The 278888-nt window shown below is 57.6% G+C and overlaps 5 protein-coding genes and 3 long non-coding RNA genes across 22 annotated transcripts in view; 4 read left to right on the top strand and 4 right to left on the bottom strand.

Moving 5' to 3' along the window:
* Window positions 1-37504: 37504 nt before the first annotated feature.
* DENND3 (DENN domain containing 3) lies at window positions 37505-93572 on the top strand. Of its 4 annotated transcripts, none has more exons than XM_069600873.1 (24): window positions 37505-37756; window positions 44630-44909; window positions 45414-45529; window positions 47403-47545; window positions 47747-47858; window positions 53420-53539; window positions 53781-53999; window positions 56843-56958; window positions 59829-59984; window positions 62057-62153; window positions 62976-63079; window positions 63595-63794; window positions 65502-66023; window positions 67643-67902; window positions 68020-68190; window positions 72827-72956; window positions 75711-75818; window positions 77579-77718; window positions 81704-81864; window positions 83077-83210; window positions 87779-87897; window positions 87982-88116; window positions 88217-88408; window positions 93430-93572. In XM_069600873.1, the coding sequence occupies exons 1-24, from the start codon at window positions 37655-37657 to the stop codon at window positions 93481-93483; spliced, it is 3891 nt and encodes a 1296-aa protein (XP_069456974.1). In that variant the 5' UTR covers window positions 37505-37654; the 3' UTR covers window positions 93484-93572. The 4 variants fall into 4 exon arrangements, 3 of the variants coding, with proteins under 3 accessions (XP_069456974.1, XP_069456973.1, XP_069456975.1); XM_069600872.1 differs by having other exon boundaries at window positions 87979-88116; XM_069600874.1 differs by lacking the exon at window positions 93430-93572 and having other exon boundaries at window positions 88217-89806.
* Window positions 84918-88187, bottom strand: LOC138446140 (uncharacterized). The gene is made up of 2 exons (XR_011259144.1): window positions 85332-88187; window positions 84918-85170 (listed from the first exon to the last, which is right to left on the bottom strand). It is a non-coding gene; the product is annotated as an uncharacterized lncRNA (long non-coding RNA).
* A 1784-nt stretch (window positions 93573-95356) lies between the features above and the next one.
* On the bottom strand, window positions 95357-163941 carry SLC45A4 (solute carrier family 45 member 4). Of its 4 annotated transcripts, none has more exons than XM_069600867.1 (9): window positions 163703-163941; window positions 127676-128315; window positions 107309-107497; window positions 104268-104447; window positions 102724-103757; window positions 101969-102068; window positions 100733-100944; window positions 99501-99857; window positions 95357-99027 (listed from the first exon to the last, which is right to left on the bottom strand). In XM_069600867.1, exons 2-9 carry the CDS (start codon window positions 127917-127919, stop codon window positions 98899-98901), a joined length of 2445 nt encoding a protein of 814 aa, XP_069456968.1. In that variant the 5' UTR covers window positions 127920-128315; window positions 163703-163941; the 3' UTR covers window positions 95357-98898. The 4 variants fall into 4 exon arrangements, with proteins under 4 accessions (XP_069456968.1, XP_069456970.1, XP_069456971.1 ...); XM_069600869.1 differs by having other exon boundaries at window positions 99726-99857; XM_069600870.1 differs by having other exon boundaries at window positions 99789-99857.
* On the top strand, window positions 107094-112241 carry LOC138446137 (uncharacterized). Its single transcript, XR_011259141.1, has 2 exons — window positions 107094-107469; window positions 112019-112241. It is a non-coding gene; the product is annotated as an uncharacterized lncRNA (long non-coding RNA).
* On the top strand, window positions 142299-147947 carry LOC138446138 (uncharacterized). The gene is made up of 3 exons (XR_011259142.1): window positions 142299-142599; window positions 145475-145660; window positions 145974-147947. It is a non-coding gene; the product is annotated as an uncharacterized lncRNA (long non-coding RNA).
* A 32546-nt stretch (window positions 163942-196487) lies between the features above and the next one.
* On the bottom strand, window positions 196488-209072 carry GPR20 (G protein-coupled receptor 20). Its single transcript, XM_069600866.1, has 2 exons — window positions 208988-209072; window positions 196488-200552 (listed from the first exon to the last, which is right to left on the bottom strand). The coding sequence occupies exon 2, from the start codon at window positions 200526-200528 to the stop codon at window positions 199443-199445; it is 1086 nt and encodes a 361-aa protein (XP_069456967.1). The 5' UTR covers window positions 200529-200552; window positions 208988-209072; the 3' UTR covers window positions 196488-199442.
* A 19922-nt stretch (window positions 209073-228994) lies between these two features.
* Window positions 228995-261019, top strand: PTP4A3 (protein tyrosine phosphatase 4A3). 9 transcript variants are annotated; one of them, XM_069600860.1, is made up of 7 exons: window positions 244814-245108; window positions 245758-245859; window positions 253530-254463; window positions 256681-256773; window positions 257934-258064; window positions 258600-258674; window positions 260375-261019. In XM_069600860.1, exons 3-7 carry the CDS (start codon window positions 254359-254361, stop codon window positions 260490-260492), a joined length of 522 nt encoding a protein of 173 aa, XP_069456961.1. In that variant the 5' UTR covers window positions 244814-245108; window positions 245758-245859; window positions 253530-254358; the 3' UTR covers window positions 260493-261019. The 9 variants fall into 9 exon arrangements, with proteins under 9 accessions (XP_069456960.1, XP_069456966.1, XP_069456961.1 ...); XM_069600859.1 differs by lacking the exons at window positions 244814-245108; window positions 245758-245859 and adding an exon at window positions 228995-229115; XM_069600858.1 differs by lacking the exon at window positions 245758-245859 and having other exon boundaries at window positions 244865-245108.
* Window positions 261020-262238: 1219 nt separating this feature from the next.
* LOC138446133 (maestro heat-like repeat family member 5) overlaps window positions 262239-278888 on the bottom strand; it is a 64554-nt gene continuing 47904 nt past the window's right edge. The window contains 12 exon segments of the mRNA XM_069600855.1: window positions 262239-263524; window positions 263757-263831; window positions 264145-264247; window positions 264335-264457; window positions 264997-265152; window positions 266879-267055; window positions 268001-268144; window positions 268835-268949; window positions 269411-269551; window positions 274843-274845; window positions 275368-275549; window positions 276756-276912. Of these exon segments, the coding sequence (XP_069456956.1) occupies window positions 263427-263524; window positions 263757-263831; window positions 264145-264247; window positions 264335-264457; window positions 264997-265152; window positions 266879-267055; window positions 268001-268144; window positions 268835-268949; window positions 269411-269551; window positions 274843-274845; window positions 275368-275549; window positions 276756-276912 (1474 nt within the window). The 3' untranslated portion in view covers window positions 262239-263426.

Genomic DNA, 278888 nt, shown 5'->3' with positions numbered 1-278888 from the left:
ACTCTGGGGGCTGGGCATGCCGCTCTCCCTGTCTGAGCCTCAGTTTTGGGGTCTGTAATATGGGGGTAACAATGCAATATCCAGCCCAGGTCCTCTGGGAAGCAGACATCCCAGCAGGGTTAATCAGAAGAGCACCCTGAGTGGCCCTCCCCTTCCCTGAATCTCAATGTTCAGGGCGGGGGGGGGGGGCGGGCATCGTCATCGGGGAGACCTTGAGCCACGTGGCCACGCAGAGGTCTCCACACCCCTTGGGCTCATCTCTGAGGCCCAGGAGCCCAGGGGAGACAGGGTGTGGCTTGAATGGAGCGCTGGGGTTCAGAGAGGGCAGGCGGGTCCCTCTAGGCCCACAGTTGGAGGTCTGAGTGGGGGTCTCCTGGGCGCCCCACTGCCCAGATCTGTCCCCCTGGCCAGAGTACTGGAGCTGAGGAGATGGGATAGGGGTGAGCCCTGTGTCTGTCCCGGGGCTGCTGAACGAATGCCCGAGACTGACTTAAAAAGCCAGAAATTCATCCTTTGGAGGTTGGAATCTGAAATCAAGGTGCCAGCAGGACCCAGTTCTCTCCGGAAGCTTCCAGGGCACGGTCCTTCCTGCCCCTCCCTGCTCTGGTGGCTCCCCATGTCGCATGGCTGAGGCCACCTCACTTGAGTCTCTGCCTCTGTCCTCACGTGGCCTCCTCCCGGGTCTCTGTCCCTCCTCTTCTTACAAGGACGCTGGTCCCTGGATCCAGCTCCCACCCCACCCGCTCTGACCTCACCTTAACCACTGACATCTGCCAAGGCTATTTCCAAATACAGTCACATGCTGCGGTTCTGGGTGATCATGAATTGTGGGGGCACACTCTTCAACCTACTACAAGCCTCATTTGGGCAGCATGGGTGGGAGCCCCAGGCCAGTGTGAAGCCAGGGTCCTGGGGAGGGGCCCTTGGGGTAATGATCAGGGGTCCCAGAAGGTGCGCTGGAGCCTGTTTCTTGAGGTGGGAGTGGGTCAGTGTGTGTCTGCGTGGAAAGAACTGGCAGACAGAAGGTGGGACTGAGCCAGGAGGGTCCCTGTCCCCACCTCCCCACCCTGCCACACACACTCATACACAACCACACACACATGTATACACACACACAACCACACATGCACACACACGTACACATGTACACACGTGCGCGCACACGAACACACACCCACACATGTACACACATACATGCTCACACATATGTACATGTACACACACCCATGTGCACATCTACACACATGTATACACATGCACATGTGCACACGCACACACACACACACAGAGGCACACAGGGCAGTGTCATTTCCCATTTTGCCTGCAATGGCCAGGACCTCCCTCCTGCTGTTCCTGGAGGCTCCTCCCAGGCCCCAGCGAGTGACCCTGAGGCCCAGCATGACCCTGGGCCCCAGAAATGTGGGTGCTTCCCCTGGACAGGGGGTGGGTGAGAAGGGGTGTGGCCCCCCCAGGCTACCCTCCTGGAGCCGCAGTTGCCTCCTCAGTGAGAAAGGGTAACACTGTGAGGGGTTGGAGGCTCCGCAGGGTGACTGGGGGTGACTCCAGTCCAGAAGCAGCCCTGCTCCAGGAGGGATGAGGGCCCTGTGAAGAAGCTGGGGACCCCCAATGCAGGAGCTGAGCCCCGGGTGCAGCCCCTCGCCCTGGGGAAGGCCGGAGCCCCTCTGTGAGCCTGGCTCACGGGAATCTGGCCTCCTGGTCCCACCAGCTCTGCACACACACTCACTCACACACTCACTTGCACATGTAGATGCCCTGTTACACTTATTTTCACATGGAAGGCTTACACACGCAACCACACACACTCACACTGACCACTCCCTGGGACCATTCAGCCAGACCTCCAGGCATCAAGTACAGAAACTTCTCAGAGGCCCAGCCTCCCCTCCCCTCCCCCTCTCCCAGCCCCTCCAATGCTCCTCCCCCTTCCCGTCTCCCTTTCCCTCCCCAGTCCCTCCACTGCCCCCCTTCCCCTCCCCAGCCCTTCCTCCAGCCCCTCCCCAGTCCCTCCCCCAGCCCCTCCCCCTGCTCTCCACCCAACCCCTCCCCAGCCCCTCCCCATCTCCTCCCCAGTCCTTCCCCAGCCCCTCCCCCTCCCCAGGCCCTCCCCCAGTCCCTCCCCCAGTCCCTCCTCATCTCCTCCCCAGCCCCTCCCCCTGCTCTCCTCCCCAGCCCCTCCAGCTCTCCCCTTTTTCTTTGGGGCCTCTCCGGCCCTCCCGCCCTCCTCCTGCCCCAGTTTCCGGTCTTCCCAGTGGAACTCAGAACAGGCAGCTCCCGGCCCACCCCACTGCCTCCCTTCTTCCTCCCTTTCCAGGAAGGTCTGGGAACCAGGCGGAATGAGTCAGGTGGAGCCCCTGTGAAGCTGGGCAGACGTGGACTGCACACAGTAGGGTCACAGGAGTCCAGCTCCCTGCTGCCAGGCCCCTCCCAGGCCAAGTTCATTTGGGGAGGCCCGGGGCACCCCAGGTTCTCACCTGGCCTCCCACAGCCTCCCTACACCCAGCGCCCCCTGCACAGCCGCCCTCCCCTGGCCCCGGGCCCCCCTCCCCGTCAGCGCTAACAATGACAGCAGCCCCCACCAGGGCCCACCGCTCAGCCCCAGGCGCACTGTCTGGGTCCTGAGACGCTCTCCTTGGTTCCTGTGCTGGAAGGCAGTGGCCAGGGCTGGCGGCCTGTGAAATCCAGACCAGGGTCCCGCTCCCCACCCACCTGGAGCTGCACTCTCCTAGCAAACAGATACTCCGCCTCCTGACTGCCGAGTGGGGACCTGTGTGCAGGCCTAACCAATGACAGTTTGGAGATATTGGGGTGCTGGGTCAGAGCAGGCCTCGGCTTGGCCCAGCAAAGGGAGCCCCTCCCTCACCCTGGCACCTAGGAGTCTGCCCTCTGTCCCGCCCTGTCCCGGCAGCTGGTGCCCTTGGCAGGGCCACGCCCTGGTGAGTTGGAGGCCTCGCGTGGAGACTGCCTCCCTTTCCTCTCCATCTGTGGCTCAGATGACGAAGGACCATTATTTATTCTTTGGCTTCCGCTTGCCTGCTGCTCTGGCAGATTTTTTTTTTTTTTTACCTTGAAAAGAAGATCGATTCTGGATCCTGCACAAACCACCCAGCTGATTTCCTGCACTAACTGAGGAGAGATGGTGCCTGGTGGAGCTGACAGCCTGCTCCCTGGAGGAGCCACAGCTCCCGCAGGGGAGGAGAGGGCGGGATCCGCAGCCGAGAGGGTCCCCACGCGTTCTGAGCCCCGATCTCGTTCCCAGGGCCGGCTGCCTGCTGCCCCTGGAGGACCCCTGCGGCCTCTTACTAAGTTGCCCTTGGCCGACCTCTCTGTTGCTGGTCACCAAGAGAGGCCTGACCAAGGAGCCTGCCGATGGCCGCTGGAGGGTCCAGAGGCTTCTCTGTCCCCTACCTGGACTGCACTGGCCTTTTCACTGGTCCTTCTGTCTCCCCTCTGGCCCCCTCCAGTCCCTCTCCAGCCCGAGGCCACAGGGAAGGTTCCAAGCCCAGCCCTGGCCTCTACACCCCGCTGTGTTCAGCCCGCCAGCGGTTCTCCATGACTAGCAGCCTCTGCATGCCCCCTCTGGAGCCTCCCCCTGGGGCAGCAATTCTGAACGCCCTGCGCCTCTGCCCACCCTTTCATGCCTCTGGGCCTCCGTTCATGCGGTTCCTTCTGACGGAACACCTTTCCTGTCCTCCTCACCTCCTTGCCCATCATCAGCACCTGTCCTCGCAGCCGGGGCCGCTCCTACAGGGCGTAAGGCAGGATGGTGAGTGTGACACCACCTGTGTGCTCACCCCAGCTCTGCCCCTGTACTGTGCGATCTCAGGCAAGCTCCCATACCTCTCTGTGTCTCGGTTCCTCATGGGTACACGTGAGGAGGACTGCCCCCACCGGCTGCCAGGCGGCTGCGGTGAGTTAGGCGTGTGTTTGCACGTGGGCAGCTCTGCAGAGCACCAGGTGTTGTTACCATCAGAGCCTGCAGCCTGTGGCCCTGGGAGATGATGGCTCCGACGGGATGCCCCTGGAGGCAGACCCTGGCTTCCCCCAGCACTATGCCCAGGGCCTGGTCCTGAGGCCAGCGGCACCCCAGAGCTCAACTGGGACCTGTCCACACATGGCAAGGGGGACAGGCCTAGGGCAGCGCAGTGACCGCCTGACTCCAAACCAGTTTTCAGCCTCCCATCCCCTCCCCACCTGCCAACCGTAACTGTTGCAGTTTCCACCCCCACAGCCCACCCATCTCCAGTCTCTCCTGATGCAGCAGGGAGCGGCGTCCCCTGGTGGCTGGTGCTCCTTACTGCAGAAGGTTTTCACCAATGAATGAGGACCTTGGCCAGATATCCTCATTCCATAGGTAAGAACCAGGCCTTAGAGCCGCCAGCTCACACTCAGTTGGAAAGTGGCAGAGCCTGGGTTTGGAATCAGGACTGATGCCCCAGCTGATACGAGGGTTCCTGTTGTTGCTTCCCCAGGAGGCTCTGAGTCCCTCTGCCCTCCCTGTGTGCTAAGTCTTTTCAGTCAGACCCTGGGACTGTAGCCCACCAGGCTCCTCTGTCCAAGAATACTGCAGTGGGTTGCCATGCCCTTCTCCAGGGATCTTCCTGACCCAGCGGTTGAACCCACCCACGTATGTTACATCTCCTGCATTGGCAGGCGGATTCTTTACCACTAGTGCCACCTGGGAAGCCATCTGCCCTCCCTTCCTCTTGCCAAAGGTGCCCATCCCCGAGCACCCCCTTGAGTTGCATGCCTGGGCTGGGCATGAACTCAGGCCGACCCAGGGCTGCTAGGAGCTCCTGGAGAGTGGGGGTCAGTGCGGCCAGAGATAGATGAGGTGCTGTCCTGCTTCTGGGGCCACACTCTGGTGAACAAGTCAGCGCAGAAGCCACTCAGTATGCTGGCTGGATGGCTACATGGCTAAGTAAGTGTACTCAGCGACTGGCACCCAGCTGTCACTTCTCCAACTACTAAACTCTTACTCATCCGTCAAATCCCTGTTCAGGGTCACCTCTTCCAGAAAGGAAGCCTCTTCTGAAACCCTTCAAATAGGTCTCCGAGCACATTTCACTCTAGGGGAAGACACTGCAAACAAAGTGCTGTGGGGGGCAGTCACTTGCAGAAACAGCAACGGAGGAGGCGTGAAGTTGCTCAGGGGAGGCTTCTTGGAGGAAGAGGTGGGTTTTGGAACTATCCTTGAAGGGGGACATATGGGCGGGTGGTGATGCTGTGGAGGGGACTGGGTAAGGGAGCTGCTCACCTCGGGTTGCCCACAAAATACCACAAACCAGGTGGCTTAGGGCAACAGAGACTGACTGTGTGAAATCAAGTGTTGACTGTGTTCTCTCTGAAGGCTCTGGGAGATGATCCTTCCTTGCCTTCTCCCAGCTCCTGCCCGCTGCCAGCGGCCTTTGGTGTTCCTGCCTTGGAGCCGTTACTCCACCTTCTCTCTCCTCCGTGTGTGCCTGTGTGCAAATCCCCCTTATAAGGACAAATCCACCTTGTAGGGTCCACCCTATTCCATCTGTGCATGTGCACGCTCAATGGTTCCATCATGTCAGACTCTCTCTGGCCCCATGGACTGTAACCCATCATCTGCAAAGACCCTACTTCCCAATAAGGTCACGTTCAAGGTACCAGGGCGTACCTTTAGCGGAGAGGAGACACAATCGGACCCGTTACAGTAAGTGAAGTTAGTTCACATGTGAGAAGAGTGGGGGTCAAATTGGGGAGAGCCAAAGGAGGCAGAGTAGGTGAGTGAAGATGCTGGAGATGTTCGGGGGTCATCACAGAGGGCCTGATGCCCTGGGGCTGAGGCACTGGGGGGAATGGGGTCAGCTAGGAGCCTGGAGAGGCCAGACAGGGTCATACCAGCCCCAGGGCTTAAGCCCTGACACAAAGGTGGGCTTCAAGCTCATTGGTCACTTGGGTCTCCTCATTTAACCTTCATGACGGCCCCTTGCTGCTGCTGCTGCTGCTGCTGCTGCTGCTGCTGCTAAGTCGCTTCAGTCGTGTCCAACTCTGTGCGACCCCATAGACGGCAGCCCACCAGGCTCCGCAGTCCCCAGGATTCTCCAGGCAAGAACACTGGAGTGGGTTGCGGTTTCCTTCTCCAATGCATGAAAGTGAAAAGTGAAAGTGAAGTCGCTCAGTTGTATCCGACTCTTCACAACACCATGGACTGCAGCCCACCAGGCTCCTCCGTCCATGAGGTTTTCCAGGTGAGAGTACTGGAGTGGGGTGCCATTGCCTTCTCCGATGATGGCCCCTTAGGTGGCTGCTACTAGGCCCCAGTTTACAGAGAGTGGGGCTTCTCCAGTGACTCAGTGGTAAAGAATCCACCTGCAACGCAGGAAGCATGGGAGACCTGGGTTTGATCTCTGGGTTGGGAAGATCGCCTGAAGAAGAAAATGGCAACCAATGCCAGTCTTCTTGTCTGGGAAATCCCATGGACAGAGGAGCCTAGAAGGCTACATACAGTCCGTAGGGCTGCAAAAAATCGGACATGATTGAAGTGACTTGGCATGCACGCACGTACAGAGGAGGAGAAAAGCTCGAGGGCCCACACCTAGAGGTGCTAAACTAGGTTTGAATGCGCTGAAACTCCAGGCTAGTGTGCTGTGTCGTACAGCTGACCGGAAGAGGCTAGGATTTCATGTTTGACTTGAGGACCTGTATGCTCCCACAGCCTTTGCTTCTCCTTGGTTCACAGACCTGGAGATGTTGCCGGAGACGGTGGCCTCATATCCCATGACTTGGTTTATACGCCCTCAGAGGTGTCCCATGTGGTTGGTTTATTTTTAACCTGCTTTGTGGGCATTGGTTTTGTTTGGCTGGCTGAATTTTGAAGGAGATTCAACAAAATCAGCAACAGCTCTGGTCCTCGGCAGTGAGGGAGCCGACTGGGCCCTTGCACACACCAGCTCGCTTAAATTTCCCAGAGCTGTGCGAGGTCAGAGAACCAGCTCCACGGAGCTCCTGGTTCCAAGTGGCAGAGCTGTGCATCAGGATCTGTGTGATGCCAAGTCCATGCTCATGGTCCTCATCCCTGCAGATGACCTCTGACCAGCTTAGCCCGGCTGCAGGGGACAGTCCCCCTCCCCTCCTGCGAGGATCCAGGAGAGCTGCTCTGTCTGTGAAGCCCTCCATATCCCTTGGCTTCACTGTGGAAAACAGTATGGGAATTCTTCAAAAAATTAAATGTGAATCTACAGACCCCCCTTCTGAGTATACACCCAAAATCATTAAAAGCGGGGACTCAATCAAATGTCTGTGCACCTGTTCACAGCGTTGTTAGTCACAATGGCCCAAAGGCGGAGACAACCTATTTACCCACAGGCCAATGAATGGATAAGCAAAGGGGGTCCACACACAGACCAATGAGTGGATGAGCAACAGGGAGCCACACACACTAGAAGATATTATTACTATTCAATCTTTAAAAAAGAAGTTCTGGCAGATGCTACAGCCTGGATGAGCCTTGACGGCAGTATGCTCAGTGGGATAAGCCGGTCACCAAAGGCCAAATGCTGTAGGATCCCACTTACACAAGGGACCCAATGTAGTCTTGTTCACGGAGACAGAAAGCAGGATGGCGGGGGCCAGGGACAGGACAAGGTGGGGCTGGGGAGTTAGTGCTTCATGGGGACAGAGTTTCAGTTTAGGAAGATGGAAAGTTTCTGGAGGATGATATGATGAGGACTGAACAGCAATGTGGATATCTTTTTAAAGTAACAATGTGAATACACTTAATACCATTGAGATGGATACTTAGACATGGTTAAAATAGTACAGTTTGTGTTATGTGGCTTCCCTTGTGGCTCAGCTGGTAAAGAATCCACCTGCAATGCGGGAGACCTGGGCTCGATCCCTGGGTTGGGAAGATACCCCGGAGAAGGGAGTGGCTACCCACTCCAGTATTCTGGCCTAGAGAATTGCGTGGGCTGTATAATCCATGGGGTCGCAAAGAGTTGGACACGACTGAGCGACTCTCACTTTTTTGTGTTATGTATATTTTGCTGCAATAATAATGGAAACAAGATCCATGGGTTTCAAAAGCCCATCTTAGGCTGACTTTTCCTGAGACTGGCAACGGTGAACCAAGCCTCTCACCAGCAGAGTGGGAGGGTCCCCAGGGCTGCCCTGGGCCGTTACTTGGAGACCTGACCTTGGGGCAAAGACGGAGAGGTAAGGGAGATCAAAGCCCTCCTCCCACGCCTTGTTGGGGGTGTGGGGGTGGATGTAACTCATCCCCAGGGTTATGAGCATCACTCACTCTCAGGAGTCCCCTCCTGGGACCTCCCCTGAGAGCCCTCCACCTGGCATCTCCCCCCCACTTCCCACCCCCGCGGCCCCAGGAATCGTCATCGAGGGGGCACTGCTGGGGACAGGAGCCAAGACCCCAGCGCAGCTGCATGGCATGGCGTTATTTCCATTGTGCTGACCTGACTCTGCTTATTCATTCAATGATGATCGTGTACGCATGTCGTCTCCGTCATGCGGCCCGTGTGCCTGTGGCATGCTTTCCTAGAAGCGGGGTGGCAGGGTCAGAGGGGACTGACAGCTGGGCTGTGGGGCTCGGAGCTGAACGACCCAGATTCAGGCAGCCTGGCTCTTCTCCCCAGCCCCACCAGGGGGCGCAGCCTCCCACCGTAGAAAGGGCAGGCGGGGGCGAGAGGGCGGGGCCGGGCTTCTCAGAGCTGAGGCAGCGCTTGGTCTCGGGACAAGATGCGAGTCCAAGAGCTGGCCCTCCTCAAGCCCTTCCGACTGGACCTGCTCTCCTGGGCAAGATGGGGGCCGAGTCCTCCCGCGCCCCGGAGGGCCAAACCCAGGGTCCCGGCCTTCTGAGGGCCTCCTCCCATCCCTTTTATTCCTCCTGACTTGTCGGGGTGTTTTTAATTCGCTATTTAGTGCCGTTCTAAGTAAGGAAAAGTTAAAACTTACATCCTTGGCATTTTGAATAAATACCAATAAAATTAATAATGCCAGTAAAACAAAGTTTCGAATTTTTTGCTGTTGGTCTGCGTTGCGCTATGCACTCTGCAGTGTTCAGCTTGTACGTGGGCTCATCAAAATTACACCGTTTGTGTTTGCTTGTGTGTGCAGATGTATTTCGTTTTCACCAGAAGAGCAGTACACAACACTCACTCCAGCGCTTCTGTTGGCAGGCACATGTTCTGCTCACAGGTGGGCGGATGGAAGGTGGTCAGGTGGGTGCATGGATGGACGGATGCTGGAGACGAGCGGGTGGATGGGCAGAGGGTGCGTCCAGAGCTCTGTGCTCAGACGCCACGTGCACGAAGGGCACCAGAAATAAGTGTCCTGCCTGGGCTTTCCCTGCTCCTGGGCCCCTTCCATCATCCCGTCAGACTCCACTCATGAAACATGAGCTTAAAGGAAAAGTTATCGATGATTTCATGGTGCTGACAGCAGACGAGCTGTGGGGTGTGGGGCCAGTGCGACTGGGCACGTTGCACGTCCGTGGAACTGGTCCATCCGGGAGGAGAAACTAAACATATCCTTATACAGAGGGTGCTGGGACTCAGTGAAGAGATAAACATGTGCTAGTTGCTGATGTAGATTCGATGACAGACTCCAGAGGAGTAGGAAGGGTCTGCACTTGAAGTCAGACCCTTGCCAGCTCTGCCACTGACAAGCTCGTAGAGGCAACTCTCAGCCGTCCACTCATCTACCCCTCCATCCACCAAGTCACCCATCCCTACCCATCCGTCTACCGACTCATCCATCACCCACCCATCCACCTTTTCTCCGCCCACCTGTTCACCCACCCGTCCACCCATCTACCCACTTACCTATCCGCCCATCCATTCATCACCCACCCATCCACCTGACTACCCACTCATCCATCCCCCTACCTATTCACCACCCATCTAGCCACTCATCCCCCCACCTTTCATCCACTCATCTATCCATCCATCCACATGTCTGTCCGTCCATCATCCATCAGTCATCCATCTACCAATTCCACAGATGTTTTTCAAAGTCTGTTAGGAGCCAGTCACTCTGCTGACTGTGTGATAAACCTGGTCTCTTCTGTAAGGTGAGATGACTTACCTACAGTGATATCACAGCTGCTGCTGCTAAGTCGCTTCAGTCGTGTCCAACTCTGTGCGACCCCATAGACGGCAGCCCACCAGGCTCCCCCGTCCCTGGGATTCTCCAGGCAAGAACACTGGAGTGGGTTGCCATTTCCTTCTCCAGTGCATGAAAGTGAAAAGTGAAAGTGAAGTCGCTCAGTCGTATCCAACTCTTAGTGACCCCATGGACTGCAGCCTACCGGGCTCCTCCGTCCATAGGATTTTCCAGGCAAGGGTACTGGAGTGGGGTGCCATTGCCTTCTCCAGATATCACAGCAGGGTCATGCTATAGGATATCTGGCACAGAAAAGGCTCAGAGCGGGAGTTTAACATGGAGATGGGCCCTGACTCTCCAAGGTACTGCCTCACAGTTATTCTTTTCTCCTAAATCACTAAGCAGTAACACAGATGCTTCCATGATTCAAGCCTTTGATTTCAGCTTTGAGAGAAGAGCACAGCCCCAGCTTCGCTCCGGGCCAGCTCAGGGCCTTCTGGAAAGGGGTGGAGGACAGGTGGGCAGGGCTGCAGAGGCAGAGGCTGGAGGCAGAGCTGTTGGCTCTGCATAGGAGGGAAGGACTGGGGACAGAGGGTCCTCTAGGCACGGCCACGTGTTGGAAGAGTGAGCCCTGTCAAAAGCACTGGGAGGCGGGCCCTGCTGTGCCCACTTTCAGAGGGTGCACTGCCCATGGCTAAGTGACAGAGCTGAGACTCGGCCCCAGGCTGAGGGATGAGCCCCGTTCCTGGCCGAGGACCCTCGCTCCTTGGGACGCTCCTCTCCTCTGCTCATAGGGCCAGCTTCAGCAACAGCCTATTTCAGGCGCCAGCTGCTAGAGGGTTTGATCTTGCAGCTGGCAAACAAGCACCAGCAAAGTCTTGCTTAACCCTGTGAGCAGCGGGGCAGGAAAAAGGGAAGGAAACGGGGCCGCTCTGAGGACACGGTGAGTACTAAGCCCAGGAGGGAAGCCAGCACTCCTCATAAAAGCCAGAGGTCCGTGCCTTCACCCCATTCTACAGGTGGGAAAACTGAGAAGGTTCCTGGAGGTAAAATGAGCTGCCTGGACCCCTGCATCTCTCATACCCCGTAGCCCAACACCGCTGTGACCAGCTGCACCACTGTCCTGCTTTCCTTCCTGAGTTGAACTGATTGCCCAGCGATGTGATAATCAGAGAGGAAATGAGAGAGAGAGACGAGAGAGGAGAAGCCCCACCCAAGCTCCCCACTGCTTGGTTCATCCTGGGCTCTGTCCACATCCAAGCCACGTGTGGAGGTCACATTAGTCATTGTGACCCTAGGTTGCAGGACTGCTTTCAGCCAAAAGCCCCTTCATTCCCCTGTGGCCACACCAGCTGCACAGGTTTTGCAATAACTACATTTTTTCTTACATTAGAAATTCTATATAATTTTTGCAAAGAAATACTTTAAAGTAAAAAAAAAAAAATCACTTATAACCCCACTGCCACCCAGTGGTAAAAATCCTTTGTTCATTTATTTATCCATTCAGAGTTTATCCACATTTATTGAGGTCCTACTATGTGCTGGGCATTGTCAAAACTGGAGGGGATGGCAACAGAAAAAACAAGCATTCATTTACAGAGAGGGGCTCTGGTATGACATCACCTCATCCGACAATATGTCATGGCGCGCTGCCTGTGCGTGCATAGTCAGATACAACCGTCGCTTGGTTGTGTCTGACTCTTTGTGACCCCACAGACTACGGCCCACCAGGCTCCTCTGTCCGTGGGATTTCCCAGGCAAGAATTCTGGAGTGGGTTGCCATTTCCTCCTCCAGGGGATCTTCTTGACCCAGGGATCGAACCCGCGTCTCCTGCTTCTCCTGCATTGGTACGTGGATTCTTTACTGTTAGGCCACCTAGAGGCCTGTGGCTGCCTCACCTGGGGTATCTCAAGGCAGAAGGCCCCCAGGCACCTCCCAGGTGGGTGTCGTTTACACAGGGGTCAGGAGGGGCTACCACACGGCAGATTTCCCGGCCCAGTGCACCGAGGCGCAGTCCCATCTGCCCCGGAGCGAAGCCCAGCTGTTAGGGTGAGTCTGGGTGTGTGGGTGACATACTGCCCTCCTCTGGGCTCTGGTTCCCCATTCTGAGACCCTCCCGACTTTGCCCATCCGAGGGCACCTGCTTCTGCGGTCGGGCACCTCCTCTTCAGAGGCGGTGGGCTGCCAGCCCCCTGCCCAGGCCTGTAGGGTGGGTGAGGGGTGGCCCAAGGCTCCCCTGCAGACCCAGGACAGGAGGGAGGGGTCAAGGCCTTCGCCCAGGCCTTGAAAGGGCCAGGTGGGGGCTGTGTGGTTATGATCCTACCAGGGGAAGAGGAGGATCCGGTGCAGCCCCAGCCCCAGGGCAGCTTTCCCAGGGGGCGTTCTGGGCCCCCAGTCACAGATGCAGAAGCCTGCCTGGGGTCCGACTGAGTCCCGGCGGCACTGTCTGCCCCCTCTGGGCTCAGGGTGCGCCCCTCGGGAGAATGAAGGAGTGAATGAATGAAGGAGTGGGCCGCCTGCGGGCCTGGCTCTTGTGCCACAGCAGGAAGGTGGCGGGCTGCCAGGTCCACGTGCCCAGGTCTGGGAGGGGTGGCTGCTGAGCGGAAGCCTGCTGTCTGCAACCTCGGTCACGTTACCCCACTTCCCCATCTGGCAGGCCGCCGGGTGAGGTTCCTCGGGTTCTCAGGGTGATTGAATGAGACGCCCCCAAGGGCCCTAGCACAATGCCCCCGAGCGGCAGGTGCCCTACGGATGCTCGTCTGCACCGGTCCCCGCTGTCAGGGGCCGTCCACACACCCCCTCCAGCACGAGGCTGATGGAGAGCTTGTGAGATGCCCTTGCCAGGCATATGAGAGCCCAGAAGTGAATAAGGTGCAGAGCCTGCCCCCAGGGCCTGGGAGAGACCCCAGGCATGAGCAGGGGCACGAGGGAGCGTCCCCGGAGGGCTAGTGCCAGCCCCGAGATCAAGTTCCTGAATCCCTCAACCAAGCTTGCCAACACGTCTGTGAACACGCATGCACACACACACACATGTGCACACAGGCAGCCACATATGTATACACATACACAAGACATAAATGCACACACATAGACACACATGCACACACTGCCAGACACACAGATGTACATGCGGGCACATACACAGGCAGACACATACGTATATACACACGCGCATACAAGCAGGCGTGTGTGAACACAGAGACACATACATATACACACAGATACAAATGTGTACATGCTTACATGTGCACATACAGATAGATTCCTCCCTCCTGCTTTACTTTTTGGCTCTGCACGTGTCACCATCTAACACACTGTTATTTGACATATTTTTCACAAACTCTGGTTCACACCTCCCAGGTCCATAGGCTGGCTCGGACACTGCTGCTGTAACAGAATGCCACAGACTTGGGGGCTTAAGCAACAATGTTTATTTTGCCCCGTCCTGGGTACAAGCAGCCCACAGTCAGGCTCCCCTCATGGCCGGGTTTGGTGAGCCCCTTCAGGCTAGCTCCTCCTCCTCTTTGGTGGAGGCCCCGCCTTCCTGACCTATGACCGCTCCAAAGTCCCGTGTCCTCATACCATTCCATGGGGGTTAGGGTTTTGGCACAGAACTTAGGGGACACACAACTTTTGGCACAGACTTTAGGGGCTTCCCAGGTAACTCAGCTGGTAAAGAATCCGCCTGCAATGAGGGAGACCTGGGTTCTATCCCTGGGTTGGGAAGATCCCCTGGAGAAGGGAATGGCTACCCACTCCAGTATTCTGGAAAATTCCATGGACTGTATAGCCCATGGGGTCATGAAGAGTCAGACCTGCCTGAATGGCGTTCACTTTAGGGGACACAGCAGGCAGGCCCTAAGAGCCGTGTAGCAGCTGTACTGGCGCCATGTGAACCGGGAACTCCCACACTCTGGGGCCTCATCTCCCAGCTGCTGAGTGGGGATAGGAATGCACCGCTTACTATGCTGTGACAGTCACAAGACTTAGTATAAGCATCCTCCCAACTGTGAGCGTCAATGCCAAGTCTCTGGTCCTCGTCTCCCCTACCAGGGCGGGATCCTCCTCAGCCTGCTCTCCGCCGCCCCCTCACCCTGGGAAGGCCCCCTCACAGCTGATGCACACGCAGAATTTGCGGAATGAATGGGCCACCACTGGCAGCCCCTTGGGCTTGAATTTAGAGTGTGAGGGGCCCAGGTAGCCCTAGGGCCCCTCTTGTACAGTAGGAAGTAAAACCAGGCTCAGCCTGGCTCACGTTGGGAGTTCCAACAACTGGGTCAGGCCAGATCCTGGGGAACTGGTTTGAGAGGCTCTTTCTGTTCCAGTTTTTGGGAGGGTCTCTCCCCAAAACTCTGGAAGCTGAGCCCTGCAACCCGCAACCTCAGTAACACCTTGCTCCCTTCCCAAGCGGCATCAGGCACCTTGTTCTGACCCCAGCACCCCTGTGGCCTGCCCAGACCATGAGGCCACATCTGGAACAGCCAGGAGGCAGGCTGGGCTGCGGGGCGGCGCTCAGTGGACACGTGGGGGAAGCTGGGCTCCTGAATCAGAGAGAGAATCCCCAGGTCAGACCCCAGCGCCCCCACTTTCTTGCTGGGTGATCCGGGCAAGTTGCCAGGCTCCCCGATCTGTCAGACAGAGGCAGCCCATCCTCCGTGGCTGTTAGTGGGGTTTCCAGTTCTGCAGACATTTTTTGGGCAAGCTCTGGGGCTGGACACCACGTGGGTGGTTCCTGACTTTGGCGCTTGTCTCAGTCCCTCTGGGGCCACTGCTGTGTCCTAGACTCTGCCCCAGGGGCAGGCCATGGGGTCTGCCCAGATGTCTCACCTGTCTGGGTCTCACCTGTCCTGGCTGACAAATGTGGAGATGGCCCTGTTCTGATCAGCCCTGGGCACAGGTGCACACCTCTGGCCATGCACTCCGGGTTGGACATCGAAGCCCCTGTGGGGTTGCCCCTGCCGTGCCACTGCTGGGGCTCTGGGGCCCTGTGCTCTGTCCTGGTGGTGTTGTTTAGTCACTCGCTTGTGCCTGACTCTGTGCGACCCCATGGACTGTAGCCCACCAGGCTCCTCCGACCATGGGATTCTCCAGGCAAGAGCACTGGCGTGGGTCGCCATCTCCTCCTCCAGGGGATCTTCCTGACCCAGGGATGGAACCTGGGTCTCCTGCATTGGCAGGTGGATTCTTTACCACCTGAGCTGCCCGGGAAGCCCCCAGATACAGATGTGACTCAGGCCTGGAGTGAAGGCCCAGCTTCCCATCTGCCCTTAGTCTCCTGCAGATGTTCTGCGGCGCTGTTGCAGGGACTCGGCTGGGGGCGGGGCAGGGCTAGGCTGGCCCTGCCTCTGCGGGTGCATCCCGGGGTGGTGGGTGTGGAGCCTGGGGCACACACGCCTCATCTATGGGGCCCTGCTGAGCCTGGAGGTGAGAAGCGGCCCTGATTCAGCTCTTCCTCTCCCTGTGAGTGGCTCTGTCATCCCTTCCCCAGGCCGGGAACCTTGAACACTCACCCCAGCTGTAGCAGATCCGGGAAGGCTCATGGGTGCAGGAAGTCTGGGGAAACCCGTGGTGGTTAATATCTCAAGAACATCAGCCCATTTATAGCACTGACTCAGATGTGGCCAGAGAGACCAGGGTGACAAGGGACAGCCCAGGCACTGCTCCGAGGGGCCCGATCCCCCTACTGAGGGGCCGATCCCGTTCTCATTGGGGGTGGGAAGCCTGCAAGGATATTGAATGGGGGCGGGGTGTTCTGATGGTCCAGGGACAGAGGGTGCAGAGCCTAAACTGGGCAGTGGCTGGCGGGTGAGGGGTCTGAGTGCCGATTCAGTGGGGAGGGGCAGTACAGTCTGAGTTACTGGGAGAATCAGGTGCCTCCCCCGCCTCCATCCTGGCCCAGTGCCAGGCGCACAGTAGGAGCTCAGTAAGTGAGGGGCACCTGCTGGCTCACTCAGTGTCAGGCGTGGTGCAGGCGCTTTCACAGCCCACGATGTCATCTCTGGAGGCAGAGTCCTCCTGGCCTCACGCCAGTTGAGGGTCCTTGACAAGTTGCTCCACTCTCTGAGCCTGGCACCTGGTTGATCATCCCTGCAGGGCGATAAGGGGGAATAAATGGCAGAGGCATCTGAACTAGACAAATAATTAGCTAGCAAAACCCAAAAAAGAATAGTGTTTACAAACAGACTTGGCCAAAGACTTCCTCGTGAGCCCCAGATTACAAGTAGGTGGGAATAATTACAGGGTTTTCAGGTTCTACCAGGAAAGGGGGCTCTGGTCCCTCTGATCTCAGTTTACCTAAATCTATCTGCAGTTTCACCACCCACCCCAGCCTGGGGCAGCCTGGGAGGTGAGTTGACCAGGTTTTTCCAAAGGAAACCATATCTGCATGTCAGGTCTCTACATCCAAGTGGGAGGAAGGAGGACATGAGTGGGCAGCTGACGGGCCTGAGAGCAGGTGAGCCCCAAATGACCCCCTGCATTGCGTGTGGTCGCCTGCAGCATACGGAGCCATCTGAGGACAGTCGCTCGAACCACAAGAGGCCTCAGCCATCTGAAGGCAGGTGGAAGGGACTGCAGGGAGGTATGAGGGCTGGGCCCCCTTGAACCCTCAGAACTGCCGGGCGCCCTCCAGGTCGGGGTCCACACTGACAAGAAGCTGCTGAAAAGAGTCAGATTGAGCAGGACGGGGACCAGAGACAAGAAGAAGGAACAAGTAAAGGAGAGGGAGGGGAGCAAAGCTCAGCAATCTCAGAGAGTGTGGGGCCGCGTTTCCAGATGCCACGTGACATGTCTTGAAGACTCCAGGCTGGAGAGGGAGCTGTCCTGGGCCACAAAGCTTAAAAGCCTAACAAACAACTAAGATCACACAAGTATAAGCAAGACGAAAGCACTGAGATAAATCCCATACGGGGTTTAACACTTTTTAAAAATTATTATTATTTTTTGGCCTCGAGGTGGGATCTTAGTTTCCCATCCAGGGATCAAACCTGCACTTCCAGGAAGTCTCTAGAGTTATTTTTTAAAAAGATGATTAAGGACAGAATAATATCCCTAGTAAATAATGATAGAATTCCAGGAAGACACAATAGATGAAAACTGTACTAGGTGTGCAGAATCTGAAAATACTCTATGTAACATGAGGAAAGCAAAAAAGTAGCCATTTATCCAAAATGAGCTAAAAGACGTTAAGGAAATAATAAAAGGCAGGAAAGAACAATGTAAATCAGAAAAGGGAAAAATCGACACAAAGAGAATTCAGGGAAGGAAGACTTAAAAAAAAAGGAAAAAGGAATTTCAGAAATAAAGACAATGCTAGAAAGAACACAGTAGATAAAGCCTTAAGAGAAATTTAAAAAGTGAATGGGAGGAACATTTTTTAAATGAGAGACTCAAAGACACAGACGAGAAGTGTTCGAGAGAAAGCTAACCCCTTGCCTATTGAAGTTTGGCAAAGAAGATCAAACACTTGAATATTAGAAGTCCCCAGGGAAGACAGTCGTGGAGAGAGACAGACAGACACTCACCACTGTAATTCCAGAAAACCTTACTGAACTAGGAAGGTTTGGAACTACGTGTTTAAAGAGCTCACCACATATTTGAGAATCTCCAGCCAGAATAACCAACACCAAGCTATGCTCTAGTAAAATTGCCAAGCTTTAAGGAGAAGGAAATGGCAACCCACTCCAGTGTTCTTGCCTAGAGAATCCCAGGGACGGAGGAGCCTGACGGGCTGCCGTCTCTGGGGTCGCACAGAGTCGGACACGACTGAGGTGACTTAGCAGCAGCAGCAGCAGCAGCAAAGAAAAAGAATCCTTCTGGAATCTAGGTAAAGAGAGCAAGGAACTTATGAAAAAATGAAAATTCAATTGTCCTTAGACTTTGCCATAGCAGTGCTTTCTGCCAGAAAATGTAGAGAAACACATTGAACATTCAAGAGGGAACACGTGAGCTGAGTACTGTATAGCCGGCAAAACAGACTTTCAAGCGTAAGAATCACAGGCAACGGGCAGCCTTGAAGAAATCAGGAAATATTATTGTAGGGTAAGGGAGCTAGAGAAGGCGAGGTTCGGAAAGAGAACCAGACCAGCACTTTACAGGAACAGTTCACCTTTCATGAGGCGAGAAGGGGCAGCAGTCAGATTAGGGAGCTGCTGCACTAACCCAAGAAAAGAGTAAGTATTTATTTATAGGCTTGTATGCGGAAATCTACTGTCTTAAGTGGGCCTGTTCTTCTCTAAGGTTGTTCGGAGTAAGTTATCTCTTAAACGGCTGGGGCAAGGAATTCTGGAGATCGGCAGAGGCTGGGACCAACTGGGAGCTGGGTGTCATCAACCTTAATGTCCATTTTTTTCTTTGGGTGAGAGAGTTCTTTGTTTTGCATAGAATGGTGGGGAGGACCTGGAGGGGAGTTTTAACTACAGGCTATTTTGAGCCGTGTAACTTTCCTTCAGTTAGAACCACAGTCCCAGGGTCCTGAGGATTCTATCAGAGGCTGAGTTTCGGGCAGGGGATGTAGACCGAGGCTGGGTGAACAGAGAGCAGCACCTGATGACTCAGGAGAGACGTGAGGCACGGAGGGAGGGAGCAGAGAAGGGAGAACACGCCAGAAATGCCATTGTTTCAGCAACCGTATTTGTGCTGCTGATATTAGTATTATCATCCAAGACTGTTGAGCGTGTGGGTGTGGGATAGAACAGATGAATAACTGTGAGATAGCGTATATTTGTATATTTGATTTTATATTTGTATTTACACCTGACCTGCCTCTTGAGAAACCTATATGCAGGTCAGGAAGCAACAGTTAGAACTGGACATGGAACAACAGACTGGTTCCAAATAGGAAATGGAGTACATCAAGGCTGCATATTGTCACTCTGCTTATTTAACTTATATGCAGAGTACATCACCAGAGACGCTGGGCTGGAAGAAGCACAAGCTGGAATCAGGATTGCTGGGAGAGATATCAATAACCTCAGATATGCAGATGACACCACCTTTATGGCAGAAAGTGAAGAGGAACTAAAAAGCCTCTTGATGAAAGTGAAAGAGGAGAGTGAAAAAGTTGGCTTAAAGCTCAACATTCAGAAAACGAAGATCATGGCATCTGGTCCCATCACTTCATGGGAATTAGATGGGGAAACAGCGGAAAGAGCGTCAGATTTTATTTTTTTAGGCTCCAAAATCAGTGCAGATGCCCAGCCATGAAATTAAAAGACGCTTACTCCTTGGAAGAAAAGTTATGACCAACCTCGATAGCATATTAAAAAGCAGAGACATTACTTTGCCGACTAAGGTCCGTCTCGTCAAGGCTATGGTTTTTCCTGTGGTCATGTATGGATGTGAGAGTTGGACTGTGAAGAAGGCTGAGCGCTGAAGAATTGATGCTTTTGAACTGTGGTGTTGGAGAAGACTCTTGAGAGTCCCTTGGACTGCAAGGAGATCCCACTCGTCCATTCTAAAGGAGATCAGTCCTAGGTGTTCTTTGGAAGGACTGATGCTAAAGCTGAAACTCCAATACTTTGGCCACCTGATGCGAAGAGTTGACTCATTGGAAAAGACTCTGATGCTGGGAGGGATTGGGGGCAGGAAGAGAAGGGGACAACAGAGGATGAGATGGCCAGATGGCATCACCGACTCGATGCTCATGAGTTTGGGTGAATGCTGGGAGTTGGTGTTGGACAGGGAGGCCTGGCGTGCTGCATTTCATGGGGTCACAAAGAGTCGGACACAACTGAGTGACTGAACTGAACTGAACTAAAAGCCAGAATTCTAAATGTAGACGATAAATGATAAGGGGTATAATGTAAATGACTTTAAGTCAAAATGCTGTAGTCCTCAGTTTTTCACTGGAAGTATCAGTTTGTCCCCTGCATGCAAGGCAGATTTTTAACCACTGGACCACCAGGGAAGTCTGGCATTTTGTATTTAGAAGAAATATTGGTATGTTTCCTAATTCTGTCTATGAAAAAAAAAACATAAAATAAAAAAACAAAACTAACCCATGAGAAATTAGAATCCCAGGAATCCACAGTGTGGTCTTGAAATGCAATTTCCTACAAAAACAAAACAAAACAAAACAAAACAGGGTTTCTTGGAGAAATGATTGGTTCCAGGGCTAGGGTAGGAAATATACAAGATGAGCCTGGACCATCTTGACACACCAGAGAGAGAAAAAACTGCCAAAGACTAGGGTCCCGTAGAAAGGATTCAACCTGCTGGGCTGTCTACTGGCCAAAGATGGGTCAGGGTGAGCCTGGAAAAGGGCAGTAATTGCAGTCGATTAAAACTTTCAAATGTGTGTAAATCCATGTGTTCATAGTGATAGTAAACAAAAACCCTGATTGGTAAGCTGCGGAAGATGAAAGGGAGAGAATTAACTCTCCTAAAAACCAGTCAATAAAAGGAAAGACAAGCATTTCAAAAAGTTAAGGATTAAAATATATTGTCTAGAGATGGATATGGGTGATGAGAGGGTAAAACAAGATCCATAGTGAAGCTATTTCTGTAAAAGGCAGGACAGTGGTGACTTAAGGGCAGGTGGAGCTATCGTTATGAGGCCTATAGGGCAGCTCTGGGGGGGACAAAGGTCTTTTTGTGGACAGGATTTGGTTGAGACCACTGGGTTTGGACTTCTTAACCTTGATGCTACTGAAATTTGGAGCTGGAGAATTCTTTGTTGTGGAGAGCTGCCATGTCCATTGTAGGATATCCAGCATCACCCCTGGCCTCTGCTGGACACCAGAAGCACCCCTACTTCCCAGATGTGACATCAAAAGCATTTCCAGAAATTACCAAACATCCCCTGGGGACAAAATTTCCCCAGTTGAGAACTGCTGGTTTAGAGAATCATAAGCAGATGGGCCATGACTTAGAGACCAGGAACTTCTGGGAGGGTCTCTGCTTATAGGAGCTTCTCGCCTTTCTTTAGATTTCGGGCCTGTGAGAGGCCAGAATGGCTGCTGGCCCAGGCCTCACAGGAGGCCGTTTCCTGCTCGACCTTGGGCCTTCCTGCAGGCGTTTCTGGAGTCCGGACCAGGGCCTCATCCCCCCGAGAGGCCCGTGACCTTGGCTGTGGCCAGAGTCAGGATGAAGTCTGGTCACCGACACACTCCAGTGTCAGAGCACATGACCCCCCTCCCCAGACCAAGGAGGAAGCTGGGCTGGGCAGGGAAGGGCCCTGCCCGCATCACCCACAGGTCAGTGGAACCAGCACCCCTGGCCGCGGCCACCAGCTTCAGGATCAGCAAGCCCCTACGTGACGGCAGGCGCTGCGGTGTCATTCTCTGCGGGGAGACTGAGACCTGCGGGCACCTGCAGGCACAGCCCGGCCGGAACCTGGGTGTCCTGATTCCCAAGGAACATGTGACTTCCGAATCTTCATCATGCACCTGGGCTTCCCTGGGGGCTCAGTGATTAAGAATCTGCCTGCCAGTGCAGGAGACTGAGGTCCGATCCCTGGGTTGGGAAGATCCCCTGGAGGAGGAAATGGCAACCCACTCCAGTATTCTTGCCTGGAGAATTCCATGGGCAGAGGAGCCTGGTGGGCTACAGTCCTTGGGGTCACAAAAGAGTTGTTCAACATAACTGAGTAACTGAGCACACATCAAGCACCTACTGTGTCCTGAGAACTTTCTTTTGTTTGGTCCCATTGAGTCCCTTCTGCGTGCTTAGGCCTAGACTCAACCCACCCTCTATACCACTTCCCTGAATTCTAGAAAACCCCATGAGTGGGTTCCTTGTGGGCAAATAACCAGAGAAGTAGGTGGCTGGGCCAGCCTGTGTCCTGGGACACCTGGGACAGTCGCAAACAGAGGCTGGGCAGGAAATAGTAGTGACAGACGAGACAGCTGCCACTATCATGATGACGCTGGCTGTGTCATCGGCTATTTCAGGACAGACACGAGCAGTCCCAGGGGCCCAGACCAGGGAGACCTGTGTGCTTGGGGCCCCCCAGTACCCCTGCTGTCCCAGGGGCTGTGAAGCAAGATAGGATAAGGGAAGGTTGCTTTGGCCTCCCCCCACCTGAGCTCCACTGGGCTTTTTTTCCTGGAGCTTTCATTTGAAACAAAGAATTGTACTGTTTAAAAACAAGTTATCAAACCACAAATCTAGATCATTTCTGATTAAGCCAAAATGAGTATTAAAGGCAGCTCCTGTGGGTGCTCACAGGAAGACAGAGTGGGCCGGGGAGGCCTGGAGATGAGGGGGTGAGGGGTAGCTGATGCAACATGGCTGTGTGTGCAGAAAGCCACGCCAACCCCCCGCCACGCTCTGGTCCTCTTGGAGCCTAGAGGTTGAGACTTTGGACAGAGCTCAGGGGGACGGCTTGTCTCTGCTCCATGAGGCCCAGGGCCTCAGCTGGGGCCTCGGCTGGGATGACGCCAGTGACCGGGGGTGACCTAGGCGGCTGCAGGCTGGTCCGTGCCCGCTCAGGTGACCCAGAGACCGGACTCAGCTGGGTCTGTCCTCTCTTGTGGCTCCCCTTGGAGCTTGGGCTTCCTCCCAGCATGGCGGCTTGGTTCCAAGGGGGAGCGCCCTGAGGGGAAGTGGGTGATGGGCTCCGGTACTCAGGAATCGGACAGAAGCCGTGGGGCCCCTCGTGACCCGGCCGCAGGGGTCATACACTGTGACCTCTGCTGCATCGGTCAGAGTACTTGCCAAACAGATTCAAGAGGGGGTGCAGACCCCTCAATGGGAGGATTCTCAAAGGTTTTTCAGTCATTTAAATAAACAGCCACGCTGACACTTATCGAGCCCTTATTCTGTGGGAGGCCTTGTGTACACGCATGAGCTTACACAGCTGTCCACACGTTCCTCCCAGGAACTACCGCTAAAGGCTTGTGAAGCAGTGATGAGGCTCAGTCTCCTCTTACAAAAGAGGAAACGGAGATGCAGAGAGGTTAAGGAGAGCCCAGCCCAGGACCAGTAGCTGGAAGAGGCCGTGACCAGACCCATGTTGCTCTGCTGGCTGAAAACCACCCATTTTTTCGACTGCACTCAGATTAAACATAGCCTCCCACCCTGCCTGGAAAGGCCTTGCATCAGCTGGTCCCATTGTCCAGGCTCACTGCCCTGGTCAGCCATGCAGGAGCCAGCAACCCTCACCCCACCCCCCCAGCCCCATCAGTATCTTTGCCCAGCAGTTTCCTCCTCCAATAGCCCCCTTCTTAGGTCTTCTCCTGGCTGCCCCCTTCTCATCATCTGTATTTCAGCTCAAGGGTCCCCTGCTCAGGGGTCCCCTCCCACTTTCCACTGCATCCCAGCCCTTGATACAAACTGAGACTATTTCATTGCTGTATTTGTATTATTGTTGGCCTCCAGCCGCTAGGAAAAAAGATCCGTAGGAGAGGCAACTGTGTCCTTCTCATTTGTTGCCATTCTCTCCAGCGACTAGGCAGGCCTGGCACACAGTACACGCCTGGCACGGAGTGGGCACCCAGTAGGTAGAGATGAGTGAGCGTCTGACTCAGCGCCCAGCCTCGCATCCACCATGGAATTCTGCATTTGCCCGCCTGCCTCCATTCACTACGTGTCCACGTGTCTCTGCAGACTACTGATTTTGATCTATTTTAGATACTATTTTAGATAGAGCATGTACACTTTTAGAGCTTCAAGTTCATTGTGTCCAGTTTTCACCATGACCCAAGCTGCTCCAACCTGCTCATTAGACAGATGGAGAAACTGAGGCTGTGACTTGCCTGAGGCTATGTGGCTGGCCATCAGTGGCCCAAAGACCATCACTGGAGCCCCCTGGGGGTCCTCAGGTCCACCCACTTCACCACTTTCTCCTGTTTCCACATCCTGGTGGGAAATGCAGTTCCAAGAAGCCAGTGACCTGAGTGGGGTCCCTTGGGTTGTAACGGCAAAGCTGGGGCCAGGACCTGTCCCTTCTGTGTTCCCCCAAGGCCTCCCAGACCCTTCCCTCCAGACTCGCTCCCCCTGACTGCACTATGAGCCGGCCTGCGAGAGGCCCAGTTAACCCGGGCTTGAACTCCAGGAATTGTCCCTAAAAGCCGCCAGAACTGCTTTAAAGAGAAAAGACCTCCACGAGAGGACCTCCAGCTCCACACTAGCATTTCCTGTTTCTGGAGCACAGGCCAGCGCCCTACGTGAGCCCTTTTGGAGCAGCAGCTGAGTGAGGTGCTCCCAGGGGATGGGCGGGTCTGTGGCCTGCAGGTTCTGCAACAAAGCAAGGAAGCGTGATGTCACCAGAGGGAGGTAAACAGACGGGCACTTCCTCTTTCGCTTCCACGGGCTCCTGTCTGACCCAGAAGGTTCTCAAACTACAGAAAAATTTTCCTCCCCATCTGGACAGGGTGTCAGTTAGCATTTCTGGAGTTGTCCCTTTGTGGAAAGGGGAGGGTTCAAACCAAACCAAACCAGCGGGAAGTCCCAGAATGGGTTGTGCTGGAATCCCAGAGGTGGAAGCCAGGAGGGGGTCTGACACCGGCCTCACCCCTCAGCCCCACTTTACAGGTGGAGAAGCTGAGTGCCAAAGGGTTCAAGTGAATCCAGAAAGAGGATTCATGACCGCGGTGAACAGACAAGCCCTCAACACTGTGGCTTTGCAGGAGAGGGGTCAGAAAACTAGTCATCCCAAGTGGGATCTGGGCCGGAGCAGGAAGGGACCTGGGCTGGAGAGTTCCGCTCTGCCCCGCTCTCTGCTGCCGGTCCTTTTCCTTCCCTGAGCGCAGTCTCTGTGCCCCTCCCCTGGGGTAGTGGCACCTGCCTCGTAGAATGGCTGTGAGCACGAATGAGACAATAGATGTCACGATCCCAGCTACCTACTCCAGTGCTCTTGCCTGAAGAATTCCACGGGCAAACCTGACAGGCTGTAGTCTATGGGGTCGCCAAGAGCTGGACACGGCTAAGTGACGAGCACTTCAGTTTTTCACACACATCCCAGCTTGGAGACTGGCCCATAGTAGGTCCTCAGCACTGTTTTCTATAAAATAAAGGTAAGAGTGATAGCTTCCATAGCCGCCAGGAATAGATTAGGCAACACATGTCAGAAAATCTCAAATAACAACGGTTTAAGCAAGATAAAAGCTCTCTCATGTCAGAAAAATCTGAAACTACACAGCCCAGGGTTGGTGTAGAAGGCCACAGTTATCAGATACCCAGGTGCCTTCTAGCTTTCTGCTCTGCCATTTTATCACCTGTGATGCAAAGTGTCTGCTAGAGATCCAGCCAACATGTCCCAGCTCTAGGGGAACAGAAAGAAACAGGGTAGTGCATAAGAACCTTCCTGGAAGCTGTACCCAATGGCTCCTCACTCACTCTTTTCAAAGAAGGCTGGGAAGTTTCCTTTTTCTAGCTGGGCACTTTGCCATCCCCAGTAATTGTGACTCACTATAATGTACACTTGTAAAGGTTCTGTTAGTAAGGAAGAAGGGAAAAGGAATATTAGAGCGATCAACTGTGTCTTATGCATCCTCCTTACTGAGTGGTTTTATAAAATAGACATCATTGTCAAAATGGCTCTTTATTACCTGTAATCATGAGTCAAATATAAGGAACAGGTATCTGAATATCAGGAAAAAATTAAAATAGGTTTTTAAAATGACCCCTTTCTCATGAAGATGGCTCTGAAAGCGAAGAAGGAAGTGCCTCACTGCCCCAAAACCACAGCAAGGGCTTGGAAGGCCCAAGGCACAGACCAGCAGGGCTGCTCGGCCACCAAGAGAAGAAAGGTCTGGAGGACACCTGCCTTTGCAGCCCAAACCTCTCCGCAGAAGTGCCCCCAGGAGCCGCACCTCTGAGCCCTGGGTGGCGGAGGAGGGAGGGAACGATGGCTTAGAAGGACCTGGAGAGTTTGCTGCTGCTGAAGTGCTACTGAAGCCAGTCTAGTTCAGTGGGAGGTGGGGGTGGGCAGGAGCTGAGACTGAACAAGCCAGCCTGCGGGGGCTGGAGCGCCATGCTAAGGGGGCTGCAGCAGCAAATCCCCCTGAGCAGGGAGGTGAATGATGACCCTGTCACGTGCTGCCCTGGGGAGAGCAACCTAGGGGCCGGGGCAGAGGAGGGGCCCAGACAGACCAAGGGGCTGGAGTGCTACACCCACCCCCCACCCCCCACCCCCCGCCTCCTGCTCTGCCGGGTTGGCCCTGAGGACTCTTCCCACAGGAGGTGGTGGGGCTGGTGCGTCTGCCAGTGCATGCCTATGTGTGGGGAAACAGCCACAAGGGGCCCGCCCGGCTCCCTGGGGCTACAGTGTCGGCTCAGGACGGCAGATGTGGTCAGGCCAAGGCCCCCAAGCTGGGTCCTGTCCTCAGGGGGCTCCACCTGGCCAGGCTGAGCAAGGAGGGCAGCCTGGGGGTGGTCACCAGAAACCATGGCGGGGGGGCAGGTGGGGCCCCTCCCCAAAGGCCAGGTAAACACAGATGCTCTGAGCTGAAGTGATGGCGGGCGGGAGACACCAGGCTTTGGCAGCAGCAGTCAGCTCTTCATTCTGCTGCACTGGAGGGCTCCCTGGGCCTCTGGTGGACTCCCAACTCCGCTGCCGTGGGTCTCCTCTCTGCCTGAGTTTTATCAAGTAGGCCTGGTGAAGATCTTGGCCCAGAGCACCGAGTGGGTTCTACAGGAGGAGGTGAACTAAGAACCCACATGCCACGGGGCATGGCCAAAAAAAAAAAAACCCCAACAACAAAAGGGACATTCATTCTTATCTGGCGGAGTGTGGTGTGGATTCAGCGATAAAGGACGTAGATAATTCTAAAATGACAAGGGGTACGGTTATCGATCGGCAGATATCACTTCAGTGTTTAAAAAGGAGCTCTGTGAGCAGCTTGTGGTTGCCAAGTGGGAGGGAGGGAGATGGGTAGACTCAGAGCCTGGGGTTAGCAGATGCAGACCATCACACAGAGAATGGATGGGCAACAAGGTCCTACTGCACAGGGCGGGGAGCTATGTTCAACAGACTGATAAGCCGTAGTGGAAAAGAATATGAAAAAGAATGTATATATACATAACTCAGTCACTTATCAACTTTAAGTTAAAATTAAAATTTTGTTCAGTTCATTAAAATTTTGTTTTACTTCAATTAAAATAAACAAAAATAGGAGCTCTGCTGTTTTGCAAGTTGTGATACCTTGTATATCGCATATATATGATAAATATATGGCTTACGTGTATATCTATTAATAAATGCAGCCTCAGTCGCTCAGCCATGTCTGTCCAACTCTTTGCGACCCTATGAACTGTAGCCCACCAGGCGCCTCTCTGTCCATGGGATTCCCCAGGCGAGAATACTAGAGTGGGTTGCCATTTCCTCCTCCAGGGGATCTTCCCCACCCAGGGATCAAACCCACGTCTCTTGAATCTGGTAGATTCTTTACCACTGAGCCACCTGGGAAGCCTATGTATATATCATTTATATGTTTCTCTCTAATTTTTCCCAATTAGAGTACAGTTGAGCATCCGTCAGGTCTGAACGAGCCAGGAAGTGTAACCAGGGCATGGATGCTCTGCTTTCATGATCAGTCAGTCAGTCAGCCAGTTCAGTCGCTCAGTCGCTTCCGACTCTTTCAGTTCAGTTCAGTTCAGTTCATTTCAGTCACTCAGTCGTGTCCGACTCTTTGCGACCCCATGAATCGCAGCACGCCAGGCCTCCCTGTCCATCACCAACTCCCGGAGTTCACTCAGAGTCGCGTCCATCGAGTCAGTGATGCCATCAAGCCATCTCATCCTCGGTTGTCCCCTTCTCCTCCTGCCCCCAATCCCTCCCAGCATCAGTCTTCTCCAATGAGTAAACTCTTCTCATGAGGTGGCCAAAGTACGGGAGCTTCAGTGTTAGCATCATTCCTTCCAAAGAAATCCCAGAGTTGATCTCCTTCAGAATGGACTGGTTGGATCTCCTTGCAGTCCAAGGGACTCTCAAGAGTCTTCTCCAACACCACAGTTCAAAAGCATCAATTCTTCGGCGCTCAGCCTTCTTCACAGTCCAACTCTCACATCCATACATGACCGCAGGAAAAACCATAGCCTTGACTAGACGGACCTTAGTCGGCCAAGTAATGCTTCTGCTTTTGAATATGCTATCTAGTTTGGTCATAACTTTTCTTCCAAGGAGTAAGCGTCTTTTAATTTCATGGCTGTAGTCACCATCTGCAGCGATTTTGGAGACCCCCCAAAATAAAGTCTGATACTGTTTCCACTGTTTCCCCATCTATTTCCCATGAAGTGATGGGACCGGATGCCATGATCTTCGTTTTCTGAATGTTGAGCTTTAAGCCAACTTTTTCACTCTCCTCTTTCACTTTCATCAAGAGGCTTTTTAGCTCCTCTTCACTTTCTGCCATAAGGGTGGTGTCATCTGCATATCTGAGGTTATTGGTAAGGTGGCAAAAATCAGAGTGGAACTGAGACGCTTTCCTTTCCGAAAAACCATCCCCCAGGACTCGGGATCTCTTGCCAAAGGCAGCCAGCATGGTGACGCGACAAGATGCCCTTTCTGACTGGCTTGGGGATTAAACAGACTTGGGGAGACATCACGGCATGAGAGGAACTTGGTTTATTCAAGAAGAGCTTGTTTTTCATAAACGAATTTTAGTCTAAATAAAGATTTCACCTTAAGGGAAAGAGCAGAATTGCATGTTGACTCGGCACCTTCATTTACATGTCTTTATAAAGCGCTCAATAAAAATAGGTTCGAAATGATTGTAAGAAATCCGCCACAGTGCACACTAAACTATAGGCACCATCTTTAGAATCCCTCCTCCCGCTTTTATGTTTGGTGGGATGAGGTTCCAGTCCATGGCCCAAGATGCTGCTAGGGGCTGGCCCTGGGAACGTACATCACCTACCCCAGCTCAGAGTCCCTGTCAGCCGCTGAGATGACCACCCTGTTGGACTTAAAGAGAAACACAGAGGCACAAGACAGCCACTCAGGAAGGGAGAGGCATAGAGGGAACTTGCCCCGTGCTGGCCCGTCTCCAAGAAGGAAAAGCAGACACCCACACTGAGCAAGACTTCAGGGCGCTTGGGGGCAAGCGTGTGGAGCAGCCCCCGAGATGTGAGTCTGAGTCCTGGGCCCCCACTGCCTTGGAGCGTCGCCTCGGTTAGGTACCTGGCCCTCTAGGGAGGTTCTGGAGGGTAGGAACCCAGCTGGCTGTGTCTGCGTTCCTGACACGCAGTAGATGTCAATTAGCATCAATGTTATGTGCACGGATGAATTCGTCTTCCAAACTTCGTTTTCAAGGATCATTACAGATTAGGGCTGTGCAAGAGAAAAAGAAGGCCAGCCACAGACATAATCCTACAGCCGCGTTAACCACAGTGAAAAGACACAGATGACATTCATTTTAATAGTTCGTTTATTTAACTCAACTCATCTAAGGTATTACCATTTCAGCTGGGATCAATGTACAGATTAGTAAGGAGGTGCTTGATATTCTTCTCCCGTGCTGACTTTGAACTTGGGAGGAACGCCCTTCACCCCTGCCCAAGGCAGTGCTGGCCCATGTGTGGCTGGTGTCCTTTAAGCTGGGCAGTGCAGAACTAGAAAAACCCAGTGCCAAGTACCAGCGAGCGTGGGCGGAGGGACAAGGGCAGGGCCGTGTGTGGGCACCGCATCAGAACGGAGCAGCAGGAGGCAGACCTGCCGGGGGGGGCCTCTCCTGACCCCCCGGAGCTCCACGCCCTGGCTTGGAGGCCTCTGCTCCTCTCTGGGGGCCTGGCCTGGGGTGGGCAGCAGCTGCGGAGGAATTTTTGCAGCAAGAACAGCAAGACCCGCTTGAGGGACCCCCTGGGGCCAGAGGCGGGTGAGCACTGCAGTCGCGCCTCCCTCCCTCTCCAGGGCTTGGCATGGGAAGGAGCTCCTCAAACGGAACCTGCCGTGGAGCAAGGGCCGCGTCTCAGGCAGTGACATTTTAAATGAACCCACCCTCTCTCCCCAGGCCTTCATCTGAGGCTGATGTCACACCCGGCCCCCCCCAACTCTCCAGTGCGGGCACTCCTAGACGTGGGAGCGGCTCCTTCCTTCCGTGAAGACCTGTGTGTGGTTCCTGGAAGGACTCCAGGTGCTTGGAAAGGATGCCTCAGCGGGCCACCCTGGTGGGCGGGGGCCGGGGCCAGGGAGACTCAGGTCCAGGGTCCTCCCTCGCCCTGGCCACCCTCCACCAGGGTGGCTGTCAACACCCCCAAGCTCACACACACACACACACAGACACACATGCACACGTGCACACCAGGAAATGGGTGCTGGTGGCTCTGTGGGTGGCCAGCTGAGACGGAGGGGACAGGGCAGCAGCTGGGCCTCAGGCCACTGCCCCTCCAGCCAGGGGGCTCAGCCTGGCTTGGGGTTTGGAGGTGAAGTGGGACGGAGCTCGGAGCTAACCCGAGCTTCCCTGGGGAGAGGGAGGCTTCTGTAATGAGGTTGGAACTGCCCCATGAGGCTGGGCAAGCCGGGCACCCTTGGAGAAGGCGTCCTTCCCTCTAGTGGGCGCAGGATCACCTCCGGGCCAGTGGGAGACCACGTCCCTGCGTAGGACTGGCCTCCACAGACTCCTTAAGAGCCTCCATGGACTAACTCCTCTCTCGGGAATCTGTCCTTGTGACAGGAAGTGGGTGCTTCCAGGTTTGAACTCTCACTGCCCTGGGAAGTAAGAGTTGAGTGGGTTTGGCCAAATGGTCTGAAAACCTTGTCTAATGACAACGCTCCAGCGTGTGAGGCCCTAATAACTTCCAAGTAAGCACCACTCGCAGAGGGGCCTGTGTAGGGCAGGTCGGCCCCTGGCGGGGGCCTGGGCTCTCACAGGTGACCCACTCAGGGACATCTGCCTCCCCACGAGGACTGCTGTGTGCTCGGGGGTAAGGGGCTTACCTTGCTGGGCCCTGGGTCCTGTCTGCCAAATGAAGTGACACCTGGTCATGGGCGGTAGGGGTGATGGATAAGAAAACACGCCTGTGCACATAAAGCACCAATTAGGTGTGTAATCGGCGGCCATTGGCACACCATTGCTGTGGGTGGTCTCTCGCCTCCCTCTAACCCGGCCAGGCTCTGCAGCGTGCTGGGGGTCCCAAGGAGGGGAGAATCTGGGGCAGAGTGGAGCGGGGCATCAGCATTTCCCAAGGGTCCCCTTTGCCTTCACCCCAGCCTCTTGGGTTGGCATGGCCATCACCCTCGAAGGATGGAAGCTGAGGCTGGTCATGGGTCTTTCTGCATCCAGTGCAGGTACCCTGTCAATCTGATGGGTGCTGGGCAGGACCCTGTCTCAGGAGAAGTTCCCTCGTGATGAGGGGCTGACCTGAGGCTCTGGAGCCAGAATCAACCAAGAGTTCAGGCTGGTTCCAAGATTGGAGCCCTAGGGCAGGCACAGGGCATATGAGCCTCATGGTCAGAGGGACCCGATGAGATTTCAAGAGAAGCAACGAGGTGGGGAGGGCCATCGCCCCAGCCTGGGTGCAGAAAGCAGGGAGGGGGGGCTTCCTGGAAGAGGAGGTATCTGAGCCAATGAAAGGTAAGTCAGAGCTATCTTGGAGAAAGGAGGGGGGCATGCATTCCAGGGCACTGGGAACAGCAGGTGCAGTGGGAGACAACCTTGAGTGACCTTGGGCTTCCCTCTGGGGCCCCCGAGTGGGCTGGTACCTGACTTCTCTTTTCCCACCCGTTTACTGTCAGCTATCTATTTTTATTTGTCTTGATTCCTAGTCCGGATGAGTTGACAGCTCTCACATCTGTCACCTTCCTCTTGCCCAAGCACACAGAGGCAGCCGGACCGCAGCTTCCTGTCTGCCTTCGCACAGAGGAGGAGGAGTGCCATTACCCAGCTGTGCACGCCCCGAGCCCGCGCCTCCCGGGCAGCTCTGACTCTGCAGCGGCAGGCGTCTATGCAGGCTCCTGGCACCGGGGCCACCGGTTTCCGGGTCTTCCTTCTATCATCCTTTCCTGCCTAGAGTTTTCTTTAAGGGAGACCCTTCTTGGGGGGCGGTCTAGTTTCAGAGTGGACATCACCTTGGCCGCCAGCCCGCTGGGGCCCTGAGACAGCCCCGGAGGCAGCGGACTGTCTTCCCTGTTTCTTTTAGAGGTCACTCGTTTCATCTTGCATCTGTCCTATCTCAGCCTTTCCCTAGCTCCAGGCCACCTCCTCAGGGACCAGGGGGCTGGGGTAGTTTCTTGGTGATTGAATTTAGGGAAGTATCTTTACTGTAATTGTATTATGTTAAACACAATAGAGTTCCAGAAATAGATGAAACCATCCACTTTTTTTTTTCCTGATAAGGTGTTTACAAAGGACACGTCCATCCATCTTCATATAGATACCCCCAGCTGCACTCACTAAAGGAGCACAGACCCAGCCTGTCCCTGCGCTGAGGTTGCTGTCCCCACACTCGGCTCTCCAGGGCTTCCTTATATGTGTGTGTGTTTTGTCCACGCTTATTAAATGACATCATAGTGTATATTTTCCTGTGACTGTTCTTTTTACTCACTATCGGGTCAGTGAATCACTGCTAAACGTCACCCCACTGTACAGGTGGACCCTGATCAATGGTCAGCGGAAACTTATGCTTTTATTTATCAGCTACTCCTTGTGCACCTAGTACTTTGTGCCAGACACAGAGCTGGGCACTGGGAACCGAGATGACAGGGTGAGAACAGCGTGCCCGGGGTCATCCGGCCATGAGCACCAGGCGGGATCCGTGTCAGGGCAGATTCCAATTCAGCACTTGATTGTCGTTCAGTCCCTAAGTCGTGTTCGACTCTGTGTGACCCCATGAACTGCAGCATGCCAGGCTCCTCTGTCCTCCATTATCTCCCAGAGTTTGCTCAGATTCATATCCTTTGAGTCGGTGATGCCATCCAACCATCTCGTTCTTTGTTGCCCCCTTTTCCTCCGACCCTCAATCCTTCCCAGCATCAGAGTCTTTTAATGAGTCAGCTCTTTGCATCAGATGGCCAAAGAATTGGAGCTTCAGCATCAGTCCTTCCAATGAATATTCAGGGTTGATTTCCTTTAAGACTGACTGGTTTGATCTCCTTGCAGTCCAAGGGACTCTTCAGCTCTGCTACTAGCCAAAGTTGTTACGCATGACCGTGATCAGCATATGGTTGGCATAAATGTTTGTTGAGCAGAGCTAAAGGTTTTTATTTGTAGGAGGGAAGTCTATTATTTCCATTTTGCAACTGACAAAATGTAGCATCAGCTCAGTGATTTTGAAGCCTGGCTTAGGTCGCTCAGGGTGCCTATAGGACCACAGCTGCCTGGGTTCGGCCAATGCCCGGTCTTCCACAGCTCAGGGAAGGGCCTGGCAGAAGTGTTTGTTGAAACGTTCCACAGACTCCTTGCCTGCAGCCAACATGAAGAGACTGTGTGCACTCTGCAAAATTCCGCGAGATGCTGAGGGCAGACTGGGCAGTCTCCATGTGGGCCCCGGCGGTTTGCATTCCCAACACACGGCTTCCTCTTATTCATTAGTGTTTTAAAGAGGAAGCAAAGTTTAATGAGGGGGTATGGCTGGTTGGGGCAGGAGTGCGCTGCTTGGGCAGGGCAGGGTCACTGGGCGAGGGGGCCCTTCCTGCACTGTGGTTACCCTGACGACCAGCAGCACCTGCCCTGTCTGCTGTGACCCCATCACCTCGCATCTCTCCATGATGTGGGCATCACCTGACACCCTCTGCCCAGAGCCTACATGCCATCTATCGTAACTGCCCTCTCTGGCTGTCTTACATTCTCCCACCCTTTCTGCCACAGGAGAGGGAAGAAAGGGCCCAGACCCCCCCACCACAGACACACACAAGCAGCCTGCAGGGTGTCCCATCCGATGTCCACAGGCCTGTCAAAGTCTTCTGTCCTGGAGGCTCCTCTGCCCGCCGCCTGCCTGTTCCTCGTGCGGTCTTCCTGCACGAGTGGGAGGAGGTGGGGTAGGGCAGGGGCAGGGCAGGTAGCCTGCAGGGAAGCCTGAAAGTACCACGCATCTGGGGGAATGCGGGCGAATCTGGGGAGCATGGGAGGGGCACAGGCAGTGGCGGGGTGGAGCGGGCCCCCAGGGCGGACGTTTAATCCAGGGGTGAGTGATGGCTGGCCTGCCCAAACAGTTACAGTGCCCACGTGCTGTCATGCGGACAAGACCCCTCCTACTATCACTGATCACCTACTTTCTCCCTTCTTCAAGGGACAGAGGGATGTTGCTTTGAGAATGTCTACGAGAGTTTGCCAGACCAGACTTGTTTGTCCCCTATGTCTGTGGTTGTTACGGCAAGGTTTTTTCATTGGAGACCATTTCACTTTCATATCAACCACCAAGTCCTCGATAAACTGGTTGCGTTTGCATATTTATATCTATATATGAAGATATTACATCCTATCACATATAGCTCTGAAGCAGCAAAGGAAACAGGAGAGAAAGCTGTGCATCTCGGCACTAAACCAGCTGGGGAGACGTGTGAAATAGAGTGAGGTCACAGCTTTTTCATTGAAAGTAAAAGAATATCTGTTTATCCATCCATCCACTGATGGATGTCTGGGTTATTACCTTCTGGCTATTCTAAAAATGCTGTTAAAAACATGGGAGCACAAATACTTGAGTCCCTGCTTTCAGTTATTTTGCACAGCTATCCAGGAGTTGAACTGCTGGATCAAATGGCAATTCTATGTTTAATTTTTTGAGAAACAGCCATACCATTTTCTGCAGTGACTGCACTATTTTACATTCCTACCAACAACGTACAAGGGTTCCAGTTTATCCACACTGTGGCAAACAGTAGTCCTCTTTTATTTTTTAATAGTAGTTATCCTAGTGTGTGTGAGGTGGGGTGGGGTTTGATTTGCATTTCTCTGGTGCTTAGTGAACACATATTTCTGTACTTTTTGTATATCTTCTTTGGTGAAACATCTATTAATCCTTTCTACATTTTTAAAAATTGGGTTGTTTTTGCTGTTGAGCTATGGACTATTAATCCCTTATCAGACATATGATTTGCAAACATTTTCTCTTATTCTGTGGAATGCCTTTCTGCTTTTTCCACATTGCCCTCTGTTGCACCAAAACTGTCTAGTTTTGATGAAATCATCTACTTTCCTTTCATTGCCTGTGTTTTTGATGTCAGATGCAAATCACTGCTAAATCCAATGCTATGAAGCTCCCCCATCATTCCCTATATTTTTTCAAAAGACTTGTAGTTAACACCTAATCCTTGCTAAAATGCCCAAAGAAGTGTTGATAGACTGCACTCCTTATAAATACTATTAAAAAAATGACTTACGGAAGCCAAATTCCATTCCAGAAAATCAATCATTTCAAGGTAAACAATCTAGTGTCATTTAATAAATTCACAATGGTGTGCGTGCCCCCTATTTCTGCATCAGTACTTTATGGTTCAGAAACATTTTCGCACCTATTTTCCCACTTGATCTGCACAGTAATCCTGAGAGTCGGACCGAACAGTAAACAAATTACACAGGCTGGGGGGGAGGGAGGGGAAACTATTTGTGAAAGACTGTTGCCAGGCAGGTACTGTGCCAGCAAGTTCTTTAACTCATCAGGTTAAAGAACTCAAGTTCTCACCTTGACTCTGACGATACCCACCCCAGCCGTGGGCTTGTCAGCTAGGCTCAGTGGTTCCCTTCCTCCCTCATCTGCATTTCAGCTAGAGGCACTGGCGATTTTGATTGCTGGCTACGTCCACTTCTATCTCCAGTCCATCAGCACTCTCAAGAATGGGGCAAATCTTACTGCAGGCACTAGGAAGTCCCTAAGGAATGAGCAACAGGGGCTCATCAAAAAGCAAGAGTGAGGTGCCAGGAGCCCCTTCAAGGTCACCTGGTCCCTTCTCCAATGCTAAGGATGAGGAAAGGAAGGCCCTAGAAAAGGTGGAATTGTATAGCCCCGTCCACAGCCCGGCGGGACTTAAGCTCCCCTCCTTAAACCCTTCCACCTGCAGGAGGAAAAGGGACACCTGTGCCTGTGTGAGCCTCGCCAGGTCCCCACTGAGATCGCTGCCTTGTGTTTATCTCCTGAGTCCTGGCCACACTGGGCAGCGTGTGAATAGACAGGAAGCCAAGGCTGGGGCGGCGAGGAAAGCGACTGTCACGCAGCTCACTTGGGGCAGACGCCAGCCCAGGTCCCTGCAAGCCCACGACTCTGCTGTGCACACCTCCAGCGGCGTCTGTGAGCCTCCTGAGGACTGCAAGTTCTCAGGTGACAGACTCCACTTTGCCCTCCACTGAGACCGCCAACAACCCCAACACAGTGGAGAGAGCCAGACCAGTGTGAGCAAAATCTGTCTTTCTTTTAAAGTCAGTGGCTGCCACTACCGGTCAGGGCTTACCAATGAAGGCCAGGGATGTCGGGCAGCCGCCAGATTTGACTCATGATCTTTGATGACTTAACAGTGAAACACAAATCCCGCGTGAGTCAGGCTGCAGCTGGTGGGGCCTCACCAGGCTGGAAACGTTGAAGGAATCCTTTGGCCTCCGGATCCACCCCACCCCAACCCTGTTTTGATTTTGACCTTGTTTTGTCGTTACTGTTTGACATTATTATTAAGCATTTCAGGTTTTTTTTTTTTAAAGACTCATAGATAATTAGAACTAGAAGAGTTCCTTTGCCATCATTTCCCACCCGGTTTTACAGACCTTGCTGTCCAAGGTCTGCTGGGAGGCAAAAATAGGACTGGGGCCTGTGTCCAATTCTGTGTCAGTGGCCAGGCACCGAAACCAGCCTCTTGGCCTCAGCCTGTGGCTGGGGAGGCTCACGGTCCACTCGGAACAAGCCAGGCCTGCTTGTAGGGGAAGAGCTCTGTCCATCCCCCGACCCTCCTCAGTCCCGCGCTCCCCGCGCTCCCCGGGTTCTATTCTAGCACCGCCCACCCCGCCCCCTTTCCTGCTGAATTTTACTCAATCTCATAGCGGATTTGGGCAGTCTTAGGTTAAGCAGGCAGGCAAAGTTATTAACCGGGCGCCCTTGGCTCGCCGGCCTTTCCTGCCATCCAACGCCCGGCCAGGCCAACTCCACGGCCCTGCTTGCAGGAGGGCTTCCTGGAGTCGGCGGCGGCACGAGGTGGCCTTGGCCTTTTACTCCTTCCAGGGTTGGGCTCAGGGACTTGCAGGAGACTCCCGCACCCACGGCGCTCGTGAGCTGGTCCGAGCCCACCTGGCGACCGTGCCCACCTCTTCCGGGTTTCCCGGGAGCGGAGGCGGCCGCTGGGAGAGAGGATAGGCTAACGGACTGGAGCGCTGGGCTCGCAGACGCCGCGCACGCGCCGGAGCCCGCGGAGCCCTTTAGGAAACGAAGAGCTCGCGCGCCAGGCCCTGGGCCGGCCCCTCAGGCCCCGCCCCTCTCCGACAGGCCCCGCCTCCTCGCTTCGCCTCTCCAGGCCCCGCCCCTCTCGGATGGGCCCCGACCTCCCCGCCCCGCCTCCCAAGGCCCCGCCCCACACCTGGCCCCGCCCCGAGCCCCGCCCAGCGGGCAGCGCTGTCGGAGGACCAGCCGGCTGCCGCTCGCGCGGGTGCTGGCCAAAGCGGCGGGCGGGGTTGCGGCCCGAAGTCCGGGCCGGGTGGCCCGAGGCGCCCGAGCCCGGTGTGCCCAGTCGGCCGCGGCCGCGGGGCAGCCATGGCGGAGGCCGCGCCGCATCACCCGGCGCTGCCCTCGGGGCTGCTGGAGCTGTGCGCGCTGCTGGGGGCCCCCCGGGACAGCCTTCGCGGCCCGGAGCAGGTGAGGGCGCGGCGCGGTCACGGCGCGGGCGGGGCGGGGCAGCGGCGACAGGCCTGTGCGCACGGAGCCCCAGGCGTCCGCGGGGCTGGGGCGCTGCGTCCAGGTCCGGCGCGGCGACCGCCTCCAGCCGCGGGTGTGGGAGCAGCTGCCGGCCGGCCCCCCAGCCGCGGTGGAGTCGCGAGCGGCTGCGGGCTAGGGGCTCCCGCCCGCTCCCCTCTTTCCGGAAGACCGCTCTGGCGGGACCCGGTGCAGGCACACCGCGGAGAGCGGGCTGGAGACCGCGCGCGTCCGTCGGCCTGCTTCTTAAGCGCTTCGGCCGCTCGGCTTCTCCGTCTCAGGACGCCCATCTGGGCCAGGTGGAGACGCGGCCGGGCCGCCCGCACTTCCGAGCCCTCCAGGACCAAATCTTTGTCCTCTGTTGAGTGATTTCAGTCATTCCACAGATTCTGTGTCTCCTAGGTGCCAGGGCTGTTCTAGGCAGGTCGTAAGGATGTTTTTGGTAGATTTAAGGACCGCCTTAATGTATTTTGCATTTAGATGGTAAGCGATGAAAGGAGCTGTTTTTCGCTGTAAAACACTTTACAATCCGCCTCTCCCTGTTCTCCGCTCTGCACCCTGGTAGCCAAAGTGGCAAGCTCCTGTCCCTTTCTCTGGGACGGCAGCTTGAGACGTTCTCCTTGTTTCTTCCCTGTGCTCTCACTTTGTCTTAGTTCCGGAGCCCTGGCTCTCTCTGGAGTGGGTCTGCGACCCTCCCCCTTGCCCCAGATGCCTGTGACGCTGTCATTTCTCTCTTGTTAGTGGCGATGCCTGGTGTGTTCAGAGTCCCTGACCCTGCTGCCCTTACCCTGGCAGGTCCTTTCCTCTGGTTCCAGATGGCATTAAGGAAAGGCAGAGAGAGGCATTTGAGTATTTAAGGCTGCCGGGTTGAATGGACATTACCCAGAGGCGCTAAAAGTTGTGAAATGATCCTGATGCATGTCTGGTAATGGCATAGTGGTCTCCACTCCTTGGCTTTAGTATAATGCCAATTTCCACGATTTCTGCATGTCCCTCCTCTCTCAGTCACTCCTCTGAGTCTGGGTCCCTCTTTGGTCTCTCGTGTCCTCTGACCCTTGTGGACTGAGTCGAGCCATCTCCCTGCCTCTCAGTGCCAAGTGGCGTTCCCCCCTTTTTCTTCTGACGGGAAATGACCTGGTTTCGGTTGTGATCTTCTCTGCAGTTAGGCTGTCTTGTGTCTCTAGCGATTACAACACTGTCTCTTAGCTGCTGTGATGTGAAGGGATGAATCAACTGGAATATTTGCAGTGGTACTTTCCTGAGCTAAACAGACTACAGCATTTCCCAAGGCAAGTGGGCAGTCGGCCATTCTGCATTTGAGTCTTCACCCTCTTTTCTATACTTTGCTTCTGTTAGGGCTTCAGAGGATGGAAGGAACAGTGGTTGAAGGAGCAGGAGAAAAAGCAGTGTTGTGGGGTGGAGTAACATCCTCCTTCTAAGACCAACATTAATGTTACAGGTAACCAAACATAGCATATCATTCATTCAGTTCTATTTTCAGCTGTTATATTATTTTGAATGTCCAAGTCTTTTCAGTTCAGTTCAGTTGCTCAGTCGTGTCTGACTCTTTGCAACCCCATGGACTGCAGCACGCCAGGCCTCCCTGTTCATCAGCAACTCCCAGAGCGTACTCCAACCTATGTCCGCTGAGTTGGTGATTCCATCCAACCATCTCATCCTCTGTCGTCCCCTTCTCCTCCTGCCCTCAGTCTGTCCCAGGATCAGGGTCTTTTCAAATGAGTCAGCTCTTCACATCAGGTGGCCAGAGTATTGGAGTTTCAGCTTCAACATCAGTCCTTCCAATGAATATTCAGGACTGATTTCCTTTAGGATGGACTGGTTGGATCTCCTTGCAGTCCAAGGGACTCTCAAGAGTCTTCTCCAAAACCACAGTTCAAAAGCATCAATTCTTCAGCACTCAGCTTACTTATGGTTGAACTCTCACATCCATACATGGCTACTGGAAAAACCACAGCTTTGACTAGATGGACCTTTGTTGGGAAAGTAATGTCTCTGCTTTTTAATATGCCATCTAGGTTGGTCATAACTTTCCTTCCAAGGAGTAAGCGTCTTTTAATATCATGGCTGCAGTCATCATCTGCAGTGATTTTGGAGCCCCCCAAATATAAAGTCTGCCACTGTTTCCACTGTTTTCCAAGTCTTTTAAATGAGGTTCAGGTTTTACTTCTTAAAAATCATCATTTGTCTCTGATTCAGTCATTCCTATTTGGTGACACATGAAAACAGACGCCCAGAGATATGAGACATAACCAGCTTGATGTTAGGATAGTGTAGTGTCCTAACTTTTGGTTTTATTTATTCCTTAGATGGGGTGGTGTTTGTTTTATTGAGGTTAGTGACAAAGAATGCAAGCATACAGTTCAATCCCTAGTGAGTTACTGTGGTCAGTTACATTTCCCTCCACTCCTTGGTTGCTATGGAGACTAGACACAGAGATGCGAAGGCATCCATCATAAATCCGTCACAGGATGATGGAAAAGTACTCAGAGCCCCTTTCATAGTGTAGGTTGCTGGCATAAATCTTGTGTATGGAAGCACATTTTTATGTTTTTTTTTTTTTTTTTTTTTTTTAGCGGAAGGCCTCTGGCTTTCAATTTCTAGAGCAGCACCATCCAACAGAACTTTCCAGATGATGGCAACCAGTGTTGGTCACCTTCGCCACACAGTGTGGTGGCAGCTGGCCGCAGAAGGCTACTGGCTACTTAAAGTGTGGCTAGTGCCACTGAGGAACTAAATTTATATTTCATTTAATTTTAATTAATTTAAGTAGTCCGATGTGGCTACTGGTGACTGTGTTGGACTTTCCTAGAGTATTTAAAAAAAAAATCTATTTCTGTTTTATTTCACAAATGACAGCCAGCCCCATAGTGAAAATCAATGCCGTTATATCATCTAACGAATTTAGAGTGTTGTGGTTTTTACTTTTTAGTAAGTTCTTGTCTGGGAGACCAGAGCAGGAAACTACCCTGGGTGGAGTTTGTGAAAAAGGACCTCAGTCTTCCTCCCGGGGGTGGGGCGGGTGAGGGGCAGTTGCAATATGTATCAGAGAGTAATATGAACCCTTTGGGGTCAAGGGTTGCACTTTCAGGAGTTTAGTCTAATTATAGAGTCAGAGATGCCCAAGCACGTACAGGTAACTGCCCGTTGTTTAGCGTGATGAAGACTAGAGAACAACCCAGCTGTCTGTCAGAAGGGGATTGGGCAAAAGTAGTGCTAAACTGTCCACAGTGGGACACCCTAAAATGTCCACATGAGCTTCCCTGGTGGCGCTAGTGATAAAGAGCCTCCCTGCCAGTGCAGGAGACGTAACAGGGGTGGGTTTGATCCCTGGGTCAAGCAGATTCCCTGGAGGAGGGCATGGCAACCCGCTCCAGTGTTCTCGCCTGGAGACGCGCATGGACAGAGGAGCTTGGTAGGCTACAGGCCATGGGGTCACAAAGAGTCAGACAGGACTGGAGAGACTTAGCGCAAAGTGTCAACAGGGGAGTCAGCACACTGTATGGTTACATGGGGAAAGGCTAATGAAATCATTTAAGTATGATGATTGCGTTTATGAAAAAATCATTTATACATTTAGGAAATGATCAGCCTGTGTCCCATGCGATGTAGAGCATTGCTTTACAGTCATGGGATTATGGGGGAGGTATTCCCTTCCTATTATTATTTCTATATTATTGTTATTATTTTGTAAAAATGAGACTGTATTGCTTATCTAATCAGAGGAGACAATAGGGATTTCCATTTTGGGGAAAACACAGACAGATGTGTGATGAACTGCTAAGTACCAGGTTGGCTGCACTGTGGCCACATCACTTTCAGTAACTGAAGGTAAGTAGTGGGAGTTATAGAGTTCATGGGCTTTAGCATAATTTTCCGCGCAGACTGAACACACCTCCAGAGATCACGAGTGCCAGGGAGGGCCTGGATGAGCAGCACCCCCACAGGGCCATCCTGTGTGCTGACCGTGGGCCCAGAAAGAGGAGGGCAGCGCATCCCTGCCCCACCCTTCCGAGGGTGACACAGGGCCACTGTGTCAGCGGCGACGCTCTGGCGGTGCTGTGAGAGGAGAGTTGGACTCTGAATGGTGACGTTCCAGTAGGTGATGAGCCAGGTGTGAGGCTGCAGGGGGCGTGTGGCCCTGGCTGCATGGTGAGGAGAGGCCCCCTCCAGTGAGTGTGAGAGAGGAGCGGTTGCTGGTGAGGAGGGGGCTGAGGCACGAGCTGGGCACTGTCCCGCAGAGCAAAGAGCAGGAAGAAGCACAGCATTGTGACAGGCGCGTGTACAGAGGCGACCGAGGACTTCGGGCACCAGCAGCTTGGGCTCCCTGGCTTTGGAAGCGGGCCGGCTGCTGCCTGGGTGCACAAGCAGTGCAGGGGCCTGTCTGACCCGGGACGCGCTGTGGGATCCCTGCGTGGAGTACTTGGTGAGGGTGGTAATGAGTAGAAACAAAGACCTTTTTTTAGGTCTGGCTTCCCGGGTGGTGCTAGCGGTAAAGTGAGCTTGTGCATCGCCAGCTTGCCAATGCACAAGACGTAAGGATGCAGGTTCAGTCCCTGGGTCGGGATGATGCCCTGGAGAGGGGCATGGCAACCCACTCCCATATTCTGGCCTGGAAAATTCCATGGACTGTATAGTCCCTGAGGTTGCGAGTCAGACACGACTGAGCGACTTTCACTTTCACTTTTCTAGCAACGACAACAACAAAAGCTGTCTCATGCCGTGTGGAGAGGGCTTGTCTGTTCTCTGGCTGTGGACTGTGATCTGCTCTAGGAGCTGTTGCACCTTGAGGGGAGGCACTGCCCAGTCTCTGTGGATGCAACATCTCACACGAGGAGGACGTAGACCAGCACGTGTTCATAGTGGATTGGTCCAAACTGCTGGAGTTTGATAGGAAGGTTTTAGGGAGGGTTTTAAACGTGTGAAGACAAGGTTTCCTTCCATACATGAAGATTTTAAATTATACAATAAGGATTTCCCATGTTTGATCTTGGTTCCTACTGACCAAGGACCTGCTGGTCCTTGGCAGTAACTTTTCCCCCTAAGAATAAACAAACTATTACCTGAATTCAGATTACATCTCATGAAAATGAGCGTGTTGAGCTTAGAGTGTATTTAGTGACTGAAAATGCTGTCATTATAGAAGTCCTTTGAAGTCTAGGAGTCCCCTGTTATACCTCTGATTCTTATTGAAATGTTGTTGCTGGCTGTTCCTTCTTTGCCAGTCAAGGTCACATTTTCCTGGTGACAGTGGTGTTCTTCCTCACGTCATGTCTAGGGTTCCTCAAAGGCCTTAGGATACCCACTCCCCACCGTGCCCCAGGCCACCTCTTTCCTTCCCTACCTTTTTTACCCAGAGAGTCCTGTTTTAAACTTGTCTATCTTTAGCTGGCTTGGCACCCCTCCTTCTCACTCACAGACTGAGGTTCATATACCTTCCTCGGAAAATCTGACATCAGCCTGGCGCCTATGTTTGTTTAGTCATAACTCCCCAGGAAGAACTCCATTAGGTATTTAGTTTGATAGGAAGGTGTTAGAAGATGCCTTATGTTATTTGGGGGAAGAGCGAAAAGATAAAACTTAAAAAACTCTTGGACCAAGTTAGAGCTGAAAAGAATTGAGGCTAAGAGAGCCCCTTTTGTGGATGCTGGTGCGGCCGTGCGGACGGGGGGAGGAGGCAGCTCCTCTCTGTGTCCAGCAGGGCCTCCCTCACTCCCCTTTGTGTCCCTCTACGTCAGAGGTGACACAAGCAACGTGCGTGGTGGCCCGGCTGGCATGGCAGTCTTGTTCAGTTGCCAAGTCGTGTCTGACTCTTTGTGAGCCCATGCACTGCAGCACGCCAGGCTACCCTGTCCTTCACTATCTCCTGGAGTTTGCTCAAACTCATGACCATCCAGCCATCTCATCCTCTGTCGACCCCTCTTCCTGCCCTCAATCTTTCCCAGCATCAGGGTCTTTTCTAATGAGTCAGTTCTTCGCATCAGGTGGCCAAAGTATTAGAGCTTCAGCTTCAGCATCAATGAACATTCAGGGTTTATTTCCTTTAGGATTGACTGGTTTGATCTCCTTGCTGTCCAAGGGATTCTCAAGAGTCTTCTCCAGCACCACAGTTTGAAAGCATCAATTCTTTGGCACTCAGCCTTCTTTATAAGTCTAACTCCCACATCCATACCTGGATACTACTGGAAAAAGCATAGCTTTGACTGTATGGACCTTTGTCAGCAAAGTGATATTATCTGCTTTTAATATGCTGTCTATGTCATAGCTTTTCTTCCAAGGAGCAGGCATTAGGCACGTGTCAGCAAATGTGTCTGTGTGGATCTGATAAGATGCAGAGCCCTTCTCGGGGCTCACCCTCTGCACCAGTCTCTGAGGGGGCTCAGGAGACTTGAACTGGGTCCCTTCTCTTAGTCCCTGAACTCACCTCTTGAAAGGGAAACTCAGAGGGGCCAAGTTATCTGCTGTGGTTCTCGTGGCGCTGGGATCTGAACTCTGGTCTCTTATCGCGGTGCTGGAGCCTTGGAGCCGGAGCCTTGGAGCCGAGGGGCCAGTTTGGTGTCTGTGTCAGCGGCTGAACAACCAGGCCCTGAGAGGGTCTGTCGCTCGCGGAGAGAGGGCCTGAGAGTCCCTAAAAGCAGGTCTTATCATCTCGAGCTGCTGGTGGAACAAGCCAGGCACACGCTGCTGAACTCGCCTGGGGTTTGGGGGCTGGAGAGGCCAGAAGACAGGCCGTGGATGCTCCCTGAGGGCTGGACAGCACAGGGCCTCGGTGCTGACTCTCATTTCCGCCTGCCCCAGGTTGCCCAGAGGAAGGGAGTCAAGGACCTGTCTTCTCTAGATCCGGAGGTGCTGTCAGTCTTCGTGCCTCCTTTTGTCATGAAGGAGGACAGTCAGCCCGCCGCCGTGAACTGCATGACGCTGGCTAAGAACAGGAAGCGCTCCTTCCGGAAGAAGAGAGAGAGGCCCAGAGTGGAGCTGGGGAAGGGCGTCCCCGGCGGCCCTAGGGGCCCGGACCCCGAGGACGTGAACATCCCCAACGGCGTGGACCTGCTCGCTCTGCCGCAGCTCTGCTTCCCAGGTATGCATGGGCTGGCCTTTTCCTCCACGAGTCAGTGCCTGCTGATGAGCGGGCTTCTGTTCTGGCTTCACTTTCTCCCTGGTTGTAGAGAACTTGGGTCAGAGGACTTGACAGAAGGGCCTGTCTGGAGACTCCGCCAAGAAATTGATGGGGTTTCCTGGTCTTCGGGATTAAAACCTGCAGAGGCAGGGACACCCCTTCCCCGCTGGGCTTGGGACCTAGTCTCTGCTCCAGGTGTAGCCTGAAGGTTCTGCCTGGGGGCCTGTCCCCCGACCCTTCATGAAGGCTTCAGAGCACAGAGCACCCACAGAGACACTGCTGCTGGTGGGGGGTCACCGAGGAAGGCGCTGCATGGCCGGAGGAGTTGGCATGACTGGCCGTCAAAGAGCCACATGTGACCATGGGCTGAGGGGGACGTGTCCTGTCGCTTATGGTTAGCCCAGGCCTCAGGGCAGACCCCACATGGCTGGACTGAAGCTCCTTCTTTCTTTTCTCTGCCTACAGGGGGCTTGTGTGTGGCCTCTGAGCCCAGAGAGGACTGTGTCCACTTTCTGGTGCTGACCGACGTCTGCGGCAACAGAACCTACGGCGTGGTGGCGCAGTACTACCGACCCCTGCACGTACGTGGTTTGCACAGCTTCCTTCTGAAACTGTGTCTAGGTTGTGGGGTTATTTTGCAGTGAAATACACACTACGTGGCCATCACTATTTTAACTGTTAAAAAATGTGTAGTTCAATGGCGTTAAGTACGTTCGTGGTGCTGAGCCACCATCCCCGCCGTCTAGTTCCAGGACGTGTTTATCACCCCAGAAGGCGGTGGGGTCTCGTTAGCAGCACTCCCCAGGCCCCACTGCCCCCAGCCCTGGGCCACTGCTCGTCTGCTCTCTGCCTCTGTGGCTGTGCCTGTTTTGGACATTTCGTGTCGGTGGAATCATACGACACGTGTCCTTCTGTATCTGGCTTTTTCCCACTTGGTGTGATGTCTTCAGAGCTCACCCATGTTGGAGCAGGTGCCAGGGCTTCCCTCCTTTTCACGGCTGCTGTGATATTCCATGGTGCATGTAAACCACATCCTGCTTCTCTGTTCCTCAGCTGAGGGAACTGGGGCTGTTTTCCTGTGTGTCAGGTGCCTGGGCTTAGGTTTTGAGAAGATGACTCAGTCATCAAGCATTTGGGGAGTGCTTTCTGGGCAGGGCAGGTGTGTGTAACCCAGCTGGCCTCGGGGAGTTTGTAGGGACCGTGATGGACCCTAAAGTACAGGGCAATCAGCTGCCTACTTCCAGCCCTGAAGAAGACTCCCCTAGGGCCCAGATGAGGGGTCCCTGATATTTTTTGCATAGTTAAAAAAAATTTTTTTTATTGAAATATAGTTGATTTACAATATTGTATTAGTTTCAGTGTGTGGCAAAGTGATTCAGTTATACATACATACATATATATATATATATATATATATATATACACACACATACACTTTTTCAGATCTTTTCCTTTACAGGTTATTATAAGATATGGAATATAGTTCCCTGTGCTATACAGTAGGTCCTTGCTGTTTATTTTATATGTAGAAGTATACACATTTTAATCCCCAAATCCCAATTTATCCCTCCCCCTTTACCCTTTTGGTCATCATAAATTTGTTTTCTGTGAATTTATTTCTGTTTTGTAAATGAGTTCACTGTCGCATCGTTTTAGATTCTGCATATAAGCAGTGTCGTTTGATATTTGTCTTCCTCTGGCTTGCTTCGCTTAGTGCGATAATGTCTAGGTCCATCCACGTTACTGCGAATGCCATTATTCCATTCTTTCTTATGGCTGAGTGGTATTCCACCGTGTGCGCTCACCGCCTCTTCTTTGTCCTTTCATCTGTGGAGGGACACAGCTTGTTTCCGTGTCTTGGCTACTGGAAGCAGTGCTGCTGTGGACCTTGCAGGGCGTGGATCCTTTGGAATGATGTCTTCTGCACACACGCGGTGGGCCCTCCAATATTGTGCCCTTTGTGAGCTGTGCAGAGAGCTATGCCTTTAGGAATCCCTCTGCTGCGTTCTTTTCTGGTGGCTATCCTCCCATCATGGGCCGAGGCCTCTCCTGCCCCCTCCTCAGTCCACGATGCCCACTTGGCCCCCAGCCCTCTTGAATATGGCCTTTTGCCTAAGTGGGGGCCCCCTTCTTGTGTCTCACTGTATTCTGACTGTGCACCCCTTTCACTGAAGGCAGTGAGCTTCTCCCGGGCAGGGGCCAGTCTTACCGTCTCTGTAGCCCCAGCGCCTCACTCAGAGCGAGCTCCCCACAGGCTCCGTCAGTGTTGGTGGAAAGGTTGGTGCTCTCTCTTGTGAGGCGATGACGCAGGCGGGACTGGCCAGATGTGTGCAAGACGGCTGTCCAGCCCCCGTCCAGGCTCCTCTCCGTCTGGAGATACCAGCACCATTGAAACTGGAGACCGGGCCTTGCCAGGATTTGACGGGAAGTGACGGTGCCGTTGCTTTTCTCCAGGATGAGTACTGCTTCTACAACGGCAAGACGCACTGGGAGGCGCTGGGGCCAGGCGGGGGCGCGGCCGGCTGCTTCATGCCCTTCGCGGTGTGCGTGGTCTCCAGGTTCCCCTATTACAACGCCCTCAAGGACTGTCTCTCCTGGTGAGTCTGCACCCGCCCCCCAGAAAGCCTGCCTGCACCCTGGGCAGCCGGACTTCTGGGCTCCCACACCCAGAGTACTCCCCTGGCGGTGAGAAGTCCTGGAACTCCTGGAGCAGAGATTTCAGCTCTGATTAGCAGTTCAGAAGACGATGATTGGATGCTCATATTTATTTTGTGATGTGATTTTTCTTTCAATTTCAGTTTATTGACTCATCTGAAGTTCTGTAAAGATTTCGAAGTTGACAACCACATAAAAGACTTTGCTGCAAAACTATCTTTAATACCCAGCCCGCCCCCTGGACCACTCCATTTGGTAATGAAATCCGAATTATCTTGGTTTTTTTTTTTTTCTTTGCAAATAGTAAAGGTAATATGATGAAGATGGTTTATTTATTTTTAATTGACATGTAGTTTACTTACAACGTGTTAATTTCTGCTGTATAGCAAAGTGACTCCGTTTGACATATACGTATTCATTCTGTATATTCTTTTCCGTTCTGATTCATCGTAGGATGTTGAATATAGTTCTCTGTGCTGTACTGTTGGATGCTGCTTATCCGTTCTGTGTGTGATAGTTAGCACCTGATAGTCCCAAACTCCGCCCCCAGCCCTCCCCAGTCACTCCCCTCTCGCATCCACCAGTCTGTTCTTGCATCCGTGAGTCTGTGTCTGTCACGGACAGCTTCGTGAGTGTCATATTTTAGGTCTCACGGGTAACTGGTGCCGTGTGGTGCTCGTCCCTCTGTCTCCGGCTGGCTCTGATGGTCTCCAGTTGCATTCATGTCGCTGCAGAACATGTTATTTCCTTCTTTCGTGTGGCTGAGTAGCAGTCCATCGTATATAGGTCCCGCGTCAGTGGAGATGGCTTAACTCTTTTAAATGATTTCCAGTTCTAGCTTTGTTTAAATTTTGCTTCTCAAGTTCCTTTCAGAAGCATTTTATGCCTTGTGTCCAAAGGTTAGGAAACTAGAGGTAAATTAGAACATTTGTGTTCTAAAACCTTAAAAATAAAATTTTGGTCTAAAGTCAAATATTTAGGCCTGAGTTTTGCTGAGTGGCTCATGATTAACAGATATGGAGCTAGTAATAGGCCCCTTTGGTGGTTAACATGTTAATTCATTACTGGCTATTCAGAAAACACATCAAATTTACTTATATTACAAATCCGCCCCCCCCCCTTTTTTTTGGTCTTAAATATGAGGTTTATATTTAACTTATTGATGTTTTTTCTTGTCCAGTGTAGTTAGTAAAAAGCAAGTGGTTTGGTTTTTTGTTATTCATAGTGCCCTTGTGTTATTTAATTGATAGACAAGGGTTCCCAAACCGGGTTCTGTGAAGCACTGGTTGACATGTTATTGGCTCTCTTGAGGTGGGAGGTTTCCAGGTTAAGGAAAGCTGAAGAAAGACAGACTTATTCCCCTTTTGCTGGGTAGCATGCCAGACTGCTAAGTTGTGTGATGAAACCTGTTTGAGTCAATGATTTCCAAACTAATTTAACTGCGGGATGCTTCCTTTGTTTTGAAAACAAACGTGTTAAATAAATGTCTTGAAGTACATAGTAAATGTTAATTTCACTCTGGTAGTTCCTTCTGGAAGATTTTACCTATACATCCTGTTTTTTCTATGTTTTGATTATTATGGACAGTTGAGAAATTATTAGGATATTTGTGATTATTATTAATTATTAAAGTATGTACATTTTTGTATTACCCTAAACCCAGCAGTCTGCTTGGGAGGGACATCCCACCAAGTACATTCCTGGCTCAAGGCAGGGCACGATGTCTGTCTGGGTTCCAGTCTCAGAACGCTTTGTGGGGAATGTTTGTTGGATTTCTGTTTCAGGCAGTCATCTTTGCTATGTGGATAACTGGTACTTTCTTGCAGTGAAATCATCATAGTTTATGTTCTTATTCTAGAAACTCAACCCCTGCTCACTGAGGCCCTGCTACAGCAGTGAACCAAACTCCCTGAGTTCAGAACAGTGTTAGGGTTGCCTGTAATTTGTAGTAGTCTGCCTCTGAGCATAGGTCATGTGTAAATAGTACTTAAAACCAGTTTTCTGTATCTTAGACTCTTGGAGTAACTAATACTTTGTTCCTACATTTCTACCACTTGGAGTGGGGAAGCTTACTGGGGAAATTGTTTTGGGGCAGGTTCACAGGCATCTTCTGGATGCCTCTTTGCCCCACATCCACCCTCTCAGTCACACCTGGGTCCACCTCCAGCAGCTCTTTCCAGTTCCCCTGCTTCCACTGCCCCCGCGGTTCTGGGCCACCAGCTTCTCCCACCTGCATGACTTAGGGAACCACTGGGCTGTCCACTTCCATTCGTTTTTTAAAGTTTTTATTCATGTACGTGTCTGTCTTTGGTTGTGCTGGGTCTCCGTTGCTGCAAGCGGGCTTTAGTTGTGGTCAGCAGAGTTGCAGCGCACGGCCTTCTCTTGTTGTGGAGCGTGGGCTCACGGCGCTCAGGCTCGGTACTTGTGGCTCCTGGGCTCCAGAGCACAGGCTTGGTAGTTGTGATGCATGGGTTTTAGTTGCCCCGTGGCATATGGAATCTTCCCAGACCAGGGACTGAACCCATGTCCCATTGATGGTGGATTCTTAACCACTGAACCACCGGCAAAGCCCTCCACTTCCAGTCTTGACCTTGCATTCAGTCTATCCTTTGCACAGTGGATAAAGAGATCCTTAAACTCTATTCTTTCCTTTTGGACTTAAGACCCCCCACTGGTTTCTCCCTGACCCCTCCACCCAGACCTGCCTGCCCGTGTTACCATCCGGCTCTGTCTGCACCAGGCAGTCCTGGCTCACTGTCGTTTGGCCGCGCTGGGCCCCTGTCGTCCCTTGCACAGGACCTTTGCACGTGCTGGTGCCCCTCCAGCTCCTGCCACTCTCTCAGGCCTGGCTCAGGTGCCAGGTCTCAGAGCAGCCCCTCTCACACTGTCCAGCACGGCCTCTCGCTCTCCTGCAGAGCTCAGCACAGCGGCAGTGTGGGCTTGAGTGTGCCTATTTTCTGTTTAACGTCCAGTTCCTCCATTGGATGCTGGGCCACAGGAGCTCAGAGGCTGTGCTCAGAGCTGTATTTCCAGCACTTGGCCTCTGCCCCGCAGAGCACTGTTCGGTGAGTGAACGAAAGGATGTTCCAGCATCACCAGCAGCGCTGAGTCAGGGCCTGCGTGCTGGGGCTTGTGGTTTGTCGTGGGCTACGTTTGGATTAGACGTCCCTAGGCTCCTCCACTGACAAATCTAATTAGCTGTGGGGTCCCAGTTGGTATGGTGGCCTTCGTCTGTTGTAATACGTGTTGTAGAACTGTGGCTGATGACTGTTGTGAAGAAACCTAAGAGGTCAGTTTCATCTGATGTGGGAGCTGATTAAGCAGTGTTTTCCAGAACCCGCTGCAAACCAGTGTCAGACACCCCATCTGCCTGTATGAGAGCCCTTGCTGAGTGCTCCTGTGTGCCTGAGGCCAGGGCAGGCTTAACCGTGCTGTTCCCAGCTCTCCACCTCTTCAGAGGGACCCTGTCTTCCTCCTTCACATCTGCCTTCTGCTTCAACCTTTAACACATAATAAGCATCTTGTGAATGTGGGATTTGAATTTGAAGCGTCATTTTAAAATAATATCATTTAGAAAGATAAAATGTCCTTAAAATTGTTTTGAATTCCGTGTCTTTAAGGAGCTCTGGGGCGTCCCCGGTGGCTCAGGGGTAAAGAACTCGCCTGCGGTGCAGGAGCCACAGGAGACTCAGGTTGAATCCCTGGGTTGGAAAGACTCCCTGGAGGAGAGCTTGGCAACCCACTCCAGTATTCTTACCTGGGAAATCCCATGAACAGAGGAGCCTCGTCGGCTATAGTCCATGGGGTCGCAAAGAGTCGGACATGACTGAAGCGACTTAGCACGCTCTCAAGGAACTTTGTTAAATTGAAACTATAAGCAAATCCATAATAAGTAGTAACCACAAATAATGTATACTGGTTAAGATTGATGTATACTGGTTATGCTTGATCAAGAATTTGTGCTAATCAAACTGGATATTTGGGAGGCAGTTTATCTTTGTTTTGTCAGTGAACAATTTGCTGTTTAATTAAAGAATTTAAGGGAGTCTGGGTGAAAAAAGACATTCAGTTCAGTTCAGTCGCTCAGTCGTGTCTAACTCTTTGGACCCCATGGACTGCAGCCAGACCTCCCTGTCCATCACCAACTCCAGAGCTTCCTCAAACTCATGTCCATTGAGTTGGTGATGCCATCCAACCATCTCATCCTCTGTCATCCCCTTCGCCTCCCGCCTTCAATCTTTCCCAGCAACAGGGTCTTTTCAAATGAGTCAGTTCTTCACATCAGGTGGCCAAAGTGTTGGAGTTTCAGCTTTGGCATCAGTCCTTCCAGTGAATATTCAAGACTGATTTCCTTTAGGATGGACTGGTTGGATCTGCCTGTAGTCCAAGGGACTCTCAAGAGTCTTCTTCAACACCACAGTTCAAAAGCATCAATTCTTCTGCGCTCAGCTTTCTTTATAGTCCAACTTTCACACCCATACATGACTATTGGAAAAACCACAGCTTTGACTAGATGGACCTTTGTTGGCAAAGTAATGTCTCTGCTTTGTTATATGCTGTCTAGGTTGGTCATAGATTTTCTTCCAAGGAGCAAATGTCTCTCAATTTCATGGCTGCAGTCACCATCTGCAATGAATTTGGAGCCCCCCAAAAATATAGTTTGTCACTGTTTCCTCTGTTTCCCCATCCATTTGCCATGAAGTGATGGGACCAGATGCCATGATCTTAGTTTTCTGAATGTTGAGTTTTAAGTCAACTTTTTCACTCTCCTCTTCCACTTTCATCAAGAGGCTATTTAGTGTAGGGAATATGCTATGCATAGGCCTGTACTGTAATAAACAGAGCTTCTTTGAAGAATAAGAACTACTTCCTTATAGCCCCCAGGCAGAGGGCTGGGAGCAATAAAAAGTACATCGTAGAAAAACGTCTTGAAAACAAGATGTTGAATTACTGATGTGACTGATGGAAAACCATCAGTGACTCTTCTCCTGACCAGAGCCTTGAGGGAGTTGCTGAGAAAGGTTGTCACTAGCTGAGGGGCTAAACAGAGTCGTGAAAGGCCTGGAGGTTTGATATTGAGGACTGTGCATTGCATACATTTATCCCCCATCTGAGATTTTAAAAAACAGAAATCTCTAGAGCACCTACGAGGAAGTAGATGTTAGCAATAAAAAGCATGCAAGTATTAGGATCTGGGCTTTTGCCTGCGAGTGGCATCAGCCCCCTGATCCCCACCTTATTTCTGAGTCTTATTTTTCCTTATTCTTCTGCGGTACCGCTCCCTGAGGTCGGTTCGTTGTTGGGCTGGTCCCAACACTTTAGTTCTTCACTTTCTGTCAAAAGGGTGGTATCATCTGCATATCTGAGGTTATTGATATTTCTCCCGGACATCTTGACTCCAGCTTGTGTTTCATCCGGTCCAGCATTTCTCAAGATGTACTCTGCATATAAGTTAAATAAGCAGGGTGACAGTATGCAGCCTTGACGTACTCTTTTTTTCTATTTGGAAGCAGTCTGTTGTTCCATGTCCAGTTCTAACTGTTGCTTCTTGACCTGCATACAGATTTCTCAGGAGGCAGGTCAGGTGGTCTGGTATTCCCAAAAGACATTAGGTCCTCAGTTTGTCATGAAATATTCCTGGGAGTTCTGTTTATCTCTAGACGGTTTTATTTCTGTGACATTGGAGGTGACAGCATGAGTCTTCGAAAGTGTCTTCTAACTCAGATGCTTTCTGAGCCCAAATGGTGAATTTCAGTGCGTTTCAGCCTCTGCTGGAAGCAGCTCCCTGAGCCAATGATGGAAACTGGTTGTTGCAGATATTTAACATGAAACCACTACAGATCGTGTTTCCCTCGAGAGCGGACCCCGAAAGCCCCCTCATCGACTTGGACCTTCACCTGCCCTTGCTGTGCTTCAGACCTGAGAAGGTGCTACAGGTATGCATCCCTCCACACCTGTGAGCACCTCATGCTAACTGACTTAACAGGACATCAAAGAGAGGTTCTTCCTTTTTCGCTTAAAACCAACCTTCACTGCAGAGCACACTGTTGGGGTCAGGGTGGTCTGGGTTCTGGCAAACGGATTGGGGGAGCCGGGAGGGAGCTGCCCCGTGTCCGGCCTCCCGGGCGGCACCCTCACGATGCTTCAGGCTTGTGCTGTCCCCCACCTGCCCCGCAGATCCTCACCTGCCTCCTGACGGAGCAGCGCATCGTCTTCTTCTCGTCCAGCTGGGCTCTGCTGACGCTCGTGGCCGAGTGCTTCATGGCCTACCTGCACCCCCTGCAGTGGCAGCACACCTTCGTGCCCATCCTGTCCGGGCAGATGCTGGACTTCCTCATGGCACCAACCTCCTTCCTCATGGGCTGCCACCTCGACCACTTTGAGGAGGTCAGCAAGGTGAGCACTCACTGCCGGATTCAGGGCGCTGAGTCACGCGACTTTGGGAGGATGCATGGGGAGCTGCTGGGCAGCGAGGGGGGCGCAGAGGACTGGGGTGGCTCCAACACAGGGCACCGGCGCGCCCTCCTTGCCCTCGGGGTGTGCTCAGGGCCCGCGCTCCGAGCATCACACCTGACACCACTTCTCAGGTTTTCAGGGAGGTGAGGGCAGGCGTCGGAGTTGAGGGAACTGATTTCGAGTGTCACCTCTGCTGCGTACTAGTTTTGCGACCCTGAATGACTTATTGGCCCTTGCTAAGCCTCAGTCTCCTCATCTGTGAAGTGGGCATGGCTGCGGCCTCCTGGCAGGGTTCTGGCTCAGGAATGTCCCCCCTCCATCCTGGCCAGGGTTCTGGCTCAGGAATGTCCCCCATTCCTCCTGGCAGGGTTCTGGCTCAGGAATGTCCCCTGTCCCTCCTGGCAGGGTACTGGCCTTGGTGGATGGGAGCCACCATGATCCTGTCCGTATTTTCCACTTTCACTGTTATTGATTAAGCCTCTGCTGTTCATTAGTACTGTGAACCTACTTCCAAGATGAATGCAGGTGCGTGCTTGGTGTCCAAGGGGTCTGTGGGCCTTGCTGAATCCAGTGGCGTTTACTCGCTCGGGGGCAGACCTGGGTCCTAACGGGAAGCTGCTGGCTGCAGCATTAGGCAGCGTTGGAGCAAACAGTGGGTGCTTCATAAGGGCAGCTGTTTTTGCTGCTGTGCCGACGGGGTGCATTTCAAAGGGGGAGCTCAGGCCGTAGACATCGCCAGCAATAAGAGCAGATTGGGTTTTCTTAAAATGGCTTTTTTTTCAGATACTATTTACATACCACAGAGTTTCCTGGACTAAAATGTACAACTCAGTGGCTTTTAGTAACTTGGTGGAGCTGTGGTGACTAATTTTAGGCTTTTTGGGCAGCCCACAGAGAAACCCTGCCTGTGTTAGCAGTCACCCCACCATGCCCCCCCAGACCCTGGCCACCGCTGCCTGCTCTGTGGACCTGCCTGTTCTGTATACGTGAATTTTACATAGGTGGAATCGTTCAGTGCGTGGTCTTTTATAACTGGCTTTCACTTAGTGGTGTGTTTTTGAGGTTCATCCATGCAGCAGCCCTTTATTTGTGTTGCCCAGTAGGGTTGCCCTGAATGAAGAGACCACAGCTGTTCATCCATTCATGGGCTGAGGACATTTGCGGTTGTTTCTATGTTTTGACTGTAGTGAACGGTGAGGCTGTGAACACTCACGTACAGGTCTTTGTGTGGACATGCGTTCATTTATTTACCTCGGTACACGCCTTGGAACACACCTGGGGGAGAAATTGCTGGGGCCAGTGCTAGTACTGTGGTTAACCTGGAGAGATGTCCAGGCTGCAGCTACCTGGCTCACCGTCCCTCCAGCACGGGGAGGGCTCCGGCTTCCTGCCTCCCCTCAGTGCGTGTCACCGGTCTTTCTGTTTTCAGCCTCTTGCTGGCCGGTTTGGATGACTGGCATCGTGGAGGTCTTTTTCTGGTGCTTATTGGTAGTTGGTCCAAGGTGGGTTCTCATGTAACTTTTTCATTTTAATTTTGATTAACATGTAGTTGATTTACAGTGTTGTGTTTGCTATTTCAAAAATGTCTCCGTGTGCACAGAACCCGAGAGGAGTGGGTTGCTGCGCGGCCCGCTCTGTCCTCGGAGGTCGTCCGGGTTTTTCCTGGTGTTTGCAGCACAGCACGGCTGAGCCCGGTGCCCCTCCTGGGGGCGGAGCCGGCATGTCTGTGTTCTTGGCAGACTCGGTGACTCACTCACCGGGGACAAACACGCTTTGGGAAAAGGCCATTCAGACCTCCTGGAAGGAACGGAAAAACGTCACTCTTGGAAATGAGGCAAAAATAGCCATGCTCTGGAGTTAAAACTGGGTTTCTTTTTTCAGTCGTCAGGGGAAAAACCGCCTTCATTTGGCCCATCAGGAGGCACAGGGACTTGACTCCACTCTGCAGAGGAAGTCTGTGAAGGAAGTCCTCCTAGCCTTCTGCTCCGGGAGGCATCAGGGCAAGGCAGCATGTCTTGACTGAACGCGTTTGGGGTTTGGATGTTTCCTTGATGGTGCTGGGCATGTGGACGGGGTCCTTGTAAAAGCTGGGCGTTCACGCGCCGAGGATGCCTGTCCCCTCCAGTGCAGTCCTCTGCTTTGGGGCACGTGTTTGCATACTCCACGTGAGCACGCATACTCCATACTGCAGTGCGGAACACGCACTGAGAGGCCGGCCCGGCAGGAAAGCCAGGGAGAGTTTGGCGTCGTGTTCCCGGGACAGTTGGAGTGCAGAACTTAGGGGTGTGACTCAGTATTTGTGTGTTCCATCACAGATAAGACTTCACAAGTAAGCCACACACACGTCTCAAGAACGCTTGAGTATGTGGGCTCCCTGAGCCCAGGGCCCACCTGGGCTCTGGTCCTTGGGGGTGGGGAGCTAGCCGTGCAGCCCAGCAGGCACCCTGAGTGTTGAATGTTGGGGTGCTCTGGCTGGAGCTCTGGAATGTCCTCTCCAGGCTCCCTGAAGTGGTCCACGGAGTGTTTGTACCAGGGAAGGGGGAGGCCTGACCTCCTGTGTCGGAATGTTGACTCAAGGCATGTTTAATCACCTTAGCTTATTAACCTGACTCGTGGTATGCATTGCATTTTGGAGCAGACAATATAAGGCTTTGTGTGCATATTAAATATATAATAATTTAATTAATGACTTGATCTTAGTGAATGCAAAATGTAGCTTTGTGTTTTCAAAGATGTATACAAATTCAGATTCCTACTTTGATCTTTACACACTTGTTTTATAGGAAGCCGATGGTTTAATTCTGATAAACATCGACAATGGGAACATCACCTACTCTAACGATGAGGAGGTTGATGTTCCCGACATCCCTCTCCTGGCCGCACAGACGTTTATTCAGAGGTAAGGGGAGAGATTGTGTATGTTTGGGAAAGTCTTGCTCAGGTTTGTACTTGCCACATCTGAGTATCTTTTCCATTCTTATATTAACAGATGGTTTATGTATTTAATGGGGTTTCCCTGGTGTCTCAGACAGTAAAGAATCTGCCTGCAGAAAAAAAAAAAAAAGAATCTGCCTGCAATGCTGGGTTCCATCCCTGGGTCGGAAAGATCCCCTGGAGAAGGGAATGACTTCCTACTCCAGTATTCTTGCCTGGAGAATTCCATGGACAGAGGAACCTGGCGGGCTACCGTCCAAGGTGTTGCAAAGAGTCGGACACGACTGAGCGACTAACACTTTTACTTTAAAAAAAAGATGTATTTAATAGTTTGGAAATTACTTGTGAATGCTTCAATATAAAAGTTGGTTGTCTTTATTCTGATCCTGTCTAAATACTAAGTGGCCCCTGAACCAGAGGAGTCACCCCCCGGGGCACCTCCCAGCCCCCTTCTGGACTCATGATCTCTGAAGTCCCTTCTTCATTCATTCCTTCACCTATGCACTCACCAGATATGTGTCCAGTGCAGCGGGCAGAATATTGTATAATGAGCAAGCCGACGTGGCCCCCGCCTCGTGGCACTGTCAGCTGGGGGACCCTGACGGCCGTGCCCCCTGCCCTTCCCTGCACGGGCAGCTGTCTTCCCCTTTTGCCCCCGCCCCTCCCCGCACACAGAGCTCTCTCTCAGTGCTGCTATTTTTCCGTGACTGTGTCGTGGCCGTCTCTATGACTACACTTTACTGGCCGAGCTCAGGCCTGACGCACTTTTCCCAAAGAGGGCAGGTGATAACTGGTAAGGCTCCGCGGGTCCCACGGCTTCTGTCGCGGTGGGAGAGGCGTGGCAGTGAGGGGCCGCCCCACGAGTGTCTTCGGGGGCGAGTGAGGGGAGGTGTGGTCACTACTTATGCCAGGATGAAGGTGGATCCAGGGTGGGTGAGGACAGAGCTGGGCCCCCTCAGGGGGTCCTGCAGAGGGACGTTCCCCTCTTTGGAACCTAATAAGGTGGTAGTGGGAGAGATCCTGCTTTTAGTATTCCAGCCCTAGTGTGGACCGCAGGCAGGCCGGGTGTGGAACTCGTGGGCAGACCCTTGCAGGGCGAGGGGCGGGGGTGAGCGTAGCAGCTGCTACTGGCCGTCTCCCATCTGTGGTCACTGTCCCCCTTTATCTTGTCTGCTGTTAGGAGGTCAGACACAGGCTGAGCCGAGGCCTGAGAGCAGGGGAGGGAGCGGGTGGTCCTCCTCTGGCTCCGTAACTTGGCTATTCTCATCTGTGCCTCTTATTGTGTATCAGTCAGCGGGGGCTGCTGTAACAAACACCTCCTAAGTGACAGACATCTACTGCCTCCCAGTCCTGGAGGCTGGAAGTTCAAGGTCAAGGTGCCAGTAGGGCTGGTTCCTCCCTGTGTCCTCACGTGGTCGTGCCCCTGGGGGTGTCGTGTTTTAATCTCCTCTTATAAGAACACCCATCATATTGGAGTAGGTCCAGCCTCATGACCTCATTTTAACTTAATTGCCTCTTTGAAGGCCCCAACTCTAAACATAGACGCTGTGAGGTACTGGGGGTCAGGGCTCCGACGTGGGGATTTGGGGAACAGACAGTTCAGCCTGTCACATCTTGGCATTGATTACTCCCTCTCCCTGGATGGTTTCTACAGTCAGTGGGAGCGCCATCAGTGGTCCTCCCATCGTAAACAGTCTTACAGCACCCAGAGCCTGGGCTGCGGGTGTGGAGGCCCGCGTGGCTGGTGGGTCGTGCTCACGGGGCCCGGCCAGGTGGCCTGGTGGAGTGTCTCCCTGTGTGAACTCAGAAGGCGAAACCCACATTCCTCACCGTCTGGGTTTCTGATAAGCAAAGTCCGCATTCCCTGATTTTTGAGGACTGATCTTGGCCAGCGTCTGACGAAGCTTCTCAAGTGTTTGCTTGGGTGGAGCACAGCCAATGAGATGAGATCTCGCCTCTGCCCACGTGTTACTGTGAGAATTCTAGAACCTTCCCAGGGTTCTCGCTTGGTCAGACCCAAGGTGGTGGCGTCTCAGGCTCACCACGAGGGGCTGTTTATAAACGTGAACTAACCTGTGCGTGGTTGGTGGCGTGTCTGTGAAGGGCCCTGGGACCGTCATCCAAGCCATGGCCGTGGGCCTCCTCTTGGGGACCAGGTGCCTGAGCACCCACCCAGCGTCTTTGGTGGGAAGATGCCCCTGCGCCTGGGCACCCTGTGCCGTGCTGTCTTCCTCGCCTTGAGCGGAGCGTGTGTTTGCTGTGTCCCCCTGCCCCGCCGGATCTCTAGACACGTGTCATGTGGGTTTATTTGCATATTTAAAGCCTCCGACTCTCTCCTTGGTGTCCAAAGTCACATCTAAAGGTGCAGCCATGGCTGGTGCTGGGGAGGCGGGGGTCCTGTGTGATGAAGACCCCTGGGAGCCCCTGTCCCCGAGAACCGCCCCCGAACGGGTGGCCACGCCTCGAGCACCGGCACCTGCCGGGGCAGGGCCTTTGTGCCCAGGCCCTCTGGGAACCCTTTGGCCGTTGTGGAAGAGGGAGTGTTGAAAAGAGGGACGGGATGACTCAGCTTGGACAAAAACACCTGTGGTCCAAAGACAAGGCCTTTGTGGGTTCCTCACTAGTGAGCTGTTTGTGTTGGGACTTGAATAGACTCCCAGCCGGAATGTGTTTTTAACGACATCCTCTCTCCAACCCCCACCCCGGTATTGATAGGTGTTCTGAGCATCCTAAGAAGGTCAGTTTAGCTCTCCCTGGAGGATTCTCTCCTGCCCGTGAGCAGTGGTCACGTGCTGTGGGCTGAGCTGTGGTCACTATCCCTCTGTTCCTTTCCAGGGTCCAGAGCCTTCAGCTGCACCACGAGCTGGAGCTGGCTCACCTCTGCACCAGCACAGACGTGAACGAGGGCCGGGCCTCCAGGCGGGCCTGGCAGCAGCGGCTCAACTGCCAGATCCAGCAGATGACCCTGCAGCTGCTCGTCAGCATCTTCAGGTATTTAAAGCCCCTCCAGGGTTGTCACCTGGTCCCCAGCCCGCTCCCAGTTCCACGCCGGCCGTGGCCCCAGAGCTCAGGGACTGAAATCCAGGACTGACGTGGCAGAGGCCCCTGCACCCAGGAGGATCCCTGGGAGTGTGTCAGCCCTGCCCAGGGCCTTCCCACCCCCTCCTCTCTCCTGCAAAGGACCACTGTGGGCGGTCAGCCCCGGGTCGAGGGACAAATGGACTGTTTGGGGCTTGCAGCCCACCTGAAGGAGAGCCCAGGCTGGTTAGCACCCAGGACTGGCCCCCATTAGAAGCTTTTCTTCTTTCTCCCCATTGCCGTCACCTTCAGCATTGGAGTCTGTCGTGTGTTGTTGGGAGCCAGCTCTTGAGCCCAGTCGGTCGAGTGGACAGCGCAGTGTGTTTGCTGTACCGAGATGTAGTGTAGGGTCCAGTGGTTGTTCTGGCCTAAATGTGCAGTCCTGTAAGGAATGTCCGATAGACCTATGCCGACATTCATGTTAACTTTGTGGTGAAGCTATTGGTAGGAAAGCCTTTTTTCCCTTCCGGTTCTCTTTTCTCTGCTTTGTCTTGCAGCCTCTCTCTCCCCTGCCTCACCCCTCTGCTCCTTCTCCCACCCTCGGGTCGTGCGTGGCAGGGAAAGTGGCAACTCCAAGTCCTCTTCTGATCTGGACGGACCCAGCCTGGGAATGGTTTAGACCAGAGCTGGCCCACTTGACAACACTGTGTGATTCAACATTTTAATGGTTGTGTTTTTTAGCCGTCTTTCCTTACATAAAGCAAATAATCTATTAGAAGAAAAATGGGATGTTACATTATAGGTGGGTTGCGTTAGCTCTCTGCTTAAGGCACTATAATTTGTGTGGTCATAGAAACGTTGTTTTCCTTTTGTTCTTTTATTTTATTTATTTTTTTTTCAAATTTTGATGCTTTTATTTCAAGATTTTATTTTTCTGTGCATGCTCATTCACACTCAAGCTTTTATTTTTTAAAAAACATAGAAATATAACAAAATGGTAAGGCCATGACATACTCAAGCTTTTATTTTTTAAAGACAAAGATTGAAATATAACAAAATGGTAAAGCCATGATGTATTATAGACACCTAAATATATGGACTAATATGATCTATATTATTTTTTGTATAAGCTATAGAGCATTGCATTGGTAGAAAATCATAAGTTGTGTATATCAAATGTTCTACTCCTTTTGTTCTTTTAATATGGAATCTTTTATGAATGATTTCCCAGGTAGTGCTAGTGGTAAAGAACCTGCTTGCCAATGCAGGAGACATAAGAGACACACAAGGGTTCGATCCCTGGGTCGGGAAGCTCCCCTGGAGTAGGAAACGGCAACCCACTCCAATGTTCTTGCTTGGAGAATCCCCGTGGACAGAGGAGCCTGGTGGGCTACAGTTCATGGGGTCACAAAGAGTTGGACACGACTGAGCATGAACATGCAAGCTTGATGAGTTTAGGTCATTAAAAAGCAGACAGTATGATTCTAAAAGCTGGCTTCCCCTAGATGAAGTCACGTCTCTCCTCACAGGAGAGGGAAAACATTGAACATCCACGTCCTGAATATGCTCTGTACGGTTATTGATTCTGTTGGTAGCTATCTCATGAGATCTGGGGCGTCGTGTGGCCAAGTCCCCGTGGAATGCAGATTTGGAAGTGGCCAATAGGAGTCCAGCTGGCAGCCAAGCTGGGCTAATACCCAGGATCTGTCTGCCCTTCCTGTGTCACCACCCTGAACTCAGTCTTATTAGCATGAACAATTACGGCCGATCACGTCTTCTTTATCTGAATAAGGAGCTAAGGGGCTCAAGACAGACCCACGTCCCCCTGCCAGCCCCCCAGAGCTTCATTCCAGCTGGAGGAAAGCTATATTGAAGTGACAGGCCAGCCTGACCACGGGTTACACTCAAACCCTCGGAGCTCAATAATCCTTGTGCAGACAGGGCTTTTCAAACTGTGTGTTTCTTGCCGTCATTTTTCTGCTAACACGATATGCTTTTCATGTGTTTGAAAACATTTCAACACTTAGACTGTCTTTCTTCATCAGGGAAGTGAAGAATCACTTGAATTATGAACATAGAGTGTTCAATAGTGAAGAGTTTCTCAAAACAAGAGCTCTAGGGGACCAGCAGTTTTATAAACAGGTGAGAGGCGTATGGGGTTTGTGTGCGTGTCTATATTCCATCCTTCGCACTTTTCTGTGCTTAAAATACTTTTCACATCCAGGGTTTCCAGCATCTGTTAATACTTTATTCTGTGTTTTAGCTTTTCTAGAAGTTTGTTTGAGTGTGGGTCCTGCTGATCCTTTGCCCAGCTCTTATTTTCTTAATTGGCTTTTTAGAGTGATATACATGTAACTCAGTGCACCTGTTTTAAGTGTGGAGTGCTGAGTTGTTGTGGCCAAGGCCCATGCCTGGTAGCCCCTTCCTCAGCCTGGATCTGGGTGCATCCTACCAGCCCTCAGCCTGGATCTGGGCGCATCCAATCAGCCCGCACAATTCCATGCCCTTCCCATCACCGCCTCCTCGCCTGGGCTGGGCCATGTCCACTCTCCCTGAGAGCTGCCTGGGAGGTTGTTCTGCGTGAGTCTGTGGATGGGTGGGCTGGCTGTGAGGTGGGCATGTGGGGGAGGCCACCATCCCCAGGAGATCCCAGAATTAAAGACTCAGCTGCTATTGTCCTAGGGGGCAGAGTGGTTTGGGCTTTCGAATTTTTTGGTTTTTTTTTTTTCAAACGTAAAGAGTGTCTTATTCTTTGAGGTTGGCTGGTGAGGGATTGAGGAGGATCTTAGTTTAGATTCTGATGAACTAAGAAAGCTGCCTGTGTTGGGAACTTGGGTCTAGAGGTGCTGGCCAGAGGCCTCGGTGGGTCGGGGAAGGGCCACTCGTGCAGCGGCTGCAGGGCCCCTGGTGGCTCAGAAGGGCAGTGGGGCAGGCGCAGTGACCGCCCCTCTGCGTCTCTTCCAGGTCCTGGATACATACATGTTTCACGCCTTCCTCAAGGCCCGGCTCAGCAGAAGGATGGACGCCTTTGCCCAGATGGACCTCCACACGCAGTCTGAGGAGGACAGGTATGCACGTTAGGTTCTGAAGGATGCGCCGCTCTCTGGGGGTCGGGACGCTCAAGCAGCAGCTGTCTCTGGACGGATGAACGATAAATCGGAGGAGTCTGACATTTCGATGTGTGGGAGCTGGCTGGCGGGCCTGGCTCCTCCCGGCGGCTCTGTCTCCTGTGGGGGGGACACTGACATGCCCCCAGAGCAGCTCCAGCTCTGCATTCGGGCCGTTCTCTCCCCGTCTTCCTTCTCACGCTCTCCCGACATCTTCGCCATTTCCTGCCTCCTCTGTGTTGCTTTTCCTGAACTCCTGAAACAAGCGTCACCGTCAGCAGCGCCCTCGTTTATCCTGTGTGAGACCTCTCCTGGGGGGCGTGGCCTGCACTCAGCCTTCCCTACACGTGGGAGAGCCAGGCCAGCTCCCGCCATTTCTCCCTCGGCACGGGGATACTGGACACTTGGAAAATGCCCAGTTGAGCCCGTTCTTTGATCATTATTGTACATGTAAGATGTTGGGACTTTCCACCCAGGATAAACGGGATGCTCCTGAGTCCGAGGAGACCCACGATCGAGAAGATGGCCAGCCGGAAGTCCTCAACCCCACACGCGGCCCACCGGCGCATGGTGGTCAGCATGCCCAACCTGCAGGACATCGCAGTGCCGGAGCTGCCGCCCCGGAACGCGTCGCTTCGGAAGATACAGACCACGGAGTGTGGGAGCAGCGGCGCAGGTGGGCCAGCCACACCCCTTCTCTGACCTTTCCCAGTCACGTGATTCTAACCCTGCCAGTTGCTGAAAGAAGTCAGAGCTCATTCCAGGAGAAGGGAATGGGCCTTTTTTTGGGGGGGTGGTGTGGGGGGGGCGGGTTCTAATAGTTTGATTATTTGAAATATTCTTAGAATATTTTTTCGCAAACTATGTTCATTATAGAAAATGATTTCTTGTCTGTATTTTCCATCAATCACCTGGTTCCCAACTGCTGAAGACCGCAGCTATTCACGGTTTTCATGTCTGTCATACATGTGTGGGTATATGTGTGTATATGCATATTTACCGAGGAGACACCTGTTTACATGTATCACTGTCTACTGAGGTGCAGCGACTATTAAGCCTCCAGTGATTGCCAGGCCAGTGCCCTGCCCCCATGGATGGGGAGGAAGGCAGATGATAGAAATGCATAACACTGGTGGGGGGTGAGTTGAGGTCTTCAGTATCGTGACACGGTCAGGGTGGTGACGGGCAGGGCCGTGCCGTGGGGGTGGGGGGCTGTGCTGTGGTCTCAGAAGGTGGACGCCAGGGGAGGGGCGTGCCGTGGGAGGCAGCGGCTGCATCTCCACCCACATGCAGAGCATCTGCTTCGGGTCCCCTTGCTGATGAGTTGCTGTAAAACCCATTTGGACCTGTGTGAGCCCTTGTGTCCTTCTGACGTGAGCCGCAGTGAAGCCGGTCACGTGTGATGCCACTTGTGGGTGCTTGGGGCTTCTCCTCGAAGCCCCAGGGAGGGGTCTCCACCCATCCTCAGTGGACGGAGAAGTAGGGGGGAGATGGTGCTGTGGGTGGAGGCACCGGGTACCAGCCGGTGTCTCCTGTGCATTGGCCTGAGAGCCAGAGGCTGAGGGAGGAGCATGTCCTCGCTGCTGGGAGGGGCTGTGTGTCCAAATGAGCAACCTTCTGGAGGCCCCTGGTGGGTCTGAGTCCCCTGCGCAGCTGCCTGCCAGCTCTGTGACCCTGGGCAGGCCGCTCTGCCTCTCTGGGCCTGCACGTCCTCTCTTGTAGAGCATCGTGGGGCTCTGTGCTCTGCACTGGGCCCGTTCGCTGTAGGACTATGTTCCACTCCCTCTGCCCTCTGCCCCTCCCCCGGGCTCCTCCGCCATCCTCCAGGCTTTGTTACTGAGACCCCACCTCCTTGGGGTGAGCTGCTTCCTGCGGCCTGGCCTCGCCCACTGGTGCTGCCCAGGAGCCATGGGGGTGAGGCTGTGGAAGGCACTGGCGTGACACACGGCTGGTTAGGTGTGACATGCAGCAGCTGTGTGCTGGGGGCCAGTGAAGACCTCCACCCCACACCTGTGAGATGAGTGTGGCAACAGTACCCATGCACAGAGCTGCTGCTAAGGTAAAAGAAACGGCTGTTTAACAGGACTTGCTTGCCTGGCAGGTACCTCTAGGTTATTAGCTTAATCCTCCAGCAAAGACTCAGCATCACGTTTCAATTTAGCCATCAGCAGTTTTAGCAAATAAAATAATGCCATACTCTCAGGGTGCCACAGGAGGCCGCTGGGGGCCCCCTTCAGCGTGGGGTTCGTGGAACTTCCTGGAAGATGTACCTGGTTCCTGCTCCATGCTGTACCCAGGGCCCAGAAACAACAGAATGCTGGGGTGGGAATGCACGTCTGCCTCTAAGGTCTGCGCTTACCGCTCACTTCCCCTTCACCCCCAGTTCTGGACATGCCCCCCAAGTCGACACACACCTTCAAGATCCCGGAAATCCACTTCCCGCTGGTGGCCCAGTGCGTGCAGGCGTTCTACGCGGACTGTGTGGCCCAGCTGAGCAAGGCCATAGGCTCACTGACCCCCGAGAACTCGGTGCTGCTGGCCAGGTACTTCTACCTGCGGGGGCTGGTGCGGCTGATGCAGGGCCAGCTGCTGGGTGCTCTGCTGGACTTCCAGAGCCTGTATAAGACCGACGTGTGCGTCTTCCCCGCCGACCTCGTCCAGATGACTGTGGAGTCCCTGTCGGCACCCGAGCGCACGCAGGCCGAGCGCACGCCCGAGCTGCTCCGGCTCATCAGCGAGGTCATGGACAGGCCCGCGGACGCCCCCAAGGCCGACGACCGCGTCAAGAACTTCGAGCTGCCCAAGAAGCACATGCAGCTGGACGACTTCGTGAAGAGGGTGCAGGAGTCGGGCATCGTGAAGGACACCAGTGTCATACACCGGCTGTTCGAGGCGCTGACTGTAGGTAGGAAGACGCCTGCGGCCGGAGCCTCCCTGGACGGCAGGTTGGCCTAGCCAGGGAGAGCCCCGTGTGTGTGTGGGTCACTCAGTTGTGGAGCCTACCAGGCTCCTCTGTCTATGGGATTCTGCAGGCCAGAATGCTGGAGTGGGTTGCCATGCCCTCCTCCAGGGGATCTTCCTGACCCAGAGATCAAAGCTGGGTCTCCTACACTACAGGTGGATTCTTTACTGTCTGAGCCACTTTTGCCTTCCAGAAAGCCGCATGGGTGGGGGCTTTACCTGCTGACGGACCCAGCAGCTGGTCGAGAGAGGCGGAGGGTCTGGGGAAGTTTGGCGATATTGGTCCTGGGGGACCTGCTCACAGTGTGATGATCCCTCCCTCTGACATGGGGGCCCACGGCTGGGATGGGAAGGTTCCTGCATTTGGAGCAGGAGCCCAGCGGATCATACAGACCCAGGAACACACAGAGCAGCACAGCATTGGTGGGGCCGTCTGCCTGGCACCTGCCCACCAGCCACTGTCCAGGCCTCAGTCTCCCTGTGACAGAGTGCCACGGTGGTTGGGCCTGTGTGGAGGGTGGAGCACAGGAAGTGTTATTAGATGCCATGAGGAAAGAGCATGCCAGCTCAGGGGGTGTCCAGCCAGGATGACTACCTTGTCCAGGAAGGCTGCCCATGGACTCTCTATCTAGGTTTTGAAGGATGGGTAGGAGTTTTCTGGTCTGGGCACTGCAGACCAGTGTGTACAGAGGCATGTTACCACACGTTGTCACTGTGCTGGGAGGCTAGAGCGTGACCGGAGGAGGGGCCTGACCTTGGAGGAGTCGGCCTCATGAACAAGGGGAGCCTCAGCCTGGGCGTGAGGTGAAACAGGCCTGCTGGGGTACACTCCCTGTGCAGGGTGTGAGGGGCCCGCTGAGGATGGAGGGCAGATGGATCCACGACGTGGAATGGAGCCACAGGAGCCAGACACGGGGAAGCGTCAGGGTTAAGACGAGCCACTTCTCGCAGCAGCTAAGTGGGAGCTGGGGGTGGTCCCAGCTCCGTGTTACAGATAGGGAGCCAGGTTCGCTCCATGTCTTGCCTGTGATCACACGGCTGAGCAGCAGTGACGCTGGATTTCGGACTTGGGTCTTTCTCCAGCTCTAGAGCCCCTGAATATTGGACATTTGGGAAGGTTACTGAATCAGTTAAGATCATCTTGCTTACAAATAATGATGCATTTGTTCAGGTAACCAGAGTACGGAGATAAAGATCAAGCCGTCAGGCCAGGCTTGATCCAGCACTGAGGGAGTGTCTGAGGATCTCTTAGTGCTAGCTACACCCTCGGACTGGCCCCAGGATGGCTGCCCACCAGTTCCTCTATCCTTGTCCCAGGGTCCCCAGCTGGCGCCCTGGGAGGCACTGAGACTGCCTGCCTAGGTAGGGGCTAGAGAGGACAGAGGGACTCGGCCCAGACCGAGCGCCCGCCTGCGGAAACTGGGTGAGAAGGGGCCTCTTTCCTCCGTGCTTTCTGTCCAGGTAGACTTAGGTGCTGGCGCCACCTGCTGCCTCCTGTGGGGAATGCGCAGCGTCCAGGTGTCCGTGGCTTTAAGAACCTCTTTTTATCTTTATAAAACTAAGGACACCAGAAACAGATTGACCCAGAAACGTTCAAAGATTTCTACAACTGCTGGAAGGAGGCAGAAGCAGAGGCGCAGGAGGTCAGCCTGCCTTTGTCGGTGATGGAGCAGCTGGACAAAAGCGAGTGTGTGTACAAGCTGTCGCGCTCCGTCAAGACGAACCGCGGGGTGGGCAAGATCGCCATGACCCAGAAGCGCCTGTTCCTCCTCACGGAGGGGCGGCCGGGCTACGCGGAGATCTCCACCTTCAGGAACATAGAGGTGAGGCCAGGCCTGGGGCCGCCCGCCGTGGGCCCGCCCCTACTCGCAGCTGCTGTTCACCCCGGGCCCCCGCCCAGGCCGACATTCACTCTCCCGCCTCTCTCGCTGCCTCTGCAGGACGTCAGAAGCACCATGGCCACTTTTCTGCTCCTGAGAATTCCCACGTTAAAAATCAAAACGGCGTCCAAGAAGGAAGTCTTTGAAGCTAACCTGAAGACGGAATGTGACCTCTGGCACCTGATGGTGAAGGAGATGTGGGCCGGCAGGAAGCTGGCCGACGACCACAAGGTCTGTCCCCACCCGTGGCTCCGGTCTCTCCGCGATGCTTAGCATAGCTCCCGGGCGCAGCATCTCATCAGAGGCACTGAGGAGGCTGTGCTCCACGTGACTCGGTGCGAGGCCCTGGGGTGCTGGGGGAGGCCTTGGGGGCAAACACGGAGGCCAGCCCACAGGGCGGTATGCGCGGACCTGGGCTTGGCCTCTGCATTCCGCCTCCTCGGCTCCAGGTGACGCCCGGGGAGGGCAGCGTCGGGGCTGGACTCTGGCAGATGTGAGCTCAGCTCTCAACTCTTTCCCTTCACGGGATTAGGGTTCTGGGCAGGGGTGTGTTAGGTTCCTTCCACAGGGCTACGGTCAAAATCCTAGGGAATTTTGTAGCCTCACTTACTTTGGGCCAGATTGATGGCTTTGATTACAGCAAGTTAAGACTTCCTAGTCGTGGAGGGTACTCTGGATGGAGGTAAGACACGAGGGGCGATGTTTGCCTTGTCTGAATGGCAAGATGAGACAGGAAACCCACAACAGAGTGAGCAAAGGGTCCAAATTGGGCACTCATACAGGGAGCGGTTTCTAAGGTTCTCGAGACCTGCAGTTCACTGGTCACCGGGGAGACGCAGGTGGGGGCGGCAGCCACCCAGTGGCAAACTTTAGGAGAAACGGACGTCCAGGGGTGGAAGAGCTGCCCTCTGTGATGGACGTTCTGTCCCTGGAGGAGCCTGAGGTCAAGGAAATGGAAGGAGGCTTCTGTTTAAAATAAGAAAGGGAGGACTAGGTCCTAAGATTCCAATGTTCTGTGACTTTTGGACTCTCTGATTTTACGTCCACTTGGTTATTTAGCACAACCCAGGTGGCTCCCTGGTAAAAACTGCCTGCCAGCGTAGGAGATGTGGGTTCGATCCCTGGGCCGGGAAGATCCCTTGGAGAAGCGAATGGTAACCCACTTCAGTATTCTTGCCTGGAAAATTCCATGGACAGAGGAGCCTGGTGGGCTGCAGCCCCATGGGGTTGAGAAGAGTCAGACACGACTGAGCGACTGAACAACAACAATAAAGCGCATCACAGCTGGTGGCCGGCAGGCACCCGGGACAGCCGCACAGGCTCGCACCCTGCCCACCCGCACAGGGGCTGCAGCACACCAGGCCTCCCTGTCCATCACCAGCTCTTGGAGTTCACTCAAACTCATGTCCGTTGAGTCAGTGATACCATCCAGCCATCTCATCCTCTGTCGTCCCCTTCTCCTCCTGCCTTCAGTCTTTCCCAGCACCAGGGTCTTTCCCAACAAGTCAGTTCTTCGCATCAGGTGGCCAAAGTATTGGAGCTTCAGCTTCAGCATCAGTCCTTGAAATGAATATTCAGGACTGATTTCCTTTAGGATGGACTGGTGGATCTCCTTGTTGTCCAAGGGACTCTCAAGAGTCTTCTCCAACACCACACTTCAAAAGCATCAATTGTTTCAGTTCAGTTCAGTCGCTCAGTCCGACTCTTTGCGACCCCATGAATTGCAGCACACCAGGCCTCCCTGTCCATCACCAACTCCCGGAGTTCACTCAGACTCACGTCCATCGAGTCAGTGATCCCATCCAGCCATCTCATCCTCTGTCGTCCCCTTCTCCTGCCCCCAATCCCTCCCAGCATCAGAGTCTTTTCCAATGAGTCAAGTCTTCGCGTGAGGTGGCCAAAGTACTGGAGCTTCAGCTTTAGCATCATTCCTTCCAAAGAACACCCAGGACTGATCTCCTTCAGAATGGACTAGTTGGATCTCCTTGCACTCCAATGGACTCTCAAGAGTCTTCTCCAACACCACAGTTCAAAAGCATCAATTCTTTGGTGCTCAACTTTCTTCACAGTCCAACTCTCACATCCATACATGACCACAGGAAAAACCATAGCCTTGACTAGACGGACCTTTGTTGGCAAAGTAATGTCTCTGCTTTTCAACATGCCATCTAGGTTGGTCATAACTTTTCTTCCAAGGAGTAAGCGTCTTTTAATTTCATGGCTGCAGTCACCATCTGCAGTGATTTTGGAGCACCAAAAAATAAAGTCTGGCACTGTTTCCACTGTTTCCCCATCTATTTCCCATGAAGTGATGGGACCAGATGTCATGATCTTCGTTTTCTGAATGTTGAGCTTTAAGCCAACTTTTTCACTCTCCTCTTTCACTTTCATCAAGAGGCTTTTTAGTTCCTCTTCACTTTTTGCCATAAGGGTGGTGTCATTTGCATATATGAGGTTATTGATATTTCTCCCAGCTTGATTCCAGCTTGTGCTTCTTCCAGCCCAGCATTTTTCATGATGCACTCTGCATATAAGTTAAATAACCAGGGTGACAGTATACAACCTTGATGTACTCCTGTCCCGATTTGGAACCAGTCTATTGTTCCATGTCCAGTTCTAACTGTTGCTTCCTGACCTGCATATAGGTTTCTCAAGAGGCAGGTCAGGTGGTTTGCTATTCCCATCTCTTTCAGAATTTTCCACAGTTTGTTGTGATCCACACAGTCAAAGGCTTTGGCATAGTCAATAAAGCAGAAATAGATGTTTTTCTGGAACTCTTTTGCTTTTTCCATGATCCAGCGGATGTTGGCAACTTGATCTCTGGTTCCTCTGCCTTTTCTAAATCCAGCTTGAACATTTGGAAGTTCATGGTTCACGTACTGCTAAAGCCTGGCTTGGAGAATTTTGAGCATTACTTTACTAGCGTGTGACATGAGTGAAATTGTGTGATAGTTTGAGCATTCTTTGGCATTGCCTTTCTTTGGGATTGGAATGAAAACTGACCTTTTCCAGTCCTGTGGCCACTGCTGAGTTTTCCAAATGTGCTGGCATATTGAGTGCAACACTTTCACAGCATCATCTTTCAGGATTTGAAAGAGCTCAACTGGAATTCCATCACCTCCACTAGCTTTGTTCATAGTGATGCTTTCTGTCAATTGTTTGGTGCTCAGCCTTCTTTATGGTCCAACTCTCACATCCATATATGACCCCTGGAAAAACCATAGCCTTAACTAGATGGACCTTTGTTGGCAAAGTAATGTCTCTGCTTTTTAATATGCTGTCTAGGTGGGTCATAACTTTTCTACCAAGGAGCAACCATCTCTCAATTTCATGGCTGCACTCACCATCTACAGTGATTTTGGAGCCCCCCAAAATAAAAGTCTGTCACTATCTATTTGCTATGAAGTGATGGGACCAGATGCCATGATCTTAGTTTTCTGAATGTTGAGTTTTAAGCCAACTTTTTCACTCTCCTCTTTCACTTTCATCAAGAGGCTTTTTAATTCTTTGCTTTCTGCCATAAGGATGGTGTCATCTGCATATCTGAGGTTATTGATATTTCTACTGGCATTCTTGATTCCAGCTTGTACTTCATCCAGCCCAGCATTTCTCATGATGTACTCTGCATATAAGTTAAATAAGCAGGGTGACAGTATACAACCTTGATGTGCTCCTTTCCCGATTTGGAACCAGTCTGTTGTTCCATGTCCAGTTCTAACTGTTGCTTCCTGACCTGCATACACATTTCTCAAGATGGTATTCCCATCTCTTTAAGAATTTTCCAGTTTGTTGTGATCCACACAGTCAAAGGCTTTGGCATAGTCAATAAAGCAGAAATAGATGTTTTTCTGGAACTCTCTTGCTTTTTCCATGATCCAGCGGATGTTGGCAATTTGATCTTTGGTTCCTTTGGCTTTTCTAAATCCAGCTTAAACATCTGGAAGTTCACGGTTCACGTACTGTTGAAGCCTGGCTTGGAGAATTTTGAGCATTACTTTGCTAGCATGTGAAATGAGTGCAATTTTGCGATAGTTTGAGCATTCTTTGGCATTGCTTTTCTTTGGGATTAGAATGAAAACTGACCTTTTCCAGTCCTGTGGCCATTGCTGAGTTTTCCATATCTGCTGGCATATTGAGTGCAGCACTTTCACAGCATCATCTTTCAGGATTTGAAAGAGCTCAACTGGAATTCCATCACCTCCACTAGCTTTGTTGGTAGTGAGTTGCTGTTGTTGTTCAGTTGCTAAGTTGTGTCTGACTCTTTGCAGCCCCATGGACTGCAGCAAGCCAGGCTTCCCTGTCCATCACTGTCTCCTGGAGTTTGCTCAAACTCATGTGCATTGTCGAATGATGCCATCCAATCACCTCATCCTCTGTTACCCTCTTCTCCCGCCTTCAACCTTTCCCAACATCAGGGTCTTTTCCAGTGAGCTGGCTCTTCACATCAGGTGACCAAAGTATTGGCACTTTAGCTTCAGCATCAGTCCTTCCAATGAATATTCAGGATTGATTTCTTTGAGGATTGACTGGTTTGATCTCCTTGCGGTCCAAGGGACTCTCAAGAGTCTTCTCCAGCACCACAGTTCAAGAGCATCGGTTCTTCGGTTGTTAGCTTTTATTGGCTGGGTAATTTTATAGGCTAGTGAGTGGGAGGATTATTCCAACTATTTTGGGGAAGGGGTGGAGACAACCAGTATTTGTCTCAACTAAGAGAACATAAGTACATGACATGAAATCCAGACTTAAACTCTGCAGGTGGCTTTGAAAACAACACGTTTTTTAAAGTATTGCTGTGTGTAATGGGACAGAGTCTTAGCGGGACGTGATTTCAGAGACACTGTGCTGGAGATGACTGTGCCTCCCACAGGACCCCCAGTACGTACAGCAGGCGCTGACCCACATTCTCTTGATGGACGCGGTCGTCGGCACGCTGCAGTCGCCGGGAGCCATCTATGCGGCCTCCAAGTTGTCCTACTTTGATAGGATGAAGAATGAAAGTAAGGTTTTTATCTGGTTGCCTTTTGTCTTGTCAGCTGGAACCAACCCAAATGTCTCGAACTTCTTTCTTCTGCACTTTTCCCTTTTGAACACCACATCTCCCTCTGTGTCTTTCCTTTTCTCACTTAGCAATCCCCTGGAGCTCTGTGCTCCTCAAGACACACACGAGGCACCTCACCATTTCCTTGTCTGAGTAACAGCCCACTTTACCCTGTATGGTGTTGGTCCTGAATCTGAATTACCAGTGACCCGACAACAGGGTTTCTGTTGAGTGGCTCACAGAATCGCCATTGCAGTCTCTTGGAGCTCTGTGGTCAGACACACGCCCGCTGCAGAGCGGTAGGGACCCCTGTGCGTTGGCTGTCCTTGACTGCTGGACTGCACTGCTCGGGCATGGGGAGACCCCCGACGACCGTCTCACTTTTCCCCTTGATTCAGTCAGTTCCCCGCCCCTAGGAGTTCTCTGGTCTCTTGCCTGCAGGTTCAGATCTGGCTCTCACATTCTGGAAGCCATACTGGTCAGTGGTTAGCTCAGTTTTTTATTTTTAGAAGATTTTTCAAGTCCAGGAAGTAGAAGATAAGAATAGATGTAGGCAAGATTTTTAGCTACTTCTGTTTTGTGTCCACTTTTAAATGATCTCCTAAAACCAGCTGTCCTACGCTTTGCATAAAGAAGCGGAGACTATAGAGGACCGCTAACTCTATCAGCCTTGCTGTGTGCTGGAAGTCACATGTGCTCGATTAAACCCACCACGTGAAGCGAATTCATGAAACACAGATGAGCACGTTGTAGGGATTTTTAAAAAACTATTTTGGCCGTGCTGGGTCTTTGTTGCGGTGCGGGCTTTCTCTAGCTGTGGCGAGCAGGGACGACTCTCTGCTGCGCTGTGCGGGCCGCTCATAGTGGTGGCGTCTCTGGTTGTGGAGCGCAGGCCCTGGGGCGTGCGGGCTTCCGTAGCCGCAGTCCGCAGCCTCAGCAGTTGTGGCTCCCAGGCTTAGGTGCTCTGGGACACGTGCGATAGTCCTGACCAGGGATTGAACCCGTGACCCCTGCATTCCTATCCTCTGTACCACCAGGGAAGTCCTGTAGGGATGTTTTTCAGATGACAACTAGTTTTGCTTGTATGCACTTTAAAAAACATAGCAGTCTTATTGAGAAATAATTCACACACCATTCTCTTTCACACACCTTACTGGTTCGAGTGTATTCAGAGCTCTACAGCCGTGAGCACAGTGGGGTTCAAACATTTTCCTCACCCTAGTAAGAAGCCCCATACGTTTTGCAGCCGCCCCTCAGCTGCTGAGCAACCCCTAACCTACTTTCTGTCGTTGGGGAAATGCCCCGTTTTTGCCCAGTGTGAGCACTTCCTACACGTGAACTCACAGCAGAGGTGTCCTGTGTGTCCGGTGTCCTTCACGCGGTGACGCGCTCCAGGGTGCATCTGTGTGGCAGGGGCCACTCCCGCAGCGCTTTTGTGTCTGAATGTACTGCGCTGGGTGGATACAGTGGAGTTTATCCCTCCCTCCGCCGACCGTTTGAGGTTTCCACCTCCTGTCTGTTGCACACAGTGTGTCTATGAATAGCTCCCATACGAGTTGTTGTTGGGACATGTTTTTATTCCTCTTGAGTCAATAGCCAGGAAGAGTCTGTTTAAAATGTCATCACAGAATAAGGGGAAACAAACCTGGTTTTGTGTTCATTCCCCTCGGGGCGATTTGCTCTTTGCCGTGTCTGTCACTAACTGTGACATCACTAGTGCTTCCTGGTGCCAGGAGCCCCTCTCCTGTATCCCCGGACACCCCCCCCCCCGCACTGCCCCCACATCCCAGGACCCCACTCTCGGGGAGCAGCCAGGATGCTCCAGTTGCTGGAGGGACTTGGAAGGGCTCTTGTCAACAGTCCTGGAGCCAGATGTTGATGGCAGGGTCTTTTCTCCCCCTTAATTAGGAACCAAATCAAATACACCCTACACTTGAGCTGTGGAGACCACTCCATGCTCAAGCCTGATCTTTGTCAAGAGTTTGCAGAAAAGCCTTCTCACTCTGGACACCGCGTCCGCAGTCTCCACGGAGGGACCCAGCACATGACACTCTTGACCCCATACTGCAGGGGCGGTCCCCCAAGCTCAGTGTCCCGGATCCTTCATTCCCAATCAAGGACTGTTTGCTCTGCGTGAAGCGTAATGAGGCAGTGATACGTGACCCTGGGCTTCAGTGATAGCTTGTGGTCCATTCGTGATGGAAGGTCTGAAAATGAAACTTTCTGAAGTTTGCACCCCGTCCCTGGAGGGAGGCGCTTGGCAAGCACTGGAGATATCTGTTGTGTGTGTGTCGGGGAGTAGGGGATGGGCGTTGTTACTGGCCCTGACCAGGTGAGGCCAGGAATGCTGCTAAAGCTTTTGCAGTACACAGGACTCCCCCCACAGCAGCCACGCCATGGGGCGGGGTGAGAAGCTGCTCGTGGCTTAGACTGATAGAGAAGTATTCAAAGTCTTCTCTCTGCTGGAGCGTCCCTAACAGTTGAGCATTAGGTCATTTAGCTTGACAGCTGTGTTTAGATGACAAGCAGTGTGAGACCTTGGCACACACTCACCCTCTGGCTGGAAATGCTTGGCTTTACTTATGTCCAGTTTAAAGAGAGCTTCATCTTCGCAAATCCCGGCTTTACCCCAGGACTAATATCCTAAGGGAAGCAGAGTGTGCGAGTTTGTCCCGGAGTCTGGGGACCTGACCCCTACATGTCTGCGTTTCAGTGCCCATGGCGGTTCCGAAGACAACCTCGGAAACCCTGAAACACAAGATCAACCCCTCGGCGGGGGAGACCGCCCCACGAGCCATCGACGTGCTGCTCTACACCCCAGGTGAGGCCCGACCCTGGCTGCGTCGCTGCTGGGTTTCATAGCTTTATTGACGTCTGCGTCATTTACAGCGTTGTGTTCGTTTTTGCTGTGCGGCAAGGCGATCCCCTTAATGCACGAGTACCCATTCTTCCTCATATTCTCTTCCCCTGTGGTTTATCACAGGACATTGATTACGGATCCCTGCACTGTCCAGTAGGGCCATGTTGTCTGTGTCGCTGCTGTTCTTTTCAACAATCTGGGAGCTGAGACTTGTGTTCAAGGCCAGCACTGAAGTGGAAGGGCAGTGGCAGGATGAGGGTGGACAGGGCCCAGGTGGTTTTCTGCCGTTGGAGGCAGAACTCTGGGTGACCAGGTGCAGCTGCTCTGTGGACTCGGAGGCCACAAGGGGCTGTGCGCAGCTGAGTCCCCATCCAGCCTTGCCATTCTCACGTCCAACAGATAAAGCCCCTGCACGCACATCTTTGGTCGGGGCGAGCCTGGTGTCACTGGGATGGGATGACGGCCCGCCCTGGGCTGATGCGCATGTCTGATGACACGGCTGGCCATTCCCCCCGGTCAGGGACCAGGGGCACACCAGTCAACACCTCTGAGAATGCTGGGAGCCAGGGAGCCAGGCCCCGGGCACTGAGCCTGGCTTCGGAGCATCTCAGGCTCTGGGGGACTGCAGGCTGCGTCTCAGTGGGCAGATCACTCCAATGGGGCCAGGAGACCAAGGCATGAACACCGCAGAAAGACTGGCAGATTCACACTTCCTAGACTAGGACTGAGGTTGGTGCTACAGAGCAGGGGTCGGGGAAAGAGTGTCTCCATTGTAGGAGGCCCTGGGACGCTGTGGGTCCACGTGGAGAAGATGGAGCTCAAGCACAGCTCAGACCACACACGGCCATCGGCTCCAGGGATGGAGATCTGAACATGAAAGGCAAAAGCAATCATAAGCAAGTGAAGCTTGGGGATGATAATACAGACGATAATCATGACCTCAAGATAAGGAAACAAGTTGCAAAGCACGTAAAAACTACGGGCCATAAAGGAACAGGTTGGTGAATTTGACCATATAAAGGATTTTTAAAAGAAACTTTCAAGTGAGTGAAAGTGATGGTCGCAGACTTGGAAAGGATGTTCGTAAGAGGATGGACTCGACACGGGGTGTTCGAAGTCGGTGGTGTTTAAAGAGCGGCTACAAGTCAAGGAGAGTGAGAGCCCAATTCAGAAGCGGGCAGGAGGCCTAAACACTTCCCCATGGAGGAGATCCAGACACCCAACTAAAGCCATCAGCCTCATGAGGGCCCAGGAAATGCAAACCAACCACAAGTGAAAAATCAAAATCTTCACGGTGCCAGAGCGGCCGCGGTGGGAAAGACCGATGGTGCCCAGTGTGGGTGGCCACGTGGGCACAGCAGGAGCCCGGCCGCGCTTGTTGCAGCGGCAGGGGTGGGGAGTGGGGGTGCAGCGGCTGCAGACCCGCCCTCTGTCCCTGAGCCCCCTTCCCGCTGCCTGAAGCGCTGCCCCAGAGAATGCTCAGGCCTCCTGCCATCCTGCCTGGGGGCGGGCTCTGTCTGTGCTTCTCTGGCTGAACCAGCCGGTCCACGACTCTGAGCTCCAAGGGGCTTGGTGGTCCAGGCTGTGCTCGCCTTTGGAGCCTGGGCGCCCAGGGTGGCACCTGGCACTGAGCAGGACCTGCGTCTTGGCACAAATCACAAATCCCATGCCGACGCGGCAGGGGGTTTTCTTTCAACATGTTGGGTTGCTTTCCTCTCCAGGGCATCTTGACCCGGCGGAAAAAGTGGAGGACGCTCACCCCAAATTATGGTGCGCGCTGAACGAGGGCAAGGTGATCGTATTCGACGCTTCCTCCTGGACGATTCACCAGCACTGCTTTAGAGTGGGCGCTTCTAAGCTGGTGAGTAAACAGTGTGCTGTCAGTGTGGACGGTTTTCATCCGCTTCTGGGTTAAATTGCGGTTTCAGAAAGCGAACATGCCCACCTGCAGAGGCGGCGGATACTTGAAGCCCACAGCATCACCGAGTCCTATTGAGTTGGGGTTAGGGCTTTCCTTTTTTAAAGCTTTATGTTTCCGTTTCTCTGCTTTGGGCTGTGCTGGGTCTTTGTCTCTGTGCGGCTTTCCTGTAGCTGTGGTGAGCAGGGGCCACTCTAGCCGCAGTGCTTCTCATTGCAGCAGCTTCTCTTGTTGCGGAGCACGGGTTCCTGAACATTGAGGCTTCGGTAGCTGTGATTCCTGGGCACCAGTGCACGGGCTCAGCAGTTGTGGCACACGGCCCTAGCCGCTCCACAGCACGTGGGATCTTCTGGATCAGGGATCGAACCCGTGTCTCCAGGCAGAGTCTTTATCACTGAGCCACCAAGGAAGCCTGAGGGGTTTTCATTTTTATCTTGAGCTTTTAAATTGAATGTGAACCTGCTCTTTCATTCAATTATTCTTGTTTAAGTGAGCAGATAATGGCTTTAACCCCACCCCACCCCCTCCCCGCCACCCTGCACTCTGAAAACTATTATAAAACTGGATTTCAGTCCTGTGAAGGGCAGGGCTGTCTTCTCACATTTACATTTTCAGTCACCAAAAACAGACACTGGAATTATTTTAACATATTTGGGGTCAAGACTGAGAACCACTTAAATAAAATTGGCATGATATTACAGTTATCGCGTGGTTGAGAAACCTCAGTTGTTTGAGCTTTTACACTGATAACTTAGTCAACTTTACTTTATTAAAAGAAAGTTCAGTTCAGTCACTCAGTCGAGTCCGATTCTTTGTGACCCCATGGACTGCAGCATGCCAGGCTTCCCTGTCCATCGCCAACTCCCGGAGTTTACTTAAACTCATGTCCATTGAGTCGGTGATGCCATCCAACCATCTCATCCTCTGTCGTCCCTTTCTCCTCCTGCCTTCAATCTTTCCCAGCATCATGGTCTTTTCAGATGAGTCAGTTCTTAGCATGAGGTGGCCAAAGTATTGGAGCTTCAGCATCAGTCCTTCCAATGAATATTTAAGACTGATTTCCTTTAGGATGGACTGGTTGGATCTCCTTGCAGTCCAAGGGACTCTCACGAATCTTCTCCAACACCACAGTTCAAAAGCATCTTCAGCGCTCAGTTTTCTTTATAATCCAACTCTCACATCCATACATGACTACTGGAAAAACCATAGCTTTGACTAGACAGACCTTTGTTGGCAAAGTAATATCTCTGCTTTTTAATACGCTGTCTAGGTTGGTCATAGCTTTTCCTCCAAGGAGCAAGCGTCTTTTAATTTTGTGCAAAAACCACCTCACCGGACCCCCTAGAAACCTAGGGTCAAGTGTTAGGTCTTTAGCCATTAGTGCTACCAGGATCAGCCCACTGGTTTTTGGAGGTTTCTCAAGGCCCCTCACGGCTCTTTGAAAATCATTTGTTTCTGTGTGATGTCACCCAGATGCCCCAGGGCCTAACACAACCACACCTGGAATGGGCCTTGTGAATTCTGGTATTTCCAGGAGAGGGGTGATTGGTGCTCTTTCTGGTGGGGTTCGAGCGTCTTTGGCAACACTACCCTGCTGTTCAAAATGCTGTCACACCTACTCTCTGGAGGGCTTCATCCTGTCAAGACCCTCAGTTCAGTTCAGTCCAGTTCAGTCACTCAGTCGTGTTCGACTCTTTGTGACCACATGAATCGCAGCACTCCAGGCCTCCCTGTTCATCACCATCTCCCGGAGTTCAGTCAGACTCACATCCATCGAGTCTGTGATGCCATCCAGCCATCTCATCCTCGGTCATCCCCTTCTCCTCCTGCCCTCAATTCCTCCTAGCATCAGAGTCTTTTCCAATAAGTCAACTCTTCCCATAAGGTGGCCAAAGTACTGGAGTTTCAGCTTTAGCATCATTCCTTCCAAAGAAATCCCAGGGCTGATCTCCTTTAGAATGGAGTGGTTGGATCTCCTTGCAGTCCAAGGGACTCTCAAGAGTCTTCTCCAGCACCACAGTTCAAAAGCATCAATTCTTCGGCGCTCAGCCTTCTTCACAGTCCAACTCTCACATCCATACAGGACCCTCAGAGGGTACAAAAGAAGCCACTGTCCCAAGGGGTCTTGCTAGGAAAATTTTCATGCCAACTCCTTTAACATGAAACAACTTTCTTTTTTTTTTTATGTGAAAAGCAAGGTGAAGCGAAGTTTGCATACCTAAGTGTTCAGCTTATATCCACTCTGATGGTCACGTTCCATCATCTAAAAACAAGGGGACAATCTATGGCACGGTCTATGCCTCCAGAACTGGGCTGAGATAGACACACTGTGATTCAAGTCCATGTTGCCAAAGGATGGGGATCATTCTTAAAGCTGCTCAACACCATCCCCCTCCACACTCAAATACCGAGCTTCGGATGAGAAAGGAACGGGATCCAAGGCACACTAGAGCAGAATACTTATAGAAGCCTAATAATGCTTTAGATCAAACAAAAAACAAGAAGGAACAATTAAGGACATCATTCTTACTCTAAAATTTGATCTTTTCCTGTTGCTTCTTAGTTGCAAGCATTTCAAAGACTGTTTAATAATAGAATAACTTTAAAATCCTCCTGAAAATGAAATCGAATGGCTGCATTTTGTATCAATGTCTATTGATCGCCAATTAGGCCAGGCAACATTTAATTAAAGCAGAAAGTTAACAAATTATGTGAAAATATCTTCCCACTAGTTTCACATGGACATTTTGTATCATTTGACAAGGCAGAAACTTGGGCAATTATCTCTAGAAAATGCTGCCTCCTCTGAAATTTGAAGTTCAGAGTGGTTTATCTGAGATATCCTTGGGCCACTAAAGAAAGACATTTTACTAAAATTATAATAATTCTCTGGTAGATGCCACAAAAGAAAGGGCTTTTTAAAATAATTAATTCTGAAATTAGCAAAGTAGCTTCTTTCGAGAATACATATTGGTAAAATTATCAGTTTTTATAAGCTCTTTCATGTGGCAACCATAAGTAAAAGTAACCACCAGATAAAGTAACAGTAGCCACCACTGATAGTGATTTACTGTGTTAGATCTAGCCTCAGCCCCTCCAACACGATGTAACTGTTATTCTTGTCTTTGAAAACCTGAGACATCTGTTCAGTTTCAGTAAAAAGTTGCTAGTGTCGTGGATGAAGTCCGACAACAGCTCGGGACATTTTTAGGAATGCAGTTGGGTTGGTTGAGATGTACCAGCAGACACACTTACGGTTCACACGTTTACGTGGCTCTTATGACTCTTCAGTGTTTTAGCCCTTAATTTCTAATTTCGGAAACTCTACAGATAGTTGCTGTTGTCATTTTTGCCACGCCGGAATCCCTGAGGGCTGCCTCCAGCTGCGGGAGCGCTGGTGGTTTTGTTTCTTGCTAGTGTGCAGTCAGTCATCATGGTCTGCAGATTCGCCTCATCGCTCACTGATTTGTGGCCCCAAAACAACGCTAATGGAGCTTTCGTGGTTGTCCAGGGCCCGGGAGCTGAGTGCACGTTTTATCTGAGGTCGGGTGAGGCGACTCTGCCTCTGGGGTCAGCTCAAACTGTGCACAGGTGGCCTTTTCACGGCCTATTTAGCGCCACGTCTTTCACATTTTTGTGCTCTGTGTGTGTGTGTGTGTGTGTGTGTGTGATTTTGCTGTTTAAAACGGTGCCCTAGTGTAGAGCTGAAGAGCCTCATGGAGAAGGTGTGGACGCAGTTCGGACCTGCGTTGTTCAAGGATCAAAGGTGTCCTTAAACAGAAGCGCACGTCAGTGATGCCGTGTGGATCGCGTGACAGTGGTGTGACCTGAGGCCAGCAGGAACCTGAGCCTGGGGGTCCCCAGGAGCGGCGGCTTGGCGCGGGACACACGAGCCGCTGACCGCGCTGCTGTCTCCTTGGGCCGACAGAACTGCATGGTGATGGCGGAGCAGAGCCAGGTGTGGGTCGGCTCGGAGGACTCCGTCATCTATATCATCAACGTCCACAGCATGTCCTGCAACAAGCAGCTCACCGACCACCGCGCCAGCGTCACGGGCCTGGCCGTGCAGGACGGGCTGCAGGCACCCAGGTGCGGCGGGCTGTACTGGGTGGGGCGCTGCCTGGCTCGTGGGGGGTCGGGGTCCCAGAGGGCAGGATCTCGGTGGCCGTGTGTGATGGCTGGCAGGGCCCGGGCCGGGCAGGGGGAGCAAAGTGGGTCTATGCGAGCCAGGGGACATCCCTGTGTGGCTCTGGTTGTGGGTACAGAGAAGTGGTCTGAAGACATGGTCAGAGACCCCCTCCGGGTGAGCATGGTGGGCACGCAGTGGGCCCCTCGCCTCCCCGCCCGTTCCCTGGCTCTGGGGTTGGCCTGCTGTCCTTGGCCTGTGGACGCATCACTGGAGTCCTCCATCTTCGCATGGGACCCCTGTGTGCCTGTCCAGCTGTACCCTTCTTATCAGGATGCTGGTCAGTAGCTGGATGAGGGTCCACCCTGTTAGCGTCATTTAACTACTTCTGTGAAGAAGTAGTGAACTGAGGTGGCATTTGAAGTGCCGGAGGGTAAGGGCATCAACATATCTCTCTTCGGGACCGCAGTTCAGCCCGCCAGCTGCTGAACCTCACCTCATTCCTCACTGCCCTTACTTCATTGAGATTGGCAGGCCCCGAGGGCAGCCCCTGTCTGTCCTCTCGCTGTGGCCTGGACCTGGATCAGGGCCTGGCACGCAGCAGGTGAGGGGTGGGGGGCACTGAGCACCAGGCGGAGCCCGCTTCCCGCTGCGGCCTGGGAGCAAGTGGGCACAAGAGACCATGGCATGGCTCCTTTTGGGGCTCTCTTGGAGCCACCCCCACCCTCCTGTCCCCCGAGTTTCAGGGGTGCCGTGTGTCTCCAGTCGAAGGTGACACGCCATCAGAAGGTGAAGGGCACCCACAGCACTAGCTGAACCCGCCCCCTACAGCTGCCAGTGCCTGAGCCCTGCTGACCCTTGACCTCGCCTGTGCAGGGGTGCAGGGAGCACTGGGTTTCTGGCCCCTTGTTGGGGGAGGTAGATTTTAGTGAGGTTCTGCTCACAGTCCCTGATGGAGGGACAGCGAACCGTGGTGGGAGGTGCTGGGGGCAGGCGTGGGCGCTGAGCTTACCCCCACCACCCTGGCGTCCCCACGGGCGGGGCCGTACGTGCTGTGCCTGGTGGCAGCTAGTTCTTTCTGGATGGAAGGGCCATCTTCCCATCATCAGCGTCATCGTCACCACCGTGTGGTCTTCTCGGGGCCAAAGTTAAGTGTGCGTGTGTTCACCCCCCAGCACCGTGTACTCGTGCAGCGCGGATGGAACGGTCCTGGCGTGGAACGCAAGCTCCCTGCAGGTGACCGGCAGATTCGAGGTGCGCGGTGGAGGGCTCTCGGCTATCAGACTGCACGGCGGCCGCCTCTGGTGCTGTAAGTGCCCCGGCCCCGGCCCCTGCCCCGCCAGGCCAAGAAGAGGTCACGCCTTTTCTTCCCCTTCGAATGGGGCTTCAGAATGCAGGTTCCTTCTTTGCGCCCCTGCTCCCCACATCCCTTCGGAGTGTGCGGCTGCCCGCTGCCCCACCCCTTCCCGTGCCCCCTTCCAGTTCCTCCTTCCCCTCCCAGTGCCCCTCCCTCTCTCGCTGCCCCTCCCCTCCCTGTGCCCCTCCCCCGTGCTCCTCCCCCTCTCATTGCCCCTCCCCCTCCGAGTGCCCCTCCCCCTCTCACTGCCCCTCCCCCCCACTGCCCCTCCCCTCCTGCACTCGCTGCGCCCCTGGAGCTGTGGCTGCTCCCCCGCAGCCCTCCTGGCCCCATCCTCTGTGTGCTGATGTGTGTGGTCCTAAGCAGGCACTTCGCCGAGGGGGCCAGGTGGTGATGGGGAGGTGCAGACGCCTGAGGCGTGGCTTCTGTATTTATGAACACCACACCACAAAGGTGGCCTGCGCTTTGAAGGCTTCGCTAGCGTGTGCCAGATCCCACGCATGATGGTCATGGATACCTTTTTAAATCGAAGGTTGTTTTACCTGTGATGAGACGCACAATGTGCGTGTAGTTTGCTGTGTGTTGAAAGTGCACACCACATAACAGCTGCCGCGGGAGGCACAGAACGTTTCCATCCGGGCCGCTGGTCCGGCCGTGCCCCTCTCCAGGGAAACGCCTGTTCTGAGTTCTCTCTGGGTTTGTTTTCCTGGTTCCCGAACTTGCTGTAGATGGGCTCTACAGCGTGCACTCTTTTGATCCGGCTCAGGACAGGCAACATGTTACTGGTTTCCCTGGGGTGGACCTGGGCTAGCAATGTTTCACCATCTGAGAGACTGTCATCTTTTCTGAAGCTGCCGTATCGTTTTATACCCCCACCAGTGGTATATGAGGCTTCCAATCCCTCCCCGTGCTAACCCAGCCTGTCATCTATTTTTATTATAACGTCCCGGTGGGCGTGAAGTGGTATCTCACTGCGACTTTGGTTGCATTTCCCCTGATGACTCATGGACTGTTTGCCATGTCTGTGTTTTCTTCAGAGACATGGTTATTCAGATCCTGTGGTCATAGGCCTTCTCGCTTTCAAGGCGATTAATGACATGCTGCTGCTGCTGCTAAGTCGCTTCAGTCGTGTCTGACTCTGTGCGACCCCATAGACGGCAGCCCACCAGGCTCCCCCGTCCCTGGGATTCTCCAGGCAAGAACGCTGGAGTGGGTTGCCATTTCCTTCTCCAGTGCATGAAAGTGAAAAGTGAAAGTGAAGTCGCTCAGTCATGTCATGGCTGGGTGTAAACTTTTTTTTTTCCTCCGTTTTCCCATCTGTACTTCTTTTGTTACTTCTTTCCGGCCTCCGTTTGGGCTTTTTTGAAATTTTATTTTAAATATTCAATTTAATCTTCTTTGTTGTCTCTTTAGTTCTTTGGGCTTTGTTCTGCTTTTTAGCAACAGCTCTAAGGATTTCAATATGCAGCCTTTACTTCTCACTACATACCCTCAGTGACTGTTACACCACTTCATGTATAATGGACACAGGGCACAGCAGTAGAATCAATCCCACTTACCTTTCTTTCCCCTTCCCATTGTTGTTAAATGCCGTATTTTATCGCTATGATTGTGATACACTTCATATTTTAGAAAATTTTGCCCAAGTACTCAATGGTCTTGCAAAGAAATTAAGAAAAAACTTTATTTTGTTCCATATATTTATCATTTCTGGTACGCTTCATCCCTTCTGAAAATTCAGGTTTCTGCCTTGGATCACGCTGCCTCTTAGCCTTAGGATTTCCAGTGACCTGTGTCTGCTGTAAACGGAGTCCAGGCTGACAGGTGTAGTTTCCCTGCACTAGAAAAGCCGTTCCATCGTCTCGCAGCTCTTCTTGTTCCTGATGAGCAGTTGGCCGTCATTCCCACTGTTCTGCTGAACAGAAAGCGTCTGGGGTCAGTGGCTGCTTTTAAGGTCCTGCCTCTGGTTTGCAGGAGCTGGAATAGTGTGCTTGGGTGTGAAGGGCTTTGTGTTGATCTTGCTTGTGGTTTACTTTCTTGAATTGAGGGGAACCCGGGAACTGTGCCGCTCACCGAGTTTTGTGCTTCCCAAGACTATATCCTTCAGCTTTGTTTGGTCTCCGGTGACTGTCAGATGTGTGCGTGTCCATTCACGGATGCATTTGGGACTAAAAGGTCCCTGTTAAATACGGGGAGGGATACAACAGATTAGAATAAGGGTAGATAACCTCATTTTCAGGGTGGAATTCCTCATAGTTTTCAAGTTAATGAGTACAGTGGGTAGTTTTCCTATTTAACAATGAGAAAAGCACAAGGGGAAGGCAGGATTTCTTTGGGTAAAGAACAGCATTTCCTGTGAAGTGCTGTTCCAAGTCTATAAGCAAGGATAACAAGCTAAAACCTCGGCCACTCAGCTGATGAGGTCTGCGGGCGCCAAGGTACAGCCTGAAAGGGTGTGAGTGTGGAGGGCCGGGTGACGCCTCTGACTCCTGCCTTCCCTCTCCAGTCTGGCCAGTGTCCCGGACCCTCTGTGCCCTCTCCTCAGTCTGCGTCTGCTGCAGCACCACCCCGCCCCCCAGGCCTGAGCACCCCTCACAGGACGCGGCTCCGGTCACTGGGAGGGAGCGACCCGGTCCTGCTCCCTGTGGTCGGAGGTGGGCACCAGGAGGTGCAGGTGTGGTCCAGGCTGCAGCCTCTGTGTGCGTTCAGTGTCAGATCTGGGGTCATCACAGACGACTGGTCACTTTGGGCTGGTCCCTGGCACCTCAGTCTCTCTGCTCCCCTCGAAAGTGAGGTGGAAATGCCATCATCTTTCCCCCGGAGAGCAGGCTGGCGGCTGGGAGATGCTAGAGGCAGAACGTGGGCCTCGGAGTGGCCGTGACTGTGAAGGTCACTGACAGTTGCGCCAGGAGGCGGCCCTGGTGGGCTGGGCACCTCGAGGCCAGTGATCAGTTCACCCATACCTGTGGCCCCACCCCCTGCTCCATGTGCAGCAGGCCCCTGTGCGCTCACACAGGCTGGGTGGCTGTGAAGTCTGCCTGCCGCCCTCTGCAGTGTTGGTGGGCAGTGAGCCTGCTGGTCGGCACTAAAGAGGGGGGTCTCTGGGGGCATTAGCGCCTCTTGGCAGGACGTCCTGCTGCCCCGGTATTCCTAACAAGTAGAAGCATCTGAAAGGACCTTCGTAACTAGGCCAAGCGGATGATGGCATCTCGGGATGAAAGCCTTCCTGGAGGGATGCTGGGGTTCCTATTAGGCCTCGGGCAGGAAGGAGAGGCTCTCGCCTCCTGTGACTGAGAGCCCAGCTGAGCTCCTGAGGCCTGAGCTCTGCCAAGGGTCACTTCTCAGTGGGCTTGGAGTCCACCCACTGTGACAGGAAGCTGGAGCCCTTATGGGGGCTTGCACCTCCTCCCTCTGCAGTCAGACGGTGCTGCCCGTGGGGCGGGGCTGCGTCCTCCTGTCCCCGTGGCTTCATGAAGGGTGGGAGGCAGAGGGAGCAGGCAATAAAAACCCCGAGAGGACAGCCCTGCAGCTGCTCAGCTTATCTTGAACCTGACTCCATCTCCCCTGGAGTCTTGATCTGATGACCTCGCTGCTGGATAATTTTGATGACCTGTAGCTCTCATGATGTGGAGACTTGGTTTGCTTGAGTGATTAACAGAAGCAGAGAGGAGCTTCAATAGAGAGATGTGTCCCACAAGGCTGGGAACCATCACCTAGAGCTCTGATCTTTACCCACGGGGGTAGCACATGGCGTGGCTGCAAATAACCATGGCAGGAAGAATTCCACTCGCTTCCTCGTCGGTAAAGATAGTGCTAACCGCCCAAAGGTCTCTGAGGGAAGAGTGAAGGACCACGTGGAGGTTCAGTTCAGTCACTCAGTCATGTCCAACTCTTTGCAACCCCATGGACTGCAGCCCACCAGGCCTCCCTGTCCATCACCAACTCCTGGAGTTTACTCAAAGTCATGTCCATTGAGTCAGTGATGCCATCTAACCATCTCATCCTCTGCTGTCCCCTTCTCCTCCCACCTTCGATCTTTCCCAGCATCAGGGTCTTTTCCAATGAGTCAGTTCTTCTCATCAGGTGCCCGAAGTATTGGAGTTTCAGCTTCAGCATCAGTCCTTCCAATGAATATTCAGGACTGATTTCCTTTAGGATGGACTGGTTGGCTCTCCTTGCAGTCCAAGGGACTTTCAAGAGTCTTCTCCAACACCAGAGTTCAAAAGCATCAATTTTTCTGCACTCAGCTTTCTTTATAGTCCAACTCTCACATCCATACATGACTACTGGAAAAACCATAGCTTTGACTAGATGGACCTTTGTCAGCAAAGTAATGTCTCTGCTTTCTAATATGCTGTCTAGGCCTGTTACACGGAGGCTACAGTTAGAGTGTCTCATGCCGCACTCAGATGTGGGGAAGGGGCTGTGGCCTGCCGGCCACCCCAAGCCCTCATGGCCCTTTCGTCCCTGCGCTTCATGTTCACTGTGCCCGCCCCTCATCCTGCTCTTCGGTCCTGCAGGCACTGGAGACAGCATCCTGGTGGTGAACATGAATGGATATCCTTGTCAAGAGCTGAAGATCAACGGGAGATTTAAAGAGACAGGCACCTCCTTCCGGGGATTCCAGCTCATGCCTGAGGTACCCTGGCACGTTGGGCTGGGCTGGTGCCCCCGAGCCGCGGGACTGCCGCTGTACTCGCCCTGACCCGTTTCACTTTAGCAGGAGCAGCTCTGGGCGGCCTGTGCTGGGTACCCCGACGTCTACGTCTGGAGCCTGCAGGACCTAGCCCAGCCCCCACAGAGGATCCACCTCGAGGACTGCTCTGAGATCAACTGCATGATCAAGGTGAAGAAGCAGGTGAGAGGATGTGGGCCCGGGGGTACCCCTTGCTGCCTGCCCAGCGGCCCCACGCGCCTCCCAGCTGGGCTACACATGTGATGCCCGCTTCTCCTGGCAGATCTGGGTAGGTGCCACGGGGCTGTCGCAGGGGCAACTGAAGGGGAAGATCTACGTGATGGATGCGGAGAGGAGGACGGTGGAGAAGGAGCTGTTGGCCCACGCGGACACGGTGAAGACGCTGTGCTCCGCGGAGGACAGATACGTGCTGAGTGGCGCCGGCCGTGAGGAGGGGAAGATCGCCATCTGGAAGGTCGAGTGACTGGGGGGGTGCCCTGTGAGCCAGGGACGTGCCTGCAGCCAGCTGCTGGTGCTTCCCCAAGGAAGGCAGTCCGAGCCGGCTGGGGCCGTCCGCCCGGCGTTGGGGGGTGCCCACTGCAGGGCCTGCTGGGCTCTCTGACCGCTCTTGGCACACTTCCCCTCCTGGATGCTGGCTGATGAAACTGGACCGTTTTGGCTAGGGGTGAAGTTTCTCAGGCAGCCTCTGCCGAGAAGCCCTCCTGTGATGTCCGGATGGTTCCAGAATCTACGCCCTGGGCCAGCGCCAGGCCAGCAGGGAGCCATTGGGCCAAAGCACCTGTGAGCTGTAGACCGCTGGTCTCTGGCCATGCCTTCCCGCCCGCTTCCCGCACTCACTTACCAGACACCAGGTGCCAGGCTTACAGGAGCCCGGCGGCTGCACGCTGACCTCCTGTTTCCAGCAAAGCTCACGAGTAGGGCTGCTTTTAAATGACCGCACTGTGGTTGAGTAGGTTTGCACCTGCCCTTGCTGTTGCCCGTCAGAGCAGGTGGCAGAGCCTGCCCAGGGAGGGACAGCACTGGGGTGAGGCTGTCTGCATGGGGCTGAGACAGGCACTGTGTTTTTTCTTTTTAACAAATGCAGTGTTTTTATAATGAAAAGAGACCCTTTTTATACCAAAGATCAGCATTCTATCTAAAACAGTGCAAACAGACCCTTACCAGACACACGTGTCCATTTCTGCTGCATCCGGATCCTGGGCTCACAGCGTGTAATGTATGTGTAGACAGTGCCTTATTATTTAACTGAAGATAATCATACTAGCAAAAGACGTTTTGTACAATTTTACTGTAACATTGAGCTTTCGTCCCTATTTCGGCTTGGCTGCTGGGCACGGAGGGAGCGCTGCGTCCGGGCCCCAGGCTGTCCCCCATGGACCCACGGTGCGCTCCGCCACAGGAGGCTGGCTGCCACACCCTCTGCCCTGGGTTTGGGGAACCTGGTTAGACATCCTGCCAGACCTTGTGAGCGAGGTCTCTGTCAGGCCCCCAGGACACAGCCAGGCTTCCGAGGCATCTGCAGTGACTGCTGGTTGAGAGCTGTGGCCCAGCCTCTGGCTGGGTCTATAGAACCCAAACATTCTGGAAGGTCTGCTCATGTTCTGAGACTGTGGTGCAGAGAAGAGCCAGGCGGCTGAATCCTCCCACTCCGTCCTTCTGGGGAAGGTGTGTTCCCCTGACTTCTAGAGGGAAGACGAGACCAGCAGCAGAGGGCAGAAGGTGGAATTCTGGCTTTGTACACACATGAAAAGCTAGGGTAAAAGCCCGTCAGAAATCCACATAAATTACTGAGTTCCCATCCACGTGCACCCAGGCATTTTCACCTCTTCAGGAATAAATTCTCACGTACTAACACTGCTTCCAGTTTCTGTACTTTAGCCAACGTTAACTTGTGGGGGGCTTCTTTAAAATAGTACAGGACTGCTCGACATCACTAATTATCAGAGAAATTCAAATCAGAGTGACAATGAGGTAGCACCTTACAGCAGTCAGGATGGACATCATGCAAAAGTCTACAAATAACAAATGCTGGAGAGGGTGCGGAGGAAGGGGAGCCCTCCCACACTGTTGGTGGGTGGATAAGTTGGTGTTGCCACTACAGAAAACAGCATGAAGGTTCCTTAAAGAGCTAAACATAGAATCGCCATATGATCCAGCCATCCCTCTCCTGGGCATATGTCCAGAGAAAACTATAATTCAGAAAGATACATGCAGGACTTCCCTGGTGGTCTGCTGGTTAAGAATCCACTTTGCAATGCAGGGGATATGGGTTTGATTCCCTGGTCGGGGAACTAAGATCCCACATGCCACAGCTGAGACCCGACACAGCCAAATACTAAAAAAAAAAAAAAAAAAGATACATGCACCCCTGTTCACAGTGGCACTAGATACAACAGCCGAGCACGGAGGCAACCTGGATGTCCATCAACAGAGCGGATGAGGATGGGGCAGGTACGCACGGTGGAATGCTACCCCGCCATAAAGAGAGCGCGATGACGCCGGTTACAGCAACATGGGCGCCGCCACACAGGATCGTACTGAGCGAAGTCAGTCAGAAAGAGAAAGAACACCATGTGCTAAGCCGTGCCTGTGGACTCTAAAATATGGCGAATGAACCTGTCCATGGGACAGACACACTCAAGGACACAGAGGACAGACTGGTGGTAGGTAAGGGGGTTGGGGAGGAATGGGGTAGGAGGCTGGCTGGGTGTAAGCTTTCATGGGCAGAATGGACATACAAGGTCCTGCTGTATAGCACAGAGAACTATAGTCCATATCCTATGATAAACCATAATAGAAAATATTTTAAAAAAAGTATATTTGTGTGTAACTCAATCACCTTGCTGTACAGCAGGAATTAACACATTATAAACCAACTGTACTTCAATTTTAAAAAATATTAAAATATCTGCAACCTTGGTATAGACAAAGATTATTTTTTTAGAAACAATACAAAAAGTGCTAAATACGAAAGAAGAAATTAATGTATTAGACTTCATCAAAATATGCCATTAAATGAAAAGAGAAACCACAGATGAGGTGAAAATATTGACAGTACTATGTCTGACAAAGACTTGCATCCAAAATATATAAAGTCCTCCTACAGATCAATAAAAAAGAAAATTTTTTAAATGGGCAAAAGATTCTTCACTAAAGAAGGTATATCAATGGCCAGTTTGAAAAGAGGCTTAAAATCATGAGTCATCAGCAGTGTCAAACCACAGTGAAATAACACTTGTATACTTGAAAATGGCTAATGTTAAAGATTCACAACAACAAATAAGAGGATGTGGAGCAGATGGAGTGTCCATAACTGGATAAAAACAGCAGAACCACTGGGCAAGCTGTCAGGTTCTTTTAGACACATACCCACCCTACAACTCTGCAATGCCACACTTAGCTTTTTACCCAAGATAAAGCAAAACATATGTCTACGCAGAGACTCATGAGAATCTCCGTAGCATCTTTATCTGTAATAGCCCTGTGCTGGAAACACCCATCAGCTGGAGAATGGATAGAATATAGCTGCAGAATGGAATTCTATACAGCAGTTAAAAAAAAAAAAAAAAAGGAACAGCAACGTGTTTGATTCTCCAAAACATGCTGGGCAAAGTTGACACAAAGGCTGCTGTTTTCGTTTATATGAAGTTCAAACCAGGCAAAAACAATCATGATACCTGAATTCATATCAGTGGGGATCAGGGGTAAGCTGGAAGGCATCGAGAGAATTATCTGAAGAAACCATTTCATGCAGATTGAGTATTAGGAGTAGGCGTATATCAGAACGTTCATAGAACATTGGACCTGTTCGTGTCACTGTGTAAATTCACCCACTTTAGAAAAACAAGAAAGTCACTATGGATTCTACAGATGTTAGAGAATTAGGGAATATTTTGAATTTGATGCCAGTAAATTTGGCATCAAACTTAGATGGAATGGAAAATTAATGTAAGAGATATAAACAACCATGACTAAGAAGAGATAGATACCTGAATAGACTTATTTATAATAAAGAAATTTAATCCATAATTTTAAAAAATGACAAAGGAATAAATAATGCAAATTTGCTCATTCTTTTCATGAAAATAGAAGAGGTGAATGCTTCCTATCACATTAATAAGACTAATATTAAAAAAAAAAGACTAATATTACCTGGCTACAAAATAACAGATATTACAAAGAAAAAAAATACCAATTTCCCTCATAAACATTAAAATCTTTTTTAAAAGTTTAGAAAGTCAAATCTAGCGGTACATAAAGAGGACATTACCTTATGGTCAAGGAAATTCAGCACAGGAATGCAAAGTTGGCTTAGTATTCAAGACCAGTTGATGTGATTCGCCATCTTAGCAAATGCAAAAAGAGAAAACACAAGTTCATCTCAGTAGATTCAGAAACAGTATCTGACATAATTCAATATCCATTCACGTTAAGAGCGCGCAGCAAACTAGGAATAGAAGGAAACTTCTTCAGCTGGATAAAGAGCAGCTAAAGCCCACAGACATGGTACTTAATGGTGAAGACAGTGTTTTTCACTCTGAAATCAGAAATAAGGCAGATGTCTTTCTCTTACAGATTGGGAGAAGATCTTTACAAATGATATGTCAGATAAAGGGATTCTATCCTGAGAAGTCAAAAGTAACATGGAAAACAACCAAAAAATAGGACAAAAAACTAGGTTAGAGATTTCACCAAAGAAGATATATCAATTGCAAACACAGGAAAAGATGCTTAGCATCTAAGGAAACCCAGATGAAAACCACAGAGACGCCACTGCATACCCTTCCAGGCTCCCTCGTAGTTTATGGACCTCTGGAAGAGTCCTGCCTTGTCCTTGAGTGTATCTGTGTGTGTGTCTATCATTTCTGAGCACCTGGGAAAGACACTATGTGTCCACCTTCTAGTATCTCAGAGCTCAGTTTCTTGACCTAAAAATTATTATACAGGGACTTCCTTGGCAATCCAGTGATTACGACTCTGTGCTTCTACCGCTGGGGGCACAGGTTTAATCCCTGGTGGGGGAATTAAGATCTCACATGCTGTGCTGTGCAGCCAAATATATATAATTGTCATATAATTATATAATGTATATAATTGTTATATAACTATATAATATACATAATTGTTATATAACTATATAATGTTATATAACTATATAATATATAATTGTTATATAACTATATAATATATATAATTGTTATATAATTATATAACATATAATTGTTATATAATTATATAACATATAATTGTTATATAATTATATAATATATATAATTATACAATCTCTCAATTTTGTTGGCAGAACCAAGCATGATGTGAACAGAATGATGCAAAAAGAACTGTGCAAATGGGAAGCAGATAAAAAGTCTGGAATTAATGCCAGTGTGTTCTCTGTAGAGTTTGAAGCCAAATGTGAGATTTCCCACTAAGAATTCAACTCTTTTCACTAATAATTTTTTCTTCCCCCACTTCCAGGAAAATCCTAAGGCACACCTACCAGAAACACAAATCAGTGAATTTTCACAGTGACAGATGAGTTACAGACAGGTGATAATAGACAAGATGGACAAAATATAAATACAGTTTTCTCTGATTTTCCAATAAAAATTAAAACAACATCCCACACAAAAACTTCTGTTCATATTGTTAAACGAATGTAGTAGACCAATCCGTGCTAGTAAGAAAGATGAACAAGTATTTTGGTAAACAAAAAATGTAGATTGCAAACTCTACGTGAAAGTGAAGTCGCTCAGTTGTGTCCGACTCTTTGTGACCCCGTTCACTGTAGCCCACCAGGCTCCTCTGTCCATGGCAAGAATACTGGAGTGGGTTGCCATTTCCTTCTCCAGGGGATCTTCCTGATCGAACCCAGGTCTCCCGCATTGCGGGCAGATGCTTTAACCGCTGAGCCACCAGGAAAGCACAAAATGTGGGGTGGTTCAGTTGTAAAACCCAAACAAAACATTGATTCTGCACTAACAGCGGTGGGACAGATGTGGAGGCTTGCGGGTTGAGACGGGGTCCGAGGCGCTCGTTTGCGACGACATACCCCTCGAGCCTGCGCACCCTCCTGCCGGCTCCTGGTGCGGCCCCCGGGGCGGGAGGCCGGGTGAGGATGTGCGGCGCCGCCCCCGGCCCGCCCCCGTCTCGCGGGTTCTGCGCACCCCGTGCGGACGCCAGAGGGCGCTGCCAACGCGCTCGGCCGCGAAGGGGACGAGGGCCGTGCCCGGACTCCAAGCTCCGCCCCGCAGGGAGGGCCCGCCTCTCGCGGCCGGCGCAGCCGCAGGAGGCGCGATGCATGGTCCCCTATAGTCCCCAGGAGCCCCTTGGTCCCTCCGACCGGGAGGTGTGCTCGGGTTCCGCCCGCGGGGCGCTCATGGCACAGCGCAGGACTAGGCCCCGGGGCCTCCCAGCCTCCATCCCTTTGATGACCAGGATGGATCGCCCTGATAGGCCCCTCGGTGACCGCACCCCCTCTCCCTTCTCCCATCCCCCATCCCCCATCCTGGGGCCGGCTTCTGCTGACCCCAATTAAGGGCCACCCTGCTCCCCACTGGGCTTCCCATGTGAGGCTAGCGGTAAAGAACCCGCCTGCCAGTGCAGGAGAAATGAGAGATGCAGGTTTGATCCCTAGGGTGGGAAGATCTCCCTGGAGAAGGGAATGGCAATCCACTCCAGCCTTCTTAGCCTGGAGAATCCCATGGACAGAGGAGCCTGGTGAGTTGCACCGGTCCAGAGGGTTGCAGAGTCAGACACGACTTAACACGCATGCACGCTCTCCTCCAGTGCAGGTCAAGCAGACCCTTTTGATCAAATCAGCCCCTCCAGCATCACATCTCACCACCTGTGTGACCTTGGGCAAGCCCCTCCCCTTCCACTACCCCCACTGCCAAGTCAGGGTGGCGGTGACTGGCAGCTGCCTGCGGCCCCACCCAGGCCCTGTGGCACCCATCTCCTGCCTGATGGCAGCCTGGCCCCTCTGGCTGGCAAGTGGTAACCAGGGTGGCTCCCGAGCTCCCCTCTTTCCTGGAAGGCTCGCTTACCAGTAGTCAGGACCCTACCACCCACCCACCAGGACAGGCCTTGGGAAGGAAGGTCTGCCAGACGTTTGCCCAGCCCGGGGTCTGGCCTGAAAGGGCTGTGCCAGGTCACCAGATGCCAGGTGGGCCTCATCCCCTGCTGGCTCAGCCTGAGCCCACACCTGAGCCAGGTGAGGCAGGGGCCCCGAGGGTGTTGGGGGCTCAGACATGGGGCCCAGGTTGGGAGCTGGGAGGGCCTCTGAGCACCACCCCAGGAGCCCACACCCACTGGCAGGCCCTCCCCGCACTGGGCCCTCAGGCTCCAGGGAGGCAGGGGCGAAGGAAGGCGCTCTGGGGACACAGCAGAGACACCCACACTGGCATCTGGCAGGGAAAGGTTTATTAAGCTTCAACCACAGAGTAACAGAGCGAAACAGACGTAGGGGGAGCCCGGTCTACACCGGGAGGTGAGCACGTTACAGATAGGACCTTGTGCATGTCGGGGGGCAGGGGGGGCAGACAGTGCCATCAGCCACAGCCCCCGGGAGCAGCCGCGAGACCGGGGGCTCGGCGCTGAGACACACAAACACCAGGCTGCTTGTGCCCACCTGACACAAAATTCAGTGACGTGCGATAGTACTCTTTATAATCCCTTTTCCTCATAAAATGTTATGTGTTTAACACACACTTATATCACTGCTAAAATCAGCAAGAGCTATTATAGTGCTCCAACTTAATAAGTTGATAAAAAAATGTTGTCCTGTGGCCAGTTCACAATGGAACCAATTAAGTCCTGTTCCGAGACGCCTGGGGAGTTCCTCTGGTAACGAGGCATTTCCAATCATCAGGTCATTCTGCCACCGAGACACAGTCCTGGTCCACAGCACACAGAGCCGTGCCCCTGGTCGCCTGGGGGAGGGCCCAGCAGAGGCGGCCACGCCCAGGGACAGGCTGGGCGAGGGGCCAGGATGGCAGGGGCCGGCTCCCCACCAGGAGGTAGTGACGGAGGCCCCGACGTGCTGCGTGCTTGAGGGCCGCACTGAGCGGACACCACTCCCTGGGCAGCCGCGCTCAGGAAGTGGGCCCCCAGCAGCCCCGTCAGGCCAGCCTGAGCCCCCAGGCCGGGGAGCAGGCAGAAGACCGATGGGGAGTCTGAGAAGCAGCCGCTTGCAGGATGGAGCGTGAACACTCGCGCGTCTGTCACTGGTAGCAACATTCCTGGAGGGTCCTCGCCTGTGCTCGGGGCGGGGGTGGCCAAACGGAGACGGAGACTCAGGTGTGAGCCAACAGCTCAAGGTGCTGTGTGTCCAATGAATGTGGTGTTTGACAGACTCGCTCTGAGTAGCTGTCTCTGGCGCTAGCAGCCCACACCCTTGGCCACAGGAGGGAACGGCTGGGACCTTCTAGAGTGTTCTTCAGACACACCACACAGGCAGCCCCTTCAGAGGATCGACTCTAGGGTTCTGGGGGGGCAGAGAGCTACCTCCCCACACGCTCATGCCTTTAATAAACACACCTGAGGACTACTTGGAGCCAATGACCTTCTTAGGGCCCAGCCATTGCCTGCCCCCCACAAGGGACAGTGGGGAGCAGCAGGGACACCCCACTGCCAGCCCTCCACCCACCCAGAAACATCGCCAACGCTGACTGCTGGCAAAAGGGGGACAGGGTGCTGCCTGTCTTCACCAAGCTGACTTTTTATGGAACCAAAGACGCCAAATCCATGCCACCCTATCTGGGTAGTCCATCGATATGACCTGGCAACCAGCCAAATCCCTACCAAGCTCTCTGTTCACAGAACCCAGCCCTGACTGGTGCCCATGACCCCCAGGGCCCACGAGGCCAACTCCAGGCTCGACTCCAGCATCGGCTACCTGGCCAGCCCACCTGTGGGTGGCACCACCCACTGGTCACCTTGGCCAGAGACCGGACAGAGGACCTTTCAATGAGGGGCCAAAGCCACACTTCCCGGAGCAGCCTGCCGGCGGCCCCCACAACTATCTGAGGCACAGCGTTAGGAACCAACCACAGCCCCCAGCCACGGCCGGCCACTACCGCGTGGACAGCCTGCTCCGCTTAAGACACCAGGTGACGCCAGAGCCTCAGATCAGTGCAACCTGGAAATAACCTCGCTGCAGGGATGGGGCTGAGGCAAAAGCACTCACTCCACAACACCCTCCCACAGAGCTCATCGCCAGTCGAGAGGTGGAGGCTGGCTCCACAACTGCTGTCTCCTGACCCGGGCCGCGAGGCACCCGCCCTCCCAGATCTACACGGTAAGACACACTCCAGTCACACACAGGCAGAAGGCTTGGCGGCCTGCAGGACTCGAGACGGCCACACACGCACTCACTTCTCTGCATCAGCCGCTGACAGACGCCCCTCCCCAGCGGGCCTCTGCCCCGAGCGAGCGCGTTCCAGGGTTGTTCTCGTCCTTCCGTGTCTTCGCTGTTTCAGACCAGGTTTAAGGCTGGCACCCCCGGGGCCCCGCTTGCTCCTACACAGCAAGCCCCGGCCGGGCTGTGGACAGGGTGGGCCCAGGATGTGCGGCCCTTCCGGCCGGTTCATCGCAGAGCTTGACTCGGGCTCTCCCCCACACCCCTACATTTTCAGCTCACTGCCCTCCCCCGTTTTCTGTCAGGAGACCCCCTCGAGCAGCAGAGCAGCTAAACAGAGGCTGCGATCTAGAATCACAGAAGGAGGACTTTCCATCCTAAAGCCACGAAGGCTGTCGAACGGCATCAAAGTGACCTGCTGGGTACCCGCCGGGGGGGCGAGGGGACGAACACAGACCGAATGTGGGGCTCAGGAGTGTGAAGGACTTGCCCGTCTGGGCACAGGATCCCCAAGGCCCTTCTCCAGCTGTGATGCACGTCAAAAACACTCCCATTTCCCAGTCGGTTCTCCGTGACCCTGGGCTTCCAGGGGAGGACACGTGGCTTGCGGCTGCATCCAAAACGGACAGGGACTGCTGCTCCTCAGGGACAAATTGCAACCTGCAAAGTGCCGCCAGTGACGGAGAGACAGGATGGGACCAGAGGCCGGTCAAGTACACGAAGCACGGCTGTTCCTCTCAACACACAGGAAATTCAAGTAGTTTATTTAAAAACTGCGTAGTTTCATCTTAAAATATATATCTATGTATATATATTTGCTTTAGAATGATCATATTGCAGCATGACTCTCATGCGTTTTAAAGTACTTTATTTAAAAACATATTGACTTGAGGCAGCGAAGAGTTAGAGTCCTCTCACTTTATCCGGGTGATGTGTGGGAGAGCTCCCTCTTTCTCCTGAGATCAGCGGACTTAGACTGACCGTCCCAAAGAAGAGAAGCAGAAACTGCTTACTTAGAAAGAGATTGTGGTTTGAAAAGCATTTCCAAACAGCTGCAGCATGTGACGACCGTGCTTCCCCGGGGTGCAAGTTTGGTTCTGCGCTGAAACCAGAAATGCCGTGCTGAGCTGACCTGTGGGGCGGACCGTCCCCCTGTCCAAGACTCGCTTTCTTCACGGCGGGGCGGTCCTGACTCCAGTGGCCGGCGGGGGTGAGCAGGCGCAGAGGTCAGACGGGCGTGGAGTGTCTGGTGTGTGGGCCTGGCGGCGGGCACGGGTGGCATGCCACGCCAGGAGCTCTGCCCCCAGGGTCCCCCCACAGATGGTTCAAAAACAAAGTGCAATGAAAGAGTCACAGCGTCGCCCGGAGCTCCGGACCAGACGACAGGCAGGGTGTGGGCACAGATGCGGGCGGTGCAGGGACGGCTCCGCCAGCTCCAGGGCTGCCCCTGGGGGGTGGTCTGGCCCAGCCCGGTGGGCCTCCCCACCAGTGTCCCGGGGGCCCAGCCTCCTCCCAGCTTTGGTGTCACAGCTACTGCGGCCCGCCGCCCGGGTACAACGTGTCAAACAGGAAAGCAGGAGGTGTGTTCTTCAAGAAAACCACAGTTTTGGAAAATAAAGACAAAAATTTTTTTTTCTAAAATAATCATAGAGAAAAATACTCTCCAATAGCTGCAGCACCAACAAAATGTGACGAGATCTGACAGAACGTCCAAATACCTGTAGGCATCCACAGGGAAAAAATGTGATAAAAAGTGTTTTAGTCACTGACTACACAACCGTTATCTGAAGAATTCAGATAAGATATAGCAAAATACATCAGATACTTTTTTGCTTTCAATTATAACTTTAGAAATGGAAAAATCTTATTTTTTTCTAAATTGCTTCTCTATATGGTAAATCTGGTTTATAATTTTAAAACGTGCAGAATAATATACCTGCAGAACAAAAGAGACAGCTGAAATTAAAAGATCGTTTTTCGATTAAAAAAATGATTCATTTTAATTATGGAAAAAGTAATTAATGAGGTGTTTTCACCTACTGGCGCAAACCTACCCTACAGCTACTAAGCCTCCACCAGGGTCGGTGAAGGGCTCTGGTGCGCGCGGCCGCCAAGGCCTCGGCAGCCGGCCTGCCGGGTGCCACCCCCACCTCCCTGCCGCCCTGGAATGTGTGCGCGGCGCGGCTCAGACCATCGACTCGGTCTCGATGAGCCCCTGCGGGCCCTCCTTCCGGGACAGCTTCAGCACGGTGGGCTTCTCGGCGCTGCCGCTCGCGCCTTCGCCCAGCGGCTGGGAAGACAGGCCCTTCTGCTCTTCCTTGGCCTCTTCGGACACCTCTGGGTAGATGACCAGGAAGGCGGCCGTCAGGAAGCCCAGGAAAGAGCCCACGGAGGCGACCATGGGGATGACACGCACGGTCCCCACCGCGTCGACCACGCTGCCCAGGGCGGAGGCCACCAGGATCTGGGAGATGTAGACCTGGCAGGAGAGGATGGCGCAGTCGATGCCGAAGCCACGCCTGGAGGTCCCGGGGCTGTGATGCACATACTGCAAGAGAGGCGGGCAGGGCATGAGGGCAGGGCCCAGGGCAAGCCACGCACGGCATCCCCAGGGTCTGGGGCAGAGCGGCCTCCTCCCAGCGGCTACACTCTCGCTTGCCTGGCTCTCTGTCCCCCCGACTTACACTGAACACAGTACTGGGGGTTCCAGCCACTGCAGGAAGGCAAGGAAAATAAATAAAGCCCTTAAGAATTAGAAAGGAAGAAATGAAACTCATTACCCATGGAGGATGTGACTGTGTGTGCAGAAAGCCTGGGAGAAGCTATAAATACGCTACGACAGTTAATACAATATGCCATATTTAGGGAATATTATACAGGCTCAATACTACAAAGTTCTAACTCTCTCCAAATTGATCCATATAATCAATGTGTTTCCAATTAAAAGAAAGTCCAGAAGCTGATCCTAACATTTAAATGAAAAGGAAATGGTCGAGGTAACCAACTAACAATGTTGAAAAACCAAGCTGGAGAACTTAACACCGCCAGGCTCCATTCAGCTCTTCCTGTGCAACTACCTAAGGCGGTGCAGCCACTGTGAGCGGGCAGAGCGAGCCATGGACGGGAACACAGACACCCCCAGCCAGACCCCCACCCACGTCCATGCTCGGCAGCGTGGGGGGAGGGGGACAGGACACTGGTCACGTGACCATCCTTACTTGGGGGAGCGTAAAGCTCCGATCGACCTTAGACCACACACACACGCACTCTCTCTGTCCCAGGCAGACCACAGGCGAGGGCGTGAGTGCAAGGGAAGACGTGGGCAAGAATGCTCCACGCAGAAAGCGCCGGTGAGAGCCGCAGAGCCGCCCACAGCCGGCGGCCTCGTGGCCTGGGCCTGCCCTCCGGCGCCCGCCCGCCCACCTCTCTGATGTCGTGGTACTGCCCGAGCAGGGCGTAGGGGCAGTAGGAGATGCTCATGGAGACGACGCCCATGGTGCTGATCATGATCATGGCCACGTAGACGTTGGCGAACATGGCCATCACGGCCGTGCCGACGGAGAAGCCCAGCGTGCCCAGCACGTAGATGACCCTGACGCTCAGGTCGTAGTTGTCCAGGTACTTCTGTAGCAGGGCTGCAGAGAGGGGCCGCCTGGTGACCGGGAGGCACACGGCCTGCTCGCTCCCCTGCCTCCACTGCACTCAGCCTGGCTCGGGAACCGGGGTGAGACGCCCCTCGTCTCTCACTCCCCAGCCACCACGCACAGCCCCTGGGTGGGCCCCCAGCTCACCGTGCCCCAACCCACCACCAGGGGCTCCACACCTCAAAAGGAGGCCGACCCGTGTGGTTCCAGACCTATAACCTGGTTCCATCCTGCAGCCCCGTGGGGACTCCCCACCTTGGAGAGCCAGGCCTTCCGACCCTTCCGCCAGTCTAGGCCCACCCGGTGCCCTCTCTGGCCGTGGGCCCTGCCCCGCCTCGGGGACTGAGTTGTGGCTGGTTTTCCTCGCGAGTCCCGACCCCTCTGGGTCAGGCTTTCTGACCCAGCCCTCCTGAGAGGTCCTGTAGTAAAGCAGATAGCACTGTGACCGTCAGGCTGGCTGTCCGTGGCCACTGGCTGTTATCCCATCATCCTCAGGTAGAGACTGAGCAGGGTCCAGGGCAGGATCAGCCAGAGGCCCGTAACCGCGGCTCTGCCCCGTTCCCAGAAGGCGTGCCTGCGCCCCGCTCCTGAGCCTGAAGCCTGTCACTGCCACCCTCTGTTCTCCAGGGCACAGTGGACCCCAGGGAAGGCCGCTTGTCTCTTCCAGCCACCCCGACCTCCAGCAGACCCCAGACACACTGCGTGTGCTCAGCCAGAACCTGGGACGCCTGCCCTTCAGGCTCAGAGCACAGCTCCTGCAGCGTGCCATCGCCCTGAGCCCTGGCAGGCCCTCCCTAGGAGCTGGCAGGCGGCCGCGTGGAGGACAGCTGAGGGCTCGCAGCAGCGGCGCGAGCAGCTCCGCCTCCAGGCAACAATCAACGGTGACGCTGCTGCTGTCCCTGAGGGCCAGCCCCGTCAAGGCAGGGCCTGCGGCCCATGGAGCAGGACGCCTGTCGGTCTTTCGGGTCACAGAGCGAGTCCAGGTGCTCAGCTCACCTGGCTGGGGGCCGCTTACCTGAGCAGGTGGCACCAGTGGCTGCGTAGATGACTAGGCCCCAGCAGCCCATCTTCACACCCGCGCTGTAGGCCTGCCACGCCGTTGAGTTGGATGGAGCCTGTTCCAGACACAAGATGAGGGTTCGGGGGGTGGGGCCGGCGTGCTGCGCCTCCAGGGGAGGGGTCGTTTACCCCGAAATCACTACTGCATCTCAACCGCGGCAGCAAAGGGAGCAGCAGTCACGGCCCAGGCCGCTGCCCGTGGTGGACCCTCTGCACCCTCCCCCAGCCCTACTCTGCTATCTGGGCCCAGGATGCCTGCTGCTCCCGCCTCTGGCCTCCCTGAGCCCAGGGGCTGCATGGAGCAGCCTCGGCCTGGTGGGCCGCGTGGGGCAGGGAGGCCTGAGCCGTGACCACCTTGGACCTCCTGGTGCCACTCTGGGCCAGGAGCACAGGTGTGAACCCGTGGACGCCCTGGGGCCTAGAAGCCACGCCCACGTGGCCTGGACACAAGCAACAACAGAAAGCTGCTTCAGCCTGCAGGTTCTGCGGCCACCTGTGCAATGAGAGAGCTGGCCCGCCTGCCTCCAGCTCCCGGTGTTCCCGCACTTCCAAAGCCGGGGGCGAGGTGGGGTGTGCTCACCACAGACCCAGGCCCGGATGTCCTCTCGCGTTCATACACGAGGACCCCTGACCACGTTCCCAACAGGGGCGCATCCGGGCTGGCTGTCACCCAGGCTCCCTCCCACAGGGCAGGGGGGCCCGGGCGCTCACCTTGGGGTCCCCCTCGAAGATGACCTGGCCCATGAAGTCGGTGTAGAACACGGCCTCGGCGATGACGGAGAACCAGGTGAGCAGGTGGCAGAGGCAGAGGCGCACCAGCTCGGGGGGCATCTTCAGCATGGACAGCCAGAGCAGCCGCACGGTGGTCTCGCCCTCGCCCTCCTCGCTCTCCGAGTCCCCGCTGGACGTGGTGGCCCCGCTCTGGTGGCGGCGGCGGTGCTGCCGCGGCCGCGCCTGCAGGTCGTAGAGGTCACTCATGCTGCGCGAGGGCTTGATGAGCACCACGGCGTTGGCGCGCCGGTGGCGGTAGTGGTGGGAGCCGATCTTGCCGTAGTAGGAGAAGGTGCTGGAGGCTTGCCGGCGGAACACGTGCCGGCGCCGGCGGGCGGGGCCTGCTGTGGTGGGGGCCTTCAGGGCGGCCCGGCTGTAGATGCAGGTGCCCGGGCCGTCCTGTAGCCCCGCGCTGTCCCCGTTCGGGAGCCTGGTTGTGCTCAGGGGCTCCTCCAGCAGGGTCTCATCCTCGCTGGTGGGTGCGCGGAGTGGCAGGGGCCGGCGGGGTGGCCGGGTGGGGGCGTGCTCCTGGCCGGTGCTGCGGGGGGTGCCAGGGCAGGAGACGTCGTGGAAGATGGAGGGCTCGACGTCCTGCAGGAAGAGCTCGGGCTCCAGGCCCAGTGCAGCCTCAGGCACGTGCAACACCGAATCGCTCTTGCTCCGCACCAGGCCCTCGTCCAGGAAGTCCAGGGCCAGCTCATGCTCTGACTGCACCTCGTCCGGGAACAGGGCACCGCCGTCCAGCATGCAGGTGCGGGGGCCGGGGGCTGGTGTGCCAGCCGGGTCCCCGCCACGCTCCTGCTGGGGGCTGTACTGCTCCTCCTCAATGCTGGACAGGTGCAGGGCCACAGACACCGTGAAGATGATGGCCGCGAAGAAGAACAGCACCTGGTTCTGTGTCCGGAACCAGGAGCCCAGGAAGGTCTGGGTCCAGTCCAGCCCACCCAGCACGTAGCCGATGGCCCCGCCGAGGCCTGGGGACGGGAGGGGATGGCGCAGATGTGAGCAGAGCAGGGGCATGGGTCACGGGGCGGAGAGCTCAGACAGGTGTTCACAACTCCCCCCACCAAGGGGGGTTCCCGGGTCACTCAGAGAGAGAACGGGAAGAGCAGGGATAAAGCACGACAGCTGAGCCCAGGTTTGGGATCCCGACCTGACAGCTTCCTGCTTCCTGAATTAGGAGGGAAACTGGTCCCGCCCGGGATTCTCTCCCCACTGAGCACCATCCCCGAAGCTCAGGAGCCCACGTTCCCATCGGATGGGAAAGCTGCCCAAATGGAGGGGGCAGCCAGCACAGGGCCCTGGCCTCGGGCCAGCAACCTCGCACGCCCCACACCTCAGACCAGTCACTCGGCCCTGCCGAGTCCCTGCTTGCTACCTCACCCATCGGGGTCTACATGAAGCTGCTCGGAGGCCATGAAGCAGCCTCCCCTGGACCCAACGATCCAGGAGTGAGGCTCAGAGCCGGGGCAGGGCCTGCTCACCAGCAGAGAAGGCGTGGATGTTGAGGGCCATGTCCTGCTCCTCGCTGTCCACCACGTCCAGCAGGTACGCACGGATGGGCCCCTCTGTGGCATCAGCGCTGAAATCCAGGACCACCACCCCCAGCACAGTGAGGACGATGCCGATGGGCTGCCGGGAGGGGACATCGCCAAGGGCCAGGCCTGCCAGGGGACAGAGGAGCAGCGGCTCAGGCCCCCCATGGCCGCCTTGGGGGGCTCTGCGCTCCTGGGTGCAGCCTTGCCACTCGGGAGGCAGGCTTCGTCTCTCCCGCTGCTTTGAAGCGGGTTATGAGCCGTAATCTCACACCTGCCTCAGGTGAGTCTGCCCCTGAACCCGGAGACCAGCCTGCTCCCTGAAGGCTGAGTGCTGGGGGCCAGCGTGAGGAACTCTGCCCATGGCAAAGGTCATGAGGAAGGAGGCTTGGCATACGCAAAGGCGTGATCAAGCCTCAGGAAACCCCCTGTTCCCGAGCATCTACCCCCAAAACCAGAGTCTGTTTTATGCTCTCACCTACACCTCTGACTTTACGGGGGGCTCTCCCCCATCACCATTTCTCTCGGAGAAGGAGTTAATGTGCAGCTCCAAGCCAATAAAAATTCCTGGGCATGACAAGACTGTTTTAGCTTACAGACTCCTCTGAAGGTTATCTAGCCCGCCTGTATAGGTTCATCTGGCCACATGTGATTGTTTACAGCCTCCCAACCTGAGAGGCATGAGATGTTTTAGACTTACTAAAGGCAAATTCTTTTGGGAAATTGTCAGTATAGTGGGTTGGTTAGGAATTATATTGGTGAAGGGTTTTTCATTTGTTGTGTCAATAATTACTGCTAATTCTCTGCCCTGGGTGTGACAAGGGTGTCTCAGGTCAAACCTCTCTGCTGACAGACTAGCTTGTGTGACAGGATTATCCATACTCCTGCCATACTCCTGAACATGATTGTTTACTACCTCTCAACCATAAACAGCACAGAGTTTTGGAGTATTTTGACAGTCTTAATTAGCATAGGGCTTTTCTCATTGTTGAGTCGATAGGCACCTGGGAATATATTAATCAATGTATTTGGAATATAGAAAAGGAAATATAGTAGTTTTTAAGATTAGCAATACTAGACTTTTTGAGTTAATGAATTTTCTCTTTTGTAATAGATCACTGTACTTTGTTATAAATCACTGTGCCCTTGCTATGTAAAAATGTAACTTTATCACTATCTTAAGACTAAATAGATCTTAAGGCGAACATTGGGGAAAGGATTTTCATTTGTTGGGCTGATGTTTGCTGCTAAATCTCCATATTCCCTGCCCTTATAATGAATATAACTAACATATAGGAGAAATAAGTATTAACCTTTAAGCATATAGGAAAAATAAGTATTAACCTTTAAGATTAATCATGTTAACCTTGGGTTAAATAAATTCCTTTCTTGATTGTAACTCACTATACCCTCACCCTACAGGAATGCAATGTTATTTGGAGGGTGGTGCCTGGCTTAAGAAAAAACACACTTGGAAAAAATAAGTTTTTTGGTTATCAGAAAGAAAGGGTCGTAAAATGTCAGCAGGTCTCATGGCCAGAAGATGATGTAAAACCCCTAAGACCTTTTTTTTTATACATTTATGTGAAGCACCTGATTTTGATAAAGGTCAGGACTGTTGACCCCCACGTGACTCTGTATTCATCCCTATGTGCAACAAAAGGTATATAAGCAAACCCAAAAATAAAGAAATCGGATCAGTTTCCGGAAAGACTGATTCCCCCATGTCGCTTCTTTCTTGCTCCCCGTTTCTCTGGCTGAATTCCCATCTGGAGCATGGATGCTATTCCATATAAACCAAGTTATTCAGCCTCTTTTCTCCACTAATTTTCCTACTACACTATCCATTTCTAATCTCTCTATATATCTGTAATTAAATATGTATTTTTCCAAGGACACTGACTCCGTCCCCACCTTCGAATCACCCAGGGCTGGACCCCAGCAGCTGAGCTGCTGCTGGTTGTACTGGATGAGCAGCACTCTTGGCACAGAGGTGCTGTGGGGCCTGGGACCCCCCCAACTCTGCAAGTGGGGGTTCCCAGACAGCCCTGCCCCACATGAGGGCCGGGAAAGGGGCTTCTGACCAGGAGAGACGCAGGTACAGTGACAGGCATGGCACCCGGGTGTGGGGCAGGAGCTCCAACTTCTGTGTGTGGGCCACAGTCGGCTGGGGCCACCCCCACAGACAGGTCCCTGCGAAGACCAGTGTTCCTTCTGAACCGAGCCTGCAGGTGCCTGGAGGGTAGCAGCCTGTGGACTCCTGACCCAGGGACAGCCAGCTTGGGGCGGGGCATGGTGCACAGCTCAGGGAGGCCCCTCTTGCACCCCCTCCAAGCCTGGGACTGCGCCCACCCTGCCAGCATGCTCGGGCCCTGGAGGAGCTGAGCGAGGCTCTGTTGCACACGGACCTCTTCGGCTACCTCCCTTCCTGAGCCTCCCAGCATCTGTGATTGCCCGAGGACCGATGTGGACGCGGGCAAGTTCACCTGTGTCAGGACACAGGTTAAGCTTCTGCCTTAGCTGTCACCAGAAAACAAGACTTTTGCTTTTTCACATTCCTGATCGGTTCTCTCAAGGCAAAAGTATTTTCCCACAAATAGCTGCTTTAACTGAAAACAAACAACAGAAAGAAACAAAACAAACCCTGAGTACATGAACCAAAAAAACAAGTAGCAAACTAGGTCTGGACATTTTCAATACCAAGTCTGAGAAAAGGAGGAAAAAAAAAAAGAAAAGATAATTTCTGAAATAATGCTGGAAACAGGACGTGGTGTCAGATACGCATTAAAAACAAACGGGTCACAACAGGAAGCGCTGCCTGAGAACAGGTTCCCATGGCACTCCCACGCGGGGCCCGCAGCCTGGCCACCGCCCAGGGCCAAGGACGCCCGCCAGCGGCCCCGGCCAGGATCGGCGGTCTGGGCTCCTCATACCTGCTCGCCTGGTGAAGCCCGGCTCCATGCCCCCAGACCCCGGGGCAGGACACTCACCGATGGCAGAGCCGTTGAGGAACAGCGCCACTCCAAAGAGCACGCCCACGCAGAGCGCCAGGATGAAAGGCCGCCGGCGGCCCCAGCTCAGGGTGCAGCGGTCACTCGCGGAGCCAATGAGAGGCGTGAAGATGAGGCCGAGGATGGGGCTCAGGAACCAGGTGAGGCTGTAGTACTGCTCCGGGAGGCCTGCAACACACACGGCCATCACCCTCGGGCAGGTGGGTGGCTGGCAGCACGCGCCCTGCGCACACACCCGCCAGCTGGAGACCCCTCGGGCACGCGTCCCCCACGAGGCCCAGTGTCTGAAACCAACCAAAGCCCACCTGGGAAGCATCCAGTGGCCCAAGGCCAGACCCGGGCTGTGGAGCCGGGCCTGGGGGTGCACAGAGCCTTCAGAGCAGCACCCAGACCCAGCGGGCCCAGGCCGCCTTGCACGCGTGGAGAACATGGTGTCAGCCCCACGGCAGCCAGCCCCAGGGGTGCACAGAGCCTTCAGAGCAGCACCCAGACCCAGCGGGCCCGGGCTGCCGTGCACGCGTGGAGAACATGGTGTCAGCCCCATGTAGCCGGCCCCGGGGGTGCACAGAGCCTTCAGAGCAGCACCCAGACCCAGTGGGCCCGGGCTGCCGTGCACATGTGGAGAATGCAGTGTCAGGACCTGCAGCTGGCACCCATGGGGGTGATGGCATGAGGGTGAGGCCCTCTCACTCCACTGGCGCTGATCGGGGCCTGGGGTTTCAGGGGCACTGCTCAATTCCACCCTCAGGGACTGGGCCCATATCAGCCCAGAACACGGCATACGGCAGGGGGCTACAGCTTCAGAGAGTAGAGGACCTGTGATCCTGGGACCCTGGGCCTCACTGACCAAAATCTATCACCAGGGCCCTACAGAGGGACCCTGCGCCACTGATGCGCTAAACGGCCCCAGCAGTGGGCTTCCAAGTGGCTACTGAGAGCGATGAGAGGGGACACCTCCATGCATGTCCAGCTGGAGCCAGGGGGCCGGGTCTGGTACCTAATCCCACCCACCCAGAGGCAGAGATGACCATGCCCGTTTCACCGACGGGCAAACTGAAGCTCAGAGAGGTCAGGTGATCTGCCCTGCGTTGACAGGGCACGAAAGCAGGAGCCCCAGCATTTAAACCCAGGGCTGCCTGGTTGTCTACGTATAAGCACGGACCCTCCCCAGCCCCACCCTCCACGCTGTCACCCGCTGACACAACCCCGAGGCCCGCCATCTTTGGGACAGAGATGGGTCTGGCCCACTTACGCCCAGGATGCACCTCGGCCGCATCCTGCACACTCTGTGGGTTCCATTCATGCCACAGACACAGCGGGGAAGCAGCCTCCGCTGGCGGGGCCGGGGGGGTGGTAGCCCTTTGTCGGGGGGGGGACAGACGGGGGCTTCAGGCTGGTGTGTTCTGACCTTGACGGGGGTCCCTGGGGACAGCTCACCTGGCTGGAGAATGCGGGTCACGCACCTCTGTTTGTCAACTTCAGTGAAGAGCTGACTTAAAAAAAAATACAAGGTGCTCTGGCCCGCCAGCAACTGGGTCAGTGAATGTTTTACACCTCCGAGGGCACTGAGGAACGGAATATCGTGCTGACTACCAAGGAAAATAAACTGTGTAGGAGGAGGAAATCATTTTCAGAAGAGGAGGGAAGCACCTTTCAGAACTGTTGCAGGCGTGCCCATTAAAATATTGACGCGTTCAGCCTAGAATTTGAGGTGTTGGCCTTGACCTTTCCAGAACCTTAGGAAGCGTGAACTGTGCTCCTGTTTCTAAGTCAGCAGGATGAGCTGCTGGTTCAGGAAATGGGGAGTTTGCTGAGCGTGCTCCACTGACGTGCCGGGGTCTATGTGGCGGGCCTGGGTCCTTGACGCTCACTATCAGGGTCCGGCACAGGGGAGGGCAGGGCTGGGCCGACACTGCCCACCCTCAAGCGGGCGGCGTGGAGAGCAGGCTTCTCAGGAATGACTCCCTCCCCGCACCACTCCTGGGAGCCCATGGTCACCTTCAGAGACAAGAGGAGAGCATCCTTTCCCTGGGGGACACAGTCTCTCTTGCTGGGCTTTTTCAAATGTCACAACTTTACTACTGAACACTGACTAGCCTAGTGACGGGGCTGCGTGCAGAGCTGCAGCATGCACACACACTCACAGACAGTCACGCACACTCACACGGGCACGTGTGCACATGCCCGCCGTCTCCCCAGGGGGCCCGGCCTTCCTGCTTCAGGCACCAGGAGACGCTCCAGACTCCACATCTGCAGACTCTTGCCTCTGTGCCTGGCTCCTGGCAGAACCCTGAGGGGAACACGCCCCGCAGCCCCGACAGGAACCGCCTGCCCACCCCTGCTCTGGACGCAGCACGATCGTGGTGTCTGGAGTCTGCCTTCCGGGTCTGTGTCAGCGCAGGAAGAGGGTGTCTCACGGCTCTGACCCCGGGACACGGGCGGCTCACTCTGGAGCCGCCCCTCCCAGCCTGAGAGGTTCTCTGCCCCTCGGGCAAAGCTCCGTCCACCTGAAGTCCCTTTTATCTGGGTCGGCACTGCCCCAGCCGACTCAGGCTTCCTGTCCCTGCCTTTTCAGCCTCCATCCCTCTGCATCACAGTATTTCTGGAGCCGGTGGGTGGGCCCCGTCTCCTGCGTCTCCTCCCAGGGTGTGCTCAGCCCCTCCTGCTGCTAGCAGCTGTCGTGGGGGGATTGGGCCCGCCGCTCCACCGCCTGCTTCCTCTGCCCTTCCGGCCGGCTCTGCCCCTCTTGCTCCTGCCTTCTCTTGGTGACTCAAGTCCTCCTTCACATTCCATGGTGATCCGCACACTAGCGTTTCAGCATTATTTGGCAGTGGCTGCTCTAGAGACTCAGAGAAGGCGATGGCACCCTACTCCAGTACTCTTGCCTGGAAAATCCCATGGACAGCGGAGGCTGGTGGGCTGCAGTCCATGGGGTCGCTGAGGGTTGGACACCACTGACTTCACTTTCACTTTTCACTTTCATGCAATGGGTTAGGAAATGGCAACCCACTCCAGTGTTCTTGCCTGGAGAATCCCAGGGACAGGTGAGCCTGGTGGGCTGCCATCCATGGGGTCGCACAGAGTCGGACACGATTGAAGGGACTTAGCAGCAGCAGCAGCTTTAGAGACTACTGTATTCACCTTCAGCCCGAGTGGAGACTGCGCCCCTCTGGTGAGACCCTGGCACCTGTCTGTGCCCATCCACCCCAGGTCCGTCTCTGCTAAAGCGGCACATACGTTACGTCTGCAGACTCGATAAACCCTGGTGTGCAGGGAGCTCTGAACAATCGCTCATTCTAAAGGAACCAAGACGAACGTGTCTTTCTTCTTACCTGCCCGTCTTACCATCCCCTTTCTTCCTTCCTCCTCGGGATCCCAGGGTCATGGGGTATCACTTCCCTTTGGCTTGAAGAACCGCCTTCAGCTTCTTCAGCATTCCCTAGAGGTCTGCTGATGACAGCTGACCACAGTTCTCCTCCTTTTGTCCCTCACGGGTATTTCTGCCGCGTGCACAACTCTGGGTCAACGCCTCTGTGGCAAGCTGTGCTCAGCGTGAAGTCCGCGCAAGGCAGTCTTTGGGAGCAGGGCTCTCGGGGCCCCGTGTTCTCCATGTGGGCGCGTCCGTCCCCTCAGATGCGGGGCTGTGGGACAGCATGGGGCTGTGGGGCTTCAGAGACAAGACCTGGGGAGTTCTGTCAACCCTTTCTGAAAGGGGTCATGCAACTGAAAGCGAATCTAGGGAAGCTTGTCAAGCTGGGTGCTGCTCAGCAATTCACCCCAAACCCGCGTCCTGCTCGCCCAGGGAAACCGCCGCCACGCGGCATCGGCTGCCCGGAGCCCGGGCCCCGCAGGAGTGGCCGTGGGTGCGCACGGCCCGGCTGGTCGGCGGGTTCCTGGGGCCTGAGCAGGGCCTGCCGGCCCACGACCCGAGGGGCCGGGGGAGACCACCCCGGAGTCGTGGCTCCGCCCCCGCCAGCACCACCTTGCGGCCCTCCTGCGGCTGCCATGGCAGCCTGCCTGCATCCCCTCTGGCGAGGCTGTCACTGTCAGCCTCCTCCCCGCCGTCCCCCTCCACCCATGGCAGCCTGGATCCCCCTTTTGGCTCCCCCAAACCCCCCTCGCAGGTCACCAGGCCGCCTGCCTGCCAGCCCAGCCGGCCAGCATTCAGCAGGCTTGGCCAAAGCCCCACGAGGGCAGAGCGTGTTGGCACACGTGCCGGCTGCCCTGGCTCAACGCTGAGCACCAGGACCCTTTCCCCAAACACCCGCAGGCCAACCCCAGGGAGGCCTCTGTGCAGAGGTGGCTGGGCCAGGAGCTGGTCAGGCTGCAGAGCCCAGGGGGCCACCTGGACCGTCTGTGCGTTCCGTCTCCCGGCTTTGTCGCCGATTCTCCTGAAAGTCTCAGAGGGGGTACGAGTCCCCAGCAGCTGAGTCAGGGGTTGGGGAGGGCAGGGTGCCCCCAGCGCTGACCACAGCAGGGACATGTCTTCGTTTAAACGCGGGGGCAACAAAGATGAACGCGTCCCATCACGTCCCTGAGGCAGCGACGAGCCTGAGAACACAGCCCTGGGCCAGCCCCCATCTGTCCCCGGCCCGGCTGCCGCTGGGACAGCCGGACGTGGCATTTCCCAGCAAGGCTCTAAACACACACAGCACCGGTGCGCAGTAAATAATTTTTGTTTTCTTCCAGGCAAAAGCGAACAACAATGGTGGGACCAGGAAGACTGCCGGTTCACAGGAAACGCCGGGGGCGTCGTGGCTCGCCGAGGGCTGAGTGAGGTCACGGGCGACTGCGGCCACGCTCAGTCACGCGCGGCCTCCCATTCAACACAACCGCTTTTTTGATAAACTGGTCCTTCTTGGGGGAGGGGGCCAGGGTACCGGGAAAGTGGCCTATAAATTGTTTAACAAAAGATCTGAAATGGGAATAGGAACTTCATTCTTTCTCTCAATAGACAAAGCCTTCCTCATCAAGATACGCTTGTATTGTCAGACAAAAACTTCATGATAACACCAAAGCCATGAGAACCAGCTCTCCGTGGGAACTGCTCAGCAGCCTGGGGTGACCTTGGAAGGATCTGCCCGCCCCGTGGGGGGCCGTCACCACGTGGGCCCGGGGAGGGGCACAGGTGTGAAAGAGCAACACACGCGAGACCCCGGGCATGGACTGGAGGCCGGGTCCGGGGGAAAGGGCCCCCTGCCGGGACCCCCAAGCCGGGAGGGTCTGCCCCGGGCAGCAGGCAACACCTCCTCCAGCTGGAGGCAGGACCACAGAGCTGCAAGGAAGCTTCTAGAGCCCCAGGGAGGCAGGGAGAAAGAGGGCAACGAAGGAGGAAGACTAGCTCCGGAGCCTCTTCGGGGGCCTCCCCCTTGGGACAGCAAGCCCTGGTGTCTCCAGGTGCGACGGGCTGGTTCCTGGGAGCCCAGAACTGAATGAGACGTCCCTCATCAGAGTAGAAGCGCTGGGACAGGCACCTGAAGGTGCAAGGCGCAGGGCCGAGAGCCCAGGCCACGCAGGGCCAGTCCCATCAGTGCCAGGGGAGAGCCGTGTAGCGTGGCCACTTCTGTCCAGTTTGGGTGTACGTGCTCCATACAGGGGGACGTGCTCCCTGCGGGGGGGACCGTGGTTAAAGAAGGAGCTGTTCCGGAGGGAGGTGACTGCTCGGAAACGGCACGATTCAAACTTACTGAAGGCACCATTACTTAAGTAACAGAACGTTCTGAACGGTCAAAATTAACCCTTCTGGTAAAAATAAACTTCCTCCAGCCCCTCGTGTCGGCCCTGAGGCCGGGCCTGGTTCTCCAGCAATGGACTGGCAGCCCCACACGGGGGTTTCCCAATACTCCACAGGGGCACTGGTCCTCTGGTGGACCAGGAGAGGCCTCCACAGCCCAGCAGGGTGCTCCTGGCCGGACAAGACTGGACACTGGCCTCTGGGAAGCCAGTGGGCACCCCTCTAGGGTCCTCGGGGCCCGGCTGCAGGGGCCTCTCCTCCGGGCAGCTCTCAGGAGTGTGGCTCCCCGCAGACAGGCGCACTGGCCGCTCTCCACGGCCCACGCATCCCAGCTCTGACACAGATGCTGCACCAGGCCGCGGTGCCCAGGTCATGGTGCGGGCATTAAGTTTGCCCCGAGCCTCGTGGTGGCCACTCAGGCCCGACTCAGGCTGGTGCCTATACGAGGCCTGGACGTGCTGGCAGCCAAGGTCTCTCCCAGCCCCGAGAGTCCATGATCTGAACTGGGGAGGGACCCCAGGCACCACCCTATTTGCTGCGATTCACAGTGCTTTGGTTTTAACAAGTGGGGCTTTCAGGGGCATGGGGACTCCTGGGGGCGCCAGCGGACTTCCACTGCCTCGGCCAACGTCACAACACCTACATGATGTCAATGAACCAGGAACTCAGACACAAGGCGCCGGGATCGCCCAAGGGCCGAGGACAGTGAAGTGCAGACGAGCAGGCAGGAAGGCACGCGTGTGTGCTACCTTCCTGTCAACACAATTTGACTGCAAGCGTGTAATTAACTTTTAAATAGTGGATGTTCTCAGCCAAGGGCCCTGGGGAGTCATGGACGTTTGGGAGCCAGCTCAGGCACGCCCCGGGCTGCAGCCAGCAGGGCCTTTGCAGTCTGCCTCCTGAAAACACGACAACAGGGAAACCAGTAGGCCGTCCGGGAACTTTAAAAGTGGAATTCATACGAAAGGTCGCACCACCTTAACCGAGAGAGATCTTGAGCACGTTTGGAACCCGCTGACCAGGGTTCCCTTTCTCACAGCTGCAGCCAGCACAGCTGGCGGGGCCACCAGGGGCTGCCTCCCCTGCAAGAATCTGCACGGTAACGCCATCTCCAGGCTGGTGGGAGGATCAGGTCGCTGGACCAGCTGCTGCTGGCATGGTTACCACAGGGTCCGCACATCTCGTTTCTAAGAGCAGGGAAGACCTAGCTCTCTCCTAGTTCACGGCAGCCTCCGGTCTGGCCCAGCCAGAAGAAAAGGAGAGGCTCAAACCCTGATTCTATGCTTTCTGGCCATGGAGCCCTGGGCAGGTCACCTCCCTCTCTGAGCCCCAACTCCCATAGTGCAGAGCAGACCTGTCCAGGGCTGAGAGGAGACGGCCAGGCGCCTGGGGCAGCCCAGGAGCCTCGCTCACGGCCTGTTTGACACCGAGCTTTTGTGCCCAGCCTCACCTCCCTCCATGCTGCCTGCCTTGGTGGTCAGGCAGCGTGCCGCTCTGTCTGACCCTGGTCCTAGACTGCTTGCCTTCGGCACGGTCTCCCCCACAGGCCACAGCCATGGTCTCACCACACTCTGCCTGCAGCATGGCGGGCCCCAGAGCCGCAACGGGGGAAGGCGGCAGCCTGGCCTGGCCCCCACGCCAGGCTCCGCAGTGAGCCTTCCTCCCAGCAGCCGGCTCTCGGGGCTTCCAAGCCCACGTGCAGGGGCCGCCCTGCATGCTGACCTTGGAGCTTGGGGTTAAGGGAGTGTGCTCTGCTTGTGCTGGCCGGCTCTCCCTGAGGACGGGGCTGCAGGGCCCCCGCAAGGGGTGGGGGCCCACCTCCCGCGATGCCAGTGGCCTGCGCCCCTGCGCTCTGCTCACCAGGCCCAAGGCGAGGCTGCGCCTGACACTCGGGGGCCACACCGCTGGCCACCACCCCACACGGGGAAATCCACAGCATGAGACGTCTGCCCTGGCTCTTCGTTTCAGTGAAACGATTAAAATGCATGAGCTGCGCGTGAGGCCCCGTGTATCTGCCATGAGTGTCCGATTACAGGGGCGGGCGCCTGGGGAAGCGCTCCCCAGGCAGCGGCTCTGTCTACACGGGCTGCGTTTCCTGTCTGGCTCTGGTTAACTCCCGCTTTTCGGTCACACTCTAGCACGACAAAGGTGAAGGAAAGGAGTTTCACAGTCTGAGAGACTGCAGGGAGGACATGGGGACCCAGGGCTCCAGCCGGGCCTGCAGTGGAGAGCTCTGGGCAGCAGAGCCCCAGGGGCGGAGGGAAGGGAGGTGCTCAGGGTCGGGGTCTCGGCCGAGGCAGAGCTTGGGGGCCACACGGAGATGCCCCGGCATCGATCAGACCAGGCAGAGATGCCCGCTGACCATGCCGGTAATAAACAACAGTGAAAGGGACACGCGTGAACATCCAGAGGGAATTTGAGGACACGTAACTTGGTTGAAACTGATAAAGCCTGACACTCACTAGAATCGGTGTCACCTCCCCACCCCCCCCAACCCTGAGCCGAGCCTGTGCCAGCTACCTCCATCTCTCCTGCCCAGGGCAGGGCTCTTCCAGCTGTGGTCAACAGCCCAGCAGGCAGGCGTCCAGCCTCATAGCCTCGGAGCGAGACTCAGGCTTTCAGTTTCTCCCTAGTTTTGCAGTGTGAGCTTCATCTCTCGGGTGGGAACCGCTTTCCCAGGTTTGCAGATAAAGTACTAACACAGCCATTCCCAAGTCCTCACGAGGGCTGGCAGTTCCTTCCTGTTTCTTTCTGTGATGCTTCCCTGAAGCTTACAAGCTAGCTATAAGGCACACGCACGCGGTCTCTCCAGTTCAACGGGGAAAACTACTTAGGCTGCACCCGAAGACAAACCCTATCCACATACCACTTCCATCATTTATACATGTATGCATTTTGCATGGGATTCAGATAGTTGGCTTTTTAATGACAAAATTACTACCATCAGGGACATGTCTTGCTGGTGAACACACTCTACACTGACTGCTTTTAACAGCAAAGAGAGTCTTTGTTCCAAAATTTACCATTAAAAAAATTCATCTCTGTGATTATAATCTTGTTGCAAGCTTAAGAGAAAAATTTAACATTTAGAGTGATTCCCTGGAGAGTTCTGCTTTCACAAGCAGCAGGAGGCCCGTGGGCTGGGCTCCCCTGAGAAGGGACCCATGGAAGACAGATCACCCTGAACCCCAGCTCTGTGTTACCCGGTTCCTTATCATTCCGACACATACTTGTAATGCTCTGCTAAAGTTTATTTGACTTCTTTCTGGCTTTCATTACAAAGTGACATGATCACTTTCTGCGGGAATAACTGACAGCATTTTCTGTCCTTTCACCCAAGTGTACACTCACCCCTCAGTGTCCACAGAAGGCTGGCCCCAGAACCCTCCCTGAGCTTTTTCACAGGTGCTCAAGTCCCTGATACAGACAGTAGGTTTCTGCACGTAACCTACGTAACCTACGCACATCCTCCCATATATTTTAAATTGTCTCTAAGATTACTTACCTAATGCAACATAATTGCTCCATTCTTGCTTTAACTAAGGTTCAAGTGTGCAATATTGGCAAAGGACGGAATCACTCAGATTTCTCTGGAAATCACCTCCGAGGAGTGGGTTCTAAGGCCTCCTATGATCTGGCCCACCAGGAACCAGAGCTTCCCAAACAGGACTTGGCACCAAGCCTGTGCCATTCAGACTTAGTCACGGCTCCCCCAGCAGGCCACACTTCCCTCTGCCCCTCCCTGCCACGCCGCAGGCTGGAATGTGGCAATGACTCGCCTTCACTCCTGGCCTCTGTGCATTCGGCAACCAGGAGGCCAGGCCACCTCCCCCACGAACCTCCCCACCCCCTCCTCTCTGGGCCCGGCTGTCGCCTCCTGTCCCATTTCTGCCATCCCCACGCTCATCCTCAACGGAGAGGGCAGTGGCCTGTATTCCGACTGCCCTTCCTTCTCCAAACCATAAGCCACAGCCTTGAGCCCAGGCTCCGCGAGCTCAGAGCTGGTGTGCGGGACTGGGGACCCCCTCCAGGCCTCCCTGGACCTGGGACCCTTCGGTCCCTGGAGCGCAGGTGCCCGTCACCCCACAGAGACCCCCACATGCTCAGTCCCTGCATGTGCATGGCCCCATCGAAGCAGAAGCCTTGGCTGCTCACCCCGCCCGGGGACCTGGCACAACGCCCGGCACCTGGCGGGTAGGTGCTCAATAAGCGTTTGATGAAAGAGAAACAGGCATGGAATTCCTTGGGAAAAGTGACCGCGGCTGACATTGCATTGTCTCTAAAATACAATGATCTGAAACACGAGGAAATCCAGACTTCCCAACCCAAACAAAACAGCCCTGCACAACAGTTCTTCAATTAATTCATCAAACTCCAGGAGATTCTGACGGACTCCTGCCTGTCCTTCCAGCGTGCTGCTTGGGCTCTGAGGGGACAGCAAGGGTCCCCTGGCCCGGGTGGGTGTCACGTCAGGGCCCCCAGGCAGGGACACGTGCCTGTCTGGACCCCCCTCCGTGGGCGCGTGTGGGCCCTCCACCACCTCCCAGCTCGGGCCACGTGTCGCCCTTCAGGCTTCCTCAGTCTCTCGTCGGCAGGAAATCCAGTTTTCAGCCAGATAGAGCGGCCCGTCCAGTTTTTTTCCACATTTAAAAAGTGGGGGTAAGATATCCATCGTGTGAAAGCTGCCTCTCTGACCGCTTTGAGGAGTTTGGTTCAGTGACTTCAGGTACAAGTCCCCTGCTGTCCCCACAGGACCTTCACCTGTGAAGCGGAAACTCCGTCCCCCTTAAAGCCCGCCCGGGCCCCTCCCTCAGCCCCGACACCCCCCTCCTGGGTCCCGAGCAGAGGTGCGATCACAGCGCTTGTCCTTCTGTGTCTGGACTGTTTCACTCGTACAGACGCCTGTGAAGGCCCATCTCATCCACTTACCATCCTCCTCTGCGCCTAAGCCCTGCGGGCACGCCCGCCCCTCCCCCGACGGCGCTCTGGGATGGGGGTGGATGAGGGCCTGGAGCCCAGTGCTCTCTTCCTGGGTCCGCGTCCCAACCCGGGGGAGCCTGGGAACCCCTCCCCCAACACCGGGGGACCCTGGCCTCCGGGCCTGCAGACCAAGCATAAGCCCAGACAGGGCGGACAGGTCCCGGGGAAACCCATCTTGAGAGCGGCTCTGATAAAATTCTCCATGTCTGCACAGCATCAGCTTTCACAGATACGAAAACAACTGTCAGATCAGAAGCAACACAAAGACCGCTCTACCACCCGGAGGAGGATGGCCAAGCCTGGTGGGGTTTTCGCTGCAGAAGAACGACCGAAGCACCAAGGCAGAATTTAAGCTCACATGCTCTGGGCTAACCTCAGCCCAGGACCGAAGCCCCACACAGGGAGAGACCCCCACGCGCTGAAGAGCAGCGGGCCACCAGCCTGAAAGCCCCCCGCCCAGGGGCTGGAGGGCCTGTGGGCGTCGTCTCGGCAGCCAGCGCAGTGACACAGGCTGGGCGGGGTGTCCTCCCCGCATGGGTCCCCAGAACCACCACTCCAGCCTCCACCACTTGCCCCTCTTCCCAGCCTCCTTCAGCTGTCCCTCTTTCGGTGACGCAGCTTTGTGTCAACAGTGCCGGGTGACCCGCAAGAACCAGACAGGGGCACCTTAGGAACTGGGTGGCACAAAGGAGACAGGGCAGCGAGCTGGCAGCTCTTTGACAAAACAGGAAAACCAACCAGGAGCGCCCCCTGCAGAAGGCCCGGGGGTCACTATACACAAAGGGAATTTCTAGGAAGCGCATCTGAGCTGGGGAAGCACGAGGTGTGAAAAGCAGCTGCTGGGAGGGCCACATTGGAGGCCTGACGCTAAAGGTAACTCAGGACCGGCCACCTGCGGGCAACATCCACACTCGCTCGAGAAGGGTGCAGGGCACGCTTGCGTGCTCCAAGGCACGACCGCTCTCAAGTCCATCCAGCACGCAGGCACTCAGCACGGCGCGCTCCTCACCTTGGATACAGCATGAGCCCACAGCACTCAATTCTCACCAAAGGCGTGTGTGCTCCCGGGCGCTGCCCGATGGATGTCAAGTGCTGGCCTGAGTCAGTGGCACCAGAAGGCACACGGTTTAGAGACAGGCACTGAGTCCTGGGGGCGGGCAGGGGGCTGGATTACAGGGGGTGCAGCTGGGGGCCACCGGGTCACGGCCCCACTCTGCTCCGCAGGTGCCAGCCTCACTGTCCGCTTCTCTCCACGATCCAGGGAGTGGAGGACAGTGACTGGCACTTACGGTACCTCGAGCTTCCGTGTTTTCTTTAAGGCCAGCTGCTAAAGGGCAGGTTTTTCCCACAGAAAGAAAAGGTGAGGCTCCAGTTCTGACACATCACATCCTCGGAATTCTGATTCACATTGTTAGGACTGAAAGTGGGAAGAGTGCTTTTAAAAAAGAAAAAAGACAGACAGACACAAAATGAACACAGTTTCACTCCTCCTGAATGAGACAGACAAGATTAAACCTAAGCTTCCCCATACATAAATGTACAAAGCACTTGGTCACTCTGGGACAGCACAGCCCTGCTCCCCCCAACTTCCATCAGGAGAGAAACTGGCATCTGTCAGCGGAGAGGCCACAGGACACCTTTCTAGGACTTTCCTTTTCCTTCAAGGGTGTTTCGAGAACGAAGAAGGAACCAGTGGGGGGCGGGGGGGAGATGCCCCTTCCCAAGGGGGAAGCTCTGTGGGGCCAGACTGTGTCCGTCCAGGAGGGCTCCGGAGCTTCGCGGGGGGCTGCTCTGGCTCTGGGCAGGCACCTCCCAGACTCTCCTCTGACAGGGACCCCTCATTCCCACTTGATCCTGACTCTGAGGCCAGGCTCGTCGGGTACACCTGAGTGTACACACAGCACGTGCACACATCACACACGTGTGCACACATATACATGCACGCGCGCGCACACACACACACACGGCGTGCAAACCGCGGGCACCTACCTGCAGTGCCAGGCTTGCACCAGGAGCTGGTCTGCAGAAGTTCCTGGGCAGCCTCTCCTCAGCCCCCAGACCACCGGCCCTGCAGGAGGCAGGCACGGATGCTGCCACGCCTAGCGGGGCCCGTAGGCCCCTTGCCCCGACACGTCACATTCTCACCCTCTGTTTGGCTGCAAGCTTGTGGGTCTTACTTGTCAGAACCCCACTTGGCACTAACAGAGCAACAATTTTTAGCTGCTACTCTTCCCTCCTTGGCTTCCCAGGTGGCTCAGACGGTAAAGCGTGTGCTTACAATGTGGGAGGACCCAGGTTCGATCCCTGGTGGGAAAGATCCCCTGGAGAAGGAAATGGCAACCCACTCCAGTACTCTTGCCTGGAAAATTCCATGGACGGAGGAGCCTGGTAGGCTACAGTCCATGGGTTAGCAGAGTCAGACGCAACTGAGCGATTTCACTTTGAGCCTGAAGCCTAAAAAGGTACGTGTGTTTAAAGGGCCCCTCCAGAAGCTGAGACGCTTGACTAACGGTGTGGGGATCTAGGAGATGGAGCCTCTTAGACGGGGGGGGGGGTGATGGTGAGGCTGAAGGCACCTGGGCCAGCCCCAAGGTCGGCACCAAGGTGGGCGGGCTCACCAGGAGGACGCAGCAAGAGCCTGGATAAACCAACGGGCTTTCTGCCCTGACCTGGACCTGGGTTCTCGTCTGTCTATGACGCTCTCTGCTGCTAGTAGGGACAGCGTGTCTCACATGTCACACGTGTGGGAGACATCCAGAAGGAGGCTCATGAAACCTGCTCCTCCAGGGACAGAACCAGGTGCTGAGGACAGGAGACGGACGGAAGTCTCACTTCCCTGACCTCTGAATCCTGAACCTGAAAGTGAAAAGTGCTTTGGGTCCAAGAAAGCAGAGGCCCAGTTTTTAAAGGCCCTTCTCCTGCAAAGGAGAGCGGAGAACCAGTGGCTGCCCCAGCTCTGCACCATGCTCTTCCTGAGCTCGCGGAGCCACAGTCTCAGGACTGCTGCCCCGCATCTTTTCGAAGGGGTGGGTGCCACCCGCCCGCACCGCCCTTCTGCCCCCTCTGCGGCCCAGCCAGGGGGACCAGGAGGGGCGGCTGTCCCGGCAACACCTGCCTGCCCCCTGCCTCTGTCCCCAAGGCCTGCTGGCTCAGTGTTGCCCTTCCAGCGCCGAGGGATGGCTCTGCTGCTGGTCTAGAGGCGCCAGCACAAAGATGTGCTCACGTGGAGTCAGGAGCTCTCACTGCAGGTACCGGTCTGGCCAGGCAAGGCCTTCCTGCGGCGGACCCCCGTGGACGAGCACTTGCAGTGTCCTTGATGGCGGGGGCACCTGGGCCAGCAAACACACACAGATGGCTCACAGAGGTGCGATTTAAACTGCACTTTCCAAAATTATTCACCTCTGTACAAAAACAGCGTGGCGATTTGACTTCCTATTACACCCCCCACAGGGCAGGTGGCCAAGCAGCCACCAGGGCCAGCGGGTCCAGGATCAGAGAGAGGAGGGAGGACAGGGTGGGCAGAGACCCTGTCCTCTAACCCCCTTCATGAAAAGACATGAAAACAGAACGGCTCCATCACCCCAGAGCTGGAATCAGACAAGCCCTGCCAAGGCTATCTGTCAACACACGTGCCACCAGCTGAGGATCACAGGAGACAACGTGTAACCAAACACCAAAGCCCCAAGACTCATGTGAAAGAAACACAAGAACGCACAGCTGAGAGTGACAGCTAGGACGACTATCAACAAGCCAGCTCACGCGACAAGCCGGATTTGAGAGACAGACCACAGCAAGTGCTGGAATTATAGTTCAGTCCCCCAGACCCAGGAATGCAACAGGCCAGGCCTAGCTGCCTTCCAGACCACAGCAGGAGTGGTAACCTTCCCACCGAGAAGCTGAGCCCTTCCTCGGGGAGGTGGACGGGAGTGAACAAGGCACCACGGGGTCTGAGTTCTGACCACCAAGACCCTAACAGCTTGGGTGCGGGGCCCCCTCAGAGCGGGGCCAGAGCTCACCTCCCCTGCCAGCAGGCTCCCTCCACCTGCTTCTGGGCACGTCCCCCACGCCCTCACTGCACGGTACTCCCCAGTGGCGGGCGTCCCAACCCGCGGCCGCCCATCGAGGACTGACATGGTAATTTTGCGGCATGCCAAAGGGCAGTGGCTTTTGTAGAATCTGTATTTTCTATTTGGCTGGAATAACTCTCCTCATAATTGCAGGTGTCTCTGGAATTAGCTCCTCCCGCAGGCCGGCGGCCATGCCAGGCAGGTGTGGAGCTTGAGGAACACATGCCCGGCTTAGAAACCACCACCTCTTCCCAGGTTCCCGCGGCCTGGGCAGCCCTCAGCCTGGGACCCAGGCGGCCCTCAGCCCGCACCCACCCTCGGGGCAGTGGGGTGACAAGGTACTTTGAGGACTGATGGCTGGGATCAGTATTTAGGTTAGAGTCAACTTCCTGGGCCCATGTGTAAGCTCAGGCCGTGGCCGTGGTGGGGAGGGCACTCCGCCTTCCAGCCATTGTTCCCCAGGTCCTCAACGCAGCAGACACGCGATGTCAGGTGAGGGGCCAGGCAGAGGGCTGGGGATCTGAGCGGAACACAGCCCCCCGCAGACATAGCAACGAGCTCTGTTCATGGATGGCCATCGGACCAAACCAGAAAGGCTGGGATGCTGAAGCTGAAACTCAGGCCAGACGCTTCAAGGTTTAAACACAGCCCACGTGCCCCTGGGGGGCTCCCCCAAGACAGGCGAGCCAGCCCTCCCAGCCTCTGCTTCCTCACGCTGCCACCAGAAAAAAGCCTGCTGGTGGGAGGGTGACCAGCGCTGGGTCCACAGCATTTACCTGTGCCCTCATCTCCACTGGAGACAGGCCCGGTCATTCTCAGAGCAAACACGTGTGACTTGAATGAGAGGCAACGCACGTGGTTCCGCTGGGGTGGGCGCTGACTGGCTCCCTGGGGAATCCCATGGGCCTTCTGTGTTGTGTGCATCAATGAGTCCAGAGGCCCCAAGAGCCCGGGTGGGGGCCAGCTGTCGGGGACAGACTCTGGAAGGCAGGAAACCAGGAGGTGGGCTTTGAAGAAGGTACACGGACACATCGGGCGTCTATCTGCGTCACCCATTCTTTCCTCCCACGAATGCTCACTGAGCATCCCCTGGGCCTGGAGCACTGGTGAGCGTCTGAAACTGCTCTGGGCCCGGGGGGTAGGGGTGGGGGATGGGGGAGACTGCGCAGAATGGTGACGGGAAGACGGCACTTCGGGCGGCTCCTTGGAGTCTCCCGGGTGGGAAGCACACGAACAGGCTGGCCGTGAGAGCCCGGCCCTGTGATGGGCTCACGACACAAGTGATGAGCAAGTCCATCAGCCCAGGACAGAACTGGATGCCCCCGGGCAGACGCATCTGATAAAGGACTTCTTAATAAAGAACCCTCACCACTCATTAATGAGACAAACCACCTGACTGAAATATCGGCAAAAAAATCTGAGCACGCACTCCACCTAAGATACACGAAGGCCCAACAGGCACAGGAACAGATGGTTAACATCGCTGTTTGAAGAGGAATGCAAGTGTTCTCAAGGACGTGGGGAATGGTCGGAATGGGCTCTGCCTGTAAAGCGAACCTGCGCTTACGTGGGACCAGCCGCCCCACTCCTAGGTCTCCACTCGTGGGAAACGAAGCACAAGTCCACACAGACTCAGAGCAGCTCTATTTAAAACAGCCCCCATAAGCAAAAAAATAAAATAAAATAAAACAGCCCCCAGATGGAAACGACGCAGATGCTCTGAGCTGGTGAACGAGCAGGGGAAAGGGGGTGTGTCCATTGAGTGGACCACTTAGTGCAGCAGGATGGACGAACCAACCGCCGAAGCACGGCAGAAACCGGACCACCTACTGCGTGATTCTGCTCGTGCAAACTTCAGACAGGGCAGGACCACGACAGAGGCGACCCCCGTCATGGAGGAGCACTGATGCGACGGGCCACCAGGGAGCCTCCTGGGACGACGGGGGCACTGTGGTGGTGCTTACACCTGCAGGCATCTATCAGGTGGATCCAAGTGTCCTCAGTGAGACAACAGCTTCAGCCACACACACACACACACACACACACACGTACATATACAACACACACATATACACACATGTACATATACAACACACACATATACACATACAACACACACATACTATACACATATGTACATATACAACACATACACACACATACACACACATATACACATACGTACATATACAACACGCACACACTATACACACATGTACATATACAACACACATATACACACATATACACATACCACCCCCACTCCAGTACTCTTGCCTGGAAAATCCCAGGGGTGGAGGAGCCCGGTAGGCTGCAGTCCATGGGGTCGCTAAGAGTCAGACACAACTGAGCGGCTTCGCTTTCACTTTCCACTTTCCTGCATTGGAGAAGGCAATGGCAACCCAGTCCAGTGTTCTTGCCTGGAGAATCCCAGGGACGGGGGAGTCTGGTGGGCTGCCGTCTATGGGGTCGCACAGAGTCGGACACGACTGAAGCGACTTAGCAGCAGCAGCAATGCATATACCACACATGTACATATACACATCTACACACGCATACACACATGTACGTATACAGCACATGCACACATAACACACATGTACACATTCACACACATGTACACATACAACACACACCCGCACAATGTACATGTACAACACACATATTTACATGTGCAACACACATGTACACACACACACACGTATGGATGTATTTGGCTGCGCTGGGTCTTAGTTGCAGCATGCAGGATCTTCAGTTTTCATTGTGCCATGCCAGATCCTTAGTTGCAGCATTTAAACTCCTAGTTGAGGGATGTGAGATCTAGTTCCCTGACCAGGGATCGAACCCTAGCCCCTGCATTGGGAGCTTGGAGTCTTAGCCATTGCATCACCAGGGAAATTCCTGTTTCAGCTTTAATAATTATTAATATACAAAATCCAATAATAAACATTGTACTTCTGGGTGTGACAGACCACTCTGACCACTACATTGCCCCTAGGTCCGTCTATGGTTTTTCCAGTAGTCATGTATGGATGTGAGAGTTGGACTATGAGAAAGCTGAGCACTGAAGAATTGATGCTTTTAACTGTAGTGTTGGAGAAGACTCTTGAGAGTCCCTTGGACAACAAGGAGATCCAACCAGTCCATCCTAAAGGAAACCAGTTCTGAATGTTCATTGGAAGGACTGATGCTAAAGCTGAAACTCCAATACTTTGGCCACTTTATGCAAAGAACTGACTCATTTGAAAAGACCTTGATGCTGGGAAAGACTGAAGGCGGGAGAAGAAGGGGACGACAGAGGATGAGATGGTTGGATGGTTTGAGCAAGCTCCAGGAGTTGGTGATGGACAGGGAAGCCTTGCATGCTGCAGTCAAAGGGGTCACAAAGAGTCGGACATGACTGAGTGACTGAACTGAACATTGCCCCAAGAGTGAAATTCAAGTACAACCTTGAGAAAAGGATCAGGCCTTACTGTCTGGCTCCTATCTAAGCCCATCTCAGGACAACTCTCGTTAAGCTCTGCTCCTTCAGCCCATGGAAACAGCTTCTGCCAGAGTCCTGCTCTCCTATGCAGTGTCCAGGGTCAGTGACAAGGGTCACCTCCATCCCCTTTGGGCTGTTCTGTCACAGTTTAACTATGATGACAACTGTCCTGCTTCTCATTATCACTGGTGTATGGTCACATGGAACAGACACACTTGCAACTTTTAAAAGCTACAGTTAATGCATAGCCTAGGCATTATATAGAAAACTTAGAATATACATTATCCGGGATTATCTGAAATGGTTGCAAGTCTTGTGTGATACGTATACACTCAGAACCACACAGTGAAATGTAAGCTGTGTGGAAACTGAGACACAGAACCTGCACAGTGTGAAAGTGCCAAGGGGCTGTGTGAGCAGCAGGGTGCTGGGCCACCACACACGTGACCCGTCACCACGGAAATGCTCCCAAACCTGCACTCCTGCTACCAACCTGCTCCTCAAATATCAGAGCCAGAACCATGAGAGACCATAGAAGGTAAACATGGGACCTGCCTCTGACCCCCCGAGTCTGGCCACACTGCTTTCGTGATGACCTCAACTGTGAACCCACACCCCGGCACGCCTGAGGTGCGAAATACGCACCTGGTAAGTTTCCATGCCGCCGCACACGGCCCGCCCGGGGTCTGGCCACAAAGGTGGGCTCCAAGACTTGCCCCGCACTCCCACCCTCTCCCCCCGAGAGGTCTTCCCAGGTCCTCCAGGGGCCGGCATCTCAGCCCAGCTCTCCTCCCAGCAAGGCGGCTCTTGCTGGGCTGGTCACTCGCTGGCTCCCAGCACCAGAACGAGGCCACGTGGGACTGCCAGACATGGTGTTCCATCTGCCCCCAGCGGCCTGGCACCTGGGGGCCCCGAGGAAGCAGAGCGGGGTGAGTGCAGGGATGGCCAACAGGCAGATGGAGGACACAGCACGGCCCACGGGGTTCACACCCCACGGTCCCCAGCTCCCCAGGAGAGGGTCTCGACTTGTCCAGGTGTGAGCCGTCCCTCCAGCCTCATGAAAGGTGAGACAGACAGACACCCGGGGTGTCACAGGGAAAGCACGCGGGAGCACAGGGATGCAAACGCAGAGAGTGACCAGCCTGCCCCTTTGGTCACGTGCCTGATGACACGGTGCAGGCAGGCGCGGCACCTGCTGAGCTGGGACCCGCACCAGCCCCTGCCCACCGCCCTGCAGGGGCAGGCGCCCGGCACGCCTGAGCATGTACTCTCTGAACAAGAATCACGCCATCAAGTTCAGAGAGAGACACATTCCAGGGATAGCCAAAATAAATCAGAGTTTCAAAATATTTAAAATATTTTACAGTGCACACGTGGACTTCTAAAATGAAGCACGCTTCTCACCCGGATCTCTTACAAAGTTGGGAGCTTAGAGATTTTAAGACTTTCTTAGACAATGAGGAAAATTAAACATTCTGACCATGCTCTTTCAGGGCCTGAGACTTTTCTCGCAGTAATGTGGAAGGGATGGCAGAGTGTCTCTCTGAGAATCTCAATATTTCTGGAAATACCCATCATTCAGGCTCCTAACTTCCACAATAAACTTCTATTTAAGTCAATAACAAGATGAAAATAAAGGAAACAGAATTCTTCAGTGTCTTCTACAGCGAGGCCTTGTTCTGAGCAGGTGCCTGGCCCCCGACCTGGCCTGCGATTTACCTCACTCCACGGAAAAGCAGTGGGGTGGGGGCTCACGGGCTTGGCCAGATGACACGATTGGAGGCTGCACTGGGGGGTGGGGGGGCCCGGGGCTCGGCAAGTGGCACCTCATGGGAGGCGAGGGTGTGCCAGGTCAGAGCTTCAGAAGGCCACACGCACCCGGACACCCAGTACCACCTGGCCGGGGCCTCTGACCCCACGTGCACGCCTGGAGGATCGCCCCCGCCCACCCTGCCCCCACCGACACAGGAGGAAAGCCCATCAGAGGAGGCTGCCATGAGGGGAGACCGGGGGCATGGTCAGCCCATGTGCCCACCCGCACCTGCGTTCACTTCTCAGCCCGGGACGCGGGTGGCACTCACCGATCTGTAACAGGACTGGCGTGACCAGCGCCGTCTCCATGGCGTAACAGAACTCCCTGCCGAACATCACGGCCCCGTGCATCACCCACAGGCGCACGGGGATGCGGTCGATGGAGCCCTCACTGACGGTCTCGTCCCGCGTCTCCGCCTCCGCCCTCCCCGGCTTCTGTAGGTCTGGCAGGGGCACCGGGAGCTCCTGAACTTGCATAGATTCTGCGTCGGCATTCTGCGGAGCCATTTTCATCACCACCAAAAAAAAATATATATCTCTTTACTCTACCTAAATAAATAATTCTATCATATATCTTTAAGGATAAATTAAGACGTCTTCGCTTTCTGCTTCAGCTGTGCTCCTCCGGCAAGTAACACTTATATTCCTCTTTGTACAAACAGGGATCTTGAAACTTCTCACAGTCGGATGAGACACGCAGCAAAACAGAATGATTTTTGGTTGGATTGAACATATGGCTTTCTGGCTTACTGTGAATTAGAGTTAAAAATCCATAAATGCCATTCAGTTAATACCAGTTTCATCATCATTACTGAAGAGGTGCTGAAGCTCCGTTCCTTGCTGCTGAGAGGCGGGCAGGTGACACACGGAGGTAGGCCGCCGGCGTGCCCCATCGAGCGACTGGGCGATCTGCAAGGGAGCGAGAGCCGGTCACACGGGCCGGGGCCGCCCGCCCTCACCCGCCATCCGGGCCCACCCGGGGCCCTTGGTTCTCTGAGCAGGGAGGGGACAGAGTCACCTGCGGTGAAAACAAATCCAGTCCCCGGAGAAACAATGTTTTCCAGTATGGAATCGGTCCTGGGGGAGGATATAGCCGGGACAACAACGGGAGACGGGACGAGAGAAAAGGGCACTTTTGGAAAGAGCTCCCGTTTCTGCTCCTCGGCCACGCCAGGGACCGACCACGGGCACTGGGCCCCAAAGGGCCAGACGCTGACCACCATGTTGAGGCGCACTCCAGAGGGTGCTGAAACCCGGGCCCTGGTCCTGCTTTTCCACCTTCCTGGTACTGGTGACCAGTCTCCACCTAGACGCACACGCCAGGAGCAGGTGCCGACTGCTGAGAACCTGCCTAGAATCGTCCCCCTTGCTGCACCCCCGTGAAAGGCCAGACAAGGATGCACTTACATGCCTGCTCTCTGGACGAGGGCCTCCATTCAAGCTGAAGGGACCTGACATCACACAACAAGTGACTTCATGTTAAGGTGGGTCGGTGGGTGGATATCTTACCAAAAAATTTCAATTGTTTTAAATAAAAATATTTCTGCTTAATATTCACTTAATCCAAGACATCTAGCTCCTACTTTTCACCCCAGAAAGGACCAGAAGTTGAGCGGTAGTCTTCACTAAGCTTCCTTCTGAGGGAGCCTTGGAGGTGATAGGGGGTCCTTGGCCCAGCGGCTGGCAAAGCTGAGCTGCTGACCCTGGGGGTTCAGAGACCCCGCCTCACTCTTCCACCAAACTGAGGCTTTCTCATGCTCTCCTTCCTGCCACCAAAACTTCTCGGGCAATCACTGACTGGTCCAAGGGGTCCGACCCATGTATCTGCTCCTTACGCCTCCCACTTCGCTGCAAGTCCACAGCTGCACCCTTCACCTGCGGCTGCCATCAAACTCACAAATGTCCTCCGGCCTCATCTCCATCAAGGCCAGTGTTTCCAAACTGGCCCCTTCCTACACTCTTCTCTAAAACACACGGTATCGTGACCTGTTCTCATGTGCGCAATGTAAGCAGGACAGTGTTAAAGCACCCAGCGTGAACCCTTGGCAGCGCTCTCTCATGCCATCCCTGGTCGGCTGAACTCTTGGCAAGAGGGACAGTAACCCATTTTCTCTGAGACCCTAAGGACTTAATTATCATCTTCAAACCCATCAGTTCTGTCCCCTCGCCCCTGGTCCCACTGTGTGTCTATCCTGAAAGTCAAGCTGAAATAAAGGAAACTCTGCGAGTTGGAAGTGGAAGTCATTCAGTTGTGTCCAACTCTGTGTGACTCCATGGACTACGGCCTACCAGGCTCCTCTGTCCGTGGAATTCTCCAGGCAAGAATACTGGAGTGGGCAGCCATTCCCTTCTCCAGGGGATCTTCCCAACCCAGGGATCTAACCCAGGTCTCCTACCATGGCAGGTAGATTCTTTACTGTCTGAGCCACCAATATGAGAAATGCTGGGCTGGTTGAAGCACAAACTGGAATTCAGATTGCCAGGGGAAATATCAACAGCCTCAGATATGCTACTACTCTAATGGGATGATACTACTCTAATGGGAAAAAGCGAAAAGGAACTAAAGAGCCTGCTGATAAGAGTGAAAGACAAGAGTGAAAAAGCTGGCTTAAAACTCAACATTCAAAAAATGGAAATCATGGCATCTGGACTCATCACTTCACGACAAATAAATGGGGAAAAAGTGGAAACAGTGGAAGACTTTATCTTCTTGGGCTCCAAAATCACTGTGGACTGTGCTGCAGCCATAAAATTAAAAGGCACTTGCACCTTGGAAATAACGCTATGACAATCCTACACAGTGCGTTAAAAAGCAGAGACATCACTTTGCCGACAAAGGTCCATCTAGTCAGCTATGGTTTTCCCAGTAGTCACGTACGGATGTTAAAAGTTGGACCATAAAGAAGGCTGCTACTGCTAAGTCACTTCAGTCGTGTCTGACTCTGTGAGACCCCATAGACGGCAGCCCACCAGGCTCCCCCGTCCCTGGGATTCTCCAGGCAAGAACACTGGAGTGGGTTGCCATTTCCTTCTCCAATAAAGAAGCCTGAGCACTGAAGAATTGATGCTTTTCGAACTGTGGTGCTGGAGAAGACTCTTGAGAGTCAATCCTTACCCGTCAATCCTAAAGGAAACCAACCCTGACTATTCACTGGAAGGAATGATCCTGACCCTCCAACACTGTGGCCACCTGATGCGAAGAATCAACTCACTGGAACAGATTCTGATCCTGAGGGCAGGAGAAGGAGATGACAGAGGATGACATGGTTAGATGGCCATCACTGACTCAATGGGCACGAATCTGAGCAAGCTCTGGCAGACAGTGACGGACAGGGAGGCCTGGCGTGCTGCAGTCTATGGGGTCACTAAGAGCTGGACATGACTTAGCAACTCAACAACAACTGCGTGTCGGAGAGTGAAGAGTCATTTCAGCAACAGCTAACACTGAGGCAATAAGGCTCTGCAGTAAGTGCATTAGGATTATTTTAAGGCTGTGAGTCTCAGCCCCAGGGGCACTGGGCGATGCCTGGAGATGTTTCTGGGTCTCACGACTGGAGGCAGGGGTTGGTATCGTGCTTCGGGGGAGAGTCCAGCGATGGGCTTAGCATCCTGCAGCCCCAGGGTGCCCCACAGCAGAGAACGACTGTTTCCTAGGGTTATTATTAAACAAGAGGAAAAGTGCTCTTTAAAATGCTGAAACCCTTATCACACTGTGAATCAGTCAACCAGCCCAGAACTTACAAACTCCACTGCACTTCCTTCCCCTTTGTTTTCTTACGCAGCCTCTGCCCAAAGCAGAAGAGGAAACACAGGGAGCTCAGGACACTGGTTCCCCGAGGAGGGGTCTAGGGTCGGGCGTTTAAGTGGGAAGGGGTGTGAGCAGTCCCCTCCCAGTCAGTCACCCCGGCCACAGGAGGTGGCATTACTGGGCACTTATTTTCCAAGAGAAGGTAAGAGCCGCCAAGGGGCAGTGAAGGAAGCCCAGCCGGCCGCCTGGCCTCGGTCACGTTCAGGCTGTGGGATCCAACCCCAGGCCCAGGGCTGCACCTGCCCAAGGGCCTGCGGAATCAGCTAGAGATGGCCAGGAAGCCCAGGAGGCAGAGGTTGCGCGTGGGGGAGCGAAGGGCCCGGCGCCCTTAGGAAAGCCGCCCGCCGTCAGACCACCAGGCCAGTGCGAGCACGCTCCCTCTGCGGTGCAGAGCGAGTCTCCACACCAGAGACCCTCCTCACATCTGGGGTCCTCACCAAACATCTAAGAATGGCCCAGCCATGGTCTCTGGAAAGAAAGTTCGGAGGGAGCCCCTAGTGGTGGTGGTGGCGGCCGCCTGCACCCCCAGGACTCTTCCAGGCAGAGGGTCCAGCCACCTGCCATCTCCCTCATGGTCAGGGGCGGGCACAGCCACCTAACTGGTCAGCAGAGCCTGCCTCACACGGGGCGTCCTGCTGGCCAACCAGGCAGCCCAGGAAATGTGCACTTCCAGACCTCAACCACGGCAGTGTGCGCAGTCTTCTCAAAAGGGGGGGCCTACCGGGGTTGGGATGGCGCTGTGGCCTGTCAGGGGGTTCACCCACCCTCTAGATCTGGCCCTGATGCCCCTTTGCGGGGGCAGCAGGAAGGACCCAGGCTTCAGGGCGGAAGGCCTGCCCCCCGCTTCCCACCACATCCCACCTTCCCAGCAGCCGTCTGGTCGCTGCTGCATGACTTCTATGCGAGCCCACCCCAGCACTCGGAGCCCACCCCAGCACTCGGAGACTTCGCCTCCCTCTCCCCACACGGACCCTGTCCAGCGAGCCCAGCAGAGGCCACCAACAGGTCCTGAGCTGGGAACACATCTTCCCTCTCGCGGCTTCTCCCAGAATCTCGTTTCACTCCGGCATGTTTATTTGCAAGAACTCTATGAGCAAATGACCTTTAAGAGTCTGACTAGCTCTGGAGGGAAATGTCAGTATTTTTACTGAGATTTCACTGATTTTATAAATAAGCTGAAGGAGAGCCACCACCCTTAGGGCTGTCTCCGTATATCCGAGTCCAAACCCAGTGCCTTTCGGGAGAATTTCAACACGTTCCTCCTACAGTTCTGCACATTTCTTGTGAAGTTTCTTCCTAGTGATTTCATCTTCTCTGTGGCCACTGCGGATGCGATTTTCCCTTGCCTTATACCTTCCAAGTGGTTGGCTGTGCTCGTGAAGGGTACCAGGGCTTGCTCACTTTCTTAGGTACTCACATACAGCGAAAAGGTACCACTCAATCAGTTTTGACTAATCTATGCCAACAGGGAGGACGTTTCCAACACCCTGGCAAGCCCACGGGGGTCCTTTCCCATCCAGTGAAGGCTCATGGATTTGTATTTTAAGTTGATAACATGGTTCTCTAATTGTCTGAGTGAGAATGGGTGGGGGGAGGAGGCTATACCCAGACTGACAGCAAGTCTAAGCAGCACCAAGATGCATCCAGTCCCCAGCTCGATGGAGGCTTGGACTTGGGGTCCCCTCAGTCTGAATTATGCACGGCGCCTGCAGGACACGGCGTAGGGACCCAGGTGGCATGAGCTGGCCCCTTCCTGGGCTCTGACATGCATCCCCTCCCCCACCAACTCTCCTGCGAGGGCCCCTTCTCCTTGGGGCTCTGCTCTACAAGACGGAAGGAGAGCAGCTTTGAGGAGAAAAGGAAGGTGTGAGTGGGGAGGGTGTCTCTCCATTTAGGGGGACAATCGGACACCGCCAAGCCAGGTTCACTTTGTAACGCAGTGCTGTGAAGTACACGTACAGCGAGCAAAGGGGCTTGCTTTAAGGAAGAAAGAAAGAAAGAAAGGAAGGAAGGGGCTTTCTTTAAGGAAGCTATCATCTAGAAAGGCCAGAGCTGTTAATTACAACATCTAAAACCACGAAAATGCTCTCCTCTGAAACACCTGATGTAAGAGGCCCGAGCTAAAGTGTGACAACACACTGAAGCAATCTGAGGATGACTAGGCTGCTGCCTCCCGAAAGCCTCCTCCTGACTTGCTCGAAGGAGCGGCGAGGCTTCCGCTGTGACCTGTTCCACTAGGCTCTGCAGAGCCTGGAGGGACTCTGAAGTCAGGCCTCCCTCCGGAGCCTGCCTGACGACGATACTGTTGTGATTCGCAGATGCACCGAGACAAGCGGAACTACAGTTGTTCCAATCAACAACTTCCTCTATTGTCCTGCTTCTAATTTCAGGGGGACTGATGCCAAGACACGTGACTTCCTACAATGTGCTGTGTGGAAAAGCTGGCTGTAAACTTCACGCCACCAAAACCTTAACTGAAGCATAATTTTTTGACAGGCAGTAAAGAGTCTATGCAAGTCACAGTATCCGATGGGAACACGATCTTGAAGGTCAGGGACCCACACGCGCCGGAGGACGGCTGGACGGGGGCTCAGGCGCCTTGGCTCCTGTCTCGGCCCCATGCACACGCGCATGCACACAGCGTTACAGGCAGGGGACGAGCAGCCCGTGCTTTGCGGTGTCTGGTTTTGTGGCAAGGGCTGTTTGATTTGTACACTCACCATCTAAGACAGGCATCTCTACCCTGGAAAAACTCATCAGAACTGCTAACATTTTCGTAAGACGTCGTCAACTATCAGCCTCAAATAACCCACCAAACCAAAGCATAGGCCCCCCACTACCATCAGCCTGCTGTGCCCCCCCACCCAGACATGCATGGCAAAGGCGACTGCCTGAGGGCAACAGTGAAGCCGGCGGCACAGGGCAGACGGCTGTGCGCCAGAGAGGACCAGCTGCTGCACCAGGGGAGAAGGCCTAAGACGGAGCCAAGCAAAGCCAGAGGCCCTAATACAAAAGCGGACAACATTCTGGTAAAAATCTGCTTATAAAGTTACGTCCTTCAAAGCATTTCAGAAATGCCATTGATTTCCAACATAAAATCAATGCTGTATCAACAGAATGAGAAGACAGGCCCCAGACTGGGAGAAAATACTTGTAAAAGACACAGTGATAAAGGATGCTATCCAAAACAAACCCGACGGTGAGGAAATGAACAACTCAGTTATAAAGGTGGGCCAAAGACCCGAACAGACAGCTCACCGGAGAAGACAGAGGTGGCAGATGAGCACAGCAAAGACGCTCCACATCCAGTGCCTGTCATCAGGGAAACGCAAATTCCAACAGCAGCGAGACAGCCCTCCACACCTGTTACAACAGTCCAGGCCCAGAGTGCCACCAGCACCAACGCAGGCGGGAACGAGCGGCAGGAACCGCACTCACTGCGTGGGGACAGACTGGTGCAGCCACTTTGGAGGACAGTTTGGTAGCTTTTTACCAAACTAAACATACTCTTAGCCTGCGATCCAGCAATCGTGTTCCCTGGTATTTTCCCAAAGGAGTGGCAAACTTATCCATAAACACCTGCACGTGGATGCTGTACAGCAGCTTTATCCACGATGACCGAGACTTGGAAACAACCAGGACGCCCTTCAGTAGGTGAATCGCCGATCTGCGGCACATCAATGAGACAGTGACCAGCACTAAAAAGAAATGAGCCATCACACCGTGAAAGCCGTGAGAAACATCAAATGCACGTTAGTTCAATGAGAGATGCCAATCTGAGACGGCTACGTATTCCCAGACTCCAGCGACAGGACATTCTGAAGAGGCACAGCTATGGACACAGTACCAGGACCAGTGGTTTCTGCCCGCCTAAGGCAGAAAAGCAGCGAGTCTTGGACCTCCCCACGTGGCGTCCTGTTATGGGAGCCGAATGGACCGACACGCTGAATCCGTGTGAACCAGGAAGGCCGAGGCAGCATGTTTAAAAACGCAGACTCCAGGGCTCCTGTGTGCCACTGAACCACGGCTCTGGAGAAGGGCGCGAGGGTCTGCAGGCCTGCTCGCCCCAGGTGGGAGCCGCTGGCCACAGGCACCTGGCCAACAGCCCACTGCCCCTCTAGGTAGGAATGACTGGTCTGTGACTTCGTAACCTCGCCTGTGTGTGTTCTGTGCCACGAGACCTGGCCGAGGGCACTTCAGACACTGAACACCACGTCGGATGTGCCTTCTGATTGGCTTGCTGGGAACTTGGTGCAGGCAGAGGGGGCGGGGGAGTAAGGAGGCACGTGACTGCGCGTGTCAAATACTCGGAGTATGCAGAGACTGAATCAAAGGAAATCTGGAAAGGGGCCCCAGGGAGCGAGGGGATGAAAATATTGCTACACTGTAACAAGCCAGTCTAATTAAAGTGTTTCTCAATGGATTAGTATCCCAGCAACGTGCAGGAGCCACCGGCCCAGGCAATCCAGCGAGCTTCTCCTGGACGGCTTTTCTGTGACTCCCGGGCCCGGCCCAGCCCCCTGGTCCCTCCCCAGACAGTGCTTGAGACCTCCCCGTCAAGGGCACCCAACCTGGGCCAGGCTGCCCACTCCCCTGGGAGGCCAGGTCACAGTCCCCACGGCAGGGACGCGGGGATGTGGCCCCTCTCGTGCGTCCTCAGGACAGGAGGAAGCACACCCTCCTAGAGATGGTTTTTTAAATGCCTGTAAACTGGCATACTGCACCTTAATCTCAAAATACGCTCTGTTTAAGAACTACTTTCTAAAAGTTGTCTCTTAGGAAGGCATCGTACAGCAGGACCAGGGGGAGCATGGAAGGCTCGGCTCCCCTCCACCTGACCACCTTGGGGCGGGGGGGCTGGTCTGCTCTGATGCGGGTGTGCAGGAGCCTGCGAGCCCTGCAGAGGACGCACGCCACCGTACGGGACTCCATGCTGCCCCTGCCCTCACGCCCTGCGGAAGCAGTCGCTCTGAACCACCTAAAAGCATGGCATCAGGTCAAACAAGCAGAAGGGCACGTGGAAGCAAAGCTGGCAAACACCAGTGACAGCAAAAATGTTCAACAGTGGATCAGTCAGAGCACATCCCATCTGGACTTGCCTGGTGGCACAGTGGGTGAGGATCCATCTGCCAATGCAGGGGGCATGGCTTCGATCCCTGGTCTGGGAAGATTTCACATGCCACGGGGCAAGGGAGCCTGAGAGCATGACCTGCTGAACCCATGCGATGCGACTACCAAAGGCCGGTGCCTAGAGCCTGTGCTCTGCCCCAAGAGAACCTCGCGCACCACAGCGAGGAGTGGCCCCTGCTCGCCACAACTGGAGCACGCCCAGCACAGCAGCGGAGACCCAGTGCGCCCCCTCCCCCCAGCTTCCAGGGCGTTAGCGTGGACACGGAGCACGTTCTCAAGCAGCAGCTGTCTTCACTCTCTGCTAAAGGAAACTGCTACCCACACTCGATGGAAAACTCAGAACGCTCGTGTCAGAGGAAATGACCCTGAAACAAGGACAAACTGCCCTGTCCCCAGAGAAAACATTCTCCGCGACTTTCACCTTCTGCTAAAAACAAAGACCTGCTCACCTGACTTCTCACCTCTGACCTTTACACGGGTAGCCTCTGACCTTTATATGGGTCGGGTCTCCTTCATTTGCACGTCAGGTGAGTAGGAGGTTTTTTTGTTTTCTAATTAAAAATCTCTGAGAGGTTTTTTGCCTTTCTCTTCTCGTAAATGTTTCTAGCATCAATTTGCCACTTTAGCCACTGGGGTCAGGATGAAGCTTTGGCTGCTATGGAAACAGCAACAAGCTTTTAAACCACACTGCTCCTGCCTAACTAGGCAAGGAAAACGGAGCTTCAGGATCAACCTAAAGGCCGAGTGGGCAGCCACTGCCCACAGTTCCAGAGGAGACTAGCATTTCCCCAAAACTCACTACCTCATCTAAGGTACAGGACCAGGTACCCACAAACGTCATCTACAGTGTGTTAGAGACAGGCAAGCAGCTGAAGGGGATGCGTTAACAACCAAACATTATTTAAGAACATGAAAACAAAAGATTGCTCACTTTACACACATACAACCAAGAACAAGGAATTCCCTGGTGGTCCACTGGTTAGAACTCCGCACTTTCCCTGCTGTGAGGCTGGGTTCAGTCCCTGGTGGGGGAACTAAGATCCCATAAACCTCAAGGAACAGCCAAGAAAAGAAAAAAATACAGAAACAGACCTCAAGGACAAGGGTATAATTAAGGGCTACCGCTAAAGACTGCAGAGCTGTAATGAAACGTTCTGATGGTACTTGTATCAAATCAAAGCAGCGTCCAGAGTCCCCTCTCAGGCAGAGGACAGCGCCCCACGAGGAAGTGCTAGGAACCACCGAACTGCCGAACAACACGGGATGATTTGAATTACAGTCCATGTGTCAAGTAAACACAAAATGGCCAAATGTTTTCAAAGTGAAGAAGTATGAAATATATTTGAGGAATGTTCAAATCAAAACTAGTTCTCTTAGAAGGTAAACATTTTGGTGAATGAAGGGAACACACACAGCTTTAGCTGGTGTTACAGTCATTCTTACTAAGACCATAAAGACAACCAGCAAGAACATTCTGCAGCATTCTGCAGTCACCGCCCCCCCCACCCCCAACACACACACACACCTGAAGTCAGCTGAAGGTCAGCGTGCCACACAGGGGATGAGTCATCGCTGCACCATTTACAGGACTGCCAGGCGCTGCTGAGCGACAAGACCGTGGTCTAAACGCACACTGCAGGCCTTGTGAAGTCTTTCCACCCTTCCTAGGCCTTCTCACTGTCTCAGTCACCTCTGGTCCGTTTTACCAGGAGGAGGGTGTGGTCCTAGGGCGCTGGGGAGCCCCACTGCAGGCAGGCACAGGGGAGGGCCCACTCCCCTTTGAGCTCAGGCTGAGCCCACGGGACGCCACCCTAGGCGGAGGGGGTGGGATCCTCCCAGAGGGCATCAATCAGACTGTCAGCTCAGGAATCTGTCCTCCGTCTTGAGCAACTCCTTAACCTGAGGGCCCCTGAGGGTCTGTGATGAAAAAGCCCACTTTGGTAACTGAATCCTCCCCGCTGTCTGGAGAAGTCTGCAACTCAGGGCCAGCGCCTTCCTGGGGTCACCGGGGCTGACGCGCTCACAGCAAGTGGCACGATCACCTGTGGGATTTATTAATCCCGGCTATCCCGACTCCGTCAGAAACGATTTCTCACAACTGCAGTCCTCTAGGTAGATAGGGAAAGCCTCAGAATGTAAATGTAAATACCCTTTGATCCTGCAATTCTGCTCTTTGGAGAGCAAAGCCTGTACAGTCTGCGGACCAACACCACTGAGAAACCTGCTCACATAAAGGAAGATGGATTCTGACACAAACTCCACGTTGTGGGATTACCTGTTGACATGGAAATGTGCCTAATAACAGGCACAAAAGGCACATTATAAATCAACGACACTTACCGGTCCCATAAAGTTTTTTTTTAAGGTATGGATGCAGAGAGGAGCTTTCTGGTGGCTCCGCCATAAAGAACTTGCCTGCCAATGCATGAGTTCAGTTCAGTCGCGTCTGACTCTGCGACCCCATGGACTGCAGCACGCCAGGCTTCCCTGTCCATCACCAACTCCCGGAGCTTGCTCAAACTCATGCCCATCGAGTTGGTGATGCCATCCAACCATCCCATCCTCTGTCATCCCCTCTGTCGACCCCTTCATGCAGGAGACGCGGGTTCAATCCTGGGTTAGAAAAATCCCCTGGAGGAGGAAACGGCAACCCACTCCAGTATTCTTGCTTGGGAAATCTCATGGACAGAAGAGTCTGGTGGGCTACAGTCCATGAGGTCGCAAGAGAGTCGGACACGACTGAGCAACTAAACACCACCACTGAATGCAGAGAAAGAGGTATTCTGAGCGATTCACCATTATATATATATTGCTGTTGCTTCTATATGACCCAAAGTTATTTCCTAATTTAGTTTCCCTATCCAAACTTCACAGAAGAGCTTGATATGTGGAATGACATTCAGGACTCTTCTACAATGAAGCTGAATCTCAGATGGTTCAGAGAGTGCTGACAGAGGCTTGCAAGGCCAGGCGCCCGGAGAGAGTTGGATGGGGTTGAAGGGTGGGGGAGCCAGGTCTGCAAAGCCAGCTGTGGACTCAGCTCCTGGCGGGTCCACTAAAAGACTCGGAGCTGATCACCAAGGACCAGCTCAGAAGCTCTTCCCAATCTGTCATCAGCAATAAAGTAACTACAGACCGTTCAAGTCACCCACCAGGAACACAGCAGGTCCCTCCCCAACAGTCCAGTACATGGGCGCTACCTCTCTGTCCTGTGTTGCTGGGAGGCCCTTCCTCGGTGGCTACTCCGGTTTCCAAGCACAATTACAGGGCTGTTCGCCAACAGCACCTGTCGCTCCTCCTGGAGCCCAGATTTCGCTCTGCTTCTTTCTTTATTTAGCCTTCTCTCCGCTGGACTGACGTCAGGCACCCATCCCAAGCTGCAGCACCACCTGCTTCGTCCATCACGGATTCTCCCACAATGCACTGCACTCAGGGGTACACATGGCCAGCCTCCACTCCCAGGTATGATGCCCATCAAGCAGTCAGGGATCAACCCTCTTCTCTCCAGGCCATGAGCAACAAGACAGAAAAGTCCTGCAAGGTCTGAAACAGATTCACCTGGGGTTGAGCAGCTCTCATGCTTGTCTAGCACTTTGCCCCTCCTGAGGTCCAGATGGCACCAGACGCCCCAGGCCAAAGCCCGAGTTCAAGTTTCTCAGCTGCAAACACTGACAAGCGCCTTTCTCTCCCACTAGTTAACCCATGGGTGCTGACATCACCCAGGACTAAGTGCTGGCCCCCCCCACCTCCCGAACAACCCAGGACTGGATTACAGCAGACACACAGACACACAGACACACACACAGACACACAGACACACACACACACACGGGCTGGGTGGCTCCAAAGCGTGAATTTATGAACATACAGCACTGACCACAGAAACCTGCCAGTGATGAAGGGTTTCCAGATGCACTAAAGATAAAGGTAAGGGGACTTCCCTGGGGGTCCAGCGGTTAAGAAAAGTGTTCAAAGTGTCAGCTGCTCAGTCATGTCCGACTCCCTTGCGACCTCACAGCCTGTAGCCCCCTCCAGGCTCCTCTGTCCATGGGAACTTCCCAGGCAAGAATACTGGAGGGGGTTGCCATTCCCTTCTCCAGGGGACCTTCCTGACCCAGGGATCAAACCCGAGTCTCCTCCATCGCAGGCAGATTCTTTACCGTCTAAGCCACCTGGGAAGCCCACCTGTCAACGTAGGGGACGCAGGTTCGATCCCTGGGCCGGGAAGATCCCACAAGAAAAGCCGCCGCGATGAGAAGCCTGGGCAACCAGAGGGGGCCTCGCACAGCAGCGAAGTCCCGGCGCAGCCAGAGATGTGTGATTTTTTTAAGTAACAAAAAAAATGTGTTCCCTCACTGTAAATAAGCTTGTCTTCCTATCCAAATTTCTGTGTACATGTGTTCTACCAGTTAACTACTTCTGCAGTTCTATTTCTTCTTCTTGGTTTTGTATAAAAGGACAAAAATGAAAAAGTTGGAATTCCTCTGAAAAAAATAAGTAAATGTAAGGGGTACAGAGTTTCTGTTGGGGGAGAAGAAAAAGTTCTGGAGATGACAGCGGTGGGAGGCACACCTAGAAAATGACCTGGAGAGTCACGATGGCCAGAAATGGAATTTTTTTCCCCCTGCAGAAACTCAGTGCGTCCCGCAAACAATTCAGCCAGCACCCAGAGGGACACTGGGGCGTGGACAACGTGTGTGTCTGTGGCTGCAGCGAAGACAGCAGGAAGATGGGCTCTCGGCCCCACTCAGGCCACAGGCAGCTCCGTGCACAGCGCAGGCGTGAGCCAGAAAGGAGGGACAGAGAGGGAAGCGCTGAGGCCGCGAGGAACAGCGAGTCAGCGGCTGCAGGGAGTCAGCTGACCCAGGAGGAAGTGCCTGGTGTGACTGAGGTCTCTCCAGGGCAGAGGCACCGCCCCCCGGGCGCCAGCCCTCAGGCCCCTCCAAGGAGCACCAGTGCGGCGCAAGTCCCCACATCCCGGCCTCCAGCCCCAGAACAGCCCGCCTAAGGCCCCTCTGCCCCCACCGGCCTGGGCCCCCAGCCCCTGGTCACTGAGGCTTAACTCGCCTCTGGACCTGCCTCTCATCAGAGCCACACGAGAGTCCCCACGTCTGTCCCTGTACAGAAGCCGCAGCACTCACCTCTACCCCAGACCCCTGGGCAGGAGGCAGGGGCACAAACTCGAGGGTGCCTGGTGCTAAGGCCCTGGACATCCTTCCACCCCCAGAGGACTTCCTCACCTCCTACCCGGACACTCAAGAGTCGAGAGGGGCTGCCGTGTAGGGAAGCGGGCTCCAGAGAAGACCCAGGAAGCTACTTCTTCCACTGAAAAAATAATGGCCTCAGGAAAGTTCTTAGTTCCTCGTCAGTGTTTTCCTTTAGACCTGAAACCTCCTGACCACACATAAATAACACCACCTTCTGCACATTCTTGTTACACCTATCATTTTTTATTTCCTGCACACTGCTGAGTCTTTGAAGACTGCATGGTGAGGCAGCTCTCCCTCTGAAAGGCAGCACCTCCACTTTTAAAGGGACGATTCATAAAAACCAAGAGCTCCATGTACAAAGTCCGCGTTCCTGAAAAGCCTGCCAATCATAAAACGAGTAACACCTGAACGTATTACAAAACCAGCTCTGGGCGCCAGGTCTCCCCTCTCCCAGTGCATGCCAGTGACAGACAAAAAACACAAGGATAAAGCCCTCTTTACCAGAACAGCCAACACGATTCCATCTGTTAACAAAAACTAACTGTTGCATTAAAGGTTGCAAGTTCAAACACAATCTGGCTATTGTAAGCAGTGCCTCAGTTTATCAATGTAACAATGACTCTCTTTCACAGACTGATAAAGCTCTCTGCAAATAACTTGCCCTCCAGCATTTCTGAGATACTTCACAGGATAAATATTAGCTTGGGACTTGCCTACAGGAGAAGTGAAAGCTGCCAAAGAAGCAGTTTTACAAAGGAAAAAAAGAAGGAACAGCAGCAGCTGGAGAGAAGCAGGTCGCCTTGCCCTGGGTCCCCAGGCCCCAGGCCCCCTGCCCACCCACTCTGGGCCGCCGGGCACAGGAGGGCAGGACCGTGGCTCCTGATCAGGGGTGCAGTGCCAGGCGCTCAAGCAAACAACCCAGCAGGCAGAAAGAACTGGGAAACAGAGTTAATTAAAAGGAGATTTTAAGACAATGGTTGGGATGAAAGCGAGCAAGGAGCGTTCTTGCTCAAATCGGATTTAAACTTGACTTCTTGACAGACAGGTGAGTCTCCTGGTGACCAGACGCAGGCAGCAGGGGGATGGTGGGCCCAGAGGGTGACACCCCGCCGGCCAGGCCCATGACCGGCTCTAGACTGCCCCTCTCCTTGACTTCATCTGGGTAGCTTTACGTCTACTGTGTCAGCGTCCCACTCAGTGGGGATGGGATGCCAAGTCACAACAGCAGTTGCTGCCGAGGGGAGCCTGCAAGGGGAGACGAGAGCCTTGCCGGCAAGCGGGCGGCTCGAGGAGAAGGGCTCCCCAAACCCGGTGGGGACGAAGACTCAGCCAGGGTCCCCCAGACCTGGACCCCGACATCCTGGCTCCTGGGACGCCACGCTTCCGAGATACAGCAGGGCAGGCTCTGCATAGATAGAGGGGGTCAGCATCCCGTGAGTCCCAGCACCCTGGAAGCAGCCGAGCTTCTGACCTCGAGGTGGGAAACGGAGTGGAGATGTGGGTGCCAGGCCTGAGACACCTCCATCCACAGCCCCCACCTGCAGAGGGGGTTACACTGCAGCAACGCAGGCCTCCGGGCCGTGAGGACAGTTCTGGAAACCCCCCACGTGTGTGGCAGGGGATGCGCTGGGCAGGTACTCAGTCCTAAGGACCCCAACCACCCAACAACGGGAACCAGCTCCCTGAGAATCTGAGCTACTGGACAGGCTCTACTCTGGGCGTGAATGGCCCAGAAGAACAAGAGGGAGCTCTAACAATGACGACACCATTAGCTTTATGAGGATTTTGACCCGGGGTTGTCACTGAGAGTGATAAAGTTATTATAGAAGCATAAATTTAGGTTAAGGATTCTACTTGGTTATCAGAACCAAGTGCAGCCTCTCTCTGTAAAGGCAGGCACGGAGCAGCTGACCACACCTCCCCTGCCGGCCACTAGGGCGACCCTGGGATGACCCTTGAGGAGGGGCGGGCTCAGAAAACAGGAGAGCAGGGCAGGCAGCTCGCCAGCCGGCCGAGGGGCTCCCTCTGACCCTCCCACCCCTGATTTCAGGTGCCTGGAGGGGAGGGGCCTGGCCGAGACCAGGAGGGAGCCTGTGTCCATGCTGCCCGCCTGCCAGGAGCCGTGGGCGACGGGGCTGGAGGTCTTAGCCGTGGCTGCCACAGGGCAGGGGCTCCCCGCCTCCACCATCCTGTCCCTTCTCCTGGCCCCTCACAGGGACACCCACGTGTGCACTGGCCCGCAGGAGGGCTCTGCGCCTGACCCGCGTGCTAGCCTGTCTTTGCCAGGACAGATCCACGGCGCGGCGCACTGTGCAGCCTGGGACCTGTGGCTGGAGCCCGGACACACGGCCACAGCTCTGGGGCCAGCGCTAGTCTCCGCACCTCCTCAGGCCCCAGGGCTCCCCGCGAGTGGCACAAGCTGGGTGAGGCGGGGATGAGCGGCCTCCACCCAAGTCCAGATGGCCACGCCCAGCCCAGCAGGGCTGCCCCGGCAGTGCAAGCTGGCTCCGCATGGGCCCAGCACCAGGCGGCCGGTACCGGGCACCATCAATAAGCCACCCAAGCTCTGTTATTTTACAGTTTGCTACATCCAAACCCCAAAACCTCACCACTAAATGACCCTCCAATGTCCTGAGCTGTATGCAGAGCCTTGCGGGTGTGGGGAGCCAAGCCCAGGACCCCCAAGGACACCATGAGTCTCTGTGCAGAGAAGAGCTGGGGGCACTGAGTGCTTATCCCCTTGAGAAGCGAGCAGCAGCCCTCTCCAAGCAGGATGAGGTCTGAGTCACCTCATCCCCCGCCAGCCCCAGGTTCTGGGCCCCCTCGGGCTTCTCGTGCAGCGTCCTAGGACCAGTGCCCCGGGGCACACAGGAGAGGCAGGCAGCAGGGGAGACAGACGAGGACACCGAGAAGGTCTCAGGTTCCCCAGAACTGCCAGGTCGACACCAGCTCCAAGTCTGCCTAGGCATTTAGGGCAATCCCGCAGCCCCGGCCAAAGGGGGCTTCGTCCCCTCGGTGCTCGGCCACAGGGGTCCTCCTGGGCGACCCCTCCATAGCTTAAAGGCGCAGGGGGAGGCGGCAGTGCAGACAGGGACTCACACTCAGGTACAGCCCCGGCGGCGGCACGAGGTCAAGGTAGCCATGAGGAAAGGCCACGGCGCTTGGCGGTCGGCATCCAGCCCTTGCCCGGCACATGTGTGTCCACGCAAGGCAGCACCTCCAATGCACGGTCACGCACGCGCTGCCTGCGCCTGAGCCAGGTACCCAGGCCGGGGAAGGCGGTGGTGGGGCGTCTCCGGCGGCCCCGACGAGGGCTGACGTCACACCACCACCCCCGGCTCTGACTACGGCCACGAGTGCCCTGGGACTCGGTGACCACAGTGACTTTCTGCAGGGCAGCATCGAAAACGCTGAGGTTCATGATCTATGAAGATCCCAGGAGAGCCGGGCGGCCCAGCATGGGGCCCTGATGTGGCCGGCGGGCCGCAGGGACGTGGGCAGGTGCCGGCCTCCCAGGCGCCGGCCGGCTCACGACACACCCCGGCACGCCGGGACGGAAAGTTGGCCAGGGCTGGCGAGGACGTGTGGTGTCTATAAAAATGTTCCTCCCGGGGGAGCCTCTGGAAACAGAGACTCCGAGATACTTTCATTCTTTTCCTTATTTGCCACTCTGAAAAATAAGCTGTGCTTCCTATTCTGAAATGGAATACGGTCAAAACCTTCTCCAGTGATTAGGGACCCAAAGAAAAAGGTCACCAGATCCAAAATATGTCTCGTTTGGCCAGGGGCCCAAAGTAACTCTATTCTGTTTATTTGGTTTCTCTCCTGGGGGATAAAAGCGTAATCCAACGCCAAGTTGGCCTGTGCTTGTCCAAGTCTTGTGAAGCCCCAAGACTCAGGAAGCTTCTTGCTCCCTCCAGCAGGTCCTCCTGGGCGCAGCCCCTGCCCAGGCCCAGGGGCTCGTCTTTGTCCCCAGGGGCCTCACAGGGGAGAGAGTCAGCACCCTTTCAGCTGCAGCCATCCGAGGTGTCCACCCTGCGCACTGACCCCTTGCCAGGATGACTGCAGAGAACAGGTGACTGGAGAGGCAGAACCAGAAACGGGCGGTAAGTAGGACTCAGCGTCAGCCTGGCTCCACAGCGGGTATCCCCCACCCCAGGAGGCTCCCTCCAAGCGCGAGCTCACCATCCTTGGGGGTCCAGCGAGGGAGAAGGGACCATGGGTCCCCGCCTCCCCCACCCACGGGACCTTGGCCAATGGCTTCCGCAACAGCAGCCGCTGGGACCACACCCAACACCCCAACATCTCAACAGGCCTTCCCGGGTCAGGGACCCATCTATCACTGCGAGCTCAGAGCCAAGCCTCACGGACAGGGCTGCTGCACAGGCAGTTCCCATGTCTGTCAACCCTTCACTCTAGGGTCACCAACTGCCCCATCCAGGGCGACAGGCCCGCTGCACGGCCCAGACCTGCATCCCGGTGCTGTGCACAAGGACCCACTTCAGAAAGCTTGCCCCCAGGGCGTGAAGCCCACGAAGCCGCTGGCCTCCCACTCCATCCTGCCAGCCTGCGTCCCCTCGGCGCCCTCTGTGCCCACGCTCACTGACAATGCTCCCCAGGATGGGCACACAGGGGAAGTCCGGGACAGAGGCTGGCACTGACCGCTGCAGAGGCTGAGGAACAGCACTGAGCACACGGGCTGGCGCACACTCCCTGAGGCCCACCCAGCGGAGCCCAGGACACACGCAGTTGTGAGATTTCGGTCTTCCCCAAACGGTCTCTGAAGACGCTCGATCTTGAGTTTGAGCAACGCTTCTAGAACCAGTGAGGGGGCTTTTCAGCCCCTGACATCAGTCCACAAGCTGGGTGTCCACAGTGTCCCAGGACACACCTGAGGCCGCCTGAAGGGGTGGGGGTTGTCACGTGGGGGAAGGTGGGTGGGGAGACCCAGGGGGCCCTCCCTCTGGGTTTCTCCTGAATGAACGCTGCCTCAAAGGCACAAGGGAGCCCAGCTTGGCTCCGGCCCTCTGGGAGCCCCTGGGCTGTGCCCCCTCCCAGGCCAGGGAGGCAGGAGTCTGAGCTCATGGTCCCTCTGGCTTTCAACTCTGGGCCAGAAAGACGGGGCTTGGGCACAGGCAAGGAGGACCTGCAGAGGCTAGCGGCAAAGGCCCCTCTGCACTCCCGGGGAGCTCCTAGGCTGGGGTAGGGGGCAGCCTCCATGTGCACTCACTGGAAATAGACCACAGCAGGACACATAAGCATGCAAGCTGCAAACGTACCTTATTGCACCTTTACAGACTCCTAAACTTGGAGGACACGGCAACCCACTCCAGTACTCTTGCCTGGAGAATCCCGTGGACAGAGAAGCCTGGTGGGCTGCTGTCCATGGGGTCACAAAGAGTAGGACACGACTGAAGCGACCTAGCATGCATGCATGCAAGCCAGCTTAAAGCCTTTCCAGAATAAGGTAAACATAAACAGAATAAGTCACCGTTCGTGAGCGAGCGTTTCCTGATTGGGTGCAATGCAGTGACTGCATGAATCTGCAGTGGACCTGGTTCCTGCCCACTGTCCCGGCAAAAGCAGGCCCAGGAGACCCCGCTGTCCCCTTAGCAGCAGCCCTGCCTCGACACTGCTGTCTTCTCCATGCACACACCTGCCCCCAGCAAACAGAAGCAACTGCCATTCACAGAACGCTCATAGCTGGGTGCGGCTGGCCCTGTGAAGGTATCTCCTGGCCAGCCGCCGGGGCTGGGGTGCCCCTCGTGAGGTCAGCATCCGTCCCTGGACACTGAGAACAGCAGAGAGTTACAGGGCAGACGGGAACCCAGGGCCGCTGCCCGACCTGAGCTGGCCGCTGCCGCTCCAGGCTGCGGGCACTGTCCCTCCTCCCCCATGGCCACCAGCTCTGATCCCGTTCAGAACCGCACACCGAGGGCACCGCCATCGAAGGACAAAGGCCTGCAGGGCCTGCGGGAAGCCTGTAAATGATGAGCGAGAAACTCAGCACACCACCTTACTCTCTCCTCAAGACTAATTTTAAAAGGGAGAAGACATAACCGCAGCTACAAACCTGCCCTGGCGGATATTTATGGCGTCATGACTCAGCTGCCCTGACGGCTGACAGGTGAGGTCACCTGGAGGCACCACAGTGTTTGCACAAGGGAGCCAGCAGCCAGCAGGGCCAGGAGAGCCGGCTGCGCACTGCCCCCAGGACCACCCTCCCTCCTCCAAGGCCCGCTGAGCCCCCAGGGCTGGCCCCCTGGAGAACCCTTCATGGTGCGCCTGCGCTACCCAGTGTCTCCCAGGGAGCACGGAGCATCCTTGGGAATGGAAGGATAGCCAGGCTGGCACAACAGCCAATTAAAGGCAGTTAGCTACAAACAGGAGAATTATGTATTTGGTTACAGAAGCTATTCTTTGGGGCATCTGGTTAAGTCTGTCAAGAAAACACTTTGGGGAACTTGCCCAGTGCTTCCACTGCGGGGGGCGTGGGTTCAATGCCTGGTCAGAGAACCCACATGCTGGGCACTTGTGGCCACCCCCCAAAAAGAAGGAAAAGAAGGAGAGAAGGAAGTTCAGACCATAAAAGGCTCACTGTGCGACTCACCACACCACCCTCCCCGAGGACTGCAGCGGGCTCACGCTGGGCCAGGGAGTCAGGCTGGCAGCAGCCTGGGCGCCTCTGGGCACCAGCTGGCCGCTGCCCGCAGGGTCCCGGGCAGGGTGAGCCCCTCGGTCCGCACGCTGTGCCACCCCCTCCCGCGCTCACAGACCCGACCCCACGCTTGTGGCCCAGCTCGGGGGACACAGCAGACAGCGGCACGTCCACCTGCGCGCGCTTCTGTTCACACGCTGCCCGACTCCATGGCCCCGGCCAGGACGCGCGGCCAAATGCGCCGGGCCAGCCCAGCTGCCGGCCCCTGCCAGCCTCCTGCCCAGTCACATGGCCCCACGCTCGGCGGTGCTGGCTCTGCCCTGCACGACGGCACACGCTCCCGCCCCAACCCGGGCGTGCACGGGCCCGGGAGGTCCCATCTCTCACTGGAGCGCATCCCTCCCTCCCGGGAGCCACCAAGCCTCTCCCTGGCACTGCATCCTCAGGCTTCGTGTGGGCGCATCACGGCAGCTGAAACTCTGAGCGACCTCCTAGGTGCCAACTACTGTTCATGGTGCTTTGTGTGTGCGAGCTCGCTCTGTCCTTGCAACAGTCCAATGCGGTGAACACCGTTCTTAGCCCCAGTTTGCAGATGGGAAAACTGAGGCACTAGGTCGCTTGCCCAGAAGCTGCAGGATGGTGACTGCTGGGCCCTCAGGGGGACAAACAGCAGCCCAGATGGCGATACTACGTGCCAGCGCTGTTGTGAGTCTGTCAACAGTGTCGCTGCTGGGCTGCAGAAACGAACGGGAACTGGCGGGGAGAGGCCAGAGCCCCATTCTGGTCTTGCTTTTTCGTGGGAACCCCCCCCGAAAAGCAGGGGTCAGGTGGTCGCGGAGACCGGCAGCTCACAGGGTGGGCCGGGTGGGAGGCGAGGGCCAGGCGGGCTGGTTCCTTTCCAGGCGGAAATTCAAACCTGGCCCGATCAAAAGTCTTTAGTTCCAAGCAACCCCACGCAGGAGGTTGTCCTTCGCCTTTCACACAGGACAGACAACCATTAGAGTGGAGCGTAAAGTCGCAGAGGCGTGCTATGCCTCGCGGCTTCCCATGAGGACGGGCCTCTACTCTTCAGGGCCGCGGACGGGGTAGCAGATTGCTGAGAATGATCAGGGACGGCTGTGCGCTCTGCATCTGAAGAGCATGAAGAGGCGGTGCTGTAAGCGGGGGGATGCCGGGTTTGCCCAGCTGAAAGGAGCTGGGCTGGAAAGGATCACATGGCCTGCCTCGAGAGGAGCTAAGTGGCCGTGTGCCAGAGACCAGAGGGGTCCCTCTGCAGAGGGGGCCTGGAGGAGGCCCACGGGGAAGGCTGCAGGAAGGCCCTCCTGTTCTGTCAGGGAAACAGACTCAGAGTGGAGGAGGCCGCTCCCCATTCCTCTGAATCGGGAGCCCGCCAAGCAGGCCCAGTGGACGCCTGGCACTGTACCTTCAGACCCTCCATCACGGCCCTAAGAAACACCCTGTCCCTCATGTCATCAATGAAAAGGAGCTGGTGGGGCAACTAGAACCCTACACATCCCCCTAAGGAACTTGAAATAAAATATACATTACAATAGTAGATTGTCATACACATTACACACGTGTAATTATGTGTGCTGTAGTATGTCACAGTATGCAGTTAGATAAACAATGCTATATACATTGTTTAACACACACACGCGCAAGACAGAGCGTACTGTTCTACCCAGGACTCCCCACAGGTCCTCGAGTCCCCTACACTGTGAGACTGCACGATGCAGCCGCCCTGGAGATCCACGCACGGGGAACCTGCAGGTGCAGGGGCCCGCTCCCCAAGCCATGACACACATCTGGCTCTAGGGTAACCACATCAGGGGCAGCACAGCCAGAGATCTAACCCCGGGCCCCTCTGGAGACCCTCTCGGTGCTGACGCCCTGAGGGCCCCTGCAAGCTGCAGCTGCAGGCCTGACCCTTCCACTGCGGCTTGGCTGGGAATTCCACCCGCCACCCTGAGCCTGATCTCAATGTGACATTGCTCAACGCTCTTGGACAACCTTGACTCTCGGAGGCTCTTGCTGCTAATTTTAACTACCCTACATTCCCCACAAAGTGAACTGGAGCATCCTAACGTCACAGGCATGACAGCATCCCCGGCAGGCGCTCTGCCCACAGCTTCCAGGCTCTCCAGGGCCCGGGATGGATGCCTGAGCCGGACGGGCAGTCGCTGCTCATCCCCGTCACGGCAGCTGGGAAATACCGCCAGCCATCACCTGGGGGCTGATCTCCAGCCCAAGGCCAGAGCTAGCCACTCCCGGAGACGAAGCAGGCAGCCCACCTGGCGGGGCCCTTGACCTGGCTCCAGAGAGGGCCTTTTGGCCCACATCCTAGGGTGCCAGGAGAGCCGTGAGTACCCGCTAATGCACAGCTAAGATGGTGCTTTCACATTTTTGTGAGAAGGAGGTCCACAGCGTTCGGCAGTCTCAGAGGATCCATGACCCAGCCGGGTAGAGAACCACCCTGGCTGGGGAACGGGGCGCAGGGCATCCATGCGGCTTCTCATCCAGTCAGGGGCACTGCTGCTGCGGTCTGGCTGCCACACCATCTTCTCAGCTTTTCAAGGTCAGTCCTTCCTTCTGTGATTTCCTTTAGAATGTAGTTGAGCAATTTAGGCTCAAACAGACAAAAGGCAGATGAAACCGAAACCAACAAGGGCCAGCCCTGACTGCTGCGGAGCTGGGCACTCTATGAGACACACAGACATGGTGATAGCAGAAAGGAAAGCTCGAACCACCACTTCCAGAGCTGGTCCTAAAGGAGCCGACAAAAGTACAAACCACTGCCAGTACAGCAACTACCATTCTGTCAGACGGAATAAAGTCAGCCCAGCAAGCCTTGGCGTCTGCAGAGGAGTCCTGAGTAAATGTTATGTAGTTGGCTTGCCAGGGTGATAATGAGCTTGTTTTGAACCTCCTGTATGTTGTATTAGCTCATTCATTTGGAAAAGTAACCCAGGACAGAGCTGGGGAGGGATGAGTGAGGAAAAAAACAGGTCAGCAAAACGTGGGTCTCACGTTTCATAACCAAACACAAGCCGTACTCCAGATAACACTCTAATCTAATCTGTACGCCGACTTCAAACGAGGAGTCTGGGCATCACCGTCTCCCTCAGACACGGTCTGGCTCCTCCTTCCGTGCCCGGCTCCAGGCCGTCTGCCAAGCACTGCACCCCCAGTTCAGAGCTGACCCAGGCCAGGCTTTCTTCCCTCATCCAGCCTCTCACCGTGCCGCCGGCGCACACGCATCAGCCCCGAGCACACACATCAGCCCCGGCGCACACGCATCAAGGGCTCAAGCTGCCCTCAAGGTGTTCCAAGGCTGCCTTGCAGATGAGGGGCGGAGCCCGCCTGTAGCCCTGGGGAAGGAGGACGTGGCCTGTGCACAAGGGGCCTGAAGGCCCAAACCCACTGGACCTGGACTTCTCAGGACGCCGCCCAGAACCCGAGCCACTGTAAGCCCACAGCTGTCAGCTCCCACTCGGACAGCAGGCGGCAGGAAGCTGGTCCCGCAGGCAGGTGCCTGCGCTGACCTGTCACTGCAGCTTGACCAGGCCCCTCTGTGGAAGACTCTTCCCCTTGTGTGGCCTGCTCGCTGCTCCAGCCGGCGCCCCGGGCCCATGAGTGGAAGGCTCCCAGTGGCGGCCAGGCCCAGGGTGGGATGTCACCCCCACTGCTGTGTCCCTGAGCCCCACCTGCCCCCCCATATGGACCTAACTCCCCTGTCTCTGCCTGTGGATGCCACCTGCTCCCCACCACCAGCAGGATGAGACAGATGCAGCCAGACCACCCACCTGCCATCACCCCAGGGCATCGGAGCTGGCAATCCCTGCGACCTCCACATAAGTACGAAGCAGGGACTCTGAAATGCTTGGTCAATTGATCATCAGTTCAGTTCAGTTCAGTCGCTCAGTTGTGTCCGACTCTCTGCGACCCCATGAATCACAGCACGCCAGGCCTCCCTGTCCATCACCAACTCCCGGAGTTCACTCAGACTCACGTCCATCAAGTCTGTGATGCCATCCAGCCATCTCATCCTCTGTCGTCCCCTTCTCCTCCTGCCCTCAATCCCTCCCAGCATCAGAGTCTTTTCCAATGAGTCAAGTCTTTGCATGAAGTGGCCAAAGTACTGGAGTTTCAGCTTCAGCATCTTTCCTTCCAAAGAAACCCCAGGGCTGATCTCCTTCAGAATGGACTAGTTGGATCTCCTTGCAGTCCAAGGGACTCTCAAGAGTCTTCTCCAACACCACAGTTCAAAAGCATCAATTCTTCGGCACTCAGCCTTCTGCACAGTCCAACTCTCACATCCACACATGACCACAGGAAAAACCATAGCCTTAACTAGACGGACCTTAGTCGGCAAAGTAATGTCTCTGCTTTTAAATATGCCATCTAGGTCGGTCATAACTTTTCTTCCAAGGAGTAAGCGTCTTTTAATTTCATGGCTGGCAGTCACCATCTGCAGTGATTTTGGAGCCCCCCAAAATAAAGTCTGACACTGTTTCCACTGTTTCCCCATCTATTTCCCATGAAGTGATGGGACCAGATGCCATGATCTTAGTTTTCTGAATGTTGAGCTTTAAGCCAACTTTTTCACTATCCTCTTTCACTTTCAAGAGGCTTTTTAGTTCCTCTTCACTTTCTGCCATAAGGGTGGTGTCATCTGCATATCTGAGGTGGTTGATATTTCTCCAGGCAATCTTGATTCCAGCTTGTGTTTCTTCCAGCCCAGCATTTCTCACGATGTACTCTGCATAGAAGTTAAATAAGCAGGGTGACAATATACAGCCTTGACATACCCCTTTTCCTATTTGGAACCAGTCTGTTGTTCCATGTCCAGTTCTAACTGTTGCTTCCTGACCTGCATATAGGTTTCTCCAGAGGCAGGTCAGATGGTCTGGTATTCCCATCTTTCAGAATTTTCCACAGTTTATTGTGATCCACACAGTCAAAGGCTTTGGCATAGTCAATAAAGCAGAAATAGATGTTTTTCTGGAGCTCTCTTGCTTTTTCCATGATCCATCGGACGTTGGCAATTTGATTTCTGGTTTCTCTGCCTTTTCTAATACCAGCTAAAACGCTTTAGCCTTGAAACTGACCCTCGGAAGCAAGACAGGCAAATCCGGGCTGTCTGGGTGCCCTCAGGACCTGGAGTCCATCCGAGACACCAGAACCCGGCACTGGGCTCTGGTCAGCGTGAGGAAAACGGAGCCGAACGGCAGCTCCACGGAAACCGAACACGCAGGCCCTGCTGAACGTACAAGAGCCGCTTGCCTACTAGTGTCGCATCCACAACACGGAAGAAGCACACGGCACCTGCCCTACAGAGCACGAGATGCAGCACAAGGGTGCCGCGGCGGCGGGCCTCGTGGGATCCCTTGGGGCTGAACTTCCAGGGGTGTCAGGGGAGCGCAGTTATGCTGGGAAAGGCACAGCACGCATAAAAGTCTTGCAATTTAAAAAAAAGTGTGAATCCAGACAAGATCTTCCTGGGGGGGGGGGGGGAAGTGTGAAAAAAAAAAAATGGTTTGAAAAAAAGTTGAAAAATCCTGGTTTGGGGCTTAAGACTAGATTGTGGTAAAAATAAGACTCAGCCAGGCCAAACTCTAACCAGGAGGACCCTGGGCCCATGGGCCAGCACCTTTGGGTCCCCCTTGCACCCTGCCGTGGCGAGGCATTCCACCAGGCCAAGAGGCGCAGGCCTGCCTCCGCCCTTGAAAACACGGGTGAGCAGTCAGGTCGGGGGTCACTGGACACAGGTCCCAAATGCCCATTACAAAGCTGCCACTACCTGCCTGCCTTTGCCCACTGCCACAGCCTTTGTCGGCCTGTGCCCAGCATGAGGGCAGCTCCCTTGGGAGCCAGTCGTGAAGGACCTGTCTCCAGGGGCAGCAGGGGATAGGGGGCAGGCTTGGCCTGCCAGGCGGGCAGGACACAGGGCCCCTGCCGGTCTCGGTCAGGACCCTTAGAGCCCCAGGGGAGCTTCTCCAGCAAGGGCACGCATCAGCGCCAGTGCTCCCAGTGACCAGCCGCAACTCCAGAACACCCGTCGTGGGGACAGCCGTATGTGCGGTGACGACCCAGCAGACTCAGGGGTCCTCCCAGACGCCACCACCCCCCACAGCCTCTGCTCCAACCCCTCTCTGAAGGGTCCGGGGAACAGTATCTGATTATACCTCCTAAGTAGTTGAGCTGTTCTCAGATGTGAACCCCCGCCAAACGGAAGACGTTAACTCCCTAAGCCCGTGAGCACACAGCCCCAGCCCCCAGCCCTCCCAAGCCTCAGCATGATAAGGGTAACCTGGGACGCCACCCTGCTCCCTCACGTCAGCCAGTCCGGGAACGAGCTGCTCACTCCCGTGACCGTCCCCCACCAGGCTCTCAGAAGGGCTGTGCTAAACTGGGAGTGTGGAGTTCTCAGTTAGGGGAGCCATGGCCAGTCCCTAAATAGACGGACTTCTCATGTGAAAAATGAGGCTAGCCACTGAAAGGCTGTTTTAACTTGAAATGTTATCAGGAGCTGTATTAGCGGCCCTGAGCCAGGGCTGGGCCTGATGGAGCCCCTCCAGTCCCCGACCTGTGCCCGAGAGACAGGATCCAGGGCAGAGAGACAGAATGCCACCTTCCCCTGGGGACGCAGGGGACAGTACGGGACTCACCGAGCAGCCTCAACTTGAACCCGTTTCCTGAGCTGCCTGGGGGTCGGGGGAGGCCCACCACAGTGCGAGCATGCAGGGACGCTGAGGAGGGCAGCCGGGAAACCAGGCCAGGAGAGTGGCTGGGTGGGCGGGACGGGGCGCACTGACCAGGGCAGGGGGCTCGGGTGGTCCATGCCCAGTCCACGCGCCTTGCTGTACACATGCTGAAGGCAGCTCCTTTCCACGGGCCACGCTGCGGTGGGCACGGCACAGAGCGTCTGTCCTTGGCTAAGAGGACCGGAGAAGTCCAAGGACGCCACGCTGGCCAGCAGCATGCCATGCCCCATGCCCTGGCCCCTCCCGGCCATGCCATGAAGGCTTGGCGGGGCCTCCTCCCCCGGCACATCTCTGTGGCAACCCGGGCGGGTCGTCACTAAAGTGGACTCAGCTGGAGGCCCACCCCACCTCCACCATGCAAAGCCACAGCGGCACCCTCATGCCCGGACAGTCGGGCTCTTTTTCTTCCGGAGCCAGCAGTAAGAGCAGCCACTTCTGAGAAGTCCTCCCTGAACAGACTCAGGTGAAGATGGTAGTAACTATCTGGAGCGTTCGGCCAGCACTGTGTCTCATCTGTGTACTCTTCTTCAGCTCTCACCTCTCTACTTAGATGAGAACTGCTTTTGCATTTCCCACTGTCCCTAGTACTCTTTCCAGCAGAGGCACTCAGAAGAGAGAACTCCACACGGACTCCTTAAGCTCTCTGGGCCTGTTTCCTCATCCATAAAGTGGGGACAGCACCCTCCCGTGCAGAGTGCTCGGCAAATTCGGAAGTTATCTCCGAATCTAGGTGGCACCTTGCACAGAACCTGCCCATGGTCCCCACACACAGGTGCCTGATAAAGATGCCCGGGGCCCTTCTAAGGGGCTATGAGCACCCACAAATACTCAGAGAGGATGGGCAATGCCTGGGGACATTGCTGCCACCCGGTGACCCCCGTTCATCAGGACTACTAAGGACAGCCCCCCAGGCTCAGTGCACAGGACGGCCTCGCTGAGGCTCCGGGTTCCTCCCCAGACAATCCACGTGGTAGCCTTACAGTTGCCCCTGCCCAGGTCATTTAAGTCAAGAACACAGAGGACTCCCGCCAAAAGCCAACAGGGTTGGCAGAGCGGCAGGAGCGGTCCTCCAGCCCTCTCTCACGGAGCCGGCCTGCCACAGGGCAGGCCTGAGATCCCAGGCCACACATGCTACAGGGTTCCAAGCCCAGGCTGAGCTGGGTGGACAGTAATGACCCCAGATGGACAGGTTCTAAGGGGCCATGAGGAAATCCACGTTAAAACTGGTAAACTTTCCCCAAATGTTGTGGAAACCAGCCAGTGCTCCGGGCTCCAGATGCTCCCTGCCACTCAAGGCGGAACCAAAGGCCTATCTGACCTTCACAACCACAAACCGCCGCTGTTCATGGGCTCTTATCCGCGCACAGCCTCTCCGCACAGGCGGCTCCTACGGCTGGGACTACGAGGACTGAGAGCCAGCCCTCCCGCCCCCACGCTGCTCCTGCCTCCTCTCCATTCACAGCATCGGTGTCAGCACCGCTGTTCACCCGCTGGGAAAACGGTCCCCACTCTCACCTGCATTTGGTGAGCGACAAGCGTTTCGCCCTGTGAAAATGTACTGATGTTTTCCATGCGCTGTCACAGCACGAGAGCGAAAGTCACGTTCCCCAGACTTCCAGAAACACATATATTAATATGGGTGGAGGCGCCCTGCACCCCCACGGCTCACGGTGCCACGCGGGAGACCCAAGACCTTGGGCCCAGCACCCTCATCGGTGAGGCCCAAGGTGAGCTTGTGGGCTTGGCCACTTACCATGTGGCTCGGGGTAAACTGCTTGACCTCTCTGTGTGTGCCCCCTTCTCCTCTCTGTTACACAGGCACAGCCCTGGCCGCATGGTTAGAGGAGGAGCCGAGTGCTCCGCCCAGGAGGACCCAGCCCTCAGGGCCTGCTAAGTGCCAGGAACAAACCCGCATTATGCTCCCCAGGCCCTAACACAGGGGCTGGAGCTCCGAGTGGTGGGCGGCTGCTGGGTCAAGGTCACCCGGCCGGGGCTGGCACCAGCACCAGGCGCTAGCGTGTCTCTGCTGCAGACGGCGGCACAGGGCCCCTCCCGATTCTTTTAAGAATTAAGAACACTTTCAACGTCTGAATAATTCGAGGATGAGCCAGCTCGACGTGTTTTAAACAGCGCTGAGTCCTCTCTCAGCTGCCCTGTCCCACGAAGCTTGCTGAGCCCCATGCCGGCAAATCCAAGAACATGCTGGCCTCAACCCCACAACCCCACCCCCACCCCTCACACCGAGTCACAGCTGCCTGCAATGGGCGCTCGGAGGCGGGGGGCAGCCCCAGACACCCTAGAAGGCCCGGCTCCCTCCGGCAGAGGGTGGTGGTGTGCAGGGTGTGAAGGCGAGGCTTCCAGCTGCCGGCTTTTACTGTAAGTGATGCGAGGAAGCCCGACGGTGATGCCAGCACCCCTGCTCTCCGAGCAGGACAGGCATGCCGAACCCCTCGGTGTGGGGTCACCTGGACACCCTGGTTTCCTGTGAGCAGCCCAGGCCTCTAAGGCCCTGTGGCAAAGGCCCTAATCCTTTAGTACCGAGACCCAAGCAGCCAAGAAGATGTGAACGTGCATCTGGGCACAGGGGTCTCCACAGGGCGGGGGAGGCGGCACGGCCTGGCCCACCGCCTCACTCCCGGGATGCACCCCAGGACCCCCGGGTGGGGCCATGCCTCGCTCCTACCTTCTCTTATCTCTACAAATCAAGGCTCGGCCTCACGGTCTGAGGACACGTGTTGCCCACGTTTAAGGCGAAGCATTAGTAAGCGGATTGCTAACGGCGGGGCCTGAGGACGCGAGACGGGGGGACGGCAGGCTGGCCCACATGAGCAGGGTCCGCAGAGCTGGGAGAGCAGCCAGCCTCCTGCCCAGCACGAGCACCAGCAGCAGCACACCCTGGTCACCTGGAACCTCCCCTATGTCACAGACTGCCCCGCAACGCAACGTTCTACAGCCTCCAGCCAAAGCCTGTTGAGTCAGGGCAGGAAGGCAGAGCAATCTGCTGAATTACTAAATTTGCTGTCATATCTAACATCAACTGGCTTTTAGGCTAAACACAGTACATGTTCACGTTTCGAGGGCTTCTCTGGCTCACCTAGGAGAAGGCCAGCCTGGACTTCAAGCGGCTCTGAGGAAGGTCTGACTGACACTAGCGCCACCCGTTTCTTAGGGTGAGGCCCTGCTTCCCAAACCCCGACCTGCCAGGCTCCTCTGCACCCCCAGCCCAGGGGCCCTCACCCTGGAGACCAGCAGCGGGCACACTCTCCTCCCTGCTGACACTCTCCCTGGGCCCGAGAAGGGAGCCAGGCAGAGTAGGCTGATGGACTCCCGCAGGGGGAACAAAAACCTCTTTAACTCACAGCACTAGTCCACAGGCTTGCATTTTAACCCAACCAAATAAAAATGCACTGTCGCTAACCAAAACACACTCGTGTATGAGCTGCACCGTCTTGTGCCCTTTAACGTAGTCCAGCTAGGAAACACCCAGTCAAACATCCCGGCACACGCAGAGGAGCACGAAGCCACCGTCTAACAGCAGCCTGCGCTCCACCCACCAAGCCGGCCGGGTGACAGGGCAGCACTCTGCAGCCCGTGTGCAAACGCCAAGCGCCCTCAGGGTTCTCGGGTGCGGGAAGCTCACAGATCCTCTGCGTTATCCTGTCTGTGACATGGCTGGTGGTCAAGTCGAACGGCCCCCGGTTCCCCCCCCCCCACCGCCACCAAGGTCACCTTCACACTCTTCCTTCCTCAGTCCTGGGTACTGGCATCAAGGACAGGGGGATAATTCCTTTAATGGAGGCGCTTTAAAGGGACCCAGCCAGCTCTTTAAGACACATTCTGCCTATGTGTAGTTATCAAGTAATTATCAAGACCAGCAATACATTTCTGCTCCTGTGATCAATCATGTACTGATATTCACAGTGACGAAAATCTCTCCTGGGGCACCTGCCTGGTGGTTGGGAATCCGCCTCCTGGTGTGCGGGGCGTGAGTTTGATCCCTAGTCAGGGAACTAAGATCCCATGTGCCGCGAGGCGACCGGGCCCATGTGCCGCAACTACTGGGCATGTTAACCACACCGTAAAGAAACAGCACAGACCTGTGTACAGATGCAGTCGTAAGTAAATAAATACTTAAAAAAAATTTCCTCTGGATTAACACAGCTTCATGATCACAGAAATGTTTTAAACTGCAGTTTAGGTATACTCTGGTGACAGACAAGTGTGAAGAGTGATCAATAAAAGGCTTTCAAGTATAAAAGTGCATGACATTAAAATTCCACAAGGAAAAATGAGGCAAACACACAAGATGAGGAAGAAAAGAAGACACATGTGTTAAAACTGTTAAAAACAGTATGTAGGCTCCTTTTTTCAAAGGGTGAGGGTGGGCTATCAGATCATTAGAGTGTTTAGTTATTTTAAATGAAAAAGTCTAGATGGCAACTTGAAAATGTGCTCATAGTTTTTGTTATTTCATAGAACAGGGGCAAGAAAGTCTGAAGATCTCTGCTTTAAGGGAATGTCACTCTGAAGCACTCCTAACAGGTGATTGCAATGATGAGAGGGCTGCCTCTCAGCTGGTGCCCCCCCCCCCACCGTCCACATCCCAAGTTCATCCCCAAACCCCTCCCCTCAAAATAACTGATGGAAAAACACTCCTCTTTCCAAACCAAAAATCATCTCCTCTTTCGGATAAATGAATTTCCCTAAAATGGTGATTGAAATGTTGCTTGTCTAAAACTGCGCAGGAAGATCTGTATGTAAAATCTCATCAGCCACGACATCCGGACCAGAATCCACTCTCTTCCAATCCCTCTTCATCTAAGGGTCTGCTATGGATTTTGCGCTCAAGACCTTCCTTTCTTTCCAATGGGAAGAATTTGGTCACCAACCAGTTCAACGAGCTCCAGGATTCAAGGGTGAAGCCCCAGGAGAGACCCTCCAGCAAACTCCAAAAACTGCAAACCAGCTGACACAGAATCCCAGGCTGGAAGGTACTTCTTGAAGGCAGCACAATAAAGAGCCTCTCGGGCACTGGTTCAGGAATGCGGCTTCCCTCACTGCCAGCGAAATCCTGCAACAGGTTTGGGAGGAGGCAAACAACATCGGCCCAGGTGGAACAAAGCCTCCCTCCCCTGGGCACAGGGCCAGCAGAGTGGGGGAGTGAGGCCAGGGCAGCCTTGCACAGTGACTCGAAAAGACTCTGCAAACCCTCCAGCTGTGGGGGGATGCCACTTTGGGACAGCCAGCACCCCAACCCTGCACCTGGGGGCAAAATGCCTGGCACAGTGCACACCCTATTTGGGGTCTCCCTGCAGGCCCAGCTATGGACTCTGGCGACCTGTCTTCACTTGAGGTTCCAAACTAGCAGAAGAGAACTCAGAGTCCTTCTCTCCAACTCTGAGGACCTGTTTCCTTTCCCACCATCTCTAGTAGCAGCAGCGTGCTTACCCCAAGATAAGCGAGCTCAACAGAGGACCCAGACAGACCACTGCCTGCACTTCCGGGTGTCACATCCACGTCGAGTGTCCGGGCCGTGTCCCGGCGCTACTGCCGACCCGGGTGTGGGGGGGAACACTGTTGGTGCCCTGAGAACAGCAGGAATCACACTTCTACCCTGCAAGCCTGAGGCTCTTAATCTTCTTAAAATACCTCCTCTGAAAGTCACTTGCCGAAGCAGCAGCTTCACAAATACTATGAGGCCCCCAGTGAACGTTTCCAGGGTCACCACTACCTAAGTGGCAGAGGGTTGAAAATGACGGCTGTGTAGTCTGGTCTGAATGCAGGCAGGGAAGCTTCCTTTGCGCACACGTTCAAATGTCCACAATCTCCTAGTTAGCTGGAAGTGCCTTACTTCACAAAGGGTTAGCATTTAATACTCTTAAAAAAAAAAAAAGCCACTCGAAGCACATTTTGAAACTTCCATGTTAAAAAGATCCTTGTTCATTGATTTTGGTGGGATAACTAAGCTAATCTAAACAAGGGGACCTTGTGTGGGCAGGGGTGGGGGAAGGGCGGTGGGCCTGGCCTGGGAGCCCCTGCCCGGGGGTCCTCTCCCACCTCCTTTCTCTATGGCCGCTCTTCCTCCTTCCTCCGGGAGGCTTTTCCCCTCTGGTCAGATTCCCACTCTGCAGCGCTAAAATGCTCTCAGGTTTCCTGGCTTGGAGATGAAGGCAACCCTCCTAATGGGGTTTTGCTGAGTGTTTCTTAATCAGCGGAATTATGTTGTGATTAAAAAAGAAGAAAATCTGGGAAACCAGAGGAAGCAAGCGTGGAGCAGTACCCTGGCCCGTCCTCAGTGGGGACTGGGCTTCCAGCGCGTTCTGGCTCCACAAATTACAGACACGGCTCTGCCAGGGGTGTTCCCGGAGAGGGCACTGCAATTTGGGGTTGTCTGCCACCTACTGCGCTCACCAGTCAGGCCGACAGGCTGTTAGTCACGAACCACCCCTGCCGGGCTGGGCTGCTGGGCCCCACAGGACAAGCAGGAGCGGCCAAGAGGGTGCAGACGAGGGACGGGGACCAAAAGGCAGGACACGCCAGCAAAGCCCAGACCCCATCCACCCAGTGAGGCCATCCACTCTCCTCCCCACCGTCCCTCTGACAACACGGATAAAACCAATCCAACACCAAGCAGCCTGAACGCCGGAGAAAATGCCTGTGTGTGCTCTCCTCCACTGGGGATGGGGGAGCAAGCGGCCGTTGCCGCAGCCCCTCCTCCCCCGCAGACCTGCAGGGCGGGCTCTCCCGGCTCCGAGAGGCCAGGGTCCTGTTGCCAGGCTTCTCCCGCCCCTGCCCGACCTCCAGCAAGCAATGCTGAGGGCAGGGAAGAGCCCCAGGATGTTAAAAAACTGCCAGGCACCTTGGAGATCGCCCAGTCCAATCTCTGTTCTGCTTTCCCGATGCGGCACGGGCCGAGGCTGCAGCACGCATCTCAGCCAGGGAAACAGGCCCGCTCTCATAGGCCCGGAGCCCCCGGGCAGCCTCCCCAGGGGGACATCCAGGCCACACACACCTTCCACTCAGGGCCTAATATGCATTTCAAATGCGTCTCAAACTAGCCCCTACTTTCCTTTACAGCTGCTGCCCATGATTTATCAATTAGCCCGGACGGGACTGAAATTCCATATTTTTAAGACAACCGACTCCTCCCTCCCCGCCACTCCAGAAGCCCCAGCATTCGGCAGCCACGAGGATCTTCCCATCTGGGACCTACACCGCTCCAGGCCACAGCCGCTGCCCCTCCCCACCTTCAAGTGGATTCTGCAAAACCTCTTGAGCACTCAATAAACTCTTACTGTTTCTTTGAATACATAATTCAGATCCACCAGAAAACTGAGGAAAGTATTCATTTTTAAAGGCGGCTAGGGTCACTCTTTTGGATGCCCTGCCATTTAACACACCGCATCAGGGTGATATACCAATCCTCCAGCTTTTCATCGTCTTCCTCTTTCTCCTACTACAGGCGCAAAATATAAGAGCTGAAAGGTTCCCCCTTACCCACCCACAGTGTGCAGAGCACACTCACAGAACGCCGGAAGATCGACCTGGCTTTTCCCAGAAGAAGCAGGCTTCGATTCTGACAATCGTTTGACCCCACAATGATGGCTTCAATCACTCATCTTCTAAACCCTCATCCCTTCCCAGGCCTCAGGCTAGGAGATGCCCCCCAAACCAGGAGCAACCAGGCCCCTTTTGGCTGGAGTCAGCGGAGGAAACCGATGGGGTTGGATGGCTCAGTGCCCCATTCAGAAAGGAAAAAACATCTCACACTCCCTAGGAGATCAAGTGTGTACCCCAACCCCCCAGAATCACTATGAATGATTAACCGGGAGGCTGTGTTTTTTTCAAACCAACACCCCTCCCATTTTGACATACCTCCTCTGAAAAAGCCCTTTGCTGGAAGGTGTTCCCCCGCAGCCCAGTCAAGAGCAACACACCCTGGGGAGGAACGGGTTAAGTTCAAGAGCTCTGGGAGGCCAGCCGGCACGGGAAAGGGAGAGCGGTGCAGAGATGCAGACAATCGTGCGGGGACTTCTGCAGGGCAGGGGCTGCTGGACCTGGGTGTACCGAGGCATTGGCCCCTCTTCCCCAGGCACAGCTTGGCTGCGGGAACGGCGGTGTCTTCAAAGGGGCAGACCAGAGGACGGTGCAGGTAAGATAAACAAAACATAGGGGCAGCCCCGAGTGTGGCCGCCCTGCGAGGCCGCTGAGGGCGTGCGGGTGCGGGGACAGGAGGGTTTCAGGCAGAGGGGACAGTGGCTGAACTCAGAAGTTGGCGACGTCAGGCCGAGGGCGCCGGGCAGGGTCGGGACCAAGGGGGCTGAGGCGCCAGGCTTCCTGCGGGTAGAGTAACCCGAGAAGACTGGGGTGGGGGATGCCGAGGACTGCGGCCGGGGCAGGGTCCAGGGGAAGGCGCACCCCGCGGGGAGGGGCCCAAGATGCTCCAGGAGGCTGGGGCGGGGGTGGGGGTGACGGAGACGAAGACGGGCAGGTGCACCCCGGGCGGAGAAGGGAAGGGGCCCAAGCCCGGGGCGGCTGTGCGGGCGGGAGCAGGCTCTCGGCCGTGGCGTGGGGGGCCGCCTCCCCGTGGAAGGGATGCCGGAGCGGGCCGGGAGCCGGCCCCGGAGCTCGAGACCGGGGCCGCGCGGGGGCCGAGTGGGGGTGGGCAGCGGCAGGTGCCGGGCGCCCAGGTGCGGCGGGGTCGGGGCAGCGGGCCGGCCGCTCACCTGTCTCCTCCGGCCGGGGCCGCGGGGCGGCGGGGCGGCCGGGCCGGGCCGGGCGGGGGCGGCGGGGGCGCGGCGCTCCGGGGGCGGCGGCGGCGGCAGGGCCCGGCGGCGGCTGCTCCTCAGCTGGCCGGCCGGGCGGTCAGTCAGCGAGAGACGCGGGCGCGAACGGAGCGCTTGCGAGGATGCGGCCAGCGCGCGGGGACAACGCCGCTTTATCAGGTCGGAAACAGCCGCCGCGCGCCGCTTCCGCTGACGCAGCGCCGCCCGAGCTCATGACTATGCAGCAGCCGCCGCGGGGGGCGGGGCGGGGCCCAAGCTGCGTGCGCCTATTGGTCTTCGCGCGCCCCGCCCACCGCCCCGCCCCGCCCCCGGGCCGAGGCCCCGCCCCGGACCGGCCCCGCCCCGGCCGCATCCCGCCTCGGGCCTCTGGCGAGGGTCTGCCATTCACCTCCAGCCCATCTTCTCCAGACTTGAGCACAGACCCTAACCGGGACCCGGGACCCCAGACTCTGGCCGCGGAGGTGCCCCTAGGTAGCCGCAGGAGGGAGAACCTGCCACCCTCGCTCCTCCCCGGTTCACCCCGGTCCTGCCTCTCCGCTAACGCCTCCTGGAAGAGGGTCCTAAGAGCCTCGCGGCCCGCCACCAGCCTGGTCCCTCGGCAGACAGCCTCTTCCCATCCCACTCTCCCTCCATCCCCCGGCCTGACTGGTGAGATGGGTTCCGCCGCCAGGTGAGACAGCAAAACCCTCCCCTCGGTTTCCCCTACCTCGCCCTGGGCCTTCTTCCCTGCCCCATACCACCCCCACCCCCCACGCTAAGTGTGCCCCCCGCTGCCCACCCCCTGCCCTTTCCAGCCCTGGAAAGCGTGCTAGAGAGGACCTGGACCAGAGGGCCTCCTACTCGCAGCCCGACCCACGCCAGGGGCATCAGTCCGGTATCACCCAAGAAGCAGAGTGGCTATAGTCCCTAGGATGGGACTTCTGGGAACCCCTGGGGACAAGGTCGGAGGAGGCAGCTTGATAAACAGAGAAACGATGATATATTGGGCTGAGGTCAGACAGCCCTGCGCCAGTGCCAGGGTTTAAGTGGTGCTGGAGAAATTACTTCACCTCTCAGAGCCTGGGTGTTCTCATCTGTAATGTAGAGATCACAAAATCCTTCTCATAGGGTTCCTGAAAGGATTGAGAAATAAAGTGTACAGCACAGCCTACAGGGCAGTAAAAATGGAGAAATCTGACAATATTAAGTGTTGGCAGGGAAGTGGAGCAACTGGAACTCTCATAACCCTACTTGGTGGGGATGCAAATTGGTGCAGCCACCTTGGGAATCTGTTTAGAAGTACTGGATTCTATGTCAAACCTGTGACCTCCTTGATGCATACTTTCTGTGATCCTGTTTTTGTGCACAGCAGCACTGTCTGTAATAAACAGAAAGTGGAAATTACCCAAATGCTTATCAATCATAGAATGGATGTATGAATTGCAACATATTCATACAATGCAATGACAACGAATAATCTGTAACTATAGACAACAATATGGGTGACTCACACATGATATTTTTTTCTTTTAAGGGAGTGTGTTGCCATTTCCTACTCCAGGGAATCTTCCCAACCCAGGGATCAAACCTGCATCTCCTATATTGGCAGGCAGATTCTTTACCGCTGAGCCACCCTTACACACGACTTTAAGAAGAAGAAGAAAAAAAAAAAACCCAGACCCTAAACCTTATAGAATTCTATGTGGATAAATCAGTAGAAATGTACAAATGGTGGTAGAAGTCAAGATAGTGGTTAATCTTGGAGGGGGAGTGCCAGAGCCGGGACACAGAGGGAATATCTGGGGAGCTGATGAAGTTCTGTTTCCTGATCTGGGTGCTGGTTACATGGATGTATTCAGTTTATGGAATTTTCTCCAGCTGCGCATTCATCATGTGTGAACTCTTTAGTGTGCATGTGATGCTTCAATGGAGAGTTAATAAGAATATCTGGTGTGTACGTAGTAAGAACGCAAAGTTGCCCCTGACGCATTGAGGGTGCTCATCACTGTCTGTCCATCCTTCCCTGTTGGGGTTTGCCTCCTATGGTCAGAAGATGGAGGCGGAAGCAACTCCAGCTGCATGTCCTCCAGCTGCATGTCCTCCAGCTGCATGTCCTCCAGCTGCACGGGCACCTTATTTCACCCGTCAGAGTCATCTGCAAATGAGACTTCTGACAATACCCAGCTCACAAGTCATCTTGAGGATTCAACAATGCTATTTATTTATTTAATTTTGGCTACAGTAAGTCTTTGGAGAAGGAAATGGCAACCCATTCCAGTATTCTTGCCTGGAGAATTCTATGGACCAAGGAGCCTGGTGGGCTACAGTCCATGGGGTCACGAAGAGTCAGACACAACTGAGTGACTAACACAGAGTAGGTCTTCATCACTGTGCAGGCTTTTCTCAAGCTGTGATGAGTAGGAGCTACTTTCCAGTTGCTTCTCGAGGGCTTCTCATTGTGGTGGTTTCTCTCGCTGCGGAACATGGGCTCCCGAGCTCAGGCCCAGTAGTCATGGAGCATGGCTTAGCTGCCTCGCGGCATGTGGGATCTTTCCAGACCAGCGATCAAACCCCTGTCTCCTGCATTGACAAAAGAATTCTTAACCACTGGACCACCAGGGAATTCCAAATAATGCTTCTTTAAAAAGACTTGAACTTCCTTGGAGATCCTGTGGTTAAGACTCTGCAATTCCACTGCAGGGAACATAGTTATGCTCCCCAGTCAGGGAATTAAGATCCCACATGCCGTGTGCCATGGCCAAAAAATTTAAAAAGTAGAAACTTGATACAGTAAGAAGAACAGCCTAAGGACTTAATAACTTCGTTTAATTATTCCCTAACTACTGGTGTTTACTGAATCTTCTTTATTTTCATGCATTCAGCAAGTAATCACTGAGTGCCTGCCATGTGCCATGTACCATGGCAGGTGCTAGTACCAGCAAGATGTACTCTCTATCCTTAAGGATCCCATGGTGGAATGGAAACACAGATGGCCATCCACCACAGGACGGATGCAAAAATTGTGAGATAGTCCCAGGTGGCGCTAGTGGTAAAGAACCCACCTGCCAATGCAGGAGACATAAGAGCCACAGGTTCAATCCCCGGGCCAGGAAGATCCCCTGGAGGAGGGCGTGGCAACCCACTCCAGTATTCTTGCCTGGAGGATCCCATGGACAGAGGAGCCTGATGGCGATGGCCCTCAGGGCTGCACAGAGCCGGACACAACTGAGCCGCTAGGCATGGCCCACGATGGACTGGTAGCAATGCACTGCACCTTTCTAGTGCTGCGGCCACGGAGCCCAGCACAGGATCTGACCTAGAGCAGGCGCTCCATGACTGTTTCCGCAAGAGTAAATAAATGCAATCGCCTCTGTAATCTGGAGCTCCACAGAGAGATTAGACGGAGAGCAAAATTAAGGAAAAGCACGGCTCCCAGCGTGCACGGGCCCAACGCTCGATGTGTGTGAGTATGCCTGTGTACATGTGCACCTGGGCACACATGTGCATGAGGGCCAGGGGCAGGGCCACTCTGCCAGCACTCTGATCTCGCCTAACCAGCCGGGTCCTCGTCCAGGAGCCACCACCAAGTACGGTGTTGTGGACTGCGTGTTTGTGTCCCTTCAAAATTCATCCTGAAGCCCTATCCTCAGCGGGATGACATTTGAAGATGGGTCGCGGGGATTGGGGCTTCCTTAGGGGTCCGGTAGTTAGGACTCCCCACTCCCAGTGCCACGGGTTCCATCCCTGGGCAGAGAACTAGATCCCGCGTGCTGCAGCTGAAGGTCCTGTACTCTGCAATGAAGCCCCAGTGCAGCCAAATAAACTTTTTTAGAAATAAGTATTTTAGTTTTGGCTGTGTTGGGTCTTTGTTGCTGTGAGTGCTTTCCTCCACTTGTGGCGAGCGGGGCTTCTCTCGTTGCAGACCGCTGGCTCTAGGACACACGAGCTTCAGTGGCTGCAGCATGTGGACTCAGGAATTGTGGCTCCCGGGCTCTAGATGGCAGGTTCGGTAGTTGTGGCGCACAGGCTTAGTTGCTCTGTGCCACATGGAATCTTCCCAGATCGGGGATTGGACCCGTGTCTCCTGCATTGGCAGGTGGATTCTTTACTACGGAGCCATGAGGGAAGCCCCCAGATAAATTAATATTGAAAAGAACTTGTCAGATCCCGGGGCAGAGCCCTTCTCGTGGGACTAGTGCCCTTGTGAGAAGACGTGGGAGAGCCGGCTCCTGCCCTCGCCACGTGCATGCAGCAAGGAAGGCGGTGTGAGGGCACAGCCAGGGGGAGGGCCCCCAGGACCCTCATCTCAGACCACAGCATCCAGAACTGGGGGAGACAGGTGTCTGCTGCGGAAGCCGGCCAGCGTGTGGTCTTGCTGTAGCAGCCCAAGCTGCCCAAGACGGGCTGGGAACTGTGTATACAGCCCGTGGCCACAGCATCCAGCTCCCCAGGGTGACCTGGGAACAGGGCCGGGGGGATCCCACCCACCTGGATTCTTCCCTCTCTTGAATGAGTGGACCGCAGTCCTGTGAGGACAGAGCAGGACACGTGTGCAGCCCTCTTGGCCTGGGCTTGGCTGGCCTGGCTCTAGATCAGGATGTGTGTGGGCACCTACCCATCACAGGTGTGCAACTGGAAGGTTGCAAAGGCCCTGTGCTCAGGAGAGCCCCACGCCTGCTCACCTGCTCGGCTGCCACTCTGTATGTGCTTGAGCAAGTGATGGAGCCAGCCCTGTGTCCTCATTTGTGAGCACGTTGACCTGCAAGGACACCTGCGGGAGCCCAGGGCCTGACAGCGTCTCCAGTACTGCCTGTGCAACCCTGCCTTCTCCCCTGCTCACCCGGCGACTGCTGGAGCAGGGCTATGCCCCTCTCACCCGTGGAACCCCCAGGGCCTAAGAACGGAAAACTTTAACCATGACCATTTCTGGAGGTTTGCCTGGAACCACCTCCTCTGGGAAGCCTTCCTAGATGCCCTGCCTCGGAGAAATGAGTGCCTCCTTCCCATGAGCTCTGAGGCACTCTGCCCCTTCACCAATCATTCTCAAGTGTAACTGGTCATTGTCTGCCTCTCTAGTGGTCTGTGCGCCCTGGCCAAGCGATGGGTACCAGGCAAGGTTCACGGATACGTCCCAGAGCCTGCACACGGTAGGGCTGCAGACGTATTTGGATGGAGAAGGTGACAGAGAAGACAGAGAAAAGGAATTTTTAAATTAGAGCCCATGCAGAGACTCTGGGGAGGGGATGTCCACAGACCCCTGAAACAACACAAGCCAACCTTGACAGGGTACTTGCTGAGGATTGGACTCACCACTCTGTTTCCCACAGTCACAGGGCTATACGGGGCAGGAGTGTTCATCTTGATCTTGGGACCCCACTTGGTTCAGGGCACCTGAAGCAGAGGGCGTGGGGCCCATGTGACCCCTTTTCTTTGGCCATGCCATGAAACTTGCAAGATCTTAGTTTCCCAACCAGGGACTGCACCTGCACTGTTGGCAGTGGCAGAGTGGAGGTCTAACCACTGGACAGCCAGGGAACTCCCCTCTATGATGGTTAGCATCCCTGATCCTGGTACTAGGAGGGGACCGCAGGCCTGGGAAAGGTAGAGGGAAGGGCAAGGTTTGGGGGCAGGCCAGGGTTTGAGAAGTGGAGGAATGATGGGCAGACAGCTTCAGAGGGTCGCAGGACCTGGGATTGTATTTTGACCTCATTATAAGTGAGCCTGAGTGTGTGAAATGGAGGGGACCTTACCTGGAGAGGGACTTCCCAGGTGGCGTTAATGGTAAAGAATCCATCTGCCAATGCAGGAAACACAAGAGACAAGAGTTCGATCCGTGGGTCAGGAAGATCCCCTGAAGAAGGAAACGGCACCCCACTGCAGTATTCTTGCCTGGGAAATCCCATGGACAGAGAAGCCTGACGGGCTACAATCCATGGGGTCGCAAAGAGTCCGACCCAAATGAACACAAACACTTCCGTACCTTACTTGGAGAAGGTGACAGTCAGGAGCACACCTAGGAGTCAGCCAGTCAGCCTGAGCTGAAACCTTGGTCGTGCTGCTGACCAGCTCTGACCTCAGGCAGGCCCCCTAAGCCCCCTGGACCTGGGTATCCTTAGCTTCCAGGAGGTAAGAGTGGCAGTTCCTGCCTCCTGGGGCTGTTATGAGAAATGAATGAGCCAGTGTCCATTAGTGTGAGTGAGCAGCGTCTCCGTGCCTGAGAAGCACTTTCCAGGGGCTGGACGGGAAGGGAGCTGGTGTGCTCGGAACTGCGTGGCCTGGCATGGCTCAGATTTCACTGTGATTGAGACAATGAGGCTGCTCATTAATTGATGTCCTACTGTGCACCCCGGCCCCTTGCCTGCCTCGCCAGCTCTCTTTAGGGAAGGAGACAAGAAGCTCTCTCCTGAGACAAATGAGTGCCAGCTGGACGTACTTACTGGATGCCTCCTCTCGCCTTTGTTTTTTTAAGCAACAAACAGTTTTAAAAACAAACTCATTTACAGAGTCCCAGGATCTCAATTAGTGTGCTCATTTATCACCACGTATTTCTGAGCACCTGCTCTGAGCCAGGCTGCGTTCTTAGGGCGCTGGCTGGCAGCTGTCCACCTGATAGCCGCCCTCCCTCCAGAGTGGGGTGCATAGGGGCAGGCATCCCCCCTCTGCCACTTCCCTGCATGACCCTGGGAGAAACCTCATGTCTGTGAACCCAGAGGTGAAACGCAGAGGCTGGGCGCCCCAGGGTATGGGGTGTAGACTTACAGGGATGCGAGTCGGTGGGCCCATGCCCTACAGGTGCCAGATCTTCAAAGGGGCAGAGCCCCCTGAATGCCCACGACGGATCCCAGGACCTGAGAAGACAGTGCCTAGCCCAGCCCCAAGGGGGACGAATCCATGCGGGACCTCCAGGTGCTGGAGTTGGCTAGAGAGCAGCAGGCTCCCTGAGGTCATAGACCTGCATGGGATCACAAGGCTGCCCATGGTCATAGGCTTCCTAGGGTCACATGGCCACTGAGGGCCATATGGCTGCCCAGGGTCATACAGCCACCGAGGTCCTACAGACACCCAGGGTCACACAGCCTCTCGAAATCATCCAGCTTCCCAGGACTGTACTGCCAAGTGGGTCATATAGCTCTCCAAGGCCATATAGCTTCTTGAGGTCACAGGCTTCTCAGGGTCATGTGACTGCCTGAAATCATACAGCTACATCGACCCAAAGGCTGCCCAGCATCATACAGCCTCGGCCATAAGGCTGCTTGAGGTTCTTATGGCCGTCTGGGATCATGTAGCTTCTTGGGGTTACAGGGCTACCTGGAGTCATACGATCACCTGGTCAGACAATTGCCAGGAGTCACATGCTGTCTGGTCAGCGGGTGACCCGTGGCCATGTGTCCACTCAGAGTCACAGAGCTACACAGGTCATATGGACACCCAGGGTCCCAGATGCATCTCACTGGAAGTTTAGGCTCCTTCCAGGCTGTCCTCTTGCCTCTGTGTCCTGGGTGAGCACACACAGACACATATACACTATCGCTGGAATGCCAGCCTCTCAATTCCCTTCTCCCCTGGGGCCTAGGGAATGACCCACGCCCTTATTAAGGGATCCCTCCTATCAGATCCCCTGGGGGGACTGTAGTCCCTGCCGGAGCCCCAGGTAAAAGGCAGCCTGGCGGACAGGGACCCAGGAGTCCTCATGTGGGACAGGTGGGCGCCAGCCTGTCTGGGTTCCAGTCCCAACTTAACCCCTTCCTTGCCAGATTCACCTAAGCCCGATGCTCAGAAGGGCCCCACACTTGGTTTAACACTCTGCCGCCACTTGTGAACAAAGGAATTTTATTTTTCATGTTACCCAGGGGCCCCCAGATTGTGTAGTCAGTCAGTGCTAGCTATGAACCCGTCTCTGCTTCTCCATCTGTAAACTGGGTGCGTGGGTCCAGTGCTAATACTTAGAGCTCAGAGGTGGTGAACGGCAGTAACCATGCTGGACTGAACTCGAGCTGGGGCTCAGCCTGGTCAGGGTCGCCTCACGCCCACAGCAGCCCTGGCTCAATGTTAGTGTCCACGTCTGAAAGAAGAGGGAGCAGACGCACAGAGAGTTAAGGTGGCAGGCCTGATGGCACGGAGGGGCAAGTGGCCAGGCTGGGATTTGAACCCCCACTGCCTGGCTCTGAGTCCTTGTGTCCTTTCCTCAAGGTCATGGAGCAGAGAGCCCCCAGGCTGCCAGGGTAGGGAGGGGCTGTAGCCCCGCTCAGTGTCTCGAGTCCACTTGTCAGGACAGTGAGGGACAGTCAGAGTCTCTTCAGCTCAGTTGTGAACCAGATGACCAGGTCACCTGGAGAGGAGGTGGGAACCAGCCGCCCATGGCGGGTGGAGGGTGGGGTGTCTGGCAGGACTTGTCGGAGTGAAGGGTGAAAAGCAGGTGATGCGTGGGACCGCCCTGACCCAGGGCCTCTGGCGCGGGCTGCACCTGCTGATTCAACAAGGGCAGGGCGGACCTCTGAGGTGCTTCAGCCAGGCCACGGTCCTCAGGTGGAACTCCCACCCTCAGCCCTGTGTGGTCAGCAGACCCCTTAGTCCTCTGGGTCTACTGACTCCTCCTGCCTTTGTTCCTTCTATCAGCAGTGCCCTCCTTCCTCCTTGGGTCTGCCTTTCCATGCTTACCTCCTCCAGGAAGCCCTCTAAGACCACCCCAGTGCGGAGTCATCCTTACCTCCCTCAGCAGGCAGCAAAAATAAAGCTGGGCTGGTAAATTCTTGGTGGTCCAGTGGTTAGGATCTGGTGCTTTCACTGCCAAAGGCCTGGGTTCAGTCCCTGGTCAGGGAGCTAAGACCTCACAAGCTGTGAGACCAAAAGAAAAAAGAAAAAAAAGCTGGGCTAGGACTATGTCCTCAGTCACCATTTACAGAGCTTCTGTACTTTATAAGGCACTTTGCCTGTCCACGGTCTCATCTGGAGCTCACAGGAATCCTATGGGGTCAGATTTTTTTGTCCCCGTTTTGCAAATGAGACCTAAGAGGCAAGGGAAGGGCCTGAGTTCACAGGGGGGTGTAGTTGCACCAACGACTGCTCTAATGCGGCCTCCCTGGGTGCCAAGCACCGGCCCACGTGACTGTCATTTATTCGTGCAATAAACGTGGACTCACACTTGGTCTGTGCCAGTCGCTGTTGCAGAGGCTGTGCAAGCAGAGATGAGAAACACAGACCAACACAAACCCTTCCTCCTGGAATCTGCACCCCAATCAGGAGATGAGCAGTGAACAGGCAACACACAGTAAGGAGCTGCGGAAGCAGGAGGGAGGGAGTGCCGGGCTGGGAGAGGTCACGTGAGACCCCTTGCAAAGGGCCCGAAGCCGGGGAAGGGATGACCCTGAGGCTGTCCATCCTGAAAGCAGCCTGGTTTCACCCTGGGGGCTGGGGAACCCCTCCACCCCTGCTAAGTGCAGAGGCGCCTCTTACCACTCCTCGCTGTGGCTCTGCCTGGCTGGCCTGCCTGGCCCTCCCCCTCGCCTCGGCCTCTGGTCCTGGCACCTTCAGCTCTGCAGGATGGGCGCCCCCTGGTTTGCTCCTCCCTGGCTCCCTGCCTCGGGCAGGCGCGAACACGCACGTGGCCACTGCACAGCAGCATGGCCGACAAGAGAACGTGTGGGCACTGGGCAGGTCCTGGCCCTGCTCAGAGGGGCCCGGCATCCGGGGAGTGGAGGCCGGGGCCGCAGAGGAGCTCATCCCCTCCCAGGCCAGGTGGGAACCAGCGCACTGTCTAGAAGCTAGCTAAGCAGGGCCCCCTCCCGGTTCTAAAACTCCCGAGTCCATTCACACATCCTCACGTTCACCAGTTCGCACGGCTGCTCATTCAGCAAACAGAAGAGATTGTCCACGCAATGCCGGGCTCTCACTGAGCCTGTGTGACAAGTCCTCACTCGCAGGGGACTTATATTCTGGTGGGGATACAGCCCACGGTTATAAATTCTATAAAGAACAAGGAAGCTGAGAAGGCGGCCAGGGAGGGGCACTGCTGTCTGGGTGATCACAAAGGCCCCCTGAGTGGGTGTGGGAGTCAGGAGGGTCTGGGCAGAGGGGGGCACACAGACTTAACACTTTAAAAGGTCCTTAGGGCAGAGGCAGGGCAAGGGGACTAAAGGGGGCTCCTGAGTGAGTGCAGGGGAGAGCTGCCCGTGGCAGTGAGAGGAGCAGTGGCTGGACGCACCTCAGAGCCACAGGATTGACCTGTGGCCTGGCCAGGACGTGCGGAGTGAAGTCACTATCCGCAGTGAGAGTGTGTCAATAAGCCTCCTCAAGCCTCAGTTTTCTCTCCTGCTCAGTGGGGCGCTAGGACCTGGTGCCAGGCTCCGGTGCGGAGCAGCCAGGGGGCCTTGCTGAGGTCTGGTCAGTGCTGAGCCCTGCTCTAGCCCAAGGGCACAGCACGTGGCGGTGCTGATGGTAGTGGTTTAGTGGCTGAGTTGTATCTGACTCTTGTGACCGCGTGGACTGTAGCCCGCCACCGTAGGTGCTTTGCAAATGGTGGTTCCTTTATTTTATTTATTTCTGACTGTGCTGTGTGCGTGCAGGGTCTCAGTTCCCTGATTGAACCTGGGCCCCTGGCCCAGAATGCTAACCTCCAGGGAACTCCTGGGCTTCTAACTTCTTTAAAGGAGATGGTAGAGGGCAAAGGCTTCAAGGGGCTGGAAATGGGACTGGTTGCCATGCGTAGGGTGGAGGCAGGAATTTGAAGGACAAGGGCTAGCCCCGTTTGGTGGCTGCCCCCTGCAGGGCGGGTGCTGTCTGACCATGTGGTCAGAGGGCCGGAGAGAAGTTGCCGGGGAAGTTTGGGGTCCAGACCCAAGCTCACGGGCTGCCAAGAGTGCTGAGCCCACTTGCCTGGATGGCCGTGCCAAGGGGCCTGCTCTCCATGGTGTCTCCTGAGCTACCCCAGCTCCGAGGAGCTCTGAGTGTTGGGGCCAAGGTCCCGGGGTCACCCCTCTGGCAGCCTTCTGGGGGGCAGGGAGCAGAGAGGGTGGCTGAGTCATGCCACCCTGGCCAGTGGGGTTGGGGTCGGGGGCTCTTTGGCCCTTCCTGAATCTGCAGGTCTGGAGACCACCCCAGGCCTCCCTCTGATCTGGGCTCAGAGCTGGGGGCTGGGGTGGAACAAGCAGAGACCCCTTTCTCCAGGCTGCCTGGAGAGGAGGGAGCAGACCAGAGGCAAAGGGTCTGCTCAGGAAACAGGGACAGGAGTGGTCAGGGGCAAAGACGGCAGGGTTCGGTGGGCAGAACTAGAGCCAGGGTAAGAGATCAGGACTGAATGCATAAGCAGGGTTAGGATTTGACGTCTGACCAAAGTTCTCAGAGTGTGAACAAGGATTAGGGCTGAGTGAGTGAGCAGGGTGGGGACTCAGTCCACAGGCAAGGTCAGCATTCAGCCTGTGAGTGGGATCAAGGCTTCGCATGTGATGAGGATCAGGGTTCAGCGTGGATCAGGGCTCAGTCAGGTACTAGCTTCAGGACGAGTCTCCAAGCGGGGTCAGCGACGACTGTGGGACTCAGCGTGGGGCTGGTGCCTTGAGGCTGACGTGGCTGCTACAACTCTGGGGTGGACTCAGGGTTGCTGGGTCTTCTCTGCACAGTTCAGCTCCATTCAGCTTCTTCTTTCATTTATCGTATCCAACTCTTGCGACCCCATGGACCCCACCAGGCTCCTCTGTCCATGAGATTCTCCAGGCAAGAATACTGGAGTGGGTTGCCATTTCCTTCTCCAGGGGATCTTCCCGACCCAGGGATCGAACCCGGGTCTCCTGCATTGCAGGTGGATTCTTTACCAACTGAGCTATGAGGGAAGCCCGAGAGGACTCCACTCAAATCTAAAAAAGAGTGGATATCTGTATATATAAAACTGGTTCACTGAACACCCGAAACTAACACAGCATTCGTAGTAAACCAACTATACTCAATCAAAAAAAAAAGACTGACCATTATAAAAAAGAGGAAGACTCCTCTGCTCTGTGCCAGGCACGGCTCTACTGCTTCCGACTCCAGGGCCGCTTAGCTTCAGTCCCTGCCCCGGTCCATGCCCCTGGTGGCTTAGCCAGCTCTCCATTGAACCAGGTACTCCAGGGCCCAGAGAGGACCAGTGACGTGTTTCTCTCAGGACTCTGGGCTTCCTGGAGAAAGCTCTGAAGGCTGGTTCTTTCAAGGGCATGGGCAGGAGGGCATTCCAGGCAGAGGCCACTGCTTGCGCAAAGGCTTGGGGGCTGCTCGGCTCAGAGCAAAGGAATCTGGTTGCCGAGGAGAGTGCTTGGCCGGTGTCAGAGCCGGGGGCCCGGCTGTGGACGAAGAGGGCCGGGGGTTCAGAGGGCGAGGTTCAGAAAAGCCCTGTTGGGACAGGCAGCCTCACTGGCTCAGAGGTGGCCCTGGCCGGGTCCCGCCAGGTGACAGGGTGGTTACTCTGGTGGGTCCTCCCCGCCCTGGAGTTCACACACAATGGGTGGGCCAGAGGCAGCAGATAATGGGAAGGAATGAAGGTGTGTGAGGCCAACCAGGAGGGCTGGTGGGAAGGGGTGGGAAGGGGCGGAAGGGCGAGGGAGGGAGGGAGGGTGGGTGGAGGCCAGGGCGGCAGAGTGGCCAAGGCCGCACACAACCCTGGGAGGGCCACTGTCAGCAAGGACACGTAGCGGGGGCCTGGGACACCTGTGGGCCTGGGCATTGTCTCTGGGTGCTCGGTCCACTGGCCGGGTCCTTGCAGCCTTGAGGTCTCCCGCACACCCGCCCCGAGTGTGCAGACCCAGGCCTGGGGACCTCCCCCTTTGCTTGCGTCATCTGTGCAGGGGTGTGCAGGACTGGGAGGGGGACCCTGGCCCGCTGGCCCAGGCTGTGGCCTGCCCAGACCGTGGCTCTGACCCCTACTGTGGTCTGCTTCATCCCCACCGCCACAGAGCTTTCCCGAGCACAGCAGGACCAGGTCCTGTCCTGTACACCCCCGCCCAGTTGCCCTGCCCCAACCCCTGTTCCAGGCCACCAGCTTCTCGGGCCCCTTCCCACAGCCTGGCTTGTGTGTCCCCACCCTACCCGAGGGCCACTGGTGTGAGCAGGGCTCTGGGGGGGCGGCCGGGCTATCAGGGGGCCAGGGGCAGGTCTGAAGTCAGAGGTGACTGGGCAAGGGAGGCTGACGGGTCCTGCCCAGCACCCACCAGGCACCTCATGCTGGTGGGCTCGTCGCTCTCAAGGACGTAGCATCACTGAGCCTGAAGTAACCACAGCCAGCCTTTGCTGACTGTTTACTCCATGCAAAGCCTGTTCATCACCCACTGGGGTGAGCATCACCCCACAACCTGGGGGCCACCAAAGGACGCGGAAGAGAGTCTGAGAGCAGCATGGTGGCTCGGCCCCATGGCAGGTGATGGCAGAGCGCTGACCGTCTGTCCACGGCCCCAGGCCTATCCTCCAGGCCAGGAATAAGGTCATGCTCATCCTGCATGGGTGGGGTACAGGGATGGGACCAGGCCCACCCAGTTCCTGCCCAACCTGCTGGGTTGGTTTGGCCCTGCCAGAGCCCCAAGCCTGGGGAGCCCTCCGGTGCCACCCTCCCCACTGGCTGCCTCTAGGAACGGGGACTTTTAGAGCCTGCTGTGCCCACGAGGGGCGCGGGTCCTTGGGATGCCCTCCTTGGCCTCCAGAGGGGACAAATGAGGTTTGAGGAGCCAGGTAAAGCCTCAAGTCCACCAGCCTGGTGGGTGAGTCCAGGTGAGCCTGGGGGCGGCCCAGGGCCCGCACAGACCTGGAGGCAGCTGTGTCGTCAGAGCCCTGCCCGGGACGTGGACAGCCCCGTCTGGACCCAGACAGGTCACCTTGTTGGCCGGGGCCTCGGTTTCCGTATCTGCCACTTGAGGCCGTGAGCTCCCTCACAGAAGCCCAGGGAGAGGACCTTGGGTTGGCGGCTCTGAGTGCAGGCCCAGCGCCCAGCCCCCGAGAGGCTTGGCATCCCAGTTCTGGGGCTGGAGCCAAGGGCGCAGGCTGCTCTCAGATGCAGACGTCCCCGCGCCCCAGCCGCCTCCACCCGCCTGAAGCCAGACAGCGGGCGTCCCGCCCCGTGCCTCGGGGTGCCCGTGGGTGGCGGCACAGGGCACTGGCACAGGTATTCGGGGGCCTTCGATTCTCTGACGCCTCCTGGGGTGGGGGTTTGGGGACCCCGGCACCTGATGGGGATCCACGCCACATGAAACACACTCTAGCCTCAGACCCCACGGTGAACATGCTCACACACACGCGCACACTCCAGACGTGGGCACGTGTGCATCCACGTGCACAGAGCCCGCCTGGAGGCCACACCCGTGGGGAGTGCCTGCCCCCTCCCTCTGCACACCGGCTCACACACCTGTCCTCTCCCTGCTCGCCCATGCCATCTCTCTGTCTCCCCTCTTCTGCTGCCTGATCCCACCCCCGCAGGGCCCCCTGGCCCGACAACCCTCCCAGGGGTGGGGGGCGGGTGGCCAGGCAGGATTAACTCATCTGTGAAATGAAGAACCAGTCGGAGGGTGAGATTCACAGAGGAAGGTCATGGGCCCCTGGCTGAGTTGATGGGGACTCTTGGCTACCGCCTGCGCCTGACTGGGCTCTCTGTGCCTCGGTTTCCTCACCTGTGCAATGGGGCAGGATTATAGGGTGGGCAAGGGCAGGGCCAGAGCTTGCTGCTGCTTGTGAAACTATGACCAGGGCTCAGGGAGGCCGCCTCATGTGAGTGCTGCTGAGCCAGGTGGTGAGGTGGTCTCCATTAACAGACAAGACAGGGAAAAGCATTCCAACAGAAGGAACAGCACGTGCAAATGTGTTCAGGCCTGGAGGCCTGCTCAAGACCAGACAGGCCCCTGGGAAGCCTGGAGCCAGGGGAGGGTGGGACGGGGTACGGGGGCTGCTCTGCACCAGGAAGCTGCCCTGAACGGTGGTCAGTGGTCAGCCACACTCCCAATCACACATGCCATCTCTTCTGCCGCAATGCCACCTGGCCCTGCCCACACTCTCCACTCCGTCCCCCTGGCTCACCAAGGCTTTCCTCTCCACCACCAAAGTGCACGCAGGAGCAACGCCAGGCTTGGGCCAGCTCAGGACACACAGCGAGGGGCCTCCTGGAGAGGCTTTCCTGGGGGTGTGACTCCACAGCTGGGACTCAGGGCAAGGAAGGGACAAAGAGGGTTAAGGGGTGAGGACCCTCAGGTCGGGCTCATCCAGGCACGGGGTCCAGGCCTCCTCTCTGAGCCTGATCACCACTAACGACCACTGCTGGTCTGGCAGCCTGCAGAGTCTTTCTGAGTGTTAGAGAGACCGCCTGAGCTCAGCAGAGTTGAGATCACAGTCCACAGTGGGGTTTCCAGCTGCCTGGTTCCCCAAAACTCCTTGGGGTCCTCACTGTGGCCTTTCCTGTTCCTCAATCCTCATCACAGCCCGTTCTACAGACAGGCACACCGAGGGGAGGAGAGCAGCACCCCAGCCCTGAGGTTGGGCGGCCCAGGCGGCTCCCTGGGCAGGGTGGGACCCGCGCAGTCTGTGGGAACGACTGCCCTGGACCTGGAGGAGAAACATCGATACCCGCCCGGGGGCCCATGGCCAATTAGTCGAGGAGGAGGAGGTTGTTGCAAGGGCCTGGATTTTGAAATTTGACTGTGACAACCGCCCTGGTGAACTTGATTCGCCCACAGGCTGGGAGCCACCTTCTCCCGGGCCTCCCTTCCTGCAAGTGACACCACTGCCCCCTGTGAGGGGTCCCGGCCCCCTTCCTAACCACCTCCTCTGGATTGTGGGGTATGGGTCTTCCCTTTTGGGGGGTGTTATGGGTTGAATTGTGCCCCCAAATTCATATGTCCAAATCCTAACCCCTAGGACCTCAGAGTGGGACCTAGTTTGGAGATGGGGCATTTACAGAGGCTGTCATGTTAAAGTCAGGTATGGCAACCCTAATCCAATCTGACCAGCATCCCTCTAAGCAGGGGAAATTCGCCCACAGCTATGCACTGTCTCTGGAGAAGGAAATGGCAACCCACTCCAGTATTCTTGCCTGGAAAACCCCATGGACAGAGGAGCCTGGCAGGATACAGCCCATGGGGTCACAAAGAGTCAGACATGACTGAGCAACTTCACTTTCTGCACTGTCTACAAGCTGAGGAGGGGGACCTGGAACTGAACCTCCCTGAGGCATCAGGAGGAGCCTGCCTTGATCTCAGACTTCCGCCTTCAGAGCGCTGAGACAATAAAAGTTGCCCTTTCAGCCGCCCCTCCTGGGTCTCTGTGGCGTGGGTTAGGCAGCCCAGCAAACCAACCCAGGGAGGTAGTTAAGATCATCTACGTTAATGTCTGGCAGATGCGCGCCTCCAATAAGTGTGGGCGACTGCATTAACATTAAAAAGCCCATCACTCTCGACAAAACAAAAAACAACTTAAGATATGTATTCAGCCGCTGGAGGAAAGCGGGCTTCTGGGTTTACCTCTGAGATCCTAGCTGGAAGAGCAGCTGGGAGGCACCCTGGAATCTGCCCCCCCCCTACCCCAGGGAGCCCAGTGCAGGACTTGGGAAATTTGAGAAAATTCCTCGCTCCATCTGGGAGGGTGGCTGCCCCACTGTGGGCTTCCCAGGTGGCTACATCGTAAAGAACCCACCTGCCAGTTCAGGAGACTGAGGTTCGATCCCTGGGTTGGGAAGATCCCCTGGAGGAGGAAATGGCAACCCACTCCAGTATTTGTGCCTGGAGAATCCCATGGACAAAAAAGGCTGGTGGCCTACAAGCCGTGGAGTCGCAAAGAGTCAGACATGACTGAGCTCATGTTACTCACCCACTGCCTTATTAGTTTCCTGACTTTAACGCCTCCGACCAAAGGTTCCCAAGCACCTACTGTGTGCTTGGGCCCCAAGCGATTATCCGAGCACACTTTCTCTGAGCTGTGCCTTGGCTTGTGAAGGGGTGTGGGGGACACTTTCCTTTGCTCCCATTTTACAGATGAGCAAATGGAGGTTCAGAGGTGAGTTGTTCAGCCTGACCTTGGCACCGGGTACCCACCTCTTTGAGCCCAGTCCAGGGGGTGTGGCAGGGGCTGCTGGAGTGGACTGGACAGGAGAGCTGGTCAGGGAAGTGTCAAGGACGGGGCGACACTCATACGAAGGGGAGCAGAGATCGAAGAAGGGCATTACCCAGAAGGCGGCTCATGCTGGGCCCGTAGGTAGGTGCGGCTGTGGCATGGCTGGGGCAGATGAAAGGTGGGGTTAGCAGTTAGGAACAACACTGAGTCACAGGAAAAGTCCACACTGAGCGTGAAGGACTTTCTCTGAGTCCTTTTCAGTCAGAGACTGATTTAGATATAGAAAGTTCCCTCTGTTGGTGGTGTGGACACTGGTCTCCAATAGGAATCGCCTGCCAGACACATAAGCAACTTTAAATTTTCTAATAGTCATGCTATAAAAAGGTCATCAAGCAATTTATTTAAGTAACATATTTTAGTTAACCTAATATAAATAAAAATCATTGAGATATTTTACAGTATTCTTCTCATATTTACAGCACACCTCACGTCAGACTGAAGTGTTAGTTGCTCAGTCGTGTCCGACTCTTTGCGACCCCATGGACTGTAGCCCACCAGGCACCTCTGTCCGTGGGATTCTCCAGGCAAGCATATTGAAGTAGGAAACCATTTCCTTCTCTAGGGGATCTTCCTGATCCAGGGATTGAACCTGGGTCTCCTGCATCGCAGGCAGATTCTTTACCATCCGAACCACAGGAACTGAGTAGCCGCCTGAGGCTGGTGGCCACGGTCCTGGACAGCACAGGTGTGGAGGAGGGGCTGCAGGGGCTGGAGTGGAGGCAGGGAGGTCAATGGAGGCCACTGTGTGGGGAGTCGTGGCTGCCTCCGCCGCAGCCCAGGTGGGGCATGCAAGGATGGACTTGTAGCGACCAGTCCCAGATGGCACCAGGTCTGGGTCCTGTCGCGCATCCAGCAGGCAGGTCACAGGGCAGCACAAGCTGGTTTCAGCCCAGACAGCTGGTGTCCCCAGCTGGCTGGGTCAGTCTGCTGGCCCCTGTTTACCCTGACTCCAGATTAATGGGAGGCTTCCTGTCGCGGCTGGAGGGTGATCCAAGGCCTGACCCTGGTGGCCCTGGCGGATGAGCCCGGAAGGAAGGCCTCTTTCTTGATGCACTCCGCGGCGGGCGGCAGGCGGAGGCTTCCCTGAGGACTCCCTCGGGAAGCACTTCACACGCTGGTGGGCGCTGGGCCAGGGCGGCCCCCAGCAGCTGTGAAGATGCGAGGGCCTCTGGGAGCAGCGAGGGCCAGCACCAGCTCCCTCCTGGAGCTCCTGAGGAGTGTCCACGGCACCTGGGTCTGGGGGTGTGTCAGGGTTAGCCCCCACAAGACGGCTGGGGCTCTCGGGGAACACGCAAGCAGTCCAGGAGGCCAGCTGCCCATCAGCCCAGGCCCCTGCCCCAGGACGTGCGGCAGCAGAGATGGGTCAGCAGTACCTCATCACGTGGGGCCCAAATGAGGCACTTCACCTCCCTGGCCTCCACCTGTTCCTCTGTGAATTGGGGGTATGGGGACACCTCTTTTGTGGGCCAGGGTGAGAATTCAGCGAGCTCACGTGTGAGAGCTACCTGTGACCACATGATAGAAGTTTCGGGCCGCTCCTCATTTCTCCTCTCACCTGAGCTGAACTCTGCTCCCAGCGTGTAAGCCCCACCCTGCTTCGCCAGTTCACTCCCTCACGCTTTGTGCTCCTTCAGAATAAGCACTCAGGGTCCTCCAAGGACCCCACAATGCCCACCCTCGGGGTTCCCCCTCCTTCCTTTCCCCTTCCTCCTCTCCCCCGAATAGTTATTGAGCACCTACTAGGTGCCAGGTGCTATGATGGGCACTGGGTATTGACCTGGGAAGGAAAGAAAGCCCTGCATTCCTGAAGGTGACAGTTTGGGGGCAGACACTAGTGGCTTGCACAGAGAGTAAATGCAAAACTGTGTCTTCGGCCCTTTGGGCTTCTCTTGTGGCTCAGGAGGTAAAGAACATGCCTGCAATGTGGGAGACCTGGGTTTGATCCCTGGGTCAGGAAGATCCCCTGAAGAAGGAAATGGCAACCCACTCCAGTATTTTTGCCTGGGAAATCCCACGGACAGAGGAGCCTGCCGGGCTACAGTGCATGGGGTCACAGAGAGTCAGACATGACCGAGTCAGTAACAGTCCTTTGGAGAGATACTTGGCTGGCAGTAGGAAGGGAACAGCAGAGGGATGGGGCATTGACTGCAAGAAGCATGGAGAAGTGGGTGGGGTCAGGGGTGGGGGTGGTGGGGGCCAGTGCAAAGGTCCTGTGGCCAAAGCTCCACCACTGGGCATGAGAGGAGCTGGAGGCCAGGGCAGGGCCGAGCAGGCAAGCCCCCTGGAGCGGACTGGGGATGTCGGTCTGGGAAGGACTGAGCCGGGTTGGCGTGCTCTGATCGAAAACATCGGCTTGGCTCTTGGGAGAGTCCTCGGAAGGGGCAAGTGTGGGGCCGAGACTGGACAGGAAGGCAGGAGGAGAGAGGGGGAGACGTGGGTAGCTGTGGCCCGCAGGAGGCAAGACCCTCTGCCAGGATGGCCAGGAGGCTGGTGTTGGGGGACCAAGGGCGCGTCCCCTCCACTCGGGAAGTTCTTGCACGTAGAGGGCGCTCTCCCGGGTGCTGCTCCTGGCCGCCAGCACCTCCCGCCTCTCTTTGCCGCCCCCAGACTGATTCTTGTGCGCAAACTCCTGCGGGAGGCCCTCCCGCAGGCGGTGCGCCCTCTGCGCATGCCCAGCCCCGGAGCCGGGACCGCAGGTGGCGCGCCCTCTGCGCATGCCCAGCCCGGGACCCCCGCCCCACTACGGGCGGCGCGTCCTCTGCGCATGCCCAGCCCAGGACCCCCGTCTACGGGCGGTGCGTCTTCTGCGCATGCCCAGCCAAGAGACCCTTTCCCGCGGGAGGCGCGGTTTCTGAACTGATCTTTAAGGCCGCCGAGATCAGTGGACCCTCGGGGTTAGGCTTTTTTGCCGCGTCCTGGGGAGGATCGAGAGGGAGCCTACTGTGGCCGTACGCCCGAGGACCCTCTCCAGTATGGGCGGACTCAGAAATAAAGGTGGCGTTGGCCTTTCCTAATGCCTTCCTCTTTTATCGGCTCACTGAGAATTAGTTGGGGCGCGTCGGTGGAGGGTGGTGGGGAGGAGCCGAAATCTAAGTCCGGACCTGGGCGGCAGGTGAGCTGGAGGGGGAGGTGGGGTTACTCTCCAGGACTTCGTCTCCCCCTAAAGTTCTAGAGTTGATGCTTCACGTCGGGGACTCGAAGCTGCATCCTGGTGGGTCCAGGCCCTGCCTGCTTACCCTTCCCCCACCCCGCCCTCCCCCTGGGATTTTTGCTTCAAGTATCTCAGGCTCTTCCATTTCCATTCCCCTATCCTCAGATATCTTGCCAGGCTGATCCTTTGGGAAAAGATAGTAGAGGAGAATGGATTCACCATTCAGTGGAGAACAGCGTTTGACCTGGGATGGGGCTTAGCTGCAGCTGGGCTGTGGGTGTGGGTAGGAGAGCTAGAAGTTTAAGGGATGGGAGAGGGCCCCACAGGCTTGTCCTCCTGTGCCTATGAAGCTGGGCACCGGATTTAGCCTCATTAACAGACCCAGACACGAGTTTACAGCAGAGAAAGGTTTATTGCAGGGCTAAGCAAGGAGATCAAGATTGCTGGGAGAAATATCAACAACCTCAGATATGCAAGCCCTCTAATGGCAGAAAGTGAAGAGAAACTCAATAGCCCCTTCATGGAGGGTGAAAGAGAGTGAAAAAGCAGATCATGGCATCCAGTCCCATCAGTTCAGTTCAGTCACTCAGTCGTGTCTGACTCTGCAACTCCATGGACTGCAGCACACCAGGCTTCCCTGTCCATCACCAACTCCCAGAGCTTACTCAAACCCATCTCTTGAGTCGGTGATGTCATCCAACCACCTTATCCTCTATCGTCCCCTTCTCCCACCTTCAATCTTTCCCAGCATCAGGGTCTTTTCCAATGAGTCAGTTCTTCGTATCAGGTGGCCAAAGTATTGGAGTTTCAACTTCAGCATCAGTCCTTCCAGTGAATATTCAGGACTGATTTCCTTTAGAATTGACTGGTTTGATCATGCAGTCCAAGGGACTCTCTCTCTCCCTTTCCTGATTGACAACTTCGAATCTGTTCCTTGGAACTCAGGGAAGGTTCCTAGGAGGCTGAATGAAGCCTAGTTCCAACAAACAAGTAATGGAGGGACCCAGAAAGGCTTTTGGGTCCTGCAGGGTCCTGTCTGTGTGTGTTAGTCGCTCAGTCATGTTTGACTCTTTGTGACCCCATGGACTGTAGCCCGCCAGGCTCCTCTGTCTGTAGAATTCTTCAGGCAAGGATACTGGAGTGGGCTGTCATACCCTCCTCCAGGGGATCTTCCTGACCCAGGAATGGAACCCAGGTCTCCTACAATGCGGGCAGATTTTTTACCAGGGAGCCACCAGGGAAGCGCATGCAGGGCCCCATAGGGTCCTGCTAAGCTCCACTGGGTCCCTGTGGCCAAAGACCTGGGTAGGCATGACGGGCCTGAAGGGTGAAGCCAGGGGACTGGTTCAGGATGAGCGGCAAGTGGAGGCTGTGAGTTAACCCGTATTTCTGTTCACAGCGTCAGGGCTTGATGGAAGAGGGGGCTGTTGGGCTGTGGCGGTCCTCAGAGCCAAGGTTCTGGGGGAATGGCAGGGTGTCACGCTGTGCTGGGAGACAGGCTGTGCCGAGCAAAAATGAGAACTCATTCTAAATTCCCCTGAGTGGAGGGCAGCACTTGATCCGATAAGATCCATCCCGAGGGCCCCATAATCCCCTTAGCCAGCAGTGACCGAGCAGCCCGTGAGGGGCCTTGACATGCGCTTCGGGCCTTTGCAAGCTTTCCCTTCCCTCGACTGCTGTCGCAGCCCTGAAACACCCCCCATTGGGGTCACATCTGATCCTGTAACGTTCCTGGATTTTCCAGCCTTAAACAAGCACTCATGAGACACTGCCAGCAGCTGACACTTATTAAGGGTGTCCTGTGTATCAGGCTTTGTTCCTTTTTTTGTATTATCTCTTATTTATTCAGGAAATAAATCCTCTTAACAGCCCATTTGCAGACTAGGAAACAGCTCAGAGAGGTTAGGCAGCATGCCCAAGGTCATCCTGCTGGGGAGGCAGACGAAGGAAGGGACCCTGCCTCTGCTGATGGAGCAGGGAGCACCCTGATCCTCCTTTAGAAGCTCTGCCCTAACCCTGGTGGCAGCATAGGCCCCTGAAATCAGGCTGATGGAGCTGATTAACCAGGCAGCAGAGATGAAGGAGATGGGAGTCTGCTCCACAGTCCTGGATTCAGACTCTGCAACGAAAGAGCTGTGTGCCCCGGACAAGTGACTCCACCTGCCAGAGTCTGGGTGTCGTCCTCTGTCAAACAGGAGGAACAGCGAAAGTGTTAGTAGCTCAGTCACGTCTGACTCTGTGACCCTATGGACCCCTCTGGACCTCCTCTGTCCAGAGGTATTCTCCAGGCAAGAATGCCATTCCTGGGGTTCTTCACAACCCAGGGATTGAACCCAGGTCTGTTGCATTGCAGGCGGATTGTAAGCTACGAGAAAAAGCCCACGTGTATACCAGTGCCTGTTTGCTGTCTGTGAACTAGGAGGCAGTCCCCACCCTGTGCCCTCTCGTGGCGAGGCTTGCTGGGGAGAGCAGAGGTGAGACGGCTGGCAGATAAAGGGCACCCTCGGATCTGGGAGAGGTGGAGAGGTCTGTAATTAACATTTCAGCAGCCCTGATAGCATCTCCTGTCTTCCAGCCGCTCCCTCTCCCTGTTTATCCACTACTCTGTTTGTCAGTGATGTCTGACCTCAGCCACCCCTCCCTGCCCTCTGCTTTCCCTGTCTCGCCTTCCCTGCTGCTGAAAGTTCAGCTGCCTGCCTTGGCTGGCTCACGCACCCGCCTAGCTCAAGAAGGGCTGTGGACCAGGCCCGCCCAGGGGCCTGCAGGGCTGAGGACTCTCCGTCTGCGGCTGTCTTGAGTTCTCTGTGTGGTCCGGCTCCTGGACCACAGAGTTTCTGAGGTCCCCTCGGGGGACAGACTCCTGGACCATGGGGTCCCTGAGTTCCCCTGGGCTGTTCTAATATAAGGAGCCATGGCGAGTCCTCCAGGTCCTACCAGGCCTGGAGTCTGAGCTGAAGCTTCCCTCCCTAGGGTGGGTGCCAGCCTGGGTTTCCTCTTTTGTGAGATGAGGTGGGGGTTCCCTCCCTCCTCGAAGAGCTGGAGCATGATCGCCAAGCCCCCAGACTCTTAGGAAGGACACCAAAGTGGCCTCGATGTGGGCGGCTGGCGGCTCCTTGGGCTCATGGCACTGTCCCCACCAGGGGAAGGGCTGCTCTGGGGCGGGCCAGGGGTGGGCAGCCATTGGCAGGGTCTTCTGTGTTCTCATCTGTGAGTCAGCGGTGATGGGAACATTAATTTATTTGAGTGGCTGGCACGGCTGAGGCCTGGGAAGATAGGAAGGCTTTGCCAAGGCTGGGCCAAAGGCACTGGGGTGGGAGCACCCTGAGCCAGCACTGGGATGATGGAGCACTTCCCTGTAGACCCGCCTTCAGGGAGCACCAGTCTGCTGGGGGAGCAACAGGAGACATGAGCCTAGAAGCAATGGGCCCCGGGGCCAGGGGGCAAGGACGGGGTTGGGGGAGAGGCGGCGTGGGCCTGGGAGCTCTGCTGGCTGGAAAGGACAGGAGGGGCTAGAAAGCCAAGGGATCGCCCCCTGGAGCCTCCGGAGGAAACCAGCCCGCTGATCTCGGGACTCTTGGCCTTGAGAACTTGGAGAGAATAGACGGAGTTGTTTTAAGCTGCTGATTGTGTCATCATTTGGTGCAGCAGCTCTAGGAGACTGACTTTTCTAGGGCCAGAGGCCGGCTGAGGCCCTGGGCCTGCCCAGCTGCCTTCGTGGGGCCGGGGTGTTCGGCCAGTCCTGGGACCTGCACTTAGTTCTGGGAGCACTTAGCTGGCCCTCGCCTGCAGGCCCATGGAGACAGATGGGCCTGGGTGGCCCCCAGGTCACATGCAGACTCTTCTGGGGGTACCCAGCCCCCTTCCCGCATGCTGCTGGGGTCCTGATGGGAATGGCAGGGATGGTGGGTGATGCACAAGTAGGTGAGGTCCCCGGCCACTCTCTGGGGTCCTTTGGGGTCTCCCTGGAGACTCTGGGGCCAGCAGGGAGGTTACACTTCCCTGTGCTGACTCACCCCAGTCTGCCTGGTCTGAGCACTGGGCTTGGCTGCAGGCAGTGCTGGGCGGGTCACACAAGGTACAGATGGTGCTTTTGGTTAATCCTGTCAACGGTCTTGTAGGGTGTTGCTCTCCCTGCTTCTCAGATAAGGAGTTTTTAATAGTGTTTATTTTTTTTTTAAATTGAAGTGAAATTCACACAACATAAAATCACCATGTTAAAGTGTACAATTCAGCGGTGTCTGGTACATTTACAACGTTGAGCAACCACCCCCTCCCTCTGAGTCCAGAGTGCCCCATCACCCCACAAGGAAGCCCTGGATCCATTAAGCAGCCCCTCCCTGTTTCCAGCCTCTAGGCCCTGGCAGTCGCTAATCTCCTCTCTGTCTCTGTGGATTTGCCTGTTCTGGATATTTCCTATAAATGGCATCACACAGGATGATTCTTGTGTGCATCTGGCCGCTTGCACGTAGTGTGTTTCCCAGGTCCATCCATTCAGCGGTGTGTGTCTGAGCCTCATTCCTTTTCATGGTTGAATAATATTCCACCAAGTGGCTGTTTAACTGCTCCCCTGTTGATGGACATTCGGCTGAAGCTGGGGTTTGAGCTCCACTTTTCAGGGTCCTGGCCATGCTCTGTTCCCCAGGGCTCACCGCCCCAGGCCTGCCCAATCCCCAGGGCGGGGCCAGGCTGGGCTGGTGTGGGGTTGGCAGGAAGCAGGAGGTCCCTCCAGGCTTTTTGAGCACAGGAGAGGCCTGGAGATAACCTTCCTGCCTGAGGTTCCAGAATTGGCAAATCCTACATTTCCAAAGGGGCTTCCCTGGTGGCTCAGACCGTAAAGCGTCTGCCTACAGTGCTGGAGACCTGGGTTCGATCCCTGGGTCAAGATCCTCTGGAGAAGGAAATGGCAACCCATTCCAGTACTCTTGCCTGGAAAATCCCATGGACTGAGGAGCGTAGTAGGCTACAGTCCATGGGGTTGCAAAGAGTCAGATACGACTGAGCGACTTCACTTCACTTCACAGTTCCACAGACTCAGAGCTCTTGGACCTGAAGACTCTCAAACGCTAAGCTTCTGGGGGTCCAGGAGCCAGAGTGTTCTGAGCAGACACCTGTCCTCACCCCCAGCCCCATGGCAGACATCCTAATCGAGCCGGCTGGGCCTTGGGGCCCCTGCAAGAGCCTGGGGTGGCGACCACCCCCCAAATTGGCATTAGGGCTCTTGGTCCCCGCTTCCAGCAGACTGTCCATCTCCAGCCGACCTTTGCCTCCTCCCTGGCCTCCCGCCCTCTTCTCACGCCCACAGGCCTTTCCCAGCCTCCTCCTTCCCTCGGGGCCCTGGTCTTTCTTGCCCTCCATCCTATGCCGCGCCACGTGGAGGCAGGGCCTGTGGACCGCTGGGGTGGACACCCCGTCCCGCAGGCTCCTGAGGTGGGGAGAGGCCGTGAGGATGGGGGCTTTGCAGAGGCTGGGGGAGGCTGCCCAGGGTGCCTGGGCGCCTTGGTCACAGGCACAGAGCCTGGCTGGAGGGCAGGGAGGGCCCCCACGCTCCCTCCTTGCCCACCTGCCCTCCAGGTGTCAGCGCCCCGGGCTGTCCTCTGGGTTGGGGACGGCCAATGGTGGGCTGATTTCTGGGAGGGTGGGGGTGGAGGAGATGCCGCACCTGGTGCCGGTCACTCCTCTCGTCCCCCCGACATCCTGTGGGCCTTGGACCCCCTGCAGCTGGAAAGCGAGGGCTTGGATCTAGAACTGAGTATCCGGGGCTCTCAGACTGGCTTCCAGGCACCCTGGGCTCCTGCCCATCAGGGGGTCTGTTGGCAGGCGGATTCCGTTTCTGCCCCTTGCGGCTCCCTCGTTGTCCTCCTGCCTGGAAGCCCTCCTACCGCAGCCTGGGAAGCGGGGATCATTTGTGGGAAATGGCGAGCTCTGGCCTGGAAATAGCCAAGTGTGCACAGAAATAACCCTGGCCTCAAAAAAGAACATGGAAAATTAAACAGGGAACACCAGCATTCGCCTGTCCCTTTCCACAGCCGTTATCTCAAGACAGCGCTCCTCCCCTCATTTTATAGACGAGGGAATTGAGGCCGGGGAGGAGGGTGACCTGCCTGAGGGCTTCCCGCCAGGCCGCTGGCCTCTGACCCCGTGTTTCCCACGACGGCATGGCTGCCCGAACCCTCTGAGGCCGGCCCTCACCTGCTTCTCTGAGGGTCAAGTGCCTATGCATCCCTCAAAACCCAGAGAAACCTCCTTTTCTCTGGTGAGCCTCCCCAGCTCCCTGGAGGGTAGCTGTGGTCTCTGCCAGGACCTCGTCGCCCTGGAGCAGGCGGTGGGCTCCTTGGCCTGTGGCTTCGTCCACCCCACACCAGGCAGCACAGTACGTGCTCACTAAGTACCCGTTGAGTGACACATTGGCGGACTGTTCCCATCAACCTGAGAGTGGAGGTCGGTTGAACCTCTAGTCCCCTTCCCTGCATTTTCATCCCAACAACCTGAGAAGTTCAAGTGAGTATGACCGCTTTACCGATGAGGCTCAGAGAGGCCAACTCCCCTGCCCAAAGGTCACATAGCAATCAAAAGGTGGATCTGGGATTTGATCCTGGCCCCTCCAAGCACGGATCTTTCTGGAGAGCTCACTGTGTGTCTGGCTCAGGGCTGGGTGGGCCCCTGACCACCCCACCTGTCCATTCCCTTCTCTCCTTGCATCCTGTGGGCTGGCTCTCACTTGTGGCCTCTGAACACCCTTCCTCACTCCCAGCATCCCCTCTGTGGGGTCTAGCTTGTCTCCGGAGGGCCCCTCCCAGGCGTGGGGGACATGCCATCCTAAGAGCGCAGCAGGGATCCAGTGTGTGTCGCCTGCAGCCACCAGGGGCACTAGGCAAGGTGGATTTTCCCAGGAGGCCCAGGGCTTGGTGCTCCCGCCAGAAGCCTACTTTCCAGGCCCACAGACTTCCCTCTCTTGCCTCCCTCACCTGGCCGCTCACTTCTCATTCCCTTTGAGTCCTCGGCAGGCACTGAGGCCTGAGGCTACTCCCGTGAGAGGCTGGGGTGGGCAGGGGCCACAGGCAGGGAGGAGGGAGCGAACAAAGGTTCTGGAGCCAAGGCAGTGAAGGAGAAAGGGTGCAGGGAAGATGTGGGGGTTCTGGGATAAAGAGTTAGGGTTCAGCGTACCAGGGTCGTTTCCATCTCGCCGGCCCAGCAGAGGCCTGGTATTCGGGGAGACCCGAGGGGCTCTGGGGATGGGTGACAGTCCTGGAGGCGGGAGAATAAAAGGGAATACATGTCCGAGGGAGGGACAGGCCGGCCCTTGTTCCGTGAGGCTCTCCAAGGGTCTTGGCCCTGGGAACCCTGACCCTAGCTTCCTCCAGAGCGCGATGAGGCATGTCAGGAGAGGCTAGTCCACCTGACACCTTGTCTTCAGGAACCCAGGCCCTGAGCCACCCCTGGGGGTTGGGCTGCTCTCCTCAGTGAGCCTGGGAGGGGGCGGCTGCCTGCTCCGAGGGGCCATGGAGTGGATGGGCTGTGGGCAGGTTGGGCTACGGGCAGTGGCACAACCCAGCTGTCGGGCCAGGGCCTAGGGTCACTGCGCTCTGCATCCAGTACAGGGCCTGTCCCCTCTGCCTGGCCAGGCAGAGACTCAGACCCAGGGCACGGTCCCTAGCGTCCGCCTGTCTGTCCATTCCTACTTCCTCCCTGCCTGGCTTTGGGGCTGGTGGCAGCACTGTGATTCGACACGCCCAGTGCTGCTTGTCTGGACAGCCCAGCCCTTGGTCACGATTCTCTTCTGCTCGACTGCCAGGCTGTGTGACTTGGGGCAGCTGTCTGACCCTCTCTGGGCTCATGAGACAGTGAATGAGGTTCTGAACCTGGGGATCGCATATGGCCTTGAGGGGCTTTTAGCTTCCCTGGATCACACGCTGGAGGAGGAGGCAGGGTCTCAGGGGAGCCCCAGCTGCCCACAGATGCCAGCGTTCCCATGTGTCGTGGAGTCGTTGGCCTTGTTCCAAGCCCACCGAGAGGGGCTGGCTCACTGTCTGCTCCTTCCCGTCCCTGACTGCCCCACCCAGCCTCTTCCCTGGCTGGAATGAGGGGCTGCCTTGAATAGTTGAAGGGGTCAGGGGCTTCCTGGGGCAGTGTCACTCTTCTCCCCGGGGGATAAGGGAGCTGTAGCTCCTCCAGGCAGCCTTCCAGGATTGCCCTGCAAGGATCAGATGGCAGAGGCGATCAGGAGGTCCCGGCGGGCGGCAGCCACCTCGGGTGCCTCTCCCAGGCCAGCAGCGCCACCTGGTGGCCATAGCCCCCCAGACGCCTCCATCCAATGGACCCTCCCAGGGAATCCGCCGAAGGGGCTGGGGCCAAGCCTGGGAGGCCTCCACCGAGATCATCGACAGCTTGGAGAACGCAGGAGTCCTGCCTGCCTGAGGCCAGAATGTCAAAGACAGGGCTTCACGCAGAGGGATGAGAGAGGACGGAGGAGTCTCAGTCCCTGTGACCAGTGTGTGCCTGTGCACATGTGTGTGTGCACACCCACGTGGAAGGGGAGGGCAGGGGTCCTGTGGGAGGGAGGCCCTCAGGTCACACCTGGCACAGGAAGGCAGGGGACGCTGTGAAGGAACGGAGGGAAATGAGTGGGTGTGCTGGGGTCTCCCTCAGGGAGGCCCCATTTCCTTCGTTGGCTCGGTTGGTGCTCTGCTTAGTCACTCAGGCGTGCCCGACTCTTTGCGACCCCATGGACTGCAGCCCGCCAGCCTCCTCGGTCCAGGGGGTTCTCCAGGCAAGAACACTGGAGTGGGTTGCCATGCCCTCCTGCAGGGGACCTTCCCAACCCAGGGATGGAACGCAGGTCTTCTGCATTGCAGGCAGATTCTTTACTGAGTCACCAGGGAAGCCCAAGAAGGTCTTCATTATTTCTTTTCCCAAGAAGGTGAAAGTGAAAGTCGCTCAGTCATGTCTGACTCCTGCGACCCCATGGACTTTACTGTCCATGGAATTCTTGAGGCCAGAATACTGGGATGGGTAGCCTTTCCCTTCTCCAGGGGATCTTCCCGACCCAGGGATCGAACCCAAGGCTCCTGCATTGCAGGCGAATTCTTTACCAGCTGAGCCAGAAGGGAAGCCCTTGGCTCCGTTTAATCACTAATTATTGACTGCTGAGTACTGTGGGAAGAGATACATACATATTACACACACACAATGCACATTCACACTTACATGTGTGTATTTAGACAAAAATATGGACACAGCACACGTATACACTCACACAGATACACTCATACGTGCATACAGACACAACAGTGCACACACATGTACATAGACACACAATGGACACACACACAAGTACACATGTTTACATAAGCAAAACATGTGGACGCAACACATACATTTACACAGGTGCACACACACAGACACCCAACAGCACACACATAGTACACACACACACACGTACACATAGACAAAACAGAAGGGTGCAACATGCATTCACACAGATACACACATCCAGACACACATAGACACACGATAACGCACACACACATATTACACACACACGCACACACCCTTTGGCAGAAGGGAAGGAAACTGAGGCGCGTGGACACTGTGTCTTGCCCGTGGCTGGAGAGGCCGGTGTGGCCGAGCGGCCTGACGCAGGTGGGTCACCATGTTACCCCTGCCCTGGGGTTGGGCTGTGGCACCAACTCCATCAGCCTCAGGCATTAAGGTCCCAGAAGCTGTGCCCCACGGGTTTGCTCTGGAGAAATGGTGGAGCGGGGTTCAGAACCCTGGACTGCACCCCGAGCACTAGAACCTGACCCTCAGTCCCCAGCAGGCCACTGGGAGCGGTGCCCATGGGGGTGGGTGGGCTGGGCAGACCCTCGCAGGCCCCAGAACTCCTCCACAAAGCAGGTCCCCAGGCCGCAGGTCGCCAGGCCCTGGGGTACACAGGTGCATTTCACCCCCCATGGCCTCTGGGTGTGCACACCGAGGTCACGCCTCACCCCTACTTCCATCTGGACCCCCATCAGGAGCCCCCACTCTGCCATGGGGTGCCCCTGGTGGGTGACTGGGGATCCTAGGTCTCATGAGGTCACCTCTCTGCCCAAGACTGGGCTCCGAGAAGCTGAGGGGCTACAGGGCGGGGCGAGCAGAGCCTCAGGCTGGTTCAGAGGCATGGAGCATTTCCCACTTCAGTCCTCGCTGACCTGGGAGCTGAGGGTCTAACACCCCGGGCGCTGTTCGTTCTGAGTTCCAGATGACAGACGAGGCAACTGGGGCCCAGAGTGGGCAAGGGGACCTGGAGGGACCCCTAGGCCTTGTCTCAAGCCTGGTGAGAGCTGTCTCTGGTCTCAGCTCAGGGGACACCTGTGGTCTGGGGAGCAGGCCCCTGTTATGGGGGGCAGAGCCGAGGCTTGGAGGAGTCCCAGAGTCACCAGACTCGCGGGTGAGTTGGGCTGCGATGAGCGTGTGCGGTTCCAGTGCATCGGCTTCTGTCCACACACTCCCTGGGCGTCAGTTTCTTCATCTGTGATGTGGGGCTGAAAGGCCCTGGCCCTGCCAACCTGTCGGGCACTTGATGTTTGAAAACTTTCCCAACACCCCAACCTCAGCAGAGGCCCACCTCGGAGAGCTGGAAGCCAGGCCGGCCAGGTGAGGACCAGGAGGGAAGAACCTTGAGCATCTCCTCCTCCAAGAAGCCCTCCAGGCTGCATCTACTTGGCTGGTCCCATGTGGTGTGGTAGGGGGCTCTGAGCTCCCACCAGGCTGCAGGCTCCCTTGGGCCCTATGAAGTGCAGAGTGTGGGCATCATCTGGGGAACCAGGATGAAACAGGGGTGGGAGAGTTCAGTTCCTGAGGGCTCAGCAAGGGACTAAGGGTGCTGGTGGGCAGGCAGCCACTCTGGAGGGCGCAGCTGGGCCCTGTGGTCTGTCCTGCAGTGGGATGGGTGCTGGCCCTGGGGCCCTGGGGGAGGGACCCATAAGGAGGACCGTCGGGGTTTGTCCTGGGCAGACTGGCAGGGCAGTGGGCCTGCGGAGACTGAGGCCTGGAAAAGAACAGGTGCCCCAGGGAGGCTGTGAGCGAGCCCCATGCCCTCCTCCTGCCAGTGGAGTCGGTGGGAGCGGGGGTGATGGGCAGCCCAGGGAGACAGCAGGGCCCGAGGCTGGTGGCAGGGAAGGGGGCGCATTTCCTCAGGTCTGCCCAGCCCCTGAGCACAGGGAGCCCTCCCGCAGCACCGGGGCGCCCTCCTGTTTGCTGGCATCCCGCTGATGGGGCCCACCTCCCTGGCCCACAGCTTTCCTGGCTCCTCCCAGGGCTTCAGGAGGTGGTGGGGGCCCTGGCCCCGGGGTCACGCAGGTCTGGGTGGGGCGTTCTAGCTCCGTTTTTAAGGCGGCATTGTGTAGCCTCGGATTGCCCCCACTCCATCATCCAGCCTCAGTTTTCTCCTCTGCAAACTGGGAACACAGACCCCTGGGGCATGGGGCCTGCCCCAGCGGGTGGGACGGTGTTGGGGGGTGACCAGCCCCATGGGTGTCTTCAGCTCATTCAGAGGTCCCCCTCACAGCCACGGCTGCCTGAGGTCCCCTGCCTGGGGCTTGAGGAGGGGAGGGCAGCGGGGGCGGGTGGACACTGAGCCTCCGGAGGGACTGGGGGTGGGGTGGGGGCGGGGGTGGTGAGGACTGGGTGTAAGCCAGGACATCGGTGGGACACCCATTTCTGCAGGCCCCCCCCCCGCCTCTGCTCAAGCATCAGAGGCCTCCAGGAAGCCGGGGCGGGCGCCCGGGGACATTTCCTGCTATTAATGGAGCTTAATCTAAACAGGCCCTAATATTTACCTCTAGACGCCTCCGGCCTCCGAGGGTGCCAGACAGCGAGAGTGATGACCCCCACCCAGGCAGTGCCCTCCTCACCCTCGCTTCCTGGGCTGCGTGTGAGCCTGGAGCTCACGTTCGAGCCCCCTCCTGGACACCTGGAGCCTCAGTTTCCCTCTCCGGGAGATGGGGGTGAACACTCAGGCTTCGTGGAGGTTCGGAGGCGCTTGCTTCGTAAATCCGCTCTGGGAGCGGCACCACAGTCCCTCCCTCATTGTTGACCCGCCGACCCCTCCCCTCCCCTGCCCTCGTGCCTTCAGGGATCTGGTTGGATGCTGTGGACAGTCTGGCTAACCTGCCCAGGTCTATGTTCTCTCCCTGGGCAGGCAGAGCGGGGGCCAAGGTGGAGTGAGGACGCTCACCCTGCTGGTCTGTGTGTGCCAGGGTGGCACACAGCTACTGCCCCACACGCTGCCCACACTGTACCACCTGTATCCCCTCCGACCCTCACCCTTTAGAGAGGCTCTGGCACCTGCCCCCAGCAGCGATGGCAAAACCTCGACCCCATCACCACCACCACCCAGCCACAGGATAGTGAGCAATGCTAGGGGGTACGCGGGGGGCCCCACCTGGCTCAGTGCCTCTCGGCGACCCCTGCCTGCCAGCCAGGGCGCTGAGTCAAGGGCACAGATTTGAATAAACAGTTTTAATTCAGGATGAGGAAGCCTCGTCGAGGAGACTGTTTACATCAGATATAAATACACAGGCCACCTCACGTCACTTGGGCTTCTCAGAAATCTGGGAAGGGAGGCCATGTAGAGGATGGTGCGGAGGCTTCACACCCCAGCCCTCGTGGGAACAAGTCTGGCCTCTGGAGGCGCCTGGGGCCTGTGTCCCTGTGGAGGACGCTGCAGTGGGAGGGAGCCAGCCATCAGGAGGAGGGAGCAAGTGTCTGAGGAAGTGGTAGGGGCTCAGACAAAGTTGTGTGTGGTGAACCTCTCGCCCCCAGCCCCCTGCCCGCCAGATGCAAGGCCAAGGAGGGGGAGAAGTGGAGAGTGGGGAAAACTGAGGCCAGTGAGCGAGGGTTCTGCACGATGCCATCAGACTACTCTTAGGGTGGTGGAAGGCTCAGCCGGGGCCCTGGCCTCCTGCGTCCCCATGGTCTTCCAGTCCCCGAGGAGCCCAGGCCGGACGGTGGGATTTCACATGTGGGACAAGGGGAGGGGGGCTTGGCCAAGCCCAATCTGGATCCCAGTTCTTCCTTGGGCTCTTACCTCCACATGTGGTGGGGATTAGTGAGACAGCGCGTGTGAAGCGGGGTGGGACAGACCTGGGACCCAGCAGGTGCCCAATCAGTGTTTGCCGAGAGGCCCCCTCCTCCTAGAGGCGGGGATTGTCCCAGAAGAATTGCAACCCCTCCACCCCCAAGCACAAAAGTCACCTAGTGTCAGCCATTCACTCTCTAGTATGAATTAAAGTGAGAACCTGGCATTGATCTGGACTCTGACCGTGGAGGAAAGGCCACAGGTGGTGCTGGGCTGGGACAAGCACTGGGCACGGACCTTCCCTCCTCTGTGTGACTGCCCAGAGGCCAGCTCGCAGGCCTGGGAGAGTAAAGCTGTCGGAGCCTCCCTGCCTGAGCCCACCGTTAGTGCCGCTCCCTGGGGCCAGCATCACTGTCACCACGGGCTTCGCGGGACAGACAGCCCACTCCTGTGTCCTCCTTTCCCGAGAGCCAGGCCCCTTCTGTGCCCCGTGCAGCCCTGGAACCTGGGGCGTCAGGGGCCCGCTCTGAGCTGGGAGGTGGGGGGAGGCTCCACACTGTGCCCGGCACCCAGGAAGGGCCAAGGATGTTGGTGCTAATGCTGACCACCATGCCCCTTTGCTTTGTGAGCATCTGCGCCCAGCATCCCTACCACCCCACTGAGCAAGCCCTGGACTCCCTCAGGCTCCAGCACCCCCACCCTAGCCTTCCCACAAGGTCTGAGGTCACAGGCCCTGACCCCGCGGGGCTCCAGCTGATTGTACTGGCCGCGCAGTCTGGCCTGAGTACTCACTCTATAACCCTGGAAAGGTCCTTTCCCTCCCATCTGATATATGGGGATACAAATTGTCCTCCTGCCTCCTACCCAGGCTCGCACCAGGGCCTTGATCTTGGGGGACAGGGGACTCTGCCTGGAGCCACCGATCCTGTAGGACTTTGCAGGCAAGGGACAAATCTGGGGCCAAATTCCATCTCACCTGTTTCAGTGGTGGCCACGTGTGAGGGTGGAGCCTGGTGGCTAGAGGTGCCTGGGAAGCCCAGAGCTCCTCTCTCAAAACAGGCATCCTCCCCTGAAACAGCAGTCTAGAGAGGGCTCATGGGAGCTTGAACACTCAACAGAAGGCACGTGGGGGCGATCCTGGAGTCCAGCTCAGAGGAGGTGACCAGTCCTTCTCAGGAAAGGTAGGGGCTTCCCAGGTGGCATTAGTGGCAAAGAACCCTCCTGGCAATGCAGGAGACTTAAGAGACACTGGGCCAGGAAGAACTCCCGGAGGAGGGCATGGTCACACCAGTATTCTTGCCTGGAGAGTCCCTTGGACAGAAGAGCCTGGGGGGCTACAGTTCACGGAGTTGCAAACAGTCGGAGACAACTGAGGTGACTTAGCACGCATGCATGCAGGAAAGGCAGGGAGGCATGATGAGCCAGACAAGAGGGAGAACAGGGCTCTGTGCGTGGCCAGATGTGGCCGTAGGCCAGCAGGCCTGTGTTCAAGTCTGTCTTTGACCTTGGTCTCGCATCCACAGGATGGGGCTGGGAGTCTACTGCCCTCCTGGGCCAGCAGGCAGGGTCTTCCGAGATGGTCCCTGGAGCAGGGGTGGGGGGCGCTTTGGGAAGATGTGAGCTGTGTCCATGGGGCAGGCACGGGGGCGCTGGAGGAGGTGGGGCTGGCTTTTGATTCTGCCTTGCCCACCGCCCAGCCAGGGCACCTGCGTGTGCCACTCAGCTCCTCCCCTGGCGTGGGGTAGAGAACAGTGTCTCCTTTGTAGGGTGCAAGTGTTAGCCCAGATAGCACGGTGCTCACAGCGGAGCGCCCCATGGGGTCGGCCTGTCTTTCTGAGTGACTCACGGGTGCCTCAAGTGGGCCCTGCAGAGGTGAACCCCTCTCGTCTGCTCACGTGACACTTGCGTCCCCTTCTCTTCTGTTCTAGCTCTCTGCCTCTGTGGGGCAGGGAGATGATGGGGGAGAGGTGGGGAGGGGACCTCTTTAGGTCACCTTTTAAACCCTCTTTGAAATTCCTAATACCTTAAAAGTCTCTGTCCCTGTTTTGCAGGAACCCTTTCCGGGGGTAGAATGATCCAAGTGGGAAGCCAGCTCCTGGCTACCCCTCTGGGTCTTCAGTGGACACAACATATACCCTAGGGATGGCAAATAATAAGCATTCAGTCCGCCACGTCCTCTCTAGAGCCCGTGGCAGACATTGCCAGTCAATCATAGCACAGTGGCCGTTGACCCTATGTCCAGGAAGGGCACTGGGCAGCCATCACTAATCGATCAAGGTGAACCCAATCTGCCACTCTAGTAGAGCAGATACCTGTACTGTCTCTGACCTGGCCTGCCCAGCCCGGTCCCGACATTTGGCCCCCTTGCAGCGTCCTGCTGACTAAGCGTCGGGCCTGTTAGGCAGGGCCTGCGTGACGGCTCGAGCTCTGTCCCCGAGGATGTGATGGTGGGCTGAGCTCTTGGAGCTCTTGTGCACGCTGACCATGTCGCAGCCGTTGGGCTCGCACTCTGCTCCACGCCGGCCACACAGGCCGTGGACGGTGGTCTGGAAGCTGCTGGTGACGAAGCAGTAGACGATGGGGTCCATGCAGCTGTTGAGGCTGCTGAGGGTCACAGCCACATGATAGGCCACGAGGCTGGCGCGGCGCGGCACGCCGGGCCACAGAGCCACGGCCACCTGGCGAGCGTGGAAGGGCGTGAAGCACACGAGGAAGATGACCAGCACGGTGAGCAGCAGCTGCATGGCCCGCACGCGGCGCTGGCGGCCCTGGCGCAGCAGGCCGGGCCGCGATAGCGCGCACACGATGCGGCCGGTGAACACGCTGATGACCAGCAGCGGCAGCAGGAACTCCAGGACAGTCAGCGCGAAGATGCGGCAGCAGGGGCCGCCGGCGCTCGTCACGCCCAGCACGGACAGGGTCACGGCGCCAGCGGCCAGCCACACGAAGGCACACACGGCCCTGGCGCAGGCCGGCTGGCGCCAGCGGCGGGAGCCGCCGGGCCGCACGATGGCCAGGTAGCGATCCACGCAGATGCAGCTGAGGAAGAGGATGGAGCAGTGCATGTTGAGAAAGTAGCCGAAGACGTGCGGCAGCGCGCAGCGCAGGCAGCCGCGGGCGCCGTAGAAGACGGCGAAGCGCGTGGGCAGGGACAGGCCCACCAGCAGGTCGGTCACCACCAGGTTGATGGTATAGACGACCGACGGCGTCTTGGCCTGGGTGCGGCAGCCGAAGACATAGAGTGCCAGCCCGTTGAGCACCATCCCTGCCAGGAAGATGACGCCGTGCACTGCCATCAGCGCCAGCCACAGGCCCGGGAAGGTGGCGTGCAGCTGCTCGTCCAGCTGGGCAAACCGGTGGAACAGGGGCATCTCCGGCAGGCTGACGTTGGTCCACGCCGCCGCCGGTGCCGCTGTGGCGTTGGGGGCCGCCCCAGCTGAGGGCCCCGTGGGAGCCATGGAGGGCATGATGGTGGCCAGCGCTCCCCCGGCCTGGAAGGAAGGAGACCGGGTTACCCTGGGGTTATTGGAGCCCTGCTCGGAGGCTGGACCCCACCTGGCTCGGCTGCCCACCCAGCACCCCGACACTTCTGTCGTCGTACCTCTCCCTGGCCTGGCCCTGGCACTTGCCAGCGTGGAGCTTTAGCCGCATGCTAATGCTCTGAACCTGCTCCTCGCTGTCGCGGGAGATGAAAAGCCTTGCAAGACTGTCACCAGGACTGAGACAAGACAAAGGCGGCCAGTGTGGCAACAGGTAAGATGAAGGCCAAGTGTGTGCTGTGTGAGCCTTGTCTCCAGACCAGTTCTTCCCTCACTCGCTGTGCAACTTTAGCTAAGTCACTTAACCTCTCTGTGTCTCACGGTGAGTCCCCAGTCTGTATCACTGGGACTGCAGAGCTGCTGGGAGGATTAACTGAGCACAGCAGGGCTCAGTGCGTCACTGAGTGAGTGAAAGTCGCTCAGTCGTGTCTGACTCTCTGGGATCCCACAGGCTATAGCCTGCCAGGCTCCTCCATCCATGGGATACTCCAGGCAAGAATACTAGAGTGGGTTGCCGTTCCCTTCTCCAGCGGATCTTCCCGGCCCAGGATCGAACCCAGGTGTCTCGCATTGCAGGCGGATTCTTTACTGTCTGCGCCACCAGGGAAGCAGAGCATCACACTAGTGGGTACCAAACAAAGCAAAGTTCTGCCCGGCGAGAGCTGTGCCCACGGCCAGCCCAGCCCCAAGTCCCCACGCCCGTGCATCCCGGCCCCTGTCCTCCAGGCCACCCAACCGTTCTCACCTCCTCCACGGCTGGCACCAGGTCAGTGCCCTGGGTGAGGGTCCTCATATGGGTCTTTTGCCCAAGGGCCTGGGATTGAGGGGGCTGAGAGTCAGCCCCTGGCCACCCCGCTTTCTTTCCAGCCTGGAGATACGGCCACCTTTGCTGTCTCGGAGACTCACATGGGGTGGCTCACTGCAGCTGGAGCCTGGAGCCGGGTCCCAGCAGCAGCAGCAGCAGGGCGTGAGTTAAATAAACGCCGCAATCCCAGCCTGCTGGCCTAGACTCGGGCTTGGGGGTGGGTGGGGGGCTGCAGCCGCCCACTCTGTTTATGTTCCTGCTGAGCTGTTTAACTTGCTGAGATTTATTCCTTTGTTTATAAATGAAGGGTTAACAGGCTCTCACCCCAACCCTGGACTGGCTGATCCTCCAAATAAGGACATTTCTGGCTTTTTCAGGAGAAAGGAGAAGGCTTTGGGGAGAAACAGGGAGGAGAGGGGGACACGGGGGAGGTCCCTGGTAGAGTGTTCCTCCCCAGCTGTAGGGGGAGGGAAGATGCCCCTAGTCGTGGTGACCAAGGGAAGCGAGGCGTCTGCGTGAACAGCCCGCCCGCTGCCCACTCCCCTGGCTGGCTACTGCCCCTCCTCGGGCAGCAGGCTCCTTCTGGCAGCTTTCATCCAGCAGAAGTCCAGCCTGCTGGGGGACTGGGGACCGAAAGCCCAGTCCGGAGCGGGTGGGCAGGGCAGGGAAGCACTTGCTAGCCAAGGCTCAGGTCCCAACCCAGCCTAGAGGGAGGCCCTGGCAGGGCAGGCCACCTTTATCCTCCACTCAGAGAAGTGGCGCCAGCTGAACCTCCGCCTCTGGGACCCTGGCCCTGGGCATGTGCTGACCCTTGGAGGCGGCTAGGAAGAGTCCGATGCTGCCCAGGACTGTGGCTGGCCCCTCGGGTCTCCTCTGGCACGAGTGGACCCAGGCCTCCACTCACGGGGTGCTCTGGGAGAACTGTCCTCTGCCTGGGGTCCCCAGCCCCCGGCACACAGGGCCCTTGGATGTGTTGGCCCATTGGCAGGCAGTTCAGGGAGCTGGGGAGTGAGAAGGATGTCTGGGGCAGGGAGAGACTCTGTAGGCATGAGTGGGCAGCGAGGGGATGTCACGAGGCTGGGCCGTGGGGCTGCGGGCCTCATCCCCAGGACACTGGGGCTCCAGGACCCCAGGAAGAAGAGCAGTGCCTCCAACGTGTCCCTCCACTCCTGTGAAAAATCAGAAGCCCTGCCAAGACCCAGGGGAGTGCGGAGCTGGCCCGGACACGCGGCAGACTGATTTTTGACTTCCCTTCCACGTGCTTTCAGTTCACTAATGTGTCTGCACGGGGTCTGCGTCCGTGTCATGGTCCGAGACAGATAAACATCACAGGATGTTTCCTCTGGGAGACAGTCACAGGATGACGCCGGCCCCGGGGAGCCCGCCCTCCCGGGACAGTCCCCAGGGACAGGCTCGCACGCGGGCCAGCAGCTCGCTGAAGGCTGCGGGCCTGGGCGGCGGGCCCGGGGCTGCAGGCCCGGGACTGCGGAAGCAGGCAGGTGAGGATGGGGGGCGTCCGTCAAGCGCACGCTGATGCATAGGTGCGAGAGTCTGAGCAGCATTTGGGCCCCACCTCGGGCGCAGACCCTGCTCACACACGGAGCTCTGTCCTGCAACACCAGGAATCTGCGAATCTGTCGGTGCAACCCGGGTTGTGGCCGCAGCCTGGGCTGTTGGCCCTGGCTTCCTACACCCTCAGCTCTTCCCCTTTGCCTGCTGCTGAGTCTGCCTGTCTCTGTGTGATCAGACCCCCACTGTGCCAGCCCACTGACCCACCTCAGCACGCACCTCTCACGGCGAGAACACGCAGTGACCACTCCCTGGGGCACCTACTGGGCATCTCTTTTGCTTTGCAAGATGAGGAACTTGAACGGTGAGACCCTGGACCCTGTGGCGGTGGACCGGCTGTGGCCCCATGAACCCATGGCCTGGGGCCCTCCCCGGTCTGGGGCTGGGAAGGGGCCGGGCTGGGAGTGTCTGGGCTAAGCAGCCTCTGCCCCACCTGGTCTCAGGGAGGACACTCCATCTCTGCGCCCCTGGTCTCCACTGCCTCTGCTCCCCGTACTCCTTGAGGTGCCACGGGACGGGCCCCCACCCCCTGAATCCACTTTGGTCAATTGAGTCTTTTCGGCGGACCCCCGAGCCCTGAGCCGAGCGCCCCCCGCACCCCCAGAGGCTCAGCATCAGCCTCGCCCCGCCGCAACCCACGCTCCTGCCAGCCCTCCAGGCTCGGGCCGCCTCACTCTCTCTCCACCGTGGCCCCTCACCCCTCTGTCCACACCTGGCATGCGATGTCACAGCTAGTGCTAGACAGCTGAGGGTGGGCAGGGGCTGGGTGGGCATTGCAGGGGATATATGAAAAGTGACAGTACTCAGCAGGGGGCAGGAGGAGAAGGGGGCGACAGAGGATGAGACAGTTGGATGGCATCACTGACTCAATGCACGTGAGTTTGAGCAAACTCCAGGAGATAGTGAAGGACAGGGAAGCCTGGTGTGCTGCAGTCCACAAGTCTGCAAAGAGTCGGGCGCAACAGAGCAACTGAACAAGAAGAGTAACCAGTGGAGGAGGTGCGGGCTGGGGGCCGGTCCCCACTCACCCTCGGTTGCCCCGGTGTTGCTTGACCTCTCTGAGCCTCCGCCTCCCTGCCTACAGTGATGTAGCCGCAGCACCTTCTTTCTGCAGCTTCCAAGTGGGTGCGTGGCATCTGTGGACGCCAGTGGTGGTACCTCCTCACCCACTGGCTCCTGGCCTCCTCTACTCATGCAGAGGAAACCGAGGCTGAACACTGCGAAGAGCCTGGGTGCTCAGATACAGCTTAGAGGGAGGCAGGCTCCTGGCCAGAGGCGACCTTGCGGGGTCGCCCTGCAGGGGTTCTCTCCGAGCCTTGGTCTCTTCTCTTGTGACATGGGGACTGAAACGGTTGCATTACGCTGCCTCTCGGGGCTGTTGTGGGCCTTCGCTGAGACTGAGCCCCTGGTGCAGGTGTGGAGGGGTGGGGCAGGGAGCAGGTGGGGTGCTCTGCTCCCCCTCTCCCTCTGGGGAAGCGTGGGGGGGGGTGAAGGTTTTCTTGTCCTCCCTGATACGCCCCTACCCTCAGGCATCTGGCCACAACTAGCCTACAGAGATGTGGCTGCGGAGGCAGGGGTCCTCCCTGGGAAAAGCCTGAGGTTCTGAGCAAAGCTAGGGGAACCCTACCCCTGTTTCCTTGCACCTCAACCAAAAGAGGACACCTCAGGCACCCCTCAACCTCCGTGCCCTTCCCACGCCGCCCCGTCTCCCACCCCTGCAGTTTTCCTGACACTTCCAGGGCCTCCTCCAGGCCCCAGCTCCTCAGGAAGACTTCTCTCTCCTCCTCGGCCTGCTCTCCTGGGTGTTCTTCCCTGGCTCCCTCCAGCCCAGGACTGCCCCACTGTCCTGACTGCAAGCAATTCAGGTGGGCTGGTTCCTCCAGCGCCCAGGACGGCCGGGCACAGAGCAGCATCCATCTTTCTCTCTGGCTGAGTGAACCCCTGCGGGAGTCCTCAGGGCCAGCAGGACGAGGCCCCTTTCTCACCCAGGCTGTTCGGGGCCCTCCCTGCCTGGCCGAGCCCCTTTGGAGCCCACTCAGCGTCCCAGCGCCTGAACTGGCTTCTGCCCTCAGCTCCACCTTCACTACCGTCAGTCGTCCCAGCTGAGCAGGGTTAACACCTCTTCCAGGAAGCCCACCCAGCGCCCCCTGACAGTCGGGCCCGAGGATCCCTGTCATTCTCCCTCCCCCGGGCCCTTGGCGCACATCAGTGGTATTTGGTTCAAGTCCCAGAGCCTCAGTCCTGGTGACTGTGATTCTGGGATTGGTGTTTTAAATGGACAGGTGAGCATCCAACAGATGGCGTCGTCAGGACAGCTGGGGGTGCTGGGTGGATACACAGCTTCAGGTGCCCTTGCATGGAAGATGCCTAGTGACGACAGCGGCCGTGCTGGAGACCCCTGGCCTCCCACCTGAATGGCGGTCCACCTGGGCCTGCCTGCCCATTTTGGGGAGAGGCCCAGGTCACCCCAGGTTCTCAGGGCACAGCTCCTCAGAGCCTTTGTGAAGCTCCCAGGGAATAAGCATCTTTTCCTAAGTTACCTGACCCTGCCCCTCCTGGGGCTCCCTTTCTATCCAGCCTGACCGTCACCCCAAGTGCCCACGCCCAGGGCACCGACGGAGGGCCGTGCCCGCTGCTGCCCCTCACAGCTTTTGCGTCTTTGTTGTGTGTCCAGAAACACAGGCCAAGACCCAGAGTCTCAGGGTGCCAGTAACTGCCCAGAAACCGTGAAGGGGGCCTGAGCCACTCTGACCTCCCACCAGTGTCCCAGGGGGTATTCATCCTGACCCATCTCGGTTTCTCTCGAATCCATGCTGCTGGACCTGTGTGTCCTCTAGCTGCCCAGCTGCCTAGCGGATGCCAAGCCCATAGCCTGGCTGCCTCCCATCCTGCTGCATACGGGACCAGGGCAGCCAGGGGCCCTGGCCTCGGCCCCAGGCAATAGGTAGCTGCCTGGGCGTGTGCCCCACGATCCCGTGTCTTTCCTGCAGCGCCCACACCTGGAGCCAGGAGGCGCGGTGTGGAGGACAGGCCCAGCCTTCCCCACCAAGGTGCCTGGAACATCAGCTATGGGCCAGTCGCCGTCAGACACTCTGCACCCACACGGCAGTCCTGGGTTTTATAGACAAGGACGTGGGGGCCCAGAGAGATGAGTGTCACGCCCTAGGACACACAGCGTGAAACTGATGGAGAGGGAAATCAAAGCCAGGTCCACTGGCTCCCGGCCCAGCAGGAGTGGGATGAGAGTGGGGTGGGCGTCTCTGGACCTGGGGTCCATGAGCAATCGGATTCTGGGTACACGGAGTACCTGGACATGCCTGTGCCCTCGACGGGGTGACCCTCACAACCTCCCAAGGCCAAAATAGCCCTTACTGGAGGAACCACCTGCCTGTTTATTTTGCTGATTATTCTTGGTTTCATGGCATCTGCTTGAGAACATGGCCTGCTGTTTTTGGCTAGTCTGAGCATCTGCTGCTTCCATCCAGGGACGGCTGGGCCCTTACTGAGGCCCCAAGGGGGCCAGACTAGCTCTGGGTTGTCTAGAAGGTCCCAGGGGGCACTAGCTGGAACCAAGGCCCTCGTCCTGGTCAGCGCTCCCTCCGCCCAGCTCAGGGACAGGGTTACCTGGGGTGGCTGGGCGCTGGGCACCCGGCTCCAGCACGCCTGACTCAGCCTCACACCTCACCGTCTGGGAGCCCTTGGCTGAGGTCTTGGCCCTAATGGAAATGCAAGTTTCTCTGGGCCAGGCGGCCCCAGGCATCGCCACTCGTGGGGGTCCTGCTGCATGTCAGACAGCCCTCCCTGCCACCCTGGTTCACCCCTCACTTCATCCTGATGCTGAAAGAGGTGTAGCACCTGCCTGTCTCCCCCAGGCCAGCCTCCCTGGGGTGGTGGGACAGGATCTGCGGCTGCACCCGCCTGGCCTCTGCCTAATCTCTCGACCTGGCATACCACCTCTGCCTGTCTCACCTGCTGAAGGCTCCTGGCACCCACAACCCCCTCCTGGGCTCCCGACACCCCTCTACTAGGGCAAAGCCGTAACCCCACAGTTCATGGGTTGTCTCTGAGACGACCCTTTCCAGGGTCTCACAACTCTTGCCAAGGTGCCCCCATGTTGGTGTGGCTGGCCTCAGTTTGCCTGTTGGGAAACTGAGGTACAGAGAGGTTAGGTGGCCCATCTGGGCTTGCCCAGCTGGGTGTGGAGGGGCTGGGCTTTGAACTCTGCCCTGCGCCTGCTGCATGCCACCGGAGGCTCCCCAGGGCCCACTGTGCCAGGGGCTCCGAGGTTCAGGGTTCTGGGCTCTGGCAGCTTGCCCCAGGCCACACAGCTCAGTGGCAAGATCAGGGGAACTGTGAGAAACACACGTTTCAGAGGATTCAGGCCTGGCCTTGAACCTGGTGCTGGGGGCCCGGAGGACCTCAGGCAGATCTGGTTCCAGCTTATGGAGCTAACAGCCAGGGGCAGGGTGGGGGGAGGAGGCTAGAGAGTGGCTGGGGGGACCACTTTGGCTGGTCAGGAACAGGAAGGGCCTCAGGAGGACCTGGGGAGGCAGCACTCTGAGTGGTGGGATGAGAACAGCAGGTGCAAAGGCCCTGAGGTGGGAGCAGGCTCCTGTGCTCAGGGCTCCACGGAGGGGGTGCTGAGAGCAGGCAGGCAGAGCAGGCTCGGCATCCCCCAGCGTGCTTCAGGCCCCAGTGCCACCTCCTCTGGAAGGTCCTCCTGGACCACCCAGCCACCTGCACACCTTCATCTTCCACCTGCTTTCTTTCCTGTGCAACCCTCTCATCACCCGACTGCTTCAAATTTATTTGTTTCTTGCCTTTCCCCTACTGGACCGGCAGTGCCGTGAGGGCCAGGGCCTGGGCTGTGGCTTAAGAAACCAGCGGATGATTTGAGAGCCCCATTGGGCTCTTCAAGCCTCAGTTTCCTCATCTGTAAGATGGGCATGCACAACTCATCGCATCAGGCCATCGCGGACAGGCTCCCAGCAGGTGCTCAGGACACTTTGGGTTCCCTCCCCCACACATCAGGCCTTGGAAACAGCAGCCTCTGCTGTTCCCGAGGCTCAGTGAGAGGCGGTCACTTGTCCACGGCCACGCAGCCATGAGGGCTCAGGGTGTCCTGGCAACCCTCTGGCTGAGAGTGAGTATATATTGGCAGAAGAATATGGGGGCCGCCAGGCAGCCTCAGCCGCCCATCCGAGGGCCGTGCGCGCCGCCACCAGCCCAGTCCCTTTGGTTCCCAGTGCTGCCCTGGGATGCACAGCTGCTCCTTGTCCGCCCTGCCCAGTGCCCTGGCCACGGGCCAGTTCCCAACCGGCCCTCCCCCCTCGGGACCCTGTTTCTGCTGCCTTCTCAGGGCAGGCACAGCCGGCGAGCCAGGCAGGGGCAGTGCCAGCTGCAAGGTCCACGCTGGGGGCTGGGTGGGCCCCAGGCCTCAGTTTCTCCAGCCCTCTGAGGGGAGGGCAGGGCCAGGCTGGGCCTAGGACCTGCGCTGCGGGGTGGCGGGGGTGTGCCCTGCGTGGAGCCTGTCCCCACAGATCCCTCAAGCTCAGCCCTGCCCCAGCAGGGGGACCGCGGTGGCCATGGTCCCAGGGCTCGTCCAGTGCCTCTGGGGTTCCCCGACCCCTTCCTTGGCCCAGCCCCTGGGGCCACCCAGACGGGGAAATCGAGGCTCCCAGTAGATGTCCACGAGAGCGCTGAGGCAAGGAAGGAAGGAAGTCCAGAGGAGGGACTTGAACCCCGCGGCTCCGAGGGGCTCAGGGCAGCAGGCCCTCACCCAGCCTGGTCTGCTGCAGCACCTTCACCTTCGCCCTCAGTTTTCCCGTCTGTACAATGGCTCTCTGCAGGGCAGGACCTCAAAGCCCCTTGCCAGCTCTGAGCTCTCTCCCTCCCAGTCTTGCTCCGCAGCTGCCCCACTGCCTCCCTGCCTGCCTGGGGCGTGAGGACCCTTCACTGACCACCTCATCTCATCTCAGGGAGGGGAGGCCCCGCCTGCCTGAGGGGGACTCACCGCACCGTCTCCGGCTGGCAGAGAAGCTGGCCTCTCGCTGCAGCTCCACGGGCCACTTACTCCAGGCTGTGCAGACCGACCGCGCCTTCCTGGGGCCTGACGTCATGCCCCGCTCGGGGCTCCTTTTGGGCAAGGCGGCAGCGGGGGCGGGGCGGGGTGGGGCGGGCTGCCTCCCCGCCCCCGCCAGCCCCCTGAGGAGCCTGGTCCCAGGGCCCTGGGGGAGGGAGCTTCGGGCCAGACAGGGGAGGAGACTGAGGCAGAGGGCAGCGCGGCGGCTGCACCCCCTGGAAGGGCAGGGAGGGCAGCAGCAGCCCTGGCTCTCTGCCCCCGGTGTCCGGCCCGGGGAGCACAGCTGGCACCCACAGGTGCCGCGTGTGCTGTGGCGGGGCTCACACAGACGGCTTTTCTGTTTGAGGGACAGGGGCAGGGCTGTGCCCCCGGCCACCCGGCCACACCGCGCAGGTCTGCCTCTGCCTTCTCCCCAGCGCCGTCTGTTCTTCTGACCAAGGGTTCCGACACTCGCTGTCCGGGTCTCTGTGTGTCCACGTGCGTGTGTTCCGGGGGTGAATGTGGCTTCATGGGGGCACACGCATGCCTGGGTGTGTCCGTGTGGCCGGCACCAGCCTGGGGCCGTGTGTACCTTGGTTCAACCTCTGCGGGTGCTGCAGAGATGCAGGGTCGGGGTGTGTGAAAGTCCCGAGTGTGCTGAGGGCCAGGGGGCGGAGCGGCCTGCTCTGGGAGGGGCCTCCCCTGGACAGATGCCCTGAGCTGGGGGCCAGGCTGGGGTCAGGCTTTCAGGGTCAAGGTCAGGAAGGGCTCAGGGCCAAGTCTGTGACATGCTGAGCGCCTCCTCTGGCCTCCTGTCCCCTACCCACCCAGACCCCTTGGCTAAACACCCACTGAGCTGGCTGTGGGCAGGGTGCTGGGCTCACAGGCCTGGGACTGGCTCTGGTCCCCGCACTCTGCTTCTGGTGGGGGACGCGCTGCAGTGCACCAGCGGCAGGGGCCTGCTGTGGTCAGGAGGGCAGCACCGCGCTGGCAGAGGCAGGGGTAAACACGGGAGGTGGACAGTCTGGGTAGGCAGAGGAAGGGGAGGCCCTCAGGCTGCAGGACCTGCCTGCCAGGGTCCCTGTGAGTGGAGGGCCGGGTGAGCCATGAAGCTGGGAGTGAGCGGAGGACTTCCACACTGGGTCACGGCTGCCCCTCTGCGGACCAGAATGGGGCACTTGACTCCGAGGGCAGCGGGGAGCTCTGGAAGATTCTGGGAGAGGGTGGTCCTTGGAGCAGTTTCCCTGCCACCCTCAATCAGGCGCCCCACTAAAGCAGGGCTGAGCCCGCAGAGCACCATGGTCTCCTTAGAACACAGTCACGTCTGCCTCAGAAGGGGAAACTGAGGCCCAGAGGGAGGCGGGAGCCCCTGGCCCATCCAAGTCCCTTGCCCAGGGGTCGGTGCTGGCTCCTGGCTGGCAAGGCAGGGGCAGCCTGGGTCTGGCTGGGGCAGTGTGGACGCAGGGTTGTTTCTGTGTGGAAGCAGAGGGGCGGGCACCCTGGAGCCAGCCAGGCTGTGGGGGGTGCGGGGGGGCTGAGCCATCCAAGGGGCAGATTTTATGAGCTGGAGATGGCCGACTGCTGCTGAGTCACCAGCCAGGCTGGCCGGGGCTCGTGCCCGCGCTGAGGGTGGCGGGGCTACCTCGGGCCCAGGAAGGCTGCTTCCCCACGAAACCTCAGGGAGGGTCTCTGAGAGGAGTGAACGCTGTGGATGGCCGGGGCGCACCCTTTACTTCAGGGAGCTCTCCACTGTAGGACCCAGGGGTTCTGGGTTGGGGGTGCCAGAGCCCTCGAAGCTTGGGGTGACCCCCCTGAGGCCCTCAGTGGAGGTGAGTACACAGGGACGATCTCACCCTTGTTACCTCCTGGCTCAAGGCCAGGCTGTCTGTGTCTGGGGTCAGAGGTCACGTGTCGGCTGGGTCAGGGGTCGAGACCCCTTCTGGTGGATGGGATGGGAACAGTTTCATGTGTGACTGCCCCTCGAAGTCCAACCTAGTGAAGAGACCCACCCCCGAGCCCGGAGAAGCCCCCTTACCCTTGCGGCTGGACCATAAACTTCTGCAACGGTGTCTTAGGGCTTATGACCCCCAGGGACCCGCTGCTCTGGGGGATGAGGTCGCAGAAGCAGTTGAGCAGGGGTGGGGGGGTAGGCCGGGACACAGGGAGACAGCCAGGCCTCAGCTGTCAGCACCCTGGGGCCTGCCGCGCCAGACCGCACCTCTGTTCCCTCAGCCCGGGCCACGGGAGGACCTGCGGGAGGACCCGCGGGAGGACCTGGGGGTGGGGCCAGGGTGCCTGCGGGGAGGGGGGCAGGCCAGCTGGGCAGGGGTGATCCCGAGAAGACGGAGGGCGGCTGGGGCTGGGTGGGTGGGCCTTCCTTAGAGGTCGAGGGCCGCACACCCCCTCCTGTGCTCCGGACTCCTGGGCAGGGCCCAGCATCCACAGGGGAGGCCTATGTGGGGCGCTGGGGGTGCTGTGTCTGGGTTGGAGATCCTTGGGCAGCCCTGGCTTTAAGCCCGATCGGACCCCTCACTTTGGGCTCTGACCTTTGGTGTCCCCGACTAGGTGGAGACACTCAGGCCTGTGAAAGGCCCCAGGCCAGGTCCCTCTCCTCTCAGGAAGCACCCCCTCCTGCCGCCACATGTGGGATGCGGGTGGGGACGCCCCAGGCCCACAGCTGCCAGTGGGGAGCTGGAGAAACCCGGGCGGGCTCTCGGTGGGTGACAGGGGTGAGGAGGGGGTGTCTGAGATGCCCCACTCCCCCCAGCCCGTGTCCTAAGCAGAGCAGGGCTTCTGGGGACATGGGAAAGGGTGGGAGGGGGTCTGTCTGGGGCTGGAGCTCCGTTCCTTCCCCCACGGCCTCCTCGGGACACTTGGCCCAGCTGGAAGGGGCTCTGGTGGGGCTGGTGCAGGTGTGAGCCCCAGTCCATGGCAGCCTGGGGACGAGTCGGGGGGCCCTGCCCGTCCCCCGTTAAGTCCCTTGCACCGTGATACAGCACATGCCAGCAGTCACCGCATTGACCCACTGCTGGATCATGACTGGAGGCTTGAAGACAGGTCTAGGGGGTCAGTCACTCAAGCAACGGTGATGGCGCCCAACCGTAGCAGCTGCTGTGTATCTAGAACTTCCAAAGTGCCAGCACGGGTGGAGCACTTCTGTGTTCCCCAACCCCTCCTTGAGGAACCCTTGTCACATCCTTGTCTGATGGAGAGGAGTCCATGGCCAAGGTCACACAGCTGGGAAGGGGTGGGGCTGGGGCTTGAGCCCAGGCAGCTGGCCAGGTCTGAAACTGCGCTGCTGAGGGTGTCTGTGTCCTCTGAGGAAGCTTCTGGAACCACCCACCGGGCACGCTGGAGACTTCCCTACATCCCGGGAACAGGCCGGGGAGTGCGGGTTCCAGGCCTCTCCCAAGCCCAGGGCCCTGTCATCAGCCCTGTCCACCAAGGCAGCCCGGGGCTGGGCTGAGCGCTGGCTCCCGCGGCAGCGCCGGACCGGCCCCCTCGGGTCAAGAGCCGGCCACATCCCCAGCAGGGCCTTGGGACCTGCTTTCTATTTCGGCCCTTCCCGGCCTCTGGGCGGCCTCGTGGGACCAGCATGCTGTGTCTGTCTCTGCCTGCTCGCAGGACTTAGAGGGTGGCCCTGGACACTGGTGCTCTGCTCGCCCGCCCGGGAGTGGGAGCAGGGCTGCGAGGGGAGAGCCCCTGCAGCAGCCCCGTCCCCCATCCCCCACGGAGGGCGGTGAGCTTCCCATCCCTGTGAGGGGTCGGAAGAGAGCCTGGGGGGGCACGTTCCGGAGCTGCTGCGTGGTATCAGCGCTGGGAGGCCGGAGCACCGACGGCCGCTGGGGAGAGGGGCAGAGACCCCAGACCCCAGACATCACTGATCCTAGGATTCTGACTCCGAACTGCAACAACAGAGATGTTGTCCTGTCAGAGAGCCTGGGGTCGAAAGTTCCAGGCCAGGCCCTCCCAGGCTCCACCCCCTGCCCTGAGACAGAGGGTCGTCTCCTCCCTGTCTTGGGCGGGGGCAGCGGCGAGCTCTTTGCCCTCACTGTTCTCTCAGCCTCTCTCTAGGTCCAGATCCTCCCTAGCGTTGAGGCCACCTCTTCCGTGAAGCCTGCCTTGGCTGGCTTCTCTCAGCCCCGGGGTTCTGAGGGCACTTGGGGCCTGGGGTGTTTGTCTGGATTCCCGCATCACCTCGGTCTGTATCTGGATGTTCAGCTCTCCCAGATGAGGCCAGAATTTTACTTGTTTCTTTCTCTGTGATGTTCAGCATATGTGAGGGTATATAGTAGGAGATCAATAAATGCAAATGCCCACTCATTTTAAAAAAATGGGCGGGCAGGCTGGCCTGGCTCCATCACAAAGCACTTGGCCCCCTTTCTTGCCCTTCCCAGCTTCCCCAGGGGGCCTCCCAGAGTGCTTTGCACCCCTCTTATAAACAGGGTGCTCCTCCTGGTGGCCGACCCCCCCTCCCTCTGTAGCTTCCTCTCGTTCTTCCTGACGGCCCCCCGCTCCACACCCCGACTTCTCCTCCAGGGGCCGGGCGGCCGTCTCTGGTCAGTGAAGGGGTTGGGGTGGGGTGGGATGTACAGTCAGTACTGCCCCTCCCTCTTATAGGCTAGGAAACAGACTCCGAGAAGGCAGGGGCCTGAGACCACCCGGCTAATGGCAGGTAGAGCCAGGATTTGAACTAGGCACTCGGGGGGGTGACCTTCACATTTCCCTGCACCGAGCCCCTCCTTGCCATTGACGGGGTACGGTGGGTGGTGGGAACTGAGATTGGGCCCTGCCTCTTGAGGGTGTCCTGAACATGTCCCAGCCTGCCTCCTCCCTGCGTTGGTCTGTCCACCTGGGCAGCAGGGACAAAGCCTGGCTGAGGGTGGTGGGAGGATGGCAGAGTCCTTGCCCACGGGGCCCACCCTCCACTGCCCACTGCCCTGAGGAGCGGGCAGCTGGTGGGAACGGGAGGAGGGGCACTGTTTCTTTTGGCCAGGACAGTGGCTTTCCAGAAAGTTGGTGCCAGTTCTCTGGGTTGGTGAGTGGGGAGGGCCCTGGGGGTGGGGCGCCAGGGCGTGGGCGGACAGCGGCCACCAGGCGGCCGGACAGAGGCGCCGGCGGGACAGTCCTCACAGCCCCTGCTTGAGGGCCTGGAGACCGGCCTGCTAGGAAATGGGTGAGCTCTCGGGCGAGTCTGACTCAGAGCCCCTCAGCCGTGACCAGCAGACTGGACTGGGGTCTGAGAGGGTCCTGCTCAGAGTGACCCTGACCCTTCCTGCTGCTCGAGGATCTCAGCGTGCTTGTGCAGGGACAGCCCCAGACCCCACGGCGGTGTCATGTCATAGAGAGTGTGTGTGTTCACTGTCTTTCTAAAGTTGGAGCCAGAAGCACGTGGCCCACAGTGTTCACAGGAGCAGCCGTGGATCTGACTGCCCCCTGCATTTTGCAGAGAACTGACCTGGGGCGGGTGGGGGCTGCCCTGGGGGTGGGGTGTCTGCTCCCTGCCCCACAGGACCCCTGGCCTTGCTGTGGGGGTGCAGTGAGTCATCTCCCACTAAGGAGGCACCCCCCAGCCCCTGATCGCTCTGTCCTGAGCTGTCTTCTCAGAGGCCTTCAGGGAAGCTTGGCCCTCCAACCCCGCCATCCCGAGCCCTCTGTCAGCGCTGGGCACACCCTCTCTGCCCCTAGCCTCAGGGCACTCGCCCAGGAGAGGCTGCCCTCTCTCTGGTGTGGCCCCCGCAGGGCCCTGGCCAGGCCCTCGGAGGCTCTGGTGGGTGGGAGACACAGTGCCAGAATCAGAGTCCAGGACTTGGGCTCAGGTCCAGGCTCCGTGGCCTGAGCCTTAGCCTGCTCGCCTGCGCTGAGGAGCGGCGAGCCCCTCGCTGCCAGCTTGCAGGGCTGTGCGGGTCAGGGCTCGGAGTGGGACCAGGGTCAAGGCTCAGTGATGACCAGGTCTGCGGTTCACTGTGTGACAGGTGAGGTCTCAGTCTGCGAAGAGGATGAACATTCGTGTGTGACCAGGGTCAGGACTCAGGGTGGGACCAGGGCTCGTTCACTGGCGGGGGTCAGTAGTCAGGGCACCCAGCCCGCTTATGTGCCACCCACCACCTGAGCACACACCACAGCTGTCGCTGTGACCTCAGAGCCCTGCCTCCCTGTGCCCATCCCAGGGAGGTTTCACTTTCTGATGGGGAGAGGGGGGAGGGCGCTGGGTCCTAAGAGAGGCCCCTCCCAAGCCCTCCCCTTCCTTCCCATGTTGCTGGGAGTGTCTAGCATCTGCCTGGGAGGACCTGCTGGCTACTTCCTGCTTACAAGGCATGTCAGGAGGACGGAGGCCAGACCTCGAAGGTGTTTAGATGGGAGGGAGGGGTTGGGCGTGGGTTGAAGCTTGAGGAAAGAGTGAGAGAGTCAGGCAGGGTGGGGGCCAAGGCCTGGTTGCAGGCTGTCAGGACGCCTGCCCATGGTCAAGGGTGTTTTCTGGTGGCTGAGCATCTGGTTCCCATCTCCTGCTGGGTGACCTTGGGCAAGTCAGGGGAGGGAACGAGGGTTGAACTGAATGCCTGGGCCCGTGCCCTACTTTCCTTCCAACGAGGGGCCTCCAGGCTCTGGCTCCTCCCTGACCTGCTCTCAGGACGCGAGCTCAGTGTCCATCCTGGGTACTTGGCCCAGACCCTCCACGTCAGGCCCTTCTCTGCTGGGGGGTGTGAGAGTGCGCTCTCTGGCAGGGAGGCTGGTCTGCAGCCACGGATCAGGCGGACACGACTGGGATGGCGATAATGGCATTGACGGTGATGCTGGTGGTGACTGACCAGCGCCGTGGTGGCCGCAGCGATGGTAGCATCTCTGGCACGAACGGAGCCCAGCCCGGCTTCCGGGCCTAGGTGGGCTTCCTCACAAGGACCCGTGACCAAAGTGAAGCAGTTAGGAATGCATCTGTGGCGGATAAAAGCCCCTTCCCCGCCCTGTGGCTGAAACAAGCAAGCGGGAGCCCCAGTCACCACGGGGCAGGGCTGGGTGGGAAGCAGCCTGATTCAGGACTCACACCCCCCGGCTCCTCTCTGATGACTGGGGGCAGGAAGGCCATTGGGAAGGCAGGGCCTCGGAGACTCGCAGCGGCAGGACCCTTGGGTGACAGAACTGCCTCGCCCCCGCCGAGAAGGGAGCTGGGAGTTGATGCAATGCCACTGTCCCCCAGCGCCGTGAGCTGCAGTGCTCTGTGCCAAAAACTTACACGTAGACCTCACTACGGGAAAAGCAGGGGGCTGGCTGCCCTGGAGGCCCTGGGAAAGGAGACCGGAGACCCCCGTCCACCTCCTCCGCCCCAAGCCATAGCCTAGGGGCTGGGCAGAGCCCGGGGGCTCCATGGAGAGCCCCTCCCCAACCGCAGCCACTAGTGGGTCCTGGGCAGCGGGGAGGCTAAGGTGGGGCCTCCTAGTGGGGAGGGAGGAGAGACCCCACTGGTGAGGTCACAGCTGACGGTCAGTTCTGGGTGGGGCCTCCCTGACCTGGGGCGGGAGCTGGGTTCCAGCGGGCCCATGTCTAGAAGCGATGTCTGCTCTGTCCCGCCTGTGGTGGTTTGGGGAGGGGGCAGGCTGGGCATGGCATGGGTGGGGAAGTGGCCTCAGACCACCGGCAGGGCCTCTAGGTGTGGGCCACCGGCCTAGCTTCTATCTCCCCCAGGCATCTGAGGGAGCAGGTGGGCAATCAGGTAATTCAAAAACACGCTCTGTAAGAGGAAGCTCTTAGAGTCTTCTGTTCTTCTGGTTGAATTCTCTGACTCCAGGTTCTGAGTCTGGGGTCCTGGGTGGTTTCATTGGATCCATGAACGCCCAGAATTTGTGTGTGAAACTGTCCACGTGTGTGGTAAGGGTCTGTCGGAGTCGTCAGGGGTCCGAGGCCCCGAGCGGGTTGGAGTGGGGTGTGGCCCGGCCTCTGCAGATGAGGGGCCGCCCCCGGGGTCACATTGAGAGTCAGAGTCAGAGCCAGGACAGGCTGGCGCCACCGCTGTGGAGTGCCTCTGCCCCAGGCCTGGGGACCCTCCTCCTGGGGCTGATTTCTGCCCCCTGCCTGGTCCGTCAGGATGTTGGAGAGACGGAGGGCTGGGCCTCAGATGAGGTGATGGGGACATCTGGGGATGACAGATTTGAGCTCCAAGCCTAGCCCCTCTGCCTTTCACCTGAGGTCAGTCACTGGGCCTGCCTGGCCCCAGTTTTCCCCTCTGCACAAAGAGGGCAGCAGTGTTTGGTGCTGGAGGAGCACGTGAGAGACAGATGTGTTTTGAGGCTCAGCTCGTGGTCGTGCAGGGTGGCATATGTGGGTGTGTAGCAGAATCACCTGGGAGTTTTGATCCAATACAGATGCCCAGGTCAGGCCCTGGAAAGGCTGGCTTCAGTGGCCTGGGTAGGCGCCCGGGCACCAGCATTTTGCAAGGCCCCCCAGGATCCTGATGTGCACCAGGTGTGACTGTCATGGGACCAACTTTGGCTCCTTCCAGCACACAGACGCTGGTTAGAGTGGATGCCTGACTGGCAGCCCTCTTATCTCCCAGTTTTCATCCTAGACTCTGGCTGACGCTTAGCTACTGCCTGAGGTTAGTCTCAGGATGGTGTGATCTCTTCCCTCCCATGCATCCATCCATCCACCCACTCCTTCCTCCGTCCCTGCATCCCTCCATCTATTCAAGAACAGACTTTGTTTGAAACCTTGCAGATAATTATTTTTTCCTTTTTGTAAATCAAATCCTGTTTAAATCCTTCAATCCTTCCAGCCAGAGCCCCCACCACCCGCCAGCCTGCTCCTTGTCTCCGGCCCGCCGAGCAGGTTTGTTTAAGGCTGGCTGACACTTCTTCTCCTGCGCCTCCCTGTGTTTACACTGGACTGTCAGCGGAAACTCCAGGTGCAGGAGGGAGGCCTTGAGCTTATTCTGACCGGAGACAAGGGTTGAGGGGGACACAGGTGGCTTCAGGGGACCCTTCACACAGTGTCCCAGCTCTGTCAACATCCCTGCTGCGTAGGTGAGTTCTCAGAGGCTCAGATTACCCAGCTGGCCAGAGGCAAGGCTGAATCCTGGCCCCAGGCTCCTAGGTCCCTACTGCCTAGAAGTGGAGCCCAGGAAGACTTCTTGGAGGAGGTGACACGTGAACTGGCTGGCTGCGAAGACTGAGGAGGTGGCGGGAAATGCGTCACTAGCAGAGAGAGGATGCCAGGCTGTGACCATCCAAGGAAGGGGTGGCCAGAAAGCAGGTCGAGTGGGAAGCTGTGGGCCTCCCTCATTTACCTGCTGTGTGGCCTGGGGCATGTTACCTAACCTCTCTGTGGCTCAGTTTCCTCACCCCCTAGCGGGAAGAGAATAGTTGTATTGACTTTTCAGGATCATCGTAGGGATAAAATAATCTAGGAATATGGGTGGGAGCTATGCTCGTGAGTTTGGGCTCTGCCCTGCAGGAATGGGGAACCATGGCAGGGAGCGGAGCAGAGCCAGAGCTGGATAGACTCCCGAGGCTCTGAGCTCCCAGGGCCTTTCTGTGTGGCTGGGTCGGGGGTTTCCACAGTGCAACCCTCTGACCAATCACAGATCACCTACCCTCCCTCCTAGCCAGTGATTGGTTCAGGGTTGGGCAGCCTTGGAGGTTCTGGGCTTTCTCCTGTTGCTGGAGAAGCTGGCAGCCTTTTTGTGACCATGAGGGGGGTGCCCTACCTGAGAATGAGGGAGGGCAGGGAAGAATCTCAGAGAAGCACAACCGGAGCCCTGATCAACGTGTACCAGGAGCTCGCCTTCCCTTCATGTTTCCTGTTATGTGAGTTGACTCTCCTTCCTGGGGAAGCCCGTGTCATGCTGGTTTCTATCACTTGCTGCTCAAAGTGCCTGTCTCCCACCAAGCCCAGAGCATCTTCCCAGAGCTTAAATCCAACCCTGCCATTCCCTGTTTAGAACGACGCAGGGCTCCCATCCCCTTACAGTGACAGCCCCAGGGGCTGAGGCCTCTCACTGCAGAGGCCTCTGGGCTGCCCTCTGCTGGTTCCCTGCCCCTCCCTGACCACACTGGGCACACATCTGCCTCAGGGCCTTGGCTCCGGTGTTCCCTCAGGTTTCCTGCACTGGCTCACCCCTGGCCTCATCGAGGGCCTGCCCAGATGTGCCCTGCCCAGAGTGGGTGAGCGGTCAGTGGAGGCGGGGCCCAACTGTAGCCACGCACAACCCCGCCTCCCAGGGGCCCGGCTGCTGAAGGTGCGTTTCCCACTCACAGCATGTCAGGGGAGGTGGGGTGGGGCTCCTGCTCCCTGGGGGCCTGGGGACCCACCTGGAGGGCGACAGAGGCTCCGCCGTCGCATGAAGACACCGTGGTCCCCAGTGGGAGGCGTTGGGATCCACCCCCACAGGACTGCTTGCTGGTTCTTAAATGCTTCAGCTGGAAGGCCCCCGTCACCCGCTCAGGGTCACAGGACTGCTCACTGGTTCTTAAATGCTTCAGCTGGAAGTGTCCCCGTCACCCGCTCAGGGTCACAGGACTGCTCACTGGTTCTTAAATGCTTCAGCTGGAAGGCCCCCGTCACCCGCTCAGGGTCACAGGACTGCTCACTGGTTCTTAAATGCTTCAGCTGGAAGTGTCCCCGTCACCCGCTCAGGGTCACAGGACTGCTCACTGGTTCTTAAATGCTTCAGCTGGAAGGCCCCCGTCACCCGCTCAGGGTCACAGGACTGCTCACTGGTTCTTAAATGCTTCAGCTGGAAGTGTCCCCGTCACCCTGCTCAGGGTCCCAGGGCTGAAGTTGGTGTCATGGCCATGGCTAGTGTCGGGGGTGGGACGGTGACCCCCACCTCGAGTCTGGGAGGGGCTCCCTGACCATTTTCACCTCCTCCACCTGGTCCACAGTGTCCACCTTGCTTTTATTCAGGAAAAATTCACAGAACATAAAATTAACCATGCTGAAGTGTGTAATTCCATGGTGTTTGACACACAGTGTCATGCAACCATCACCTTTGTTTAGAACAAATCTAGACAGTCTGTACCACCCCTAAAGAAGCGTTGTACCCATGAAGCAGGCACTCCCCGCTCCCAGCCCCGGCGGCCACTCCCGTCCTGTCTGTGTCTGTGGATTGGCCTGTTCTGGACCCTGCTTGTACAAGTAAGGACACGAGGTCCTTGGCATCCAGCCTGTCTCACTGAGTGTGAGGCTTTCAGGGTCCACGCCCGTGGTCTCCTGTGTCAGGCCTCGCTCCTTCTGGTGGTGAAGGATGTTCCACGGCAGGGTGGACCGCACTGTGTTTACTCTCTATCCATGTGATAGACTGCCTGCGCTGCTTCCCCCTGGGGCTTCCTGAGCGGGGCAGCCGCTGGAGGCCAGGTTTGGTCTGAGTCCCTGGGCTCGGCCTCTGGGGCGCATACCTGGGCGTCACCCCAGAGTTCCTTCATTGCACGGATTCTCCTCTGCAGTCACTGTCTGTGCCGCCTGTGTTTCCCTCCTGAGACCCGGGCATGTTCACAATCCCAGCCTCCCCCAGGACGTGTGGGAGCGTGAGGGCTTTTTTCTTTCTTGCGAGGAGGGCCTGCCCTCGGCTGATGCCCACCCAGCCACCTGGCATCGTCCCCTGTCACCGTCTCCTCCTGGCATTGACCGGGCACGCAGCAGGTGTTCTACTGAAGTTTGCTGAACCATGAATAGATTCGGAGAGATAACTTGAGCTTCCTGGGGAGTTTTATTTGCAGAAAGAAATCCGCTGCTAAAGAAATGATGAGCACCACACTGTACTGGTCAGTTTCCTCCACCAGCACCCAGGGGGAGGGGGTTCCGTCTACTGGCGGGCAGCCCCTCCCCCTGGGCCCAGAGCCAGCTGAGGGTACCCACTGCCAAACGCCATGTCTGGGCACAGGCGGGGTGGAGCTGGGTGGCGCCTGGTCCTTCCTGTCTCTCATAAATCGCGCCGAAGAAAATTCCCCAAAAGGAGTTTCAGATGCTGCTGTGCCCAGGACAGCAGGCTGGTTTTCCCCATGGGGGGCATCTCCTCCCCCTCGGCTTTCAGAGGAGCCTCCAGAGGGTCACCTCCAAGACCGAGGCGTGCGCTGCCTCTCCAAGAGTGGGGTCTACTTTTGACGGTTCTTCTCTAAGTCTCAAAGGGATGTGCGAGTCTCCCCACCCCCACATCCCATAATGAACCCACTCGGTTCCTCCCCGCCTTGGGACCTCACCCTGACTCTGTCCCCATCTCTCACAGGGTGCATCTGGGTGTGTCTTCTACACCCAGGCAGGTGGGTGGCTAAGTGAGCATCGGCGTTGGGGGTCTGGGTTGCCTTGGTTCCTCTGTTGCCGGGCATGTTCCTGCCGCTCTCTGAGGCTCGGTTTTCTCCTCTGTTAAGTGGGGGATAAGGAGATGCAGCAGGAAACGTGCCTGGCCAGGGCCCAGCACGTGACGACTACTCAGAAGATGCCAGCCGCTTTCCTGACCATGCCTCACGAGCCCAGGAAGGACGTCCTGTGCTGCAGAGCCCGGGCACGTGACCTGGCGTCTGAGGCGTCTGGGCACGTCTGACAGTGCGCCCCAGTCCCGATGCCAGCGGCCTCATGTCCCCAACCTGCCCCGTGCCTCTGCACCTTTGTGCCTCTGCACCTACCCTGCCTACCCCGGGACCCCGCGCAGCCTCCTCAAGTCAGCTAGACCCCGAGTGTCTCCACCCTCGGAGGGCGGGGCCTGTAGGGCCACCTGCAGGTGGGGGCGGGGGTGGATGGACCGGGGCCCGGCTGAGGGTGGTCCCTCCTGCCCCCCAGGGACCCCAGCTGATGTCCCTGTGGGCTCTCCTGCTAAGTGATGATGCGGGTGCAGCCTCTTGAGCTGTGGGCAGCTCCAGGGTCAGTGAGGGCTCTGCGGTTTGCACGCTGTAGCTGGGAACCTCAGAGAGGTTCAGCACGGGGTATCTTCTTGGGCGGTCCCGTGGCGGGGAGCTCACCACATTGCTAGGCCATACTTTCAGCACTGGCAGCTTCCTGGGGTACCAGGCACCCCACAGAGCCTTCTGCGCAGCCGTCGCCAGCCTGAGATGGAGTCTGTAATAAGTAGTGTGGTCTTCCCCCGACCCAAGCCCTGTGTCCTGGGGCTCTGAGAGAGTCCGCCCGGAGCTGCAGACAGTCGGAGAGTCGTACTGCCCCCTGGTGGCCACGGCCCACAAGGCACCGAAGCTCTCCCGGCCCCTGGGCTGGGCTCACACTCCTGAATCCCTCACACTGAGGATGGGGGCGGGGGCCTGGAAGACGGACACACACCCGAATGTGGACGGTGGGCGTCTCCAGGCTCGGGGAGCCTTGAGGGTGGCCCCCTACAGCCCCTGGATTCATGCAGGCTTTGTCCTGTGTGTGGAAGGGTTCAGGACCCTCACACTCATCAGGTTTGCTTGGCTCGGACCTGCTGTCTCACGGGAAGTGTCACTGTTGGGGACCCTATGACTCTGACATGGGGCCACCTGTTCCTAGGCTGCCCTCTGTCTCCCACAGGCTCCCCCGGAGGCACTCACGCTGCAGGTCAGGACAGGCCAGGCTTGTGGAGACCTGGCTGGACAGTTCCCAGCGCCCTGGGGCCACCACCCAGCTCTTACCCACCTCTGACTTCCTGGATGGCCGGCCAGCTGCCCCGCCGTCCTCTGTGTCTCCTGGGGTCGCTTGGACTCTCTCTGCACCATCCCATTCCCTGAGCCGCTCTCCCCAGACTGTCAGGAGCTCCTGCCTTTGAGCCCTGTGTTGAGGGCGGGGAACTGGGGCACCTACCCTGGGGGTTTCCTACATTGGGGGTGAGTTTACTGCGATGCAGCTGGTGGTCTTGCTGCAGGGCCCCCAGCTGTCACTGCTGGCTTGCTGGTGGTCTTGGCTGTCCCTTCCTCCTCCAGGCCTTTGAAGCCCCCACCCTGACCTGGACAAACCCGCCCTCCCCCTTCAGGGCTCTGGGGCATGCCTCCTCCTCCAGGAAGCCTCCTGACCTAGTCTCAGGAGAGACTGCCATCCTGCCTTCCACAGGCACTGTGCCCCCGTCTCTTGTGTGCTGACTCCTGTGGGGGTGCAGTGACCCTTTCAGGGCCTGCCGGGGGCCCCCTGACCATGCACCCGAGAGGGCTCCCAGCTCTAGCCAGTCTGGGTCTCAGTTGCTGAGGGGGGCGATACATTGAGCCAGGCCTTTCCCACTGTGTCAGGGTGAAAGGACAGGCCCTCTTGAGTAGACTGCTGGCGCTTTGTGTGGCAGGGGTTCTGACGCTCAGACACTGAGCGACTAACTCTTTCACTTTCCCGATGCCTATACCAGGCTGGCCTTCCGGGCCCTGGGGTAGAGAGTAGACAGAGAGAGACCTGTCCGTGGGCCCACAGGGGTGGTGGGGACAGACTCAGATACATTGGGGACCCCGAATAACTGGGATGAAAGACCGCCCCCAGGGCTGTGCAGAAGCTTTGCGGGGCTCAGTGGGCCTCGGCCAAGGTGGTGTCCTGCTCTTCCCACCCCAGTCCCCCCTGGGCGTACAGAAGCTCAGTGCCAGCCCCTGGGTGTGTGGCCTGGCCCCTCTGTGCCTCATTTTGAACTGAGTGGTGGGGTTCCTGCCGGCATATTTCATGGTCTCCAGGGCGGAGTGGAGGGGCTGGGCAGGACCAGAGACATAATTTCCAGAGCCCAGCATGAAATGAAACTGTAGGCCTCCCAGTTCATAAGCACTACCCTCAGGGACAGTCAGTCATTTAGTCAGTTCAGTCACTCAGTCATGTCTGACTCTTTGTGACCCCCATGGACTGTAGCACACCAGACCTCCCCGTCCATCACCAACTCCTGGAGCTTGCTCAAACTCATGTGCATTGAGTCAGCGATGCCATCCAAGCATCTCATCCTCTGTCGTCCGCGTCTCCTCCAACTTTCAATCTTTCCCAGCGTCAGGGTCTTTTCCAAGGACTTTTCAGTTCTTCGCATCAGTATTGGAGTTTCAGCTTCAGCATCAGTTCTTCCAGTGAATATTCATGACTGATTTCCTTGAGGATGGACTGGTTTGATCTCCTTGCAGTCCAAGGGACGCTCAAGAGTCTTCTCCAACACCACAGTTCAAAAGCATCAGTTCTTCGGCGCTCAGCTCTCACATTCACACATGGCTACTGGAAAAACCACAGCTTTGACTAGACGGACCTTTGTTGGCAAAGTAATGCCTCTGCTTTTTAATATGCTGTGTCGTGTCGGGGACACTAGATAGAGCAATAAAACCTCAGGGCTGAGCTCAAGCAGCCGGGTCTCACTCCAGAGCAGCTGGCTGTGCCCACAGGCACCACGAGGGGGCGCCCATGAGGTGCACCTGATGCCTGTTCTGGGCCAGCACTGGAGGAATCCATGCCAAGCCTTCACCACCCCCGAAGTTACTGGGAACATGGGTGAGATGGGTGTCCGGGCCTCCTCACTGCTGAGACCCCTAGTGGACTGGATCCTCTGGCCACTGGTTCTCTGCTGCACCTTCTCCGATGGAGGGTACAGCTTGTGCAAAGGCCAGGGCTTGACCAGGTGCCCTGGGGACACTAGGGACTGACCCGGAGGTCGCCAAGTACCCCAGGTGGGCCTGCAGATGATGGTGGCCACAGTGGACCTCCCCAGAGAGCCTCGCCCAGAACGGCTCAGCTAAGTGTCGCAAAGCCTGCCCCCACGAACGCCCAGAGAGGACAAGTGGTCTTTGCTGTTTCAAGCTACTAAGCTTAAGGTGACTGTTTCTCTCACTTAAGGTGACTGAGCATCAGTCAGCTCAGTTCAGCTGCTCACTCGTGTCTGACTCTTTGCGACCCCATGGACCGCAGCATGCCAGGCTTCTCTGTCCATCACCACCCCTGGAGCTTGCTCAAACTCATGTTCATTGCGTCGGTGATGCCATCCAACCATCGCATGCTCTGTCCTCCCCTTCTCCTTCTGCCTTCAGTCTTTCCCAGCATCAGGGTCTTTTCCAGTGAGTCAGTTCTTTGCACCAGGTGGCCAAAATACTGGAGTTTCAGCCTTAGCATCAGTTCTTCCAGTGAACACTCAGGAGTGATCTCCTTTGGGATCGACTGGTTGGGTCTCCTTGCAGTCCAAGGGACTCTCAAGAGTCTTCTCCAACACCGCAGTTCAAAAGCATCAGTTCTTTGATGCTCAGCTTTCTTTACAGCTGAGCTATGCTCAGTCGTGTCTGACTCTCTGTGACCCCATAGACTATATAGTCCATGGAATTCTCCAGGCCAGAATACCAGAGTGAATAGCCTTTCCCTTCTCCAGGGGATCTTCCTGACCCAGGGATCGAACCCAGGTCTTCCGCATTGCAGACGGATTCTTTACCAGCTGAGCCAACAAGGGAAGCCCATTTAACTGTCTCATCATTTGGAGCCTGGTGGGCCACAGGCCATGGGATCACAAAGGGTGACTAAAACAATAGTACTTTAATGTTTTATTTTCTAGATATGAGGGATGTTTTCTCTTTTCTCATAAGTTATTTATAATTTATACCAAGTAGTATATTATACCATCGTAAACAGAAATAAAACATTAATTTTTCTCCCCCCAAAAATGTCTTATCATTTAAGCAACTTGACTGTGTTATTGGAAATCTGGGAACGAGAGACACAAACCCTCAAGGCCCTGTTCTCCAAGTCTGGCTTCCTCTTTATGTTCGGAACAGCAGAGCCCGCGGTGGGGACCTGGGTGCAGGAGGGTCACCCGGCTGGCCCCAGGTAAGGGTGGGAGAGCCCTCACACAGGGGCCTCGTGGAGATCTCTCGGTGCCTCCGGGGCCTTGCGGGTGTTCTGGACACCCTGGGGATGGTCTGTCTGCGGGAAGGAGGCTGGGGAGGACCTCAGGTGAGGGCTGTCCTGGGTATGCACACTGGGGGTGGGGCACCGTCCGGGGTGGGGGAGTTCCACTGGACTCGGGACGTGTCATTGCCTCTGGGGTCTAAAGTGGGTGTGACGCGGCCACCAGAGGCCAGTCCCAAGTTACTCTTCTCGTCTTATACCTTGCACCCAGCGTTTGCATCTACCTGGCCTAATGTTCAACCAGGAGCTCTTTGGGACTTCCCTGGCTGTCCAGCGGTTGGGACTCTGCACTTCCACTGCTGGGACATGAAGATCATGGACCATGCAGGACCATGCAGATCGGACCAGGGTTCGATCCCTGGTCAGGGAACTAAGATCCCACATGCTGTGCGACACAGCCAAATAAACAAACAAAACCCCCAAGAAGCGCTTTTTTTTCTTTGCTCATGTTTGACGCTGGGGCCTGAAGACGATTCTGGAAGGAGAGTCCTAAGAACATGTACTGAGCACCTGGTCAGTGCCAGGAGCAGCCAAGCCGGCATCCAGCCTCATCTTCAGAGATGGAGCTGTCCCTCTGACCCCATCACAAATGAGGGGACAGAGGCAGGAAGAGGTTAAGACCTGTGGTCTGTCTACTGGTGGGGGGCCTGCCCACTGACCACAGCTGGCTGCTGGCCCCTCCTCAGGGCCCTGCCTCCTCTGGGGCTGGGCCTGCTGGGCTGGAGGCTGCTTTCTGGAAATCCACTTAGCACTGACCTCATCTTTGTCCTCCTTGGAGCTAATCTGCTAATCCTGTAGCCCCGGAGGGCCCTCTCCCGTCCTAACCCAGTTCCCCTTCAGGTCCTCTGCCCCAGCTGGCAGCCGTGCTGGTGGGGGGGGGGGCAGGTCCAGTGATTGAGGGTAGGTAGTGTGAGACCCTCAATCCCAGGGAGGATTTGGGCATTAGGAGTTCAGGCTGAGATTTCAACTCTGCCTCTCCGTCACTCACCTGCCACCTCTGTGGCCCTGTTCCCATGTAAAGGAGGTCAGTTCTGAGCCAACCCTCCTTACTGCGAAGTCACCTGTGAATTAAGTTCAGCTCTGTCTCCCTTCTAGCCTCACCCATTCAACTCACAGTAGTGGTGCCAGCTCTGGCTTCCCCAGGGCTGAGCTTGAATCTCGGCTCTGCCTTTTTTTTTTTGGCCACATCACGAAGCCAGGATTGAACCCTGGCTCTGACAGTGAAAGGGCCGAGTCCTGGCCACTGGGTGGTGGTGGTTTGGTCGCTTTGTCATGTCTGACTCTTGCGACCCCGTGGACTGTAGCCCACCAGGCTCTTCTGTCTGTGAGATTCTCCAGGCAAGGATGCTGGAGTGGGTTGCCATTTCCTCCTCCAGGGGATCTTCCCCACCCAGGGCTTGAACCCGGGTCTCCTGCACTGCAGGCAGATTCTTTACTGACTGAGCTACCAGGGAAGCCCCCGACTACTGGACCTCCAGGGAATTCCCACAGCTCTGCCTTACTGAGCTTCCACTTCCTCACCTGCAGAATGAGGGTGGCGGTCCCTCTGCTGCAGGGTGAGGTGCGGGCTTGGCCGGACAGACGGCATAAGTGCCTTGCAAGAGGCCGGTGTTCAGCGAACATCTGGGGAGTTGAACTCTGGGATCCTCCTCCTCAGGGTCCCACACTGATGCCAGGGACATGGAAGTGAGAGAGACCCCAGCCTGGGAGCCCACAAAGGACACCATACCCAGGGCTCCACACAAAGGGCACTGGGGACAACCCCCACCCTGAGACTTGGGACAGGAGGGGGGGAAGCGTATGAAACCTGCAGGATGCAGGTGCTCTGGTGAGGTCAAGATAAACATCAAAAGGAAAATCAATAGTTGAAATGGACCCTAAAGTCCCACAGTGCTCTGGGAAATGGGCTGCCTTAGTGGGTGGCCAGCTGTCACTGCAGTGGAGGGCTCCCAGGACTTCCCAGCTGGAATACAGCCAGATGTTGCCTCTCCTGACAACATGGTCTTCCCGCTGTTCCCTGCCTGAAGGCACCACGGACAGGGAGCCCCAACTCTGCGGTTCTTATGGCAGGCCTGGACCAGCTTCTCTGGGGGACTTTCTGGCAGAGCTTGAGGCACTGTGGGGCTGAGTGAAGGGGACGTCAGCAGAGACTGAGTTCTCAGAGGAGACAACAGCTGAGAGGGACCACATGCGAAAGACAGCACCCCAGGGATGCTCTGGGGCCAAGACTTCCCAGGCAGAAAGAACAGCAAGTGCAAGGGCCCTGCGGTGGGTGGACCCTGCCCTGTGGGAGGAGCTGCACGCAGGTGTCAGGCTGCGGCAGTGATGGGGGCGGGGCGGGAAGCTGGAGGAGGGAGGCTGTGCCGGGTCAGGTGGCCAGGGCGCCGCCCTGCAGGACTCTGCAGAGAAAGATGGGCGCTCACTCTTGCCTTTCTGGGGGCCTGGAGTCCAGGTGTTGTTGTGGGTGGGTGGGTGGTAGGAGGGCATCTTCTTGGGGAACGGAGGCAGCACCAGGGTCTGCGAGGAGAGGCTGGGCATTTGACTGGGCTGCGTGTCCATGGACTGGTGTGGGGGACACGGTGGAGAGAGTGTGAGGTCCAGAGGAGACCTCCAGCCTGGTTCCACGCCCACCTCTCCTTCCCTTCTCTGTGCTGGGTCTCCTCCGTTAGTCACAACTGCTGGAGCCGTGAGCTCTCTAGGAAGGGCTGATCCAGAAGGGGACCTCCCACCAGTCCCTCAGGGGGCACCTTAAGATCTCCTGGGGGTCCCAGCCCGCTGCATGCATTAGGGGCAGTCTGGAGACCTCAAGCCCCGGTCTGACCCCAAGCCTCGGGCGGGGTGACTGCTTTTCCGTGCCCCGTCTTCGCGGCAACCGGCCTGTGAGCGTGGGGCTCAGCCCCAAATGAAAAGGGGAAAGTCCAGGACTCCAGAAGTTTCCTGAAAGCCTAGGACGCCGGACTCCATCTCTCGGCCTCGGCTTCACCTCGGGGTCGAGTCTACCCCGGTCCCCTAACCGCCCCGCCGTCCTGCCGCAGCGGGCTTGCTAGGGAGACCGGACAGCGCTCAAAGCCCACGGCCACGCCCCTTCTCTCCCGGGCGGGGCTCTGGGGCCCGCGCGCGCGCGCCCGCGGGTGCCCCCGGGTGGGGAGCACTCCCATTGGGCCGCGCCGCCCACGTGACCCGGCGGGCAGGGCCTCGCGCGCCCGGAGCGGGGCCGCGCCTGCGCGCGCCGGAGGCTCGTGCACGCGCACGCGCGCCCCGAGCCCTCCGCCCGTGGAGCCGGCGCCCGGACCGCCAGGTCAGTCTCCTCGCGCCCGCCCGGGCGGGGGCGCGCGCGGTGCGGGCGCGCGGCGGGGCGCGCGGGCCGAGGGCGGGCCGCTTCCTGGGGGGCCGGGACCCCAGCGCCCCGCGGCCTCGGCGGCGCGAGTGAGGGCCCGGCGTCTGCCACGTGCAGCTCTCAGCCCGGGGTGGGGTGGGGGGCCGGCTCGGGGCGCCGCCCGCTGCTTCCCCTCCGTGGCGGGCGGTGGACGCCTGGCTGGGAGGCTTGGTCCCTGCTCCCGATCCCGGGGGCGGAAGACCCTCATCCAGAGTCCCTGTGCCCCAAGCAGCGCCGGGGATCGCGTGCCGCCCCCCAACCCCCTGTCAGTTTGCTCCTCCGCACAGTTTGGGGGCACTTGGTCTCTAGCGCCCCTGCCCGCCACGAACCCCACGGGGCTTCCCGGCCCCGCGGATGGCGCCCAGGTTGAGCTCCAGGTGCTGGGGACCCGTGCGAGCCCTGGCTCTCAGACCGCGTGGGCGCTGGTAGCCTGGCAGCGGTTCATCTGTCCAATCAGTACCCCAGCTTAGAGCAGGTCCCAGCCTTGGCCAGGCGGCTCGGGGGCACGCTCCTGTGTTCTCCAGGGCAGCTAGCTGGTGGCCGGTGGAGTTGGGGTGGGTGGCATGTCAGCTCCATGACCGCAGAGCAGCTATCGCCCTGGGCCTGGCCTTACCCGGGTGGGGTGTGGTGACCCCACAGGCCGGACCCTGATCACGGGTCTGAGGGTGAGTGGGGTCCAGGCCAGAGGTCACAGTGTGCTGGGCATTCTGGCCCTGGGCAGCGGGCAGGCACTGTGCCTCCCCTCCTGGCTGGTGGGCTCTGTGGTCAGCCCAGCAGGTGGTGGTGAGTAGTGCCTGGGAGGTTAGCATCAGTGGAGTGTAGACTCCAGTGGGTCCTTGGTCCCAGGCTGCAGCCGTGTAGGGCTGTGGACTAGAGGGCGGTCAGTGGACACAGGGTGCCTGTGGCCTTGCCTGGATGGGGACCCCACCTCTGCAGCTCTGTGTGGGCGCCTTGCCTCAGTGACCTCCTCAGATCTGTCCATGAGGTTATTAACTCTGCTTCTCAGATGAGGAAATAAAGGCCCAGAGAGGTAGAGTCATGTCCAGCCCCTCCCCAGGGCCTTTGTTTTCCCCCTTGTGAAGTGGATGCTGGTGGCCCTACCTGACAGGCTGCTGGGCAGAGTAAAGGGGGCCGGAGGTGGGCTTGGGGGTCTCTCCACAGCCACCCAGGCCTCCCTCACTGCAGGTATTCAAGAAGAGAGAATGCCCCCCACTATCCCCTCGGGGAGCTGGCCTCCACCAACAGCCCCGCAGTGCTTGCCACGCAGTCCGTGCCAGGCGCCGTGCTGGACTGAGGGGTGGCTGATGGTGCGCTGGTCTGTTGTCTGAGTGATGGTCCTTGGTGGAGCCACAAGGTGGCGTTCCCTTCTCACAGAGTCACCAACACTTGAGCGCCTACTGTGTGCTGGGCCTTGATAAGCTGTTATCAGGGCAGACCTGGCCCTGGCCCCGTGGAGCTGGCAGTCAGGTGGCAGTGCCCATGCCTGCAGGTGGCGACAGTGCCAGGAGGAAGTGGAGCTGGGCTGGGGGCTGGTGAGGGGCAGAGGGCAGCCTTAGGAGGGGCTGGCGTGGCTGTCCTGTCTTGGGCATGGTGGACCACCAAGCCCGCCTCAGGTCCCCCGCCTCACCATACGCTTCTCTCACTTGGGAGAGTGATACCAAGTGGCTGATGAGGCTGTGTATGCCCACGACGCACATGTCCAGGGGCCACGCTGCAGGCACTGAGGACCAGGGTACACGTGTGGCCCTGCTCTCATGCACCCGATCTTCAGGGCTGGGTGTTTGGGCGGCTGGTGGGGTGTGCTGCTGGGCTGGCTGGAGGGCGCAGGGCTTGGCCTGCTGTTTTCCCTCCATCCTGTTGTTTTCCTGGCCAGGACTCCAGGCCCGGGGGCCCTCTGAAGGCTGGAGGCTGTGAGGGCAGGTCCATTTCTCTGGAACAAGACTCTGTTCACGTCCCCAGGGCCAGAGCGTCTCCTGTCGCTGGGAGCCTGGGCGGCAGGGGTGGTGGCTCCCTTCCAGGTAATGAAGTCGAGCCTCGGAGAAGGTGGTTACTGGGGTGTGTCAGTGCCCGCTGAGTGCCAGGCCCCTTCCGTCTGTCCTGGTCTGTCCCCCAGCAACGGGAAGTCGTCGTCCGCCTGCCCTACAGCGAGAGGCCAAAGTTCACTGAGCCTCTTCACTTCCTGAGGTCACAGGGGCCCCAGGCAGTGGTGGTGCAGGAAGGGGAGCCCCTCTGTCCAACGCCACTTCTGACCTGGTGCCGCGAGTCCTCCTGGGTGGCTGGAAAGGGTTCCTGTTGGGAATCTGGAAGGGCCGCCCAGGCCAGGGGTGGGGGGAAGCCACGGCCAGGCCCAGGACTTGTTACAGTGACCCCTCTGTGGCCTAGTGGCCCTGGTCTGGCCTGGCTTGGGGTCTGGCCCCTCGCTGGCCTCTGTTAGGAGTGTGAGTCCCCTGCCAGCCCTCACAAGGCAGGTGGTGTGTACACTGGACGTGAGCACCAAGCCGCAGTGCCAGAGGCCTCGGCGGGCAGGGAGGCGGCTCAAGCCTTGCAGAGACCAGAGAACTCGTTTCTAGAAGGTGGTGTTCCTCCAGGATGACTGGCCGGGGGTTCTGCTGTTCTCGGCCATTGCAGCCTCCGGGAGGCACATCAGGAGGAGCTCGTCCAGTGGTCAGACCTGAGCCCCACGTGGCTCCTCCCGCTGTCTCCCCTTCTCAGGCCTCTGAGCCACGAACCCACTCTCTCTCCTGGGTCTTCCCGGCCACCGCCTTTATTGTGCACTTACTGTGTGCCTGCCCAGAGCTTGGCTGAGTCCTGGATGAATCCAGGGGTGGATGTCATTGCCCTGGGTTTCCATCCTGCACCCGCAAATGAGGGGCCAAGATCAGATCTGAGGTTGTCAAGGGGGGTGGCGCCCCCAGAAGCTTGGTGCTCTGTGTGTGCACCCCCACGTCCCCCAGGCAGGAAGCAGCATGGCAGACGCGGGTAGGTGGAAGGTTGGGGCTGCCTTGTGCCCTGGTTCCATTTCCTGACTCAGATTCTGAGGGAAGGGGCGGCGGGAGCTATGGAGTGTTCTAGAGCAGGGTGGTGGGGTGGTCTCTGGTGCAAGGCGGGGCGCTGATGTGCTGGAACGGGGCTCAGCCAGGAGGTCAATGCACGAGGTTGTGGGTCTCCCCGGCACCCAGGCCTGCCTGCCTGGAGCCCTCCTTGGTTGATAACAAGTCATTAACTGTCTGGCTCTAAGCCAACTTTTCTCCTCTGGGGTCTCAGTTCCCCTCCTGTGGAAGGGGGGCTCTGACCCGCTGTCACCAGCTCTTCCATCCCCCTAGCCCCTCCTGGGAGCGGCCTGAGCCTGTTCCCATGGCCTCACTCGCCGCACAGACCCCGAAGCCGGGGCTGGCCCAGCTGGAGGAGGCGGGCGGCCCTGCCCTGTCCCCTTCCCGTGGGACTGGTGCTCCCGGCCGCTCTCCGGGCCCCGGGGCCCTCCTGTGACTCAGGCTTCCTGGAAGAGGCGTGGGAGGGCCAGAAGGATTCCCCGCCACCCCACCCGGAGCTCCGCGGCGGCCCCCTGCAGCGGGTTACCTGCTGCCGGCCCTGCGCCTGCACCCAGCCGTGCGCCTTTCTGCTGTGCCCGCTGGCGTCCCTGGGTATCGTCTGCTGAAGCTAGGGTGGCCCTCCTCCTCCTTTGCCTAGCCCAGGCCCTGCCAAGCCAAACATTCCCTCCGCTTTCATCTCCCTACGGGGTCAGCTGCTGGGCCTTCTCCTGGCCTTCACTTCTCTCTGGCTGGCTGCCCACCAGCGCATCTGCTGGGAATTGCCACGAGGAGCTCAGGGGGTGCCCGAGGGTGCCTGGGACTTCCCGCCAAGACCTCGCTGTCCCCTCCACATGGCCCTAGGGAGCCCAGAGCCATGGCCCCAGCTCTGCCAGGCTTCTGGGTGACCCTGGGCCAGCCTCTGCCTTTCCTGGGCCTCAATTTTCTTGTCTAGAGAATGGGGAGCTTGGAGTAGACCCTGGACCCCACCGCAGACTGGATGGGGGTCAAGACAAAGCTGGTGGCCTTGGCGGTTTAGCTGGAGCCACCTGAGCCAAACGACCCACTTGCAACCGTGCGTCTGCCCCGTGTGACCGCCTGGCAGACTAGCCCTTTAAGTCTCCAAGGCTGCGACCTCGGAAGGGGCCGTCTGGGGGGCCTCCGTTCGCCTGTCAAGTTGTGCTCTTGGGCCTGACCCTGTGCAGGGCATGGGCAGAGAGGGCCTGGGGCCCTACCTTGACGGTACTGCCCACCCCAGGAGCTCACGTCGGGGGTGGATGGAGCATCACCTCAACCGTGCTCCGTGTTAGTGTTCAGCACAGACTTGGTGGTGCTCCTCATGATGGGGCTCCTCATGAAAATTCAGACCAGCCCAGGAGGTTCATAACTGCTCTGAGCACTGGGCTGCTGGGCCTGTGCTGGATTACACAGGAACAGGCTGCTAAATAATGTGCAGTTATTCACTTGAATCTCCCTCGCCGCTGACTGCGGGCCTCTCTCCTGGTGGCACCCGGGGGCCAGGATGGACCCTTTTATGAATCAGCACCCCCGTGATAGACTCCTCTCTTCAGGTGCGCCCCTCTTGCCTTGTCACCACCAGCTTGGCTGCTGTGTAGTGGGGTAGGGGGCGCAGGCTACTGGCCCCCTACTCAGTCCTGCCTTCGTGTGCCCCTCGAGGGGCTGCCAGGCCTGCACTGGCCCCGTGGGGCATGGGAGAGGGCAGAGAGAGGTGGTCCTGACCCTGGGAGGGACCACGGGTGGACAGGAGGACCTGCAGGGGACAGCTGTCACCTTCCTGCAGCGTGCATCCCCCAGACTTTGAGGTTGTGTGGGGACGGGAAATCAGGGAGGCCTTCTGAGAGGAAATGGTATCCCACCTGGGCTTGAAGGATGTGGTCATCACAGCGGCTGGAGGGGAGCCGGGTGAGGGTGGCTCCCCGGGACTCAGGGCCTGAGTTAAGAGCATCTCCTCAGTGGCCGTCGTGAGGCTGCTATGGGCTGGAGGGGTGAGGGTCCAGGCGCGGCCTTCATCCTCTCGGTCAGCTGGGTGGCAGTGGCTGTCGCTGCCCGGTCTCCCAGAACCAAGGGCCCCGGTCCAGGGGCAGATGTGCTGTCACCGGTGCCTCCTGAGCTGGGGCTGGGCTGTCCTTGTTGAGGGGCCTGGAGCTGGACTGTCGTCCCCCCATTTACAGATGAGGAGCCTCCAGGTGCGTGCTGAGGTGGGGGCTGACCCGCCTCTGCCCAGCCACTGACTCATCGTGCCCTGGGGACCCTCTCCTCTCTGGCCTCGGTGTCCCCTGCCTCTCAGATGGGGCAGGGGTCCCTGTTTCTGCAGGCGGGCAGGCCTGATAAGGAAGGGCCGTGGTGGGCAGGAGGCCCTGCTTCTGGCCCACCGGTGGGGCCTGTCCCGCTCCGTAGATGGAGGTGCGCGTGTCGGGAGGTGTCAAAGGGGGCGTCCGGGGAGGGGGGCAGAAGGTGCTCTGCTGAGGGCGCAGCCCTCCCCTCCTCCATGGCCCCGGGGCTGGCCCGTTCCCACGCTCGCGGGCAGCCCGCAGGAAGCCATCTGGAGGCCTTGTTTACCCCTCCCCCCAGCTTCCCTGGCAGGAAGTCACCGGAAGGGCCGTCCCGAGGGGCCCCCAGGCCTGTGAGGACAGCCAGCGGCTGGGGGTCCCCGGGTGGGGTGTGGGGGGCAGGGAACGTGGAGGACGGAGCCGGGCAGAGCCTGCAGGGCGTGCGGCCTGGAGTGCACAATGAGCTGCTCATCAGAGTGTCCAGCCGTCTGTCCACCTTGTCAGCCGCCCCTGTCCCCCACCTGTGGTCCAGTGTGGCCACAGTCCACGACGTCAAGGTCTCCACACGTGCACGACGCCGCTGCGGCCTCTGCCCTGGGTGGGCTGCGTGCGGTTAGGGGAGGTGGGGGTCCAGGGAGCTGGAGGAGGAGCCCCTAACCCAGAGGAAGACACTTGGTGCCAGCTGAGGGCCAGGGAGGAGGTGGCGAAGGGGGCAGGGAGAAGGCTGCAGGCAGTACTGGCCCCATGCTGGGGCCGAGGGGAGGCAGGAGATGGGGGGAGCACCGGCGGGGTCTGGGGGTGTGGATGGTGAGGGTAGGGGTGACTGTGCCTTGCCGACCCTTTCTCTCTCCCCTCACGGCCCCTCCAGCCTTCCCCAGGGCCCCCACGAGACACCCCCAGCCCCAGATCGGCCTGCAGGTCTGGACGTGGCTGGGGCAGGATTGGGGCCTGGGCTCCCGCCGCTCGGGACATGCCCAGCTGCCCCAGCCTTTGCCGCGACCCCAATGCCCACTGACTGGCCCGAGTGTGGCCGGCCGGGCCTGGGCCCTGTTCCCACGGACACTGCCAGGCCTGCCCGGCTTCAGGACGGACGCTGGCCCTTTGCGTCCTGTGTTCTTGGCTGCCTTGCTCCTGCCTGGCCTCCTGTTTTCAGAAGGACCCTGGTGGGCTCGGGGTCAGACGCCCCTGTCTGGCCAGCCCTGGGGAGGCGAGAGGGCATCCTCGCCGGGCCTCCTGCTCTGCTCCCGCCCCCTCTTCCCCGTCTCCCGCCTTTGGCTCCCCGTCCTTCCCCCTCACCCCCCTCCCAGTGAAAGGCTCTGGCCCCGGGTCCTTGTGGGCACAGGCTCCCAGAGAGGGGGCTGGGGTTTCAGGGCCTGGGTGAGCGCGTCGTGCCCTGCCCCCACTTCCCACCCCGAGGAAGTGAGCGTGAGAACCAGGGCTTCGGGTGATCTGGGATGCCGGACCCGCTGCCGGGAGGCGTGGCCACCAGCCAGCCCTGGGCCAGGGCGCATGGTCCAGGGGCACCCATGGGCCTAGGACAGGCAGCCTCGGGCCTGGCCCAGGAGGGTCCCTGACCCTTCTTCCCAAGCACCTACTTCATGCCAGGCCTGCTAGTCTGTGTCCCAGCCTTGCAGCCGCCCTGGGGGTGTGGGTACCTCCCAGAGGTGGAGTGTGGCTGACCCAGGTCTGAGCAGTGCTGGCCTTGCCCCACTGCCTTGGAACGAGACACTGAGTGCAGCACAACGCGGGGTGCTCTCTTTAAGAGACTTCGGGAGGCGGCAGAGGCTGAGGCTGGGTTCTCCGGTGCTCGTCGAGAGGTTTCTGAAATGGGAGAAGCCTTGAGGGGTGCTAGGGAACACTGAGCCGAGGACCCCCAGACTGTGTCTTCCTGGATGCGGTGTGCTCTGTGATGGCCTGTGAAGCGGGGCTCCACGGCCCTGCCCTTCGGTGAGGGGCCTGGGTGGAAGCTGGGTCAGAGATGGGGGCTTCCCAGTGTGTTGGGGGTCCAGCTGAGGCCGGGGCTCCTCGGCAGCTGAGGGCCTCTCTTCTTTTGCCGTTGCTAGAGCTGTGCTCTGGGGGTGTCTGGCCTCCAGGGTCATCCCCGGGCTGCTGTGGCCGAACTCACTGTCATGCGAGGAACTGAGCTTTGCTCCCCGAGAGTGCCCTGGGGTCCGTAGCACAGCCAGGGCCCCTGTAGGAGCTCAGTGAGAGCTTGTGAGCAGGTGAGCAGGCTTCCAAGGAGGTGGGACTTGCAAAGGTGCAGGAGGGCCAGGAGGGAGTCCTGGGGCGGTGGCACCCGCAGGCAGAGGCCTGGTGGTGGTGCAGGATGGTGCGGGGACAGACTCACCGTGGGCGCAGAGAGCCAGAGGCAGGGTCTGGGGGTGTGATTCAGTAATAGCAGGAGGGCAGTCCTCGAGGGCTCAGGTAAAGAATCCACCTGCAGTGCAGGCGACAGGAGACGAGGTTGGATCCCCGGGTCGGGAAAATCCCCTGGAGAAGGAGGTGGCAACCACTCCAGTATTCTTGCCTGGAGAATCCCATGGACAGAGGAGGCTGGTGGGCTACAGTCCGTGGGGCTGCAGAGAGTCGCCTCTATGCAGCACACAGGTGAGGCCGGAGAAGAGGAGGAAGGAAGCGGCGGGGGGCCTTCCTTCCAGCCGTAAGCATGCCGTGTTTCCCTCGGCGTGATTCGGCCGAGGCGGACAGGACTGATTCAGCTTTCACCACGTAGGGAGTAGGGGTGGCGTGGGGGCCCTGGGATGCCAGCGGGGGACTGGCTCTGGGTAGATGCTCCCCAGTCCTGGTCACCCCAGGTGGCTTCAGTTACCTGGGCCCAGGTGCTGCCAGCTCAGCGCCCGTGGCAGTCCTCTCGCCCCTGGCCGGGGATTCTGGGGAGTTTCCACTGCCTCACCCTCACCTCGCGCTTGACTCTGTGACTTGCCTGGATCTGGGATCGCAGAGACCCCCTCATCCCTCTGGCGACTCCGAGGACCAGTGCCCACCTCAAGCCCACCCGCCCTGGGGACCCTGCCCTTGCCTGCCTTGAGGCCTCTGCTCAGGCCGTGCCCTCCGCCCAGACGCCAGCCCCCGTTTGCCCGGTTGGATCTCTTAAGGCAGAAGGGGGTCGGCGTGCCCTTCTGTGACTGCTGGGTGCTGTCCAGCTCTCTTGGGACGTCTGTACCTGCCCTGGATGTGGGGGAGTCTCATGGACGTGCCGCTTTGTCTGGCACGGATGGTGGCATTGCCCTGTCGAACAGCTCCCGTCTCTCTCCTCCTCTCTGGTTTTAGCACTTGGAATCGAGGGATTCTCCTCTGAACCAGCACTGCCGCCTGCCAGTCCCATCACAGATGGAATAGATCTTAGACCCGTGGTCACTACTTGTCTGACAATTATGTTTTTAACTTCTAAAAAGGCTTTGACCGACCTTCCCCTTCCTTGAAGGCCAGCCCTGTCCTGCCTGGACCCTGGAGGCCCCTTCCCTCCCGGCCAGCTGCTGGGGCCTCTGTCCCCCCAGGACCTGGGCAGCCTGGTGGGCCTGGGAAGGAGCTGACCAGGCGCTGCCACGTGTGGCCCCCGTGTCACCCGGACCCTCCCGTGCAGCCCTGCTCCTGGCAACGTGCTGCAGCTCAGTCCCCATGGGTGAAGTGAGACCAGACCTGGAAACGACCCACATGTCCTCTCTCCATACTGCGGACGTCACTCAGCGTCCTGATCTACCTGACAGTGTGGGTGAGCCTGGGAGGCGTTATCCGGAGTGAAGGGACCCCGATGTGAAGGCCCACACGTGATTTACTCCGTTTGTGTAAAACGTCCAGAACAGGCAAATCCACTGAGACAGAGAGCAGATTCACCGTTGCCAAGGCCTGGGGCAGGGGGATGGGCAGTGCCTGCTGACAGGCGTGGGGTACCTTTAGGGCGTGATGGAAATGTTCTGGAATTGGTGGTGGTGATGACTACACGACACTGTGAGTGTACTAAAAAAAACACCGAAGCGTGCACTTTCAGATAGCTAAAAGGGGGAACATCACGTTAGGTGAATTTTATCTCCATTAAAAAAAAAAAAATTTAAACAGCTCCCCTGCCCTACACAGCCTGGCTTGAGCAGGCTCACAGTTAGTCTGGCAAATAGGATTAACCCGGCTCTGGCCCAGGGCTCCAGCAGGCAGGGGCTCGGTCCACTCTTGCAGGAGAAAGTGAAGCAGCACCTGCTCGCTGTCGGGACGCCGGGCCCAGCAGGTGCGGGAGCACAGGTAGGCATCCTTGCCCCTGGTCTGCGTGGATAGGGGACTGATGGCCTTGGGGCAGGTCGATACCTGCACACAAAGGCCCCTCCCCTGCTCTGGGACCCCTATCCCCCTGCGGCGTGGGGCCTGTGTTCTCTGTTTGGGATCTGTTGGTGCCTCCCCCGCTTTGGTCCCAGAGCCCAGGCGGCAGGGTGCCCCAGGGGCCTGGGCACAGAGCTGGGCGGGCACTTGGGCAGCTCCTGTTGTGCTCTGCCCCCCAGGTCCCCGCAGGGGCTCAGCGTCGCCAAGGGGTCAGATGGAGCAAAGAGGGCGCCCGCTTGGTGGCCTCTGAAGTGTGTCCCCTGCCTGGTCTGTCCCTGCCCATATTTTTCTTTTTACGTCGGCCTTGCTGGGTCTGGTGAGGAGGGGCTGCCTGGCACTCACGCCCATCTGGCCCTGGGCGTTTTTACTGAATTGGAGTCTAATTGATTTACTGTGTTGTGTTAATTTTTTCTGTACAGCCAAGTGGCTCTTATACATATGTATATACTCTTTAGTCACTTGGGCATGTCCGACTCTGCAACCCTGTGGACTGTAGTCCGCAAGGCTCCTCTGTCCGTGGAAGTCTCCAGGCCAGAATACTGGAGTGGGTAGCCGTTCCGTTCTCCAGGGGATCGTCCCAACCCAGCGATCGAAGCTGGGTCTCTTACATTGCAAGCAGATTCTTTACCCACTGAGCCACAAGGGAAGCCTGCTGCATCCGTATTCTTTTTCACGTTCTTTTGCTTTATGGTTTAGCACGGGATATTGAGTAGAGTTCCCTGTGCTGTACAGCAGGACCTGCTTGTCTGACTTTGGGCATCCGTGCCCGGCCTGGAGAAGGTGTCGCCAGGGGCCTCCCGGCCTCCAAGGTGCTGGCCGGCAGCGTCCCCTCCCAGTCCTGGCCTGGCTCTCGGGAGGAGGCCTGTGGGCTGCTGCTTCCTCTGACCGTGGGAATGGCTGGCATGATGCTGCCAGGTGGAGACAAGTCCCTGGGCCCTGGGGGCGACCCTCAGGCCAGCTCCCCCAGCCTCTGCCCCCAGCCCCTCCCAGAGGCTGTGGAGCTGTGCTGTGCGGTCCAAGGAGAGGGGCTGAAGTCAGCCGCTGGGCAGGGAGGGATGGGGTAGCTGAGGCTGCCCGCTGGCCCGCAGCCATGCCCAGAGCCCCTCAAGGGAGCTGGGGCCCGGTGCAGACCCCAAGCTGGAAGGCACCTCAGCCCCGCAGGAGGCTCAGCCCTGGAGAGGAGGGTTTCCCACGGGTCCTCTGTCCCCATGGGTCCCCACTCCCTCCCTGGGAGCTGAGCAGGTGCTTAAGCTGGGGGTGCAGGCGCCCAGGTCCTGACACCCGGCTGCCCCGGACATGCGGTGCTGGCCTCTGCTGCCTTCTGTCTGGGGAAGCCGTGCTGCTAGGGTTGGTGGGGCTGTGGCGGGGGCGCTGAGCTCCCCGCGGCTGGGGCCTTCCAGCTGCCCTCCCTGGCTGGGCGTCTGGGCCGTTCTTGTGGAAGGGGACCCCTGCATCCAGGAGCTAATCCTGCCACCCTCAGGTCACTGTCGCCATGGCATGGCCCAGGTGGGGACACGGGGGAGGGGAGGAGTGCGTGCTCGGCCCTCGCCCTGCTGTGATGGCCACGCAGTGACTGCCAGCGTGGCCTGCCCGCCGCACCCCTCAAAGCCCTGCCCGCAGTCTTCATCGTCCGTCCTCACAGAAGGGGCCCAGGCTCAGAGAGATGCTCCCAGACACACAGGCGAGCAGGAGGGGGGACCAGGCCTAGAGGCTCTCAGACCCTCGCTGCTGGGGCCCTCCTCTGGCCTAGCCTGCTGTTGCCGAGGTGGGTTCTGGGAGGCGCCTCGTTGCTAGTGCCTGGCTTCAGAAACATTCTGGAAATGCGCTGCTGACTGCCCGCCTCCAGATTGCCCTGTGTGTAGAGAAATGAAGGCTCCGAGTCACCCTGTGGGAAGAAGTCCTCTCAAGTGTCCAATAAACCACTGGGAGGATCAGGACCCTGAATGTGGACCCTCCAGGGGATCCCAGAGTCCTCTCAGAGCCCCCGTGGGTGCCCAGCACAGTGGGAGCATCCAGGGACTCAGGCAAGGCTGCTCGGGAGGGGAGCTTCCTTCCAGACCCAGGAGAACAGCCAGCAGCAGCCCCATGTGGAATTAGCTTCCAGTGAACCCGTTTCACAGATGAACAAACTGAGGCAAAGCAAGGCTGAGAGACGTGCCCAGTGGCACACAGCTTGCAGTGGGGAAGCCAGGGTGGGAACCGGCGCAGGCTCCCAAGCTTGTGCTCTGCCGGGAGGGGCAGACTCTGTGGACAGAAGCCTGGGTCTGGGGTGATGAAAGGGACCCATTCCCTTCCCCTTGGCCCACGGAGAACATGCCTGGCCTGGGGGTTCGAGTGAGGCTGCACCTCAGCGTCTCACGTCCTCTCTGGGCCCCAGGTTCCCATCAGTCAGACGATCACTGGCACCCGCAAAGTTATGGGGGTGGTGGTGTTGACCCGCATGAGGCAGGCGGAGCCCCAGGCTGGAGGCTGTGTGTGACGAGGCGTTCCTGGGGTTGTGGCCCAGCAGGGCAGGGGGTGCCCGTGTGGGCACAGGGGGTTCCAGCCACAGTCAAAGCCTCCCCTGTGCACTTAGGGTTGGAGCTGTTGGAGAGCAGAGAGCAGAACCCCCACATGCTGCGGGAGGCTATGGTTCTTTGTGCGGCCAAGGGCCCAGCACAGGGATTTGTGGCTGAGAAGGCCCGGAACTGCCCAATGAGACCAGCGTGACCCTGACATGCTGATGATGCCAGTGGGCTTTTTGGAAGGGGACAGCGTGGGGTCCCCCGGCAGGACCCCTGCCCCAGGTAGAGGCCGCACATCCTGTGGCTGGGACCTGCTTTGGCTGTCCCCTTGCACCGGCTCTTTGGGGGCACTGGGGGGCTGCGTCTCGCTGCCAGGCCGGCCCAGAAATAGCCATGACCTTCTGCACCCAGCTTGGCAGCGCCCGGGCTGAGAGGCCTACGTGCGCCCGGCCGAGTCCTTGCAGGGTGGCTGGGCTGGTTATTTTGGACGTGGCCTCCGAGGCCAGGTCAGCGCTCTTTCCCGCGGTTCCTGCAGGCCCCTCTGACGTGCGTCCACCAGGGCCTTGGCCAAGGGCCCCGGCCACCTCCATGATCTCGCGCCCCCTTCCTGCCTGCCTGACCCCCAGTGGCCTTGCGCTCTGGGCACATGGTGGGGGTGGAGTAGGGGGAACTGGGCAGGCTCCGGGTGACGGGGCCTCCTGGAGCCCCAAAGTCTGCTGAGGCTGGGCCTCAGGTTCCTCTCCGGGGCCTGGTTGGAGGAGAAAATACACAGACGTGCCCACCCTGGGCTGGCCAGGAATGCTGGCTCAGCCCCTCAGAGCTGCCCTGCGAGGCCTGAGCCTCGGTTTCCTAATCCAGATGATGGGGGGCTGGGTGCCTTCCAGCGCCAGTTTGGGGTTGAATGTGGGGAGGTCCCCGTGACAAGGGCCCCGTGTGGGGCCAGGACGTGGAAGGGGCCTCCGGCCTTCTCCTCCTTTATGGGGCTGGACCCTGGGCCCAGGGTTGGGACGTGCATGGGAGGTAAGAGGAGGGGTGAGCTGGGCAGTGGCTGAGGGTGGCCTGGGGATCCTGGGGGGCCCATGGACCTGGGTTCAGCTGGGCTGCAGTCTCCTGTCTAGTGAGCCAGGCAGGGGGTCCTGCTCTGGCCAGGCTCCTGGGTGTGGGGGTGGACCGAAGTGACCATCACACCCTGATGCTCCAAGATCCACTCGACCCTGGGCCCCCAAGGTCCCTGGCACGCTGCTGCCAGGGTCCTGAAGGAGGAGGGGCCGGCGCAGCTCCCGACCTCCCTGGTGGGTGCAGAGGGTTCGGGTGGGCACAGGGGACTGGCGGCCCTGCCTGAGGGTGCTGGGGGGAGCTGACCCTGCTCCCCCTTGGGAGGGAGAGTGCCTGCTGGGTGCTGGCTGCTTCTCAGAGCCCCTCTCCTCTGCTCAGACTCTCCCACCCACCCTCAGGGACCCTGTCCCCTCACTGTCCCCAGGAGTTAGCCATAGCCCCTTCTCCACGGAGAGGGGGTGGGGGCCATCGCCCAGCTTGATCAGGATCCATCCCGCAGGGTGGGCTTTGCTGGAACCCAGTCATGTGCGCACTCCGCCCCTGCCCGGCAGGCCGCCTGGCTGCTCTGTGGGTTCTGTGCGGTTCTGTTTTCTCGTCCTGCGCCTGGCTGCTGGCTCAGAAGGCCCAGAGAGGGGAGGAGATGGGCCCAGGGCACCCAGCAGCCAGCGGAGGAGGACTTCTGCGCCGTGGGCACTCGTGCAGGCCTTGTCCCCTTGCCGGCTGAGGACCCCTGTGGGGTCTCCAGCTGATCCTGGCGGGCAAAGGGCAGCCTCCTCTCGGGCAGTGATGCCTGTTAGGCCACATGGACCGTCTGTGAGGCCCCGTCTCCCACCCACGTTCTCTGAGGCCCCAGCGTGAGAGCCCAGAGGTCCCTCTGCCTATTGAGGGTCCCAGCGATGTGCTTGTGAAATAGGAGGGGCTGGGGCTCTGCCTGGGGAGCGCTTAGCTCTCGGGAGGCCAGGATCAGGGGCCTCCTCGGGGCCTCCGTGTTCCTGGCAGGGGCTTGCGCTGGTGGGGGGGCAGCGTGAGGGCCTCTCAGGGGCCATCGGTGTCAAGTGGATCCGTGAAACTCCATGCCCTTCCCGGAGTCAGGCCCATTCTGGGCATCGGCCTTTAGGGGCCTTGGAGACAGGGTGGCATGGTGCCAGGAGTCGGTGCCAGCCCCACGGGGCCCAGGAGGAGTATGCCAGGGCTGTGGGTGCTGGTCTAACTCCGAGCGCAGGGCAGGCTTGAAGTTCCGTTCCTCCTGTCTAGAATCCCAGTGTGATGGGCTCTGCATCCCAGATAACCAGACCCCACCCCTGCCGGGGCTGGGGGGGCTCTCCCAGCAGAGAGCCTGGGGGCCTGGCAGGACCTACAGAACACCGCTCCCAGCCCCCCAGGTCAGCCCAGCTGCCTGTGTGAATACAGATGTCAAGGTCCCCGGCGGGTGGGAGGCCTGGGCCCAGAACGGTGGACACCCCATGTCTGTGTGGGGGACCCAGGCAGCGTCGGGCCAGAGGGCTGGGGGATTGCTGAAGAGGGCTTTGGGGGTTGGCCGAGGCACTGGGTAGTCACGATGGGCTGAACCTGGGTGACAGGCCCTTGGGGAAGGGCCTCCGTCTGGGGTGGTGGCTGGTGGGGACCAGCGGGGACCTAGCGATGGGGCAGGGAGGGGGAGGTTACGGGCGGCCGAATGTGGGGCAGAGGGTAGGAACTGCCCCCGTTGTGCACCGGGAGGGGTGCAAGCAGAGCATGGCCTCCCTCTGCCCCCAAGTACAGGCCTGGGGGCTGGGTGAGCCTGAAATACACACCCCACCCCAGCCCTGTGGGTTCCACCCCTCCTGATGTCACCAAGACTGGGGCAACATCCTGGTGGGGGAGGGGCGAGTGACCCTGACCTTGGGAAGCAGGAACAGCCTTTCCCCCACGGGTGGGGGTTCCCACTTCCTTAGTGCTTTTGCAGCCGGCCCCAGGCCTGGGTGGGTGGGCTAGCCTGCCTGTTGGCTTTCTCCCCCACTTCCTTGTGGAGGAAACAGGACGACAGGAGGAGCTGAGCACTGAGCTCAGAGGGGGGCTCTGGGCAAACCTGGCTGCCCCCTGAGTAGGCTCGGGGGTTCCTGGGGAACTTCTTAGGTGGGGGGCAGACTGCAGAGGGCTGGGCTGTTTCTCTGGAGGTGCAGTGAGCTCCCCTCTGCAAGGAAAGGGCCCTGGGAGCCCCTTTCCAGCCCACAGCAGGCAGTGAGGAGGCAGGCCAAAGACCTGGGAAGCCCCCAAGCTGTGTCTCAGAGCGCCCACCCTGCCAGCCGCAGGCCCGGGGGCTGGGCCTCTGACCCCTCCCCAGTGCTCTGCTGCCGCCCACCTGCCCCGCCTGTCTCCTTCAGCTCTGCCTGCCAGCGGTTACAGTGCCCTGGGGACTGTCCTGCCCCCAGTGGGCCCCAGAGCCTGGCCCACGGGGGAGGGGCTCTCCTGCCCTCTTCCCGAGACTGGGGTGCCCGCCGTGAACTCCGACTTGTGTCCTGTCACCCACCCCCACCTCCCTGCTTGGCCGCCGGGACTGCCCTGGGAGCCCGGATCCTTCCGGGGCTGCCCCTGCCTGAGCCCTCGCCTCCTGGGCCGGCGGGCGGTCCCAGGGCCTTTGACGTGGGGAGGGCGGGAGGCCAGGCCTGGGATAAAGCTGGGCTGGGGGCGCGGCCTCTGCAGGCCTCCAGGACTCAGGACACGGGACAGAGAGTGAGTGTCTGGGGCTCCCGGCAGGCTCAGGTGGGTGGGGCCTGGGATGTGGGCACTGTGGGGGCAGAGCCCAAGAGACCACGGGCCTCTCGGTCCCCAGGCCTTCCTGCTCATGCTTATGGCTCAGTGGGGAGCCTCAGTGGTTTCCTCCGTCCAATGGGGCGAAGGGGCCTTGTCCTTCCAGGCCCTGTGATATTGCTGTGCGCCCTGGGCCTCCGGGGCGTGGCACCCCTGCCTCAGTGGTACAGGGTGAGGGTGAGTGGGACCGCTGGTCACACAGTTGGCAGAGAGACAGGGTCACAGTGCAGAGCAAGGCCCCAGGGCCAGTGGGGGGGGTGTACAGCCTGGTTCTTCTGCCCCTTGAGTAGTGATCGAGACCCTCCTGCACCCGTGTCCTCTCTTGTTAGACGAGGGTCACGACACAGTGACCACATGGTTGGTCACGTGTCACCATGCTGGGGCGTGAAAGGAGGCGGCAGTCCTTGCCAGCCGGGGTGAGGGGGGCTGTCTGGGGTCGCCCGGTCAGCAGGTGCCCTAGGGGGTGCTCTGGGGCTGGCGACAGCCTGACCCACGTGCGTCTGTGGTTGGTGTGGCTGTTAATGCAGATTGGGACTCTGAGCCTCACAGTGACCAGCTGGGCCTTGTCCAGCCCCCTTGTACCAAACAGATCAGGGAGGCGGAACCCCCAGCCCGGAAGTGAGGACCTCCTGGCCTTCGACTCCAGCTATCTTACGGCTTCCTCAGAACGCAGGTTCTCGACAGGCGGTAACTACCGTCGTTAATGTTTACTGTTGATGAGTGGCAGCTTAGACTGTCAGCCCTTATTACCTTGGGTTTTAATAACCCCCTGAGGGGTTGGTGCTAATTGTGTTGAGCCCGAGAGCTGCTGGGCTCTGAGTTGAGGACGCAGAGCTGCTGATGCTGATGCTTGCTGCTGGGCCACTGCTGCGGTTGCACTGAAGGCCTTGTCTGTGTTAGCATGCCCCTGGGCCCAGGCTCCCAACCGTGAGGTTTCCAAGACTCACTGGGGCGAAGAGAAGGAACCCATGTCTCAGCTCTGCTCTGTGTCTCTGTCTGGCCTCCGTGTGGAACGGGGCACGCAGTCTTCCTCAGATGGGGGGTGTGTAGGGTGAAGGCGAGGGCGATGGTGGTGGTGGAAACGTCCTGGACTGGCAAGCAGTGCGAGACAGGGCTTGCTGTTCTTGCGGGGCTCAAGGGGGTCTGGCGTGTCCCCTCTTGGGGACCTGTGCCGTGCGTGTGCGTCCTGAGTCTCTGTGCAAAGGCCGCGCCCGCTGGGAGGCCTCGTGTCCCCCACCCCACCAGCGTCCTTTCTGTCTAACTCAGTCCACTGCCTGGCTGTGTGTCCTACCACCGACCCCCACCCCACCTGGGGTTGTGGAGGTTTGCTCACTCTTGACCCACCAGTGTCCACCCCCGGAGGCCAGGGGGCAGCTGTAGGGGGGTGGTGCTCCCCCGGTGTAAGCCAGGGGAGGGGCGGCTGGGCCGTTGGCCTGTGTGGTCCAGGTGGGACCTGGTAGCCCAGTGACAGGTGGCACTGTGAAAATGCCACATTCTAACCCTGCAGGTGACAGCCTGGGAAACTGAGGCACTGGGGGAGTGAGGTCTCTTTGCAGTGACCCCAGGCTCAGTAATGCCACCTGCACGGGTTTGGGGGGGCACTCCCAGCCCCTCTGGGCAGCCACAGTATTATCCAGCCCACCTGTGCTGGGCAGTCTGGGAGGTGGCTTCTCAGGGTGGGGGTTGGGGTGCAGAGGGGTGGCCAGATGCCCCATCGGGGTGGCGGTGGGGCAGGAGAGGGCAGGGCAGGCTTTTTGCATCTACTGGTGACTTCTTCCCTTGTGTCCCCAAGCTCAGCCTAGCACGCAGCAGTGGAGGAAGATGCTCAGTGGACATTTGTGAATTGGGAGAATGAATGATGAATGGGTGCTGGCTCCCCTGTCCCCCTTGGAGGAGTCCTGAGGTCCCGGGTGGGAGCAGGGGAGGCTGCAGGCAGGACCCGGGCACCAGACTGGGCTCAGAGCCACGGCTGAGGCCTCAGGTTGGGGAGGGGGTCCTGGTCAGCGACGGGCGAACGGTGGGGCATCGGGCAGAGGCAGGCAGCCCCAGAGCACAGCCCCCCGCGTGCGGGCCTCTGGGATGAGCTGCGGCCAGGTGTCCCCGTGTGGCGGCACAGGCAGAATGCCTGGGCAGCTGGAGCCGCCTCTTCCACGCGCCACTGACCCTGCACGTGCCCCCACCGTGGGCCCCCAGCAGGAAGCGCTGACCAGCATGCGGGAGAGGGCGCTGGCTCCGGTGGGGGCCCACGCTGTGGTGGGCAGAGGTGACACCTGCAGGGCTCCTGGCAGCCCTGCCTCTCCTGCTGCCCTGTCCCCTCGTCGGAGCTGCTGCCTGCTGGCCACAGAGGCCCCGTTTTCCAGCCATTAGTGCCCATGGGCCCTTGTCCCGGCCGGGCAGGGCTTGTCATACCTTTTTCCGATGAGGAGCAGGGGCCCCCAGGGGTGGGTGGTCCCAGACAGCGTCAGGCTCAACCCCAGATCCCGTGGGCATGTCGGCCCTCTGCCTGTCCTCTGCCCTCTCCTCTTGCGCTGCGCCCTTCAGGGGAGGCCCCAGGCCCCGCAAGGTGAGGCCAGGCCAGCTGAGGCCAAGGTGGGGAGGGCCAGGGCCCCGGGAGCCCAGCTGTGGGGAGGCCAAACCCCTCACCTGGGTGCCTGCCTGGTGGTGCCATTGAGACCAGGGAGGCTTTGGGTGGGCCTGGTGGACTCGGGGTGGCCACGGGGTTCAGAAGACCCGAGGTGCCTGGTCTGGCTCACCTGGCTGCCTGCTCTGTGCCCACCACTGGTGACGGCCAGGCCAGGGCCCAGCAGCCTCGCCCACACCCACCTGCCTGCTCCTGAGTCCACAGTGGCACTGTGGCCTGCCCGGGCCGTGCTGGGGGCTGATGGCATGTGGGTGCCGGCCACTTGGGTTGGCAAGAGTGCACCAAGTCCATGAGGCACTGTTAAACCCGGTGTGGTGAGGGCGACCCTGTGCAGCATCTGGGGGCAGTGTGTTTGCAGCCCTCTTCTTATCCCCAGATCCTGGCAGAGAACAGGTGCCTTCCCCGGGTGGAAACTCAAGCCTGCTCCTAACAGCTCTGCTTCCAGGTCAGAGCCTGGGCACCTCTTGACTGGCTTGGAGCTGGCACCACTGGAAAGTGGCTTCCCTTCCTGGCAGTGTCACCACTTACAGAGGAGGTCTCAAGCTCTGGAGAGAGCAAGTGACAGCCCCAGGTCGCACAGTCGGGGCAGCTGGTTGAGCCCTGATGATGAGCTTCCAGATATGCGCTGCATGCCTGTCGCCCTCCCTGGCCAGTTCTTCCAGGAAGCCTTCCCTGACCACCCGATCCTCCAATTCTGCCCTCCACAGCGCCTACTCTGCAGGGTGCCTCCTGCTGGGGCCCATCCAGGAGGCCCTAGAAGGAGTGGATGCATAACTCGGGGAGCTGCCCAGCATGGAAGGTGCTGCCAAAGAGCAGCGAGCCCCCCACCCCCCCACCCCTGTCACCAGAGGTGTGCAAGCTGGTGATGAGACGGCGCGGGTGACCTCTGAGGTTCCTCTGGACTTCAGGGGCTGCGATCCCGTGATGGTTTCTGGATGGTGCCCAGATCTGGAGCTCTGCCCAGGACGTTGGGTCATCTGTTCCTTCCACAACAAGTGGGGGGCCTCCTAGTGCCAGGCCCTGTGCAGAGGAGGCGGGTGGAGTTGAGCCCCTCCTTCAGGACACACGTTCCCCGGGGGGTGGGGAAACTGCTCTGAAGGGCCTGTGGCTGCAGAGAGGGCAGGCAGCTGAACTTGGTCAGTGAGGGGGCCGGACCCTTGGTGCTGTGGGCACAGGAGCAGAGGGCTCTGGGGAGACTCCCCAGGGGTGGGTGTGGGCTCGGCCTGTTGGGTCCCCTCCCCGCCCCCAAGCAGCAAGTGGACTTGGGATTGTCTGGGAGGATTCCAGGAATGGCTCCTGCCCTGATAAAAATAGACTTCTCCGAAGGGCTTGGGATGATGCCAGGCCAGCAGGTGCCCCCCAGGCCTGGCCAGAGCGGGTGCCCCCAGTGACGGGGGGGACAGGGGTGCTAGTTTGCGGCCTCAGCAGCCTGGTGGGCTCTGGGTCCTGGGTGCAGGTCCACAAAGCTGATGGGACCTCTTAGCTTGTATGGATGGGGATGCAGCGTGACATGGCAGGAGAGCAGCTTGCCCAGGGGTCCTCTCTCCAGAGGGTGAGGGTCTCCGGAGGTCAGCAAAACTCAGCTCGACTTTGGTTCTTCTGCTTGTCGGCTGTGTGACTCGGGCTGAGTCCCTCGACCCCTCTGAGCTGCTATTTTATTAATACAGTGTGGCCGATGGGCTCTACTCATGGCGTGCAGCACCCACCACGGTGTCTGAGGGGACAGATGCTCAGAAAGCTGTCCAGATGGGATACTGGTGGGGCCCTGAGGGCCCAGAGCTGGCCTGTAGGAAGAGGCTGCTGGAAGCTGGGACCTAAGAGCACTGGAATGGGCGTCCTGGGCTGAGCCCACCTTGGTTCTGGGTGGAGGAGCCCTTGCCCCGGGGCTCCTGAGCTGGTGGCAGGGACCTGGCTTGGCTGGGGCGGGGCTCCGGCCCGCCTTTCTGCTCTGCACACGGCTGTCCTCTCCTCGCCTCTGCCTGCTCGCCTGGCAGGGGTGGGGGAGTGTGGGTCCCTGGGCCTGGCTGACACTCTGGGTATGTGTGTGGGGAGAGCCTGGGACCCGGCCCTGCTCTGGGCTGGGCCCCCGGCCAGTTCCTCCCACCCCGCCCCTGCGGCGCTGACCGATGATTGCAGGGGCCAGGCTGGCTGGCTGGGAGCTGGGCTCAGAGCCGGGTTCCCAGCGAGGCAGGGCCTCTGGGGACCCTGTGTGCTGGGGGCTCTACCCACCCTGCTCCACCCCCTTCCGTGGGCTCCTGAGCTGGCCGGGGCAGGTACACGGTTGCCTGCGGTGCGCAGCTGTGCGCTCTCAGGGCTCACAGTCTGGGGAGCGCGTGTGTTCCTGAGTTGGTGTTTCCAGGAGGTGAAGCCAGCACCCTGCTGGGGGTTCAGGCCTGGGCCCAGGGGAGGGTTTCCCATCACAGAGGGCCTCCTGGGGAGGGGGCGTCTGCACTGAGCACTGGAGGATGAGCAGGGGTGGAGACCCTCCCTGGGTGACAGCTGCCTCCTCGAGTGTCCCCCTGCCTGTTTCCCCACCTGCATACTGGGGAAGAGGGAGCCACGGCAGCACCCCCAGGGGTGTGTCGAGGATTCAGTGACGGACACAGTAGGTGCTCAGCAAGTAGAGAGGTCCTGGCGTTTGAGGCTGGGGAGCTGGGTAGCTCTCTGAGCAGGGCCAGACCAGGTGTCCGTCACCATCCTTCATCCTGTGGGCGTCAGCTTCTGGACCCACCTGGGCCACGGGGCACCCTCCTTTCCATTCCCAAAGGAAGCTCGCCCTCCTGACCTGCACCGAGGGCCCCGCCGGGGCCTCGGCTCCAGCTGAGCTCCTCCGGACCTGGGGCAGCGCCCGCTCCCTGCTGGGGGAGCCGCTGGAGGGTTCAGGGCACGGCGGGAGGAAGGCGGGGTGCGCGGGCAGCGCCCCCGCCCTTGCGTTTCCCCTTCCTCCGCCGCTTCCTCTCCCGGCCCAGCCCTCTTTGTTTGCCCCGGCGTGCGGGCTGGCCTGTGGTTATATTTAGGCGGCAGGTGTGGGAGTCACTACCAGCAGGGTCGCCCGCTGGTCACGGCCACGCCGCCCACGTGATGCCCGGGCGCTATAAATAGCCCCCCCGCAGCCCGGCCGCCGGGCGTCCGCGGGGAGGCCGGCGCGCCCCGCGCACTGAGTCTCGGCCGCCGCGCCCGGCCCTATCCGGTCCCGCGCGAATGGAGGCAGCGGCAGGACTCTGGCCCGCCGGTGAGCCGAGGCCGCGAGGGCGGGGGGCGTCCCGGGAGGACCCCAGCCCCGCTCCGGGAGGGAGCCGTGCCCTTGGAACGAGCCCCTCCCGCACCCTACGGTGCTCGCTGCGGGACAGGGGGTCTCCGCCCACCGCCCCACCCGCGCCCTTCCGCCGGTCTTGGGCACGGTGCTCCCACGCAACCCCTCCTTAGCTCTCTTGGGACCCCGATGAACCCTGGCCCTGCAGCCTTCCCCCATGTCAGACAGGATCCCGGGTCCACGGAGGCTGGCACTCTGGAAGCCCTCTGGAGTCAAACTCCAGCTCCTCAGTCAGCTGTGCCACCGGGACTTGAGCCTGGGAACTCTCACGGGGAGCTCTTCCCGGGCCTGGCCTGCTCAGGGCCCTGGAAGGTCCCTCAGCCCGCCCTGGCCTGTTTACTCGACTGCGGACAGGGGCCAGGCGGGGGCCTCTCCTAATGGTTCTGGAAAGGAGGACTGTCAGGGACATAGCAGAGAGCTTAGAGCCTCGAGCGGGGCTGCGGGGCAGCTGGGGCCCCAGGATGGTGGTGTGGGGCCAGTGGCAGGAAGGCAGAGGGAGGGGCCTCGGGCTTCCAGGAGGGCTCCTGTTTCCCAGGGTGGAGGTGAGGGTGGGCGTGAGGGGTACTGGCTGGTGGACTTGGCTCAGCCCTGCCTGGGGACTTACTTGGTGACCTCAAGGTGGGGGTGGTGTGGTTAGGAAGAGGGGCTCTGCCCCAGGGGGAGGCCGCAGGCCTGGTTAAGCCCGGTGGGACAGCCTGGGGGCAGCAAGAAGGGTTTCACTGTTTCCCTCTCACCTGGGGATGAGGGCCCTAGATGTTGAGGAGACAAGTAGGGTGTCTGGCAAGACCCCAGCCCAGCTGGGCAGTGCTCTTGGTCCAGCCTCAGCCCAGACCCTGACCCCATTCTATCTAGGGCCCTGATCCTTGCCCCCAGCCAGCCTGACCCCAGGCCCCTGCATGCAGGTGACAGGTTTCACATGGGCAGGACTGTGGCGTGGCTCTCCAGGGACGCTGGCAGGAGAGTCAGGCCGTCTGCCCTTGCCCGCGGGGTCTCCCCAGGTGTCCAGCAGGTGGGGAGGTGGCGGGTCGGGCCCTTAGGAGAGGCCTGTCGTCCTGCGGTTTCCCTGGGCCCCTTCCCTCCCTCCCTTCTGTAAACATGCATGCATGGGGACCTCCCACAGCCCCAGGAGGGCAGGTTTTCGCGTGCTGCTCAAGGCGCCTGGCGGCTGGCTCTTTCCTTGCCCGCACTCCGAGTGGAAGCCTGCTCTGGGATTGTGTGCGGTCCCTTCTCCCTGCCTTTGACCCCCTCCCTGGGGACCCCCACGTAACCGTCCTGAACTGGGCAAGGGGCAGAGCGTGAGCCTGGAGCAGCCATGGAGCCGCCAGCCTCCCCCACCCCGCCGTGTCCGGGTCCCAGCTGCAGGCCCGGTCTGCACCTGGGCTGAGGCTCCAGGGGCCCAGCCGGCCTGGTGGACAGCTGGGGAAGGGGGTGCTGGGCGGGGCAGAGGTAAGAGGTGTTGGGTGGGTGGATGAAGGACCTGCCCGGTAAGCAGGTGTGGATTCTGACGGCGGGGCCAGGCTGAGCCCAGTGGATGGAGGGGTCTGCTGACCACTGGGTTGTGCTGGAGAAGCCTTGGGGGCATCTTCTCTGGGCCCTCAGTTTGCAGATGGGGAAACTGAGGCTAGTGACGTGCTCAAGGTCTCCGAGCCTGTCCATGGGGGTGGGAGTGGGGCTCATTGCTCCTGTTGGGGCCCCTGGCCCTGGCCTTTTGGGGCCTAGAGAGGGAGAGACAGGCTTGCAGGTGCTTGACGGCCGTATCTGAGGCCCGGTAATGTCCCTCCTTGAGGCCCTGTCACGGTGGGACCCCAGTCCCGGCCACCCGTGTTGTCGCCACCTTGGCAAGCGCCTGGCAGCCGGCCCCGGCCTGTGGGCTCCTGTGGGCTGTGCCTGCTTCTTTGAGCTCCTGGGGGGCAGTGGCTTGTTTGCTTCCATCCTGTGGCCAGCCCTGTGGGTGAGTGGTGGACAGCGGCCCAGGGCAGAGGCTGACCAGAGCCTCGGGTTTCCAAGGGGGAGCCCTTGAGAGGCGTGTAAGGTGGCTCGTGTCTGTGGGGGGGCTGCCATGCCGCCCCCACCCCCACTGTGCTTTGTCACCTTGGCCTCTGTGCTGGAGCCCCTTGCCCTCAGGACTGGGGCTGCTCCAGAGTGATCTGGGCTCAGAGACACCGCAGAGGCCGGAATTCCGTGGAGGACGGGTCTGACCGTCTGGTGGCGGGGGCGGGGCGTTGTGGAGGGGCCTGGGCTTTGGGGGGTGGCTCTGTCACCACAGATGCCTTGAAATCATGTGTTGGGGTTCAGCACATTTGTGGTTTTCCTGAGAGGGAAACCGAGGCCTGGTGAGGGAGGGGCACGAACCGGGACCCCTTTTCATTGCCTTCTCTCCCCTCCCCAGACGCTGCCTGCCGCTGACCAGCCTGGGATTTATGGAGAGGCCCTCGGGGGGCAGCCCTGAGTACTGCCGCGCCCAGCATCTGCACCGTGCCCGCTGCTGAGGCCCCCGTGCCTCCGGCCTCACCATTGCCCTCGCCCGCTCATGGCCTCCGCTGCCTGGCCCGGGGCTGGCTCTGTGGCCTGAGCCCCCCGCCCCGCTCCAGGACTCGCCCTACCCCAATGGGGTAACGTGACGGAGGCCCCGTGTCACTGCTGCCCGCTGTCCGCCTGCGGCCGCTGCCTGTCACCCCCACCCCACGGCGGCCCCATTGGTTCAGTTTCAAGTTCGTTCTGCCTTTAATCCTTGGGGTCTGGGGCCTTGGAGCAGAGTGGCCCTCTAGCCATCCACCGATGCCGAGGGGGGTGTCCCCGGTGACAGGCGCAGCGCTGGCCACAGCTTCGGCAGCCGGATTCACTTTGGGCTTTTTAAAGTTCTCTTTGCTGAGTTTTTTGGTGGTTGTTATTTCTGCTTTTGCCCGCTAGTAATCCTCCAGCCCTGAGAGGCAGGAGCTCGGACTTGGCCTGTTTTACTTCTGGGGGCTCTTTTGTTCTGTGTTGTAAAGTGTTGGGTTTTCTTTTTTTAATCATCCACCCGTGATCCGGGCAGCATCCTCCCCCTACCCAAGTATTTGCACAATATTTGTGCGGGGTCTGGGGGGCAGGTTTTTTTTTTTTTTTTAAAGCATTTTCTCTCTCTTGGACAAGCACAGGGATCTCGTGCCCCTCGGGTTCTGGGGGGTGGTGGACCCTTCTTGCGTTCACGTCCCCAGCCCCGTCTGCGGGCAGCAGCCATGGCGCGGATGAACCGGCCGGCCCCTGTGGAGGTCAGCTACAAGAACATGCGCTTCCTCATCACGCACAACCCCACCAACGCCACCCTCAGCAGCTTCATCGAGGTGAGCATCTGGCACGCCTCACGGCGAGGCTGGGGGCCTCCGAGTGAGAGGAGAGCTTGGGATGACAGGCCCCCTGGGAGAGGCACACGAGAGTGCGTGGGGGGCTGGGGTGTGAGGGCTGCGGGGGGTCAGTGGGATGGGCAGTGGGACCTGTGCCACCTGAGCAGAGACAGGTGCAGAGGTAGGAGGTGAGACAGGCCTCGCATCCTCAGGTCGTCCCTATGGCTGGTGCAGTCCTGAGCCCTTTGCTGGCCATCTGGCCTCTGTACAGAGGCTGAGCAGGAGGAGAAGAGGGTGGTGGTTCCCCCAGGAGAGGACCGGCTGCTTAGACAGCCTGGAGAAAGCAGAGTGGGGACAGGGCATGAAGGCCAGCTTCACAGCCAGCCCAGGCTGCAGGAAGCCCATGGGCTCCAGGGGCTCCTGGGAGCTCTCAGCACAGGTATCTGTGTGAAGAAGGGCTGGGCAGCAGTCCAAGCCAGCCACGGGAGAGAGTGACCACTGTACCCCGAGAACCAGCAGGCGAGCTGTCTGCTGCTCGTGGCCCCGGCAGATGGGACCAAATGTTTGCAGAGTCTGCCGTTCTCCGTGGGGCTCCTGGAGGAGACTGGCCTCTGCAGTGCTCCTTGCTGTTTACAGAGCCTGTGACTGTGTGCTGGGCCTTTTGTGACCTTAGACCTCCAGCTGTTCCCTCTGCAGCAAGATATAAGCCCCTCTGAGTGCTCCTCGTGGTTGAACAGGGGCCCGGGCACAGGAGGACTTCAGCAACTGTGTAGACGCTAGACTATGGAGGGAGGCAGTCGGCACCCTGCCGTCGGGAGGCCTGGACTCTAGACATTGAGCTGGGGACCCTGTGGAGGAGGGCTTTCCCCTGCATGGCCCATGATTGGGGTCAGGGCTCAGAATGTGAGCAGAGTCAGGGCTCAGTGTGGGACCAGTGTCGGGAGTCAGAGTGTGAGCAGGGTCAGGGCTCAGAGTGTGAGCAGGGTCAGGGCTCAGAGTGTGAGCAGGGTCAGGGCTCAGAGTGTGAGCAGGGTCAGGGCTCAGAGTGTGAGCAGGGTCAGGGCTCAGAGTGTGAGCAGGCTCAGGGCTCAGAGTGTGAGCAGGGTCAGGGCTCAGGGTGTGACCAGGCTCAGGGCTGAGTGGAACCAGGCTCAGGGCTCAGAGTGGGACCAGGCTCAGGGCTCAGTGTGTGACCAGGGTCAGGGCTCAGTGTGTGACCAGGCTCAGGGCTGAGTGGAACCAGGCTCAGGGCTCAGTGTGTGACCAGGGTCAGGGCTCAGAGTGGGGCAGGTGTCAGCACTCAGTCTGTCATGAGGTCCGGGCCCAGCCTGGTCTGGGTGGCAGCACCCTCAGCTGCAGGCCCAGAGGAATCTGCGGTGCCCCTTTGGCTCAGAGCTCTGCCCCACCCCTGCCCCGCCCCGCTCTGCCCCTGCCCCGCCCCGCCCCGCCCCACCCCTGCCCCGCCCCCTGCTCCCCGCATTCTTAGAATAGCTCTGTGCTCTCCTCTCTGTGTCCAGTGTCCTCATCGCATGATGAGCAAGGTCCAGCGGCTGATTCCTCACTGCTCCTAAAATAGCTGCCGGGAGCAGGTGGGGGTGGCTGCACGTGGACCCCATGCAGCGAATCGCCCCCACCCCGGTGTATAAATATCCCTGCGCTGGCTGTGAACTGCCTTGACCTTTCCCCGGGTAGCTTGGGGCTTCCTCCTGGGTGTCCTCTGGGCAGGTGCCCACCCTCCCCGCCCCGAGGTGCCCCTCCCCTCAGACCCTGAAGGCCCCCATGCAGGGTCTAGCCCCGGGGTGGACCTGTCCCTGCAGTCCGGGCTGGGAGGGCTACTCAGAGCAGGACTACGCAGGGGCTCATGTGTGGGTTCTGGTGTCCTCGCCCTGCCTGGGGACCCGGGAGCTTGGTCTGGAAGTTGCTGGAGTGCTCTGGGGTTCTGAGCATCCAAGAGGAGGGAGGTCGTGCTGGAAGTTGGGCTCCCAGCTGTGACGCCTCAGTGGTGATGCGGGTGGGTGGGTCACCCTGCCTGCCGTGGGGCAAGCTCAGGGACACTCGCCCCCAGAAGCATCAGGAAGAGCTGTCCCATCCCCACAGGTCCCTGAGCCCAAAAGTCCGTGAGCCGCTGGCGATTCACGCTGGGCCCCAGCCTTTCTGTCCCGTAGAGAGCCGTGGGGTCCCCTGCCCAGCCCTGTCGCCCTCCTCCCTCCCTGCCAGGACCTGAAGAAGTACGGGGCCACCACCGTGGTGCGCGTGTGTGAGGTGACCTACGACAAGGCCCCGCTGGAGAAGGACGGCATCACGGTTGTGGTGAGGGCCGCGTGTGGTGGGGTGGGGGGTGGCCGGGTCCGGGCGGGGTGGCAGGTGTGTGTGGCCTTGCTGCGCACCCGGTTGCCCCCGCCGTGTCTGTGGGCAGGCTGTATCTCCAGAGCGTCGGCGCGGCCCCTGGGCTCCTCTCCATCTCGCTCGGCTTCTGGGGCCCTGTTGCCAGGCAGCGGGTGCCTCTCCGGGGTGGGCTGGGTGCACCTGGCGGGTCCCTGGGGAGGCTCTCCGGAGGCTGCGGGGAGGGACTCTTGGGGCGGTTTCCTTGGTCCCCGGTAGTGGGGACCGACGTCCAGGCAGCAGGCCCCGTGGGATGGGCCCCGTGGTTCCTGCCCTGTGGGGAGGCCCCCGAGCCAGGTGATGCTGATGAAGGTGGTGAGAGGGGCCGGAGCCTTGGGGCGGACAGGCCTGCCCCTTCCCCGCTGAGTGACCCGGGGTCCTCCCGTCTAGAGCGGGGGTGCCTGAAGGGCACCAAGTGAACGCTGTAAACTAACCCAGAGCACAGGGGTTTCCCACGCCTCCCCTGCGGCAGGAAGGGCTTTAGGTTAGACAAGCAGTTGCTGGGCAGACCCGTGGCCTCCAGGGGCCCTCCAGGGGTGCTGAATCTGAACTCTGGGAACAGGGTCAGATGCCCGGGTACCTGGCCTTGGTGGACACGTGGATGCACCCCTGCTGCCAAGCGGTGCTGATTCTGGGGTGGCCCCTCGGTCCCCCGTGAATGTGCCCCGTGGGAAGTGCGCTGCCTCCAGCCTTGGGCCCGACCTGCTCTGTGCCGCTGTGCTGGGGGCTGGGGAAACAGGCAGGCCTATGTCAGCCATGTTCATGGACCAGGCCCCTTGGGTCTGTGGGCCCAGAACAGCTCAGGCTGGGTGAGTCCAGAACCACAGCGTGGACTGACGAGAGGGGGAGTAGGGCTCCCGCAGCTGCCCCCCCAGAAGAGCAGGGTGTTCTGGGAAGGCTTCCTGGAGGAGACGATGGGGAGGAGCCTTGCAGGGGGGCGCTCTCTGGGGCCTCTGCCCCGACCGTCACCCTCGGGGGGCTCCCGATATCCTCCTTGCTTGTCAGACTGCCCCTGGGCAGGCTGGCCTGGGCCCCGGCTCTCACCCCACCTTCAAGTTGGGGTCCTCACGTGCTGCTGCCTTCTGCAGGACTGGCCGTTTGATGACGGGGCGCCCCCGCCCGGCAAAGTGGTGGAGGACTGGCTGAGCCTGCTGAAGAGCAAGTTCTGTGATGACCCTGGCAGCTGCGTGGCTGTGCACTGCGTGGCCGGCCTGGGGCGGTGAGCCAGGGGGGCAGGGCAGCTGGCTTGAACTTGGGGACCTCTTGGCCTGGCTTGCCGTTGGGTGTGGGTGCTGAGCCCACATCACGAGACTTCCTTCCAGGGGTTGGGGGGGCGGAAGTCCTTCCCAAAGTCTGACCCTGCACCCCACTGCTGTGGCTGGGACTTTGTGCGGGAAGGAGCTGACAGCCCTGCCCCTCCCCAGACACAAAGACCCCACACCCGCCAGCTAGTCATGGGAAACGTGAACGTGATTTGCAGCCGAGTCAAGCTCTCATCCACGGGCAGACCTGAGCCCAGCACTTTGCTCTCTCTCCTTCAGCCCTCCCACCTACACGTTTATACACGAGGAGCCTGAGGCACAGAGGTGGCCCTGCCCACCTGGGGCCACACAGCAGGCGCAGGCGGAGCCTGTGCCCTCCATGGGGCGGGAGCGCCACTGGGGAAGCCTGGGCCACCCCAGGCCCCGAGGGGAAGGCGTCGGGGAGGGCATGGGTGCCTGGGCCTGGGTGACCTGGCCCTGCCGTCCGCCCAGGGCTCCAGTCCTCGTGGCGCTGGCCCTCATTGAGAGCGGGATGAAGTATGAGGACGCCATCCAGTTCATCCGACAGTGAGTGGCTGGTGGGGAAGGGCGCTGGTGGGTGCTCGGGGTCTGGGTGCAGGTGGTCCTTATCCTTCCCTCCCTACCCTGCAGGGGCCCAGGGCCCTGACAGGAGGCACTCCTGACCCCTGTCCCAGTGTCATCCTCTCAGGCCTTCCCCAGTTCAGTGCAGCCTCCTGCTGTGGTGCCAGCGCACCCCCCAGGCTGCCTAGCCCCGACTGAGGACGGGTCTCTGTGTGTGGTCTGCTCCCAGACTGGGAGCAGAGGGTGAGGAGAGGCTACGCGGAGTGCCTGGCTTGTCCTCTCTCTGGGGCCCATGGCTCCTTCAGCCTGGGGTACATCAGTCTGCACAGGCCCTGCAGTGCTGAGTAACAGGCTGCCCCAAACCCATCTCTGATACAGGGAGCTGGGGCAGACACCTCTTTAAGCCTCCAGCACTCCTGACGCGGGGTGTCACTCCCCTCAGCTCTTGGGAGCGGAGGAACCCCCAGAAGCCATCCAACCCAGCCCAGCAGTGAAAGGACCCCCCCCAGTGCCACCTGCCCCACCTGCCCCAACCCCCCCACTGGGACAGCCGACACCCCAGGATCTTTCAGGACTGCCTTCTGAAGCCCTGGCCCCTGGGCCCTCTGCACCCCATTCTCGGCCCCCATGGCGGTCTCCCAGCCTCCTCTCCTTGCGGGGAGGAGGCTGCTGTCTGCCGTGGCCCCTGGGAAAGGAGCCCCGGTGGAGCAGGGTCCCGGGGTGGCAGCAGGGGCAGTGGGGTGGGCACAGAGGACCGGAGCCAGCCCCCAGCCCGCCCACTGTGAGTGTGTGTGTGAGACTCGTGCACAGTCCGTGCCTGGGTGTCTTCTTGTGCTGCTCCCCCGACGACAGTTCCCAGGGCACAGCCGTCTCTTTCTCCCGGAGGCCAGCTTGTTGACCAGGCAGGCGGCCAGCCCTGTGTGTGCCCACAGGAGCTCTGGCCTCCTCGGGACCCTGGCATGTGTGCACACACACAAGACGCACGGTTTCTCTCCGTGAGCCTGTGTGCAGCTCTGTGCTTTGGCACAGATCTCAGGCGGCCCCAGGGTAAGGGCCGGGCCTTCACCGTCAGCTCTGCCCCATGCACCTCGCTGAGCCCGCGGTTCCCTAGTTCTAGTCCGAGGCCTGTGACCGGGGGCTGGGCCCAACCTGGTGACTCAGAGCAGCGCAGGCTTGCTTCTCCCTGGCCCATGCATCATTGACCAGAGCCAGTCCACGGCCATGTCCGAGGTCATGGGCGGTGGGGACAGGTGACCTCCGGAAGTGCCTGGTGGGCAGTGCTAGGTACCCCCACACCCAGGCACCTGAGGGCCACCTCCCGCCTCCTCTCCTCTCCCTCCCAGCCAGCCGGCATGCCAGGCTCCATCCCCGTGGGCTCTGCTTTCAGGGGGTGGTACCCAGGTAAACACGCGGGCCTTGGAGTGTGGGGACCTTGGGGTTGGGGAGGTGAGGCGGTCAGCCTGGAGGAGCGATAGCCAGGTGACCTGAAGGGCAGCAGCGGTGGCTGCAGTGACTGTGATTCTGGCGGAAGGAACACCCCGGGCAAAGGCCCAGAGGTGGGAGGGCTCTGTGGGTCACGGGGACCCACTGCAGCCCCTCTTGCCTCTGGGGCCTGCAGCTCTGGGGCAGGGCGGGTGGCCGAGCCTGGGTCCTACCTGACCCCCACCCCGGTCCCGTCTGCCCAGGAAGCGGCGCGGAGCCATCAACAGCAAACAGCTCACCTACCTGGAAAAATACCGGCCGAAGCAGAGACTGCGGTTCAAGGACCCCCACGCACACAAGACCAAGTGCTGTATCATGTAGCTCAGGACCTGGGCGCCCGGCCGCGGGCTCAGAAGGGCTCCCGCCACGGCTGCCCTCTGCCCTTTGCTCCCAGCCCCCCAGGCACACCCGTCACCAGCCGTCCAGCTCGCCCCCCCGCACCCCTCGTGGGTGATTTCTGTCTGCTCCCTCCCTCTCTGTCCACGCCAGGTGCGTGTGTGTGTGTGCATGCGTGCGCACCGCTGTCTGGTCCAGCCTTCCTTTTGTCTCTGCCCGCGTGTCTGTCTCTCTGTGCCCTCAGCCCTCACTGTCCCTCTGAGGCTTAATCCCCTCAATCCCCCCGCCCTGTGTCCCTGGCTGTCCTGTTAATGCTCTGCCCACACCGCCTCCGGGCAGCTCTCCTTCCTGGCCTGTTTGTTTGGGGGCTGGTGTATTTTTTAACCACTGCGCCCAGCCCCTCATCTGCGGCCCCTCCCCCTGACCTGTTCTTGGCACCTTAAATTATTGGGTCTGGGGCAGTCAGGTGTTCTGGACACTCGAAGGCAATAAAACCAGACCCTGTGGCTGTATGTGCCTGGAGAACGGGGTGTGGGTGGCCTTGGGGGGCTGGCGGCACCCAGGGATGCTGTGGGGCGCGTTCCCTCTTGCCGGCTGTGCTTGGCCACCCCCTGGCGTCCACGCTGGGTCCCTGCACTCCCTGGCTCAAGGCAGGGCTGTCCCAGATTGAACAGAGCAGGGGCTGAGGCCTGAGTGGGCTCTGCCCTGTTACCCTGTTGCTGTTTTGGGGGCCAGGTCACCGGCATTGCCCCCGTAAGGGACAGGATGGGTCACTTGGTAATTCTTCTGGGCCATGTGTCCGGTGGGGTGGCTTCCCTGTCCTGCCCCCGACTAAGTGTCCTCACTTCAGTCTTAGAAGCCCAGAGAAGGGAGAGGGTGATGATGCCCACTGGGCTTGGGGTGGAGGGACATGCCGACTCCTCACCTCAGGGTGGGGAGGGGAAGCTGGAGGGGTGGAGGGTGACCCTGGGGTTCCTGGGGTGAAAGGTCAGAGTGTGTTGGGGGCTGGGCCTGCTGGAGGGCACGGATGTTGCCCTGCTCCGTGAGCAGCTCTCTGCTCTTGCAGAGCTCGGGGCTGGCCCCTCCCTGGGTCAGGTTGGCCGCGCCTTCCCCGGGTGGGATGGTGGTCCCCCCAACCAGGACTCAGGGCCCTGTCTCCTGCCCCTGGCCTGCTGTGGCCAGCCTGGCAGTCAACTGTTGCTGCTGGTTAGCGGGGCACCTCTTGTGTGCCCGGGTCTAGAGCCTTCCACCCTGCTGGTAAGGCCTGTGCTCCCTCAACTTCAGGCTTCACTTGTCTCGGTTCCCCCCGGGGGTTTATCTAGTCACCATTGGCTGCAGAAGCCTCTGGGGCCCAGGCCTAGCCAGCTCCAGGCTTTTACTAAGACCAGACTTCCCAGGTGCAGGATGAACTGGGGTGAGGCAGGGGGACGTGCAGGAGGCCCCACTGCTCACTGCCCACTGGGGGGAATCAGGGAAGCCTCCCTTTTAGGGGAGATGGCACCCCCCACCCAGCTGGGCTCAGGGAACCCTCTTCCCAGCCAGGGGTTGTAGCAGAAGTGGGATGGGGGCACCCACAGGGGCCCGCGGACAAAACAGAGCTGTGAAAAGCCAAACCCACCCAGAGCCCCTCCTCAAGTGGCGCCATTCAGAGACTCACAGATGGGTGGGTAGGGGCCCCAGCTCTGCCCAGGGTCATTTACTCCTCTCCCCGGTCATATTGAACAACACCAGTGAGTCTGCAGTTGCTGTATTTTTTTCAACCCACCGTCCAAGTTGTGGGGCCTCCTGGGTGCAACCCCAGGCCTGTCCCGAGGGGCTCACAGTCTATGGGGAATGGTGGGACAGCCTGACGAGGGGTGGGGGGCCTTGTTTGGCAGGCCCTTGAGGGCCGGGTCACATGGAGGTCCCAAGGTGGGGGATGTGGGGAGAGCTGTCTGGGTAGAAGCTCTGCCTGGGCCAAGTGGGGAGGGCTTGGGAGGGCACATGGGGGGAAAGGCAGGGGGTAGGCTGGGCGGGGCTGGACCTCCTGCTGGAGAGTGGCCAGCTGGGGGAGGCCCTAGGGAGGACTCCAGCAAGGAGGCTCTTTCAGGCAAGGGAAGGGCCCACCCCGCCATTGCACAAGTGGAGAAACCAAGGCTGGGAGGGGAAAGACCCACTGAAGCTCAGGTGGGTCTTCAGGGGCTCCCTCGGAGTCTGGGGACCTCTTTTGGACTCAACCTTCCAAGGGGTCTTGGAGGAAGGTTTTACTACCCATTTTACAGATTGGACAGCTGAGGCTCAGAGTGTTGAGACCCTCGCCTCAGTCATTCAGGGTGGGCCAAGCCCACCTGGAAGATCTGACTGAGCCAGGTCAGTTCTGCTGCCAACTCCAAGTGCCAGCCCTGACGGGGCTCAGGAGGCTAGAGACGGGGGTGGAGGGTGACTTCGAGTCCCCTGGGCAGAGGGAGACCAGCCAAGGACCTCTTCCCCACCATCAGCCTCCCAGTGACCAGCTCTAAGCCGGAGACAGACTGAAGCCTGTGGGGGCGCCATGGTGAGTGACTCCACTCAGCCGTGAGCCCCAAGGGCCGTGGATGCCTTGGGAGTGCCCCCTCAGCACCCAGGACATCGGCAGGCCGTGGTTTGGGCTCTGGTCACTGGGAAGCCACCTAGTGGCCACAAGTGGGAGTCCCTGCCCAGACTTCACAGTTTGTCTCTGGGGGACACACGGTCCAGGCCCATCTCCTGGCCTGCCAGTGTCTCCAGGGGGCCCATGGGATGGTGGGCAGGGAGCGCAGAGGTGTGACACTTCTTTGTTGAATCTAGATCTTTCTTTCAAATGGGAAAATGTCATGCAGCCAAGCTCTGTGCAGACAGGAAAGGGTTGCGCGGTGCAGTGGGCACGGGGGAGGGGGACGGGGGTGGGATGACAGCTGGAGGTCACCGTGGTCTGGCTGCCACCTTCTGAAGGAAGGAGGCCTGCCTGCTGGCGAAGTCTCGGACGCTGGGTTCGGGGCTCTTTTTGAGATCCTCAAAAGCTCCAGGAAAGGAGGGACGAATCAGAGGTACCCGCCACGCCCCGTCTGCCCATAGCCCTGGTGGAGTAGAACCCTCCTTCCCACATTGGGGGGGGCAGTTGGACACCCAGACCCCGCCTCCTCGGCCTTCCAGGCCTGGGTGCTCCCCTTCCCTACCCTGCCCGCCGTGTTTGGGGGCCCATGCTCCCTGCTGACACGGATGGGGGTGGATGGAGTAAGGATGTTCCCTTACTGCAGAACAGCAGCTTTGTGTCCACGTCACTGACCATCTGGGACACAGCCCGGGGGTGGTAGCAGATGGTATAACCTGCGCGACAGATGAGGAGCATGGCGGCCAGTGGGAGGGGGCTCCTGAACCTCTCCCCCCTTCCCTCTCTCCCTCCCCCTCCCTGGCATAGGGAAGGAGTTCTCCTGTGCGAGGGACTGCTGGAAAGACAGGGCCAGAGCACAGAAGGGCCTGGCCCAAAGAACTGAACACCCCGAGACGCCCTCACTCGCCCCTCTCCTCGCCAGCGGAACCCACGTTCCAGCCGCAGTGGAGGAACGGGCAAGGGTGAGGGTCGGGGTGCTCAGGCAGGGCAGGCCTGGGGGTTCCTGAGCCCGGCCCCCGCCCCGCTCACCTATGAAGAGTGCCGCCCAGGTCTTGATGTGGTGGTGGCGGCTGTGCAGGTAGCTGAGGGCCTGCGCCAAGTGGATGCCGAACTCCTCCCGGCTGTGGCTCATCTGGGGAGCACGTCTCTGTCACTCGCTGGGGCCAGAGTGGGGACCTGGCGGCCAGCCTCCCATCCCCTCCCGGCTGCGGGCCCTCACCAGGCAGCTCCAGAGGAAGTGGCGGGCGCTGAGGCCCTTCTCCCAGGCCAGCGTACAGAAGAGGGTGTGCTGTGGCCGCCAGTGGAGCAGCACGGCGCAGCGGTAGAAGGCAAACTTGGCCTGCTGTGGGACGGCAGGGAGGGCTGGGCATGGGCGGAGGTCCCGAGGAAGCTGCCTGCGCTCCCCGGCTGCTTCCTGCTGCCTTCAGGCTGCACTCTGAGCCCACCCGCCTCCCTGGCCACCACCACGGCCCCCTGGACTGAAGGCAGTGTTCAGTCCCCACGTGCTTGGAAACTGGCTGCTTGTTTATCCCCCCAGTGGCCGGGAGCTGCAGGAAGGCTGAGCATGTCTTAATGGCCTGGTGTGGGGCACCGGCTGGCACATATAGGGCTCAGCCCATATTTCAAGTTCAATGAACCACCTGCGCCTGAGGACATGCCCGGCGCTGGAGACGCAGCAGTGAGCAGGACAGACGGTGTCCTGACCACAGACGCACAGCCACACGTGGGCACATGTGTGAGTGCACGTGTGTGCTCGCGGGGAGGAGCGGGAACCCAGTGGGGGCTGGCCCCGCGGCCCAGAGGGTGTCCCTGGCTCTCAGCAGCCCCCTGCCCACCGTGGGGCCCAGCCCCTCCAGGCGAAGGCCTGTCGCAGGCACTGACCGTGACGACGGTGGGGCAGTGGTCCTTCAGGTGCAGGAGCAGGGGCACCATGGTCTGCTGCACCTGGGTTCGCAGGCCGCCCAGCTGCTGGCCTGCCACTGACGCCACCAGGTCCCCGAACAGTGCCATGGCCGCTGCCCGGACCTCGTCCCGCTCCTGCAAGGCAGAGTCTCGGAGCCCGGCCAGACCCACCTTGGGACCCTTGACTCCGGCAGGACGTGGGGCCCAGTACCCTCAGCAGCACCCCTTCATCGGGGCTCCAGGAACAGACCTCAGCCTCCCCCCTCGGACAGGGCTCTAGGGCAGGGATGAGCTTCCCCCTCAGACAGCTCTGGGGCAGGACTCGGCCTCCCCCCTCAGACAGGGCTCTGGGGCAGGACTCGGCCTCCCCCCTCAGCCTCCCCCCTCAGACAGGGCTCTGGGGCAGGACTCGGCCTCCCCCCCCAGCCTCCCCCTCTCAGACAGGGCTCTGGGGCAGGACTCGGCCTCCCCCCTCAGACAGGGCTCTGGGGTAGGACTCGGCCTAACCCCTCAGACAGGGCTCTGGGGCAGGACTCGGCCTCCCCCATCAGACAGGACTATGGGGCCGGGATGCGCCTCCCCCTTCAGACAGGCTCTGGGGCAGGACTCGGCCTCCCCCCTCAGACAGGGCTCTGGGCAGGGCTGCGCCTCTCCCCTCAGACAGGCTCTGGGGCAGGACTTGGCCTCCCCCCTCAGACAGGGCTCTGGGCAGGGCTGCGCCTCGCCCCTCAGACAGGGCTCTGGGGCAGGACTCGGCCTCCTCGCTCAGACGGGGCTCTGGGGCAGGACTCGGCCTCCCCACTCACACAGGGCTCTGAAGCAGGACTCGGCCTCCCCCATCAGACAGGGCTCGGGCAGGGCTGCGCCTCCCCCCTCAGACAGGGCTCTGGGGCAGGACTTGGCCTCCCCCCTCAGACAGGGCTCTGGGCAGGGCTGCGCCTCTCCCCTCAGACAGGCTCTGGGGCAGGACTTGGCCTCCCCCCTCAGACAGGGCTCTGGGCAGGGCTGCGCCTCGCCCCTCAGACAGGGCTCTGGGGCAGGGCTGCGCCTTCCCCCTCAGACAGGGCTCTGGGGCAGGACTCGGCCTCCTCGCTCAGATGGGGCTCTGGGGCAGGACTCGGCCTCCCCCCTCACACAGGGCTCTGAGGCAGGACTCGGCCTCCCCCATCAGACAGGGCTCTGGGGCAGGACTTGGCCTCCCCCCTCAGACAGGGCTCTGGGCAGGGCTGCGCCTCACCCCTCAGACAGGGCTCTGGGGCAGGGATGCGCCTCCCCCCTCACACGGGGCTCTGGGGCAGGACTCGGCCTCCCCCCTCAGACAGGGCTCAGGCAGGGCTGCGCCTCCCCCGTCAGACAGGGCTCTGGGGCAGGACTCGGCCTCCTCGCTCAGACGGGGCTCTGGGGCAGGGATGCGCCTCCCCCCCCCACACCTCTCGGGGCAGGGCTGTGCTTCCCAGCTCTGCCGGCTCCTGGGGAGGGTCTCAGGCCATCCTCAGGGACCTACACTCATCCCTCGCATGCCTACAGTGGCATCCTGATAACCCAGATGCTGACTCGGGAGGGCGGGCTTGTCCCTCTGACTTGCCCTGAAGGAGAATCTATCACCCACAGGGCTGATGAGTCAGGAGGGTGAAGACACCTGGGGCTGAGGTGAAGGTGCGGCATTCAGCTGAAGGTGCAGGGCGAGTGCCAGCAGCAGCCCCTGGCCGGCCCACCTGTGCCATGCACGCCACGCACCCGAGGAGCTGCCCTGCCCCTCCACCTCCCTGCCCCAGTGGGACAGTGGCCTTCGAGGAAGGGAGTGGGGGGAGGCACTGGAGGGGCACGAGATGGGGTGCCCACCCCTCCCGGGCGCACTCACATCATCGAAGAAGGAGCGGGCGTTGATGGCAATGCTGAGGCCCTGGGCCTCCGTGCTGTGTGCACCCAGGCGGTGCAGCACGTCCGACACGGTGCCCATGACGCTCACCAGCACCTGCCCGCTGCTCTGGAAGAAGCCCTTGAGGAAGGGTGGCAGCTGTCCACGGAGCAGGCTTCCCTGTCGTGGGGGAGGGGGGCGGTGGGCCACGAGTTCCGGGGCTGTCTTTGAGGCCCCTTCCCAGACCCCCATCCATGCCTGGGCACGCATGCTGTACCCACCCCACTCCATCTCACCCTGGCTCTGCCGTCCAGGGAGACGTGCTCCTAGCCCTGGTCTGTCCCCTGGGAATTGTGGACAGACGGGACAGGCTTCCCCTCTCTCAGACCCTGGGGTCCTCCTGGGGTCAGGGGAGCGCTAACCCGTGTCAGTCAGCTGCCAGGTCCTTCCTGTCTGTCCCCTTTCTGGCCAGAGGGTCCCCCACCAAGTCCTGGAGACCAACTTTCCCTTCTTCTGTCCTACCCTGCCTTTGCCCCCCATTCCAGGCTTCCCCAGGGGACAGAGGGGTCTTGGGGGCCAGACAAGACAAATTTGGTTGGGCGGGCACCGCTTAAGTCCCTGGCATCTCATGTCGCAGGGAAGTGGGTACCCCAGTGGGGACCCCAGACTTTCTAAGTGGCAGTGACCGTTTCCCAGTTTTACATTACTTTAAAAAGGAAAAGCTAAGTTCCTTTTCCGCAAGTTCTTTCTGCTCCTCTTGGGTGCAGTGTGAACTGTCTGGATGAACTGTCAGGAAGTGACATGTCAGCAAATGAACAGTTTCTATTGTCAAAGACCTTATCAGGGACTCCTTGTGCAAGCTAGGCTGGTTTTGCAACTTTCAAACAAGTTTTCGGCAGCTTCATTGGGTTCCTAAACTCTGTTTGGTTCTACAATATTAGATTTGTTTTCAGCCAGTGAGTCATTTAACAGCACAAACACTCTCTGAGCACCACCTGGGTGCTGGGACGCAGGTCTGACCATGGGCTGGACCAGCAGAGCAGATTTCTGATGGGAAGGACACAGAGGCCCTGTGCGCCCGGCCGCTCTATGGGTGGTCTGTCACCGCCCCCAGCACCCACTTACCTTCTCTGGGTGGAAAAGAATGTTTCCTAGGCCCTGTAGGCTCAGCACGCGTATCTCGGGGCTGGGGTCCCTGAGGCTTCGCACCAGCACGGACAGGGCGGCCTCTTTGGGGAGCACCTCCAGCAGGGTGGGGCTGTAGAGGAACTAGGGGCCCCCAGGCAGGCGGTCAGGCCTGGCAGCCTCTCGTAGGGGGCCTGTGTCTGTGGGAGCCGGGCTCTAGGACCAAGGCTGGGGCTTGGGGAGGGTGGCTGACCTGCCCCTCTCCGGGTATCTTGGTTAATGTTTAAACCCAACGCCAAGCTGCTTCAATCCTTCAGTGCATAGCTGGGGAAATGGGCCCAGAGGGGAAAAGGGCCTTGTCTGAGGTCACACAGGGAAGCTGGGAACAACATACTCAATACAGCCTGGCTCATGGGGCACCTGGAGACCCAGTCCCATGCAGGGAGAGCCCGATGTCACTACAGGGGTGGTGTGTGGAGTCGCACCAGGCTTTGTCCATTATGGAAATGACAAAGGCCCCCACCCTGTCTGGCCTTGGCCCAGCTCTCAGCCCCGGGGCCCGGTACACCCAGTGCCTGTCTGGTTCCAGCCATTGCCCTTTCAGCTTCACTGTTCCAGGGGCGGGACCCCAAGACATCAGGGCTGGGGGAGTAGAAAGACGGTCCCCCAGGATGCAAGTGGAGAGGGACCTAAACCAGGAGCCCCTGACCGTGGGCCCCGAGGAGCTGGGAGTGGGAAGGCGGGGTGTGAGGAATCTGTTGGTCAAGGGAGGTCCTGGTGGGTTCAGCTGGAGACAGGGTGCAGGCTGTCCCTGAGGGGCCCCCAAGCCCCTACCTCTGTGAAGATGATGATGGCTGCCTTCCTCTCCCGCTCCTCCCGGCTCTGCAGGTTGGGCAGCAGCTGGAAGGTCAGCGCCTTGACCTGCCTGCAGTGGTTCTGCACCATGGCCCTGGGCACAGGGTGAAGGGCGGGCCGGGCTCATGGGCGCAGCCCATGTCCACCCTCCCGCCACCACCCAACCCAGGGGCCCAGCGGCCAGAAGTGTTGCTGAGCGGAGTGGGCACGCCTCTGTTTGACCTTCTCCTGCTCCTTCTGTATCCGCTGGCCACCCACTGGCTGCCAGGCGTGGGCCAAGCGTGGGATGGACAGGGGAGTGGACCTGGCCCTGGTCCCCTAGGAGCCTCCGGCCAAGGTGAGGGCTAGGCGTCGGGCAAGAGGTCTGCATTCTAGGCTCCTAGGGTGTGCCAGTGAGCCCGTGCCGTCTGTACCCTGGCGCCCAGTGTGCACGTGCATGAGTCCTTGGGGCTGTGTTCACGGCAGGTCCTGGGGGTCGCTGCAGTCTGTAGCCCAGCCTCCTGGGCAGGGATGACCCAGAATGGGCCCCTTCCCCTGGCCCCACCCTGCCCCTACCTGGCGAGGAGGCACACGCCCTGTGGGTAGGTGTGGATGGTGGCAAAGAGGTCCCAGGCGCCCTGCAGCTCCATGTGGGCGAAGTCCTGCCAGTGCCTGGTGGTGGACAGCAGGCTCTTCAGCGCCTCCAGCGACGTGCTGCTGGGGAGCAGAGGGGTCACTGGCCAGCCTTGGCCCCGGGGAGAGTGCCCCCCTGCCCTGGGTGGAAAGGTGTCTCCTGGCTTCTGTCTCTGCTCCGGGTCTGGCACCACTAAGCCTCCATGGGGCAGCTCGCTTCTGCCCTCCTTCAGCAGAAATGTTGGGGTGTAGGATGGGCAGGGGCTGTCCTGGGAGGGGGCTGGTTCCAGGGGGAAGCTCCAGATAGATTAGGTGCGTGGTCAGTGGGAGATGCCTGTAGCTAGCTTTTCAGGGCTGAGGCTGAGAGGACAGGGCTGGAGAAAGAAGTAGAGATACAAGGGGACCAGTGGTTCCCCAAGTTGCAGGGTGGAGGGGGTCTGACTGAGCCTTGACAGACTGTGCTATTTGAATGTGGGGCTGAGAATGCAGGGGGAATGGACGGGGTGGGAGGGCAGCTCGGGGTATGGCATTATGGGAGCCCAGCGAGTGCCAGGACCCTGAAGATGCGGGAAACTGGGTTCTGCTGGCGGCGTGTTTGTGTGGGCTCAAGACAGTGTGCCAGACTGCAGCAGGGTGAGACCGCATGCAGGTCAGGGCCTCTGCTGCCCAGGCGCCCTGTCTTGCGCACTCAGCCCGGCCAGGGTCCGCAGAAGCAGAGTCCAGCCAGGCTCCGAGCTCCACACCTGTGCGGTGCTGTCGAGCCACAGGCCCAGGGCTGCCCCAGGCCCTGCAGGGTCGAGGGCCCGGAAATAGCTCTGTGGTCTGTCTCCCTGCCCAGCCACCCTGCGCCTGGTGTATTCCCCTGGACCTGTGAGCGGCCCCCGGAGCGAGGCTGTCAGCTCTGACCAGGAGCCACTCCGATCAGATTTGCAAAACCCGACATGAAGGGATGAAATGCCACTCCGTGAGTCCCTGGTGGTGCCCACACAAATGTCAGTGGGCCTGTCCTCTCGCCCCAAGCCGTGCCACCAAGAAGAGGCTGCGTTTTCCAGGTCACTGGTCTCAGCCGGAGTGACAATGGCTTTGGGAGAAGGGGCTCCGGGCGCAGTGGCATTTTGTCTGCTGTGTGAGGACTCTTGGAACGTTCTGGTCCCAGGGCACCGTGGGGTCACTGTGTCCCCACGGCCGCACCAGGGCGTCCGGCTGGTAGGGCGTCCTTGGGGCTCCCTTGCTGATTCTCAGGGTGAATGACCTCCCTTGTGGGGCCCTAAAGACCACGACCCCCAGCCCAGGACCCCTGGCCTTGCACCAGGACCTGTGTCACCTGAAACCCATGCAGCCCCGTGACCAGCAGACGGCAGAGCCCCTGGGGTCCAAGGCCAGCCGTGCAGGACTTCCCTCCCTGCCTCCTTCAGCCCCGGGGGGCGGGGGGCAGAGGGCCCTGAAGATGAGGCGGGGGCTGGAGGGCAGGGTGCGGAGGTGGGGAGCCTGCGGGGTCCGCCCGGAGCTGGGGCTTCCTGTGCGTCAGCACCCCGGGACGCATCCTCTCCACCCGGAGCCCCCCTGCTGGACGCGAGCCTCTGGAGGCAGTGTGGGGCCTCCTCATGCTTCTACGTCTCTCCAGTGCCGACCAGGTCCTGTCACGCCTTCGGCGTGGAGCCCCCAGGGCGCCCCCGCTTCAGGGTCCCCTCCTTCCTGTACCTTCCACTTTGGGGTCCCCCTGCCTGGAAGGCTGTCTGCCCTTCCTTCCCCACACGGGGACCTCTCACCGTCTTTCAGGTCTGTGCGCAGAGCCGGTCCTCAGGGACCCACAGGCAGGGGCGCCCCTGTGTCTTCCCCTGCGAGACTCTGCCTCTCCTCGGGGCCCTCTCCAGGCATCGTCACCGGGCCGTCACCGGACCCTGTCTGCATTTCCACGGAGCTGAGCTCCTGAGCGCATGGATGCCTCTCTGCTAACAGCACGGTCAGGGACACAGCACGCGCCGTCTGTATTCATTAGTAAGAGTGGGGCCTCCGGTACACTTAGCAAGTATCGACCGAATGATCCATGGTCTGTTAATCTTTTCCTCTTTTCGACCTCAGAGTGGGAGGGCGGCCAAGGCTGAGGGCAGGGAAGATGGCGGGTCCGAGCAGGACTGTGGGGACTCCAGGCTGGGGCATAGCACCTCCCCATCCATCCCTCCATGCTCAGGGATCCTGGCTCACTCCCTGTGACATCACAACTCACCATGAGTCTGAGGAATCAGGGAGCCCCTAGGGCCCGAGACCACAGCATCCCAACTAGACAAATCCAAGAGAAGATGGGTGGGCTGGGGTCCTGACTTCCAACCCTCAACTGAGGCCCAGAGTGTCGGCTGCTTGCCCAGGGTCGCCCTAGCATAGAGGCTGCCCAGTCCTCTGCTGCTCCTGACCCTCCCAACACCTAGCGAGGGACCAGCCCCTCCCACAGAATAAGAAACCAAGGCCGTGAGACGAGCGAGCAGCTCGGAGCGCTCACAGCAGGGTTAGGAGGAGATCTTAGATCTCAGATCCAGGCGGCACACAGCATGTCATTATTCATTGCTGATTTGTCACTTGTCAACTGCTAAAACCTAGGACCGAGAATACAGTTTTAAATAAAAGAGCTTTAAATTAAACTTAACGCTTTAAGTTGAAGACTAATCAGGAAGAAACAAAAGGAAGCACCCTGTGCCACAGTGAGAGATTCCTCAACAGTAACTTTACATACTCTCAAGAGAGTCCCTTGGACTGCAAGGAGAGCAAACCAGTCAATTCTAAAGGAATTCAGTCCTGAATATTCATTGGAAGGACTGATGCTGAAGCTGAAGCTCCAATACTTTGGCCACCTGATGCGAAGAACTGACTCATTGGAAAAGACCCTGATGCTGGGAAAGATTGAAGGCAAGAGGAGAAGGGGATGACGAGGATGAGATGGTTGGATGGCATCACCGACTTGATGGACATGAGTTTGAGCAAGCTCTGGGAGTTGGCGATGGACGGGGAAGCCTGGCCTGCTGCACTCCACAGAGTCGCAAAGGGTCGGACACGTCTGAGCGACTGAACTGAACTGAACTTTATTTACGAGCTTCCTGGCAGCCAGGCAAAAAGGGAAATCTGTTGGCTTATACCTCTAAGTGGTTGATGGGCATGTCTTTGGAATGAGGAGAAATGAGATGCTCCATTAGAGTTAAAGAGACTCAGCCCATAATGGATGGAACAAGAGGGATGAGAAGTCCTTCGTAGGGCAGGATGGACATCGACTTGAGAAGGAGCTGGCTGAGAACTGAACAAAGCAGGAAACGTCTCTACCAGAAAGGGGTTCTGTTCATCAGAGACGCACAGGAAGGGGAGGGTCCCACAGTCAGGGCTGGAATGGGTGCTTGTGCCCTGGAAGGAAGTGGAACCAAACCCTCGCTTGTTGGTTCCAGGGGCCAGCCTAGCTCAGCAGGATGCCAGGAATCTCAGAGGCCCAGGACTAGCCTGACTGCCTTGAGTCTTGCATGGCTGAAACAGGTATGGCTGCAACCCTTCCCCACCATGCTCTCAGGGGCAACCACAGGACAGTGGGCCTCTCAACAGCTGCACCCAGATTCCTCCTCGGCACCCGGCTCCCTCGATCCTCTGCATCCTCCTGGCGTCAGACTTGGGACTGCAGTGCTCCGCCTACACTCTGAGGCCTCTCCCGCCCTCTGAGGCCTGGGAGCAGCTGCAGACCTCCTCACCGTCCTTGATGGCTGACCAGCATCGCTGCTGACTGGCCTGCCCCACTCTCGGGTCCCTGGGGATGGTACCAGTATTGCAGCTATCCTCTTGGGAAGGGGGCCCAGGTCCCATCCTAGCTCCAGGGAGGGTGTGGACCCAGACCTGCTTAGTACGAGCCCCACCTGCCCCTGCAGCCAAGGCGATTGGTTCAGGGGTGAGCGTGTGAGCTAAGCTGGGCCCATCAAGGCCGAGGGACTGAGCCCAGGGTGCTGGTCTGTTCTGTGGTTGCTGGGCCCCCACCCTGCTCTTTGGAAGAATCGGCCCAGAGAGAAGCCAAGACCCGAGAGGTGGAGGGGGAGGGCTGATGGTGCGGGAGCATCTTGGTACAGCTGGGTCTGAGCAGAAGGCCCCTGGCCCCCCAGTGAGATGACAGACACCCTTGCTCTCTGGGGGAGAGCCCTGCATGAGACAGACAGATGTCACTGCTCCCCAGAGCCTCCATCATACGGGGCACAGATGACAGCTGTAGATGGGAGAACATAACAGTGGGGAGCAGGACCGCTGTTGTACAGAAGGCAGCTGGGAGCCACAGGAGGTGAGGCTGTCAGGAAGAACGTCCCAGGAAGAGGACACAGCAAGTGCAAGGGCCCTGAGGCAGGAGCTTGGGGGCGAGGAATGGCAGGAAGACGCTGAGGCTGGAGCAGAGGGTGCATGTAGAGGATGAAGGTGTGTGGCAGGAAATGAGGTTCTGGAGGCAATGGGGAGCCAGATGCAGGGCCACTGGACCACCAGAAGGATTCGGCCCTTCTCGGAGTTAAAAGAAGGGGAAGAGGAAAGGAGGGTTCCAAGCACAGGTGAGGCCTGATCTGACTTGGGGTGGAGGGCAGCAAGGGGGGGCAGGGGAGAAACAGGTGGAGGCTGGCCCCATGGGGTCAGAGGAGAGAAGCTGATGGATGGAGGCGGTTCATCAGAGCTTTCTCCTGACCCTCCTATTTCAGGGAGGAGAACGTTTTATTAGCTTATTAGGGAAGATTCATGCATTTTGCATGGTTGATTTGAATAAAAAAGAACTTTATGCACATTCGAATTCAGAAGCTATATGAGAGAAGTGACATTTTTTTTTTTCAGTGATGTGCCTTGGGGAGAGCTGTTCAAACTGACAAATTGTGTGAAGCACATCGTAATACAAACAAATGAAAAGAGCTGGCCCCAGCGGTTTTTAAAGACTCGCTTAATGGATTTCTCGAGATGCGCCCTTGTGCAGGGGAAGGCCAGGCGGCCAGCCAGTGGCACCACCCAAGTGAGGGGTGGGGAGCAGACCCTCCCACACGAGTCCTGTCCACACTGGTCAAGGTGCGGGCGTGGGGAGGCTGACAACTGTCCGCGACATCAGAGCCAAAAGGTGTCAGGGTTGAGCACCCTGTGCAACAGCACCTGGGGGGCATCTGCCCGCAGGGCCCAGTGGCCGCTGGGCAGACACCTTTGCCATTCTACGAGTTCTAGGTCAGCAGTGCACAGACACCCTGTGTGGCTTGGGGAAGCCTCTGGCTCGCTCTGAGCCTGTTTCCTCATCCGTCAAAGGGGAAGACAACATTCATCTCTCAGAATCCCTGCAGGGACCACATTTGGGTAAGATATGGTGCACCGTGCGGGCCCCTGGAGTCCCTGTGGGCCAGCTGTCACCGGGCGTCTTGGCTGCCAGGCACCTGCAGTCCAAGGAAGTGGGACACCCACCTGCCCTCCACGCTGACTGCTGAAGGCAGCTATGTTTGGAATCACATCTGTTGGGGATCCAACTGTGTCCCCTGAAACCACCCAAGTCCTGACACTGGGTACCTGGGAAAACGACCTCATTTGGGTCTTTGCAGATGGCATCAAGTTACAATGAGGTCAGTAGGGTGGCCCTAGTTCACCAGGACTGACGTTCTCAAGAGAGAAATCGAGACACAGAGACACACGGTGAAGCCGGAGGCAGAAACCGGAGGGGGCCGTCCACAAGCCAGGAGCACCCAGGAGGCGGGAAGGAACCTCCCCTGCAGGTTTTGGAGGAGCGCGGCCCTGCCAACCTTGGATCTGGAGCGCCAGCCTCTGGCACTGCGCGAGAATACCCGCCTGCGGCTCTAAGCTGCCCGGCTGTGGAGCTCTGTCCTTCAGCCCTGGGAAGCCCATGCACTGCCTCTCTGGGGCCCAGGACTTACCTCTGGGGGCTGAACAGGGCTGTCTCCTGGGCCTCCTTGCCGGGCTGGGGCTCCTCGGGCAGGTTCAGCTCCAGGAGGTAGTGCGTCTGGGATAGGAGGGCCAGGAGCAGCTCGGGAAAGGCCTCCTGCATGGCCTGCTTGAACTCGCGGGCGAACTGCAGCTCGTGAAGTGTGTTCATGGCCTGCAGGGGTGGCAGGGGATGCTGAGGGGCCAGCCTTCCCACAAAACCCACTGCCGACCTCGCCTCCCTGTGTCTGCCTGCTGTCTCCGGGACCACAGCCAAGTTCCTGCTTGGGACGTACCTCCCGGGGGCGCGGCCCGCTCTCTGGACCCTGCATGCTCCCTGCCTGCCCCCTCCCATTGCCGGCCCTGCAGGCGGGTCCTCCAGCCCACCATCCCTGTCTGCTCTGCCCTCTGTCCTCAGTTACTGCCTCCTGCCTGGCCCCTCCGCCCCGTGGGCTGTGCTCCCTGCAATGCCCCCAACACAGGGCCTGGCACATGCCCGTGAATGAATGCTGGGTGGGGAACACACGAAGGGGGAGCTACCAGACAGCAGCCCCAGGGCCTCCCACACCTGGAGAGGGGCCTTGGATCCAGAATGTTCTCAAGGTGGGGGGGATGACAAGAGGAGGGCAGGACCCAGGAAGGCCACCCTGCTGACCCCAAGCTGAGTCTGGTTTCCAACAGGGAGGGTCCAGGTCTGGGGGTGTCGAGGGGCCGGGCTGATGGAGGGCTGACATGGAGACAGGGTGGGTTTTCCTGGGCACCGAGTGTGGCCATCACACCCCTTGGCTGGGGGCAGCAGCTTGCCTAGGAGGCTCTGTCCACTGTTCAGGGGGCTAGGGGGTGCGAGTGGGTTCTCAGCCCTGGATCAAACAAGGCTGGGGCACAGCCGCAGCCCCACAGAGTCCAGCCCAGGTGAAGCAGGTTAGGAAACGAGCCTACTGCTCCGGGGACTGTGCAAGCAGGGTCTGGGCTTGTGGGGAAAGCTGGGGGGCAGGTGGGGAGTGGGTGTGGACTTCTACAGGAGGGTGGGAGCCGCTGGAGGCAGCCTGTAAGATTCTTCCAGAACCCTAGTATGGGGGCAGATTCACGAATCTCTCCATGCCCTTCCTCACTGCCTACACCTGGCTGGAGGGGTCCAGGGCCCTCGGTTGGGAAGTGGGGAGCTGGGCCTGGACCCAGGGTCAGCTCCCAGTTGGGGCCACCTCGGAGGCCCCCTTGTCCAGGCCAGGCTGGGCAGAACAGGGCTTTCACAGCCTGAGTATGGGGCTCCCCCTCCCCGGGGGCCTGGCACACGCAGTGGGTGCCTCACACCCATGTGTGACTGCACACACTCGAGAAGGCAGCTGGGAGGGCATCTGGGGTGGTGGGGGCAGAGACTCACGGCCAGGGAGCGCAGGTAGGCCTTCTTGGGCTGGGGGCTGCCGCCACTGGTCCTCGTGGGCAGGGGCCGCTTCTGCAGCCAGCCCAGCAGCATGGCCAGCACCAGGTGGCTCACGGGTTGCTCGGCACCCAGGGCCCTCCACAACCGGAAGGCGTGGCTGCAGGCAAAGGGTGGTGTGAGGGCAGCGCTGAGACTCCGGCCTGCCCAGCCTGGGTCACAGCAGCAGCCACCGTGCCCAGGGCCTCAGTGCCTGCAGTGGGGTGCCTGGGAGGAAGCCAGGCTGGTCCTGAGCTGAACCCTGGCAGGATGGGTGGGTGAGATGGGGAAGGGGCGTGAGGGCTGGGCCCTGGACAGCGGTGTGTGTGGCCCGGGGGCTGCAGCAGAGGTGGGGCTGGCTGCCCTGGCCCGTGGTCCTGGGTCTTCCCCCTTTCAGGCCCCTCTCATCCCAGTGGCGGACTCTGTCACCCTCCATGATGCCTAAGTACACTCAGGACAAGTCTAGTTGGTACCCAAAGCTATGACCCTCTGACCTCCAGCATCTCTGCCTTCCCTCCTCTCCTGCCTCTGGGCCTCCTCACAGGGCCTGTTCCTGCTCAGCCTTTACGGCTTGCCATACAGTGGCCGTTTCCTTCTAGGCCTGGGTTTGCTGGGGACCACCAGCTCCCTGGGGCCTGACCTGGGCCAACTTAGTGGCCGTCACTGGCATGTGTAGGGCTTTGCAGAGTCCTTGTACCCATTTTGCATGTGAGGAAACTAAGGACTAGAGATAAGGTGTGCCCTGATCAGGGCCCTGCCTCATAACTAGGAGCTGGTATTGGAGGTCAGGCGTGTCTAGTCCCATGGTCTTTCCGCCTGGTCTTGGGGTGTGGCCGTCAGGGAAGGATTATACGTGAAGATGAGGCCTGAGGTCAGCCCTTCAATCCCTGAGCTAAGAGGTCAGGGGACAGGAGGAAGGAGCCAGGAGGCTGAGCAGTAGCAGCTGGGGAGGTGTAGGGAGGGTCAGGCAAGTGTGGGCCTGGAAGCCACGTTAAGGAAGTGTTCCCAGCCCAGAAATAAGCCCACGCAGACGTGCTCAACTCATTTACGACAAAGCAACCAAGGACATACAATGGGGAAAGGCAGTCTTTTCAACAAATGGTGTTGGGAAAACTGGGCAGCCTCATGCAAAATAATAAAATTGGACCTCTATCTTACCCCAAATACAAAAATTAACTCTAAATGATTAACGACTTGAATGTAAGACCTGAAACTGTATAACGCCTAGAAGAAAACATAGGCGGGAAGCTCTTGACATCAGTCTTGGCAATCAGTTTTTGGATCTGACACCAAAAGCAGAGGGAACAAAAGCAAGCATCAACAAGCGAGACTGCGTCAAACTGAAACGCTTCTGCACAACAAAGGAAACCATCAACAAGATGAAAGGCAACACAGTAAATGGGAAAAATATTTGCAAATCATGCTTGTGAAAATGGGTTTTAATATCCAAAACATATGAAACACACACACAACTCAACATCAAAAATAAACAAAAGCTCCCCACGCCGTCCAATTAAAAAATGGGCAGAGGATTTGAACAGACACTTTTCCAAAGAAGGTACACGGATGGCCAACAGGTCCATGAAAAGACGCTCTGCGTCTCTCATCATCAAGGAGATGGGACTCAAAGCCACAATGAGCTGTCAGCTCACACCTGTTATCAAAACGACGGGGAATAATGAGTGCTGGCCCGGATGTGGAGAAGATAGAACCCTCATACTCTATTGGTGGAAATGTAAATTGGTGCAGCCATTATGGAAAATAGTATGAAGATTAATCAAAACACTAAAAATTGGACCACCCCATGGCTTCACTTATGGGAATTTATATGAATAGAATATGAAAACACTAATTTGAAAAGATATGTGAGCCCCCATGTTCATCAGTTTAGTTCAGTTCAGTCGCTCAGTCGTGTCCGACTCTTTGCGACCCCATGAACTGCAGCACGCCAGGCCTCCTTGTCCATCACCAACTCCCAGAGTTCACGCAAACTCACATCCCTTGAGTCGGTGATGCCATCCAGCCATCTCATCCTCAGTCGTCCCCTTTTCCTCCTGCCCCCAATCCCTCCCAGCATCAGAGTCTTTTCCAATGAGT

The sequence above is a fragment of the Ovis canadensis genome, chromosome 9 (assembly GCF_042477335.2).
Source record: "Ovis canadensis isolate MfBH-ARS-UI-01 breed Bighorn chromosome 9, ARS-UI_OviCan_v2, whole genome shotgun sequence".
In the NCBI taxonomy this organism is placed as follows: Eukaryota; Metazoa; Chordata; class Mammalia; order Artiodactyla; family Bovidae; genus Ovis; species Ovis canadensis.
The sequence above is the reverse complement of the archived record's forward strand: the minus strand, read 5'-3'. Positions and strand labels throughout refer to the sequence as shown.

Excerpts from the sequence above, each read along its gene's own strand:
- DENND3 (XM_069600872.1), top strand. The coding sequence starts at position 37,655 with ATGGCGGAGGCCGCGCCGCATCACCCGGCGCTGCCCTCGGGGCTGCTG. Across the intron at positions 63,080-63,594 it reads ACGCAGTCTGAGGAGGACAG|GATAAACGGGATGCTCCTGA; the intron begins GTATGCACGTTA and ends CTTTCCACCCAG. Across the intron at positions 72,957-75,710 it reads TGATAGGATGAAGAATGAAA|TGCCCATGGCGGTTCCGAAG; the intron begins GTAAGGTTTTTA and ends TCTGCGTTTCAG.
- SLC45A4 (XM_069600867.1), bottom strand. The coding sequence starts at position 127,919 with ATGAAAATGGCTCCGCAGAATGCCGACGCAGAATCTATGCAAGTTCAG. Across the intron at positions 103,758-104,267 it reads CATCCACGCCTTCTCTGCTG|GCCTCGGCGGGGCCATCGGC; the intron begins GTGAGCAGGCCC and ends TCCCGTCCCCAG. Across the intron at positions 100,945-101,968 it reads CACTGGTGCCACCTGCTCAG|CCCTGCTACAGAAGTACCTG; the intron begins GTAAGCGGCCCC and ends CCCTCTCTGCAG.
- GPR20 (XM_069600866.1), bottom strand. The coding sequence starts at position 200,528 with ATGCCCTCCATGGCTCCCACGGGGCCCTCAGCTGGGGCGGCCCCCAAC.
- PTP4A3 (XM_069600859.1), top strand. The coding sequence starts at position 254,359 with ATGGCGCGGATGAACCGGCCGGCCCCTGTGGAGGTCAGCTACAAGAAC. Across the intron at positions 256,774-257,933 it reads AGGACGGCATCACGGTTGTG|GACTGGCCGTTTGATGACGG; the intron begins GTGAGGGCCGCG and ends TGCCTTCTGCAG. Across the intron at positions 258,065-258,599 it reads TGCGTGGCCGGCCTGGGGCG|GGCTCCAGTCCTCGTGGCGC; the intron begins GTGAGCCAGGGG and ends CCGTCCGCCCAG.